The sequence below is a fragment of the Pithys albifrons genome, chromosome 16, assembly GCF_047495875.1.
Source record: "Pithys albifrons albifrons isolate INPA30051 chromosome 16, PitAlb_v1, whole genome shotgun sequence".
In the NCBI taxonomy this organism is placed as follows: domain Eukaryota; kingdom Metazoa; phylum Chordata; class Aves; order Passeriformes; family Thamnophilidae; genus Pithys; species Pithys albifrons.
The window spans coordinates 9,825,340-10,093,631 of NC_092473.1; the positions used below are offsets into that span (position 1 = coordinate 9,825,340).

At 41.6% G+C, this 268,292-nt stretch overlaps 13 protein-coding genes across 16 annotated transcripts; 6 read left to right on the top strand and 7 right to left on the bottom strand.

The window, feature by feature from the left end:
- The first annotated feature begins 6,791 nt into the window (after positions 1 to 6,791).
- Positions 6,792 to 57,491, top strand: CYTH3 (cytohesin 3). 2 transcript variants are annotated; one of them, XM_071571422.1, is made up of 13 exons: positions 6,792 to 7,041; positions 32,219 to 32,301; positions 32,850 to 32,914; positions 33,345 to 33,411; positions 37,374 to 37,492; positions 41,300 to 41,380; positions 43,363 to 43,475; positions 44,837 to 44,985; positions 45,767 to 45,878; positions 52,966 to 53,042; positions 53,128 to 53,199; positions 53,334 to 53,488; positions 54,092 to 57,491. In XM_071571422.1, exons 1-13 carry the CDS (start codon positions 7,011 to 7,013, stop codon positions 54,162 to 54,164), a joined length of 1,197 nt encoding a protein of 398 aa, XP_071427523.1. In that variant the 5' UTR covers positions 6,792 to 7,010; the 3' UTR covers positions 54,165 to 57,491. The 2 variants fall into 2 exon arrangements, with proteins under 2 accessions (XP_071427523.1, XP_071427522.1); XM_071571421.1 differs by lacking the exon at positions 6,792 to 7,041 and having other exon boundaries at positions 32,185 to 32,301.
- A 1,014-nt stretch (positions 57,492 to 58,505) lies between these two features.
- USP42 (ubiquitin specific peptidase 42) lies at positions 58,506 to 77,742 on the bottom strand. The gene is made up of 17 exons (XM_071571569.1): positions 77,443 to 77,742; positions 73,931 to 74,168; positions 72,992 to 73,192; positions 71,810 to 71,920; positions 71,546 to 71,648; positions 71,315 to 71,382; positions 71,095 to 71,165; positions 70,486 to 70,568; positions 68,452 to 68,563; positions 67,942 to 68,082; positions 67,635 to 67,735; positions 66,633 to 66,771; positions 65,203 to 65,934; positions 64,730 to 64,815; positions 62,628 to 64,112; positions 61,849 to 62,138; positions 58,506 to 59,597 (listed from the first exon to the last, which is right to left on the bottom strand). Exons 2-17 carry the CDS (start codon positions 74,157 to 74,159, stop codon positions 59,557 to 59,559), a joined length of 3,993 nt encoding a protein of 1,330 aa, XP_071427670.1. The 5' UTR covers positions 74,160 to 74,168; positions 77,443 to 77,742; the 3' UTR covers positions 58,506 to 59,556.
- Positions 77,545 to 90,305, top strand: EIF2AK1 (eukaryotic translation initiation factor 2 alpha kinase 1). Its single transcript, XM_071571573.1, is given in 18 exon segments — positions 77,545 to 77,604; positions 77,607 to 77,837; positions 77,840 to 77,926; positions 77,928 to 78,069; positions 78,401 to 78,559; positions 79,595 to 79,731; positions 80,426 to 80,457; positions 80,908 to 81,007; positions 81,542 to 81,622; positions 82,007 to 82,104; positions 83,643 to 83,699; positions 84,374 to 84,737; positions 85,789 to 85,900; positions 87,431 to 87,537; positions 88,745 to 88,865; positions 88,978 to 89,057; positions 89,443 to 89,676; positions 90,110 to 90,305. Coding segments are annotated over 18 exon segments (2,325 nt in total). The 3' UTR covers positions 90,233 to 90,305.
- A 220-nt stretch (positions 90,306 to 90,525) lies between these two features.
- Positions 90,526 to 94,031, bottom strand: AIMP2 (aminoacyl tRNA synthetase complex interacting multifunctional protein 2). 2 transcript variants are annotated; one of them, XM_071571575.1, is made up of 4 exons: positions 93,887 to 94,031; positions 92,264 to 92,470; positions 91,513 to 91,744; positions 90,526 to 91,047 (listed from the first exon to the last, which is right to left on the bottom strand). In XM_071571575.1, the coding sequence occupies exons 1-4, from the start codon at positions 94,004 to 94,006 to the stop codon at positions 90,662 to 90,664; spliced, it is 945 nt and encodes a 314-aa protein (XP_071427676.1). In that variant the 5' UTR covers positions 94,007 to 94,031; the 3' UTR covers positions 90,526 to 90,661. The 2 variants fall into 2 exon arrangements, with proteins under 2 accessions (XP_071427676.1, XP_071427677.1); XM_071571576.1 differs by lacking the exon at positions 93,887 to 94,031 and adding an exon at positions 92,607 to 93,608.
- A 185-nt stretch (positions 94,032 to 94,216) lies between these two features.
- Positions 94,217 to 106,269, top strand: PMS2 (PMS1 homolog 2, mismatch repair system component). Of its 2 annotated transcripts, none has more exons than XM_071571571.1 (15): positions 94,217 to 94,323; positions 94,560 to 94,699; positions 95,272 to 95,358; positions 96,088 to 96,190; positions 96,879 to 97,062; positions 97,557 to 97,724; positions 98,946 to 99,043; positions 99,862 to 99,961; positions 100,236 to 100,320; positions 100,721 to 100,873; positions 101,868 to 102,762; positions 103,579 to 103,746; positions 104,213 to 104,313; positions 104,568 to 104,737; positions 105,111 to 106,269. In XM_071571571.1, the coding sequence occupies exons 1-15, from the start codon at positions 94,304 to 94,306 to the stop codon at positions 105,252 to 105,254; spliced, it is 2,616 nt and encodes an 871-aa protein (XP_071427672.1). In that variant the 5' UTR covers positions 94,217 to 94,303; the 3' UTR covers positions 105,255 to 106,269. The 2 variants fall into 2 exon arrangements, with proteins under 2 accessions (XP_071427672.1, XP_071427673.1); XM_071571572.1 differs by having other exon boundaries at positions 96,879 to 96,993.
- Positions 106,270 to 106,352: 83 nt separating this feature from the next.
- On the top strand, positions 106,353 to 120,454 carry RSPH10B (radial spoke head 10 homolog B). The gene is made up of 20 exons (XM_071571570.1): positions 106,353 to 106,440; positions 107,063 to 107,397; positions 108,046 to 108,121; positions 108,385 to 108,453; positions 108,644 to 108,817; positions 109,331 to 109,416; positions 110,043 to 110,163; positions 110,948 to 111,124; positions 111,782 to 111,923; positions 112,389 to 112,510; positions 112,957 to 113,146; positions 113,819 to 113,927; positions 114,010 to 114,089; positions 114,189 to 114,337; positions 115,090 to 115,197; positions 116,234 to 116,410; positions 117,554 to 117,605; positions 118,267 to 118,377; positions 119,458 to 119,653; positions 120,057 to 120,454. Exons 2-20 carry the CDS (start codon positions 107,096 to 107,098, stop codon positions 120,295 to 120,297), a joined length of 2,682 nt encoding a protein of 893 aa, XP_071427671.1. The 5' UTR covers positions 106,353 to 106,440; positions 107,063 to 107,095; the 3' UTR covers positions 120,298 to 120,454.
- Positions 120,455 to 120,569: 115 nt separating this feature from the next.
- CCZ1 (CCZ1 homolog, vacuolar protein trafficking and biogenesis associated) lies at positions 120,570 to 134,550 on the bottom strand. Its single transcript, XM_071571574.1, has 15 exons — positions 134,363 to 134,550; positions 132,783 to 132,880; positions 132,576 to 132,669; positions 132,404 to 132,478; positions 131,340 to 131,387; positions 130,702 to 130,785; positions 128,306 to 128,481; positions 127,624 to 127,705; positions 127,388 to 127,449; positions 126,375 to 126,486; positions 125,760 to 125,793; positions 125,305 to 125,422; positions 123,204 to 123,362; positions 122,033 to 122,160; positions 120,570 to 120,917 (listed from the first exon to the last, which is right to left on the bottom strand). The coding sequence occupies exons 1-15, from the start codon at positions 134,462 to 134,464 to the stop codon at positions 120,862 to 120,864; spliced, it is 1,428 nt and encodes a 475-aa protein (XP_071427675.1). The 5' UTR covers positions 134,465 to 134,550; the 3' UTR covers positions 120,570 to 120,861.
- A 4,069-nt stretch (positions 134,551 to 138,619) lies between these two features.
- On the bottom strand, positions 138,620 to 141,223 carry LOC139679339 (parvalbumin, thymic CPV3). The gene is made up of 4 exons (XM_071571008.1): positions 141,163 to 141,223; positions 140,680 to 140,812; positions 140,147 to 140,256; positions 138,620 to 138,645 (listed from the first exon to the last, which is right to left on the bottom strand). Exons 1-4 carry the CDS (start codon positions 141,221 to 141,223, stop codon positions 138,620 to 138,622), a joined length of 330 nt encoding a protein of 109 aa, XP_071427109.1.
- Positions 141,224 to 149,779: 8,556 nt separating this feature from the next.
- On the bottom strand, positions 149,780 to 152,605 carry LOC139679338 (parvalbumin beta-like). Its single transcript, XM_071571007.1, is given in 5 exon segments — positions 149,780 to 149,949; positions 150,407 to 150,448; positions 150,451 to 150,512; positions 151,246 to 151,378; positions 152,545 to 152,605. Coding segments are annotated over 5 exon segments (324 nt in total). The 3' UTR covers positions 149,780 to 149,923.
- A 6,635-nt stretch (positions 152,606 to 159,240) lies between these two features.
- Positions 159,241 to 163,657, bottom strand: LOC139679391 (parvalbumin, thymic-like). The gene is given in 6 exon segments (XM_071571109.1): positions 159,241 to 159,272; positions 160,547 to 160,656; positions 160,864 to 160,996; positions 161,770 to 161,837; positions 163,547 to 163,624; positions 163,626 to 163,657. Coding segments are annotated over 6 exon segments (447 nt in total). The 3' UTR covers positions 159,241 to 159,246.
- Positions 163,658 to 194,336: 30,679 nt separating this feature from the next.
- On the top strand, positions 194,337 to 236,155 carry LMTK2 (lemur tyrosine kinase 2). The gene is made up of 14 exons (XM_071570707.1): positions 194,337 to 194,656; positions 208,312 to 208,436; positions 209,229 to 209,373; positions 211,128 to 211,201; positions 211,729 to 211,847; positions 212,569 to 212,656; positions 219,943 to 220,076; positions 222,383 to 222,467; positions 223,095 to 223,216; positions 224,684 to 224,833; positions 225,088 to 227,998; positions 229,488 to 229,623; positions 230,011 to 230,259; positions 231,401 to 236,155. The coding sequence occupies exons 1-14, from the start codon at positions 194,506 to 194,508 to the stop codon at positions 231,427 to 231,429; spliced, it is 4,518 nt and encodes a 1,505-aa protein (XP_071426808.1). The 5' UTR covers positions 194,337 to 194,505; the 3' UTR covers positions 231,430 to 236,155.
- Positions 236,156 to 236,574: 419 nt separating this feature from the next.
- On the top strand, positions 236,575 to 242,803 carry BHLHA15 (basic helix-loop-helix family member a15). Its single transcript, XM_071570709.1, has 2 exons — positions 236,575 to 236,808; positions 238,646 to 242,803. Exon 2 carries the CDS (start codon positions 238,856 to 238,858, stop codon positions 239,354 to 239,356), a length of 501 nt encoding a protein of 166 aa, XP_071426810.1. The 5' UTR covers positions 236,575 to 236,808; positions 238,646 to 238,855; the 3' UTR covers positions 239,357 to 242,803.
- Positions 241,899 to 265,595, bottom strand: TECPR1 (tectonin beta-propeller repeat containing 1). Its single transcript, XM_071570708.1, has 25 exons — positions 265,454 to 265,595; positions 262,298 to 262,530; positions 260,418 to 260,600; positions 259,801 to 259,923; positions 259,068 to 259,193; positions 257,396 to 257,570; positions 257,199 to 257,299; positions 255,665 to 255,766; positions 255,131 to 255,276; positions 253,782 to 254,305; positions 252,960 to 253,105; positions 251,858 to 252,013; positions 251,185 to 251,334; positions 250,428 to 250,585; positions 249,667 to 249,794; positions 249,317 to 249,419; positions 248,550 to 248,646; positions 248,079 to 248,158; positions 247,718 to 247,774; positions 246,892 to 247,066; positions 246,059 to 246,194; positions 245,656 to 245,748; positions 244,910 to 245,016; positions 244,365 to 244,484; positions 241,899 to 243,721 (listed from the first exon to the last, which is right to left on the bottom strand). Exons 2-25 carry the CDS (start codon positions 262,526 to 262,528, stop codon positions 243,524 to 243,526), a joined length of 3,615 nt encoding a protein of 1,204 aa, XP_071426809.1. The 5' UTR covers positions 262,529 to 262,530; positions 265,454 to 265,595; the 3' UTR covers positions 241,899 to 243,523.
- Between the last annotated feature and the right edge of the window lie 2,697 nt (positions 265,596 to 268,292).

Genomic DNA, 268,292 nt, shown 5'->3' on the forward strand with positions numbered 1-268,292 from the left:
TCAGAGACTGTAAGAATTTAAAATACTACACATCACCTTTTAACAGTGTACTTCACTTTCCCCTAAACTCCATGGGTGTATTAAAAACTAATCCTTGAGAGAAGCTGAATAGTCTCACCAGTATGTAAACAGTAATTTCATGATGCAAGAAATTTAGCTCTTGGATGGCAACATGGCACAAAATTGTTTGTACAGATTCAACCCACCAGTAAAAAATTACTCAAAAAACACAAACCCCTCATGAAACAGGGAGTGTAGACTGGTTTTACTCCTGATGGTTTTACATTAGAGTTGGTATCATCAGTCTTCCTGCTGCCAGGATAAAGCCAGGATAAAGTTTGGTCTGAACACTGTAACTCAGCTGGCTCATCTTGACAGGAATGCAATTTCATGCTCATACTTGATCTTGATCAATTTATTACCATTTGATGATCTAGTATTGCACAGATGAGACATTAACAAGCATGTAAGTCCCACTATAGGCACAGTTTGAGAAGGGCTGAGCCTGAGACATCAGAGAGGGAAATGCAGGGAGAGTCTGTGCTTTAAAATAAGGTTGGAATTAGGTAGGAATACTGTCCCCATGGACAAAATAACTATCCAGCAGCCTCCCTTCCTTCTTTCCATACCATCTGTGTGTTACAGTCTACCAGTGCTGCAATTGTGCCAATGCAACTGTTTGTGGGACCAGAATGTGAATTTAATCAGTGGAGTAATCCTGGTTAAAAATTCTTAGATTAGACAGAACTTTATAAATTTGGATTGAGTGATCTGATTTACAGCATGGCTTCACAAACAGCTGCACAAACAGCTCAGAGGCCACTGAAAGTCCAAATCATTAGTTGCCAGTTCCTGCTCCTGTCTGAATTTATGGTTCCTATTTATTAAGCCCAGCGGAGATGTGCAATTGCATTTCAGGCGCTCACTGGTGGATCCACTGGAGCACCTGGTCCAACCCTTCCAGCACTGCATGCCATCAGCAAGGACAGTGGGCACTTGGCTGTCCCTGCATGCCAGGGGATGGCAGCCCTGGGACAGGGGAGCTGTTTGAGCTTCTCTGGGCAGGGAGGAGGAGCTGAGGGGCCCCCCATGCAGCAACGTGTGACTCCTTGAGCACAAGTCCAAAGGGGAGAGGCTGAGGGACCTGGGGTTGTTCAGCCTGGAGAAGAGGAGGCTCAGGGGAGACCTCATCACTGTCTATAACTACCTGAAAGGATGTTGTAGCCAGATAGGGATTGGTCTCTTCTCTCAGGCAACCAACAGTAGGACAAGAGGGCTTAAGCTCTGCCAGGGGAGGTTTAGGTTGGATATCAGGAAGAAGTTCTTTACAGAGAGAATGGTCAGGCATTGGAATGGGCTGCCCAGAGAGGGGGTGGATTCTCCGACCCTGGAGGTTTTTAAGGTGAGACTGGACGTGGCACTGAGTGACATGATCTGGTGAAGGGACTGGAGTTGGACCAAGGGTTGGACTTGATGATCTCAGAGGTCTCTTCCAACCCAATTGATTCTATGATTCTGTGATTCCTGGGTGGGTTGCAGCCCAGCTGCAGCTCCCACTGTAGGATGAATCAGGAATTTCAAATTCCCAGGCTTTGGTGTGTGATAATGCACCGAGCCTTGCCAAGCTGGAATTAGCCAGCAGAGGGGAATCCAGACTGTGGCTGCTTCTCAGGGTGGGAACAGTCTGGCCTTAATCAGCACACTCTCCTTTGAGAGTTGCTTTACATCAAGTTCTTTCATTTTCCTGACATAGAAAAACTCTCTCAAGCTTCATGCAAAATTCCACTCATGATTTGTTTCAGCCCATACCCTTTGAATCCAAGTCTTCTTTTTCTGTCAGTTTAGGCCCAGCTTTCATGCTAGGAAGCATCCTGTTTATGTTTAGTACAAAACACAATTAATACAGGTAAAACAAGTCCTAATGCAAAGTGGACTTCAGATTATAAACACTATAGAGTTGGTGGACCTTCACAATTTTTAATAAATTTGGTTTTCCTTATTGGGACATTTTGTGGTTTTTCCTGAATGACTCACAAGTGCCCCTATCAGTGTTACACAACAGGAACAAGCACTGACTTCCAAACCCAGCAGTATTTGATGCTGGGAGTAGATAAAGCTCATTTAGGAATCTGAAAAAACCCCACCAAAAACCCACAAACCCTCAAATGTGTCAAGAATAGGAATTTAAAATAAGCTGCAAATAAAATTCAGGATACAATTTCAAAGTTAATCTGGAGAGAAACCCATGCAAAATTCTTAGAAGAGAGATATCTTATCTTTGGTGTTCTGGACCATTTTAATGGAAGCAGCTTCCTAGACATACAAAAAAGCACCATTCACATGAGAAGTCTGACTTGCTAAGCTTTGTCTTTGATGTTCCCCAAAGCCATATAAAATACCTGCATGTAATTTTTTTGGGACTAAAAGAAAGGTACAAGCAGTTTTGAAACTACTGAGACATCCAGCAAACAGGATTTTCTATAAAAATGTTTTTCCAGCTGAGACAAATATGATTTGTGTGACAGCAGAAACATTTTAAGAAACAATATGTGGCTAAAACCCGTCTGCCAGACAGAGGAAGTCAAAGAGTTTGCCTTAGGGGTTTAAGAATACCAGATTATTCAAGTACTGATAAATAAAAAAAATAGGGGGAAAAGCCCATGATGATGGACTAGGACTTTCCTGAATGGAAACTATTTGGCAATGCTTCTAAAAAAATAAAAGCTCTTTGATTGTCTAGATCTGAAACAAAAGTATTCTTTAATACAATGGTTGGGTACTGAGGACAGTGATTCTATCAACAAGATACTGCCTTAGAAATGCATTGCTTGCACCATTTTTCTAAAAATATGAGAGCACCTAAGTGAGCAAATTGTACAACCTAATCTCTATTCTTTAAGATCTCCTATATTCTTTGAGATATATCTACATCCTTTAGGACAGACCCAGATTCTTTAAGAATGTATTGGTAAGACTGTACAGATGTTCATGTCTTTGCTCCTTAAGGGCACTCATAAAATCCTTCTCACCAAATCTAGCAGAGGTCACAGCAAGGCAGCCTTGCCACTGAGTGCTGTGCTGCCTGAGCACGTGGAATGGGGATCCTGCCTGCAGGATCACTGTCTCCTAAAGGAAGATTTCAAAGGTTCCAACAGCCAGGAGCATTGTTCCACCTCCCTGTGTCTGATGCTGATGCCCAGTCTAATGGCACAACAGCAGCTACCTTAAGAAAATTCAGAATTGTACTTACTGTATTTGAGCACAATGCTTCTATCCATGTATGAACATCCCCCAGCTCATGCTTTTGATTAGAAATAGAAAGCTTATGAAATCTCTCACCATAAAAGGGAATTTTATATCACTGAAACATTTACATTACTGAAAGAAGACACTTGAGCTTATTTCTTTCTACAAGCAACCTGAAGGTGAAAAATGAGGATTTTTTTTCAGAATTTACACTAACCAATAAAAAGCAATGCAATCCACTGTTGCTGAGGAGAGGAGGCAATAAGCAACAGGGTTTTCCTACTCTTGAATTGATTATGGGGGGGAAAAAGACAAAAAAATGAGGGATAAAGATTTTTAGTTTCATTCACTGCTCTTGGAATCTGGTTCAAATTGAAATCTGTAGAAATGGCTTAATATTTAATGAGCCTTACAGGCCACAAAAATGTGATGTGAGGGATTCAGTTGTCTTCACTGACTCTCTGTGTAGGGACAAATGTCATAACAGATGTGCTCTTGAACCCTTAAAATGAAAAATGACAAGATAAATTACTACTTAGTGGAAACTGAATCAAAACAGTTACTGAACTATTCAAAGAGGGACAAAAAATATAAAAAGACAGAGTGTATTACCTGAATATTCAGCAAGTAACCACATTTATCGTTAAGGAATCAACTCTGCCAACAGCAGTTTTTGGAGAAAACCCAACTTTCCCTTAAAAATAATTTCAACAGACCAGCTATTAGACTATTATTCACATGAATGACAGACTATGAAGTTCTTCCAACACAGAAGGTTAGACTTGTGGATATAAAACTGGCAAAACATATTGGTGGTAAAAATAGAGCTATGACTACAGAAGGGACTGCAAGAAATAGGAAAAAAAGATCAAGCAATCTTTAGACAACTGTTGATTGAAACTCTTATTATTATGGAGGAAAAAAAACCTAAAATTCATGTGTATTTCAAAACAGAAGAATGATCAAAGTTCCAGAAAACAAAGCAGATGCAAGACAATAACTCTCATGAGTAGGAAATAATTTACTGGAGTTTGTCTTAAAATTTGTTGAGATGGTAACCTGTCTTGCTTCCTGGCATCTTTGTTGGTAAGAAACTACCTCATATTTAAGGATAGTGGTGGTGTTACTGTTGAGTTACCAAAACCTAGGCAGGAGTTCTGCTACAGCTGCAATGTGCAACTGGGACTGTAGCTCTGTCCTTGATTTTACACATTTTCAAAACAATCCCCTCCTGACCTAGTTAGGTTTGTAGCCAGACATGAGCTTTACTTTATACAAAGAAAAATGAGACAAGGTAAGAGGTTTGATCTTAAAAGTTTCTGTGACATCTCACGTGAAGATTGAACAGCTTTGCCCAGGAAGCACCTTGTGAGTAGAACTGTTTTATGCTTAGAACACCTGTAGGATGAGGCCCATGCAAAAGTAAGTCTATTTATAAAATACACAATATGAATGAAGTTTTAAGGAATATCTGCCATCATTTTAGAGACATCCAGCTCTGAAGAGAACACTTTAATTTCAACACTCTTTTGTACCATTCATAACTCATCCTACTAAAACAGGACTGGAAAGAACAGATTCTCCTTGAGAGTTTATTGAGTGACATCTATTTCAGTTACAACAGAGTAAGTACACTTTGAGTAAGGCAAAATACTGAAAATTTAACTGTCTGTTCAAGTTAGTAATGAAGTAATAACAAAGAACATTTTTCTTATCTCATGATTTGGAATTGGATTTCACCATGAAGTTTCCATAAAACATTGCAACTGATCTCTTATAACCAGGACAGACATTTTTCATACCTTGCTTGCATCAAAAATTAATTTTAATCTTTGCTATTTGAAAAGAATTTGGAGAATTTTAAAACTAGTATTGCTTCCATGAAGTCAACAGGAATTTTGCACTGAATGGGTGGGAGGAGGACTGTTCTTCACACCTCCCTCTCCTCTGCTACTAGAATTAGTGATTAGGCTGTTTTTTATTTTGCACTAGAATTTTCCTTCTAGCAAAAGTATAAGGAGGGAAGGAAAAGGGGAAGGGGAAGGAGGGGACAGGAGGAAGATTACACTGACAAACTGAAGCAAGAAAATAAAGGAATATACTCTATAAAGGTGTAAAACACCACAAATGAAAGCAATCTGTAATCAATTCTAAAATTAGAATTTTTCTCATGAACTAAATTCCGGACTAATGTAAATTAACAATTTGCTCAGCGTGCAAAAATACTCAAAGCCCACTGTCAGTTCATCTGCATGCAGACTCATTTTAAACCATCCTGTAATTGCACTTTATAGACATACCTTTCAAAATAAATCTCTTACCAAGGTGATGCTTGTTTTATGTAATCATATCCTGTTTATAACTTATGAAACTTATAACAATATTTAAAATACGAAGGACAGAGGAGTATTTTAAAGGTTTGTGTCAGTGGTGCAGCTGCCAGAGCTCTCAGCACAATGGGCTGCAATAACCACCATTCGCAGTGGGGTCAGGAGGTGAGTGCTCCTGACGCGGCTTCCTCGGCGGGGCTCTGTCCCATGCCAGCCTCCAAAAGGAAAATGAAAAACCCGATATTTTCCTGTTGGCTGACCCTTTCCTCCCACAGCTTCCTCTCCGAAAAAAATTTTGACACGAACAGTTGTAAAAAAATAGCAAGAGGCGGTGCCAAGGAAGGAAGCGTGGTCTGTGCCGGGGCTTACCTTTACGGACTGTGGAGCTGCTGACAACCTGAGTGCCATGGCAGGGAACTCACTGAGGGTCTTTACTGCAGACTTAAGAGTCCCACAGGTACTTTGGCTCCTGGGGCAGTGAGCAGGAGAGTTCTTTGTGTCATCCACAGTTAACCACAGCGCTCCGCATGGCAAACCCTGCCCCGCACTGGGGCACAGGCCCAGGGACACCCAAGGCCCTCCATGACCTGTGGCACGGGAAGCACCCAAGGTCCCTCCAGTACCGGACCCAAGAACAAGGAATGAGCAACAATCACCAAAAACCACGCAGAAACATGGCATGTCTTTTTCGGAGACTTAACCCACCTTGTCTCCCTTCACTACGCTGCTTCAGGCCAGGCCAGCTCAGCCCTCACCTCAGACACCCCCGGAGCGACTCAGGGGCTCCGCAGGCATTGTCTGACTCCTGCAGAGCCCAAACCGGGGCCCCACCGCACACGAACCCGAGTGGGTGCCCGGCGGGACCCCCGGCCCGGGCTGTTCCCCGGGGAGTCGCCCCAGGGCCTGGGCAGTGCGGGCCCCCCGGCCCGGGCTGTCCCTCCGGAGCCGCCCAGGGCCCGGCCAGTGCAGAACCCCCTGCCCAGGCTGTCACTGCCCCGGGGAGCCACCCCAGGGCCCGGGCAGTGCGGGAACACCAGCCCGGGCTGTCGCTGCCCCCGGGGAGCCACTCCAGGGCTCGGGCACCGCCGGGCCGGGCCCAGCGCCAGGGGCACGCGGGAGGCTCGGCCGGGCCGGGGCAGGGAGGGCAGAGCTCGGCGCAGGGGCTGGGCCGGCTCCCCCTCCGCCCTCCGCGGTCACATGAGAGGGGCGGGCGGCTGGGCCGAGGCGGTGGCAGCGGCCGGGGCTGAGGCAGGGCTGGGCGGGGAGGGACGGGGCAGAGCGGCGCGGCGGCGGAGCGCGGGGGAGCAGGAGGAGAGAAAGGAGAAAGAGAAAGAGAAGGAGGAAGAGGAGCCGCGCGAGGCGCCAAGCCAGCGGGACGAGCAGCGGGCCTCGCTGATCCGCCGCGGAGCGCCCAGCCCAGCCCGCGGTCCCAACATGGACGAAGAGGGCGGCGGAGGCGGCGGCGGTGAGTGCGGGGCGGGAGCGGCGGGGCGGGCGCGGCCCCTCTGCTGCCCCCCTTGTGCCCCTCTTGGTGCCCCTCTTGGTGCCCCTCTTGGTGCCCCTCCGCTTCCTCCCTGCAGCCCCTCCGCTGCCCTCCCGCTGCCCCTCTCTGCCCAGCCGGAGGGTTCCGCTCCCCGGCGCCTCCGAACCCTGACAGCGGCCGCGGCCCCTCCGCCGGCGCTGCCCCGTGTCCTGCCCGAGCTGTGCCGGGCCGGGCCATGCCGGGCCACAAAGCGGGGCCGTGCCCGGGTCTGTCCGGGACCCCCACCCTGCCCCTGCCCTCCCTGCCCTGCCCTCCCTGCCTTGCCCTCCCTGCCCCGCCGTGACAGCCCGGGGGCTGCCCCTCTGCCGGGAGAGGGGAAGGGGCAAAATACACCAAAAGTACGTGTCTGGCAGTGCAGGAGCAGCGAAGAGAGTAATTAAGCGCTGCGAGTGCTCTGTTTGTGTGTGTGTCATCCTAATGGAGGCTCGGTGATAATCACGGGGTGGTTCAGCCAGTTTAAACGAGGTGAACTGTTTCCAGCGGGTTAGCCTTGCCAGGTACTACTTTTAGAAAATCCGGACTCGCATGTTGGGGGAAGCTTTTGTTTGTAATTTTTATCTTAGCGGAGCCCGGCTTTTGCGCTGTCCCAGTTTAAGGAGCTGCAGACGTGCCGCACTCTCTTCCCTCCTCTAATTTACAGTGTGTGCCGGCAGTGCGTGTGTAAAGCTGGTGCCTGAAATAACCAGTTCTTGTGTATCATCAGCGATAATGGTGGCTGAGCAGGAGCTGATCCTGCCCTGGGGCAGAGGGATCGACGGCACGGCCTGCCCTGTATTCGCTGTGTCTGTGCAGAGGTGGTACAGCATGGGCTGATGAGGGGATATCTTAAATACGATGCTAAACAGGCTACGTGTGAATGCATTGGCTGATCTCTAAATAGCTAAAGTAAGGGCTAAACCTCCTATGATTAGTAGTTGCACTGCACTTGCTAATTCCAAATATAATTACCCAGAACTCGGAAATAAAGTGGGTGTGGTGTTTGTTTTGACAACTTGAAAAAATAACGCTATGGTGAATCAGAAAAATAATTCTTCAAGATGTCCTTTGGAAATGTGGCCATTTCTCAGCAGGCATTTCTGCTGGTTTTGTGAGGGATAGACTAACTCTTCACAGAAAATCTGGAAAAGGAAAAGAGAAGACAAAACAAGCCAGTCCTGAGAAGTTATTATTCAAAGAAGTTGAACAGTGTAATTGTAAAGAGTAGAAATGTCACTTAACTCAAAATATGTTATTTTCACCATATTATGGACTTGCATCTGTAGTTAAGGGAGATGAAAATGCTTGTTGCTGGCACTAACCCTATGTAATATAGTACTTAATCATGTACAAAATGTAAACTAGAAAGTGGATCAATCTTTCATAAGGTGTTAAGCATTTCAAAGTTGGATTTTCACAGGAGAAACACTCAGGACCCCGGGAGGTCGGTGTGTATTTAGCCAAAGGCCGGTTCTAAAGGTGAAGCCAGATTTGTACCTGGCATGCAAGTGAAACTATTATTTTAACATCGTACCACTTTAATAAACATGTTGCTTTTTTGGGTCAAATTACAGTATAGTTTATGTTCTTACTTACTTGGCTTTGTTGTAAAAGAATTGCAGACTAGTAAGACTGGAATTGTTTTTTGCAATTGGTGTATTTGACGTTTTACACTGACTTCTTGTGAGCATTGGGCTTTTTTCTTGAATAGAGATCCAGTTTGCTTTTTCTTATGGATCACTGTCAATTTGGAACACTAGGAGTTAGGTTATTTCCAGGTAATGAATTGGTATTTTGAATTGCAATTTGTTTTGTTTGGGGTTTTCTTCCCCTTTTTTTCTTTCTTTAATGATAGAAATTGTATGCAAAGTGTGGATTTGACGGCCAATTTTAAAACCCTTTATTGCTGCTGGGCAATGTATCTTGTGATGCCTAAGCAATGAGACTCCCTTGGGAGTCAGACCAGGGCAGTCCAGTGTTTTGAGCCTCTGCAGGACATTCTAAATCCTTACAAAATTAACATTATTGAGTAAGAAACGCTTAGAGATAAGCAGATTGCTGTGCACAGGTACTTTAGGAAGCATGCAAAATTATTTGAGGACTGCACAGAGTCACCCTAATTAGAGACTTGAACTAGATAAGCCTGTAAATATCTAGGACATTAAACTGTGATTCAGAAGGTAAGCTGCTATTCCCAGTTCAGTTCTGCCTGCTGCCCTGCTCTTCAGTTTAATTTGCATCCGATGCTTCAGTTCCCTTATTTGTCAAATGGGGTTGGTTGTTTTATCACCTCTGATAAAAACTGTGAATGAAAACAGAGCTGTGTATCGTTAGAATTTATTATTTTAGAAGCACTTGATGGAAGAGAAATGTTAATTAAGGGAATTGTTCTCAGTACCTCTTTCTCTTTTGTGTGTGGAGCCCTAAACAGGGACGTGCATTTATGTTATACAATCCCCTTACGCACAAGCCTCCCATTGATTCCAGCAGAGGCTCTGTGCGTGGATTATTGATGTGATATGATCCGAGTCAGTTGGTGTTTGGCTCAACTTTCTTTTGTGTTCTGATTAAAATATCTCTGTGGTTCACTTAATCCAGGAAATTTCTCCTCCTCCCCCTCCTCACTTGGTTTAAAACCACATCTTGTGTGATTTGACTGAGGCTTTTCTTCCAGGCTCACAGTGAGGTGGTGGTACCAGTGACCAGGGATCCTCACGTTCAGTAGTGCTGTTGGCAGGCTGGGGAAGGTCAGAATGTATAAACAGTGCTGGAGGCCCAGGATAGTACTTCTGTTTGTTTTCTGAATTTGATTCTAGTCATGCAGCAGCTTTCTGGTCCCCCAAATTCAATCCCATGTCATTCCTCTTGGAAAAGACTGCAAGATTGGGTACTGACCAACTTCTGTATGTTTGTTTTCAGCTGCCTCTACAAAGGGCTGTAAACAGACATGCCAGAAGGTTAAAATCCTGCTTCTACTTGACAAATAGGCCAAATTACAGCACTAATTAGGGCATTGAGGTTTCCCTACTGTTCCCCAAACTCTGTGCTTTATTTCTGAATGCTGAAGCCTTTCTGGGCACAGCAGTTGGGTTGCCAGGCTCTGTTGGTTGCTGGCTGGTCCTGCCAGCACTGGTGCCAGGTAACACATCGGGTCTGTTGTGTGGGCAGAGTGGAGACACCGCTCACGAGACAGACACCAGCTCGTCTCACAGGGGCTCAGGAGGGCGGGTTTGCTGCCAAAGCAGGTGTAGCAGGGACACTTCTGTTCTTCTGCAGGGCAAAGATCACCTATTTATAGGTAAAAGCTGTTAAATGTAATGCATGCCCAAGATGTGTCATAGAAAAAATGTTTTAAAATTGACTAAATATATATATTTATATTTTAAAAGTGAGCAGCCTCATCTTTTCACATTGTAGTGTCTTTCAAAGATAGACATTAAACATAGCAGAGGCCACGTGGCCTCCTCATGGTTATGGACATTTGCTTTGCATTTAAGAATAATTCTGCGTGTTTTCTTATTTTATGAGTTTCTTTTATTATAAACAAATGTGTTTTAACTCAGAAGAGTGTTAAATATGTTTCACTCCCTACTCATCAGAGTGGATAACTTGTGCCAGTAGTTTTAAATAAAAGTTGTCCCAAAAGTCCTTTAGAAGAGGGCTTGTAGTTTTAAATAGCACTCAGGGGAAATGCCACCTGAGTGTTGAACTAACCACTTGGCTTGCTTCTAGGGAGAGGAAAAGAGCAGGTACAGAGATGGAACACAAAAACCTGAATTACATAAATAGACTTTTACCAGCCAAGAGAGCTTCATGCTAAGTCTCTTTTTGCTAAATAAATATTTCTTCGTGCTTAACAAGTCTCATATTTGTATGGATTACCTGTCAGCTCAGTAGGCTCCTCATTTTTAGCTCCAAACCATTTAATCTGTTACCACTGCAGTAATAAATGGCATAATAAAATGTTAATAATTATGTTGTAAATATTAGTTATTTTTGGTGGTATCAGAAAATGGGCTTGTTGATTGCAGTAACACACAAAGTTTTTCTTACCCTTATGTTCGATATTTTGAGCTGTGACTTGGAAGAAAACATGAAAATTTTGCTGATGGAGTTTCCAGAGGTTTTTGGTTGCCAAACTGGGTGTATTGTTATATAATGGTATTTGGTGACGTGCTCAGCAATGTCAGCATGCCATGGATTTAGGGGAGCAGTGTGCCCATAGCAGCATCTGCCTGTGCTGTTACAGCTGGGAAAGAAAGCTGTAGGATTTACTTACAGGCACAGAGTGTGTTTTGCAGAACAATGGCTGGGAATTGTAATGGACACGTGAAAGTGGGTTCCCCATGGGCCACTGTTACCAAATGGATATTGCAATCTTTTAATATCACTGGAGCTGGAAGAGCTTTCACCAACTGAGAAGCTGCAGAAGGTGAGGCAACATACTGTTTTTCAAGATACAATCTGCAGTTCACATGAAATTTCTCAATCTCATCACTTTTATTGCCTCTCCTTCTTTCTTTATAGGATTTTGAACACTTTTTCAAGGGAAAACAAAACAAAGAAACCCTGGCTTTCCTCCAGTTTCTTCTTTTTACAAGGGTGTGAAGTGACAGGACAAGGGGTAACAGCTTTAAACTGAAGGAGGGTGGATTTACATGAGTTTTTAGGAAGTCTTTCTTTATTATGGGGGTGGTGAGGCCCTGGCACAGATTTCCCAGAGAAGCTGTGGCTGCCCCATCCCTGGAAGTGTCCACGGCCAGGTTGGACACCAGCTAGTCCAGGGCTTGGAGCAGCCTGGGACAGTGGAAGGTGTCCCTGCCTATGACAGGGGCAGTGGAATGAGTTGAGCTTTGAGGTCCCTTTCATCTCAAGCCTTTCTCTGATTCTGTGATTCTGCCTTGCCATCTTCTTGTCCTGTAAGTCTCTGCTTTCCAAGTATAACAAAAAGGTTTTAACAACTCTGAACTGTTTTACTTAAACTGTAGCTCCATCTTACCTGCTCTATCTTTTGCTCCCTTCTTTTCCCTCCCAATACAAAGATGTTTTAGTCTGATCTTCTTTGGCTCCAAGATCAAAATTTGAACTAATCTCTTTTCCTGTTGAAAGTCGTTGAAGGAGCTGTTTTCAGTCACTGGCTGAGGAGCATCTCCCCCAGGTTCCTCCTGGGTCCTCTCCACACTTGTCCTGACCCCTTGTACTCAGTACATTCCCTTCCTCCTCTTTGTCCTGCCAGCTGCCACTAGTACTGTTTACTATACTTTTCTTTTGGAAGTCTTGCTCTTTTTTTTGGCTTCTTTAACTGTTCTCTCCTCCCACTCCTGTCTTGTTACTCACTTTCTCATTTGGAAGATGATCTTTCTACTTCCAGCTTTTTCTGTGAAGGTTTGCAGGACCCTGTGCTTGGTTTAACACTCTCATCCTCTCTACGTCTTGTTTCTGGATAATGAAATTTTGCACATAAAAATGGAACTGATGACTCACAGCGTATACTCTGTGCTCTGGATGCAGTACCATCTGCCCCAGCTAAAATGTTGGCTTGTTTGACATCTAAAGATTGCGTAATTGTCATCTTAAGCTTAATGAGTCTAAAACAGAGCTCGTAATGTTGTTTCCACCCACTTGCTCTTTTTGATGTCTTTGGACACATGCTGACATCCCAAGTGGTTACTGACAAGTAAAGAGAGAGACATTGTAATTTATTGCTTCTTAAAAAATAGTCTGTAGAGAAGTTGTAAGAAAAATGGCAGTGAAAGGGCACAGCAAAAGTATTGAAACACTTTTCTTGTCTGAGGTATGAAATAAGTGATGTTCTCCTATGCAGGATTAATTTTCCTGTTTCAATGCACAAATAGATTTAATCTGGTTATGGGATCACACGTGACATTTTCTGTAGACCTCTGCATGGAAATAGCCAGTATAGGTGAGTGTTTTGTGATGACTGAATGAATCTGTATAGATTTTTTTCTTCCTTTTTCAAGTAAAGTAGTAGTTAGTGTCTCTCTCCTTCACTTTGTCTCCCTGTAGTTCACAGGTACCTAAGCATGTATGAGATGATTACACTAATTGCAGTGAGGAGTTTGAACATAATGACCATGTGCTTCCTTCGCAGAGGATAAAAATAACTCCTTAGCAGCTGATTTATTAGGAAAACCTGTCGATGTACAGGACTGTGAGACAGGGATCCCAGGGAAATGAAGAACATGTCATGCTTTACTCAAGTTTTACAGAGGCAAAAGGGAAATTGTGTGAACAGATGTAATGTGGGCATTTCTGACTTCACTGTGCATTCTTCTCAAGCAAAATTCTGCACAGGAAAGGTGTATGAATTAGGTAGTAAAAGTCTATTTATTTATGCCATTCATACAACTTTAATGTCTCTCAAATTGTTTTAAATTGCATATGACTTCCTTCTTTTAATTTCAGGAATTTCATGGGAAAACTTAGTATTGCAAATCTTTTGGACAGCAATATTTCCTCTTAGTGGGATAGACACACAAAATCCACTAGAAAACCATGTGTTTTGTGGTCCTTTGAGATTTGCCTGAAGAAGGAAATGGCTTGACCTATTTAGTTGCTATGAAGTAAAAACATTCTTGTTCTCTCTTTTTTTTTTTTTGGTGGTGAACATCTGTGTCACATTTATTTCATTACTTTCTGCGGTTCTTTAAGCACATTATTTGGTAATACAAAGTTTTATTTAAAGAAAATAAAGTGATACATAGCTGCTTCCACAGTTTCATTCCAATTCTGATATTTGCTTATGTGTAGGTGTGATATAAGGGAGTATGTTTTCCAATGGAAGTGGACATGTTGGAAGGCAAACACAAACATTATTTAGTATTTCCTGGGAAAAAGTGTTTGACAAGTTCTGTAGGATCTCATGGAGTTAACAGGAAGTGTTGCATGCTGGAACATTGTGAAATTAGACCAGAATCTCATCTAGGATTTGGAGTGCTGAAGATCTTTGATCTAATTTTTCAACAGGTTGGGCTTCTTAGCCTAGTTTTACTAATTAGCCTCATTTTCAGGTGTTTATTATAGAAAGAAATAGTTATGCCAAATGTATGGAAGAACTGAAGCTGGTGCTGTTATTTAGCAATCCAAAGGACATTGTCCCAACGAGGACAGACTTTGCCCATTTTACTAATAATTCTTCTGAATTCCATAAGAAAATTCTTCAACAGGAATTGAAGATCAGTCCATCTGTGAAAGCTGAATCTGAATTCAGATCTGGCTTTTGCTGCTGTGTCCAAGGGCTTGGTTAGACTTTGAGGAGCTGCTGCTGTTCTTTGCAGGTGCAGGTCCTTAATACAAAAGGAGCTGATTTTTAGATGGAGTACGTAGAATTTCTCAACAAACCAAAAAATCCGTGTGAAAATGATGAAGCACAAGTCTGGTGACTCCCAGGGTATGGAGGAGGCCAAGGCCAACTGTGGGAATTAATTTGAGTGGCTCTTCTATCCAGGTTCCAGTTCTCACAGCACTCGTAGGAATATTTGCTCCTCAGTCAAATGAGATTGAAATGGAGCACCGTGCAAGGCACACCGTGGCAGGAGGAGGGGATGGGTAGGGAAGGAAATGTATCCAGTCTCCCTTGTGCTTACTCTTGTTTTCACACACGTGCACAGAAAGAAAGGCTGAAAAATTAGCATATGCAAGTGAGGGAACTGCCTCATAGTCTTTTCTCTAAGGGAACTGAGATGGAATCACTTAATGAGTCACCTCTACATTTTTGTACAACCACCTCATTAGTACTCAGTGTAACTTCTAGAATGGAGATTTTTTAAAACTTCTTTTTAATGTCTGATTCATATTGCAAATTACCCTTCCTGCTGTTTTCTTGTTGAATTCCAAGTATTCAAGAGTCTATTTGCTGTTACATTTTTGCTTTCATGTACTGCAGACATCATGCTCCTTAATAAGGTCCTTGTTTAGCTCCCAAGCCGTGTTGTGTGGAGGGTCAAATTCTGACATAAACAGCTCCCGTTGCCTTTCTGCAAGACAGGGGGAATTGTCAAAAGGGCCATTTGTAGTTGCATTGGCTGTTATAAAATAAGGAATTACGGTTGCTTGAAGCAGTGTCTCTTGTGTTCAGTAGTCAGATTCTAAATACTTTTTTTTCTTTCTTACTCATGGAAGTTTGGACTAATGAACTTCCTGCCCCGTCATTCTGTTGCACTGAGGAGGAATTTTCCCACCGGGCTGTGTACCCCGAGTGTGACTGTGGCCACTTGCAGATGCAGTTTTTGACCTTGTAAAGCTGCTGCATGTTTGTGTTTCAGTGTCTCGTAGCTGGTCAGCCAGGGGAAGTGCAGGAAAGTTTTCGCAGGAAGTTGAGGTTAAACCAAAGTGGCTGCAAGAAGAGATTGTGGCTCTGTAAAGGAGGAACTCCATTTCTTGGGAAGAACTTTGTTAAATGCACTCTTTGACCATTGAACTCCTGAGGTAGACAGGGCAGGGCTTTGGTCCTGCATAGACCATTCGCAGTCTTCCTTGGGAAGACCAGAAGGACCTGCCCTGTCTCTTGGACAATCCAGCACTCCCCTGGTTGTGAGTGCCCCCGTGGGAACTGCTGTGTGCACTACTGGGCCATTCTAACACATCTCTGAATAGATCTCTGGAATTCATTGTGTGGGTAGGTGAATGTGCCTCTCTATATAGTTCTGTGGTTCTCCCTTTACATTTTTCTTATTTTTCGTTCTATTTATTTTTTTTTTCACTGAAAGAGTTCTGCTTGGGACCCACCCAAGACAAGCTCTTAAGATTTCAGGAGGGTGCCTTCAAGGGCTTCTATCAGGCTGAAGTAATCCTTGGTTTAGTCTTGTATTTTGTAACCCCAGTGTGTAATAATTGGGGAAAACTCATTTGACATGTGGTATCTGTCATGTAAATGCCTAAACAGGTAGTCCATATTATGGAAGTATATCTTTATAGACCCCAAAGTATCTTTTTTATTTTATAGAACTTTATTATTATTAACTTATTCTTCTGCAAGTCAGTTTTGACCTATTGTACCCTTTTAGTTATTAAATTTATCATACAGTTCTAGCATTTCGGAGCAGCATCCAGCATTCATCTGGGGGCAAGGAGAATAATATCTGTCCTTGTTTTCCCACCATCTCTTATCATTTGTGCTGCTATTCCTGAATTGCAGTTTGTGTAGAAAGCATTTCCTCAGTGGAAGTTGAAACTGGTAGCCAAGGTTAGTCAAAGTTTAGGGAAATGCCTGTTGTGTCTATGAACACATTTGCAGTCACGGGAGAGATTAAAAGGTTTCAGGTATGTGACTGGTTTGTTCTTTGTGTGGGTGTTGCTGGTTAATTCTGTAATCTGGGAATCTCAGGCTGAGTTTTCAGCCTGTCTTCTCTGTATTATGTGAGGTCAACCTTTGTAGGCAGCTGGTGACATTTCAGTTTGCTGTACATGTTTTAGCAAGGACAGATAAATAGAGCATATGGAGTTGATTATTTTTTTGGCTACGGGAAGTGGATTTCTGGGCATTAAATATAGTAACTTTCTTTTTTTTAAGTATTTGAGAGGAAGCTTCCCTACACCCTGTGATATTAAAAAAAATCAGAATACTTGTAACTTTCTTCACTCTCATTTTGTGCAGTGTAAGCTGGAAAAGACTGCAATGTTTAGTCTTGGTCTTGTACCAATAAATGACATAGTATCACATGAATGTTTTAAAAGATTAGGTGATGTTTTATAAGAGTAGACATAAAAAGAAGACCAGTTTAAGCCCTTCCGCTGTGAATCCACCGATACTCAAAGTACAGCGAGTATGTGTTATGTTAGTTCTTATTCTGCTGGAAACTTCTTTATTTTCCTTCTGTAGGCTCTACCTGTGTAGTAAACCCGAAAAAGTAACATGTGTTATGAAGGGGAAAGGTTGGGTGAAATTGGTAATCCAAATTAAATACAAATAATACTCTCAAGTTTATGGAGCCTGTGGGTGGGTGGACTTGGCAGGTCTCTCCATTGTGGTATGTTAGACTTGAAAGCGCATATGGAGATGATTATTTTCTGGCATTTTGTAGTGAAGGTTTTTGAAGAGGGAAGTTTTAATATTTTTTTTAGAAAAAGAGGTGAAAAATAGGAAGAATAGCTTTAGTTTGCATTGAGTAAAATAGTTTGTTGTAGTAGCATATGGAAAAACAATTTATTCAAAGGTAAGCTGCTAAAAGAAATTCTCCTACTGTTCTCTTATTGGTTCTTCTTCCGAAGGCAGCCCAGGATTCTTTGCAGCTGGGACTAATACAGGATCCAGCTGGAGCTTTTTATTGTTGTTCAGATGTCCGGTGATGGTCAGATCTAAGTTATTGTGTGGAAATTCAGTAAAGGAAAAGGGCAGGGTGGGAAAAAAGTGACTCTCCATAAAAATATTCCAGTAAAAGCAACAGGAACTAGGAGTATCCATTTCAGAACTCTGCCATAAATCCCATCCTGAAACACTTAAACGCCTTCAGATTTTGCTGTAGACTTTAAGTCATCTAAGAGTTTTTGGGTTATTTTTTAAACAGCAATGAAGTTGGCTGGGTGGAGTGGGAAGGTTGCTGTTTCTTTTACATGACTTCATGGAAGAAAATACTGATTTTTCATTCATAGTACAAGGTTTTAGTTAAAATTCTTTACTCTCTTTAAAGCAATGGTGCAATATGTGATGCTACAATGTGGAGCATATCAAACAGGTTGGGGTTTACTAATTTCACTTAAGCTGTATTTGTCTAGTCTTTGTTTTACCGAGCCCAAGTATGTGAAGAGGGGAGAAGTCTAGTATTTTTCTGTAGAATTTGGTTTACCTTTGGTATATCTGGTGCTTCCTTGGATTGAGCCTAAATGAAATAAGTGAGCAAAACAGCAGGCTCATGGAATGGTGAGAACACTTGATGGTGATCAAAATAATGAATTCTTTTCTTTAAAAACAGTTTGGTTTTTTCCCCTTGATAAAAGGTCCTATTTCCTAACTTTCTTTGCAACTGGAGCCAGTCATCCTGTTTTGCAGTCACTTGAGGCCAGAGATGCCAGTGTAGAAATGTTCTGTCCTTCAGGTATCTTCCTCTCCAAATCCTCATTCCAAACTTAACTTGGCCAGTGGAGTCCATCAAATAGCTGCCTGAATTTCAGAGTTCTTTTACTGTTACTTCAAGTCTTTAGTTTTGAATATTGCTACTAGATCAGTTTGTAATTACACTAGTCTAATTTAATAAGTTTAATAACAATAGTATACAAATTGTGTGTCCTGAGTGACTGGAAGAGCTGGCTGAGAATGCTGTAAGTTATTTCCATAACTACTGACAGTGGCATGGATGTTAAAACATAACTGCTGTCTCAGACATAATCCTGGGCAGTGCATTCTTTATGTGCCTTAATTGGTTGTTAATTTTTTTATTGGAGGCAAAATAAAGAAAGGATAAAGGTTTGTGGTCAGTCTGTTGGCCCCACGTGGGACAGCCTGGCCCTGCCCCACAGTGCCGGGACAGAACAGCAACAGCAGCTGCTTTTCCTTCCTGAGCAGACCTGGGACTGGGAAGTGGAAGTGAAATGTAGACAAACTCCGTGCTCTGAAGGCAAAACACTTTGAACACAAACCAATTTCGGTGCAAAAACATCTTGTGATGTCCATACAGCAATGTGAGAAATCATTTCTGGAGTTCTTGAGCACAGTCACCAACACCAATAATGAGTGAGGATTTTGTTTTGGTGGCAGGACTGATGCAGCCTATGCATGAGTGGTCATAACATCTGATACTGGCTGTTGTTATTTTTTTAATTAGCATGTGTTTCTTTTTCTGTTTAATTAAACAAATGATGACACCTATTTTATTCTGACTACACTGGGTGATGTATATTGTGTACTTATGTTTGGGCTTTAGTCAGATTGTTTCCTCTCCAAAATGCCTTAGTATTTTATCTTTTTATCTTCTAAAAATAATATTTTAAATGAATACCAGCCAAATAACTTGCTTTGCCTATTTTTTGTTTTGACCCAGTACTACATTTTGTCCTTATTTTGTAAGAATGGTAGTCAAAGTTCTTTTCTCCCAGTTTTTAAAGGCTGTGATCTTTATTTGAATTGGGAAGAGTCTAAAGGAATCTTTTTCAGGTAATTGTTTTCTTGAAGTGTAGGTCAACTTAGAGTGTGTTTTGGAAAGTGGGTTCTATGTAGAGTCTGTCAGTGTGAAAGACCATTGAAACACAGCAAGTAGAATAAGAAAATTTGCTTTACAGATTTGCTCTAACATGCTTTGGCTCTATCCAGGGTATATTATAAGGAAAATTAAGAAAATATTTTTGGTTTAAGAATGAAATCTGCCAGCTAAATTGAAGAAAGAAGGATGATGATGTCTTGCATCTTGGAGAGGGATAACACGGCATTGCAACTGTCACTGAGTTGTGATTTTCTGTGGGGCTCATCTGGACTTAGGGAATGATTTTCCGGCATGATGGGAGAACATCAAAAGGTCCTTCTCACATTTGAGAACTAATAGTACAACAATTCTGGCAAAGTTTTGGCTTTTCACTACCTCATTTTACATTTTTGAAGAAAGGGTTTCCTGCTGAACAAACACATGTTGCCCTGATAGCATTTTCCTGTATTTGAATTGTGAACAGTCAAATGACTCAAAAAAATTTATGTTAAAGCAGATACAGGGTTTTAGCATAGAATATGTGCATACAATAAATCTATTCAACTAATCAGTCTGCTTCCTTTCACTCCCACCCCCTTGCAGCTGGAAGTTCATCAGCTTCTGCTACTATATCTGGCTTCCTCTGGAGACTTTCTGGGGCAGTGGTGGCAGGCAGGAGTGAACAATGTCGTGATTATGTTCTGTGGGTCTGTATAAGTTGTCATTTTCCATTGCTGCCATTTCTTATGGAAAATATGTCATCTATTTAGTGTGAGCACATTATGTGTGCTGTGCAAAGTTGCATGTGCAGGGTTTGGTGAGAGCATGTACATCACTGTTAAATCAGAATGAAATATTTTCAGATTTCATTGGTGACCAATCTGGCATTTAAGATGGAAAATTTATGATAAGGTTTTATTTTCGTAGGTTCTTAGCTAGGACAATGTAGGGTTGCCAGACTGCCATTGGTAGTTAGTTTGCCATTAATTATGCTTTGAGATTCTCTGGCACATGACAAGGCTTTTTTTGAGGTACAACTGTGGAAGAATTCAGGAAAAAGAAAAATTAGATGCTTCCACCTGTCATAAAAGTTGTAAACTTCATGATAAGATACTTCATGATAAGTCAGACCTAAAGGAATCTAACAACCTCATTAAAAACTTTTAGAGCAGTGATTTTTGGTGACCTTTTTTCTGTAAAGGATCACAGTGTAACCTTTCAGAACCAGCTGCTGGATATTTGGAGTTACTGGTTAAGCATCTTCAGGTCAGTTGGGTTTGGGACTTGTGTGTTCTGGTCGAGCTTCAAATGCTTCCAAATTTCAAGGTCCACTTTATTAAGACATTGAAAAGATTGTAGCACAGATACTGTGACTGAAGAGTCTTCTAGAACTAATTTTTGTGTAATTTTGAAGTGGACTCTGGACTTCAGCCTGTCCAGGCACTAGATGTGGGCTGTCAGGATTAGGTGATTATTGGTGACAAAAATCTATGCTTAATGGTGCCACCACTTTTATTACCAACCACTTTTATTACCAACCACTTTTCTCAGTGGTGAGAAATAAAAACAATGTGGTGTTTACCTGTGAATGGCATTCTCCAGGTGTCCTGTGCTTGCTGCTGCACTGCCCATGTTGGTGATACATGGAAGAATTTCTGAACTGCATTAAGAGGCTTTTCCACCGTTTCTCACGTGGGCAGAGTTGCAGACACTGTTGCTACAGAGTGCTCAACAGAAGTTACAGCTTGGTATTTCTGGTTGCCTAAGGCAAATTTAGGATGATTACAAGGTTAATATAAGTCAGATTTTTTCAGTCTTATACAAAGTTTGCCTTTGTGTAGTGAAGGCTCATGCCAGGTAGAGCAAAGCAGTGCTCTGAGGAGGCACGGCCCCTTTGGAAAGGTGTTTGGCAGTGGTGACATCTGACCACACTGTTGATGAAACTGCTATCTGCAGGTGAAAAAAATCATGATTTGCTGTAGGATTTGCTCATTTAAGAAGTGGTACCTTTTATTGTTACCTTTTGTGTCATTTTGAGGGGTAGCAGAACCCAAATGTTTGGTCCTACTCAATTGTTTCCCAGTCAACGAAAATGTTCCATATTTGAACATGGCAAGATGAAGTGGAAATCTGAGAAAGAATGTTTATTAATAGGAGCAGTGGGAGCTGGTGGATTTAAAAAGAGATTGAGGCTTGAATGCCAGTTAGTTGCTTACAATTCAGGGAAAATGCTGAATTTTATATGCTGTAAGTCAGAGACATTGAGAGTAATAAAACTAAATTACTTAGATCTTTGAAGTTGTAGGGATATGATTTTTTTTCTTGTTAAGTATTTAGCTGATAAAAATGATTAAATTATTTGAAAATAAAGTACAAAAGATTATTTGTTCAGATTATTTTTCACTGATCTCTAGAAGGAATGCAGTGATTTTGACAGTAAGGGGCAGAGAAAACAGTTTAGAAAGGCCAATGCAGTATTTTAGCAGATTTGGTTGAAACAGTTAGGCAGAGTTTAAATAGAAAGAAGGTATTTATTCAAATGAGTTTTTGACCTGAATGCCAGAAGGTCTGTTTGGAGTATGAAGAATCTTTCTTTTTGTACTATATAACTTATGTCTGCCCTGACAAGGATTGCAGCAGATGCTGAGTGTGCTCTATTTGGGCAGAATGGTGAGCCAGGTTGGTGAGCTGCTGATGGTCCTTGCCAAGCAGAGTGACAGACCAGGGGTTTGACCTTACAGTAAGTGGATCCATCCAGCAGACTTCTTATCAGTGGACCAGATAAAACCTCTTTTATATCTGGATTAGGGACCTGTCAAGCTGATTGTTTCATGGAGTGGTGGCAACTGACAATTCACAAAAGCCAAGTGTACTCTTTGCTGAAATCTGAAAATGCTTGGCAGTCTTAAACTAAAGCCCCACTATTCCTTCGCTGACAAATCTATGAGCAAATTCCTGACTCTCTCAGTGCCCTTTCAGACTACAGGGCATGTGGCCAGTGGGCCTGTTGATGTAATTGGAAGAAGCTGAAGCAATTCAAGCTTAAGAAAGCCAAGAAGCAAAACACTGCGTTGCCCATAATGTGTTTCTCTCCAAGTGCTGCAGCTCAGGGGTTTCCATAGCAGGTACCAGGGTTACTTTTTTGGAGGAGACTGCAGGAATGTCGAAGGCTTACACAACATCAGACATCACATTGTGCACAGAACTGTGCATCCTGGATTCAGCCTTGTTTGGGGAGAATGTAAATGCTGCTCAGGCAGTTATTTGATAGATGAGCAGTCCTGTGTGGCCCTCGGAGCTGCCTTTGGAGACATTCCTCAGGGAAGGAAAATTGCTTTCAAATCTGGCAGTTGCTCCACCTCCTTCAGCGTGCAACTGATCTTGGAAAATGAATAAATAGAAAGCTTCTGCAATAAATACTGTTCTGAAATCTAACTCCAGAGCTGTGTCAGGCAGGGTTGGGGGAAGGGGGAAAAGTGAACTTTGCCTTGCTTTTTCTGAAAATTGGACTGTGTGCCTTAGAGGCAGCCGGCAGTCCTGAGCCACAGCAGGGCAGGACTGCGAGCAGATCCCTCACTGCCAAGGGTAGATGTTACTGGAAATTTGTGACAGAAAGACTGAGCCCCAACTGTTCTGCTGGAAACACAGTAGGTCTGATGAGCTGTGCCTGTATATTGAGCAGGATTCGAGGGTATTGCTGGCAGCAGGGTCTGGGCTCCAGGACCCCGCTGCAGCTGCTCAGTGACATTCCTGTCAATTTTCCATGCTGATACTCGAAATGGATCTGACAGGAATGTCTGCTACTACTCTGGTCTGTTTGCTTTTCAAGTCTATTTTCCAAGGTCTATCCTAGGAAAAAATGTAGGTGCATGCCAGGCAACCATTTCCTCTTTGCAGTAATTGGGGATGATGTGGGAAACAGCCGTTTTGTAAGGCTAAAGCTGAAACACAGTGCTCCAGCTTACTCTTTTCTTCTCATACCATTTCAAAAGCTGAAGGAATCAGTGTTCTTGTTTTCATCACCCAAGGTATGATGAAATGGTCTCTGCTTTCAGGAGTGTTGTCCCATGCTTGGTCTGAGATGCTTGGATCCTGGAGCTGAAAGGATTCTAGATTGGCAGCAGGACATCTATATTTAGTCCAGTTGTGCACAGGGACTACTGGGAGTTGTGGGCCAGTGGGAGATGGAATGTCCTTGCTTTCCTTTTCATCCTCACATACTCCTTGGGATTGTTAGGAAAAAGAGTCCTGTCCCCTGTCAGTAGTTTAAACTTTGCCTCACACTCCTCAGAGCTGGTAGGAATCATCCCAAACCTTCTAAAGGGAACACAGAGCCAGATCTTGGTCAGTGGTCTCAGTATTGCAAACAATTCAGCTTCCCAATCTGTATGGGCTCCCACTTGTTTGACCTGTTTTCCATCAGCAGTCAGTGCAGGTCACTCTCCCATGATGGTCAACTGAAGAGTTGTTTAAAGCTGAAATGTGTCTTAATTCCTGTCAGCATTGCCTATATGTTTGGCTCAATCAGAGGTGAACTGTGCTGTCACACAAATTGATCCTGGGACCATCCTGCCCCTTTCCATCCAATCCTTTGTATAATTCGGTGTAGTAAATGCACTGCACTTCCACTGGGCAAAATCAAAAATGCCCCAAGTTAAAAGGTCCATCCTGTTCTTATTGTGTGGCTTAAAAGATCTTACTCTTGGAAAGCTATTGCACCCACACATTTTAATTTCAGAATTTTCTCTTCTTGCTGCAGGCAAGCAAAATCCACTGCTCCTTTGCTGCCATTTCATTGTGCTGTAGTGAATGAAGGGTTTCAATTAGAGACATGATATCTGTGGTGTGCCACTCAGCAGTGCTGTGCACAGCTGGCATGGGGGCTGCTCCTTTCACCTCCTGGGCAGTGCTGAGGGGGCACCTGATTGCCTTCCCCAGACTCCACTCAAGAAGTGGCTCTAGTTCTGCATTGCAAGTGGATACTTAAGTGCTCTTGGCTGTTATCCATGGCCCCTCCTGCAGTTACTGTGGGATCATTCTCTTGCTTGGGGATGCTAAAATTTTTGGTGACCTGGATCTTGCCATGAAATTGTACAAAAGAAATTCAGAATCTACAGACTTTAACTCCATAAAGACTACATTTGGGTTAATACATACAGTAATGTAATACACAAAGCAAAGGCTTTCAAATGCAAACATCAGAGGAAAGTATTTGATTTCAGCTGTAGCACTACATAAGCTCCCCATTTGTTTCTCTAGTTTTGCACATAGGGATGCTCCACAGAGATAAAACTACTACTGAGCTCTCCCAAAATTACTTGTCTGGGACACTCTGCCTTGCAGCCTACATATTGAGGAAGGGAAAAAATAATTTGTTTCTGTTTGACAAAGTTTTGTTGAACTGATGCAATGTAAAGAAAAGGCCTGAGGCCTCTTAATTTTGGAAGGGTGTTACCTGTATTTGCAGTGATGGCATTACTACACAAGGCTGGTTCTGGTCACCTCTCCCCATTATTTGCTGTGCAGAAAACACATCAGATGCAGTCATTTTGTTAAAAAGCTGAAAGCAGAGTACGAAAATGTAAAGGCAATATAAATGCCCCACTGTGCCTGAACGAGCAGGACAAGACGAGGCTGTGCATTTTTACTTACAGTGCTTGGCACTGCCCTGCATTGCATTTGTCCCACTTTGCTTGGATGTCACTGTTTTCCGTGTTGGAAGAGGACTGCGATGTGAGGATGTGATAGTGTGACAGTGTGTAGCTGTTACACTGAAATCAGGGTGGTGATTCACTAGAATTCCTGAATAGTAACTGGTAACTGATGCTAATGGAGGCACATGTTATATTGGATAGTATTTCCTGTGTCTGTGCTGGGCTGTTCAGAGCCCCCTCTGAAACACTCCAGTGTGCCCAGCAGCTCCCTTTTTAATTTCCACATTAGCTAGCATAAAATTTTTCTGCACTTCTTAAATATGCATGGCCATGCATATTTTAACACTTTATATTATTAATGCAAGTATTAATGTATTTGGGTAAGAGAATGTTAAGTTAAACTAGGCTTTCTTTTCATATTCAGTAATTTGTATTTACATATTTTAGAAAGAAAAGTTGGCCTAGAAGCATCTTCTGAATGTCGAAGCAAGAGGAGAGCAACTTCAAAAGAAAAATGCTTCTGAAAGGAAATCCATGCTTATCTATTTTTAATATCAGGTTGAACTACTTTTAGGATGTAGAGAACAGCCTGTATGGGTGGGGTTTGGGGCTGAGCTCGGCTGTTTTTCGGGCTGGCTGATGTCAGGGGGTTGCTGTCCCCTGTCCCTCCCGGCTCCCAGGGATCTGCTGGGCCTGTTGCCTTGTCTTGGGCGATTTCCTGTGGTCCTTTGGTGAAACCATTTGTCCTGCTAACCTGGGTAAAAAACAAACCCTGAAAAAGCAGGATCCAGCCACAAAGTAGCAGAGCAAGGCAGGAACAAAGCGGAGCTGGTACCAACCCATTACCTGTGAAATCTGGCTCAGAGCTCTCCCCTTGTGGTTTTAATTCTTTCTCCACAGGTGATGCTCCTTTGTTTGCTTAAAAGTGGTTATTTTATTTAGGTGTTGCAAAACCCTTGGTTTCCTAATGGAAATACATAAAATGGTGAAATAAAACACATTATTGAAGTAGAGGAGGTAAATACAGCATAATGGTGACCCTCAGTACTGCCTGTTCAGAAAATAACAGAGCATGGACAGTAGGAAACAAACACTCATTTACTGAACATGCCCTGCTTTCTGATGGCCAGTACCTGTGGCTCCTGATCCAGAGCCTGAAAGGTTCTTCTTGGGGTTCTGTGGGTAAATCTGCACACGAGGTGAGGATGTGGAGGTTGCTGTAAAGCACCTCTTTGTGCTTTAGTGCCGCTAAGAAGGGCAGCTGATTGCCAGCAGCGAGGATTAGCAGCTCATGCGAGAGCTTTGGAAGCCTTTCTGTCCTCCCTCCTTCCCTGCACAGCTGCTGCTGCTCATGTGCTCTGCACACACAATTTGTAAAGACACAGATGCTGGTGCTGCAAACTCCTCTTCCCTCTGTACTCTGTGACAGCAGCATCTTAGCCCTGGCAGGGCATGTCTTGTGCACATCTGCAGCCAGGTGGGTTTGGGGAGGCAGGTAAAACCTGTGGGATTTTTTTCCTTTCCCTGCAAATTGGTCTTATCTGGACCCTGACTGCACAATTTTGCCACTGCCTGCTTTCTGCTTGACTAGAGATGTTAACACTAATTAAATTATGTATGGCTCTTTCTGACCAGGACAAAAACATAATCTTGCCTTGTTTGAAGTCATTCTTATGGATTATAATAAATGCTGCTTGTATTTTTACAGGTTGTGATTTCACACTTGGTGCAGTTACCCCACTGAACCTTTTCTGTCTAGAATAAAAATGTATTTCATATTTCCAATGTTTTAGGCTTTTGTTTGGTCTTTAAAAAAGCCCCACACAAGTATGCATCACTGATATAAAAAAATCTACTTTGCAGTGAAAGTAAAAGAAAAAAATCTCAGAGGTTTAGCAGGTAATGTCACACAGCAACAATTTCCTCTAAATATCTAAATTCCTGAAAATGTATTTTTATGTGGTAATAGTATTAATATTCTTAGGATTCCCCTTCCCCCAAATTGTTAGAAGCCCAAAAGGATATCTTAACTATAACTTGCTTGCAAAGTGTCTTCTTATACTAGAGTGAAAGATGTTTTCAGGACCATCCTGTAATGGTGTGATTTCCAGCAGCTGAACAGTGAGGACGAGGGATGTGCGTTGGAGGTTCTGCTCTGGGTCTGGCCACTGATGTGCCTTCTGGCCACAGAGTCCCTCGTGACTGAAAACTCCAAATAACTCTGCAAGGCATGAATTCTGCCCTAAATTCCTCCTTCCACCAACTGGTAATTTTTTTTTGTGTGTGAAAGGATATTGTGCAGAGGATTATTTCCCCCCTTAATGAGAGTGTGATTGTGCTTCTCTTCTGGAACATGCTCAGCAGTGAGTGAATAGCAGAGATTCACAGTAAGGGAGTTAAGGAAGCCACCAAATCCAGCTGGTTTTGCTGATTGAATGTAATGCAGATGTGGTTTGTTTCTGCACTGTGGAGGGAATCTGTTCAGAAGGATTCTGTCCTCCTACAAAAACTTCTATGGAATTTTTAATAGCCACAAGTGGTCACAGCATTGTTTATACATCTTGTCTGAAAGCTGGAAAATGTTCCTATAATTAAGTTTAAAAAAAGGGAGCATGTAGAGGGAAAGGAAGAGAGATAGCCTGAGAATATCCGCTAAGGCAAATATCCTGAGACAATCAGATTTGTTCTCAGAGATGGATGTATATTATTTTAAAGGCCAGAAGAAACATGTCTACCCATTCTGTGTATGGGCAAGGATAGGTTTGTTTAGTTTTAAGCCTTGCATTGTGTAAATATCTTTACACTTGCAAGATGTTTCGGCTGCAGCAAAATTAAATTCCACCTAATTGTTCTTCGCTTGGAATGCAAATATTGAAGACCACCAGTTTGGGACTGACACAGAAGAAGGAAAATATTTATCTTTCTGAAACCAGAAAGTCAGTTGAGCAATGAGAGTCAGGCAGTTGTGTTGCTTCATAAGTAGGGTTACAGAAGTATGTTTGTCAAGTATTGTTAATGTTTGCTCTGCTGGCTGTGGGTGTTGTGCTGTGTCCTCCTGAGAGACTGAGCTGGAGTCAGGGGAAGGGTCAGGTGAGGTTGGCTTGCACCTTGGCTGGGGACTGACAATCGAAAGGCTGAAGTGAAGCTGAACACAGGAGTTTTGGTTTGTAGAATACCATGGGAGACCTGGAAAATGTGTAAATTTTACTACTGGAAAAGGTGAAGATACCAGGGTTATGGACTAGGAAAGTACTAGATATGTCTCCTATTATGGGATTTGCCCCTAATTTTCACTGTGGGAACTTTCTTTGCAAGCTGCTATGTTGCAGTTCTTTCTCAGTCTCTAAAAGCCTTTTTTTTTTTTTGGTAGCTTCCTCAAAAATGCTTTATATTGAGAGTTGAGGAGTAATGCTCTTCTTTGGACATTGCACTTGGGCTGTCCTGTCTATAGTGGGGAATTATTTAACAAAGTGGTGTCACCACTGGTGGACAAACCACAGATTTCTATGGTAGCTGCAGTTCATGTTTGTTTTCCCCTAACACATTATGGTAAACAGACCTGTATCAAAAGTGTGTGTTCCAGTAAGTGTTTGTTTACAGGTTATTCATATAAGTACATTTACATCAGTTACAGTAACTGTACTCTATAGGCCATATGAAACATTTTTCTAGTTTTTTTTTTTGGTAGTAGGACTAGTATTGCAACATATATGGTGGTGTGGTTTTGTTTCTTTCTACTTGGCCAAGAAGATGATTTGTACTTTCAACAACTTTGTTCCTCATAAATAAAATATCAGTGGGTACATTGACTTTCTATTTGGTAGTAGCTGAAGTTTCAGAAAAGGAAATGCTTTCCCTGTAAGTGAAAAGGTTCTCACAGAAATGCCTTGCATTAGCACGTTGTCTTTATTTGAAGATTAGAAGATGGCATGAAAGCCCTGCTGCAGCTGCAGCTCATTCACCAGACTGAAATGCTTTTGTTCTTTTTCAGTATTTAAATGTTCATGCTGACTCCTCCCGTCCTGTCTGCTTTGTGTTTAGATTGGTGAAACACACACACAAAAAATAGAAATTACTCAGACAGGACAGTACAAAATTGGTTTTAGAGAACAAGTATATAATGTGTGCTCTGTGAGCTCTTCTGTGTGGAGGATTGTGTGAACACAGGGCTGAAATAGCAGGAGTGTTCTTGCTGCTGGAGGCACAAGGTCTTGCCATCACTTGCCATGTACCTGCAATATTTGCCTAGGACTGTCAAGGTCTTTTAATGCATTGTTGGGTGTTGTCCTCTAATGTTAATATTTCAAAAGCCTTCACTGAAATACAGAAATACTGTTAAATTTTAAGACCCAGAGTTGAAACGCCAGGGCCAATGGACGTGAAGTCACATGGCCCTCTGGAGCAAACACCTCCAGCCCTGGCAGCTCCAGCCTGGAGTGCCACGTGTGGTCTGTAAAGAACTTCTGTTTGATGCCTTCCTTGTCCCACTGGTGTGTCTTGTCATGGCACAGACACAGCCCTGGAGGAGGGAGGCAGTGATGGGACACAGCCCACAGCAGGATGAGAATCAGGCAAACATCTGCACACAGGCCAGTTCTGGTGGCTGCAGGACAAGACCCTGGGGACAAGACCCTGGGAACAAGGGCACTGCCCAACCTGGCAGGGCAATCCCCCTTCTCTCTGCTGGTACTGTGAGGGGAGGGAAATACTGTCTATACCAATGGTTTCTGGAAGCTGAGCAATTCTGTAACTCCCACTCAGTTATATCCTGATTCTTTTATTCTTATCAGAAGACACTAGAATCTTCTGGCTCTGATATTACCTTTATTTAAAGATGTTGCATTAAAGTGCATTTTTATGTAAGTGCTCTGCAAGTGCAGAATCTTTTCCTGCAGACTTCTTGCCTTGCATCTGGCAGATAGATACTTGATGTTATTTCCTAATGCAAAAGGCAGTCTGACTCCATTTAGTTCATTCCCTTTTTGTCTAACAGCAGCATTAATTACACTGGGAGGGTTGTCTGGGCTGTGATCAGAGGAGAGCAGAACACACTAGACAGTCTTTGGGTGCTGTAGGAAAGGAACTGAGCTGTTTGATTTCTTTTCTTTGCTGAGTTGCTTGAGCATAGAAAACTGTCACAATTCATGTTGATTCCAAAAAGCAATTTCACCTGTTCCAGATATTCCAAACCTGTCCCAAGGAGCCTTCACTGCGTGGTAGAGTAATGGAGAGGAAAGTGCAGCACCACTCACTGGTGTGCAGCTTTGGGAGAGGTTTGTGGTAGTGGCTAATCCAGAGATTGTGTAACTCAGCTTGAAAAAAAAGCAGCACCATTTATGAACTCTAAATAATTAATACTTTAAATAATTTTCTGTTTGGATTCTGATCAGTATTTCCAGTTGCCAGTGAAGTTTAGAGTTATCAAACAGTCTTGCTGTGGCAAAAAGTTAAAAAAATAGGAACTCTTACAATACCCATACTGCAAAACTTTAATGTAATTTCGCCTACAATACTGCCAAAATGCATTCAGGATATCAGAATGTGCTTCCTAGCTAAGAGTGTGATCGATTATATACAGTTTGCCTTTTTCATAATCAACATTGGGTAATAACAGTCTCAATTTTCTTTTTTATTCTCAATCCTCAGTTAACTGGCTGGAATATTTGTGGTGTGTTTATGTACATAGTGTGTGTATAGGCATGAGACCTCTTGAGCTTTGATGTTTTAAGATCTTAGAATATACATGTAAGACCAAGATGTGATGTAGTAATGTGTATTTATAAGGTTTGATGTGAAAAGAATCTTAGCACTATTTGCATGCAAGGAATTTTTAGGAGTTAGGGAGGTTTCTGATGAGATGAAAAGAAAAAGCAGGTAAACATACTGAAGTCTGGTATTCGTTGAGCAGAAGATTGTCATTTCCTAAGCTGGAAGTAATTTAATCATGTTTGTATCTGGAGGAGTTAAATGAGATCATTTGCCATAATTACTTCATGTCTAACAAGGTCTGTCGCCATTTGGATTTTGTGTTATGATTCAGATCCTAAAAGGAAAGGAGCTTAACCACTGGCTCTTGAAATAATCAATATATTTCATTGTTAATATCTGAGCAGAGGCTGTTTCAAATTGTGTTTAAAACTCTCAAGCTGAAACATTTTTTGTGGTGCTTTTGCTACAGTCTGTTAAATATGTCTGGGACATAGAGCAGTGGCTTTGGCCATCCCAAATGGCTGCACTTGGGTGTTGATGTTGGGACAGAACCATTTAAATACCTGATTCATTATTTTTGCTGTTCCATTTTACTGAGCTAAAAGGAAAAGCTCTTCTATAATTAAGGAGCTATTTCCAAGAAAGCATTAAAACTGTTCTTAGAGGATCATGGCACAGGAGGTGAATGTGGTTGGTGTCTGTACAAACGAGCAGGAGTGATCTCTGGCCAGAGAAGGTTCTTGCTGGGGAGCATCTGATGGCTCAAGAAAAGCAAAGGTTTTGTGTGAATTACTTGGTGTTTGCTGGTTGTCAGGCAGAGACCACAGGGTAAGGGGCTGGGCCAGTGACTGCTAAATCTTTGCATCCTCAGGAGCAACTAATTTTTATCAACAGGTTAATACATTTGATTTAGCACAGCCAAGGAGAGACCTAAAATTGACTTTCATACTTCAGGCTCGCTTGATGCTCTGCAAACAAACATGTTTGTGGTACCTTGTGTGGGATGCCTGATTGTGCCTGTGTGTTATTTGTGTGTGCTGTGCTGGGAGGTGTTTTGGGTGTCATGAGTGTTGTCCTCACCTGCATCTCTGCTCGGAGCAGCCCAGGGAGGGGGCCCTGCTGGGCTCGGGGGGTGTCTGAGGTCAGCACAGGATACACAGCTTGGGGATAGCACTGCATATGCTTTGAGTGTGTTCCTCTGGGAAACAGTTATGCCTTTTGAATCATAATTCATTTACATGAAGAGTTTTGGTGTGTTAGTGGGATAATCGGAATTATATCAGACTTGAGTTTGGCAATTAAGCTGTAGAGCCAAATCTTACCCCACTGTATGATAACAAGATTCCTTTCATTGTCTGTCTGCCTTTGAAAGATGGATTCTGTCCATAGTCATTCATTCAATTACCTAACTTAAGATTTTTATAAAGCAGATTACCAATAAATTAGGTTTGGTTTTCATTTGTGGTTTTGTCTGTTTGTTTTGTTTTGGTTTTTTCCTGTAAATGATCCCAGCTAAAATAAATGTTCTGATGTTTCATGTAAACTTACTTTTCTTAGTTTATTAAGTTTACTGTGATAAGATATGTTTCCAAATGTTAAACAACTGTACATTTTGCTCTGTTTCAGTGCCTGATGACCTCTCCTTGGAAGAAAGAGAAGAGCTTTTAAATATTCGTCGCAGGAAGAAGGAACTGATTGATGATATTGAGGTAATTGATTTATCAGTAAAGGTTCTTGCAAGGCTGCTCCAGTGCATTAAATTACAGTAAGCTGCAGACCTAGATATGAATTTGGGTAATGGTTTTAAAAGCATATAAATGTCTTAAGCTAAATATTACTAATAGTGAATAGGCTTTATGTGTCTTGTGTGTGCTTTTACAGATGGTGACTTGTGAATTTACATATGTGCACATTTGATTTGTGTAACCAAGAACTCATTAAACAGCAGATTTGCATCCAGGATAGGAGTGAGAGGGAGATGTGGGTGAAGAATTCTGATGCTGTGGTTGATAATGGCAGTTTGGTCTTGGTGCTGTGACACGAGCACACACTGGGAGAGCAGATCTGTGTGTTTAACAGTCACTCACTTGGGGTAAAATCCTCAAATATCTAAGGAAGCCCTAAGATTCACCACATTTCTTCAGGTAACTGGCAAATACTAGAAAAGAAAGCCTAATTGATCATATTGTTGTGTGATCAATGATTTGAAAAGGTGTTTTAATGTGGGTTAATGTACTGTCCTTCCTTCTTTTGGCAGAGATTAAAATTTGAGATTGCTGAAGTTATGACTGAAATTGATAATCTGACTAGTGCAGAAGAAAGGTACGTAATGCCAATGTCTGGACATGATTCAGTAAGGCCTTGGAACAGGTCTTCCAGGAACAGCAAATAAAATTAGCTTTCTCTTGCCAAACAGACAGTGGATCACCTTTATTTAGTCTGTTATAAAGTCTGTAAAGCCTGACTCTGTCCTATTCAGAGGTACCATTCATTGGGATAGATAATATGTTGGACAGAGTGTAATATTTTAGACTGTCCAGTTGATAAGGATGGAGTTCTCTGAAGCTGCAATCACTTGAAGGAATTGAAAATAGTAACATATTTTCCCCATTATAACAAGTGAATTGTCTTGTTTTTGTAATAGAAAACACAAAGTAGCCAAAATACGAATTAAAAACTCATCTAGAAATTGTTGTTTTAGTAAAAGAGCAACTGGTAACTGCTTGTTGTTTCTTCTTTTTTTCATGTGTAGCAAAACTACTCAAAGAAATAAGCAAATAGCCATGGGAAGGAAGAAATTCAACATGGACCCTAAGAAGGTAGAGCTTTTTTTTTTCCACTTGTCAGGAATCAAACTTTTTACACTTAAGCAAACCTTTTTTGATAATGGAGGTTTTCTTATCAATGATCAAATATACCAGGCAGTGATTGAGCTGCCTTGCTTTGTACTTGGTAGAGGTGTTCTATGTTGGTATGTCAAATACAATTAAAAAAAATTATGATATTTGGTTATTTTGGCCATACATTGTTTTAATGCTCTCCTTTTTTTTTCCACCACAACACCTTTACCATGTCTTTTAATTTGTTCTCATGCAGACTTCTATATTTGCATATCTAAATTCTGTTTGGGAAAAAGGCATGCATTGACATCTGTCTGTTTGTATATGTGTATACATAAGGTTGTGTACCCGTCTGGCTTGTACAAACCCCTGCAGGTACAAACTTGGTTACTGATTTCAACATGTCTGCTGTGCATTTAGCCAAGAAGTAAAGCAGTTCCTTTCTCTGGAGGGCCTCTGTGTTTCTTAAATAACTGTTAATTTGCTGTAAAATTCAGGGACCTGCACGTTCTCTCACAGACCTCCCCTAAAATATTTAAGAGCTGCTTTGACATATTTGACTTTTAGCCTTTACTTTCCACTTTCCTTCTTCCTTGCTTTGTTTTACTGCCTTCTGTTGTTTGTAATTGAGATTTCATTTTGAATTTGGGAAGAGTATTCTTTAAGGTCTTTTTGGAAATCATTTAGCATTTGCTTTTCTGTGTTCTCCACATGTTTTCTTTCCAACTATGTTAAATTCAGTTACATTTTGGTGGCTTTTCTGAAATGTTCCAAGCACAGTGATGCCTTCTGTTCTTCAGGCTGTTTTGGGTTTGCCAGAAACTCTCAGGCACTTTACCAAGAACCCTTTTTAAACCGCTGGCCATGTCTTTTATTTTTATTTTCCATTTTGGTCACTGCCTAACTTCTGTGGAGGGCAGAACACCCCCAAATATCCTGATAGGTTGTTGTCCTCGAGCTCTTTCATGTCCTGGAAGTTTGTGGTGAAGTCACAGGTCAGTGTCAGATGTTTTCCTTCCAATGTTAACTATTTTCTGTTGCTGTTCTTGCTGGGTGAAATTATTTCTATAAATAGATGCTGTGGCCACAATGCTACTGAAACATCATTTAAATGTGGTAAACAGACTTAGAGTAGTAATTTCTTAATGATGTCTGTGGATCAGTGGTGGCTGCAGGAGCTGGGACATCATGTTGTTTGTAGTTGGAGACAGCTAAAATATGTGTCCTTCTAATGTTGGGAAAACTGACTTGGGTTCATGGTGAAAAGCATGTTTTTCATTCATAAATGGAAGGGAATATGGTCCTGGAGCTGAATGCCAAGGAAGTGGGGTGTAACAATACTTGTGCTGAATCCACCAAGTTTCTGCTTTAAAACCCAAGGAAAGGTCTCGTATTTCCATATTAGCAGGAACACAGTGAAGGAATTTTCTTTTACCACTTCTGTTTGAAGACCTTTACACGTTCCAGAGCAGTTCTCCTTCTCCCCTCTGCAGCTGTGGGCAGTGCAGGTTCGTGGTGTGGTGTCTGAGATTAGCTCAGTTGATTAAAACTTGGTTGTAATAATGCCAAGGTCATGGGTTCAATCCCCTGTGAGGGCCCTTAAGAGTCGGACTCGATGATCCTTGTGGGTCCCTTCCAGCTCAGAATAGTCTGTGATTCTGTGTCACACACCTTGGTGGCTGGATTTGCTCAGCTCCCACGGGAAGGGCTGAAATGGCAAAGTTTGTAAAACACTTCAGACCCTGTGCAGAGACACAAAAAGGTGCTTGAGATGAGCAGCACTGAAGGCAGTACTGTTTAAATCACTGCAAAATGTGTAATTAAGTTACTGTAAAGGTGATGAAATTCAAAGCAGATTTGTTTGCACTGACTTTAAAGAAATCTATGCAATATTTGTAGTGAATATGGAATATTTCTGTAGCCATGAGTTTTATGTGGGGAAGCTAAAGTAGTACAGCTGTCTCCTGTCTGCTGTCAGTCTCCAGAAAGACAATTTGCATCAAGACAAAAGATAGTGTAGGAGGTGATGGGGGATTGGCTGGCCTATTTTGCCATCTATTCCAGACACTGGAGTTGTTGTCCCAGACAAATTGGTTTTCCTGTCTGTTTGACTTCTGGTTCTTTAACATCGTAAGAATAATTAAAAAAAATTAAAAAATCCAGGAAAAGGAAAATTAAATTGATTTTTTGCAGTAAGTTAAAGTGTGCACAGAAATTTGTTTCCCAGGCTTCTGGTCATGTCCATTATCAGTGACTTGTACAACTTTAAGAAAACTATTCAGGTCAGTCTATTTATACTGAGCGTGAATAATACAGTGCAGGTGCTGGACAGGGAATCTGCTGCCTCTGATGCTGTTACAGGAAAGGGTCTCTGTTGCCTGACAGAGATGGGAGCTTTTTGGATAACTTGGTATGGGAAAAAACACTGTGTTTTGTAGTCAAATATATTGTATAAATATTTAGTTCTCAAATAAGCTCTGAAGGGATGAATTTCAAGGGAAGCTCAGCTATTTCTGCTTCCAGATAAAATGAGTAGATTCTTTGCAAAGAAATCATATCTGTTGTGAAATGACTTATCAAAATACTAAGTTGTCAGCGTAGCAGCCTGGCATTGAAATTAAGTTTCCAGATGATGATAAAATGGTTTTGAGAGAATTACATTGCAGACTTTCTAAAGAAAGATTCAAGCTTTAGAATGTCACAGTTCATTTTCTTTGTTAAATTAGATCAGAAAATTGACTTTTTTTTTGTCAGCAGGTAATCATTTTGTTATCAAAAGCTAGAATTAACCAAACAGAAGAATAATTACTCTTTTGAATGTTACTAGAGGGCCACCTAAGCTGTGTCAAAAAATAATGAATTTTTTCGGTTGTAATGAAATAAAAAAGAAATATATTCCACCTGCAGAAATTGAAAAACTTCTAATAATTCTGAAGTAGTCTAGTAGAACATATTAGTCATAATTTATTAACCTCTTTTGTACATATTTGGAATCCAAGACATTAAGGTTCCTTACAGTTTCCATTTCTGCTTTTCACTATCATGCTGTTGCAGTTTTAGGAGATCAGCAGGAATAGCAACATCCATGGGGGGAAACAAGTTGGTTATGTCTTTGTGACCTGCTGAGTGTTCGAACAGCATCCCTTCCATCCTGTCCATGACCTTTATATAACTTTTAGTCTCCTTTCTTTGCTGCTTTGCAGAAGGTTCCCTGGGCTTCCCCAGGGTGTGCCATTGTAGGGCAGTAATTTGTGGAGGCAGAGGAGTCCAGGCTTGGTCAAGGTCACTCTGAGGGACAGGGTGAGACTCTCCTCCTGCTTCCACAGGAGTTCCATGGTAGAGGCCTGGCTGGTTTGTGTGGGGCTGTGACTGGTGCAGCCCCAGCCCCTGTGAGCAGTTCAGTCCCAGCACAAACTCCTTGGAACCGGTTCGGGCTCTCCAGCTGCGACTTCTGCTGCAGGCAGTGGCCTGATGTGTTGGGTTGCAGTTTGTGAATTGTAACAGATGCTTTATTTCATGTCATAGTGGTAATTAAGTGGTTTCTATGCACCTCTTCATTGTATGATTTAGCAGATTACGTCTCTGCAGACATTTCTGCAGCACTGTGAACAGGCCAAAGGTCAATATGGAATCCTTATTCAATTCATATTTGATCTTCCTATTGTTGAAGGATTCAAACTGCCACCTAGTACTTCTAGCCTTAAAAAAATATGTTCTCATTTTCATCTTTAAACTAGTACTATATATTTCTTATTTAACTGAAAACCATTTAGTTACCATTTCATTTTAAAAAAATAAAAATTTGTAGGTTAATACAATTCTGAATGTGCTATGTGTATGTCTGTGTCTGTGCATTAGTACCAAATGTTATGAGTGATACTTACATGAATGCTTGTGGACGAAACATAACGTTCCTTTTCCTCTGCAATTGTTCTTCCCAGGGAATACAGTTTCTGATAGAAAATGACCTCCTGCAGAACACTGCAGAAGACATTGCACAGTTCCTTTATAAAGGAGAAGGATTAAATAAAACGGTAATTGGAGATTACCTCGGTGAAAGGTAAAATAGAAATATTGAAACTTTGCTTTTGAGTTTCCAAAGCATATTTACAGTTTTGGGTAGTTCCCTTCCCCTTCACAGGCTGCCTGACAGAGCTACTCAACTACTTTGAGATCCATAACAGCTGCAGGGGGATGTAAAACTGCTGCAATACTGCGACAGGTTTTTTCCCTGTTAGGTTGTTGGTTTTAAATGGATACATTGTGGGATGATATTTAGTTAACTGTAATTTATTATTTTGAGAACCCTTCTATTTGGCTACAGTGCAGCATTAATACCATAAGCTTCTGGAATGTCTGAGGGTTGTATTTCAACAGTTCTGGCAGCTCTTGGTGCTGTGTGCAGAGAAGGAGTGACGTACAATCAGTAGTGAGTGGACAGTGAAGGAGTTAGTTATTAGAATGGGTAGTGCCTGAGACAGTGGTTATTATCAGGTTTTAGTGTTGTCCTGTTCCCTGCACAGAGACTTCCCCTGAGTCAGGAGGTGTCTCAAAGGGCAGCTGCACCGGATCTTTGTCAGTCCTGATACAATAAACATGCAACATTGCGTATTTATGCAACTATTGCAAAACACAATCAGGGTGCAAATGACTTCCATTGCTGTGCAGCCCAGGAATTGATTTTAAAAAGGCATCTGAGAGACAGCAGTGCAGGGTGGGTTGGAGTGTGTGTGTCAACGTGCTGGCGCCTGTTCAGGTGCCAGTTGTGGAGGTTTAGCAGTTGACTCAATTAGGATAAACTCCTGGGGTGATGTGTTGTGGCAGATCCTTTTGAGACACCTGCACTTTGCTTACAGCATCAACAGCTTGGTTTTGTGCTCAGCAATTTCCTCTTGACTCTAATAGGTTTAATGCAAGCTTTTACTGTAGTACAGGTATTCTGAAAAGAGATGAAGTCTTTATACAGAATACAGAGACTCTGAAGCCCCTATACAGAATATAGGGACATGTCAGCAGTTTTTATGCAATAGAATTTTGTTACTTCTCTTGAATATTTGGGCAGTCAGTATTATAAAATCACTTGGATGTTAATATCCATAATGGTAAAACTGTAACAAGACCTGTATAAAGCATTCTGTGTTTCTGAGAGCTGCACTTTACTTTGGTATCTTCTTTTGAAATACTTCCAGTTTTTCTAGTCCTATTCCCAGAGCCCTGTACTCATGCAGAAAGGTTTTACCAGTGTGCCCAGGCTCACTAGGGTCATCAATAGCATTTGTGTGATTTTATTTTTGATTTTTTTAATGGGTTCACATCCCTGCAGGGATGCTGGGCAGCACTGTGCTCTAATCTGGCAGTACAGGGCACCCTTTCTTACTAACACTGAGTATGTGTACAGAGAAATATGCAATTCAGTTTTATCTTCTGAGCTTTTCAAGACTTATAGACTGGCAAATTTAGTGATTATACTGAATAGCAAATTTGATCAGGATATTTTATATAAATCTATCAACTGCAGACTAAAATCTGGGGAGAATTGAAAAGACTTGACACACTGCTCCCTGTTTGCCACAAGGCAGAAGCAGTCTGTCCATTTAAGGAACAGTTGAAGTCAAAAAGAAATCTTAAAATTATTTTCTGCTATAAAAGGAGCTTTCATGCAATGTATTCAGTCAGTCTACAGAAATTGGGTTTTTTGTGTTTCTTCTTTTCTGTGGAGGGTGTAATATTAACATGGTAATGGGAAAGCAAATGATATTCCTTTTTCTTTTTTTTTCTTCACACATATGAATTAGTGAGAGGGTGGCAGTGAGGAGATGACAATCTGATTATCAGGACCGTGTATGGAAATGTCAAGGTAGTTGGGTCTGGAGTGGTGAATTGGTTCATCACACTCCACTGAACTGCAACAGTAATTTCCTAGAATCCTAATAATTTTTATTCATGTTTCCCTGGAAAGAATGTATTAAGAATGTATTAAGCCTGTAGGTCCTGGGGTAAAATAAATACCCTGAGATAAAATGAAATGTGACAATTGAGGTGTCTTCAGCTGCTGGCTTTGCCTTTGTGACTGCCTGAGGAACAGGCTATCCAGTGATTTGTGCTGTGTGAATGGCAGAGAACGTTATAGATGAGTTTTTGCTCAGTTACACACTGACTTTTATCAGTGCATTTGGAGTCTGAGGACGTTCTCTTTTAGTTTGCCACTCGCTCTCAGGGGCCCCTCATGAATTACTCTGCATTCTAGCTAAATATAGCTGAAGACAAGACCAGGATAGTCAACAGAATGAAATATTTGTATAACATTCTGCCATAAAGAGATATATTTTAAGTTACTGACTTTTATAGTCTTGCAGCACTCAGCAAACTGAAAAAAAGGAATGGTGAAATGGAGTGAGAAAACCCCTAAAAAGTTACAATAAATAAGGGATGAATTACATCCTGTAAAAGATTTAAGATCTCATTGTGTGTGAGTGAGTCTTCACTTAAAAAAATAAGTGGCTTCCTAGACCTTTTATGTTATTTGGCTTGTGCCCTTGGAGGGGCACCCAGCACAAGTATCATGTACATATAAACAAAATCAGTATTTTAGAGTGAAACCATACCCCTGTTGGGAGCTCTGCTGTGTTACACTGCTCTGCCACTTCCCTGGAAGGCAGTCGCACACTGATCCAAGCTTTGCTAAATTAGGTGTGCATTGCAGTGATTTGCTTGGCAGAGCTGGTGTGTTTTAGTGCAAACAATATGGGATGAATGAGGGGTTGGGTTTGAGGTGTTTTCTCGGAGTGTTGCAGGTGTGACTGTGCCTTAGTCAGCGATGCAGCAGATCATTCTGGGCAGGGAACACCTCTCTGCTCGGGTGGAGTCTGAACTGCCACATTCTGTCCTGGTGATGTAGTTAAAGCACACCCTGAGGATCCGAAACCTCCTGGTGTGTGAGCTCAGTGACAGGGCAGGGTAAACTCTTCTGCAGCCAAACTGCGTTGTGTTCATTGATGTTTAAATGTTACTTCTGCATTTAAACACCTTTGGGTCAAACAAAGCATCATTTGGCTTATTGTTTACATATAAATATAAAAGATGAGTTGAGAGAAACTCGTTCAAAACCTATCTAATTTTAGTAAACTCTCATTAGCTCAGGTGGTTAAAACTTGGTTGTAATAATGCCAAGGTCATGGGTTCAATCCCCTGTGTGGGCCATTGACTTAAGAGTCGGACTTGATGATCCTTGTGGGTCCCTTCCAACTCAGAATAGTCTGTGATTCTGTGATTCTGTGATTGTTGTAACAATTTTTGAGAATAAGATAAGAATACAGCACATACTAAGTAGCTCTTTTCAAAAGCTGTTCTTTTTCTTGGATACAATCAGTCAAAGCGTTTTTGTTTCTTATCTTTGTACATAAATTAAGATACTGCTTTAATATTTTCTTAGAGGAAAAAAGGAAGTTTGTTTTTCATGTGTTGTATGGTGAAAGAAATTAATTTCACATTAACCATTGTTTAAGAGTTCATGACAAAATTTCTTCAAAAGAATTTACCAAACACATTTGTCAGGTATCATCCTATATCAAGGCAAGTTGAATAATAAAAAATGTGAAGCAAAGAAGACCAGGCCATTTTTGGCTCATTTAAAAAAGCAGTTCTAAAATAATCTCCAGTGCACTGGCTTTTGCTGACCTACCAGCAAAAATGGGCAAAATCCTAATGTTAAATATTAAAATACCTCTTAAATAAATGTGTAGACTAATTCTGAGGACTTGATTTGATTGTTCATTTCCTTTCTCATTCTTGGAAGCAAATAGAGATAACTAACAAGTCTTTAAAGTTCAGAATTGTAATTGTCTGTTTCCATGTTTGTTTTTCATAGAGATGAATTTAATATTAAAGTTCTTCAGGCTTTTGTTGAACTCCATGAGTTCGCTGATCTCAATCTTGTCCAAGCCTTAAGGTGAGTAAATTCCTTCTGGTTTTTGACCTGAGCTTCCTTTATCAAATTGCATGTTCATGTGAGTCACTGTGTTGATTTATTGGTCAGAAAGCTGCTCTACAGCTCAGCACAACTGCACTGAGCATTACTGTGCACTGAGCAGAGACAGCTCTGTTTAACCCTTCCCATGGCTTGTGTGTGTGTGCTGCTCTGAGGGTGACAGCCCCTGATCATTTCAAATACAAGCAACTAAAACACAGCTGTAGCTCCTAGGGGTTCCTGCCATGTGTGGACATTGAAGATCTGTTTTATATCTCAACACAGAGATAGGTTGAAAAAGAAACAAACTCTAAATAAATAATTTTCTTCCTCCTTTCCTTCCACCTCAGCTTGCCCTCTGGGCAGGGAGAGGCAGAAATCCCCTGGCCATAATCAGTGATTCAGTTCACTTGCAAAAAGGTGAACTTTGAAGCAAAGTTCCCTTGGAGTTTCCCACTTGTCATGTGAAAGAAAGTGTGATATCTCAGTATATTTTTTTCGCTTGCTGAATGAACAGTTCAGTTGATTTCCCTGGGATGGTTGCACACAGTGACCTTGTGAGGTCCCTTCTCCTCTCAGTGAAGATCCATAACAGATTGAGCAAATGGAGTTGGCTCAGACAGTTCTGCTGTTCTGTTGCCGCAAGTGACTCCCTCCTGACACCAGATAAATGGGAATGTCCGTGTGATCCTTGTTTCTGGGGCACTGCCTTGTGATGTGGAGTCAGCCCAGCTTTGCTGTGGTTGAGTGATGTGGTGATGATAACTTGAGCTGCCTGAGACTTGAGCCAGGGAAGCCTTTCCTGTGGCTGCTGAAGCTTCTCTGTGAGGCTTCGTGTTCCTGTCCCTGTCACCCAATGTAACGTTAGGTTTGACTTTACTCTTCCTTAGCAGCTGCTACTATTAAATGTTTGTATTTTGGTAGCTTACAAAATTCGTGATCTGGAACATTGCACGAGGTGAGTAAAAGAGTATATAGAGCTGACAAACTAAAGATGGCCTGTGGCACTTTAATACAATGACCTAAAATGAAAATTGATGAAGGCGGGAATAAATTGTTCCTATATTGGCATCCAGCGTACAGGTAATAGTGAGGACTTGTTTTGCATGGCAGAGCATGTAACTTTGCTGGTTTAGAGCCTAGTCAGATAATTCTTTTGCTAAGAGATAAAGGAATAAATTACAAAATTCATTGGAACTTCTCAGCACCAAAACTTGCCAAAAGTAAATTTGTGAAGACTTCTGTCCTGTATGCATTCCAGTGTACCTACATGTAGAAACAGAAAGCCACAATAGTAACCTCTGTATTCCAGTTCGTGCTGCTAAAACAGCAGCCCAGATCTGCTGCATATATTACAAAATTACTGAAATGATAATATAAGTCATTCTTTTTAAGACCTAGGTCTGAGTCTTGTAGGGTGAACTGACAGTAGACAGGCAGCATCTCTCTAAGCACTGGGACTTTCTTGTTGTTACTATTTTTAAAATGTTTTCATGAGTTTCAGTAAAGATGTTAAGTCTTTCTGTATTCCTTGTTTCTCTCCCCTAGAAGAAGTATTTTGTGTAATGTCTCCTTTTACATTGTAAGTAAAGTCTCGCTGTTTATTGCTTTTTGGAGCCAGGAAACCCAGGGAGGATTGAACTCATTTTTTTCCCCCATAGCATTCTCATGGCAAAAATGGGATGCATACAGAAAATTGTTTACTAGTCTGGAAAAAAGAGAGAGCCTCAGAATATGAACTGCCATATTATCTTGCCTGATAGCATGCAGTGTTGCTGGCTGAATTTCTGGGCTAGCCATCTGTGCATGTTGCTTTATAATAGCTCCTGACTTGTGTGTTGAGAGATTGAGAACATATTTCTAGGACGTTCTATATAGACAGTGCTGTTTGTTTGGGATTGTTAGTCATATATGCTTAATGTATAAATGTTGTAATGAGTAACAGCTATTTTTCCCTTCTGTAGGCAGTTTCTGTGGAGCTTCAGACTCCCAGGAGAGGCTCAAAAAATTGATCGTATGATGGAAGCTTTTGCTTCACGTTATTGCCTTTGTAACCCAGGAGTCTTCCAGTCTACAGGTTAGTCACCAGAGACAACAGCAGTTCTTAAGTACATGTATGATCCAAATATGAATTAATCTATATATTCTTCTACATCTGATGCAAGGAAACAGTGGCCAGTTTGAAAGTTCAGGTTAAAATCATAAGTGAAATGAGAAATTTCTGAGAACTGACAGAACATGGCTGTCTGACCCAGGCAATGCCAGCTTATAGTCAGACTGCATTTCCATTTATAAAACTTGAGCAATGATACATATCTAAGCCAATTGCAGTATAAAACACACTTCAGAAATGTCACCAAAGATTTTGCTAAGGGATTGCAAAAGAGATTCTCAGGGACTAAAGGGCAGAAGAGACTGGTAGGTTGGGTGGTCTCATTTGTCAGTCATAAGGATTTTATGCCTCATTATCTCTGTATCAAGTCCTCCTATATGTGGCTGTAATTTATTGTATGGAAGGTCATCCAATTTTGTTACAACAGCCATATCCTTTCTCTTTAGCACTCTGCTCAGCAATAATTGATCTCAGTAGAAATGCACCCCAGTTTTCCACTAAATTATTTGCTTTAGGATTGATCAAACCATAAAAGCTACCAAAACTTTGTGATACTGCAGAGGATGCCAGGGATTGTCGGCGTGTTTGGTTATAGGCACACACAGTTTGCTGTTCATCATTTCATTTGAGGCTGGGAAAAAGTTGATGTAAAGCAAGTCTGCAACAGCTAAAGAGGAAAGTATTGCAAACAAAATGCTGAAGATGCGAACATATTTTTCCTCTTTGTAGCAAGGAGTTTTCCATTCTGCTTGTACTTGAACTCTGGGAAATTTACTATAATCATAACCATGCCAAGAGGCATGATAAGATTTCCTTTGTCATCTTCTGATATTACCCAGTAGTACTGGCTGCCTCCTGTATGCCAAGAAACTGAGTCAGTGTCATTTTCAGTCTCTAAATACAATTCAAAATAATATTTTGAAGAGACCATTCTTTCTCTTTGCAGAAAGCTTTAGAAATGCTTAAAATAGGAGGAGGCTGATTGAGCAAGTTTATTATAGGATCTACCACACGATCTAGGCAAAATCTGTGTGCACAGAACATTTTGCCCAACAACACTTCAGTGTTTTAAGTGAAGTGTTAATTTAGGGTGATAACAATTACTTCATAGAGGTTTTTTTATTCTTTCTCCTACTGGCTTTTGAGATGTAATACGTTTTTTCTTCTTAGGCTTACTTCAACAGTTTAAAGAAAGATTTAAGACTTTCATGTACAGTGTTCAGGATTTTTGGACTCCCTGTTACTTTGTCAGTCAGGATGAGCTGTATATTAATGTTACAGGTGCCACAACACGTAGATAAATCATTTTTCAACTCTGATTTCAGACACTTGCTATGTGCTTTCCTTTGCCATCATCATGCTGAACACCAGCCTGCACAACCACAACGTCCGGGACAAACCCACCGTGGAGAGGTTCATCTCCATGAACCGAGGGATCAACGAGGGCGGAGACCTCCCAGAGGAGCTGCTGCGGGTGAGCTGAGCTGGGGGGCACAGGGCATGGCCTGGGGGGGTTGGGAGCAGAGGTAAAAGTGTGGGCAGCAGTTCTCAGGCTAATTTGTCAAGGGAAGGCAAGAAGAGCATTTTCTAACTTGCAGAACCATTTGAGTAGCTGAAAGAAGTGTTTTTTGATGTTTTGAGCCAGTTTTCCCTCTATCAGCCTTTTGTTGAGCAGAGATGTCAACAAAAACACTCTCAGTTGTTTGCTGATGGCAAAATTTTTGTGGAATTGGCTTCTTACGAAAAACTAGTATTTCTGGATAAGTCAGAGAAAACCACAAAAACTAGTAAAAATAATGGTTTGGTTATTGCCTCTCCTTTCTTTCCACATGCCTTGTGGAGCTCCCTCCTGTCCCTTGGGATATCAGGAAAAAGCAGGTGTTGCTGTAAGACAGTGTGATGGCCCACACCATTTGCTGAAAACCCAGGTTCATTTGGTTAAACCTGTTCTAAATGAGACCTGATGCTGAAATCTTGGAAATACTGAAGGCTGAAGTTAAATTAAAATGTCTTTGCTGGGAGTGCTTATGAAATTTGTACTAAAGAGAGACTTGTTTGTAAATGAAGTGGTTTAAAATCAAACTTGATGGAAGTAGTAAACAGAGATTGAGAAGGGATGGTCCAGTATTTGATGGACAGTATTTTCTATGCTTTTCATACAAACAGTCTGAGAAGCACTAAGATATCCTGGTTGCATTTTCTGTTAAGACATTTATTAATGAGATCTTTTTCCTCTCTTTTTTTTATCCTTCTAGAATTTATACGAAAGTATTAAGAATGAGCCATTTAAAATTCCAGAGGATGATGGAAATGACCTAACACATACATTTTTTAATCCAGACAGAGAAGGTTGGCTGCTGAAATTAGGTTAGTCACAAGGGCACTGGTGCTGCTGGGTGTTTGTTCATTGTTGGCATGTTTGCTGCTTCCGTGTCTGCTTTCTTGGGAAGGTAACAGGATTAACTTTGTATTTAAAAACATGTGAACCAAAATAAGCAGCTCCTTTACATCTGAAGGCTGTTACTTCTTATTTTGCATATCCAAATCAGCCATCTTGTTTCAGACTTCGGAGTTTTATTTCTGAGATATGAGAAATAAAACCTCGGCTACAAAAAGGAAACGCCACATGGTATTTACCACATGCTGTGACTGATAAATAACAACTAAGTCTCCATAAGGTCATTTCAGAAAACTGTGTGATACTTCAACTCAGTTTTCTGTGTACAAAAAAAGGATTTCTCCTCAAATGGTTATTTTTGTATGTCTTTATTTTTCCATATTATTTGTGAGTTTCTCTTGGTTTGGTTTTGGCTATGATTTTTTAATGAGTGGTTTAAATGTGCCTTCTTGTTTTCCTTATGGCCTATGACCTATCACCTTTCTGTTCTGTGACTGGCTGTCTCTGCTTATTCTGCATTAGGAGGTACGTATCTGATGCTTTCCAGTCCCCTCTTCTTCAGTTGCTCATCTTTTGTTTTCTTCCTCCTGCCTCCTGGTTTTTTTCTTTTATTTTTTTTCTTTTTTAATCAGATTTGTTGTAGCATTTTGCTTTTTCACTCAGTGTCACTAACAGTGTCATCAGTGGCAGACTGGCATGTCGGTGTCTAACTCACATGCAAGTGTGTTCTGCAAAACAAGAAAGTGTTTACATGTAAAGCAGAAAAATAAGGATGTTTTCAGCACACTTTGCTTATTCCTGGAAGAACACAAGGACAGAATAATCCCTACTGAGAGCAAACAAGTGTTACTCTTTGTCATGAAGTTTGAGTGATTTGTTACTTGTTTATCCATGATACTAGGTTATTGAAAGATGGATTGTATTTGAATTATGGATTTATAAAAACTGTTCTTTTTCCTGTTTATTTTCCTTTTGTAAATAATACATTTAGCTTACTGAGCAGAGTCTTAAACGAACTTCAGAGTCAGGATTGTGGAAACCTCTGGTAGTTCAGACTTCTGGCACTGCAAGATGCCCTTGGTTTAGAGTTGATGGGATTCACTTTTTCACTTGGCCTTAGGGAATTTTTTTCCTATATGAAGGAGACTGACACTTTATTTTAACAGTTGTTTTTCACAGCAATAAACTTACTTAAACACCAGGATACACCCTTCAAGAGAGCCGTTTTTTGGCCACTTTAATCTATTAAGTGCTTGTTAAAGTGGAAGAAACTTTGCACATGCAGAATGGTGACTGAAAGGGGTGTGTGCTGGGGGTGCACATGGAGAGGGTGGCGGAAGTGGAGCCTGGAGGAGCCCTGAGCCTGCTCTGCTGATTGCACCTGGAAATCGGTGGTCATGGTAGTGCTGGAAGGAAATGAATGTGAAAAGGAAGCATTTGGAATTCATTCACATGCTCTCCAATGTCGTGTTTTGACCTCTGTGCTACAGATGCTGTGGTGCTCTTTGTCTTCCTCACTGCAGTAGAGCAAAGCTCTGGCTTTTTCATGTGCCTTGGCTCAGCTGGCACAGTTTCAAAGATGACTTTGCAGCTTTTCTTCATTTTGTAGCAGGAGATGGGAGCTTTCAGGCTGATGTAGGTAGAATGTGCTTCCTGGAGAAGGGATTGGGTGTCAGGCCATGCTGTGCATGTTTCTGTCCCCAGTGCTCTCTCTTACCTGCACACCAGAGAGTGCAGCTTGTGTGGGTGTGCAGAGCAGGGACAGCATTCCTCATGGGAGAAACTGTCAATAAAAGACATAAGAGATCTAATAAAAAATAGAGGAACAACGAAATTGAGGAAACGATGATTGGAAATAAGTGAGAGCTGCCAAGTACTTCTGCACAGTCTGGCTCTGGTGCAAGGGCAATAAACCAGAGGTCAGGACTGAAAACTCTGCCTGAGTTTTCAGTGTGTTCAAGGTAAAATAGAGACAGTGCACAGAAAACCCAGTAGTAGCAGGGTGTGTGAAGCAGGAGGGTGTTAAAAGTAACACTCCCACGGCGTGAGGGTTATTTGAATAAAGAAATGAAACGTGTCCAGAAGCCTCTGGTGAATCAGCCTGGAAATGCCTGGAGCTGTGCTTCCCTGAAAGGCTGCATTTTTTTCAGCAGACACAGGCTGGTACAGACAAATACACTGCTAGTTTAGATGCAGTGACCAGAAATAAACCTGGCAGGGTTTTTTTTTTTCTCCCTTCTTGCTTTCGTCTTCCTTGAGTTTCCTATTTGCTAGGAGTCTTAAACTGGATGTTGAGACCACTGTGTCAAACCACATTGTTTGCATTTTTACAGTCCTTTCTGTTGGGAGACACTTCCTGTGAAATGGGTAGGGCTCCCTTCAGATCTGGAAGTTTCTGATATTAAAGGTTTCAGTACTGTTGAAATGCTGAGGAGACTATTCCTGTATGGGAATGTAAGTGCCCAGTTGTGATAACACATAAAAGTTGAAATACAAAGTTTTATGTAAAACTATAAACACAGCTAAGACTACTTGCAGACCCTGAGTATATATCAAGACAGTATTTTGTATCTGGTATTTCTTACAGTCAACTCTTCCCATTTATCTACTTGTGCCCCTTTTTTTACTATTCCATCTCTCACTGTATTGATTGTCCTTTGAGCAGAAGATGGATATTGTGAAACTTTCATATATTGTAAAATTCATCTGTCCAAAAGACAACTTTGGCCCCTGAGACTGGCATTGGGTTTTAGGAAGCTGGGAGGGGACAGAATGCTTTTGGAGAGTTTACTGCTCTGGATTGTTCAGAGGTGACTGTGTAAGTCTGAGTGCCAAACCTGGCAGCCAGACAGCAATTCTGGTTTTATCTATCCAGACTTAGCTGGTGTCTTTATATAGATGTCTTTATCTTGGTAGACCTAAATTATCACTCAGTTCTGCATGGTTTGAAGCCTGGTGTAATGAAAATTGATGCTGCAAGTCAAAATCTGAAAGCTGCTGAGTGCTGGTGAGTCCTCACTTAGAGCAGTGTGAGACATCACGAGATTCCAGATTTTTCTACATCGTAATTATAACTGGTGTTGGTACCACGAAATGTTCTGCCATCTACCCTACGGTATTTTGGAATTTTTCCTTGCCTAAAGCAGCTTCTCTGGGCAAATGGCTTGGTTTGTGTAATACTTTCTTCTAGTTACAGGGAAACTGTGACATTATTCCCCCAAACTGGAGAGGAAATGCTTCGAGCCAGACACACGAGTGTGTTAATTGTGTCTGCCAGTCAGGAGGTTTCAAAGCACTTGGAGTTTGTCCAAAGGCTTCACATCCGGGCCTGTCCTGCCAGTGGTGCTCATTCCAGCACATCTGTCCTTGAGAGGATGTTGTTCCTCTTCCCTGCTCCGGGGCAGAGGGCAGTGGTGGCCGATCAGGAAACTGGTGCCTTCCGTCACTGCCTCCCTCGTGGTGCCCAGGGCCTTTCCAGGAGGGACAGTCCATGCTGGGGCCCAGGGACACTTCTTTGGCAATAATCCCACTCTGGGATCCAGTTGTCTGCATCACTGTGCAGCTGCTGGGTCTGCTCTGCCTGGTGGTGTCTAAAGGAACTGAGAGGAATAAAATCATTCTTGGTGTGTGCATCTCTCTCCTTCCCCTCTGAAAGTTTTATATAAATGAGCTGAAGATTTGGGTAGAATTTTCTAACTTCAGATACATTGCTGCCTTTAGCCTTAAGGCCTTTCTTACTTTGGAGGTTGATGTTTCCTAAGTCATTGCCTGTTGCTTTTCCCTTTAGTGTAGATGGTTTCATTTACCTTGTTTGTCTAGTTTGTACTTTGCCCAGAGTTAAAAAAACAACCCTAAGTTGAGTTACAAAGGTGAAGAGTGTTTCTATTCCTCTTTCTCTACATTTTGCCTTATGGCTTTTTCTTGTAGTCTCCTGAGATTCCCACCTACAACATGCCACGATCCTGTATTTTGTTATTTGAGATGTCTGTGCATTTTGGTTAATCGGCTGGATCTTTCAGAAGTATGTCACTTATCTCTCCATTTCTGTAAATGTTTATGGATTCATCCTCTGGTTTTCTTGATTCTCTTCTGCTAACTTAATTCCTTCCAGGTTTAATCTCTGAAAGGCTGGCAGCTGGAATAAGAGATGAAGGATGGCACTAACCCCTTTGTTGTTCTGTGAGCCTGCAGCAATCTCGGCCAAGGAGAGGAATGTTTTGTTGTCCCGAGTTCTCCCCCATTAATTCTGTGTGCAGCATTTATGGGCCGACTGGTTGGGCCGCAGCCCATTGCAAAGGCATATTAAATGTGTCTTAGATGGTGACCCCTGCAAATCTGATGAGTGCAGATTAGATGCTGAGCTTTATTAGAGTTTCTGTGCTGTTGACAGCTGCAACGAAGTAATGGGGTGGAGAGGCAGAGACTGACATGTGAGAGTAGTTCCTTATCCTGCCAAACAATTCTGCCTTATGCTTGGTTTTTTTGGTTTTTTTTTTTTCTGGAAGAGCAACTCATAGCTTGGTGGAGCAGGGATTTGGGGTCTGTTTCCATGACTCACTTCAGTGCTGTAACCCAGTGAGCTACTGGCTGTTTTAGGGAGAAAGGAGTAGTAAGAGGGATGTTGTTGAAAATATTTAATCTTCTTTCTGGCTCCAACATCAATACTATCCTGGAGCTGGGAAATGTTTCATGACAAAAGCTTTATCAAATCTGCAGCATGACTACAAAAGGTTTTAGGTTTGAGAAATCTGGCTTTTCCAGAGAGCAGGGATGTTGTCTGGAAAAATTTCAGCAAGCTCAGCTGTGGTTTACTGCTTGACACTTCATATTGTTCTGGGAGGTGTGTGTTTTAGGTCCATATTTCTGCTTTAAATTATAAGCAGGTCTTCTTTTAAATATGTGGTTATTACTGTGTTCTGACATGATATGGTTTATGAGAAACACCTGTGTTCAGTTTAAGCTGCTCTGGGCAGTATCCTGTTTCCCCTCTTTGTTTCATCCACTCTCCTCCTGAATTGTTTTTCTGCTAGAACTGGGCAAGCCTCTGGTAGCTGATGTTCCCTGTTAGTCTGAAAATCACAGGGATGTTTTAGGGCCATACAAATGTTAAGTGGTGGTAACCTGTTAACCTTAGAGAGCAGAACGTGACTTAAAGCCATGGCAATTTAACACTGGGTTATGTAGAAATGTCATGTTGTGGTGATCTCAAGGAGTGCCCTGGCAGTGCCTTGACTTGGCAGCTGCTTATTCATTGATCTGGAAGTGAGTCAAGCTCAGGTTCGTCATTCCAAACCCAAGTACTTCCTGATACTGGAATCAGATCTCAGTCAAGTTGATGGGAAATTTTCTAGTGACGTACGTGCCAGTTTGAATGTCTCTGCAGTGCTTTATTTAAGGATCTGTCACAGTGCTTGTACTAAAATGCCACCAGTTCTTCCCTCACTGTCTCCAGTTCACTCAACCATTCATTGTGTCACGGCTTCTGCATCTTGCACTGTTTTGCCTTCTCTTATTTCACCACACCTGCTTGCAGATTGAATTTTTCGTAAGATTTGTGTGCATCCAGTGGAAACAAAGTGTGTTGAGCACGTTGGATGCTGCAGTGTGTTAGCACTGGGCTACTCCACAGGTGGTGAAACCAAGCAAAAGGAAGATACAACTTGCAACGTCCTTGGTGTGCAATGCAAACAGGCACTAGATTGGTATCCTGAAATGTCATGACATTCCAAGAATTGTTATCTAATTCCATATGATTTGGATTTCTGCATTAAACAAAACCCCAGCTACCTCAAACAGAACAAACAGATTCAAAAATTATGCGCGTATCTTAAATTTGGTGATATGACTTGGATTCAACTGGGTGTCGTGTGTGTATTGATGGTGCTCTTTTCTGCACGGGTGTTCAGTTGCAAGATCAGCTATTCTAAAGTGTTGGTTGATGAGATTAAATCCCTGCTGAGTGGATGATGCACAGGTGGTGACATAATCCTGAAGTCAGATAACTATGGTGGATCTAAGCCTTTGTACTAATAATATGTGAATGCTTTGTCTACAATTCTCTCCTGGAAATGAGTTTAAATTAATATAATTGTGGGAAGCTAGATGTGTTCTGAAGCAGCCAGTGGCAGAAAAACTGAAAGGGCCAAAACAATGTTTTTCCCTATAGCATGTCACTAACAGCTGTAAGGAAGAACTCTGTGGTTGCTGTTGTCTAAACTGTTAATGCAGGAAAAATGGACACTTTTGGAGCAGGAGCTTCTTCTGTCAGGTGTCCTCAATGATACATTGAGCCATAAAGAGAACATGTTTTTAAAATTCTAAAAGATGACAAATGACTAACAATGTCTTGGCACAGGATTTCCTTATTGGTGGCCCATCATGTTTGTCCTGGTAGTGATGTTTGTGATCATCTTACGCACTCCATGTTGAATCTGAAAGTAGAAATAGGTTCTTAATCACATGTTTGCTCATGTGAGGAGTGACAGGTGATAAAATTTTATTGATGGGACCATTTTCTTGTCCAAGACAAGCTGTGGAGAGGGTTGGTGCTGTTGCTGGGACCCAGCTGCTGGTTCTCCATCCCGTTCCACAGCCGGTGCTGGTGTGAGCGAGGGGCTGTGTGGGGTTAAACCTGGCCTGGGCTGGGCTCATTCAGCCCCCCCAGCCCTGGCAGCCCTGCCTGTGTCAGGGGCTGTGGGTGTTAAACCCCACCTGGGCTGGGCTCATTCAGCGCCCCCAGCCCTGGCAGCACTGCCTGTGTCGGGGGCTGTGTGGACTTACTATTCCTGGTGCCATAAAGCACTGTGGGGCCTGGGCAGAGGGGCAGGTGTGGCCCCTGCACTTTGGGGCTGGGCAGCACCACCATAGTTAGAGCTGCCTTGGGACAAGAGCTGCAGCAACATGTGCCTTTAACCTCACTCATCTGTGCCTGATCCATTTACCATGAAGGAATTAAACCCTATTTTGTAAAACAAGCAAAACTAAATTATTTCCTTACCCGTTGTTGAAGCCTTGACAGCAGCACATGTTTAATTCCAGCCTACCTTTTGATTGCAGGGGGAAGAGTAAAAACATGGAAACGGAGGTGGTTTATCCTGACTGATAATTGCCTGTATTACTTTGAATACACAACAGTAAGTATATATCAATCCTGGTAAAGTTCATTTGTAATCAGGATATTTAAGTGATTAATAATGTGATCCTTTCCTCATTTTTTAGGACAAAGAACCTAGAGGAATTATTCCGTTAGAGAATCTTAGCATAAGAGAAGTTGAAGACCCTAGAAAACCAGTAAGAGAGTTTCATATTTATTATTTTAATGAAGAAAAATAAACCATATAGAACTTAATTGTGCTGTTAAATTAATGTATTTGTCAGTTTTGTTTGGGTTTTTTTAAATGTATTTCTTCATCTCTACCCTCCAGAACTGCTTTGAGCTCTACAACCCCAGTCATAAAGGTCAAGTGATTAAAGCCTGTAAAACTGAAGCTGATGGCAGAGTGGTAGAAGGCAACCACGTGGTGTACAGAATATCTGCTCCCACCCCAGAGGAAAAGGAAGAGTGGATTAAATCTATCAAGTGAGTTTAAAGCCTTAAATGCCTTTCAGGAATGACATGTAAGCTCTTTTCAGAGTAAGGTACTAGCAGAATTTGTTCTAACTTGTGTGAAGAGCTCTGATGTGGCAAAGTGCTCTGGGATTAATGACAAGCTCCATGGGGTTGATGGATCAAGATACAACTCTGCTGTTACTTCTGGTCCTGAAGAAACAGTGCTACTAACCCAAATGAGGAAAATAGTTTAATTTTGTTAAGCAAATGTAAAACCTTGTGTGAATTGCCTTTAAACCTCATTTTACTGGATTCTTACTTCACCTGATAATTAACTTTAGTGACATGTATCTTAAGCATGTTCACAGGCAGCTTTAAACTTCCACAGCTTGATTTGATCTTGGAAGGTTTAGAAACAGACCCACACTTAAAGAAATAAACAATAGTCTAGATGAAGGTATGAATTCTTAACAAATCATAGCTGAATAGCATCTTTTGCTAAAGAAGTATTTGTGGTGCTTGGAATTCAACCATCCATTTTCTTATTAAGGGTGTGGAGTCATCCACAGGGAAGAGAGTTTTCAAAACCAGGTATTTGTTAATCAAACTGATGGTTCCTTTTTTCTCTTCCAGAGCAAGTATCAGCAGGGATCCCTTTTATGATATGCTGGCAACAAGGAAAAGAAGGATTGCAAATAAGAAATAGAACATGACCAGTGACCTGCAGCAACCTATAAATGAGCATACAGTGGAGTCATAATGTAAAAATTGGACAAACTGAATGAAGACAATAGCTGTAAATTTTATATATATACACTTTATTATGGCATAAAAACTTGACAAGACCTTTCAGGGTAAATAGTTACTGGCGTATAATTTGAAGGAAGCTTCAAATTTCAGAGAATGATTCTATTGGAACTTGTTTCAACTGAAAACATGGAAGCCTTGGTTTCATTTGTGTTAGTTACAACTCCAGTTTGCTTGGGCTGGGAGGGAAGGAGTTCAGGGCTGACAGGAAAATGTCCTATAGTTGTTACTGGAGTGCATTTCCCATAAAAGGAGGAGTGACTTTGACTTTTCCTCTCTCACCAAAGTGCAGCACCGACAGTAGAGCCTGGCATGTCCTGGCACTTCATTTGCCTGTGACAGAGACCCCCAGTCTCAGTGTCAGCTCTCAAGTCGTGTGTGTTTCACACTGAGGGCAGCTCAGTCAGGATTTCTCCCCTACCTTTATGGAATCAGCTTTTCTTCTTCAGCAGTGCAGCTCAGCAGACTGGCAGCTGTGCAGGTCCCTCGTGGTGCCAGAGGGCTGGGCTGCACTGAGGTCCAAGGCCTGAGCCTGCAGACATGACACGAAGCACAGACAGGGCCTGATATTTGCCTGTTGGCTAAAACTCATTCCTGTCTGCTCATACAGTAAGCACTGAGGTTTAGTGACTGGTTTAATCTGCTTTTTATATGGTAACATCCTTCTTATGTTTTTGATATGTTGTAGTTTAATTAACACTAAGTTACTACCAAAGGAATGACAGGGGCTTGTGTGAGTTTAGGCTTTGCATGTGAAAACACTCAAATAATCTCACATGCATTTCATGTTTTTAAAGGGAAAAACTGGGAAGGTGAAATCTTTCTGTAAGATGCAGCCCTGGAGAGTTAAGCAAGCAGGAGTCATTCCTTCGCTTGATAAGAAACTTTGGACTTGCAGAGAAGTTCAGTATTTTTCTCATGTTCTTTAAGGCGATTTTTCAGATCTGTGCTTCAGCAGTTGGAATTTTTTAAAAAATGAAGAGACATCTTTATTTTTACTTAAAAAATAAAATCTTCCATATCCATTACTTAGTGCAGGTAGACTCCCCCCCAAACATGTGTCTCTCCTGTATTTGTAATTTGTGGCAGATCTGTGTGGCCCTACTGATGGGCCTTTCAGGAACAGGCCAACAGCAGGTTTTACCCCGGTGTTTTCTGCTGATGGCACACACTGTTCTTGAGGTAAAGCCCCACAGCCCACAGTGGAGGCAGAAAGTGGGGAGTTGGACCCCACTTCAGTTTGTACTGTTTTCCCCAAACTTGTTGAAGCTGAGCCATGCCTGCTGTGCCAGGGAACGCTCTGGAGACCAGAATGTCAGAGCAGTTCTGCTTGGTGGCGTTACAGGAGCACCTCTGGATCTGTTGGAGGGAAACGTGCTGCACATTTTGCTGTGGCAAACCCACAGACTCACTCACTGAGTTGATCTGTTTGAAATCTCCTTTGAACTGCAAGGGAGAGCCTGTTTCATTGTTCTGTCTTACTGATTTGCCTTGTTTTGCATGGGATGTCAGCCTGTGAGTGTTGTGCTTTATTGCATGTTTGCAAAAGAGGCCAAGTGGAAAAGAACAAAGTAAATTTTCCTACACCTCAGATCTTCCCCAGAGTGTGTGGAATTGCTTGGGTGAGTGTTCAAATCCGAGTGCTTCCAAGGCAGTAAAACTCAACCAAAGGAGGTAGAATCCTTGAATCAGTGTCAGTGTGGGGATATCTTTGCTTAATGGAACACATTTAAACTCTTTATAGAAATTAATTGTGTGTCCTCTGTTTGTGAGGCAGCAGTGACAGAGCTGCTGACAACACTTGTTTTGAGTCTTCCACTCTGCAGTGACACGACGTGTGTTCAGGCACTGCTTCCATCAGTCTGAGCTTTGGACAAGTGGATTTGTAATGCAAATAGTGACAAGCCAAATCAGTGGTACTTGTGAGCATGAAGGGGAGAGGCAGCAAATAAAATATTTCTGGGGAAATGTGAGATTACAAAAGCATGAATAAGCCATGAAGCACTTTTGTATCAGTTCTTGTCTTCTGAAATATCCCCTTTGAGGAAATCTATTTATTTAACCAGGTGAGGGTGTCTGCCTATGAGCATGAAGGAAATGCCTTGAGAGTTCATTTGCTGTATTTAGTTTGAAGTTCTTATATCTGGCAGAAATAATTATTTAGAGTAACATGTAACTGAGGATATTATAGCAGGAAATACATTATTTCTTAGCGTTGAAATGCAACATCTTAAACAGCTACTTGTGGTGCTCAATGTATCTATTTAATTTACCAAAGCTAATGGAACAGCATTCTTGTGTGTGTTAATATTTGATTTCAAATGTTCCTTGTAACAGTATTAACAGGGAGTGAAACTGGCCCAAAATTTCCACTGGCCACGAGGCCAGTAAAACAAAGTGGCTTGTGAAAATTTTGGCCATATCAGGTACTGTCCACGAGGGTGAAGAAAAATCTCTCAACCTTTCCCTTTTCTATTGGGCTTCAAGTCCAGGGGTGGCTACTGAGAGTGGCTGCTCAGTGGCCTAAAGCAGGATCTGTTACAGTTTGGCCATGCTGAGGAAAAGTCCCTTGGGGACCACAGATTCTCCCTCCCTGTTGCACTGGAACTTGGATAATTCTCCAGCTCTGTGTTTTTGATGTTGAGGGGCTGCTCCTGCCACGTGCTCAGTGTGACCCACCGGGCACTGCCAGTGCAGCTGGGAGAGAACTGTACATAAAACTTAAGCTCAGCTGGACTGACTTAAATTTTACAACATTCTGACAAAATAAGCTCTGTGTCACTTAACATTTTGAACCGTTTTAAACTGGTACAAAACTGAACCTTTGTAAACTGAGCAGCATTTATAATGCTTCATATATAAAAAACAATGCATATTTTTAAGATTTATTACATATCTATGTAGATATGCTTGCTGGAAAAGCTGGGTCTGTTGTAGACCAAATGCTACAAATGAAGACTTGTGGCTTACCAGTTTCATTTCTATATTTTCTTGGAAAATGTTTCTAGCTAGAGTTTAAATATAAAATGTAAATACTGTACAGATATGTATTGATATATGTATTACTTGGTGTACACAAGTGATTTGCATGACAAATACTCTGTATCACTGTTAAAAATGTGATGTTCTTACGTAAAGCCACTGCAATGTTAATGTTTTCATTTATCATTAAGACCTGTTGCTTAAATCTATCAATTTTCTCAAAAATAAAGTGTGAAACTCTGTACTATTGTGTAGCTCCTCATTCACCAGGAACACATGGGAGGCAATTGCTGACTCCTTCATTAGACATTAAGGTTTAACTTTACAACACTCTTTTGAGTAAAAGACCTCTTTTCCCTACCTTTAGGCACAGTAGTTTAACTTATCAGGTTTAATTTTTCAGACAGAAAATCCTTCCCCTGCACAAGATTGTTTTGGTGCCGTTTGCTACCACTGAGTGTGACCCATTAAGGGCTGGTTTCCCTTGAGAGCCACCCTGAATTAGGAGGTATTTTATCAGTTCCCTTCCATGAATCAGTCAAATGTAAGGGGGGGATCAGATCTCCTTTCCTCGAGTAGATTAATTAGTTTCCTCAATTAGAAGTAGCTGATGCTGCTCCTCAGCTCTCAGGGAAGTGTCACCTCCCTGTGCTGCTCCAGAGCCAGTTGGGGCAGTTGTTGTTTCTGAGGTTCTGAACGAGGTACAACAGTCTGTAACACTTTCACTGCTTTTATACATTTATGCCACTCATCAGACAAAGGACAAGACACCAAACCTTGGAGCCAGAGGACAAAGGAGAGAAAAAAAGCCAGATCTGGGACAGGTACGTTGGTTCCTTTGCCATGTTACTTTATGTAATGTCACAGAACTGTTGCCACAGGAACACGATGCAGGAACACCGATGGTTGGTTTGGCTTTGTGGTGTTCTCATGGACCAGAATAGCACTTTTAACTATTCCATAAAGCATTGACCTTGCTCCTTTGTCTTTTTGTTTGTTTTCTTTTTCAAGTGTTGCACAGAACAAAAAGCTACTGCTGAGCTCCCAGCCTGGGAACCTTTTAAGTTCAGAGGAGAAAAGGCTTCTGCATCCTCGTGTGGGCAGTGCAGTCCCAGGGCACTGATCCTCTCTGGGCCACACCAGCAGCATCTTCTGCCCCACACTGAGAGCAAGATGGGACTCCTCGAGCATGGACCAACTCTGACAGCTCCCAGGACACAGTGCATGTTAAATAACTCAAGTAAAACTCAAGTAAAAATCCATTTTAACTTTGCTGTATTTATATACTATATAAATTTTACATGCTATATATTTACAGTGGGGCAAGTGCTTTTTATCTTTAAAAAAACAAAGATCAAACTTTAGACATCTCTGAACAACACAGCTTGTATAAACCAGACAGATTATTCAGATGAACTGTATTTAATACAGGTTCCCCACTCATCTCCTGATGCAGGACCAGTGAATAATAAGTGCATCACAGTTTGATAGCATTTAATAATAAAAATAAAAATCACAGTATGAATTTGTCTGTAACTAGACACTTTAGAGAGACAAAACAGACAACTGAGACTTAAGACAAATGACAGTATATTAAGAAAATGTAATAAAAACATATGGAACAATATACAAATAGTCTTGAGAGATACATTCAGAACTGCATATTTGTGGTTTCACAATGTTGAAAACCAGAAGATTTTCTTCAGATCTTGAATATAACTCAAATGTGAATTAGTTTCTAGTGTCAGACCACAGAAAAAAAAAATGAAGCCTTTGCAAAACTTGTGAAGTTTTAAATAAGTCTTTAAATTAAATATACAGACTGTCAGTTGCAATTTTTATACTTCCTGGTCGCTCTTGCACCAGATGTCTTAACTTGGAGTAACATTACATGAATAACATAAAGTCAACCTGAGTCTGTAATTAAGCAGCATTTGAGATGGTCTATTCCAGGGCATTATCTCACCTCAGTGAGATATTTATGTGGTAATTTACAATGTTCAGCAGTTGTAAAAAGTTTTCACCCTTTTGGATTAGAAGTATATTTTAAAAAAGAAAGTCTCAAGTTAAAAACTAAAAAAAAGTTCTTATATGGTAAAATCTGTACAGAAATGTTAAGCACCACTTATGACTGGATTTTGTCTTGATGGTAATTGTTTGGATAATAAATTCTAAGTTTTGATGGTCAATATTGGTAATGTCAGGTTTGAAGGTAAGAAGTCGTTGGGTTTGATAATAGAAAGTCGTTGATTTGAAGGTAAAAGGTGGTTGGGTTTGACGGGAAGAAGTCGCTGTGTTGGGTGGTGGGTTCAGTCTGAGTACTGAAGGCTCTCGTCACTCAGCTCCACATCTGAAAGGCAAAAGGAGGGCAGATCAGGCCCTGTCACGACATGGAACATGAAGATGTGTCTCAGTGGCTTCATTTCTACAAGAGAAGGCTCAAACTGCCCCCAGCTCCCTGTGCTCCATGGCTCCAGGATCCACCTCCCTCCCAGCCTGACCCATTCCCACTCTGGGCTGGCTGCTGAGCTGTTCAGAGCAGGAGGACAGAGCCAGCTGCTCTGACAGCAAATGTGGGCTCAGGGAAATCAAATGTAGCAGCAGTTCTGCCTGGACAGCACAGTTGTTTTACTGACAACCTGTGGCCAGGCTGAGCCAATGTCCCCCCACAGATAGAGCTGGGGAGAACAATGCAGGGAACAGCTGCTGGAAAGCTGCTCCTTCCCCCAGCCCAGATGAGCTTTTCTTACATCCCAGCTTATCACTGTTCCATCCTTATTCATTTATTCAAAGTAACACCAGTCCTGGTGCAAAGGCACAACCTCTCAGTTCATTCTCAGAGGTTCCTTGCCTGTCCCTACCTCGTTTGAGGTTCAATACTCTCCAAAAACACACTGCCAGAGTGGGCCCTTTTCAAACTGTATCCCATCACTCAGAGAATCTGAGACCCATTTTAAAAAAATCAACTGACTTCCCATGAGATGATTTGATGAAACGCTAAAATTCTCATGACTTTGCTTTTCCCAGCTCTTGTGTCCCCTCGTGTTGTGAGCAAGGAACAAACCCCTCCACTCCCCAGCCCAGCAGCCTCAGTGCCCAGCAGGGAGATCCAAGGCACTGGTTTTCTCACATTTGTTTTCTCACTATACTTCTGACTGGTTTAGAAAAAAGCAAGTTTGCCACCTGCTGGCCAGAGAACTCACTAAAGCCAAACCAGGATTGAGCAGATGCATTTTATTCTGTTTCATTCCTGATTTATCAGCTACAACCAAGACACGTTTAGTGCAATAATGGTTAGTTTGACATCATTATAATTTAAAAAAGTCTACTTTTACAACCTTGTTATTTGAAAGACCTCAATTCAGTCCTTCTTAAATTTTCTTCTTAAATTTAAAGAATAAACAATCAGCTTTCCCTCCACACTGTATTTTCAGAATGAAACTTTTAGTTCTTAATGTCCTAAAAGACAATCATTCTTCCACAAATACATTTCCTCTTTGCCCTGAGCAAACGTTTCAGTGCAAGAATCTACTGACTATGGCAATTTACAGTAAAATTCTGGAAAATTAAAATCTCTTTCAGGATTAAACTTCTCTGAATAGCAAAATGCATTCAGCTCTAATGTAAGAAGAGGAATTCTGTTCTCTGTACCATAAGAACATTTTCAACACTGGACTGGTAATGAACAGGATTGTCACTGACCATCCACCCAATTCTTAAAACATGGGTAGGTATAAAATGCAGAAAATTTAACCATAAAACTTGATTTTGGACAGTGACCTCCACCTTCAGGGATTAATTCAAAGCAGATTGTTGGTGAATTGCTCTGGGTTTTATATCTGAGTAACTGGAACTCATTTATGTCAGATAACAGGCATTTAAAAAGGTTTTATTTCTATAACAAACACTTCTGTTCAGAAGAAATTTCATGGGAAATGTTGTCAAATTTGATTTTAGATGTTGAATTTGTTGCAGTGTGCAGTCTTCCTCACTGCATAATTCTAGAGCTAATTAACTTAAACTAATGAATTTATCTACTGAGAGCCCAAGTTAAGATTATGACAAGCAACAGCTGAGACTTCAGTGTAAATCCAGTCAGGCACTCAAGCCTGTATTTATTTTTTTTTGTGAGATGCAATAAACAGAATTTTTTAAATATTAAAAATTGGGAATGAGCTGTTTCATCAGCCCACTTGGATGTATTTTTAAGCCCATACTAAGAGAAAAAAACCCCAACTAAATGAAATAATAGCAGGAATTTAACAATCTCCAGGTGTTACACTGTGAAGTGTCCTCTGGAGGGTTGACAACTGTGCTTAGAAGGCAGAGCTACACCTGAACCAACAGCAGTGCAGTATTATCACCAATTCCTGTTACTCTGAATAAGCAACCAGCAGTTTCTGTGTTGTGAAATAGCTGAACAGTCTTATTTACATCACAGATTGGTCTGAGTTGGAAGGGACCCTAAAGATCATCCATTTCCAACCCCCCTGCCATGATATTGTTTGGAAGGCACAACACAAAGCAGGGATTTCCCCACACAGGCATTTACAGCCTGTTGAGAACCCACAGCAGCCCTGCCAAGCCTGGGACTCCCTTACCTCGGCCGTACTCCTGGCACGCCACGGAGCTGCACGTCCCTCTGGCACCTGCACCACGAGGCTTCTCTTCCTTGGAGGGTTGTTTACTGCCCTGGTTTCTGTATTGCTCACATAAATGGTCATCTGGAGGACGGGATTCTTCCTTCTTCTCCCATGTTTTCTTCTGGAAACGAGGATCTAAATATTCCAATAAGTCTTTCGATTTCCTGTCGTGCTTCTTTTTCTTCTTTTTCTTATGTTTGCGATTGTCATTGTCAAAGTGGAGCACAGAGCAATCCAAATCATAAAGTCTGAAGGAAACATGCAAGTTAAAAATAGAAAAACAGATGTGGCACTTGATGTACTTATGAAATGTTTTTTATTTTACCACAGGTGGTGACTTGCAGCACGTCTGCTCTTTTGTGGCAATTTCTGCACATCTAACTTACTTTAGATGCAGCAAACTCAAGCCCTCAGAATGAAGGGCAATAGCTCCTGGTTTGTACACAAATCATTTAACAGGGGCTAGTTGTGGAATACGGGGAATTAAAAAAAAAATTCCAATTGCAGCCTAATCAAAAACAGTGTGCAGATGTTACTCTGACTACAGTGTCCAGCTCTAGTGTTCTAACACATTCAGCAATATCTTTCCTATCTTCACTTGACCAACCTAATGACATGATCCCGTCACAGTATGACAGAAAAATAACTTAGGAACAATGGAAAAAAAGGCAGACATGAGATATACCCAGAAAATAATTAGGAAAAAAATTGCTGACTATGCTGGAATCCTTGCTTACTTGTAATCCTTCTCTCGATGTTTATCTTTGGACTTCTTTTTCTTCTTGACCTTCTTATACTTTTTGGTTCTTTGGTCATCTATCTTTCGGCAGTTCTTTTCTAGGTCACTTCCACTTTCTTCTTGGTGGGAATATTTTCTTTTGCCATTCCTTAGTTTTTCGTTTTCCCAGGAAGAGTCCTCCAGGTGTGGATGTGCTGGCAGGGGTGGGAGGGGGTGCCTGTCCCGGGAGTACCTGTCAGGATGCTGCTGAGGTACTGAACAGTGGTGGAGGTTTGCTCTGTGGCTGCTGAAGTGATGGGACTCCTCCTCTCGAGACAGGGAGTTGTGAGCCCACCTGCTTTTGCAGTGATAATCCTTGTGTGACCTGCTGTAGGCTTGGCTCAGTTTGTCATAGTCTTTATCACAGTGAGAGGACTTCCTCTCTCTGCCATCCCTTGTTCCATGCGAGGAATAATAATCATTGTAGTATCTGCATTTTTCCCACCTCCGAGGTTCATCCTGGTAGTATCTTTCTCTAATCCACACCCTCTCTCCTTTGGAATAGTAATACCTATTCCTGTCCTGTTCTGTCCTTTCCCTGCTCCGGGATCTGTACCGGGAGTGTTTCCCTGAGCTCCTGCCGTTGCCTGGGCTGCTCCTTTCGCTGTGGGAGGGTCTGTACTTGCTCTCACTGCAATAGTCCTGCTTGTGGCGACTTTGTTTTGTTTCCATGCTGCGGGAGCTCCTCCTCCTGTGGGAATGTTCATCTGTTCTGCTTCTGCTTTGCCTCTCCTTCTCCTCAGTGTCTGAGTTCTCTCTCTTCCTTCGGTAGTGCTCTTTGTCAGTTCTTTTAGAGTCATGTATTTTTTTCTTATTTTTTTTCATATGTTTGTCTTCTTCACATATTTCACCACTCAGTCCCTCATCTGCTCTAGAAAATTGACTTTCCAATACTTTATCCAGCTTCATAATAGAAGAGTCATTAACAGGTGGTACCTCTACATAGTTGTTAGAAATGTCCTTTGTATCTTGGCATTTATCTATAATATCTAGAGATGCAAGTTTTTTAGAACTACATTCAATGTCAGGCTTCACAGAGGAAGTTTGCCCTAATTTCTCTTTGCTCTCAGGAGACCCTTTGATGTACAAAGGAATTTCTTTTGAAATGAGTTCAGGTTCTTTTGATCTTCTTGGTTTGTCTTTGTCTCTGATGTCTTCAGACTCACGCTGCCCAAGGAACTCATCCTCAGTGTCCAAGGATTTTTTCCTGACCTTGTGCTGACCATTGATATTGAGATGTGCATTATCAGCTTTTGTTATAATACTTTCAGCAACTTCTTCTTTGGTAAAAATGGTTTCAGAATCTGGTTGAGTAAAAAGTTTCTCAACCTCACAGCTAAAGTTGGAAGGAACCTTCCTGGATTCTTCATAGGCAAATAGTGCTTCCATCACTACAGTTTCCATAAGACCATCATTCTCAGAAGATTTCTGAGGTCCAGATATGCTGCACAAAACAAAAACATATTTGTAACTTGGAAAAGTTCATCTAAAAGATGAAGGTTAAGAGTTAGGTAAAAAAAATTGGTGGCTAATGCAAAACTCTGAAAGACATTCCCTTTAGAAATCTATTCTTACACCTTCCTCAGCTCCCAGGGAAAGTGTTTTTCTTCTCTCAATTCTGCAAGTATTACCTTAAAACCCCACACCCAACACATCCATCTCCTTTCACTTGCAGCTCTGAATCACATCAACAGCCAAAACAACTGTATTTGCTCTCCCCTAACCAGAAAAAAATAAATACATGGATTTCCCACTCTCCCAAAAGGAAGAACACAAGGTGGGAATTTACATTCCCTCATCCTAGGATGAAAAAGAATGAAAGAGGTTAAGAAAAGGTATTTCAGATAATGGAAATAAAATAGAAAAACATTCTACAAAACTTTTCCAAGAGGCATCTGCCTGTGTTTAGGATCAGAATAATGTGTGCCCAGTGCTGATGTTTGCAATATTAGGTCTGCAGTGTGGAGTTCTCTGTACTGAATTAATTCTTTCTATTAAGTAGTATTAAGGTAAAATAATGATACATTAAACCCTATTTTAAACAGAGTGTACTCATTTTACCTTTTTTCCTCTGCCAAGCTGTTCAACTGGCTGTATGTGAGAGATTCTAAGATACCTTGAGGGTCAGGTGACAAAGCTTTAGGCACCTACAATTCAAACAAAGAAGTTAAGAAACAGGAAAATAGAAGTTCTCTTTAGCAGAAAATTACTGTTAGCAGAATTTCAACATTAGATGTTAAACAAGATCACGCTGAGTTACCTGTGCTATCCCATCTTCCACATCATCCCACTCCCCTCTCAATGTATTTTATGGAATTTGTGAAGCATTATCTCAGCTGAACTTCTCTTACATTAACACGTTCTCATATGACAGCTCAGCTCTGCACATTCAGTGGGATAATAGCACAAAGTGTTGGAATGAAATCTGTGCTGGGTGTTCTCTGGGTACCTCACATGAACCAGAAACATCATAACACTCATGAATCCTGAATCCATCACAGGTGAGGACGTCCAGATGAACAAACACCACTCACCGTTTCCAGCACTCCATTTGCTTTGGAGAAGAACATCTCGGAAGTTTTCACAGGTTGGACTTGGCAAGTGGAATCGTCAAGTTTCAGTCCATTTTCTTTATACTCATTATCTAAACTAATAGCACCATTTAGGGAATCCATTTTTGGCAGCTCATGCTGGGATCTCTCTTCAACATTCTGACAAGATGAATGGGAATTATGCAACGTACGGACCACCTTCCCAAGCAGAATTCCATTGGAAGATATCATGTTGCAATTCCTTTTAAACAAGCCCTTTGACTCCTCAGACTTCCCTGAAGATTCTGCACCGTAAGGGACCATGTTCTCAGAGCCCAGTTTGGGGTTTCCATTCACTGCCGGCTCAACAAAAATGTCATCAGGAACTTCCTGCTTGGAGACACTGGTGGGAACTGCTGTGGAGGAGAGGTTTGAGGTAGGCTCTGCTGCCAAGGAGTTTGTGATTGTGGAGGAGGGCACAGGCTTGCTCAGGTCCTCATTGTCCCCAGCAGCGCTCGGACACTCGAGCTGGGACACAGCTGGACGTGCAGGCAGCTTGTTGTGAATACTGATAGTGATCTTCTGGTTTTTTGAGGGGTCTGTCATTGAAGGCCTGGAAATGGCCCAGTTTTGAACACAGGCTGTTGGTGGAGCTGACGAAGGCCTTTTGACAGCCACACCAACTGCACTGGGATCCTCTTTTAAGGGTCCATTTCCATTCAAACGACTCGAACTCTGCATTTAAAGAGATTATGAAACAGGTATGTTCAAACACACAGCACTGAAATTTTAAAACATGAAGGTCTCCTACTACAGACTTCAACAAACTGCACCAACACCTAAGAAAACACCCCTTCTTTCCAATGTGAGTCCAACAAGTGTCTTTAATTCCTGCCTCTGATTAACTGGATATTGGAATCAAATCTAAATGGACTGGAGTTGGACCAAGGGTTGGACTTGATGACCTTGGAGGTCTTTTCCAACCCAATCGATTCTATGATTCTATGAAATTAACATAATTTTTGAAGCCCACCCAAACAATTTAACATTAACTGAAGCTATTCCAAAAAATATTTTCCTCATCAAACATGCCCTCACAAAACTTGAATAACTTTTTTGGTCATCAGGAACAAGATAATTTGTTTTCATGGTTTCAACTGAAGTGACACTGACAGTAGGAGTGAGGGGGAATATTTACTTTTAAAATTTAAATTATTTAAGCATTAATAAACTACTTAAAGTATCTCAAGAGCACAGCTCTCAGTGCTTCAGAAAGCTGAGCTGGAATGATGGATGCAGAGTTCAGGATTAGCCTGTTTGAACCACCCTGGCTGGAGCACGAGGGCTGTGAAGCGAAAATAAAACTGACGCTAAAACCCAACAAGAAAGAGCCCCCCAGTGTAATGTGGTGCCATTGCTGCCCCTGTGGTTACCTTGATCATGTGTGGGGGCAGCCTGGGCCCCATGAAGCTGGGCTGTTTGCTGCTGGCCCCGCGCTGGCCCAGGAAGGGGCGCGGGTACGACGGCGCCGGCAGGAAGAAGGCGCGTTCCCCCAGAGTCAGGTCGTAGCGCCTGGGGGGAAAGCAGAGCTCAGCACTGAGCTGCTCCTGCAGCCCATCCCGGGATTAAAACCCATCCTAGCAGTTCATTGAACAGCGTATATGACATGCAGGGGTGGTCCCGTGGTGTAAAGGAGAGCACTCCGGACTCTGAATCTGGTGTAAAGGAGAGCACTCCGGACTCTGAATCCCAAGGTCCTGAGTTCGAGTCTCAGTGGGGACCGTCCCCTGGCAGTTCAAGCCTCCCTGCCATCCCATCCCGTCAGATCTCGGATGCTCAGCAGGGTCAGCTCCGGTCAGTACCGGGTGCTGTGACAGTCCCAAGGACTTCACTGTCCAAGCTTGCTCGGCCGTGGCAAATGGACCTTAGGACTGAAACAGTGGGGCCAGTTCTGCTCATGCTGTGCCTCACCTAAAAAATCCACTGCACAGGCTGGAAGGGCACCCACATGGGGAGAGCCCTGCCCAGATCTTCATTCGCAAAGTCTGGCCATACTACTACTTTATATGACATGCAAGACACAGACGAAAGACTCAGCCAAGACTACAACCTGAAAATTTGAAAGTGTTCTTCCTACAGTGACTATCATTTTCAGAGCAGTAATTCAGCCTCACATCATCTGTGCCCATAATTTCTCCTCTTTTCTAAATGAGCCAGCTACAGAGAGCAGATACACAGCAGTACACACAAGTGTGGGAGTTTAAGGCCAAGCAGTGAAAGATATTTAATAAAATGACTTGGGGAATTTCCAGTTAGACAGAACTGGATTGTACAAATAGTAATGTTTTTTCCTAGGGTGAAAGGAAGGACTTGAAGAAAATTATCAGTAATTTGAGAGTAAAAATATTCTGAAGACATTTAGTGGTTGTTATTACCTGATATAAAATAGTACATAAGCTTGCTGATTGAGAACTGTTTTGATATCAGAAAGTTCTACTGAGGCATCATTCATTCGATACCAAAGTCCATTACCAGCCTGCAAATAAAGATAATATATCTTTACATTAATTGCTTGTGTTCCAAAGGACAACACAGATAGAAGCCTACAGAACAAAACATACCAAAACAAAGCAAACAGAGCACATAATGAAACCTCTTCCCCTAGAAACAGAGGTTAGCAGTAACATTTTAATTTCTTTGCCAGCACAGATATTCCCCTGCTAGAATTGGAGCTGAACCCACCTTTATGAAGCAGAGATAGTGCCCAGCATTACAGTTGAAGCCACTATGTACAAGAACTGCATATAAAGCATAGATGAGTGGTTCTCCAATGGATTGGGACATATATGCTCGAAGATCCAAATATTCAGGGTATTTTACATCCTAAACACAGACACAGAAGATTCAAAAATTAGCCTGAAATACTTCACAAAATAGCCTGAAAAAAACATTTCTAAAAACACAGACTAGGATGGTATGAGTATATTTTGAGTCACTTAAAAATATCTATTCTCATAATATTTAATAATTTAAAGTTGGAGAGAACTATTTTCCAGAGAATTAGCTCTTCAAGATATATTCTTATGGTCACAAAGGAACTTCACAGCTATTAAAAAATGAAGAAGTCATAGTTGTTATATCACCTTTTCTTACACTACAGTTACAGCCTGAAAACATTAACAACTTTCATAAATGAGTGTTGAACTTTGGGAAATGTCCCATTCAGGGAAGATAAAGTAGCTGTAAATGTACCTTGTTGATCTTTCCACCTGTAAAATTTGCAAATCTTTTCAGGGATATCGTGAGGACATTGGAAGAGCGATGTATCGTGTACCTCTTTGATGCTGGAACCATCTTTTTACACCTTAAAAACAAGCACAGACAATTTTTTAACAGTCTATTCTTTTCCCACCCAAAAGTCAAACAAGTTTTCATCTCTCACACATGGTCATGCTATTGGAATGGTATTTACTTGCATAACATGTTAGATCTTTTCATAAGTCCATAAACTGCATTTCAGCTTTGTTAAGAGAGAGAAGATAGCATGATAGAAGAGGAGAACTCTACAGGACAAAGAATTGAGGATTTAGAACATTATCTTTTGATAGCCAAAGAAATGCCTGAACATTTCTTATGCTGAAAAGCTAAGGCTGTAAAAAAGCCAAAACACTGGAAGACGACAGTCATTCTGCAGGAGTATTCTGTATATTCTGTATTAAGTTTTGAGGTACTGATGTTGCCTGCAAAGAACTGAAACCATTTGCAAAGTCCTTCAACACAAAACTGTTCATCCTGTTTGTTGCATTCAAAGGCAGCAGGTACAGAGTAAGTCCTGAAATGCACCCACGAACACAAAGACTGACACGTCACTTTACATTGTCAAGAAAAATACTGTTGAGAGTTAACAATCAGAATTAAATAGCCTCTTTTCAAACTCTGATGTCAAAATACAAGGCTGAGAATTTCAACCTCATGGAGAAAAGCCTATGAACAAAAGAGGCCCAGCCAGAATTAAAAAAAAAAGTGGTTTAACATTCTATGAAACTTGCAATTAGAGATGGCATTTTCAGGCAGTAATCTTTAGTAGAAAAAATCATGAAATCATGGTAGGAATAAAAGGAAAACATCAATTAGAAAAAATTGAGAAGTAATGTAATAGTTTAGCAGCAATGGAAATGATACTGTACTTACACCAAACCTTTTTTTTTAAACTCACAGAAAGACTGAAACTCCTGGCTTTATGCATGACTAAACTCCTCACACCCCACATAAGTGAAGTATCCTGCAATTCAGGTGTGAGCTGCTTATCACAGTTATCTTACTTATCCTCAGCCATAACCCACAAACTACGGGAATTCTTCATATATTACGTGTTGCTTGCTGGGATCCACAGAGCAAAATGAACCTGGGACTAAACTGGTGTAATGGCCCATTGGATGCTCTTTATTCAACATCTGCATTCATTAACTGAAGTTTTCCAACACCCAAAAGCAGGTGTTGCATTTTTCATTTAGAGGGATCAGACAGGAATGTTACAGAACTGACCCTGGTGGGCTTTGCTTTTCCGAGTTTATGTTTGAATAACAAACTTGTTTTGCCAAAATATCTTAAACAAATGTTTAAAGCTGTCACATCCATAGAAACATTTCCCATATTGATCAGCACATGGAACACCTGAACTGCTCAGCTTTCACTTAGCACAGGTCAGGCTTAGGGGGGCTCGTTTCAGACAAAAGCCACCCACAGGTGTCACAGGGCTGGTCAAGGAGCCCCCAGAGGTTGATTATCACAGAGTCTGTTCACATCCACCAAGGCCCAACCTCACTGGGTTTCACAGGGAACACCAGGACCTTCAGGAAGCTGCTGTTGCCTCCCACCCCAAATCCTTGCCCATAGCTCTGTGCTCCACCTCAGCACCACTGCTCAGACATCCCTTTTATCTCCTGGCCACATTTCAGTGTGCAACTCCACACTTAGGAGGGCTGACAAGCCCCAGTGCAGACAAGACTAGGAATAAAAGTCTAATGTGAGCTAATGGCCACAATTCTTACAATATATTTTCAAATATTCAAATGGAAACACAAAAATTACTCACTTAGAAACAAATGCGTTATTTTCCAAGCTTTGAGTGATTTCAGTGTATTAGTTGAATAAACAAAACTCAGTGAAACAGTGAGCAATTTCATTGTCTTATTGCTAAACAAGTCAAAAGATAACTTATCCTCTATGTCATGCACAGCATTAAACACATATCTTGTATTAAGGTGTAATTAATAATAATCTTACTTGCTACATTTATAGCTATTTTCACCATCCAGCTGTTCTGGTTTCACGAATTGTTCCAGAGCTCTGGTGACAGATGTAACTGCCTGCAGGAGTAAGAAAGTACAGCACTAAGTCACTAGAAATGCAAAATTTCAAACACTTACTAGGACTTTGCAAGACAACCTTGCTAGTTCCTACTTGAGTGACCTATTGTGAACCAGCAAACACTGTGAAGGAGGAGGCAGAAACAGCACAGTGAGCCTTTACCTCATTTAAACATGATTCTACTTCAAAATAAATGAATTTTGCAGTGCCACAGCCAGCCTCTGTGGTATGCTTTGGCATCAGTAACAAACACAATCAACCCATCAGTCTAACAATAGATGTATACTGAAGTAGAATAATTGAGAAGTATGATAGTATCATTGTTTGTATAGACGTAATAATTATTTTTCCAGCTTAAATCCAATACAAACATGGAGACCATTTACATGACTGCCACAGAACAACAAAGTCCAATCCCCTCCCAAGCTCTTTTGTTTCAAGAATATATGTTTTTAAGCAAAATGGCTATTTCTGAAAGCTCTACAAGTCTTTGCACATCCCGACCCACCCTCACAAACCGCTCACCTTTATGTCCAAGGTGACGTCGAGGAACGGCTCGTACGTATCTGACACAGCTTTGCAGTTCAAGCACTTCACTGCAATCAAAATACAAATGCTTAACAACGTGAGGGAGACTCACTGGGCAAATTTAAGTTATTCATGCACATTAGTTTAGTCAAACTACAAACTCCTTTACTACAGACAGACACAGATTGATTCAAAAGAGTAATTCTTTTCAAAGTACCTCGGGATCTTAGATATCCTCCAAATATTTGATAAATAAGCGTGGTGGCTTGAGAGGATCTGTCCAATCTGGAAATAAATTAAGAGTCAGACCTCGGAAGACTGAAGGCTGAGAGTTAACCCCTCAAACAATTTTTATGAAAACCTAGGACATGGATTTCTCATTTATGACAGTAAATAAAGGAGTAAGAGGGGCTAGGGAACATTTAAAAGTGAATTTGTTTATGCTTACTTGGTGCTTCCATTCAAGCAAGCTTTCTGTAAAGCATCAACAGTGAAGCATAAGAATTCATGTGCATCCTCTTGACTGCCAAAATGGAAATGTTTTCCTATTCCTAATAAATAAGAAGGTTATTATATATTTATCTCTTACAGAATGAAAGAAAACACACATTTCTAAAATATATCTTCTTTAAAAAAGCAAAATCATTTATATGCATCAAATAACTTTGAAAAATTAGAAAATACTAAAAAAAGAGCTGTATCAAAGACTTACTTTTAAGGCCATTGATAACAGATGTAGGTTTGATGGCATTATTAGAGCAACACAGGACCTGGTTGATGTGACTTTCCATTGTGCACATCATACAGAATCCTTCTACATGACCTGAGCAGGGAGAGAAGAAACATCCCAGTCTAGTCAAATACACATTGCTACAAAACCCCCACAAAATAACAGTCCTCAAGTTAAGGTTGCCAAATCCACTCTGCATGTTACATTCTCTTCTCCTCAAATGTCAATATCCCAACAGTTTTGTGGCATTTTATTATGCAGAACTGTATAGGATAAACCCCATAGAATCACAGACCAGGCTCCTCAAAATCCCACCCAAGCCAACCTTGAACACTCTCAGTGAAAGGTGTCCCTGCCCATAGCACAGGGTTGGAACTAAATGGTCTTTAAGGTTCCAACCCAACTATTCTGTGATTCCAGGATTCTGAACTGAAGTAATTTTTATGTTTGGGAAAAATAGACAATTAAATTTCTAGGAATAAATACTAAGATATCAGATTAGAAAGTACAGAGTAAAAAAACAGTTAGGGATATGAAAAGAAGCTCCCCCAGGCTTAAATAAATTCAAGTGGAAAAACGGACTTCAAAAAGAACACAAACTCAAGGGTTTAAAAATACGAATTTTATATAGAATAAAATCAGTCTAAATTTTATAGAGTGCCCCTACAGATTTCTATTCCAGTTCATAAGAGATTAGCATGTAGTGCTTTCTAGGGTTTGGGGTTTCTTTTAATGGGTCAACACTGAACATACAATGTATCACAGTATTAGTGCACTACAGTATTGAGGTTGTGCAGACTAAGAATCTTCAATGCAGACATCCTCAATTTTATCACCTTTCTACCAGCAGGAAACCCAAATGCCAAATGCTCATCAAATGCCTTATTTTACAATGTACTTCATTATTCATATGAAGGAAGAAATGATCTTTACTTTAAGTTTTACCACAGCACATTAAATTAACAAATTCACTTGATCTGCTATTCTGAGGCTCCAGTTAACAGTATCAGAGAATCATTCAGGCTGGAAAAGACCTATAAGATCATGTTCCAAACATGCTCCTACAGATAAAATAGGACAACTAAGAATTTCCTTCACACAATCACTGGTTTTCTCTCACCTTCAGAGCTGTCCAACAGATTTATAATGTCAGAAAGTACTCACATGACTTGGTGTGCTCAAGGGACAGCATGTAATTGGCAAGAGGAGGCGTGTAGGTCAAACACTGGAGGGTGGAGTTAAGGAAACACGTGTTGCCGAGGTTCTGCAGCCCAACTCCAACACTCTGGGTCTGCTGCCAATCCATACAGATCTTCTCAGGTGGAAACAGAATTCTTTGTGGCGGAGCAATCCCATCATTAACAACTGCAAAATTATATTTTAAAAGAGATGTACTGGTTTTGCTTTAAGGAGGGTATTTAAAAGGCAGAATTTTGCAGGAGCACCCTGAGGAACCAGCTCTACTCCAAAACAGAACACACGTGGCACAGGTCTAACACTGCAATGTACTGCCCAACACACTGGTTTGGACAACAGTTTATTCACCTGCTTTAATTCTTCTAATGCCAGATAAACTGCCACTCTTACTTTACTACCAGTCTTCTTTACATCTACAGTCTTTAATCTGTTTATCAATTAAATTGTTTTTTTCCTTATTGTAACAAACCACAAAGTTAATACTTGTACAGTAAAAACCAATACAAAAAAATAAGCAAGCAAGTAGCACAGAAAGTAACCCCACAGATATCAGATCTCTGTCTGAGCAGCATTATCATTCAAAGACTTGTGAATAATGGAAGCCATGAGCAGTCAGGGTAAAAGGTACTTTTCTCTGCATAACAGAAAAGACTTGGGTAAGTCTATGTATTATGAAAAGCTTCCCTTATGTGATTGTAAAGAGATTAAAGCTAATTTACAAATAGATAAAATTAAGTTCTGCAACACTTGTCCTTTCAATTGCCTCAGGGGATGCACAACATTGAAGTCCACCACAAAAGCTTTGGGTCACTGTAGTCCCATTTCATAACAGGGCAACAACTAAGAACTGCTTCTATTTTTGTTTTGTTCTGAAGAAAAAGAGGGGAGGACAGACAAGACACTTACTTAGATCTCTTTGGGCAAAAGGCTTCGATTTTTGAGATGATCTACAATAAATATGCCCTCCAGGGCCTTTGTCCACAGAGACTTTGTTTGGATCTTCTGTAGGTGGTACCCGGCCCAGACTTGCGGTGCGTGACGTCATTTTTTTAGTACGGGGTTTCATAGATGTGTCAGACCTTCTCGGTGAAGACTTTTTAGACTTTGAGGATTTTGGCTTGTTAACTATGGTCATTGTTCATATCTGCAACAAGGCAAAAGTTCTGTTGGACATAAGGAACATCAAGAGGCATTCCATAAAGAATAGACTAGGGGGAATCCTGTCACTGAGTCTCAAAGAGCTTGGAGAACTAAGCACCTGAGAATGACTTAAACAAAGAAACAAATGCCCAAAACTCAAAAAAAAATTAAAAATCCCACCATCACAAAATTAAAAACACTCCAAGTAGAATTGTCCAACAAAACTGTATCAATATTACTTATAATTTCAGCAGAGCTGGTGACTGATGGCATTTCTTACATTTCATGGGATTTTAAGCCATTATAGTTATGAAGACCTTTTACTCAAATGGAGCTGTGAGCAGTGGCAGGTTCAAATGTTGGCCTGTTGAGATCCCTGGAGCAGTTGTCTGGCCAACATCTTTTTGCTCCTGGGAACCACACAACTCTGAGACCCAGAGAATGGGATACAGCTCTGGGAAATCTTGGGAAAGGAGAGCAAGAAAACACTTGCAAATTTATTTCCACCTGGGCTTCTTCTGCCCTTCCAAGAAGTATCTGTTTGGATGGCAGCACTGCCTGTGGTATTTGCAACTATCACATTTACAATGCTTCCTACCAACAAAAAGGCTGAATTAAAAAGCATCGTTTTTCAGTTCTGCTTATGTAAAGTTGTATGTTTTGCCAGGGAAAAACAACAGAGAAATGTAAACTATAAAAGGAGAACGCTGAAAGCAAAAGGAAACAAAACAAATCCTCAGCCCTCAAGAAATGGTATTAAGTCCTATAAACACGTTCATTAGGTTTCAAGATGATACCTCTTTGACTGTGAGTAATCGTGTGTGCATAGTAAGCTGCTGAATAATTACATGACCAATTATTAATTTCTGTATGTAAATTTTGACTACTATCTTACTATAGCATGTAAGGCCTTTTTAAGTTTAAGGAAACTATAAACTTAACTGAGGGTTTAAAGCACAAGCTGCTTTGTTATACTAAAATATCTAAAAGAACAAAGCATAAAGCAGTTTCAGATTCATGGCACAATTTGATTGCTGATGATAAAACTTCAGGTAGATTAAACAAAGCACAGTAAATTGGAGAACTTCTAGTCCCACAAAAGACAAATTATGCACAAAGCCTTTAATTAGATTTTTTTCCCACTGTAAATTTTCAATTTAAAATCCACTCTATACACATTTTCCATTTGTGAGATGATAATAAAATGGAAAATTCACTCTCATTTTACTGAAAAATTAAGACATCCTTGACTATTTGGAAGACTAAGATGACAGTTCTTGGGCTCAGTGATTTTCAGGTGAGATTCAGACTTCAAATTGCAGATATCAGTGACATCTCCTTTTTCTGATAGAAAGGGAAGGGCTTTCAACAACACATTTAAAACACGTTTGCAGGATCAAAACCAGAATCAAGACTACAGTGAAGAGCAAACAGAAGAATACTATCACAAAAAAGCTTGGGCCTTATATGCACCAACAAGGGAAGCCTTATGTATTTTTAAATTTATTTTGACAACCAAGTCCCACATTACCAGGTATCAAGCAAAATAGAGCAGCAGGTATCAATGCCGGTAAGAACAACTCAGAACCACCACTTTTTCAAAACACGTCAATATAATTCTTAATTTGGACATCACATCTCTTTGACAAAGTAGTACAAAAACTGTAAACACTGGTGTTTTCCCTCTCCCAGTGTTGAACATACACATAGATTGTGTTCCGGCACCACTGAACATAAATTCACACTGCCATGTGCACCGAGAGTTACCTCCCTGTGCCATTCCCAGAACAGACTTCTCCCAGGACGATACCGAGGAGTAAACCAGATGAAACAGTTACTTTCCTCGTATTTACAGTGTTGCATCAGCGTTGTTTAGATTTTTTTAGCAGTCTAATCACAACACGCATCGTTAAGAGTTGCATCTAAATATTTGTGTTTGGTCTCCGCTTTGCACACAATAAATCACAGCTCGGGAGGGTTTTACACGAGATCCCGTTCACAGAACCGCGACTGCGCCTGTATCTCCGTGCAAACCACACGCTTCCAGCAGCAGGGGAGTGAAAACACACCAGGGACACAGGGAACAGGAGGGACCTGGTGCGGCTCCGGCCCCGCGGGGCTGTCCCGGTACAACACCCGTCCCGAGCCGCGACAGCCGGGGCAGCGCGGGGACACCAACGCGCACCGCGCCGCTTTTACTTTCGGTACAGAATGCAAGCAGGAGAGGCGAAAGTAATTAACTGCCTGGCCCTTAATGAGGAGCTGCGGGACAGCTCCGCGGGGCGGGACCGGGACCCAGCGCCGCGTTCCCGCATCCCGCTCACAACCCACCGCCCGAAGAACAGCCCGGAGTCAATGTTTCCCCAAACACCGGCCGAGGGGCTCTGGTTCCCCAAAGCGCTGTGACAGCGGCAGCGAAAGGCCGCGGGCGGGGCGAGGCGAAGGGCAGGGGCAGCACCGCACGCAACATGTCCGCGCCGAGCGCGGCGGGAGCGCAAACGCGCGCCCCGCAAACCCCAGCGCGCCCCGCAGCGAGAAGACCCGGGCCCGGCCCTGCGGAGCCCCCGCCTCGCCCCGCGCCCCGCAGCCCGCCCGCAGCCCCCGGCCCCGCGCTGACCTGAGCGGGCCCCGCGTCCCGGCGCGGCTCGGGGGCAGCCCTGCGGCGGCGGCTCCGTGCCCATGGCAACGCGGGGGGGCGGACCGGGCGCGGAGCCCCCCGGCGGGCAGCGGAGGGGCCGCGGGAGCCGAGCGGCAACAACGCGGGGCCAGGCGGGGCTCGGCGCCGCTCCCGCCGCCCTCCCGCCCGCGCCGGGACGCGGGGAAGCCACGCCGATTCCCCCACGCCGGCAGCAGCAGCAGCAGGAGGAAGCAGCGCCGGCGGGACCCCGGCGCGGCACGGAGAAGGGCGGGCGCGGAGGCAGCGGCGGCGGCGGGAGGGGGCCGGTCCCGCCGGCCCAGAGCGGGGCTGGGTCCCTCGGCCGCGTGCTGCGGACGGCGCCCCGCCCCGCCCGGGGGTCCCACCCCCTCCGGCTGCCGCCGGGCGGGAGGGCAGCGGCCGAGCGCCCGGCCCGCACCCCGGCGCCGTGGGCTGGGCTGGGCTGGGCTGGGCTGGGCTGAGCTGAGCCGAGCCGGCTGCTCCCGCCGGGCGCTTTCCCTTCCCTTTCCCGGGCCGGCCCCTCCCCCCGGCCCATTGATTTCCAGGCGGGAGCGCACGCGGCGCTGCCGGGCTATGCCGGGGGCCGCCCGCGGGCCCGACGCTTCCCCCCCAGCCCTACTACCTGGCTCGGCCCCGCTTGACTCGGCGCTGCCGGGTCCCCCTCGCCGCAGCCCCCGCCTCAGCCCGGCCCGCTCCGCCTCCTGCTCCAGCCCGTCGGGGAACAATGACGTCCCTCCGCCGGCCTCTTGCATCCGGGGCCCGGCGCCGGCCGGGCAGGCGGGCGGGCGGACGGGCGGGGGGAGGAGAGGAGGCGGCGGCGGCGGCGGGGGGAGCAGCGAGCGCCTCCGGGTCACACGGGGACCGGCACCGCCCCTGTGCCGCAGCCGGGAGCCGCTAGAGGGGGCTCGGCGACCCCCGGCCCGGGCGCGGGGCTCCCGCGGGGCGCGGGCGGTGCGGGGAGGGCGCTCCGCTCCCCCCGCCGGCCTTCGGGGCGAGCCCCGGCCCCACCGCCCCGGGTCCGCAGTTCGCCGCGGCCGGTTTGTCCTTGCGGTTCGTGCTGTCTCGCTCTGAGCTCGGCGAGCGACCATGGACGGGGGCCCGGCCCTGCGGAGCCGCCCCCGGGGGGACGGGCGAGCCGCGGCCGAGGGGCCCGTGGGGTGCGGGATGTGGCGGCATGGGAGGGCCGCGGCTCTGCGGGCACTGCCCGCCATCGAGTACCCCGAGGAGGGCCCGGAGCCGCGTTTCGACGGTAAGCGGGGCCGGGGCGACGTTGGGGCCGGGCGGAAGGCAGCGCGGAGCTCCAGCCCCTTCCCTGCCTCCCCTGCGCTCCCAGGGTGATGCAAGAGCGGGCAGGCCCTGCGAGCTCTCCCTCCCCGGGCAACTGCTCCGCGTGTACACTTAGAAAAATTAATTAGCTGCCTAATTAGCGCCTCAACCGGCTCGCTCAGTGGACGCTCGCGTGGTGCCTCTTTGCGAGCCGGGGCTGTGCTGAAGCTGTGTCGGTTGTGGGTTGTTTTGGTGTTGAGGTGAATTGGGGTGTGCCGTGGCCGAAGTTCGTTCGTGTGGCTGTTCACTCCCAGAGTCCGATGTGCCGGCCGAGCTGCGAGTTGCAAATGGGTCGCAAAAGTTCGTGAAGTTCACGTCGACCATCCAAAACCAGCTGCTGCTCGTGTCGCTGCTGGAGCACCTGTGCCACATGTACACGCACAACCCCGTGCACTCCAGGTGTCTGTTCCGAGGTTGGTACCAACAGGGCTTTCCTATCTCTTGAACTGCCCTACAGCAACACATACCAGATCCTTCTGTGCAGAATTACGCTCTACTAGCAACACAAAGCTGTGAGTTTTATCTTGCTGGGACAAGGGTAATTCTGTGAAGAGAATGAGAAGCCTGAATCAACTTAATTGGGAATGGCAACTTGTCTTGTTTTTGAAAACAGTAGCAGAATGTTGCTGTAGATGTAAGGATCAGATAGGTCTGTTCCAGCTCAGTCACGTGAGAAGGGCAGCAATGTAAATTATGTAACTGTTAAACGTGAGCTAAAAACAGAGGTAAAAGAGGAATTTAATGAAAATATTTATGAAGAAATAGCTGTAGCATAGTTTTCGTTAACTGTTTCAAAATTATGCTCTGAGAAAGTCCTTTATTTTGCCATAAAGTCTTGATACCATTCAGGGAGTTCTCAGCTTTAAGTGTGTTACTTTTAAAATCTCTTTTTGGTCTGTGACTTACCTTGTGTGTTTTGTTCATTTAGGCATATACTTAATGTATTTGAGAAACAATATCCAAAGCTTTTTTCCTTACTATACTTGACTGTAGAAAATAAAATCTGTGTTGTTCATAGTTAAAATTGAAGCCATTTACAATATCCAGTAACAACAGTACCTCTTCTGATTGTTAATGAGTCCTTGTAATTGGTGAAACTGCTTTGGACTTTTTTCTTTGCACTGATAAAAATTAATCCAAAAGTAAAATATAAGTGAATGGGTGGATGTTTGTATAATTCATCAGCTGAGATGAGGAAGAGAAAGAGATGCAGTTGTGACCCTGAAGGGCTTGGCAAATAACTGTCTTAGCCAAGGAATTCCCATAGAGCAGCTCTAGTTTGGATTTAATTAGTTTTTCTTGCAAAGAGTACAGGAACAGCATTAGAGTAGGAGGGGCCGTTGAGTTTTTCAGATGCCTTACCTTTCAAATAAAGTTTCTCATTTGCATGGTCTTATTGGCAGGCTTTATTTAATGTTTCTGTGACCTTTCTCTGTTCCTTTGTGCAGTGCTTCGAGAGGCTTTCACAAGAACAGGGCTGCTCTCCCCGTTTGCCTTCTGTGATGAATTTAGTACTGTAAGGCTGCAGCACAACAGAGCCATTACTGAGCTGATGAAAGCAGCCAGTCAACAAATACTTAACGGGGTAAGCTTTGTTGCATGTCTTTGGCAGCCTCTGCATTAGGAGCTTTTGTTTGGGGGTTCTTTTATTAGCGGATTGGGCCTTTTTAGTAGTTACACAACATGATACTCCTCCCTTGGCGGTTTGGGATGGTGTGTTCTGGTTCTATCGGTGCAAACCAGAGTTTTTGAAGCCAGCAATATTTTGTACCTTTAAGAAAATGGTTAAAATGTTTATCAACACGGGCAAGGTGTTTTAAATATTGCTGTAGCTTTTTTGACAATAGGCAGACATCCATTTTCAACTTTAAACTGTTAGTTATGTTATTAACACCCTTGTATTTACATTAGTGGAGGGTCTAATTTGTGTACTGTGCTTGAGGCTGAATCAGACCAGTTTGCTCATCTCACTGCTTGAACCAAGCTAGTTAATTTTGTCTTAAGCACATTTTAGAGCCCTCATTTTATCCTGTTTGCCAGCAGAACTCCAAAAGGGTGGTAATCTCTCTGGCAAAGAGAGGTTAACAGATTACCAGTGGGATAATAGCACTTTAATTTGGCGAAGCTGTCTCTGCAGCATGTGAGTGGCTGTCAGTAACCTCATTTTCTTGTAAGAACATGGTTGTAGTTTCTGTTTTGATTAAGCTGTGCTGGTGGCACAGTGATCTGTTATTCTCTCCATATGACCTGTATTTATGTTGGATTTTGTTGTTTCATAGGAACTTGATAGCAGAGAGCCTCATGCAATTGGGTATGTATTCACAGCACGTAGAAATACTGAACTGAACTCCCTCCCTAAAGCTCAGTGCTCCACTCTGAATTTAATTAATACTGCATTTCATATTTTGGCTCTGAAACAGGAAAAAATGGTTAAAAATTCTCCAAATTTTCAAAATGATCTGCTGAAAATGCCTTCTTTGGTACAACTCTCATGTTCAGTGCCACTGGTCAGGAAAACAAGATTTATCAGGCATAAACATAAAATAGATCATCTGAATACTTTGTTAATACAGAGTGTGGATTTGTAGCACATGTGCATGGTCATGCAGTCTGCTGGTTTTCAGTATTCACTCAGACAGTGACTGGTACAGCACAGTAATGTCAAGTTTCATCATTTAAATAGTACTTTTAAAATGTATACACCTATATCTTACTTAAAGGTTGTAATTTATTTTAATACAGCCTAACTTTTCTTGCTTAGGGAACGAGAAGTTCACTTTGAAGCACAGACTTCACGATACTTGAATGAATTTGATGAGGTTGCAAGGTTAGGAAAAGGAGGATATGGCAAAGTATACAAGGTATTCTTTCCCTCCCTTTATAACTGATCTGTTTATATCTAATTTTTTGTGGAATTTAGAGTTACTATTTTGGCTGTAGTTTTTTGAACAGAAGAGGTGCAAATCTGCACCTTAGAAGGAAGTTGGTGTTTCCCTTCAAAGATGCTGAGTTGTGTTTAGTTTTCTGTTTGTCAGAAGCAGGATGTATCAAATAACCAAATCAAATTTGATACTTTGTGTATTTTGACTCTTCTGAAGTAAATGAACTCCTTATTTCACATGTGAAGTAGTAGATTGACTTTAAACAGCCTCAGGAACTGCTTCAGTTGTGAAAAAAATCAGCCTTGATATGAACATAAACTGACCTAATGTTGAATTGTGTTAAATACTTGTAGTGTAAGACAAAAGTAGAGTATCCTTATCTTAGACAGCTGGGGCCTAAACCCAGGTTTATTCTCTGATATGAATGGAGAACAGAAGTTAATTTTTAGAAAGTAGTAGTAATTAATCTAAACACATTGATATCTAATTTTGTGCTATTGCAATTGTTTTCAGGTCAGAAACAAGTTAGATGGTCAGTTCTATGCTATTAAAAAAATCCAAATTAAGAAGGCTACAAGAAGAGATTGCATGAAGGTATTCATCTTCCTCTGTTTTGTCCCTGTTTTGACTCTTTTTTGACTTATTCTGATTTATTAATGCAGTTAACATTTCCCAAAACATTAAAAATGTTAATAAAATTTTTATGCATTGTGAGTTTCTAAGGTTTCCACTTTGTCCATACTGAGTAGAAAAAGTAAATGAGTTGTTTTTAAGTCCATTAAAAGTAAATTACTTGAATTTGATCATCTCTGCAACCGTGAAAATCAAAACTTGTTTTAAAATTTCCAAATTTTCTCTGTTTCTGTAGTAATTTTCTCTCTTCTTTCTCTGTGAGAAACTGGTATTTTTTAGTATCTTTTGTGTTTACTAAGCACTCAGTAAAGGACTGTCCCACTGGGGTTTTCTTGGTCTTTTTAGGTGCTACGGGAGGTGAAAGTGCTGGCGGGGCTGCAGCATCACAATATTGTTGGCTATCACACTGCTTGGATGGAACAAGTTCAGACAGTACATCCAAAAGGAAAGTACAGCATATTGTGGAATTCTTGCTTGCACTTTACAGCCTCTGTCCTATTATCTCTAATAAAATAGCTGGGATTCTTTCCCCTCCTTAAAACAATCAAAAGAAACTAAAACTACAGGTGATCAGCAGGTCTCTGTGCACTTCAGTCCCTCCTTTCCAAATGACTTACCTGTCACTTAATGATGAATTTGGAACTGTGGGAGTATCAGCTGCACTTCTGGTGACATGAGGAGGAGTTTAAAGTTGTGTGAAGTGCAGTGGAATGCAATGAAAACCTTTTAATGCAAGAAGTAGCAAGTTGACAACTGAATGAACAATGGAGAATGAGCCACTTCAGATATTGGGGGAAAAGAGATGAATAGGAGGAAAAAAAAAGAAATGACAAATTAGATCCCATGTTTTTCAGGTCTCAGAGTTTTTGCAAAACTAGAATAAATCTTCCATGATGCGTTTCTTGCTGTCTCTAAAGGAGTTTAGAAAAACTGAAAGAACCTGGAAGTAAATAATGGCAAAAAAAGCCCCCCAAACTCTTAGATTGCTTTCCACGTGAGAGTTTTTAAATTGGATGAACTGTGTTTTCCCTGACAGAGCAATCAGATTTTCTGTGTATCATCTGCTGTCTGTAACTGCTGAGAATTTACCTACTTTTGTCTTCCTTTTACACCTTCTTGGACCCCCTTTTTTCTTCTCTTCAGTTTCTTTGTTCTCAGCTCTTTCCACACTCCATTCTTTGGTCCCTTTGTAACCCTAATCCGCTGGTCCCTTTCTTGTCCTTTCCCTGAATGCCTCGAACAGTTAAATCCTTTGATCCTCTCTTAGTGGGAGGTTTGGTTATGCTCTATTTGACTTTATTGCTTTCCAAGTCAGTAACTTGTTGCCCAGAGAGCTATAAGCACAAAAGAAAATGCATAGGAAGTTTATAGTAAAGCAGGCAAAACTTCTTAACCAAAGATCTGGAGAATCTCAAAGGATGTTTAGTTCTAGGGGTCCTTTACAAATATTTAATGGTGGTAATGTAAGTACATTAATGAGATGTGTAGGTAGGTTCTGTGGTTTTCCTTGTCTTAGTGTTTTATATTTGCTTCTGTGTCCTAAAACAAACAGCTTTTTCACATAAAAATAGGATTTTAATGAAAATTATTTCCAAAATGCCAAGTGCCTTGAGAACAGGAGCAGCATGATGTGAGGAGTGGGGCCTTGTGGAGCTGCTTCTTTAACTCTGTGTTACAAGCCTTATTTTGAACAGGGTGACTTTTAAAAGGTGCACTCTAAGTAAATATCTGAGACTCCAGTACAACCCTCTTAGTGCCTTTGTACAACACACATTTTCATGTAAAGAAAAATGAAATACATATTAGGGTTGCTTCATAGTAGACTAAACAAGCACCTTTTGCAGCAGCAGAAATAGAGGTAATCTAGAGGCATCTACAGGTAACAAAATTAAATTATTTAAGATGCTGTAGCTTAAATGCTAATTTTTAGTAAATATATGCATACATGATTTTATAAAATACTATATTTTTCTTTTCATCCAGCAGGTAAAACAATAATGGAGTTGCTGCCATTATCTTTGGAGCAAGAGAGTAGCAAGTGAGTATTACAAATTTCAGTGGTAATGTATTTGACTTTAACATAAGGCTTTTTTTAAGTAACATTGAAAGACTAAGGAATTCAGCATATAGTGCTTTTTGTTTCCAAATTATAACCAAAAAAGTCTGAATTATCTTTATCAGTATTTGTCTTCTTACTGCATAAGCTGAAGATGCTTCTGCCTTCTTTGGAACTCTCAGTTCCGAATGCCTGGATGTAGTTCTGGGCTTCAGGTTTGCCTCAGAGGGTCTGAGCCAGTCAGAAAGAGTGGTCAGTACTGTGGAGTCATATTATTGTTAGGGCAGTTTGCTCCCACAAGTGTGGGTACCCCTGTCAGTGAGGGGGTGGAATTGTATGGGAATTGGAGTGTATTCCCAAGTTCAGAGGGCCGGAGCTGCATCATCCTTCTGTCCAGGGAATGGTGTGACCCAGGGCTGTGTGACACAGAGCTGTCTGGGTCAGCTGTCACAAATCCCTGCTTGGGGAAGGTATTACAGTGGCTGAACCTTCACTGCCAATTATGTAATCCTGGGGGTTTATGTGGGGAAGAGCTGAACTCTTACTTGAGAGTGCAGTTTGCAGTTGGTAAAAAAGACTTTTCAGTATGGTCTATGGCAAATAGATGGTATGAAACTGTGTACTTATTTGGATTTCTCTGCCTGTGTTATTTTCAGTGATCACTGTCAGATTCAGAGTGTGGAAAGTGGCAGTTCAATTATCTTTGCTGATCTGACCTCTCAAGACAAGAAGTCCTGTGACAGTCTCAGAAATCTGGGTGGTGAATCAGTGCAAAACATGGATGAAAAGAATGGTTTTACAGACAGCAATGCTAAAGAGAAGTTGAAACCAAATAAATGTGAATTTTCCATTGAATTACCAGAGGACTCTGTAAGTAATGTTAGGAGTGTATCTACTGATGTGGAAAATGAGTCAGCACAGGAACCTCATTCCAGTCTGGACCAAGATGGTAGCACGGAAAGCAAGTCCTGCACTGAGGAATGCTCCAGGAATGATGTAGCTCTCTGTGGAGAGTTTGGGGTAAATACAGCTCTCTTTAAATATACTTATTTACTGTCTAATTTGGTGATGCTTGTAAAGTAGTTTAGTAGACAGAGGAATGATTTAGGATAAATTTAAAAGAATGAAATGACTCTGATTAGAGCCAAAAGTTCAGACAATTTCTACTTAAGTGGGTGGCACCATGACAAAGAAGCTGCCAAAACTCAGCATGCATGAGAAAAGTGCCATGTGTTAGTCATGCTGAGTCCTCTCCTAGTACCTGCATGAATAAAAAGTACCACTGCTGCATAAACCAGCCCCATCAAATTTGAAATGCTCAGCATTCAGCAATGATGGCTAAAGCAGGTGTTACTGAGGGAAGTGTCTGTATGTCAGGTGGTGCCCACACAGTGTAGGGGTAATACGAGACAGAGAAAAGCAGATTTGGGCAGGGAATGGCCTGTGCTTCTAAAACTCTGTTGGCACTCCTGCCATGCCACTGGTATGTTCTGTGTAACACAGCCAGCTCTGCAATGCTTCGAGCTTCTGCTACAGTTTGGAGTTCCCTTTTGCAAGAAATCCAATTTAAAGGTGTCTGCTTGAGTTGTCCAGGTTAGCAGATGAACTGGTACATTATCAGAAACTGAGCTCCATATTCATGGTAATGTATCAAATGATTGGACCAGTTCTATGATACCATAAAATTTCATCTCAAGAAGTTGATTTTTTTTGCTGTTTTTATTAATTTATACTACTAAGCTGGAATGAACCTGTGTTCAGTATATCTAGAAGCCTTTAAACTCCAATTTGAATATTAAAATACGTATCTGGCAGTTTTGTTAGCTTTTATCATATAAAATTTGTTAAAATCTGAGGAACAAGCAAAATAAAGCCCAAAATTAAATAGCTTTATTGCGTCTGCTTCTTAAATGCAGTAGATTAGTAATATTGTACTTCTCATTTTGGTAAATGCTTTTGAGGTTTTGGGGTTTTCTTATAACTTTTTGGTTTTTTAGTTTTAAAGACAATAACTAAGGAAATACTGTTCATATTACACTGGCAAAATCATGGACCGTTATTTTTCTGTTAGGTGGAGTATCATTTGATGCTTTACATACAAATGCAGTTGTGTGAACTGTCCTTGTGGGATTGGATTGTTGACCGTAATAAGAGATGCAACAACAGAACAGAGGAACAGTCCAGTAAGATTCATTGCTGTCTTAGAAATTTACTTACTCATTGTAAAGCAAATAATTGTTATTGTTTTTAATTGGAAGTCCAGTTGCCTGATTTTATTTTACTTCAGCAGCTTGTAATTCAGATCTTCATTAGATGCTTTATTCACTTAATCAAATAGCAGCTTGTATTGAATTTTTGTATGATAGATGTTGGTAAAAGGATTGAAATTTCTGAGTTTGAGACTACTCTTCAAAAAAGAATGACTGTGTGCCTGAGGCATAGTTGTTCCCTTGGGACATCAGTGTCTGGGCAATACTCCTTTTTTGGAACAGTTTTTTTATTGACAGAATCTGCTTTTTCTCAGCTGTTCAAAGGCTGATTTGTCTGCTATGAAAAATACAAATGTATTATTTGATCTAGATAGGTTACAACAAACTTAAAAGTTTGCTCCCAAGAATCTAAAGTCCCATGCAGGCTAATTTGTAAGAGGCCTAAAGGATCCCATATGTACTTGGTCTGAGTGACCAGGGTAGTTCTCGGGCCCTGATACCAAGCAGGCATCAGGATCTGCTGACATTTGGAAGAACAAGTCTAATGCTCTTAAAGCATTAGAGGCATGTTCCATTCTCTGGGGTGGTTGTATTAAAAAAGCATGTGTGTAACAGATTGTAAAACATGAACTGTATGATTAATGTTTCATCTTAGTTTTAATCACTATTAAGATAAATCTGTTCTCTTCAGTCATGGAGTCAGGTTTACCAGCTAACTATGGGCTGACTCCCACTAAGCTCTCCTTTCATCATGGTGTTTTAGCTTTCATAAGCTAAAAGATGCTGCTCCTGGTCAGGAAATGACAGAGTTACTTAAGGCAAAACACTATTTTCACACAGTTTCCTGAGTGACAGGAGAGGAAAGGTGAATGTTATCACAGGTTAGACATGAAGAAACAGAAATCCAAATGTGAGTAAATGGTGAGTGTTCAAGGAACAACAGACACGTTAGGTGTGGGTCATTGCGGCAGGAAGACAAGGTAGTTTAATAAAACAGAAATGTGGAAAATAATAAAAACAATGAGATACCAAATTTATTAAGGCCAGCTAAAACCAGAGGAGACTGGGGAACTTCAGAGGACAGCACAACAGCAGAAGGATTAGGATGCAGAAAGGAAGAGTGCAAATCAATACAGACAGCGTGTCACTACATAAATTAGTATGGTTTTTAGCTAAACTGTGTTTTTCATGCTAGTTCAGCACTTAACATGAAAATAAAAAGTTTGTTAAATTCATCATCAAATAACTGTCTGATAGGGTTCAGAAGAATCTTTTCAGGCAGACATATGTTCATGTTCCATGAACTTTTTTCTTTGGAATTTGAGGTTGGTGAGTTTTTACTGTTTCCAAAATACCGTCTCTTGGAAAAAATCCATATTTAAAATATGTTTGTTCTGTTAAAAATTTATTGCACAGCATAAATAAACAGAATTCAGTAAGACATACCACCATATACTTAGATGACTCGGGACAATTAGCTGAAGTAATTGAAATTGTTTTAAGGTCCATACGAGCTTGTGGATGTCTCCTGGACAATGAAGATTTTTCAGGAGTTGGTAGAAGGAGTTTGCTACATCCACAGCATGGGAGTGATGCATCGAGACATTAAAGTAAGTTCATGGAATTATTGCTTGAGGTTGAAAAAAATGAAGATAACTCCCATTATGGGAGAGTGAAAGCAACTTCATGTTCCATTTGAGATGACCTGGGCCCTGCAGAATTTGGTTGTGTTACATGTGGGGAAAATACATTATCTCCTCTGTAGCAGCACCGTGCTTGCTGTACTACCAGCACAGCACTCCATTACATTGACTTACAAGTGGATTGTGATTGAGGTCTGGAAATGTCTGAAGTCCTGCTAATTGTATGAAGAGTTCCAGAATTCCATACAGTTGCTGCACGCCTGGTTTTGAGCCAGAGCTCGTTGTTTTCTCCATACGTTCCCCTCATGGTGATTTTGCAGATACCTTGCAGGAACAGCAATTTCTGTGATAATACTCTGAGAAAGTCTTTCAGCGTGTGAATTTCTGAGAACAGAAGCCCAGTGGGTGGATATTATTTACTTCAGTGGATATGAGAAGCCCAGCAACTTATTGAACAGTGCTGCATCTTTTAAATATGACCTGCACTGAAGAAATGAAGAGTGGGGATTGCCCATCTCTTGTTAAACTATTGACATCTGCTTTGTGCTCCCACATAAAGAAGATCAGTCATTTCCTTTCTGCCACCTGAGCAAGTGTCTGTCTTTCTAGATATATAATGCTTGTGTTTCCCATCCCTCGTGGTTCCAAAGCCAAAATACAGAGATAAAACTATTTCAGTTTTCTAGCCAGAGCTCTCAAGTCTCTCATAATTTGGCTTTTTTTTTTGTGGCAACTGCCCAGAAGGAAGCAGCATATTGCAGCTGTGCTTGTCACACAGAAAAGTCTATGTTGTTTTCCATCATGTCTAGCCCAGTGGTATTTAGTCATCCTTCTGCTGCATCACTTGAGGTAATTTCCTGTGCACTTGGGTCTATTCCTGTTTGATTATTGTTCTGTAAATTCCCCATTTTCTGCTGGAACTTCATTTTTCCACTAAGTCTTTGATTTTTTTCCTGTTTTGCTTTTATTTTTTTTTCCTAGATCCTTGTTCTAAGTATGTGGTTTCTCAGCCCAGATGGTGTTGCTAACACGTAATTTGGTATCAGCAATGTTTTTTTCTCATTACTCAAGGTGTTAAATACCTGAAACACTGGATTTTATAGACTCTGAAACAGCTGAAATTTCGTAATTCTTTATATGTAGACATAAGTTGTACTCTTGTCTTGTTTCGTAGCCCAGAAATATCTTTCTACATGGATCAGATCATCAGGTAAAAATAGGTGACTTCGGATTAGCCTGCAAAGACCTTCTTTGGGATGATGCAGAGCAGTGGGTTCACACAGAAAGGGTAAATGGTAAGAGAAAAAAGCTTAATGGGCTTCAGTTTCAAGTTTCTATGATACTAAAATCAATGAACTGTTAAGTGAAAGGTAACAGCATTGCTAAGTCTAAATTGCCTTTTTAAAGGACTGACACACACTTCAGGAGTGGGGACTTGCCTCTATGCCTCACCAGAACAACTCCAGGGATCTCACTATGATTTCAAGGTAGGGAGATTTTTTTGTTTTTGTTTTTGGTTTTTTTCTATTAACACATTGTAGGTAACAGGAATAAATCATACCTTTCAGAAGGTAAATACCTAATATTTGGTAAATACATAAATATTCCTCCTACTGTTACTCCTAATGTTTTTGTTGAAACATGGATTTCAACTTTGCCTTCTAGTTTACTATTAATGCAAAAATTAGTTGTATTTCAAAGATCACCCTGAGGAATGTATCTCTGTTTGAATTTGTGTTCCTTTAGTAGTGTCACGGCACTTTTCAATGAAAGCTCATTGTTGTGAAACTCTTCCACATGATTTTATGAGGAAAACTCCCTAATAATTAAAAAAGCAGTTATCCCAGAACTTTCTCTTCACCCCATTACCAGTCAGACATGTACAGCATGGGTGTTATCCTGCTAGAACTCTTCCAGCCCTTTGGAACAGAAATGGAAAGAATGGAAGTTCTTACACATTTGAGGAATGGCCAAATTCCTCATACTTTTTACAAGCAATGGCCTACTCAAGCCAAGTATGTGAAACTCCTCACCAGTCAGAGTTCCACAGAGAGACCAACTGCTGCTCAGCTTCGGGATAGTGAGCTGTTCCACACCACAGAACATGTAAGTCCTTACAGGGGAAAGAAGTGCAAAAAGAAGGCCTTTGTCTCCCTGCCTGGCTTATATTTGTTTGAACTTCAACAGTGTGTGATTGAGATGACTTGTGATTATTTAGGCCACTGTCTTAGTGTTTCTGGTGTCCTTGAAGTGAGATAGATTGTCATTAACTGTGGGTAACTTACGAAGACCGGACAGTTGAGATGTACCAGTATAGGTTAGAAAAGCTTTTGAAGCTTTTCATCACATCTGCAGAACCTTTTTATCATTATTCCCTTTCCTTGCCCCATCGTGTGGATTAAACTGTGGTATCAAGTGTGCAGAACAGCTGCAGTGCTGCAGCCTCTGTCTGTAGTGGATTGCAAACACAGTTCAAGCAGGTCAGGAAGGCTTTATCCTTGCCTGGCTCCAAATAAAGTAAACTGACTCTCCTTTTCAGGTTATTTCTAACCTACAACAGAAGGTGCGGCAGCAAGAGGAAGAAATAGAGAAGCTGAGGGAGAGAATAAGACTGCTCTCTGAAGAGCAAGGGGAAAATATGAGACTGGGCTCTCCTGTTTGACTACAGGAAGAACTGACCTGTTGTATGCTAAGTTATATAAATGTTTCTTTTTTACATAAAATACTTCAATGCATTTTTGTTTTGTTCTCTGTTCTTTACAGTTATTTATCATTTTGCCTTAGTTCAGAAGTCTCCAGTGAAGAGAAAGGATTCACGTTGCACTGGAGAAATCAAGAGCACAGGATTAATTTATATAGGACTTATTTACATAGGACTAATTTACATACCTTACAGTAATTAAACAAACACACACTATGTGCATCAGTTACAAAAGAGGAAGGTCACACCCAAAATGCAGCTGTAGTGTTTTTATTTATTTTAGAATTCTGTCCAAGTGTAGAACATAAAAACACCTAGAGAGGACTTACACACTACAGCAGGCCTGAGGTGGAATAAGGTTAAAAGGACACCCGTCTGAAGAGCACAGGCTCACTTGAGCAGCTTCATCACAGAGCTGAAAGGCGCCAGGTTCTCACAGGACTTCATCCATTTCTGCACGTTGGCGGGGGCGGCGTTGGCAGTGCCCGTTTGCCGCAGGGCACACCAGGCCACCACGTCGGCCACAGACAGGTCGCTGCCCACCAGCCACGGGCCCCGGCCCAGGGCCGCGTTCATGGAGCGCAGCACGGCCGCCCTCTCCTTGCTGCTGCCCTCCCGCAGCTGGAACAGCGCTGTGTCCACCCAGCTGTCCACCAGCGTCGAGGTGACTGCGCTGCACTTCTGGCCCAACAGGGAAAAGAGGAAGCGGGCGATGTTCCCTTCTCCTTCTATCGGGCACATTGTTTGAATGCTGAACTTCATCTGGGGCTTTGGAACTGAAATTAGGGGGGAAAAAAAGTGAGTACCACATAGTTAAGGGAGTTACCTCATGGAATTTCCATTCTATTTATTTTATTTGTGATGCCAGCAACATTGTTAACATCACAAAACCTGCTGAACAATTCTGGGATTAAGAGATCACCTTTTGAAAACTTCAGCTACATCTCACACTTAATTTTTATTCTAGCTACCTTATTTGTAGAAACTGAAAAACAGTTTTATAAAAAAAAAATTCTGTGAGTACAAACAACCCTTTCAATGCCATGTGCACTTTAACAGCTGTAACTACAAACCAGAATCGCTGTTAACAGCCATGAAAAGGCAGCAAAAATGTTACCTGCACTACAAATCCACCCTGTGCCAGCACAAAGAACACCAAGGCAGCTGTTGGCAAGGTTTTACAGCACAAGTTTTGTTTTCTCACCTATTGTAAAATAGTGATCTACAAATTCCATTCTTACCATCCTTCCAAATCAGAGTAAAGCCCAACTGATATTCATGACGTGGCTGCTTCTTGGTCTGCTCTCCAAAGCATTTCAGGAGGTTTTCTGGCACACTTTTCACGGATGAATGTGTGTGAACAGCTGATAATACTTTGTAGCGTTCACAAAGCAGACTGTGTAGCACTAACAATGACAGTGGAGGGTGGGAAGGATTTGCATTGATGACAACGTCTTTCAGGGCACCATAATCCTAAATGGAAAGTGAAACATTGAGCAAAGACACATTCCAGATCATACTTGCAAGCAGTGCTTTCATGTGACAGCAAAATGCACACAGCCATGCACATCTGACATTCTAATGATACTCGGGTAAATCAGTTCAAGTTCAGACATTTAAAACCTGTTTAAACCTTTAAACATCTTCCTTCCCCAACATACAATTCAAGGATGTGACTGAGGCAAATTCTAGTCCAATCTGAAGCCAAAGTTAAAATTTCCAGTTTAGTTACAAGAAACCAACTGTTATAATTTCAAAATTAACAATTCTAGCTTTGAATTAAATCCAAATAAGCATCTATAAGGTTAATATTTATAAATATTTGTATCTCTAATCTGGGTGCCTACAATGAATTGGCAGTTTTAGGTTATCTACAAGGATACAAGACACTGTAGAGTTCTGAATGTCCCAGGTTTTAATGCCACCTTTCCAACCCTGAAAACTTGAGTGTTGAGAAAGTACCTACCGATGTGCCTGCCCAACTAAACTTACCTTTCCAAGCATCAAATCTAAATCTGCTCCATTTGTTGTCAAAGGAGAGAATTCATCAGTTTGAATGACATTTGTTACATCAAAGTCAGCATCTGGGGTCTGTATCATCTTTGAGAGCCCATCCACAGCACTCTTCAGTTCGTACAAGCGCTTTAGAATCTCCTCCTGACGGGATTCAAGTGCTTGAAGTGACGGGTCAGCCTCTTCCTAGAGAGGCAAAAACAAAGCCACATAAATGTTCACTCAGCTCAGTGTCAAAATCGTGCAGGGCTCACTTGACATAAGTTTTGAAAGACTTTAATACATTGAAATAACCAGAACATTGCCAATGTCATGGACTTACATCTCTTGTCTGTATGAATGTGGTGAGGGGCTCATTTAATCAATCTCTGAAATCTTCCTTGCTTATTTTTAAACCATTAACTATGTAACTCTGTAACACAGGAAAAATCAGACCACCACTATAGAAACTTAAAAGCTGGCAGTGAAGTGATGAATTAAAACTCAAAAAAGAAGAGCAGACGGATACATTTAAGCACAGGCTGCCAAACAAGGAAACTTTTGACAATTCAGGCAGTTAATGAAAGTAAAAAACCCTGCAGGTTTGGGTGGATGGTGTATTGCAGAAAATCACTGTTTGTAGTCATTTTGGTTTCAGAGAATATAGAGGAAAAAAAAGGCCATGGGCTTTGTTACATGTTAATACCAGTACAGCTTGTTATCTCAATTACCTTAGAAGCCTCTTATCTTACAACCTCCTTTAAAAGATGAAAAATGTATTCCTATGGGAGGTTTTAAACCCACAAACTTAATTAACATCTTTATATAATTCATTTGCAAGTATCCTGAATAAGGATTAGGAAACCCAATCTATAATGCAAACTTGTTTAAGCCTAACAGAGACAGCAAACAGAGTATCTGAGTAAAAACTTTACACCTATTTAACACAATATTCTCAAAGATAAGGAATCACCTGTTAAGTGATCACTATTTAGCCATTGCACAATTCCATGACATAAAAACCACTCTAAGAGGAGACTGGTACTAAGTTTGCTGCTGCAATGGGAAGGCATCTTGGTAATCGTTTCTGCGAAGTTCTGCCCCAAATCTGCCCCTGCTCAGTGTCTGCCCCACCGGCCCGGGGCGGGCACGGCCCGTGCTCGCTGCACACCGAGCGAACAGCGCGGCCTGCGGGCCCTCCGCGCAGTCCTGACCCGCAGGGAGCCTGTGCCTGCACAAACACACCAGCTTTTGGTCTTTCTCCTTGTTTAAAAAAGAAGTGAACCTATAAATAGAGGGGGTGTAGGTGGCTGAAGCAACAGCGGAGCCGGCGGAGCGATGATGCAGCAGAAGGAACGAGGCCTGGGCAGTCCAGCCCGGGGCTGGCGGGGAGCGGGCACAGAAAGCGACACGGGGACACCCGCGAGAGCCCAGAACAGCCACGCTGAACATCACCGAAGGCTTTAAAGCGTTACAGAGAAACTCCTGAGAACGCTGAGCTTATCTAATTCATCCCGGGACGTGTCGCTGGCGGCGAGGAGCCAGCGCCGCCGTGGCGAGCCCCGCGGGCCGCGGCCCCAGCACGCCGTTCCACGCGTCCCCCCGGCACTGCCCCGGTCCTACCTGCGCGGCCGCGGCGCTGGGGGCGCGGTGCAGGTTGGGCAGGCGGTACATGCAGGTGGGCAGGTGCTCCGCCAGCACCTCCGCGCTGTGCAGCGGCCGCACCGTGTACATCGCGGGCATGGCGGCTCCTGCCCGCCCGCGCCCGCCGCCGGCCCGCCCCCCACGCGCGCCCATTGGCCCAGACGGGACAGCGGCGCGGTACTGACACACACGACACCCAATAGAATGCCGATGAGCTCCCCCGCCTTCCTGCCATTGGCTAGCGGGGCGGGTCCTCACAGGGCGGTGGGCGGAGCGGGGCGGGGTCGGTGTGGGGCGGGCGCGTCTGGCCGAGCGGGGCCGCGGCCTGAGCCGGGTCCCGTCCCGTTCTGTGCCGGCCCAGCCCGTCCCATCCCATCCCACCCCACCCGGGTCCCGATGGAGGAGGCTGCGCCCTGGTGAGTGCCCGCCCCGGCCCCGGCCCCGGCCCCCCTCGCCCGGGCCGCCTCTCTCCCCGCACTGGCCATGCCGCGGTTCCGGCCTCCCCTCGGTTCCCGCCCCCTCCCGGCGCTCTCGGGGTGCCTGAGGGGTTCGGGTGCGGCCCCCGCGGGCATCGCTGTGTGTGTGGCCTCCCCGCAGCCTCGCTCGGGGCACAGACACCTCACCGCGCTGTGTCCCGCCCTTCTGTCCCCAGCCCGCCGCCCTCCGCAACCATCCGGCCCATCGACCGCACGTCGGTGCATCGCATCTGCTCGGGGCAGGTGGTGCTGAGCCTCGGCACTGCCGTGAAGGAGCTGGTGGAAAACAGCCTGGATGCCGGAGCTACCAACATCGGTAACTCTTCTTCATCGAATTTCAACACTTTTTCAGAGGCTTCTGAAGTTTGTCTGTTGCCTCAAGGCAACAAATCTGGGAAAATATTTTCTGTGTGGGCCAAATGTGTTTGCAGGGATTTTACCCCTCAGATTAATAAAGCATTTTGATTCCCAGGCCCCAGCTGCGTTCCTAGAAACACGTGAGTTTGTCTGTGTTATTTTATTTGTAGCCCCTTTGGCCACCTAGATAAGGTGTGAGGCCTGTGGTGAGCAGGCTCTGCCCTAACCCCTCGCCTTAGGCTGGCACAGGGTTAGGGCAGGACTGAAGTTTCCAGAGCTCCCAGGATGGTGGCTGGGATAGCTGGGAAAACTTCTGTTCAGGCAGAAGTTCAGTGAAGCTGAATTATCTGCAAAAACAGGCTGGTTTGCATTAGATTGTCGTAGCTTTGGACAGCTATCAGGATTTCTTTTTTGTTTTCAAGTTTGACCTGAAAAACTATTATTTGATAAAGGTACTTCAAGTAGAAATTTGGTACTGAATACCATGTGTGAACATACAGAATTAAAATATTTTATGACTCAATTTTGTAGATATAAAACTTAAAGATCATGGAGCAGAACTGATAGAGGTCTCAGATAATGGAGGTGGAGTGGAAGAAGAAAACTTTGAAGGCTTGAGTAAGTTGAAATTTTTCATAATTTGGAGATTTTGAAAGCGTATTTTCAGTAAGAAAGCAGCTTTTTAAAAAACAAATTTCTTAATCATATTTAATGGATACTTGGCTTTTACATAATGTATGTGTGGCCTGCAAGACTTGAGCTAACTAGTCTGGACCTGTGTGGGGCTCTTGTGGTTATAGTTCGTGTAGCTCAGAAATAGCCTCTGGTTTGGTTGCTTATTTAAGTGGCACAAACAATAGAAATAATCACAGAGGAGAAAATTCTGTAAGTGTTCATTTAGATTCATTCATGTTGAATCATCAGTCATTGTTGAAGAAGTTGAGCTTTGTGGAAGTCACTGCTTTGGAGAGGTGAATTATAAACTCAAGTATTTGCTGGCAGTGAACTGACATTGTGCACTGACTGTCAAACTTTCCATTTGCTAGTTTGAAATTGCACAAAATGAGAGCAGAAGCAATGCTGTATGATGAATCTAACTGGCCATTGAGCAGAAATGCCCACATTTCTTTTTTCATGTAATAACTGGGGTGTAAGTGTGCAGTAACAGGTGTATCTGAGGATTTTAAAGAGATCCTGTAAGGAAGCAGTGCTTTGTCTTTAATCCTTATGTAAAATACAGTGAATAATACAGAAGGTTTTTTGCTTCTTGACGTGGATGCAAAAGCTACTTGCACAGACCAGTGTCACTTTGAAGTGAAACATGTGTTTGAAATATCTTTTTTCCAGCTCTGAAACATTATACATCAAAGATACAAGATTTTTCTGATCTAATACATGTTGAAACATTTGGGTTTCGAGGTGAAGCTTTGAGTTCACTGTGTGCATTAAGGTAATGAATATAATTTATTGTTAGTAGAAAGTTACTGTATGCCCCAAACCAGCAAGACTCACCTTTTAAGTTTAACATTATTGATAAAATGAGGCTTTGGAAACTTCCAGTTCCTTACTGTTAGATCAATTTTGTTGCATGACCTCCTGAGTCCTTTCCAACCAAAATTATTCTGATTCTTGGCATCTGAAATTATTCCATAATTCTAAGCACCTAATTGATCATTTTATGTACAAAATTTAGTGTACCTAAGTATGCAGATCTTTCCAGGACAGACTTGTGTACTTGCATGAGTGTTTGATCCTCTGATGGAAAGCTCTCTGATATCTCCGTGCTCTTTGCTTTGCTGTGACTCATTAAAACAGAACTTAAATTCCTCCCAGACCAACCACACATTTTAAATCACCTTTTGCAAACAGTGCTGTACGTGGAGAATGTTCTGCTGGTATCTAACAAAACCAGACTTTAATGTTGCATTTCATAAGAGAGGAATGAAAGGGACACAAAGAAAAATATTTGTGTTGTAGCTATGAAAATGTTACACTACTCTGAAGAGTATGTTTTTAGTTGTCTGTGGTTAGTTTTAATTAAATTAATAGTATTGCTGTGGTTTCTATGCCTGATTGTCATGAGGAGTTGACAATACAGTGCTCAGAGAGTAATTCTGTTGCCTCTTTCCTTCCATTAGTGATGTTACCATTTTTACCTGCCATAAGTCAGCGAAGGTGGGGACTCGTTTGGTGTTTGATCACAACGGTACAATCACGCAGAGGGCTCCTTTCCCCCGGCAGCAGGGCACGACTGTGAGTGTGCAGCAGTTGTTTTACACCTTGCCTGTGCGCCACAAAGAATTTCAAAGAAACATTAAGAAGGTATGGTCAGAAATTCCTAATCCAAAGGAGTGTCATACCCCAGAGTTTATTCCCTGCTGAACGAAATTCAGGTCTCTGCAGAATGCATTGATTATGTCATACTGTTTAATACCTGTCTTAAATCTTAATCAAATAAGAAAAAAATCTCCCTCCAGGCTTTTCTCTTCTGTTTTGCAGTAATTGGATTTAGAGGTGCACTCTTCAAGTTTTCAGATTTTGAAAGGAATCCATATCATGATGACTTCTGTGTATTTTTAAATCAGGGATTGCCATGTTGTGGCTAATTATCAGTCTTGTAAACATGCTGTTTGTTTTTTAAAATACTACTTTTCATATATGTGTATATTTAAATTTACTTTCTGAACATTTAAAAAAATAGCAAACTCACTCCCTCATTCCGTGTTACCTGCAAATATTGAATACTTTTTTTATTCATCTATATTTTAAAGAGAGACATTTCATATAAATACGAATTTTCTTTTCTTCTTTAATAGGAATATGCAAAAATGGTGCAGCTGTTGCAGGCATACTGTGTTGTTTGCAAAGGAGTGAGGATTAACTGCACTAATCAAGTTGGCCAAGGGAGAAAGAGCTGCGTGATATCCACTGCTGGAAGTCCCAGTTTAAAGGAAAACATCGCAGCAGTATTTGGACAAAAACAGGTTTTATTAACATTGGGGTTTTTTATTGAAAAGAGAGATAATGTCGTTGTATAGAGATTTTTATTACCTAATAAACCGAGGGATGTGGGAAGCCTTTAAAGCCATGAGAGGTTGGAGTGAGTGTTGAATTGTAGCGGACCCTGCAGGCCAAAAAGAGAGAAACACTACAGTGTCCACGGATTCCCCTGGAGTTCCAGAATATGCTGAGAGGTTTTGATGGAAGAGAAATGATTTAGGAGATGGGTTTACTGCCTGATATCTCTCTGAAGCAAACTTGAAGAGCTGTTGGACCAAAAATTCCTAAAAATGGTGTAATATGAAAATCTAAACTGAGGAACAGCATGATTGCAGTCAGCCCCTGTAAAGCTGTAGGCTGTGATGCTTTCTAAGTAATAGCTACAAAAGTAATTGTTATCCTCTAGATGAAAGCAAAGATGAAAAAAGCTTAAAAACATGTTTGCTACAACTGTATATTACATCCCTCAGAAATAGTGAGTGGTTGACAGCTGCTGGTTGTTGATAAGCATTTTTTCCTTCCACAGTGCACATGCAGAGCTTTCAAAGGCTGCTCATGCTGTGGCTTAAAGATGAGATGGAAGATGTAACTTAGTCTTGCCTCATGGCAACAAGCATAGCTGAAAGTGGAGTGTTGTCTGAATGGAATGTTTAGCTTATAGGCTGCTCTCACAGTATCGAATACTTACATGTGAAATGGGTAGAAAATGCTCTAATGGCAGAAAAATCATTGTGGCATGACTGGGAAAATGTTTGTGGTAAACAAAGCTATTCTTAGGGAGCTTGTGATTCAAATAACATATTTTCTAGTATTAATTCTTCTTTCAAAAGAAACTTCTATTACTCTTTCTGTTCTTTGTTTTTGGGTAAAACTTGATTGGATCATATGTGTGGAACTGGAGAGTCCAAACTGTCAGTTGTTTTGTTGTTCTGTCTGTGTACTTTTTAAAGTGAGGGTCTGTGAAATAACTGATCTGTGAGGTGAAAGGATGAGATCAGCCATTCATTAAGGTGCTGTTCTGTTTCTCAATGAAACAGTTTTGGGTATTTTAAGTTTGATTGGATCAGCCAACTTGAAAAAACCCACCATTTTATCAAATAAATTTTAAGCTTAACAAATAATGATAAAATAGAAGGGAAGCTCTATGCAGATTTGATGTTTCAGCTCCTTTTAACTTTCACTCCCCACCTTTTTCTTTTTTCTAGTTGCAGAGCCTTATTCCCTTTGTTCAGCTCCCTCCTAGTGAAGCTGTCTGTGAAGAATATGGACTCAACTCTGCTGACCTGCCACAAAATCTGTACAGGTAATTAGGAAAGTGCAAACCCCTGCTGCCAGTGGCATTTTACCATAAACCAAAACTAAAAAAAACCAAAAACCAAAAACAAACAAACAAAAACCCAAAAAAACAAACAAATACAAAGGCATGGTGGTCAATAGTATTAAAAATAACCAAGAGCAGCGTAGTAGATTTTCGTATACAGGTTGGGAAAGACCATCAATTGATCTAAAAAGATAATTCATGACTAAGGTGTTGCTAGTCAGGTGAGTGAGAAGAACAAAACTGCTATTCTTTATATCCTAGTTAGTTCTGTATTACTGTAATCTGCTGAAAGCCACCTTTGTCAGTGCTCTGAGTGATTGGATGAATGAATTGTATCTGTGTTTGTACCTGTATTTCTTCAGTAGCATTCCTGAGAAATGGTCTGAGATGAATGTGCATCAGTTTGTGTAAGCAGATTACCCTGTACTTTCTTAAAGTGTACTTTTTTATCTCTAACTATGCATGAGATTGGCCAGATACTGATGCATCTATTTGCCAGTCAGAGTTCACAACTGACCTCTCTTCTGTTCTCAGAGCAGAAAAAATATAAATCCTACTTTTTTTGAAATCAGAACAAGCTACTCTTTAATTGTCAGATGCCTTTTTGGAGCTGAACAAGTAGCCTTTGTCAGATGAGGAACTGGGAGAGGAAATACTTACATACATATTTACTGATGCTGTATAATAGTGTTTCTCTAGGCCCCTTATAAAATCCTGTTCCCTTAAATATGCCCAGAGACAGAAAAAATTTGCTTTTCTCCTTCCTTTTACCTTACTCCTGTAGTATTATTGTCCAACAGCATTACAGGCTTCATTTCTCATTGTGATCACGGTGTTGGAAGGAGTACAACAGACAGGCAGTTCTTCTATATCAACCAACGCCCCTGTGATCCAGCAAAGGTGAGGATTTTGTTTTTCTAGCATTGCCAGCACTAACTGGTTCAATTTTCTCAGAAAACCTCAGGATTAGCAGCTCATGTGTGAGTTTGTGGCTTGATGGTGCAAGTTCTTATCTCTCATATTTTTGTCGTTGTGTCTATTTGTGTGAAAAATGTCAATCATACAATGTATGATTTAGTGGATTAATTGCTTTGAAGAGAGTTAAATATCATACACTGGTGGGCAATAGAAGATAATAGTACTGAAGTTGATTGTTTTTTCACTTTTTCTGCAGGTTGTCAAGCTTGTGAATGAAGTTTATCACTTACACAATAAACACCAGTATCCATTTGTTGTCCTTAACATTGGGGTAGACTCTGGTAAGTTATAGTAATATCAGTAAAGGCTGTTAAAATTTATTACTCAATGAAGTTTTATTTAGAGAATATTGTAATTTCCATCTGTACAACTTCCTGCACTCTGGGGATGTTTTTATCCACAGGTGGTGAGGGACTGATAGGGTCTAGCAGTGGTTCTACTGTTTTTCCCCTCCACTTTTTCTATACTCAGAAGCAACTTTTTATCTTAAATAATGATAAGAAGGTAATTAAAAGTTAACTTAATTACAAGAAAACTTGTATCATGTTTCTGTTTCCTGGAATATTGAGACAGTTAAATGTATAATTTGCAGACAAAACAGCAAACAGAACAGGAGCTAATTCTGTGCAATAATACTTCATTTTATTTGTTAAGCAGTTATTTTTTCTTTTCTTTTTCCAGAGTGTGTTGACATCAATGTAACTCCTGACAAAAGGCAAATTTTGCTTCAGGAGGAAAAGTTTTTGTTAGCAATTCTGAAAACTTCTCTAATGGAAATGTTTGGTAGTGATGTTAACAAACTGAATGTCAATCAGAAGCTTCTGGACATTGCAGGTAGGACACAACGTGGGGAAGTTTTGTGTATTATACATGGTAGAGATTTGAAGATGGACATACTCGCTTTTAAAAACCCAAGGAATAAATTTTAAAAGTTAATAAACAAAAATAAAGGAGGACCCTAAGTTATTGTTATGGAAATGACATGTACCAGTGCAGTGTGATTTACAGTCAACTTTATGAGGAAAAAGTGAACACAATTGATAATGCTTGAATGATTTCTCCCAAGATATTAGAAGAGATCTGTTTTTCCTTTATGTAAATGTCCTTCAAAATGAATGGTTAAGAGCTCATAAATAAAATCTGAAAACTGAGTTTATTGGATTTTGAACTTTGATACTTTTGGGATATCTGAGAAATTGATGATTCTCTTGTGACCGTACAGTCTTTCAAAATTACTTTTCTGTGTTAACATCACCTCCTCCTCCTCCTCCTTTCATTCAACAGAGGCCCTTCTAATTTTTGTTTTTACTGATGTACAGAATCAGTTTTAGCCTGATTCTCACTGTTATTTAAAATTAATTTGTAGTAAAATGCATGTAGGAGTGACAGTTTGTGATGCTGAAGTTCTCTAATTTACCTGCAAATCCCTTATTACAAGTGCCTGTTGTGTCAGCTCCTTAACACTTTGCCAGTGGAATTTTATAGTGAACATTAAAGTGTAAGAGCAATTCACTTTTCATTGTCACTCAGTCATTAAACTCTTTTGGTAATATAAATAAATGTGCTGATAGGACTGATTGCTGTTCCAGTTTAAAAAGGCTATAAATTCACTCTCACTGGTGCCATTAAATGTCTCCAAGATATAACTGCTTTTCTGTTTGATATTAATGCAGTTCAGCCCTGTACTCAGTGTCTGAAATTTAAGGGCTCCTTTGAGCCATTTGCTATTTTTCCATCTCTTTTCATTCCCTTCAGTAAAGCACATAATTTAATTCATGTTTCCAGCTAACTTAGAATCTTGAAATATTCTTTATTCTGATTTTATTAGGCAACTTGAAGAAGACACTTCCTGAAGAGACAGAAAAGCCTCAGGTAGAGATACTGTCTGACTCTGAGACTGAAAGTCCAAGTGGTGAAGGCAAAAGAACGATGACTCTTTCTAGATTAAGGGAGTCGTTCTCTCTCCATCAAACAGCAGAGAGTTGTTTTCAAAGCCCTAAAAAGGTAAAACAGCGGCAGAATCCCTCTAGACAACTGTTACTTGATACCACTGTGAGCACTGCAAAGACTCAAAAGGCTGTGTTGACCAAGGAGCCTGAGAATTGTCATAAGATGGACTCAAAGGTGTCAGTTCCAAGCAGATATTTGAGAAAATCAGAAGCTAATGCAGATTCTGGATTCTGTAGCATTTCTGAGTCAGATGCTGGATGTAGCACACCAGAAGCTGGGAGCTGCTTCAATGGTGAAAGTGCAGTTAATTCTGAAGAAGAATTCTGTAGCACAGAAGAACAACTTCAAAAGGAATGTCTTAAAACTGCTGGATGTAGTGAGAAATCATTGGACTGTGATGTTCAGGTCTTGGGCACTGAGCCACAGTTAGACAAGGGGAATGACTGGACTGATCAAAGGAAGTGCTCTCAAGAAGCCAATAGTTCTTCTCCAAGAGTAAAACGTTTTAAAAGCAGAAACTTTAAAAGCAAAGCAGATGATTTTGAGGCAGGTAAATACCCTGAAGTGAAGAACACTAGTGTTGATGTACTGGTGGAAGTTAAAAAGAAAATCGTGCCTCTTGAATTCTCTATGAAGGTTTTGGCAGAAAAGGTAAAAAAGGTAATACAGCAACAACAGAAAAGTACAGAAACAGAAAATTACAGAAGATTTAAAGCAAAAATTAGTCCTGGGGACAATAAAGTAGCAGAAGATGAATTAAGGAAAGAGATCAGGTATTTCTGCTTTCACTTTCTTAATATATTTTGTTCATCAATTAATAAAACTAGTTAAGGAAAAATACAAGACTTGTGTTGGGGGTGTGCAGAAGGCTTACATGTACCTGCTAGTTTGGGGTCTGTCTTTCATTTAATGTCATTAAAATGTCTATTTGATTGGTTATTTTACTGACAGCAGCTATTTGAACTAAGTGCAAACTTAGTGAAATTTTTCCACTTAGTATGTGGAAAAAGACACTAGAAAGGCCACGAACATTATAGATTTGACTTTGTTCAGCCTTGTAAATTGCAGTGCAGGCACAGAAACACCAAAGTTCATGATAGAAAAAGAATACTGAAATGACTGCACAGCTCATGTTCCTCCTGCTTGTGAATGTGAAATTTGGTGAGACATGGCTGGAAAAATAAGTTGCATTTATTTGTTAATATTTGGATTTAAAAAAACGTGTTAAGACTAAGTCTTCTAATTGTGAAAAGAAGGCAGATAAGAGCAGCTGCCTTCAAAACCATGATGCCATCTCAGTATTATTCACTTGGGCTGTTGCTGTACTGCCTGGTTCTGAGTTTATTATCACAAATGGAAGAATCCTGAACGAGTCCTGTCTTAGTGATGGATTATGTTCTGCCAGATATGACCTCATCAGTCAGTGGCAGATTCCAGACATCTGTACTTTTTCCACGTATATACCCTGCTTAAATGTGATTTTTTTTTTAATGTGTGTACTGCAGGGGAGAAAAATATCTTTTTACATTTTTCAGTCTAGCATAACTAAAGAGATGTAATTTATAATCTCTATTTTTTTTTGTATACAGTAAAGAAATGTTTGCAAAAATGGAAATCATTGGCCAGTTCAATCTAGGGTTTATAATAGCAAAGCTGAATTCTGATCTTTTCATAATTGACCAACATGCTACTGATGAGAAATACAACTTTGAGATGTTGCAACAACACACTGCTCTCCAAGGTCAGAAGCTGATAGTGTAAGTATTTCCAGTGTTTTAACAATAACATTTTTAAGCTTAATTCAGTGTTTCAGAAGGATAACTGTGATTATATTTATGTAGAATTACACATATTCAGAACACTTGAGACTAAAGTTGTTTTTATATTCAGTGTTTCAAAGAGTCAGCCCTCACATGAAAAATAAATTCCCTGGATGCAGCAGGTCAGAGAGATCTCACAGTGGGCTCACATGGCAAGCCACAGTTTGTCATCCAGGGAGGATATTGGAGACTGTTCCTGCACAAGGAATGCTGCCCAGCTGACTTAATTCTGCTGAGTAACACTTAGAAGTAACTGTTCAGTAGTGAGATTTTTTTTAACAAAACAGGGTTGAATGTTCTAATAGAGAGCTCTGAATTAATATCTCTAAATGGCTTCTGAAACCTGTCTTAAGTGCTCTGCACTGTGTACCTCTGCAATACCAGCTTTTTATGTCTCTTTCAGGCCTCAAAATCTCAATTTAACAGCAGTAAATGAAACTGTGCTGATTGAAAACCTGGAAATATTCAGAAAAAATGGGTTTGATTTTGTCATAAATGAAAACGGTGAGTTTGGACCAGAATTGCTGGAAGTAAAAAAGTTCAGTGGTTTAGACTTATTTATTATGCAAAAATCCACATTTATAGTTATCACAAATTTTAAAATAATTTATCATATGTGGTTTGTTTGTTTTTTAAGACTTCATGATTCTGTGTTCTCTTTGCACGATTGAAATTTTTTAAGTTTCTCAATTTTTCTCTCAAGAAAAAGTAATTTCCTGTATTGCTCTGTAACTTCATTATAATTGCAAATCTTTCAGCTCCTGTAACTCAAAGAGTTAAACTGATATCTTTGCCAACAAGCAAAAACTGGACTTTTGGTCCCCAAGATATAGACGAGCTGATTTTCATGTTAAGTGACAGCCCTGGAGTGATGTGTAGGCCCTCCAGGGTCAGACAGATGTTTGCTTCTCGAGCTTGCAGGAAGTCTGTAAGTACTGCACATAATGTTTGGTTTCCAACAAGCACGATGTTTTTTTATGTATTATGGGTGGCTGTGTCTGTGTATGTGTTGTGGGGGAAGTTTATTTACTGTTGTGTATCAACAGCTCATGTCCCTTGTTCTGTTCCTCCTGTTTTTATCTAGTGGAACTTGGGAAACCCTTCTAGTAGTTTTTTATTTTGTTCCAGACTAGTGCACTTATGACAATGTGTTGTGTGCTTTGTCTTCTGGTAGGTTTTTTTGCTTTAAATGCCTTGCACAGAATTTATTTTCTGCAGCAGCTGAAGTGCTGCTCTGGTCTGTGTCAGCTGTCAGTATGGAGAAAGGAAATAATAATTTCTTTGTTCTCCTTTACTTGCAGGTGATGATTGGAACTGCACTGAGTGTGCAGGAAATGAGAAAACTGATCACCCATATGGGTGAGATTGAGCACCCCTGGAACTGCCCCCATGGAAGGCCTACTATGAGACACATAGTCAGTTTAGACATGATTTCATCAGAATGAGCCAGTTTCTGCTTATTAATAGTGTTAATTTTAATTCTTGGCAATACTTTGAGCTTTTATCATGACTCTTTTGAGTAAAAAGATTTTAGTCAAAGTTGGAAACAACAGCACTGCAAGGCATTCAGCAGGGTTTCATTGTTATTCCTCTGAAGTCAACAGTATCAGCAACTGCAATCCAGGTGTAAATAACTTCTTCCATTGCAGTGTACAGTGTGTATTACTTATTTGTACAGCAATCAAAACTTTTATAAAATAAACATAAATGTTTATATATAAAGATCAGGAGCAGGTGAACCTCATTTATAGCAAATACACTGATTCTTAAAATGAAGTGGAATGTGAATTTAAGTCTCTAGTAATTTTGTTGCCATAAAACAAATATTAACTTTCTAGGTTTATACATCCTGCATATGATAAAGATAATGGAGATGATACAGAATATAAAATACTTTATTTTACTATACTAAAGCTGGTTTGCATTAGGTAAGTACTTAAAACATTAATATTGCATTTAATGATTGACTTACTGGTGTCTGTTTAAGGCTTGAATAATTCTTCTGACATATTTACTTTAAATCATCTTTGTTCTGCTCCATATTCCAAACTTGTGTTTCAAGAAGAGGGATTCCTTTTCTGACAATGAATGCAAAATTGCCCAGCAGGTCAGTCCAAATTCTGTCTCAATAGAATCAAAACTGAATGAGAAACGATTAAAATTGATGGCTACACTCTTCCACTTCCGTAGCACCAAGATTTGACCTAAGAAATCTCTGTGTGTATGGATTATGTTTCCTTTGCCCCTCCCCTGGCTGCCGATGGAGCGGTGGCCGTGATGCTGCTGCTCCCCCCGACCGTGGCAGAGCACACTCACTGTCCCTGTCCCTGTCCCGGCCGTGCGGGTGGGCCAAGTGCCTTGCTTAAATTCTCGGTGTTCGAGTGGAACCGCAATTCCCATCCGTGCCCCGTGCGTGTTAAACCCGCCCGGCCGCGGCCGTCGCCATGGCCACGGCAGCGCTGGGACCGCGCGGGGCGACCGGGTGGCACCGGGGCTGGCACCGCATCCGCGGGCAGGGCTCGGGGCTGGCACCGCGTCCCCGGGTAAGACTTCCCTGACAGGGCTCAGCCCCGGCTGCCCCCACGTTCCCACTCTGCCCTCCGCGCTGGTTTCGGCACTGCGATCGCACGGGTGAGAACGCGGCGGTGACCGAGGCTGTCCCTGCCGGCCCCGCCACTGCGGCGCACGGGGAGTGGGTGCTTGTGAGACCCGCAGGGAAATGGGTGGGGGTTGCTGTTGCAGCCGTTCAGGCGGTCCTGTGATCTTCAACCAGCTCTTAATTAGCAAAATAACTTCAGGGTACATGAGCTGTGCTGTGTTGTGGTGCTATCTGCAACTTGTAGTTTGGAAGGCCAGTCAAATCAGTAGTAGTAGTGCAGCTGTAACTTTCAAGAAGCTCACCAAACTCCTGTCTTTGAGAAGTGGCGTTCAGTTTTCCCACATAATTAAATCTAGTAAAGATGTAGATCTCCGTTTAGCAAATATAAGTCTACTGTCAACACTTCTGTAACAATGGTTTTGATGGAGGACTGGGAGGTAATTCTCAGGCAGAGCTTCCTGTTAACCCCTGTCTGCCACAAACTGCCACCACTGCCTTGAGGAATTGCTGTTACAGAAATAAATACATGCGTGTATAACAATTATGGAAAGATGGATAGTTTTTGTGTAGTTAGCTGTGTTTTGAGGGTCTTTGTCAACTGGTTTATAGAGTAAAAATATTTACATAAGGCAGAAGTAAATTTTCATTTTTCAGAAGGAAAATACACATTAAGATAATTCAACAGCTATGCAGAAGGGCAGGAAAAAAGATGTCAAGAAAAAAGATGTCAAGAAAGATGTCAAGAAGAAAGACAGTAAGAAGGCAGATGGTGAGAAGGCAGAAGAATCTGTCCATACTCCTGTTTCTCCACAAGATGCTGCAACTGAGAGTGGTTTAACAGTGCTGACAGAGTTGCAAAATGATTCAGTGAGTGCCGTGGAAGAAGTTCAGGCAATTCCAGAGGTCCCAGAGGAGGTAGAAGAACCTCCAGTCCTGCCTGTTCCTCCTTACCGGGAGGAGCCTATTCTCGCTCAAGTTATTGTAAAAAGGTATGTATGCTTGTTACAAATGAAGTCAGGAATTCTCATTTAAATATCTCTGCTGTAACCAGGGTCATACAAACACAGGTTTGACTGTGTTTGAGGCAGAGAATTGGGTTATTCAGACCCAGCAGTGGTGACACCTTGTGAGACATACAGGTAGAATTCTGCTGCCTTCCTGCATCCCAGAAAGATGCAAACCCCTCACTCTTAGCTTGTTCACCTTTGGTGAAGTTTAAATATGTAGACAGTTGGTGAAGAAAATGTAGCTATGTCATGTAATGTTCAGGGCTGCTCATATCTGTTAAGAATATCCCAAACTGAGGAAACAGGTGAATGGCAACATTAACAAAGTCCTTTGGTATTACAAGGGGGACTATATGTAATGTTTCACATACCAGCATTCCTGCTTGTAAGCTAGTAAATGCTACCAATGTGATTTTTTTTCCTTAACTGAAAGAAATATAGATCTGAGGCAGCACAACATGACATATTGCAAAGAAGATTCAAAAAAGTGGAAATTTTCTGGTTTGTTTTTCTGCACAAGACACAACAGCTGTGTAGACCTATGTGTAAATCAAATATAATTTATCATATGTGATTTTGATCTACTGAGACTGACTTGAAATCTTCATCTTTAGTTTGTTTTCTTTGTAGCTATGAAGGTGAACAAGTCAATGGATTGTATGAGGGAGAAGGATTTGCATGCTTTGAGGGAGGGGATACATACAAGGTAAATGTATAAGTTAAAAAAAAAGAGGTAGTGGTAGACCAAGTTCTACCTCTAGAACAGGCAGGCTGTTTCTTTTAATATGGGTGGAGGTTGAGCACTCAGAAGCATTGAGAGCTCTTTGGGTTTCTGGCATTAAAACTCTTCATTTGAAACCATTTGGAGGGGCATTGATATGTCAATCTTTTTGAAATTTTACTGTCACTGTGGGATTCAGTTGGAGTAAGAATAAATTTGCAAATGATACTGTTCTCTTCATTTTGAAGGGCATGTTTTCTGAAGGGTTTATGCACGGACAAGGGACTTACACATGGGCTGATGGAGTAAAGTATGAGGTAAAGTACAATTTGAGTTATAATTGGACACAATTACGCCCGATAGATGTGCAAATTGAAGGAAAGTAGATAAGTTGCAGTAATTGGTACAGTACAGGTCAAAACTGCAGAACTGTAGCAGTGGTTTCAGTGACAAGCCTGGTTGGGGGACGGTTTTAGGTTTTTTTAATATTGTAATTAAACGTTTCAGGGAACTTTTGCTGAGAATGTGCCAATGTTTAATGGCCGTTACACATGGAATGATGGCAGCGTTTATGAAGGAGCAATCAAAGATGGAGTTAGGCATGGATTTGGATTTTTCAGGAGTGGTGCTCGTCCTGTTTCCTACCTTGGCGAGTGGTGTAATGGCAAAAGACATGGAAAGGTAGGTAAGAACCAAATGAGAGCATGGGCTCAAGTGATACCTTCAAGAACAGCAAAAGTGTTTTGTTCCGTTGCATGGTCTTATGCTGTGTAGAAATTTGTTTTTCCTAAGGATTTTTTCTGAAGTTGTGAATGTAGTTAACACTGCAGAGCTCCTGTTGGAAGTGAATGGATTAAAAAACTGATCTATCTCAGAGTGAGTACTGTAATTAAATTACTAAAGTTAATTATCTTCAAGTATTTACAAGTGGTTTGAAAAATGTGGTAGACTTTGGCATAATGTAATACAATTTTCATTTGAACACTTGGTGTTTTTTAAGGTCTTAACTAGTATTCATCAAAAGAGGTTGTTTTTTTATTTAATTGTATCACTTTGGTTGCTTTCAGTACGGTGTCTCAAAGTGACTATAAGTATTAGAGCGTGATTACATGTGTCCTATATAATTTATATGTGATGTTTTATTCATGTAGATGAATATTTAGGAATTTAAAAGGGCTATGCTGTTTGTTTCAGGGTATCATTTATTTTGATCAGGAATATACCTCTTGGTATTCAGGTGAATGGGTCAATAACGTCAGAGAAGGATGGGGAATGAGACGGTAAACATGATTACACTTGTTCTTATCTTCATGGGCTTTTATTTCATGTGTATTATCATGCAGTTTCTCCTGTTGTTTAAAATGGATACAAATGCTGTCATTTCATACCAGTGTGTGCCTTGTGCAGTGGAATAAAAAATATACAAAGTGCTTCATAATAATAAAATAGACCTTCTTTATAACATGTATTTTTTATATATGCTGTATTTTTACTGATCATTCACATAAAAGAATATCTAAAGACAAAATCCCAAGTCAGTTTTGGTAAAGCACAATTCAATATTTAAAAACAAACACACTTAATTGATTTGAACAGATGGAGCTGCTTTATGAATAAATCACTTATGTGTAAAATTACATATAGACAAATATTTTTACTCGAAAAGACTGAAAAACAGGAGCTGGTTAATATTTTTAGTTGGTTTTAAGTTAAAAATAGGAGGGAAACAGTGGCGACAATCAAACCTTTGTGTCCACACCACAGTGAGCCAACTGTCAGATTAATACTTGTATTTAGCATTAATAAATTCTAAATTTATTAGCAATGAGGTTTTGCATAAGCCTTTCCTAAGATCAACTGAGAATTTAGTATGAATGAGTCATTAGCTTTTATTGTTTTCTTACAGCTATAGATCTGGAAATATCTATGAAGGTCAGTGGGAGAAAAACGTACGACACGGACATGGAAGAATGATGTGGTTGACAGCTAATGAAGAGTATATAGGACAGTGGGTGTATGGCATCCAGGTATTCATTTCTTCCCCAGAAATCTCTCTTTGGTTCAGCATCTGTCCACTACTCTAGGAAAGCTGGATAGGGAGTTTTGTACAATAGCAAAGGATTTTTGTATGATTTTTGCCTGTTGAGGTAGCAGAAACATGTTCTTTTTTATAAGTGGATTCTCATGTTAGCAATATTCAAATTGTTAAAAGGCTTTTGATGTAGTATTATAAAATCATAATTTAATTCCCTAACAGAAAATAAAAACATTTTTCAATAAAAAAAAAAAGAATTTAAGTGTTTGTGACTAGACTGAGATATTACTTCAGCAATATGTATATGTGATAATTTACTTCTGTGTCACCTGCAAACTATCAGACCACACTGTTCCCTTTTGGAAAAGTTTTATGATAGAAGATGATTTTGTGGCATTTTCTATTCCTTCCCTTTTTTATTCTGTTGGCAAAAGAATGTGATCTACCTGCTCTGTCTTTTCACTCTGTATAACGTTGCCAAGGAGTTCAGCTTCTGGAACATCCTGGCTGGCTGGCGTGGTGTTCAGGATTGCAGGCAGGAGGATTCAGGCAGGGAAGGTGGGCTTGGGAGTCCTGTGATAGAACTTGCTCACGAATGTGTTGATTCAGTGTATCCTCTGGGTGCTTCCACAGGCAGCTCTGCAGAACAGAGTCCTGTGCCTGGTTTGAAGTGCTCAGCAATCACCTGAGGCTTTCATTTCAGAGAGCTGCCTGGCCCTGGAGCAACAGCAGCTCTTCTGGGGATGTTTTTTTCTAAACACACAATTTTTTTTCAGCATGGATATGGCACCCACACATGGTTTATCAAGAGAGGGCCCATGTCCCAGTATCCTCTAAGGAATGAATACGTGGGGCATTTTGTACGAGGGGAACGACACGGATATGGGAAGTTCATCTACGCCGGTGGGGCCGTGTACGAAGGCCAGTGGGTTTGTAATAAGAAGCATGGCAAGGTGAGTAGTGGCAAAACTACACACAGTAGCAGAGCAAACTGCTCTGCCCTGCCCAGTGAGTCTCCAGGTTTCTGTACAGAAAACTACATTCAGTTTGCAGTGTGGATGAAATCCCACCACAAAGGGCAGAGTCCCCTGAAGGCAGTGGGAGCCTTTCCAAGGACCTTGCTGGGCCACAGATATGTGGTGTGTGTGTAAAGAAATACATTTCACTGTGGAGATTTTCAGTGCAGTAGGTACATGTGGAGTTTTGCAGTGGTTGGTTAGTATTTCACACTTCCACTGGGAGCTGGATTTCCAGCTGTCCTTGCACAGAGAGGTTCTTACATAAAACTGACTTGAAAAAACTGCGAGTGAAGTGCCACATATGCAAACTAAGGGTTGCAAACAAGGCTTTCTGTATGGGAGTAATATTTTTTCTTCATAATACTTTTCAGAATCAAAGAAATATATAGGCAGTTCTTCATCCAAACAGTCTGCTCAGTTAACTGGTGACAAAGTGCATTATAAAAGAGGGTAGGAAAAATGATTTTGCTGTATTTTATATCATATACTGCATTTTAGCCAAGATTCTGAAAAGAAAATTTGACTGAGAGCACTAGTGTTATTTTTGTGATCTTTGCTTTATATTTATATTAAAATTAATTCTGTCTGTAGGGCAAGTTTATCTTCAAGAATGGTCATATTTATAAAGGAGAGTTTGTAGATGATCGTCTGGTACAATGTCCTGGTCTTCAGGTGAATGCAGTGAATGCAAAAGAGCAGAGTGCCATTGGCACAGGAATTCCTTTTCTCACTGGTAAGCAGCTTAACAAATTTTATGCAGTTCATGTTTAGTTGTTCCATTTTACTATAATGTGAAGCTGTTTGTATTTACTCAAGAACAAGACATATTTCTTCAAAGAACTTAGATAAAAATGGGAGTTCTCTTAATAATTAATGACTTTTGTTTCCATGCTTAAGTGACACAACCACACTACATCTTGTAATGTTTTTGGAACACTAGTCTGAAAAAGTTTCATAACTTACATGATGTCTGCATTTTCTTTTGGCTAGGGGTTGATTTAACAAAATTATTCTTCAGTTGTTACGCTGTTGAACATGAAGTCTGTACTCCTCATGTTATAGGAATCTGTTGTTCAAAGTCAGTAATATAAGGAATAAGACACGTTTTATTTTTCTAAGAGTGTGTGTGTGTGTGTGTGTGTGTGTGTGTGTGTAACTTCATTTTAGTTTATTCTAATTTGTTTTACTTGCATGGTAGAAAATGTCACAATCATGAATGACTCAGAAAATACTTCTATTCTGGGCTCGGATATTGACTTGGATATATCTTCACTGCTTGACTTGTTCCCAAGGGAAGAGAGACAGGAAGAATTGAAACAAGTAAGAGACTACTATTTGATGTTTTCAGTTTTCCCCTGCAGTGTCTTTCATATTATTTTATTTCTGGTTTATTTGTATTAAAGTAGGTCTTTCTGTTACAGAATTATTTGAAAATCTAAAGGCTGTGAAAACAGAGAAGCAAAAAGAACAAATAAACAGTATTGCTCTTCTGAGCTTCCCCTAGACCCAACAAAAATAGGTTAACATATCTGAAAGAGCATTCAGCAGCTGTCTTTAGCTGCTCTGGGGTTTGTCTGCTGACAGAGGATACTTTATTTTTGTCAGTCACCAAACTCCATGTATTATAACTATTTGTGAACTCTTAGCCAGGAATATGCTCTTCAAAGTTGTGAGGTCAAAAAGTGATCTGCCCAGTTACAAGATCAGTACAAGCTGATCTCTGCTGGCTCTGAGATGATGCTGAAAACATGTTCTGCTTTATTTAGGTAGAATATGCTGTGTTAAGGTATATGACAAAACTGAGAAGAGTCTACAACTTCTACAGTGCCTTAGGCTGTGTTCATTCTCCTGACAACACATTCTTCATGACTAAGCTCCAGTTCTGGAGGTTCCTGAAGGACTGTCACTTCCACCACTCCAAGGAGACTCTTGCTGCGATGGATCGCATAGTGAGAGGTTTGTATTTCTGTTGACTGGGATTTAGGAATTTTGGTGGTAAGCTGTGGAGAGATGGAGTGGCAAGTTCTACTGGTAGCTCAGCTCTGGTGGTTAAGTGGCCCTGAGTCAGTACCTCTGTGCCTGTGAATATTCAGTGGATGCATTAACACTTCTCTGAGCTCTTCTGGTCCTCAGGTGAGAAAACACAGAATTAAAATACAATATGAACAATTGCACCAAAGAGCCATCTGTTCAAAAAATGCCTTCACCCCTAATCCTGCCATTACTACTATGCATAGTTTTAAGAGAAAGAGAATTAGGAGTGACAAATCTTTTTGTCTTTTTTTTCCTGTGTTCTTAACTTTAGTTTGCATGTAGTATGTTTTTTTCCCTTTGGACCTGCAGTGTCCCCAGTATGTGAAGGGTTTAACTCTAACTTTGCATTCCCTTTTATTTCTGTGTATGCTGAGTGGGTGCAGTTGCAGAAAGAGAGAATTACCCAAGATCCAGCTACAGGTGGATGGTTCTCCCTTGATCTGCTTGTTTGGAAGTGATGCAGTGTCTGTTTTGAGTCTTTCAGGAGCGTGATAGGCAGCGAGGGAGAGGATAAGAAAGGCTGTCAAATCAATATACCCTTAAGCAATGTGAGATGTAAGCGTAATAGAGATTTGGTTTTTTCAAAATTTTCAGGTGGTAAACAACTTTTGGAGATCCATTGTCCACATGAGATATTACTGTTCAGAACATTTTTATCTTACCTTATTCGTCTGGCATTTCATATCTATCACAAAGAGCACAAGTAAGTCCCAGCTGTTAGTGAAATGTATTTCAGTGTAATCAATTTGAATCTTCCCAGACAAATAGTTTTGTTTCAACCACAGAGAGAAAGGTCCTTATCTGCAGAAATGTTTCTTAGAAATGATGTCCAGGAATGTTATTCCTGCTGCCTGTTGTGTCCAAGGTAAGCAGTGGTATTTCTTCTGTGCAGAATTTGTCAGTTAGTGCCACATATATTACAGTTTTATTGTAACTGTTATTTTTTCCCATTTCCTTTTAAAAGGTATCTTATTTTCTGAAGAACGATGTACTGGTTTTGCCATGAGCTACATTGACAAATGCTGGGAGATATACAAAGCTTTTCTCAGGCCTGCTGTCAGACCTCCCTTTGAACCCACAATGAAGATGAGGCACTTTGTTTGGATGTTGGATGTAATGATCTAGTTTTTTTCTGGTTTGTGTGATTTGATGTGCTTTATTTGTTTAAAGGCCTTTTAAAATAACTCCCTGGGGCTTCTGCACACTTGGCAAGGTGGGACTGATGTTATTTGTGCAAACTGTCCAACTGACATTAAAGGGACAGTTGTTCCACAGAAATTATTTATGCATTTATTCAGCATTTAATTCTGATTTTGTACTTGATCATTTCAGATGATCAAATCTTAGACAAATGTGTTTTAAGGGGATATAAATATTTTTTATGGTCTCCCCTGTGTCCCTGTCTGCCCCATCATATAAAATATGTACATGAACATGTCTTATTAGAACTCAAAGGCTGGCAGCTATTGAAATAACAGTAAAGCATTTCAATAATGTATTTCCTGCAAGATGAACATGAGATTCTTTACTAAAATTCAGTAATTCAGGGACAGATCAAGATTGCTCAGAAGCCAGGGAAAAATGCCATTAATAATGCCTGGGTTTTGGGTGACTATCACTTTATGAATCCAAGCCATTTTTTCATGAAAGAAAAAATCAGATGGCAAAATTGTGATTTTTTGCAGTCTCAGGAAGATTTCCATTGGCTTCAGTAGGGCCAGAATTTCCCCCTGTTGTTAATTATGTATGTGGAGGTATCATATGAAACCACTCGAAATTTTGGCACAGGCTTTAAAGGGAGGTAGATTAGGTCCATGTGGGAATGCCTTAAGTGCTGTTAACATGTAACATTTACTCTTACTCAGGATTTTAAACTTCTCAACAAACAATTAACTGCTTCAAGACTTGTGGAAATACTTGTCAAAGTTGGTGCCTCTCCACATGATGGGAGTGGTGTCGACCTGGATCTGGAGGTGTGTATGGAAAAGAACATAATTCATTGCTACAGAAACAATTGCTTTTAGAAACTACTGCAAATACTGTCCTACCTGCTGGAATGGGAGGAAAATGAATTAATTTGTGAAAAAAAAAAAGAGAAAAAAACTTGAGCCTCTTATTTTTGTCTTCCTTTGTTCTGCCTGTATTTTTTAGTTTAGCTCATGTACTTCTATGTTTTTCCTAATATCCTACTCTTAGTGCAGTCTCAGCATACTGGACCATGCAGATAACTCCTTAGGAGTGCCATAACCCACGGGGCAAGTACCATTTCCAGAACACTGCTCTGTGTGTGGGGCAGCTGATGTGTTTGACAAGATGTACATGCAGTGATTACACAGAGATCAATCTGTGCACTTCCAGCTGCCAAGGCTGTTAAGGTGGATCAATAATTGAGGTGTGAACCCAATGATCCAAAAAATCTGGTGATCCAAGACACCTGGTTAGTGCCATGTGAGGTGCTGCAGCCTCAGTGAGTAGGACTGTAGTAGTGAGTAGTGACTGTAGGAGACTCTTGTGCTCTCTGAGGGCTGACCCAGTGTGGGGGGTCCTCACCCTTCAAGAATTAGTTCTTTTTCAGCAACAGTCTGTTGTCAATGACATGACTGCATTTGTTTTAAACAGTATCTGATAACCTGGACTCACAGTGTGAGTCCTACCAAGGGATCCTTATAAACCCATTCCTGGGGTTTCTCGAAGCATCATGTGCAATTACAATATTTTAGGTAATAGCTGTAGTTGTGAGTTACTTGTTAGAGAAATTTCTTACAGCTGCAGATAAAACAAAAATCTATGCAGTATTTTAATTCAATGTGGCTTGTGTAAGGTGTAACACAGTGTATCACCTCCTGAATTTTTTGACCTTTGACTATTTTCAATTAATCTTCAGTAGAAGAGATGTTTGACTATTAAGTGACGCCAGCAAGACTTCACAATCACTTGAGTCCTTTGCCTGTTACTGAAGCGATTTTGCAAAAATTACTGAATTTAATCACTGTGTTTCTTTTACTCTAGTTGGTTTTCCTGGAATTTTTTGAAGCTCTTCTGGAATGTGCAGTTGTGTACATTACCCATGACATGGCCAAGGAGCAAACAGCTTGTGATAATCAGAACAAAACTAGCTTTAAACTCAAGAATTTCTCCAAGAGAACCTCAACTGTGTCTCTGTTATCAGAATGTTCTGTGTCCCAGGTAAAGTTCATGTTAAAGTTTATTTTGTGCCCACTTAGAGGGTGAAGTTGGGCCCTGCAAACATTCTGTTTCCTGAACATAGAAACCTATTTCCTCTTTTTGCATAAAGAGTCATTTGAGCAGGTCCTTCTGCTTTTTCTATTTCTTGCCACTTTTAATTGTAGCATCAGTGTAGATAGGTCTAACACCTTTGCACATTTTCCTAGATAACTATAAATACACATAAATTACTTGCAAGCCTTTGCATGGGGAGCTGACAGATGGGTTGGCTGGTGGAGGATGTGTCTCTCCTGCTTTAAGGGGAATGTCTAAAATGGCACTGCAGCTGTTGTGTGTAGCAAGCCTTGCTGTTTCCTAGAAGTAAAACTGTGCTCTTTGCTTTCTGTTAAACTTTTGAATAAGGATTTTGTAGGTTGTGAGATGCTGCCTGTGACACTGATGCAATTTTTATGCACAAGGTAGTTGAAGGCGTGAACTAGAATTGTTCTTATTTGGAATTATGTACAAGATGAAAATATTGTTATTAATTCAAAGAGCATTCACAAGCACCTGATTTTGCACTCTTTATAAGCCAGTAATGCCACTGTACACCACAATTTCCCATTCTTTGGCCAGTTGTTCCCATCCCATGGACCCATTCCCTGCCAACACTGCAGGCATTGGCACAGTTGGACAGTGAAGTGGTCCAGTTAAAACAGTCAGATTTTCCAAGACCAAAAGAAAATCTTAATTACTAAGGGTAAAATTCTTTTTATGTTTACATTTCACTAATACAGCAGAAATATCATTGGTACAGACATAAATGATGCCATTTCCCAGACAGCTGGGCTGTACACTCAGAAACAGAACAATACTATGTAGAGCAACATGTAAAAACAGGATCTTTCCTTCTCTGTAGTTCTGTCTTTCCCTAGCTCTGAAATGGGATAATCCTACTTGCCTGGCAGGTACCAAAGGGAAAGTGTTACCTGCCAATACTTGAAAAGGTCAAACACTATTGCAGTTTAAATGTTTTGAGATAGGCATGATTGCAGAATGCTTTGGAGATGGGAATTTGCATGACTAAAAGGGACATAGAATTTCCCTTTTTAACTTGAACACAAGCTCAGACGTGTAATAACTGAATATCAAACTTCTTTCCAGCCTCAGAGATCTCATGAAGACAGTCAGCAGGGTCAGCAAGCATCTCTACTGGGTGGGTACTGCAGTTACCACAAACATCCATAAACACGGTGGTGCTAGAGGAGATCCACTCTTTCTGCAGCTTTCAAGGCAATTAAAACAGGAGCTGATCATTCAAACAGTTGATCTGTTGCAGTTACACAGGGCAGTTCTGTTCAGCCTGGCAGTTATGACAAGGTTTATGTTTAGTTTCCATACCTGCAGCACACACATAGCTGAGCAGGTTTGAATCTCTGAATTTTCTGTGCTTTTTAATCAGAAGCTATCACTTTTTCCTTAAAAACAACTTTAAAGGCCTTTTAAACCTTAACTCTACCTATTCTGTCCCACTCATTTGGGCATGGAAACCCTGAGATTAGCTCAGTTGGTTAAAATTTGGTTGTAATAATGCCACGGTCGTGCGTTCAATCCCCTGTGTGGGCCACTGACTTAAGAGTTGGACTCGATGGTCCTTGTGGGTCCCTTCCAACTCAGAAGAGTCTGTGATTCTGTGAAACAAGACATTGAACTCTGCACTGTGCCTTCATTATAGACAAACTTTTCATAATTTTAGCAGTATTTTAACCACAGGTCAGATGACAATCTGTATTTGTTTGTGCTGAAGATCAAACTTGATATTTAATGCTCAGAATTAAAGACTGAATCATTTTAATTTTCTTTCTTTGCAATATCAGAGACACTCCTTTCATTCGCCACAACTTGCGCAGACAGCAAAGATGACCCATCATTGTTCAACTGGGATGCAGAAAAAGAACAAGATTCCTCTCCAGCAAAGGAGTTGGCAGGTAAAGCAATCCTACTGTTTTAGAACTAACACACCCACACACAAAAACCCTTGTAGCTCTTAAATTGTGAAATTTTAGTTGTATATGCAGATGTCAGCTTGTCACAAGAGGGCAGTAAATGAACATTAATTCTGGAGGAAGATTTTTAAATAAAATTTTTAAAAGAAGATGACAGCTCATAATTAAATGAGATATGTAAGTACTGACTTAAATAGTTTATCCAAATTTAAAATGCCACATTTTATTTATAGGGCATCTCTAAGCCATAATTTGTATTTACTCAATGAGAACCTCAGTCTGCAAGCCTGTTTGTTTAATGTCTGGAACAAATAAAATGTATTACTGCTATGTCCTGCTTCTTTCACTTATGATAAGAATTATTCTTAGTGGTGTGCCATCATTAGCTGGGATAAGATGCCTTATGTTGGGACAGGCCAACATTCATGCAGAAGAAACGTCAGTAAAAGCACTTTTTTATGTTGAAGCTCATAACTTTTTTCTTCTGGCTGATTAGCAGATCTCATCTGGGCTGGTTTTCTGTGCTTGTTAAATTTTTCCTGCTGATAAAGAACTCCAATCCAAAAACATAGGTAGACAAGGATCTTTGTGTAGTCATCAAGCTCTGTCACTGAAATCTGATGACTGAAAAGTTACACATTTGAAAAAAAATACTGTTTCTTCATGACCCATCAGGTGTGCCCTGTTCTGGTTTCTGACAGTCATGGCAACTGGACATTTGCATGTAGTTCCTTTTGTTCAGGTTTGTTCCTCCACTCCCTCAGGCACAGGAGTCACAGACAGTGAACCTTCATCAGGTCACTGCAGCAGACAGTGACAGGATTAAAGGGGAGAGATCATAGTTTTTTGGTGCCATTCCCAGGGCCAAGTCACAGTGGAGACCCACAAAAGGGCCATCCCTTTCACATGCCTCAGTTCAAAGTGTCTCAGCTGCCACATTCTGCAACATGCAGAAGCCAGAATTTCCCATTGCAGGCTATCAGAGCTGGAATACTGCAGTCCAAAACACATTTGAAACTGAAGCGTCCTACTAAATAAACTTGTTTTATTTGCATGTTGTAGATGAAGCAAGAGAAGACAAAACTGAACAAGACAAGGAATTTAGTCTGTGGATGTGTCAGGTGGAAACCTTTTTCACAACTAAGCTCTTCCCTGCTTTCCAGCATGAGAAGGTGCTGAGGGAAAAAGTAAAAGAAAAGCGAAAGCAGGATGCTGAATTAGCTGAGCTGAGAAAGGTCACAGATGTGGAGCTGGCAAAGTAAGTGTTGAATCTTGTCTTGCAGTACTGTTACCTCTTCTACTAACAAAATTTTTTAAAATGAGAAGTGTGCTTAAGAAAGTAGTTTAGCATCCTGGAACTGGGAAACAAACTCATCCAGGTGTGATTAGTAACATTCAGAATGTAACTCATGCCTTCTGCTACTATCTGGAATAGCAAATGTAGGCTGCTTTCAGGTTGCAGAACTCTTAACTCTGATATTTCCTGGTAAAGACAGTTAAGACATATTTGGACCTGAAGTGGTAATTAGCCAGACTCTGCTTCTCTCTGCCAGGACAATTCATACTGCTCAGACTAGGACTAGAGCTGGAGTTGTGCTTAGCCTGGTTAAATCTGTCTTCCTGCTCTTGTAGTACATTAAATTCAAACTTTGTCCACTCAGACTTATTGCTGAAAGAGAAGCAGAAGAGGCCAGAAGACAAGAAGCAGCTGCAGCAGAGCAAGCCCTCGCTGCCCAGAGGGCAGAGGCTGATCGTGCCGCACAGAGAGCGTCCCCGCCGAAGGGAAGGAGAGGGCGCGCGCCCAGGAAAGATGCCCGCAGGGGAGGGCCCTCAGCCAGGAAAGAGGCGCAAAAGAAAGTACCCCCAGTAAAGAAAGAGGCACAGAAGGCACCCCGCAGGTAATGAGGTGCCTGCTGACAAGAGAATTAAATCCTCTGGTAACAGCTACTGAAGCTTCAAGCAAGTATTCTTCAAATAAAAAAAAACCCAAACCAACACAACATCAGAACAACAGCACTTTGTAGGAAGCTCTAAGAATGATAAAACTGTTTGTACAGGGTTTCAGAGGGTAACTGTCTGATTTTACACCAGGGTCTTGGCCAAGCTCCATTGTACTAAACTGTCAGACAGTCACACAATGATGCAAATGAACACAGGAAAACAAAAAGATGCCCTTAAAAGTGTAACAATTATTAGTTTTATTTTCCAGCAAAATATTCACATAGCATATCAGAATGGAATGGTACAGATGAATTCAGACTGGTTTTTAATTAGTTTGCACATAAACATTTTTAAAATTTAAAAATTTTATGGTCAGAGTTTACAGATTTTAGTAGAAATTTTGATTCTTACAAAGCAAGTATTGCTTTACTATTGTCATTATTCCAGTCAATAATATGACTAATAACTTCTCATGTTGAACAAGTGCCTGACACTGACATCTTCAATAAATCAGCCCTTTGCAGATCAATCCAAGAAGAAAATATTATTAAACTGTGTTGCACAAAGTTTCTTCACTTCTTCTGTTAAAAAAAAAACAAAAAAACTTCAACCTTATATTTTACAGACACTTCCTGGAGAAAAACTCTGAGGTTTGTCACAGAGAATATAATTAAATTCAAACAGAAAAAACCCTACAAGTTTGTAATGCAGAAATACACTTAATGTCACTCTGTCTTCAGTAAGACAAGTCTGACATCTCACACTGTCTGAAAGGTGAGTTGTCCTTCTAAGTGGCTGAAGTGTAAACGATGGGCCATCATCTTGTCAAACTTACCCTGCCACAGCAGCAGAGTGGCTCAACATAAGGAAGTACATTATAACCCCTTTTCCAGAGAAAGGAGGAATTAGGGAATCTGTTACAACAAATCAAGTCAGCAAAACTTTTGCTTTGTGCTCTTTGGTAACCAAAACTTTCTAAGTTTATCAGGCACAGAAACACTCTTTTACTGTTTCTGTATGGCAGGTTTGATGCTGAAAGACAATTACACAAAGATTTCTAAGTCATACAACTTACTCCTCTTTTTAAAATGAAGATTGCTAGACTTTGGTCCTGGAAAAGCATTAATTCTTTCCCATTGTCTAAATGACCACATTCCTCCTGTTAAAACAGCCCTAAAATTGCTGCAGGCAAGATTCCAGCAGATTTTAAGAGAAATAGCAATTTAAAACCTTACTGTATCTTAATGTTCATTTGCACTATTACTCAGAGTGAATCATTCTCAAAACCACATTAGAAACAAGTTAGCAATGAGATGGATGAGGGTCACTGACAGGACACACACCATGTGTAAGTGACCTACCCCTGCATCCCCAACAAATAAAACCCAACCCAGATGTAAATATGTTCTTCTTTCACCTGTCATGCCCTTTATTAATTACTCCTAAACTAAGCTTACACAGCTCTCCTCTATTATTTGTAGGAGAAATGATGACTAATTAATAATTAAGAATATCTGCTGAATATTTATGCTGCTCTTTCACAGCTGGTACAAGGCAGACTAAAACCTTAGGCAAACTCACCTGGTCTACAAAGATCAATTATTCTACATTTCTCATGGGAAGGATTTTATTACTTCTCTAGGGACATACATTTTAGTAGTAACTGTATTTAGAAGTAATAAAAAACAATCCTTACCGTTAACTTCAATCAGATTTACATTTTTTTGATTCAAAATAACATACAGTTCTCGCTGGTCAGACTTTTTCCCAACTACCCAGTAATCACTCATTGCCTTCACAATAATTTCCTCATCTTCATCAACTCTGAAAGAAATTTTAGGAAGTAAAGAAGGTGGCAGCAAGTTCATATTCAACAACTTTGTCTTGTAATCATTAGGACAGCTCCATGTCATAAATCGTTGTGGTTGTGCAGAATCAAAGAGAATACCAACTCTGAGCCATCATTCTGCAGCCCAGGACAAAGGCTTCTTAAGTGGCTGCTTAGGACATCCCCAAATGTGTAAATCATTAATTTGTTCATCAGTCAAACACTCCAGTGCTCTGAAGAAAACATCTCTCCTCCATTCTGGTAAGGACAGACTTCACACAATGATGATTTGCTAAACAGTGACCAGATACTGAAAGCTGGAGATGGTTTGGTGACACTGAGCTGTCAGAGAACTAATTGCTAAACCTAGACCTAAAACCATGCTTAACAACTACAGACACTGTATAAAGCTGTCACTAACCCAGTGCTTTCATAATATGATGAAACATTCTTTTATCATTTATAAGAAAATGAAAACCTTATCCTTAAGCAGAGTGGGAAAACTGCTTGTTGTTAATTAGAGTTATGGGCATCACAATCATTCAGTATTTTCATGTTCTTTATTATGGTGACAGAGAGTTTCTCCCACCTTGAAGCTTGACACCCACTGACAAGAAGCCACTTCCCTTCTCCCTCAGCAGGACTGTGGGAACTGCAAGGTTTGCAGTCACTCCATTGTCTCACCCCTGGAGGCCTCCAGCTGTGTGAGGGGTGGGTGTGACACAAACAGGTTGCCCTGTCCTTTAATACCACTTTCCCAGATGAGTCAGACTTTAGTGCTTCCCATCCCATTTATTATGAGTACTCTGAAGTCTCTGATATATTAGATATTTTCTTGGATAGAGGCCCTGGCCCTCTTTTAAGTTACTTTTTTAAAACAACACTAGAATTGTAATTTAAGTTGGACTACTTCTAAACCAACACAAAATAGCAAACATAACGAGCTAGCCACCAATAAAAAGACTGGAAAGCTTCATGCATTTGGAAAAAAATCTATTTGACAGTAGGAGTTACAGACTATTTAATAGTTAAGCATTACCTGGAGAAGTCACTGTTGATGTCACCGAGAATCTTCATGAGGTCAGGGTGAACAGATGCAAGTGATACACTGGGTGTTTTCCTCATGTGAATGGTACTTTTCTCTGCCAGGTTCATGTGATTGAAATAGATAAACTTAAACTGAGGTTCCTTCTCAGCCCTGGGAAGATTTAAAAAGAAAAAAAAGTGATTTGTGAATCCTGATATGGTCTACAACCACAGGCTTCACAGAGAATGGGTAGTGAGCCAGTGCAAAGCTTAGTCCAACAGCCTGAAGTAATTTTCACATTGAAGAGACCCAGTATTTTAAGACTTGTGGGATCAAATTTAATTTTAACATATTTTAAAAAACCAAACCAAAACACAAACAAGCCTGCAGAACCAGCCAGTGGTCCCTCTTTGCTGCTTAGGCTGCCAGTAAACACAGGGGAGTCTAAAGGCCTTGGAGTAGTTCATTTGCATTTTTCTAATTTCATTTGCATTTTTCTTTCTTTTTTTTTCTCTGTCCCCATTTTATTCCCTTGCTGCTCTCCCCTAGGCCAGTCCAATCTGATTTGAATCAGTCAGTTATCTTCCATTCACGTCTTTGTTATTTGTTACAACCAAGAGAACAAACCCTTCTTTGATCCAGGCAATTGGATTTGCCCCCACCATTTGTGTGGGCTGAGCAAGAGACTGTTTTCAAAGCCCTGCCTTGGCAGTCTTCCTCCATTTCCTCTATATTAATATACAAAGTGTCACTTAGATCTGTAGTTTTGGTAGAAGTCACAACAAATTCAGACTGGCAAAACCTGGCTGCAGAATTGGTACTGGAGGCAATGCATTATTTAGGGCCAGGGAGATGCTGTGCTGACACCGCTCACCCAGCAAACAACCAGATACCCTGCTCTCTGCCCCCCACATGCAGCAGTGTCAAGAAACTGGATCATGTTCTCAGGACACCGTGGCATTAAACTTTTAAAGAGTTAAAGCTGCCAAAGCCAGTCCCAGATGACATTTAAAAACCCCAAGTTTAATGATTTAGTAGATTGGCACAATTTCAAGCACATCCTATTCCATCCCGTGCGATTTTGCTGATTTGGGAAGCTACCACTGAATGAGTTCACTCACACACCTATCTTTGGTTGAATTCCTCCTTTGTTGCCATATGTGACACTGTTCTTGCTTCCCCAACTAACACATCTATCAAAAAATAAATACAATTTTATGGTAAGTCAAGTCCTCAAGTTCAAAACTTCTATTGTCACCAAATAATCCACTCACTAAAGTCCCCATTTCAAACTGTTAAACAGGAATTGTTCTCATATCTAAATCTTCATTTTGCTTTTGGACTTGTAACTGAGTGAAGAGTTACACACCCTCTGTCCAAGCCTTGTGCCTAAGGCAATACTCAAAGCCAGCAGTCAGTGTCCTAAGGATGTGAAAAATACAGTTCTTGAACGTTACACAGAAGAGCAGGCTGGGAAAGCAGCAGTCAAAGGAAATCAGCATGAAGAAGGATGTGGGCAAAGACAGTGATATTTTTAATTTATTTTTTTAAACTGAAATGTGCTGCTGGCCCAAGAGCTATTTATGAACATTATGAGATTCTGTTTTCACCAAGAAAAGCTAGAAAGTATAAACTGAAGTTAAGATTTTGAGGGAACTGCTACTTCTCTACCTCAACATGGGGGCCAGTGTCAGAAGACTTGCCAGTTAGTTTCAGTTCACATGAAAGATGTTCCACCTCTTACATCTGAATAATTTGCTGACAGCTGGGGCATGGGGAGGCAGAATGTCAGTTGGTAATAATTGTATTTGCCTTAATATTTACATTATTTTCTCTGCAACAATTAGGCACACAGAGGAAAAAGATTTCAGCCACACAATAAACACTCCTTCCTAAATTAGTAACATCTGTATTGTTACTTCAGGGAGATCAAAGTGTGCAAGGACATGCACTCTATAAACACTTCAGGTGCAGAAAGGTAGACAAACATAATTTTAAGTACGCAGTTCACTCAGTGCTTTCAAAGTGTGGGCTCATTATTTAAGCAGCTCACTAAGCCTAACTTTTGACCACTGGATGAGGGAATGCAGCAGAACAGGAGTGTGGTACAAACCCTGATATCCTTTTGTTGATGTTGTATTGCTCACAGATGTCTGAGGCCAGCACGGTGAGCTGCGGCCCCACGATGCTGTCCAGCCTGCGGCAGAACTCCAGCGTGGGGGGGATCGAAGCTGGGCCAGGGAAGGAAAGGCAGAGGTGAGAGTCCCTTCCCACAGCTGAAGGTACAGGTGCTGTTGTTGTTTTTAAACATCAGTGACAGTCCAAGGACAAATTTCTCTCATTATTAAAACCTTATGGGTGATTTTGGAAGTGGTTAACTGAAGTATTTAGGCATTTCAGTGCATAAACTGAGTTACTTATACCACTAGAACAAAGATGAAACACTGATAAAAGTACTCATAAAACAGAGACTCATTAGTGTGAGTATTTTTCAGGAGTAAAACTGCATGTAAAAATACTTTGTACTAACTATGTCTTGCCAAATAAGTGATGCTAATAGGTACTTACCATCAATCATAAAGCAGACAGCTGCACTCATGGCCTGGAACAACAAAAGTTAAAGCAAAAAAAACATTTACAACTGGTTACCTCAACTGCCTCAAATAAATTAGAAGACTTTACTGAGGTCACACACAGGAGAACCAGTTAAATTAAAAAAGAAATTAAAAAAAATCTAACACTTCAATAGGATAATCTCTTTCCAATTCTGCACAACAGAGGCTAGATATGATTTTATAAGTCAGCCCAGTTGACGGCTTAAATTGTAGGGAAAAAGTAAAATTTGGTAAAAATGTATTGATGCAAGGATGTCTGCAAGAAATTTACATTTAATATAAAAAATACTGATTAATGCTACCTAAAGCCAGCCATGAACTCACTTAAAGCAACTGAAGGCTGGTATTTTGTTTTAATAAACAACTGCTTGTTTTGGAGAGGGTACAAGAGAGGGGGAAAGAGGATTCAGCCTTCAAAGGTTGTTGCTAGAAATGCCAGTTTTCTATCTCTGCTTTAACCTGGTCATATCCATGCACCTTTCTATACAATTCCTAAGTACTTCACATCATTGTCTTCCCTGTACAGATTCCTAATTCTGTGGAGGAATTGCAGAGAAAACTGTAATACCTTATAAACAATTAAATGAAGCTCCTCGTAAGTGTCATCAGTGTTAACAAATATTTTGGGGAAACGGCATTTTGTTTCTGGATCATTAAGATTTAAAGGTCCAGTAAGAAACCTAGAAAATAATTCAACAGGTCAGATGAGATGAATTCTTGTATTTCAGCTTCTCCAGTTTAACAGAAGTTCTCCAAACCAGGAATTACTTGCATGTATGAATATATTTGAATACAGGGAGTTTTCAGCTACCCACACAGGCACAGAGCCCCTTATATATTCTCTCAGCACTCTCACATTTGTGAAGTATTATTTGCATATATTCTCCAAAGAGTTACAGACAAGCATCAGAAAGGCAGAATAACACTAAGGAAAAACTGTGCAGACCATGAAAGGAACAGCAACAAAATTTTTTCTACCCTCAAGCTGTGACTGTGTTTAAAACCCCTATTTTGGTGCCATGGGGAAACACCTTTTCTCTCCAACAGTGCATCCAAACTAGTTTGATGTAGAACAGTGGTGTACTAAAAGCACCTAAATTTGGGAGAGGGGCATAGACAGGGAGTGTGTGCCAGTGTCTTGATCCCAAAGGAATACAATAAATCAAGGAAGAGGAATTCTTGTGATGAAGGATGTCCAAACCCACAACTACTCAAAATTATGTTGCCTGGCTGCCTAAGTACAAGAATTCCCCACTCTGACATGCTGAGTATAGAGGAAGAACAGATAGATAAATCCTAGATTAAACCTCCACCTTCATCGGGAGTGCTGACTGAGAAGAAATGACTGGAGCAACTCCCAAATTTGTCATGCAGTGCATTAAGAACAATGGAAAGAAAAATAAATATGAAGTAATGGTAATGCGGCTTTTTTTTCCCAGAAGTCAAGTTTTATATTGCACCAAATACTATGCAATTCTCTGGAATGAACTCTGGGTATGTGCTCAAAATACACACAGTGCTCCCAAAGGCTTTGCCCTTGAGGGAAGGAGCAGCAGGTGGTGACAGTCAAACAGGACTCACCTTCCATAGTGTTGCAGATTTCCTGGCATTTCAGCACGTATTGGAGAATCTCTTCCCGCTAACTGAGGTGGAAAAGAACACACGAGGAAAACCAACTTAGAGGCAGAGAGAAGAGAGAGATTTCTCCTTGGTATTTTAGCCGTAGTATCAGATAAACAGGAAGAAAAGGAAAAAAACGCAAACACAAAAACCAAAACCACATTTCCCCCTCAAAAACCCCAACCCAACAGCCATACCTCAGGCTCCATGTGCCTTGGAAACAGAGATGTTGTGAGATACTTATACAAAATTCTCATGTCATCTTGCTCCAGTCCACTCCTAGGAAAGACACACAGATGATGTTTGGGCTGCAGTTCAGATCACACGTTTGCCTCTGACCAAAACTCGGGCAGAGCACATCCTGAACCAGGGCAGCAACACTGCAGTGCCTCAGTAGAGTCAATCCCACAACATTAATAAAATGCTACTTTATTTGCTAAATACCAAACATCTAAATTTGCCATAAACCAGAAGAGAAATAAAAATTATCAACAAAGATCAAGATTGCTATTCTTAAGTCCATTTTTGAGTAGAACTATTCACAAGCTTGCAACTTCTAGTTCAGAACAACATAAAGAACAATCCTGAATTTAATTAATCTTCTCTACTAGAAGTTCTTACAGAGGAATTTGTGCATCTACACAGAGGCCCTTGAGATAGAAGTGACAAGGACACTTCTCCAGCTGCTCCCCAGGCATAATAATTTGGTACACAATGAAGATTTTAAAGCTCAGACCAATACCTTTCTTACTGAATGGTAGCATGACTCATTTTCTGATTGTCATCCAATTCTTTCACTGATTCAAAAGCTTTTCTATTCTGACACTTATTTATAGGATGAGAATTTGAAGACACACAAAGGATTTCTGAAGCACCTACCAGATAAGCTGGTCATTGTAGAGGAATGCAGTGTACTTGACTATGCTCAGGCTTTCTTCCATCCTATTAATAAATGACTGGATTTTTAAGTAAGTCATTTTATCCAGAGGAAAGAAGCTGATTCCACAGAACACGTCCAGCAGGTCGCACGACTGTAAGTGCAGTGTCTGCAAGTACTGAGAGAACAATGACAGTTGGCCTTTGGAACTCTGGAAACTGCCAGTGTGTAGATTGCAATGACAAATTTGAGTCTTTTCACAAATAATCTGGACTAACAATCAAAGAAAAAAAACCCTTTCGAGTTCTGCTTGTCTGACACTCCTTCGTGTGGGGACAGACTTTTTACAAGGGCTTGTAGTGACAGGACAAGGGTTTCAAACTGCAGGAGGGTTGTTTTAGGTTAGATATAAGAAGTTTTTTACAGTCAGAATGGTGAGACACTGGCACAGGTTGCCCAGAGAGGTGGTGGGTGCCTCATCCCTGCAAACATTCAGGGCCAGGCTGGACAAGGCTCTGAGTGAGCTGGTCAGTAGAAGATGCCTCTGCTTGTAGCAGGGGGTTGGACCAGACGACCTTTAAGGGTACCTTCAAACCCAAACCATTCTGTGCTTCCATGTGTGAGTGTGTGAATGTGAGTCCACGTGTCACTTTGCTTTTATTTAATCATTGTGACAGCAGCATTTAAGGCAGCTCAACATATTTTGAGAGTATGAGAAAGCAAAGCCTATCTTACTAATATTTAATTTCAGAGATAACTGTAGAAATAGGAGCAGGTAATTAGCTCTCAATGTGCAAAGGAAGAGATAATTTCAGTTATTCTTTTTCTTGATAGACTGTAACCTTTATCAAGAGATTTCAAATGCACTATCAAGTGCTCTGGGAAAGATGTGTTATCCAATGGCTCCCTCTACAGTCATTTGACATTACCAAAAACCCTCAAGTAATAACTGCAAACAGTGTGACAGATCCCTGTCAGTTTGTAATCTAATCTCATTTCCTTTCAGGGTTTCAGTGCAGCCCAAGCCTGCCAGTAACATGTTGCTAACTTGCTCAATAGGGTTATAATAGACAATTTGCATGACTCAGTCTTTTAAGCATTTCTAATTTCCTGCTGAAAAAGAGAAATTTTTCCTTGGAATTCTTTCTGTCATACAAATCTATAGAAATTATTGCTTTATCTTCAGTAGGAACACAAAGTAAAACAGTGTTTTAAAGATAAAAATCTATTACTTTCTTTTTTGCCATGGTCTATTTTTAATTTAGTGAGAAGAACACACCAGCTCATCAAAGTACTGCTTGTGCCAGTGGTGTTTGTTCTAGAGCCTAGGACAAGTCTTACAAAGAAACAAAGCAAGACCCTCCCCAGTCCACAAGCAAAGCCTGTACTTCTGGTTACACTGTCTCAACATTGTGTCATTTTAGAAGTCTGTTAAAAGAACAAAATTTTAAGCACCATCATACAGTGTCTACACTTGACCATTATCAGAGATCTCAACAGTCACATCTACCACAAGAGCACCAACTGCTGACAGCAGTCCTGTTTCCTGCCATGCAAACAAGAAAAATGGAGGAAGGCAGGCACTTGGCTGCCACCTTTGAAACCTTGATGAAACTTTTCATGTAGAAACTCAAAACTCTGCCAGATGTGACTATTCAGTCACTTTATGTGAAAAATACAGAAATAATATTTGATTTATTGCTCAGAAAGAGGTTTTGCTTTTCATCCTTTCACTAAAACATGAGCTTTGAAATTACATTCTGAAGACTAGTTATAATGAAGACTATTTCCTGGAATCTTCTCAGGCATGACTACTGATTCCACATGAGGGTGGAAGAGGGGGGAGAAGTTAAAAATTTGAACTATTCACTCCTTCACAGTGCTACAGGACTTTAACCCTGTGCATACAGGTTGTGGAAACTCCATCCCTGGATCTTGTCAAGACTCAACCAGCCAAAGCTGGGCAGGAGAGATTAAACTCAGTGTTCCCCTGCTTTGAGCAAGAGGCTGAATGGGGTGACCTCCCCAGATTCCTTCCAGACTCAATGATTCTGCAACAGTTACTCAAATAGATCTGCACAAACTGTGATCACAGTAACCAATTCAAACATCGAAACAGAATTTCCAAGGAATGAACACAATTCTGTCAAAAAACCCACAACCCACCAGCTACACTGTTCCATCAAGCCATAACTGTGCTTGTGGTTCAGCTCCACTTAAAGAACCCACTATAGAAACACGAAGTATTTGACAAAATGGGCAACCAGATACTTTGTGTTGTCACTACAGGTTTTCCACTGCCTATGTTTTATAGTCACATTGCTGCCACTTAGAGAAGATCTTTGAATTTTATTTCCCATGCAGAATCACATTGTAAGTGTAAAAAACAAAGTCTTACCCGATGGAAGAATTTCTCTAGTCTCTCCTTTAGACCTTTCACACCTCCATCTTCCATGGCCTTCAGGAACGTGCCATTGAAAAGCTAACAGGTAAAAGGAAACAAAATCAGTTAGTTGGGCAGTCATTTACAATATTTTCTTGTAACTTGGCTATGAATATAGGTGGATTACAATACAGTTCCCATTCCTCAGTATTTGTACTCCATCTGGATCCAAATGTACCCTTTCTTTATTGAAGAAACATCCCAGATCTGCAGAGGTCAGGTATACCTGGCAGCAGAGGCAGAATATTTCTGTGCCATTTAAGTGTCTTCTGCTCTTGTAAAAGGCCTTTATCAAGGACTGTTTCTCAAACAGATGATATCCAACACCATCCAAATGCTTAGTAATGTAACTGCCCATGAAACTTGGACTTTACAGAAATTAGAAAGCTTTTGTTTTTACAATAACCTATTGAACCAGCCCAGGTAATTGCAAAAAGTGGTAATTTTGTCTGCCATCAACTCCATTCCAGCTGCAGGAAGAGAGCAGATGACAGTAATGAGAAGAGAGTCAAAGCAATGATGAGCCTGCACATCCAAGGGGTACCTGAGGATCTGCTCCCCTGCCAAAGAGGAGCCTCTGCTCTGACCTGTACCTTGTACATGCTGTAGCATTGCTGCAGGACCGAGCTGTAGACCTTGTCCTGCAGGAAGAGAGCAGCACATTAGTAGAAGCAGAGGCAGAATGACAAGGATTTTGGCTGAGCTACACATAATGAATGTTTTCAAAGAGCCAGGAAAGGCACCGATTAGAGAAATCAATCTCTGAAAAGTTAAATAATTTTCAGTCAACATCTAGAAAAGTCTTTGTACTTAAGTCCCCTTCCCCCTCACATTCACCACCAAAAGCACCTTACAAACTCATGGCCAAGATTCCAGTTACAAATTCTGCCCTTCCCAGAGACCAGCAGCCAGTGGGAATGAACCTATTTCTGGCAACTCTCTCTTCATCCAGGTCAAAGGCTGAAGGAGGTGGGACACCACAGCAGGTTTTTATGGGGTGAACATCTTAACCCAGATGAAAAAAGACTATTAATTGGCAAAATAGAGTCCCTATGACACCTATCCTTGTCTTAGGACAGAATGAGGAACAGAAGCTGTGCACACTGTAATGAACAGGGGCAAGGATAACAAACCAGCTTTTTAACTATTGTCTCACCTGGCCAAATATCCTTCCTGTATAAGATTAAACAGACCTAATGGTACTGCAGTTTGGACAAGAATCTCATGATAGTTATGATCTGTTTGGTTTTCCAGATTATTAGTAAATATTACTAGTAGTCTTAAGAAAGTAGTAACATATATACTGAAACCTAATAAAAATATAGAGACTTAAAATCTTGCAAGAACTTCACTGAACAAACAGATCCTAAGAAATATTCACCTATTCCAAGCTAAAAGTCTGACAGTTGTATATTTCACTGATGTTTATTGGATCATCTTGAACTGTTCTCTGGATAATTCTCTATCTTGTGCTCTTCTTTAAACTTGATTGAAAATACTTTGCCCTTTCTCCATTTATGGAGATAAATATAGATATATATAAAATAATTTTGACAGCAAATCAAGAAGAATCAAACTAAGACATTTCTGGAGGCACTCTTAAAATAAAACATAACCCACTAAAAAAAAAAAAGAGAGAGAGAAAGTTCAGTATTACCAGCAATTCTTCTTCCTGATATTCATAGACTGGCTTTCCATCTTTGTGTTTTTCTATGATGGGATTCCGTACAACCTGGGAAGTGGAACAGGCTGGCATTAGACAATGCAGAATGCATGGAGAACGTTGCAGGACAGTGGTTTAGGAATGTGCATATCACATGCATAAGTACCATGACCATCCAGAAGTTTTCTTCAGGTTCATGGAAAAATTGTCTATTCTTCTGTGTGTGGAGGGATTTTGCTGGTTTCGTTGGGCTGAAGGTCCTGTATGTAGACACAGATAGTCATCCCCACTCACAACAGGAAGAAATTTGACTGAGAGAATTAAAATGCAGTGCCTGTGTCAATACAACGAGCCACACAGTCAGGCTTCCTACCTCGTGAACTGCACTATGGCTTCACATAGCCCCACATTTCTAATTTTTTCATTCTTTTCTACTTCATTTGGGTGATAGAAGAGAATCTTCTTTTCTTCCTAAAATTTGAAAAAAGAATCCAAGCAAATGCATTTTAACAGAAGCAGAGTTAAAGAATATTGAGTTCATGGTTTGTTTGGTTTTTAACTTTAATCCCTTAATTTCCTAGGCAGAATGCTATCTTGCACCAGACTGGGCTTCTGTAATAACGGCTAAAAGGCATATTTAAGCACACTTAAGCAGTCAGTCATCCCATGATATCTCAAAATACTTCATGAATTGAAGCCATTGAAATCACAGGCCCTAGTCACTTCTCAGCTAGTTCAAAGCAAGGCGAGCTTCAAAGCCAGCTCAGATTGCTCTAGGCCCTGTCCAGTCCTGTGCTCAATACCTCCAAAGATGGAAATGCCACAAATTTTCCAGGCCCTGCTCTCCTACTAGACGCCTTCACTTTGAACAGTTTTTTTTCTTCTATCTCATCAGAATTTCCCTCACTGGAACTTCATCCATGACGTGTCATGCTTTCAAGATCCTGCCTCCATCACCTCCAGCCATCCTTTGGGCTGGTGAAAGTGCCCTCGAGGACCCCCTTCCACATCGGCTGTTCCTCGGGCTGCACAAAGGGTTGCTGAAGCCTCTCCTGGGTCGCCGCAGACTGACTGAGGGCTCTGCACTGGGCTGGTTCAGCTTGTCAGTGCTTTTCCTGCCGTGGGCAGCCCTGGAGGAGCACAGCACCCGCCGGAGCCTCTCACGGCTGGACAGGGGGGAAGCAATCGCTCCACCGGCCCTGCAGAGCCACGGCCCGGCTCGCCCGGCTCCGCTGCCGCCAGCGCTGCTGATTCACGCACGACCTGTTGTTCTCCCGACTCCCCGGTCCTGTTGTGCAAAGCTGCTTCCAAGACCAACCGCCGACCTGCCATGGCGTGCGGGATTATCCCACCCCGCACACGGGACTTTGCCTTCGCTGAGCTCCGCGGGGTCTCTGCCGGCCCTTGCCCCCGAGGTTTCCCTCGAGCAGCACCTCGTTCTGCCCCGGTGTGGAGACCCCCAGGAGCTGGCGGGGCACGCTGAGCCTCGTTGTCTGTCACTGCCCAGTGTGTGAGTACCACTGCTCTGCTCAAAACCCCCCAAAGATGGAGATTTTCACGAGCCACACAGTTTGCTGTTACCTAAAACCAGAGGCTAGAACTTCTCGAATTTAATTATTAAGGGTCGCAGCGGCAAGAAACACTAGCAGTAAGTTTAATTTCACTAAGTTAAACAGTAACCTTTCTAAGATATTGTATCGACTCCGAGAAACTTATTGTTAGAGAAAGTTACAGCATCAGTAAAACATAGTTACTGCCTGTCCAGCTCCCATCTACAACACAGATCCTGTGTTGCTCCTTTCCGGTCTGAAGCAGGGACAGCCCCCGGTGCTGGCGGCCCCGGCCCCGCTCGCACGGCAGTGACAGTCCCGGGTCGGGAGAGCCGCAGCTGCGGCCGCCTCTGTGCGGGGCCGCTCCGGGCCGGGCCAGCCCCCCTGCCCCATCCCCCGGTACCTCTCCCTCCTTGGGCCCCAGCTTGGGGTTGTAGATGAAGAAGCTGAGGAGGGTCGGAGCGAGCTGCTTCTCCTGCCCGGCTCCCCCCGCCGCCGCCGCCATCCTGAGCCTGGCGCCGGCAGCCGCCAGACACCATCGGGGAACGGCACGAGGCCGCCGCGGCACTGGCACCGGCACCAGCCCCGGCCCCGCCGCGCTCCCTGCAGCCCCGGCCCGGCCGCCGTCCCGCCTCCCGCCCCGGAAGAGCAGGAGCAGCCGGGAAGCGCTCCCGGCACGGCGGGGATGGCGCCGGCAGCGCCCCCGCCAGACACGGCGGGCGCGGGAACGGGGACAGGGCCGCGGGAACGGGGACGGGGCCACGGGGACGGGAACGGGGCCGCGGGAACGGGGAGCTGAGGCCGCAGGGTCCCGGTGTTTCCTCAGCGAGGGGCTGTGCCCGGTCAGGGATCCGCGATTCCTGCTGCAGCCCCTCCGCGGTCCGGAGCTCCAGCCTGCTCCACAGGTGGAGCGTTTCCAGACCGTGGTAGGAAACGTTTCCGAAGCTGCAGAGAGAATCTGCTTTATCGTTTCATGCATCATTTCAGAGAGGCCACAGCAGAAGGTGACTCCTGCCTTCAGTAGCAAAACAGGGTGAAGGAACGCTGTGCTGAGCTCCTCAGGGTTTCCCTGAGCAGAGGCTGAGGAAGGATGAGGCCGAACGTGTCAGGATGAGACATCCACATACAGTCATTCTTGTTTTCTACCTTATGGCTCTGAGTTAAAATTCAGCATTGTGTGCAGATCAGCCCTTTCTTTACAATCTGTCCATTTGAAGGCTGCAGCACAGCTGAGACAACGTCTTGGATCATCCAGTCAGGATTGAATATTTTAACTCAGAGCCAAGTTCCTCTCCTTGCTTGTGCTCTGATACAGGCAGGGGTAAGGTGGTGATCAGGTCTACATGCCAGAGGGAAACCTCATTCCTTTGTACTACTCACATAAAGCAAAACATGGAAATTCTTGAAGTTGGTGGTATTGATAGTCAAATTAATTAATTTCTTACCAAACGAATTATAAGACTCCAGAGACTGTAGATTTTGGGTTATGTTGGTTTAAATATTTATATAATGGGTTACAAATATTTAGATGTGTGTTTGGTTACGGCTTAAGATGAAGATTCTGGACTATGAATAAGATGCCTGTTTGCTGCTGTAATACAACTATTGGTGCAGGGGTTGTGCTGTGGAGGCAGGTACAGGGGTACAGTGGGGACTCACTGGAATTGGTAATTGCTAAGGAAGATGCTTCTGTGCCAAACGTCCCCTAGGAAGGGAATTAATATATGTGTAGTGATTCCTAAAATATCATTCTGCTCAGTGCAGCCTCATCTGTAACTTGACATTGCTTCTGGTGGAAGTATTTGTGAGAATGTACAAAGTGCAAGTGATAACAGATTCAATTAAATTATTACATTTCTAATGTACACATTAACAGGGCAGGAAGAAACTTCGATTGTGGTTCCAATTTCATCCCATCTTCTTAATTGTATGTGCAGTAACACCACACCTTGACATTTGCAAGGTGGCATCAGATCACACCGAGTTTGAAATGTGATTCCTAACCCATGATTATGTAAAATGAAACTGCTGCATAAGTACATTGGGAATTTGCAGGACAACCCCTGCATCAAGAGACAAGCAATTAACAACTTTATGAGTGCTTTCCAGTTTATTTTTAAAATAACATAGGAGTAAGAAATAGTATAGTGTAGGCATATGTTTTGGTTTGTTGAGCCTATTCCTGGATACTATTTTGAGCATTTCCATCAGCTGCATAGCAGCAGACTTAACAAAAAGGTGTACTATAAATCATTCTGGGTGTTAGAGCTGACAGCTTTAAATAAATACAGCTGACAGCTCAAATAGCAGCTCCATTGACAGTATGTGGTCTAAATGTGTTAACAAATGCGTAGACTCAGCAGTTTGGGATTAGTTTAGCAAATAAATTACCAAATAATGCTGTGATCCAGCAAAAAGCACAATGCCTGTGTATCCCTGGTCTGCAGGCTTTGTTCACACTGTCCCAGGCCTTTGAAGCTCTCTGTGCAAACACAACAGGGCGGCTGGAGCAGGGCTCCTGCTAGGGCAGCACTCACCTCCCCCAGATTTCTTCTCAGCGTGATGTCAGGGGATGTGAGCAACAATGTGAGTGTCCTGGTAAGTAAAGATGGTTTAATAATGGATATATGTACTTTGCAGGGTCAGGGATTTCATAAAGGGACATGGTAACCTTACATTAGCTTGGCTTGCCATTAAGGATACAAAGTTATTGAGTAGCAATAAAAAACTGCTTTGGTGCAAAGCTTGAGTTATTTGAATGTTTTGGTTTGTTTGATGTGTTGTTAGTACTGGGTCTGTAGTAGGTGGGAAAGAAGATCTTGGAGGAAGGGATGATGAAGGGGCCAGACTGTTAAAAGGATTTCAGCTCTGAAAATGGATTGTATTAATAAGTTAATTATTTCCCTGCTGATCACTGCAAGAAATGAGAATTACATGAGAAATGATGTCATAGTTTGACATATTTAAGGCATGGCATTTTTTTCTGTGCTTAGAGGTGGTGGAATAAAGCTACTGTTTAGTCTTTTATATTTTAATTTTAACTATTCACAGCCAGGGTAGGATGTCACAGGTTGTTACGGGGTACGTAATGTGCACATGGAATGGAACTCTTGAGATCTGTATTTTAGTGGACTCACAGCTATCTGGTGCTTTCTAAAGATGTATTTTTATAGTAGTTGTGTCTAGTGAGTAATTTCAGTATGCAATGTGCAAGTGGTTATTGTGATAACTAATTGCAACTTCTGTTGCAAGCTCCAAGCCAGTGGCTGATTCTGCTGCTGCCTTTCATGGCAAATCGTTGTGTAAGTGCAGTAGGTTAATGCAGTCCTTATTTCCATCCTGGTCATTAAATGCATTCTTATACTAAATGAGCACCCATGTCCATATGTGAAGTAGAGGTTAAATATGGTAAATATCTTTGGTTTTCCTTCCTTGTCAGCCAATAAAACCCTGCCCAGGAGCTTTCTCAATTACAGTGACTGCCTGAAGCCGTTGGAATCCCACATGCCACGTCTCCAGAAGGAGCATTTTGTTTTAGGCCACGGAGCAGACAAGTATCTCTGTCAGTTTGTTATTCACTATCACATGTGTTACAAGAGCATTCAAAAGTATGATATTGTGTTTCAAAGATCCCAGGGAAGTGATAAGTTGTTTTAACTTTCAAAGTTTCTTCCACTTCAGAAATCCTACAAGTCAAAAACTGTTCCTTTACTTAGAATGTTCTCCCCCAAGGAGCAGTAATCTGCTGGGGCAGGTGCTGTGCTCTTTAGGTCTTCTAAAGTACTTTTATCCTGGTGGAAATGCATGGAAAGATTCTTTAACTGCAATGCTTTGGATGTTAGAGAGACCTCAGAATATCTCAAGTAAAGTAATTTTATTTTTTCTTTTTTTCTATTTCTCATGAATATCCTGTGACATCCATCCCATGGTATGAAAATTGCCACGGGTCAGACCCTCAGCTTGTGTAAATCTGAGTATCTCTGTTTAAGTCAGTGATAGTCTAGAGATTTATGCCAGGTGAGCATATTTCATAATGTTAAAAATAGTCTTAAAATTCAATGTTCATTTTTTATCAGCATGTGGATTTTATTTTCCTCAACTATTAGTTGGCTAATGTAAAAGAATGTTTTGAAACTGCAGCAATCTCATGCAGAAACTAATTCTTATGCAGAAATGTGTGACTGCTCTTCACTTGGAAGTCAGTGAGAGATTTTGGCCTTTCCTGCCTCCCAGCTATATCTGAGCTCCTGGTCTTTCATGAAGTTCTGAGTGTTCTGAGAATTTAGATTTAATCCCACTAATTTAAAAATATTCCATGTATAAAGGTCTGATAAGATCAAGATCTTGGAGGGAAGAACACTTTTAATTTAAGAATTCACATATTTCACTTTAGGAGTCAGAAAAACAGACACAATCTACAGTATAGGATTAGTTTTTATTGGGTATTTTTAAGGGAAGTGTCTGCTAAAGTCGAGTTTAGAACATGGTGAGTGGTCCACACAATGAAAAAAATCAGTAATCAATGTTTCATTATGTTGCTAAGGCAATGAACAAATAACAGACGCTGTCAAGATTAAATAAAGGACTCCTGATTTTCAAGGGTTTGAAGTGTATTGTGCAGATTCATCCCAATTCTGTCTTGTTTGGTCCTTTTGAATCTCTAAGCTTGCACCATTTCCTGGAATTCTGTGAAAGATAAGAGAATATTTACAGTAGAAATACTTACATGAAAGGATTAGAGTAAAAGATTAGTAGCATATCCAGAGATTTAGAATAGGATTAAACAGAAAACAGATCCCTGATAGATGACCAGAGAAGAAAAGCGTATGGAGGAGAGGCATTGCCTAAACATCCCCTTCTAAACAGCAGATGGAAAGGCAAGTTTTGCTGACACTTATAAGGAATAATGAAATATTCACAGTAGTTTTAGGACAATACTGAGGCAAAAATAATGTAATGGCTTATATGGAATTTAAGTAAGAAGTAGTTAAGAACTGAAGTAAAAAAAAATGAGAAGTGAGTCCATGTGTTTTATTAGCTGTTTGCAATGTTTCAGTGGTTGAGAAGTGTTGATTTAGAGCACAGTCTAAAGCCAGAAACTTGTGCAGTTGCATGGCTGTGATCCTGGAGTCCTGTGTTATGCAATAAGATACTGTTATTTGAAAGATCTTTTTAATGTTTCGCTCCAGTGAATTAGAGTGTCTGCTCAGTCTCATCCTGAATGACTATATTAGTGTATGGATTGCTTCATAAATCATGTGTGTTTATCCTGGCACAGTTCCTAAGGAACTGGATTTAATTCCTTCCAAAGAAAGAAACAGAAGAGCCCTGTCCAGCTGCTGCACAGTGAGCTGGGGAATCTGCACTCCAGCACATTCCCTGCATGCCATTCCCTAAGCCCCTTTCCTGCTGGGCTGGGCACTGGCTGCTCTCACAGGGCAGTGCCATTGGCTCAGGCCTCTTGGGTGAGTGTGGTTCATGTTCAAAATAGGGCTCAGAAACAGGGAATGAGGAGAGCAGGAGGTTCCTGCACTGAGCAGCCATTAAATCCCACCAGCACTTCCAACAGAGTCCAATCTGCTGCTTCCCAGAACAGCTGCTCCTTCCTGTCGGGTCCTTAACATGCCACTGAGGATGAACAGCACCATCCCAGCACAGATCCTCTGGGATCTTGCCCTGGAGCAGTGACACTCGATCATTCTGTTCCCCTTATTATGCAAAGCAAACCTTGAGCTATGTGCTGCTGGCTCCTGCACATTGGAAATGCCAGTGACTACGGAATGTCTGTTGGGAAATAGCTGCTCTCAGTGAGCTCTGGGTGTACTGTTGTTTCTCCCCTGTGCAGCAGGGGCTTTATTCTTCATTCTACCTCTGTGTATCACAAGTGGTACCAGTGCTGCCTCACATCAGAGCCAGTGGGAGGAGAAACAAGGGGCAATTCCTTTCAGAACGATGGGAAATTTGAGAGTGAGAGCAACAGGAAAGTCCTCTGGGTTTTTTATGACTTGCTCATGCAAAAGGAGTTGCAGAGATGAACCTGTAAAATCAGGGACCATTTCCACCTTTAAACTGTAAGGGTTAGAGTAAAATCCCTGGAGGTACATCAGTGTACCATCAGCATAAAAGAGAATCCCATCATTACAACACACCCTGAGGAGCCTCATCCTGGATTTAAGCAAGTTAATACCTTCAGCCCCGATTTTCCCATCCCCATCGTGGTCTGCAGCTGCCAAGAAGGTCTTGGTTTCTGAGGTGGTTAACACTCTGGCTCCACACTCAAACCTCTGAAGGAAATACCTTGGAAGAAAACAACTTTGATTTAGATTTTCACACGATAGTATTTTTTTATGCTTGCTGCATAATCAAACTGATAGCTATCTCTAAATAATTTGCCACAATAGCCAAGTCCTTCAAACACTGCTTTGATAAGCTAAATCTGGGTTGTATATATTTCTGCTTTGTAAGTCCAACCCTGATACAACTGATTCTGCTATCAAAATCCAGCCCCAGGGAGTTATTTTTTCTGTACTGAGCATCAAAGGCAGGTATTGCTAACTTGTTTTTCTCTGTAGGGATTATCTATTCAAATACAACTTTCACAATCTGCTGAAGGTTTTATCAACATTTAGCATAACTCATGTTCACATTTGCAGAACAGTTCTGGAAAGGAAAATGTGCTGATTTTTTGATAGCCTTTAAGTAGTTAAATAAAATCCTTACTTGAGCTCATCCTCCTCAATAAATCCACTTTGATCATTGTCGAGAATCCTGAAGATCTCCTTGAGCTGGCTGCTGCTCTTTTTAGACATCCCACTGATCTGAAAGAATTTTTTGGGACTAAAGGAATCTGGAGCTGAAAATAAATTAATAAATAAATTAACCCCAGACCACTTTGCTGTCTGTTTCTAAATGGTCTGAGGACACTGTTTGGTAACACTGTAATTGTTCTAAGCACCAACAGGAGACGAACCCTGTCAAAGGGTGAATGAATTTGCCACACTGCCCCAGACCCTCCAAGACATCAAACCAAACCACATGGGGATAAGCTGCAAACTGACAATATAAAAAAGTTGTGAACAAACATTCTGTGACAGCTGAGTAAGGAGATTACAGAAATCAGTTTGCACTTGTTCAGTGTTCCTTCAGGGCGGAGTTAAACTTGCACAGAATAACAGATTCGGGGAGTTCCAATTGTTTCCTCACCTTGGCAGTCCCTCAGGGCAGCAGCGATGTCAGAAGGGCTTAGAATGTCTGTGAGGCTCATCTTAAACCTGAACAAAAGAGCATATTGCAGAGTTGTGAAATGCAAATGCATCTTGCAACAAATAGCTTCGATTGTATTTTGAAGAATATGGTAAGGGTAACAAGACTTCTGAAACCATATTAATCTAACTGATCAAACAGGCACCTCTGCTATTCCTAAATAAACAAGTTCTGGTACAATACTTTAGAAACAGCAGTGCTGAAATGATGCTTTTAAGTTACATGGTTTACAGAAACCATGTTGTGAGTCGATGATCAGTTTTTTCTCATTTACCTGCAACCTGTTTAAGTACAGCACATTTTTAATGTCTATGTAACCTTTAATCTCCTAATTAGTCTCACTGGAGTGCCCGACATGTGGCAGCACAAGTCACAGCAGATGCAGTGGGAAAAGGAAAGGCAAGAAAGTTTGTTCTATCATCTCCACCAACAGCTCTGAAGAATAAAAGGAAAACTGATACTTATCTATATAAGGTCCGTCCATATGTAATTCCAGCAATGAAAATAGGAATCTTAGAGCAATGGCTATTGTACTTACAACTGGAGTAGCTCTGCACAGTAATTTCATGTAATTATTCTCCAATCAGCTGCTCACCTTTAGAGTTTTCTCAGCTAAGTAAAGGAAAAATAGCTGAGGAGACACCAGGCAAAATTGTAATGTTGGCTCTACTTGCTACTCTGTCTTATAAAGGATTCAAAAGGTGACAATAACCACTGCTTGGGTTACACTTTCATGGATCAAATGTTTGAATTCAGACCTGGCTCAAATTTCTTCCTTAACTAATTAAAGTTTTCTTTCTATTTATATCCTAAGATAATATGGATAAGAAGAACATTTTATTTTAATAAATCCACTATTGCTTAATTGAGTACAACCCTGTCATCAAAATAGCCTTTCAGTCCCTGAGTATTTAACAGGTAACTCTGCACAGGAAGGTCACTCTCCAGAGGAGGCTCCAGCAGTCATATCCTTATGAAAAGAAATGAGTTTGTTTTCCCTGAGTCTGTTGATCCTTTGGAATGTGTAAAGGAGGTTGGAGATGAAAGATCAGAGGTGACAAAGTGTCATTCTGACAAAGATGAGTTGTCACTAAGATGGATGAAAGCAAGCCCTGGTTTGGGTGATCTTTCCACAGTAAGCTTCGTTTCATACTTCCTGACTACATTCTGAATTACAGAAACAGAAACCACTGCCTTCAGTGACACAAACCCATGGACTGGGTAAAGCTGAATAAGCTGATCTTGTTGTCAGTATTCCTTGGAAGATGATGTATAATCAGATGGCCTATGTAGTAATCTGTTTGGAATATTTTAAATAATATGAAATCAATAATAGATTGGTATTATAAATAATAGTTGCAGTAAGTTGTAGGAAGCAGACTTTGTTAGTGTGGAGATAAATTTATATGAATTTTATAACACAGAATTTATTTCCTTAATATGACATTTAAATTGTAGGTATAAATAAGTGGTGGTTTATTATATATTTCAAAAGCATTAATTTTGGAACAAAAACCTGAAGAAAATTCATAACAGCAGATATAAAATTTTCTTTCTCAGACAAAAATCTGTTTCAATCTCTAAGTGGGTTTATGGGGACAAAATTCTAGGATGAAGATCAAGAAAACTCTCGTGTAATTTTAGTTAGAGTTTATTGTGGAACGGTCTATCATGACATCTGAAGTAATGTCCACTTACTAGATGAGCATTGCTTTGTTTTTAATGAATGGAAATGGCATGGTCTGCCTAACAGGTAATATTTTTCATAGTAGCAACAGTTATAAATTCTGCTATGGAGTAGAGTAGTAATATATTTAAACCTTGGTGTGAGTGAGTGACTGCAGTGAGTTTATTCCTGCTTGGTTTAATGGCGGTGAGAGAAGTGTCTGTCACAGCACTTGTTCCACAGCACTGCTTGAATTTGGATAGAGAAATACAAGGTATAAGCAACATAGACTCCAGACATAATTTAGTGATACTTTTATCCTTTTTTGCTACCTCTTTTGTAAGCAAGAGAAGGTGGCTTAACCCACAAGTAATGAGACTTCCTTTGGTCCCAAATACCAGCATCAGGTGAGGAACCTGCTCCCTTCTGTCACTTCCAGCAGGAAAACTGGTTCTAGCGAGCTGGAAGAGCCCTTTGCTGTTACACTGAAGCCCCCTGGGCTGTTCTGCACCAGCACTGTCTGATCACAGCAAATGAAACCAGGTGGATTTGTAACAGCTGAAGATCTGACCTCACATCTTTTGGTGTTCTTCCCATTTACCTTCTGCATTCAGTACTGTACATTCATGTTGCTTTCTGGCTGAGATTTCCATGGTATTGTGGACTACCAGGCAGTGGCAGGGGTAGATCTTTCTCCAGAAACATCTTGAACTAGAGTAAGCTCAGTTGGTTAAAATTTGGTTGTAACAATGCCGAGGTCATGGGTTCAATCCCCTGTGTGGGCCATTGACTTAAGAGTTGGACTCGATGATCCTTGTGGGTCCCTTCCAAATCAGAATAGTCTGTGATTCTGTTCTGCATGAAATAACTCCCACCCTTGTAGGTACCTTCTCACATTCTGTGTGAATTTTTTCTTTATGATGTCTCAAGTTGATATGAGTATGAACAAAAGGATTCTTTTACTGATTCCTCTTGTTTTTATTGCCAAGATGTTTCTAGAGAAAAGGGGCTTTTTTCTACCTCAGTGACAGAGCTTTATAGGAGACTTCCTTTGTTTCTGCTGGCTCTTACAGGCTGCTCATTGAACTGCTTGCTCTGAATGTTTGACTTGCCATCCAACACTAACCAGTGACTGAGAGAATGGAGAAACTGAAGTAGAGGAGAATGAGAAGATCAAGGTGAGCATATACTACTCAAGCTCAAAATATGTCTGCAACTAATTCAAAATATAAGCACATATGTTCAAAAAATGTCATCTGGCTGCCTCACACACTCTGCCATTGCTCATGGGGTGCTGGGCTCATTTTACCTGTACCCAACAGGACCAAAGTAGCCAGAATTAGTGTTATATTAAAATATGAGCTCAACTAAAAGTGAGCTAATTGCTGTCATTGCTCATTAAGGGATCTTTGAATGTTTGAAATTCAACACTGACAGCAAAAGTGATGCTAATCTTGGCTGAAAGATGGTTTACAAAAGCCTAAAAGAGCTGAATTTCAGAATCAAGTTGATGTCACTGTATATTGATACAGGTGGGAATCTAGGGTTACTGGGGTTTATTTATTTATTAATGACACTTCATCTGAAGTACAGGTTTCTCTCCACTACAATTAAAATGCAATAATCAGGGATTAGTATTTTAAGGGATGTTTTAATGAGCTAATCTATTTTACAGCTAAATTATCTGTTTTCCTTATTTCTGTAGTGTGTGTTAACTTAGGTGATTGTTATTACTTTATGCATTCAAAAACTGAGATCTATAAAAGTGATTTTTTTATAGATGTTATGCAAACAAATAATGCCATAAAGAAAACCTCTAATAATTCAGCCAGAACAACAGCTGTTCAGTAACAGGCAGTTAACAATAGGGCAAAATCTGGCACAGAATCTGGGTATTGCACAATTTCCAGGAATGTTTAGCACTTGTTCCTATGAAGCTCAAGAAAAAGAAATTAGTTTTTGTTTTTTGTTTGTTTACTTAGTTTTGGGTTTCTTGCTCTACTTAGGACAACTGAAAGTTCTATTGAGCTGTTCATCTGAAGATTTATGCACTTGTATGCCTTCCACAGTATTCACCAGAGGGGTCCTAATTAAATAATATTAAATACTTTTTTTTTGCTTCCTTGTTTTCAGATTTTCAGAATTAAACTTGAAGGTTTGATTCTGAGAAATACAGAACATTCATATTGATAAGTCCTAGCTAGGAATCTAGACATATAAAACAATTGTCTTCAAATCTAGTACTATTTACTTCTCTAAGAATCAGAGGGAAGTTGTGTTTTGGTAAATCATTGACAGGTTGTGGACTAGTCTTGTACCCTTTGTGTTCTGCCTGGCATAAAGGACAGAGTTAATTAGCAGTGGCAATCAACCAGAGCCATGACTTCAAGCAGATGCAAAAGAAACATCAGCAGTTGTCTCAGGTGAGATCAGAGGAGAGGTGTTAACCTGAGACCAGCTACAATAGTGTAAAGAGATGCTGTAGCAGCTGTTCTAAACCCCACACAACTCCATCTTTCAGCCCTGGCTGTGTCAGGGCCAACTGTATCCTGATCCTGGATAACAGATTCTGCCTCTGTAATGAGTCTGGAAGCAGCTGAAATGGGTACCAGTAACCTCTGTGGCTGCTCAGCAGTGGGAGTGTCTTGGTGGTGGGGGCAGAGAATCCTGCTGTGCTTTCAGCCCTGATCACTCCAAGGACCTTCACAGCACAATAAGTTGTGTCCTGCCACTCCCAGTTGTCCCTTAATGCACATCCTTTAATGACATAGAAATAGTTGCAGAAAGTATTTTACTGTATGTAACAGAGGTCTGAACACGTGGTGTGGGACTGGGGTTTTTGGTGCTGGGCATTGTTGGGCTGCAGGCTGGAAGTCAGGCCTGAGGAGCCTCAGGGGCAAAGCAGAGATGTTACCCTGAGCACTGAGCAGAGGTGAGGGCTGCAGACACAAGACAGATCCTGCAGCACGGTGGGTCTGGAGCTAAACAAAAGCAGGTCCTTGTCTCAGGTTAGGAGAAATGTCTCGTGTGTTTTGCCCAGCTCAGATGAAGTCCTCGTCATCCTGTGGGAGTGAAATGGGTTTCTGTTGGAAAATGACAGCAGAACAGACTGACATGACTGAGTGACAGTGTCACTAATTCATAGAGATTGGTCTGATGAGTGTATTTTTTCACTTAAAAAGCTGTCCTAGAAGATCTCTGCTAGCAGTTGATATGATGTGTGTTTGTCTTTAACTGCACTTGGAAGTGCTTCTGTGACTCAGTAACGCAATTTTCTGTCTGTGATCTCAAGTGTAATTGTCTAAGATGTTTCTGTCTTCTGTCAGCATTACAGGCAGTGTCAGATGGAGTGATCTTTAAAGATATAAACTGTTCAGGTTTCCTGTGTGTTTTAAGAATAACCATGCCCCAGTGTTGGAGGCTGTGAAATACTCTGGGTGCTGCCTATTGTGCCCTGTAAAGGATAAGCACAGCCCTGCTGGGCTCTTCCCAAAGGCCCTGTGCACGTGGCTGCATTTCCCTGTGCCCCACAGGGTCAGAAGCCATGGCAAAATAAAACAATGGGCACTGAGGTGCTTTCAACTATTTCTGTGTTCCCCACCCGTCCTCACTGATGTCAGTGGAATTCCTGCTATTAATTTGAGCCACAGGAGAATGTATAACCCTTAGTCAGGTTTAATGTACAATTACCCTATAATTAGCATTTACCTTACCATAAATAATTATCAAAAATCACTTGTTTCACAGAACTGCCCCTCTAAATAAAGGAGAAGCAGGTGTCTAGATTGAGACAAGCTCTTAAAGCACATGCACCAAGCACGTGACAAAATTCCACTGACAAAAGGCACCCACATATTGAGGGTCTCACACCTCCAAATTTCTGATTCCAGTAGAATGTTCTTTGTTTTGAGGGAGCTGTTTGGCAATGTGTGTTTGTGATCAGGCAGCTGTGGCCTCACAGGCACAATTGGAAGGGCCTTCTGAAAGCACAGGATAAGTGGTTACAGAAATTCCACAGCACCTGCCAGCCTGTGGGAGTGAGAGACACAGAGGAAAGGACAGTGTTCTCTTGTCCATAGAAACCAGCATTTTCTCCCCCAGCCTGCTTGGTGGGAATACTGAAAGAAGGAAAGGTCTAAAAACGTCTGTAGTCACAAGCTCTTCTTAACTTTCTGGAGTGATCACTGAAGCTGATACCAGACTTACCTTGTCATGAATTTTTTACTGTTCTTAATGGAATGGTAAGTGGTGAAATTGTCTTAGATTTGTAGGCCTAGCAGGCTAATCAGGGTGGAAGTAAGTGTGGTTAAATAAAGGAGCTGCCTGCTATCTCAGGAGTTATCTGAGCTGCCTGTGCCTCTCTTATTTAGCCATTAATGTCTGTACCATGCTTGAAAATCTCCTGGTGACCCATATTGCATGGTGCAAATATAAAACATAATGTCAGCTGAGATACAAAGCATTTTCTGACTAATGAGTCAGGCTGCAGTTACTAATTCTGCAAAATTTCCTTTTATAATTGCTCACCTGAGATGACATTGAAATAATGAATGTCAGTTTGTTGGATGGATAATTTTTTTCACTCTTAAAGAAAATTCTGCAATATTAGGACCTGATTAATTCATTAAACTTAATGGAGATATATTTTTGGCTAATCTATAATCATGAACACTTTATTAAGTATTCATTTAAGTCTTGTAGGTTGCTTTAATTTTGTATAATAAGATTATTTCCCCAACACTCTATTGGTATTTCCTTCCTTCTCTACAGTGTCTCATCAGAACCACGGCAGCATCAGCAGGTAATTTTGAAATTAAGATTTTGCATCCTCAAATACTGGAACATCTTCTTAAATAACTCCTACAAATAATGTACAAGACAGTTCTCTAACAATTTTTGCAAAATTAGTGTCCAAGAACAAACTTTCAGGAGTTCCAAATTTTTTTAGACAAATACATAGAAGCAACTATCATGTTGGATGTCTTGTGTTCAGAATGGTTAAAGCCATCCAGATTTTTAAAATATTTTTTATTTTGATCACACGTCTAAGCCCAAACCCCCATACACTGCAGAGTCTAGTGAGGTGCTGTAGGCAATTAGTTCATTTTGTGGCCTAATTTGGTTGCTCTGTGTGTTTTTATACCATGACAAAATCGTGGTGACATCATCACACTTTTACATTCCACCCAGACTCCCAACTTAGAGCTCCAGCTGGATGAACTTCAGGTCATGAGCAACTGCTCGGAACTTTACTTTCTCCTCATTCTTTATTTCTCGCTGCTATTTCAATCTGTCTGTAAAGAAAAAATGATTAACTGCTTAGCAATATTTTTAATGGTGCTCTTCATCTTATTACACTTTCCTCATAAACATTTATGCATTTTACAGCCCTGTGAGATGCGGCCATTGTGTTACATTCTATTATCCTCAGTGCTGAGAGGGAGAAAAGCAGCAGGACATTGATTATTGTGGCAACTGCCCCAGTTGCCCTTCTGAGCACTGGGGACTTGTTTGTTTAAGGTGCTTTTCATCTCCTTGTATCCAAAGCACAGCTCCCTTTGCCTTCGGTGGTAGAAAACTTCTTGTCTAATTAGACTTCCATGCAAAATAAACAACTTGGAATTGTGGTAGCAATTAGTACTCTTTATACTGATCTTGCAAGGACTCATTTTAGCATAACTTGTATTGCTGTGATTAAAGGGTGCAGAATCTCTGTTCTGGCTCTCTCTGTGCAGACCTTCAAGTCTTATAGAATTGTAGAGTATTAAGAGCTAGAAGGGACCTTAAAGCTCATCTTCTTGTGCCAACCCTTCTGCCCTAGGCAGGGACACTTCCCTGGACCAGGTTGCTCAAGGCCTTTTCCAAGCTGGCCTTGAACACTACAGTGCTGGGGCATCCCTGAGTGACCTGTCCCAGTGGCTCACCACCCTCTCAGTAAAGAATTGCTTCCTAAGATCAAACTTAAATTTCCCGTCTTTCAGTTGGTGCCATTCCTGGTGGTCCCACCATCACAGTTCCTGAGGAAGGAACTCCCTCCCTCTGGGCTCCTAACTCCCACCCTGTGGAGGAGGACTCATGTCCTGCCCCTTTGTATCCCTGTGCAAAGTGCCAAGTGTCACCAGAATGGCAGATATTCATCTGCCACTAAAGGCCATTCAGTGTGCAAAGTGGATCAAAAAAAGATGTTTATTCCCCACTGCAAACCAGCAGCTTTCCAGAGACTCCCACGATGCTCCCGATGCTCCTGTGGTCTGAGAGATTCCCTTGCTGTGGAAAACAAAACGTTGGCATTCTGTGTTCAGGAGTGGTTTGGTCTGGCAAACTGAGCCATCCATGGGAGGGTGGATGGGACACAAGAGTTGTTCTGCCTGGGATTGTTTTAAGTAGATGGAATTCTGTTTGACCTTTCTAGTAGTGGAACAACAGTGCCATCGGGTGGGCATGGAGTGAGTAGTTCTTTGGAGAATCCTGGATGTGTTGCTGTTTCAGGTTCTTCTGGATCCAGCTGATCTTAAAGTGATGGTTTAATTAGTGCTAGGGCCTGCCATATAATTAGTCTCTAAAACATAATCAGTTGTGTAGAGTGACATAAGAACCCGTGGAACATTAAATACTCCTCTTGTTTAAATACCACTGATACGAGTCACCATAACCAGGTTTTCCATCTGGACATTTTATTAATTCTGTGAGTTTTTTTTAACATGTGGTAGCTATTTAAGCAAATATTGAAAGTTCAACGGCCCACAGAGATGTTTTTAATTTCTCTTTCTCTTGATATTTTTATTTCTATCTTTAATGCCCCAAATCCAGATGAGCAGAGTGGATTCCAGTTCAGTCTCCCAGCGGTATAGACCTTCTGCTTAAAACATGGTTTAAGTAGTGCTTGTGCTACTTTAGGTGTTTTCCAGCATATGAAATCACTTGTCAGCAGTCTTTCATGACCTTCAGGGTACAACATCTGTAAATAAATACTAGGCTTTCTATAGGAAAGATTGTTTATGGCACAGATATCTTGGTCTTTGTCTTGGCTGCTTGTTACGATTTGATTAGAGCATGAAACTCTGAAAAAGAAATAAAAGAATAATAAAATGGGACCACATTTTGCAGTCACACAGTTAAAAAAGTACTTTCTTAATTGTTAAAGTTAAAATGGGAAACTAATGATACTTTTTCTGATAATCATTCCTTAAATGTAGTACATTGTGTATTCTTAGTAATAGATACTTAAGGCAAAGAAAGTGTTGCATTTGTCACATTTTGCCATAGTTTAGTAGTAAAAACCAGTGAAATTATAGACTGAATTTAGGTTCCAGTCCTGAAAAAGTCTCCACAGATGGGAAAAGGGACTGGCCACCTGCAGCCAGGGGCAGGGGACAGAGCAGTTCCCGTGTTAGATCCTCTCCCCAGCACAGAGCAGGTGTGAGCACCTCACAGTCAGACCCACAACACCCAGCGCTGGGCCTGCTGTTGGCAGGTCCCAAAGGCAGGTATTACTCCTTTTGCTAAAGGCAGGCTTACCATCCTCTCCAATTTTGCCATCTACATCAAAGCCCCCTGCATGAATGCCTCGGTCTCAGCATCGGTCAGGGGCCTGGCACTGGGTGAGAAATTCTGCAGGAAATGTCTGTTAAAGGAGAGAGGACAAATGACTGGGACAGACTCAGTCCTGAAAGCATTGAGAGCCTGGTGCTGGTAATAGCTGTAAAATATCAAGCCTGATTCAGTTCTTGAGCCTATTTCAATGGCAAAACTTCCTCTAACTTCAGTGGCAATAAGGGTAAGAAAGTAAGAGATGCTGCATCACAACATGTAAAAATGTTTGACATCTTGGTTGCACTGGATTAAAAAGGCACAATTGACAGTGAGTCTGTAGTGGCAGGAATCCTCTTCCCTCCCTTGTTATCTTCCTTCTTTTTCCTAAGACTCAGACTTTTAAGAGTGACAAGAGTTTCTCTAACTTTGCTTTTAACTTCAAAGCCAGATGAATGTGATCTGTAAGGGAAAATTCAAGTGACAGAAAGAAAGATGAGAGAAAAATAGCCCTTTGAATTCAGTCTAGTAAAGAATCTTGCAATAATAAAAAGCAGATGTAGCAGAACTGCTATTTTTATCTTCACAGTCTGTCAGTTAGTGCTACATGAAACAAGTGTTTCCAGTGCTGTCAGAGGGTTTTCTCCCTGTGATCCAGCCTTGCCTTTGTTATTTGACCTGCAGCTCCTCCAGCACAGGCACACACACGTGTGCACACACACCTTTGTCTCATCCTAAGACACAGAAGGAAAGGGAGTATTTCTAATCTTGTAATGCATTTTAGGTGAAACAATCTTGTTGGTAACTCATTTTTAAAATTTACTTACTTCAATTCTTCTTCCTCAATGAAGCCACTCTTGTCCTTGTCAAGAATTTCAAAGACTTTGGTGCTTTGGTCTTTGGACTTGGAGTTGACACCTACTTTGGCAAAAAAGCTTTAGTAATCAAATGAATTAGCAGCTGAAATAAGAAGGAAGAGATAAAGGAAAGTAGTTAAAGATCTGGAAGCAAACAAAAAAAATAGCTTGTTGGTCAGAAAGCAGCAAACTATCCTGCGGTACAGGTGACAATCTTTGTTCTTCCTGAGCTTATATCAGATTAATGGGATTTTTCTATCCATGATGTCTCAAACCTAGGAATACAAATAATGACTGGGGTCTTCATCATGCAACAACATACATTTAGAAATAGGTGCTTCACTCAAACTTATATTCACAGAACTTGATGGTAAATATTGTACTTGGAATCAGCAGTTTTATTATTATACTCTGAAAAAACAGGATTTCTCCCTGTCTCGGGTTAAGCTGACAAAATGCCAACTGCCCAAATCAGAGTCAAAGCCTCCCCCCGTCCTGAGAAAAGGGAGGAAAAAAATGGAAACTCCAAACAGTTTTAAACTTAAACTAACTACATATTTTTATATAGGAAAGATAAAATTAAAAGAAAACTACAACATACCACACACTTAGACAAGTTAGATATAAAAACAATTTTCTACCTCCCACTGAAAACAGACTTCACTACTCTAGATTCATAAAGCACCCCAAAGGACATCCAGCAAGGCAAAAGAGAAAGAATAACAATAAAATATTTCCACTTCCCTGAACTAAGACCAAATGCGAAGTAGCAGTGGGCAGCCAAGGCCCAGCACAGCAGCACAGCAGCAGCACATCCTCTCAGGGCTGGAGCCATGATGGCAACTGGGAAACTCCTCCTACTCCGGCTTTTATACATTGAGAGGGTTTCGGAATAGGGTATGGAATCCCACTGGCCAGTAGTGAGCCCTCAGCCAGCCCAGCCCAGCCCAAGGCAGCTGATAGGCTCAGGCCTGCTCTGAAATCTAAAGCTCAAATTTAGGCCAACACCCAGCTTAAACCCATAGCACTGCCTCAAGGCTTCAACCTACAGACTACTGAAGACTTTTCATCTACAGTGCACCAGTGATGATGGGTGCCTGTACCCTGGCTGCCGTTTGTTAAAACTAACATCTCCACGACCTTTCCTCCTGTTTCTCTTTCTGATAAGACAGCCTTTCCTGTTTCCATTGGAACTGTCACCCTGGGGTTGGGCAGACAAAGGAGTTTAACAGATAAACTGAAAAGCCAAATTTAAACCATAAATGTTACCTTGACAGCTCTGTAGGCCAGCAGCAATTTCAGCTTCTGTCAGGATACCAGAGAGAGCCATGTCACAGCCACTGCAAAATGAGAAGTCCTGTTGGGTGGAGTTCCCACAGCTCTGTCCCAGCCCCTGGTGCCCAGGGGACACACAGGTGTCACTAGGGGCACAGACAGGTGTCACCAGGGGCACAGACAGGTGTCACCAGGGGAACACACAGGTGTCACCAGGGGGACAGACAGGTCGCACCAGGGGCACAGACAGGTCGCACCAGGGGCACAGACAGGTGTCACCAGGGGACACACAGGTGTCACCAGGGGCACAGACAGGTGTCACCAGGGGCACAGACAGGTATCAACAGGGGGACACACAGGTGTCACCAGGGGGACAGACAGGTGTCACCAGGGGCACCTGCAGCCCAGGCCCAGGGCAGAGCTCCACCTGCTCCACCCTCTGGTTCAGATATACATCCTGCATCTGACCCACTGTTGTTTCTAGTTAAGTCTTCAGGTGCACAGAACCAAAAGTATTCATAGGACTGCCCAGTGTTTGGGAGTGTCTGGCTATTTCCATGCATTTTTTCCTGTGAATTGTTGCAGTGTCTTCTAAAGCTCCAAAGGAAAGAATGAACTGACCTTACTGGTTAGTTTCCTCCAAGGAAAGGACAGAAAATTTTTTAAGGTAAAAGATCTGCAGAGTCCTCTTGACTTAATTTTTTTTCAAATGACAGAGATAATGACTCATACCGATTTTAGTTAAGTCCTCTTGACCTTTTACAGAAGTCCTGGAGCCACGTGATGGCTCAGATACCCCAGGGGATAAGTTACTGTGGCTGACAAGACCTGCCAGCTAATCAGATTGATATTTATATCCCAAAGGAATGTGCATGGTGTTTTAGACAATATAGAAGGGTTAGTGCCATACAAACTAAAGCCTCTCAGCTTGCACCTATTTTAGAGAAGTGAATTATTTTTAATGTGTGAATGAGAAAATATAGCTTTTTTTGTTGCTTAATGATAGCAACAAATGGACATATTCATGGCAGACTTTGACTTTTAAAGGCCCAATCCTGATAGGAATTATCCATGAGACTGGAATTACTCCTGAAATTGCCCTAATTGTCTTCAAATAATAGTGGTAAATTTGTAATAGATATATCTAACATAGATAAAAATTTTATTATAGGGAAAATGTTAATTTACATCAACCCAAAGTATTCTTACAAAGCTGGTCTTTAAGCTTTGATTACAGAACTACTGAAATATTTACTTTGGACTAAGAAGGTCCATGGAGACATTTGCTCAGTGTTAATTCATTGGATGGTGTCCATTTTAAATCATCCTGATAAATGTGTCCATTTACAGAACAAAGGTTGTAATTTGTTCAGCGGGAAACAGGAGGTGCATCTGTTATGGACAGGAGGGAAACACGGCAGTGGAATTGGTAGTATTTTGTTTTTCCTTGCTGTACTGAAAAAATACACTTCTGTAAGGACTCAAGCAGCAGTTAAGCTCAAACTGCAGCTTTTCTCTTACCAGATATCCATAGGAGCCCCCTCTCAACTGTCTCATGAAATCTGCTGGACCTCAAGGGCCATAAGAATAGCTGGAGTTGGCCAATGGTGTAAGAAGCCCTTGAGAGAACATTTCATACCATCATGTATGGGAATGTGCAAGGAGGATCATTGCAGATTTAAATAATATTTCAGTGATGAGAACATTTAAAACAAAGCCTAACATCTGAGCAATAGAACACAAAGTGCTGCCTTGCAAAACTTACATACCTGAAAATGCAGACAGAACCTCGTCTCACACATCCTAGTGTTTCCCTCAATCATTTCTTGAAGAGGAGAATGCTCAGGAGAAGCACTAATGATGTCACTCCAAACCCATGCTGTGTGGTAAACTGAGAATTGTGAAAATCAGGCTTTCTGGACTACGTAAGATCAACAGAAGTTGCTTTTAAAGGCATTTTATCCTCAGCTGGTTGATATATAAATTAAATGATCCATAGTCTGTCCATCGGGGGATCCAGCTTTGCCTTCAGATAACTAGGGAATAATGAAGAGTATGGCCCGGGATCAGAGAGGATCCGATAATTGTGTCAGAATCACTCCACAATCCACAAGCAAAGCCTTGTGCGAAGACCACACTGAGACTGCAAAGCATTGCTCTGGAGAAGTTTGGGAGATTTTCTGTGGCAAACCAGCATTTGCCCGTAGGTGGCACCAAAGACAGGCGAGTCCAGCCGCGACATCTCCCCGGGACTGCTCTGGGTGAGGGATAACCAGGGAACAGGACGGGAAAGGGGAACGGGTGGGAGTTCGGCAGCGAGGAGAGAGGGGGAAGGAACCAGCAGTTCAAACAACGACGTCTGGTTACCAAATCACTTGAAAGACCAGAATATAAACAGACTAAACTGAAAACTCTGAAACAGCTCCAGAGGACTTTCATGATGATTAAGAAGAACAGGTTATTTTTTGTCTAACAAACCCAGGTTTTACTTTTATTTTATTTACTTTTATACAGGTTTATTTTTATGCTGGTTAAATATTAGTGTCTGTTATGGAGAGCACTGCAAAAGTAAAATCGGTTTGTTCTGTAGGCCTGGGAGTTAGAGCAGAGTTGGGATCCAGGAAATAGAGCTGATTAATTCCTAGTTGGGATAAAACTGAGGTAATTCCCTGTGAGTCAAGTATCTGTGTGTACTACTCAGACACAAGACCCCCTTTGAATTTGGGGTCAGTAACACCTTTGTGCCTGCAGGGGAAGGCATTGTCTCAGGGGACCTTCTCTTCATATTATGACTGATGTGGTGATCTGATTTTCTTCTCTGCAGCTTGATATACAGAACCTCTGATGTTCTTGTTTTCTTGAGTGCAGGACATGCTGACAAACAAACCCAATGTTTTGAAGTTTGGATTTTGGATATCCCAGGTGCTGGTGTGCTCTATAGGCCCCCAGAGCAGTGAGGGTACCAGAAAGTCCATACCCATGGAATGGTATCTTTCTGTGCTTGCAAGGAAAAGTAATATGGAAATGAATTTTCATAAAGTGTCAACACATTAGTTCATATTCCACAGTACCCACTCATTAAAATGTTTTAAAATTAAGCATGAAAATGTTAGGTACGTGTCTGTTTGGGGATTTAATCAAGATGTATCTATTTCAGTAAGCAATTCCAGGAAATTAATCCAGCCTTGGCCTCCTCTGCCCACACTGTTTGTGTGAAGAGCTCCAGGCGCCTCTGATGATGCTGCATCAAAGATTTTCCACATGGGCTGGCTGCTAACTCAGAGGAGAAACTTTACCAGTCTGTGTGTGCAATGAATGTTCTGCCATCCCCTTGCCCTTTCTGTGCTCTCAAACTTGTTAGAAGATGACGGTGAGATTTTGAACAGTTGGAGAGCTGAAATTGAATCTGAAGTTGACAAGTGGCTTTAGGTTGGGCTTTCCAAAGGAACATGAAGTCAGGAGGCAGCCAGCTTCCACTAAACACCGGGAGATTTTATCTTATGCAAGATTCTCCTCCTCTTTCAAGGCAACACAAATTTTTGGTTTGAGTGAGATGGTGTATTCAGGGCTAAAGCACTGGGTGGGTTTGGGGGATTGACCCTGCCCCTCCATGTCCTTTTCCTAAGAGCTTGTGTAGGACATTCAGTTTGTGTTCTGTTCCCCCTTAAAGAGGTCATAGCACATCTTTATTTCATAAGCTGTGTGAGGAGGGTTAGAGACTAAACTGCTCCTCCAGGGTGATCAGGGCACTGAGGTGTCTGAGAACTTACAGTCTTTGGGCTTAGTGGAATTCAGATCTGCCACTCACATTTTGGGTTGCTCTTTAATTGTCTTAAGTAAAGGTAAATGACATGAACAACATTTCCCTTATCCTGGGAATTATGAAGCAGTATTAGACTGAGTATTCTACTGAGTAGGATGGTCTTACTCTAAACCTGAGAACAAATAGTCAGTGTGAAAATACAGGGGGTTGTTGGATCCCTTCTTATTTGATGTAGAATAAACAATTTCTAACAGATTTTTGGTTTTAACTCTGTACTCAGCAGTGTTTTATTTGTGTAAGTAATTCAAAAAACTTGATGCAGAGGATTTAATCCTTACTTATCAGATTGCCCAGAGGGGTTATAGACTCTCCACCCTTGAAGATGCTCAAACTCAGAGCAATCTGCCCTATATTGGCCTTGGACCAGAGACCTCCAGAGAACTTTTCCAGCAGGAATTACTCTCTGATTCTGTACCTTGGTCGTAGTTTTAGCTAGGCCTCAAATAAGGATTGTGGTAACACTGTGATACCACCATGTGTCTCTTTGTTCCTTCAGATGACAGTCACATAGACATCCTGCAGTAGAAGTTTTTCTCTGGCACAACGATGTTGTCAGGTTCAGGGAACACTCCCTGCTATTTCCTAGGAAAACTGAAGATTGCTACTGGCTGAAATTAAACTCATTGAAAGGAACCTTCCCAGAAAACTTTACATTTTAAAAATTTGTTTCCTTTAGTTGAAAAATACTCTCTTCTGGCTTGGTTAAAATGTGGATCTAGAATGTGGATCCCAGAGCCAACAGAATCCTTAATAGAGAGTAGGTGGTGTTTTTGCTGAACGGTCTATGGGATATTTTAGAAATTGGAGATCTTTTGGAGTTTTGTTGTAATTCTTTCTAGTAAAATGCCTGGGTGGGTTTAGTAAGATTTAAAACACATCTTCTTGCCACAACTTGCTGTTTCAGAAGCACAGGCTTCCTCATGAACATAGTGAAGTTGCAGCACACCCAGGGATTGCCCAGTTCTCAGGAGCACCTGGTGCCCTCTGAGAGCAGCAGGCAGGGATAGGCAGCGGTTCAGCATCTCTGAAACACAGGAGGGACCACTATGCAGTCTTACACTTCTTGCATTCCACGTGAGACTCTCAGAGGTGCAAGGAATGCAGCATCAGGTCTGTCCCTTGTGGCACTGTATGTGCCACCTGCTTGTGAACCAGTGACGTGGGTTTTGGTGATCAGCAGTGCAAGGAGCTCATGTATGTGCTTTACATCTGGGTAGTGCTGCAGGTCGGGATTGCTCAGGGGCTTTTTCTTCAGCAGGGAAATGAATAAGGTGAAAGGAACCAACAGAGTCTCTTCATTATGCAAAGTATTTCAGTGCTGCAATTAGCAGCAGCTATAATTTAAGCCCAGATTTAACATCAAAGGCAGTGGGGATAGAATTAGGATTTATATTCATTATAATTCTGCCAGTGCTGCAGTGAGTCTGATTGCTAGAACTCCTCTTTCGCATTAGCCATCTTAAATCTGTGGACCAGCTCTGTTAGCAACCTGGGTATGAGGGAGCTGCCTCACATAACCATCCTGCAATTCATGGAAATGCCAACACTGGAGGTTACATAAAAGTTCCAAAGGCTTTGTTTCTGCTCTTCTTCAAAACAGCTGCCAAATTATAATTATCATTCAGCTTCAGTGGGGAGTGTTGGAGTGACAGTCAGGCTGTGAGCTGGAACCACAGCACAGGGACAGGGAAGGGGACAGGGACATGCTGGGGGGGCATTCCCAGCAATGCCCAACTCACTCTGCTGAGCTCTGCCTTTAACCAGGAATATTTTTTACTTGCCCATTAATGAAGGCAGTGCTATAACCAGCTCTAAATCCTGTAAGACACTTGTCAAAGCGAAGACTGGTTCCTAGTAGTTTTCAGACTGAAGAAAATTGCTAATTTTATGGAATATAGAGATGATAAATCATATAATAAATACAAGAGTTGAGTATCAGCCATTACTTAGCAATGTAACAGAGCTTTAAGACAATCAAGCAGCAAGACTGGCTGTTTCATCTGTAGGAAACACAGAAATTTGGGGATGTGACAAAGGATTATTGTTTTGTACATATTAAGAGTCAACCAGCAACATGTCCATAATTCATGGAAAACCCTCCAGGCCTGTGGCCCAGGTTGTCAGGGGACTGTGACTTGTGACAGTGTCAGAGTGGGATTAGACCCTTCTCCTCTATCTCACAGCTGCCTTAGATTTCATGAAGGCTAAATCTCCTTAAGGGAGAGTTACATTGTAGGCCATAAACACTTGGGATGGTACGTGCTGTAACCCAGTGCTTTATTTTGTACAATTACCCATGAACTTGCTCTGTTCTTTGAGCAGTGTGGCTGCTCCTCTGCAATTTTTTCCTCATATTCTCATGGTTGGGACTTAATTATTGTTAGCTGTCTTGTTAGCTGTGTTTTTCCTCAAGGATCAGAGAATTAAGCAGAAATAAACCTCAGTGAAATCAGTACAAGTAAGCCTTAGAAGACATCATACTGTTTAAGGTGACCCAGACTGCATCTGGCCAGTCAGCATGCTCGAGGATGAGGATGGAGAACCTAAAAAAATACTACAAAGCAGCTTTTCCCCCCAAGGTTCTTTTGGTTTGGTTGGTTTTTAATTTTTTCTCCCCTCTTCCAGCCACAATTTCAACATTATCAGTGGTTGAAAAATCACAAAGTGCCTTCTTTTACAATGGAAATGTAGCAATACCATGTAACCAAAACATTGCAAGGTTTCTCAGAAATCCAGTGTGTGAATTTTGTGTGTGGGGAACAGTTAATGCCTGAAACAATATAAAAATGTACAAACACATGCTGAGTGGGAAGTGCTTGTTGGACGAGGTAATTGGAAGAGTCAGTCCAAGGCTGCCTTTGGTCTAATGCTGTTTATGCCTTCACCAGGGACTGGAATTCTGTCAAGGAAGAAAATGAGAAGGCAGGGAATAATAGATGACAGTGTTTTTTGAGATCTTTAAAAAGATAGATAAAAATGACCTAAATGGAGGGCTCCCAAAGTTATTATAACACTGCACAAGCTACTACTAAACTGAGATTCTGGGGGCGTAACAGATTTTTCACTCCTTAAAAAGAGTAAGTGCAGAGAGGAGCACTGTGTCTGTAAATTCATATTTGTGGGAAATCCTGAGCTAAGGGTAAACTATCTTTACCCCATTACAAAGTCTGATAATAGTCAAGGAAGCAGAGCCCATAGCTCTCAGTGAGAGGGATTTTTCTGTTTGTTTTTTGACCCCAAAGGAAAAATATCAGTAGTGATGCAATTTCAGAGCAGGAGATTCAATGGTTAAGGCCTGAGATCTGCATAATACAATGCCCTATTTGGGGCTCATAAACAGAAGCTGCAAAAGCTGCTGGTAAAGCAAATTCCTCCAACAGTGCATCTCTCTCTCCTCCCAAACCCTGGCTAAGATTAGCACGTGTGTCTGTTAGAGTTAATGCCACCTGTCCTAGTTCAGCTGAGACAGCCCTGTTTTCAGTGACTTCATCCCTAATATATGATGCATAATGTCCTATTTTCCTGCACTGCAATTTCTAAAAGAAATACCCTGGCTGGTTCACATCATCCCTGTGAGGTTTTCTCGAGGAATTTGGTTTAGTTTTTCATAGAAGGACTGCCTGGTGACACGTGTACTTAGCAGAGGATTTTCCAGCACAAAAGCTGTGCTGCATTGCAGCAGTTGTAGCCTTGAGGAACATCACCAGTGAATTAACCTTGAGAAACACCACCAGTGAATTAGCCACTCAGCAATACTGGCCAGTGTTTGATAGTGGCAGGGGAAGAAATCAGTTTATGTAGGTGGAAATGTGTTTAATAATGAAGGTGTCATATGGCCAGAAGAATCCACTGCCGAAATGGAAACTCAGAGAAGTTTAGGTGTTCAGGGTGTCTTAAGAATCTGGCACTTTGAGTCTGTGGATCAGACACACAGGATTAACCCAAAGCTGTTGTTATTCATTGAAAAAACCAGGCTCTACACTGGGCCTAAATATTCTCTTGGTGCAACAAGGGCCAAAGGTATGAAGATAAAGGAGTATTTGCTTGTATAAAGATTGGGGCAGAATTACCAGGCCAAAGTATTCCGATGTATTCTTCATGCCCCAGTTTAAATGCAACCTGAAATGTGTGCAATTTAAACTACAAATTTCCTCAAGTTTCCAAATGTCTTACCTTCCACTCCAATTTTGCCATCCCCATCAGTGTCCCCTGCAGCCAGAAATGCCTTGGTCTCTGCCGAGGTGAGGGCTCTGGCACTGGAGGAGAAGTTCTTCAGAAAGAGCCTGAAATAGGATAGGAGACAATGCTGTGCTTCAGTCTGATTCCCTGAAATGTCCCACAAGATAATGCCTGCTCTTATTATCTGAGGAAATGCACATAGATTCAAGGAAAGACAAAGAATTGTGTTTCATTTTTACAATAACAACAAGTTTCTTATAGGACACCAAGTTTGAAGTTTACATTGCTTAAAGAAATAGAACAGTACTTACTGCAGCTCCTCTTCTTCAATGAAACCACTCTTGTCCTGATCAAGGATCCCAAAAACTTTCTTTATCTGATCAGGAGTTTTGCTGGATAAACCAACCATGGAGAAGAAAGACTTGTAGTTGAAGGAATCATCAGCTGGAAGAAACAGAAGTTGTTAAATATTTTCCCTTGAAGTTGCTACTACAGTATGCATTCCTTGTGAATATGTATGTCTTTTCCTAAGCATCAGCCTTCTCCTCTTTCTCTCATTCCCTGGTGTAGCAGAAGAGCAGATACAGTGGATAATTTCCCTTTTTAATCACCCTCTGCCTGTGGTCATACATCCTTTCAGCCAGTTTGAAGTTTTCTGCTACAACGCACATTCTGCTAAGTCAGGATTTATGCAAAGTGTCACATGCAATTAATAATAAATATTTAGAGGGTGCTGCTGTGCCCTACAAAGCAACTCCTTTAATTCTTTCCTCATGTTCACTGAGTCCTTACTTAGGAGAAGAGCTTGGTAGAAAAGTAAATAATTCACAGATGAACCAGATCTTTGAGTATTTGGAAAACAGCCCTAGTCTTGCTGAGCAGCTCTTAAGAGAACTGATAGAGGTCATTGTTTCACAAATGACACTTTGATCCTGCAAGCTGAGGATTTTTTTGAAGGAAAAAGCTAACTATTTAAATAAAAGTCTTTAACAGGTTTAAACACTGACAGTTCAGGGTTAAGCCAGCCCTAGATGAAACTGTGGCCCTTTAATTGCTGCTCACCAATTGTGAGACTTTCTGAATTTAAGGGGCTATACTGTAATGTAGCTTAGCAAGAGATCTCACGGGGAAGGAATCTAAGGGGAAAATGATAGGCATGTCATCCTTAGACATAAAAATGATATGCATCTTCTGTCTGCAGAGCGCCCGTTCCTTACCCTGGCAGCTGGAGAGAGCAGATTCAATATCCTTAGCAGAAAGGATGTCAGTGATGGCCATTGTCGAACTGTAAAATAAATTAAATGTGAGCTACTTAGTCATTAAAGTGACTTCTCTGCCTCTTTCATGGCTCTATTTGAAGTTGCTGCTGTGACAGTGTGAGAGGGGAGACATTATTCATCCCCTGGTGAGCGGAGCACAGCGAGGCAGACGAACAGATGTCTGAGCAGGTGCTCCCCCTGGAAGCTGGGCAATGAGGCAGGAATTCTGCACGGGGAGCGTGGGGCTTTGGGAGGATCTGCTGCCTGTGCTGCCTGGGATTGCCAATCCAAGGTGTCTGGCACCACAAAACTTCATGACTTCTGTGTGGGTTTTCCTGGAGGTGGATTATTGCTCAAATCAAACCAGTGTGTATTTATGGCACACATAAAAGATAAGGCTCTGTGTGATCCCCAGGAACTATATCTGGAATAAGTGTAATTGGAATTTTAAAAAATCTAGTAGTGTTATTAATAGATTTAGAGATCTTTGCAAAGAATGAAAATGTTAGTGTAGAATTAGTAATAGTAATTTTACTCATTTCAAGGAAATGTATGTTTGGAGAGTAAGGTCCCCCTTTGTTTAGTTGCAACAAGGAATGTGTCTTGCTGGGCTGCTGCACCACTAAAGGGCTACATCTCTGAAAAAGTTTCTAAGTATGTTGTGATAATAAACCAGATTTTTATCCAGATTTTGGCATTTCATTATATTGCTGTGCTTAGAACAGAAGTATTGCAATTTAATATTCATTCTTAGTAGAGTGGAGGAGGTGTTTTCTTCTGGTGCAGCAGCATTTCACTTGAGAAGAGGTACTCTTTGTCCCCTTCAGCCACCAAAAGCTGCAATAGTTTTCCAATGTAATGTATCACTTGACAAAATGCTGTAATGCTCGAATTTCTAAGAAGTTTTTTAGTCTGAACTTAGCGGTGGTGAATTTGCACTTTGGGAATCTGCACCCACCAGTGCTGGCTGGTTACCATTTAAAACTCACAACATTGCTGGTAATTCATGTTAGTGAAAGAAGGGGAACAGAGACATAGAAAAGTTATTCTTTAAAGTCACAAGAGAATAGAAATATAATTTCATTAATCCCTGACTGGTCTTCAACAGCATCATTCTTCCTGTCTAAGAACAGAAAGCAGCATTCATGAAAAGGAATCCACTCGTGGTACCCATTACTTGTCTCTGCCCTGGTTTGAGATCAACACACAGGTTTAAACTTTCCCTGAAGTATGAAATGGCTCCCTCTGTACCTGTTGGTTTGCAGCAGAGGACAATGTCAGTCATTTCAGTCCATTTCTCAGAAAGTATAAGAAAGCAACCGGACAAGTTCCCCCTGATGGCAATGGGTACTTCTCCACCTCAGGCAGAGTTACTTTTGTTTTACTGGAAATGATTTTATCCCAGTGGCTTCTCATGCAAGTTCCTCCTCTTAGCACTAGGTAAGATAGTTTGGGGCTCCACCATTCACCTAGTTCTCCCTGCTGATCACATTAAAAACAGACAAGAGTTGAAGGAAAACCTAAAAATTGTAGCATTTTTTACAAGAGACATCATTCCAGTCTTATTCCATCCTATGATCCAAATACTGATTGTGTTCTCTGTTAGCTTGTGAAGATACAACAGACTGGAAGCTGAGATAAGAGCAGATATTTTAATTGCACAGGCACTTTCCATTTAGGGAGCATTGTGCTTTTGTATTTCTTTTTCTGAAAGCAGAGGATCTAGTCAGCTTACCTTTGTGGTGTCCTTGGCTGGATGAGGAAGCTGCAGGTTGGGAGGGAGGTCCTTGCCGTGTGTCTCCAGCAGAGCTGGACTTGCATATATATACTTTAAGTTGTATACCATATACAGATTTTAGATTTCAGCGTCACGAAGGGGGAATGGTGTCAGATGAACTTGCCTAACTAATCATCTTGCACTATTTTTATCTCAAGAGAATACATATGATATTTGCAAACGAAACAAGATAAGTGGCTAGATAGGTGAAAAGAACAGAGTCATGTTAAATTTCTTCTGATTTAAGCAGAAAACACCGACTTCTCTGGATGATGTAGGGCAAGAAAAAAACCCCCCCACTATCTGATATGCTTGATCCAAGGAGTCAGATGAAATGAAGCACAATAACTTCTGAAGAGATGTCTTTAATGAATGTTTAAATGTGATAACTTGTTATCTTATCTGTAAACATTATGTGTGATAGAGTTTCATCACTAGAGCACTAAACAAAAAAAGAATTAAAAGTATCCTCTTTAAGTATTGTTTGTGTAGCAAACCATTTAGGAAAAATAATAGCCTTGTTGTCTCCAAATGTCTGATCTGGTGTTGTTTTGAAAAAAATACCACACAGTCAATTTGTTGCTACAGGAGGTAAAATAATATTATATCAATCCATCGGAACAGTTGGTTGGGGGAGGGCATTTCATCTGTTTCCAGAGAAACTCTTACAACCCTGCAAAGTTCTGACAACCTGTTTAGTTGGGTATGTGTGAAGCAAAGGGGTTGTGATCCACCCAGCTGTCTCAGAGACTGAAGTCCCTGAGCTGTACATGAGACATCTTTGTTTTCAGAGCAGAGAGAAAAAATTTGATAGCAACATCACTGCACAATATGTGAAGAGTGTCTTTGCAGTTTTTTAGCCTGCCTTCAATCTCTTTCAGACCAGTGATTGCATTTTAAATTGTTTGGCCAGTGCTGTTTCCAAGTGTCCCTTCGTGCAGTTGCTTTTTTCACAGAAATCATTTGATCCTCTCAATTTCCTCTGGTGACTGTGGCAGCCTGATGGGTGAGGAGCTGCCAGCCTGGGGCTCACCCATGGCTGCAGCAGCAGAGCACTGAAAGACAAGTCATATGGATGACAGCACAAGGTGTCATTATGGGCAGGATTAAGGGGTGGCAGGGAATGACAGTGCAATTGGCATCACAGCTTGGGCTGGTGGCACAGGAAGGGGTGACAGTGCACAGACTGTCCCAATGTCAGAGACACGGCATCTTTTTTCCAGAGCACTTCCCCCTAAGATGGAAGGCAAGCCCAGCCAGTCACTGAAGCCAAGCACTAATAAATCATAGTGTCAGACAAAGAAGTGGCAAATGGGGGGTACCTACAAGACCTCAGCACACCCAACACTGACAGCAGCTGATCAAAGAGTGACAAAAGACCAGTGCAAAAGGTGCTGTGTGTGGAGGAGGTGGTGTTTCATTTGCAGCATATAAACAGAAGGAAAGTCTTTGCTACAACCTTTTTTCTTTTTACAAATTGTGCATATCTGTCCTCCATGGAGAAGTTTCAGGCACAGATAATTCTCATGCAGGGAAAAGCCATTGGTTAGGAAAGGCTGTGAAAGATTTCAGCTTTCCCCATTTTGTGAATGGATTCTTGACCAGCTGACGCTGAGAAATTTCAAGAAGAATTTGATGGATAGATATTTAATACTGGCTCTTGTTGTCACTGGTGACATATGGTAGGAGGGATACAAATACCACTTTCCCCCCTCAAACTCTTCTAAGAAATTACTTTTATTCTAAATGGGAAAAAAATCCTTTCCCTTTTATACAGATCGCCCTTTTCTCCCCTTCCAATTTGGGAAATTGTCTACATAGTGCCAACAACTGATGTGCAGGACGTGGGGCATCCACACAAAAACTGGTGGCATGATATGACCTAATGAAGCTAAGTTAAGAGGAAGGCCAGATTCTGCTGAAACTCCTGGACTGCAGCAGTCTACATGGGAATTTGGTCTCTGGTGTCTGTTTCAGAGAATGCATTTGATTTTAGATGCAATGGCTTCTCATTTTGCCCAGAGCTAATTCCACATATGTTAACCCCTCGCCCCCTCTCTTCCCTTTAAAAATAGCATTGATTGCTGTGATTTCCCTTAATGCCTGTGGACTGCTGCCATTAGTTTGAACTTTGGTATGTGAAGCACATAAGGATGCAGTCTGTAAAAGTGTGCTTTGTTTTCTAAGAGGCTTCAGCAAGGTGATTCCTTTTGTGCCCTGAATTTTAAGGATAAAGCATGTGGATCAAATGATTTATGGCTCTGCTCTGTTGAGCTGCATTCAGACTCCAGCAAATTTCAGAGTCACTTTTGCAGTGAGATTGGAGGCCCTGGAGACCCAGACCATGTGCACTGATGAAATGCACAGGGATCATGTAACTATTTACAACCAGCCTCCAACAACCATTTTCTTTTCAAGCCCTGCATTAGAGATTGCAAAAACATCTGTCAGATCACTTTTGCTTTCTTAAATCAAATACTGTTAATAACTTTCCAGCTGCTATCCAACTTGGTAGGAAGAGGAACTGGGGAAGCATGAAAAAGTAAGGAGAAAATATCCTCTTCAGACTGTCAGGTTACCACTAAAAGCAGTTTTAAACCCTGGGGTTTGGACATTTCCCTTTGCTCAAGGCTCATTGCCTTCTGCAGGCATGGAGTTGTTTTTCTTCCCACTTACAATCTCAATTCTTCTAACACTTGGTGTTACCTCACCAGGCTGAAAAGCTGAGTTCTGGGATCATTCTATAATCTATTCTTGTGATTCTTCTGTGAGTGTTGATGTGAATCATGTGTGCAACAGAATAAGAAAATGCAGCAAACAGTTGTGAGTGGCTGTTTTAATTTAAATAAGTGTGACCTTATGTATGCCTGAGAGCATTTCAGATGAATGAGATGAATGCCCCTGATAGGGATATCCATAGCACGAGTCAAGGAGCAGGAATCACCTTACATAATGTGTTTAACCTATTGTTAAATGGCATGTGAATGGTGAAAGTGGAGTATTCATTCAGCTTGGAAGTTGCTTTGGGAATATGTGAGATGAAAGAAATTGTATGAATGTGATTTAGTGTAACTGTATGAACTCATCATGCTCTAGTCATCTGAGGAATGTAACTCTTGGAGTGATCTGGAAATATTTGTCAGTAGTCCTAGAATTACATTACTTACTCTCCTGTCTGTGGACACCTCATAACTACCCCCTGTAAGATGCTGAAAAAAGAAAGATGTGAAAACAGTTGCTATGGAGGGAGAGGCTGCACATGGGAAATACACCAAATAACACCTGGTTTATTTTTGCAAGCTTGAATGAATCACAAAATTTAGGCAATTTACTTTGCACCAGCTGTCATTTTAGTGTGATGCAGGTTCAACATCTGAGGGAGATTTTCAGAGATTTTGAAAACTTACAATGTAACTTTTCAGCTTTAAATACCCATTAAAGTGTTAATGTACAAAACTTCTTCAGCCATATTTTTCTTACAAGTGTGTAAAGCATGATTTTTAAGCTGACTGGATTGTTTACATACATCAGACAATTTCTGGTTCTGAAGTTTCCAAGAGGAAGTTTTAATCCTGATTCCAAAACTGGAAGGGAATATGGCCCAGGTGTAAATTCTATGTGATTTCTCAAGTTGTAGCTTGAAACTTTTGGTCATGAATTCAACCTTTCCAGTTCACTTCTATTTCTGTTTCTATCTAAAAATGTTCATGCATTGATGCAGAAAGAAAAAGGCTTTTTTAATGAAGGAATTCCCAAAGACTGAATTCTGCAATGATAGATTCCTGGGTCTGTTAAATCTGATACAATCATCCACAAACAGACAAGATACTCAAACCTCCAGGTAACTCTATCCATAGTTTTAAAATTACTTGCAGCAAGTGTCATAAATCCTATGAAATCAATAATTTTCCTGCTTTAATTCTGAAGCAGAAAGCTCACTATTTTTGAAAGCATCCTAATAAAAGTGCCAATAACAAGGTATGTGTAGGATAATAATGGGGTTTGAGTAGAAAATAAAACTAATTCTGTCAGACCTCCTCTAGCTAAGTTGGAAGCAAAAATATATGATGAAAACAGAACTCCTATTCAATATTTGATCTACTATAGCCTGTTCTTGAACTATGTTCTTCAACTCCCGAGTGGTAAAATCCCTAAAGGGGATCCTTGTTACAGGAATTGTAACTTTAGTCTGTGTGTTTACTCTCGGCGTCCCGTGCAGTCCTGCTCCACGGCTGTGCTTTATAAGCACTATAAATACTCAGCCCTTGCAGAGGCTCTCAAATATAGATGTGTTTGAAATGAATTCAGATGTTTTTCAGCCTCCTCTGTGTGTTCCTGTGCAGTCCCTGTGACACTGGGTAAGGAGCAGTCCCACCAAGACAGAGGCAACTCCCCAGTTCTGTAATTGCGGGAGCATGAAGGAGGAATTGGGTCATCATCCATGTGCTGACCCAGTCCTGACGTTGCTGAACAAAGCAGGGCCTTCATCTCTTCTGGCAGAGTTGCTTTTCCAGGAGATGTAGATATTGAAAGGATATATGGCTTTCAAAAACCCCAAACTAACAACAAATTGACTCTAAAAGACGTTTTTTCTGTGCACAAAGCCTGTGCTCAAACTGATTTACAGGTGCCCAGTGAGGTGGGACTTAACTCCCTGCTCCTCTACTTGCTGAGATCAGGAAGTGATCCAAACTTGTCCCAGCTCCAGTCCAGCCTGTGTGTCTGGACTTCTTTTCCATGGAAACTGGAGCGTGATAAGGGGCTGCTGTGTGTGTGGGTATTGTCCCAACACTGAGCTCGTGTCTCCAGGGCACTCACCCGGCCTCGGGAACTCAGGAACATTCCTTTGGCCCTCATTAGGTGTTGCCAATAACACTGACAGTAATTAGAATGAGGACTATAGAAAAGTGAGTTGAATGAATATGGAAATTGGTACTGGAGACATAATGGCATCAGATATGAAAGAATTGAGTCTTTACAACAAGAATCCATTGAGCATTCGAGAGTTAAGCCTGGTTTAATCCAACGGTGCATCAGTGAAGTGATTCCGCTGTTCAAATATTTGAGGGATCAGTGGGATGAAAAGACAGAGGCAGGCATTGTTCTTCCTATACAGTGCTGCATTTGTGCTGTAGCTCCTGAGTGATATCAGTGTCCAGATAGCCCAGTGGTTTCAAACTTTATTGTATAGCAAGAACAACCCAGACAGAAAATGAGAGTTCTTATTTCTCATTTGTGGGCGAACCACATTATATTCACTATGGATTTTAGTAGAAAATTGCTGCAGTCAAGTGTGAAGTAAATTACTTCAAATCTGTTGCTCTGAATGAAAAACTAAATTTCTTACATTCTAGTCATAAATTCATTCAACAGCCTTTCCTTGGATTGTAATGGCCTCAGTCTGAGCTCAATTATCCACTGACTGCACTTTGCTAAAAGGGATACATTTAGAAAGGAGTTTTACTGAACTGGAAACTTCAGGAGGAAAAGGCTACCTGAATCTCCAGGCAGGAGGCCTGTCTGCTTCTGAGCAGGGGTTGTGTGCCTGTGCCTGGTTAGCTGGTGGAGCACAGAATGTCCTTCAGGTGTCAGGAATTGGGGCAGGAGCTCTGCCCACACGGGACAAGGGCCACAGGAGGTGCTTGGCTGCACCTCTGACTCCCTGAGCAGAGCAGCTTTATGATGCAGAGACAACTTGTAGGTGAACAAAACTCTCGAGATTTCTGCATCAACCTCACTATTTTTGAAGGATTTAACTCATTAGTTTTTGGCTTTTGCATTTGGATGTACCATATAGCAACCTCAGATCTGAAAATCCAGGCACTGAGAGCAGGAGGTATCTTGATGATTCCCCAGTTCTCCATATTGGCTTGTCCCTTTCTGAGCAGAGGTGGATGAAAGCAGGTGTGAAGCAGAATAAATGCTTAAGTGCTTTGCTGAATTTGAAAAGTAAGACCATTTTGGAAATGTATTGTGGTCCTACACAATGCTGAGCTGGGCTGTACAAGCTGGAGTTCTGGGCCAAATTTGGCATGTAGAATGTTTTCTAGAAAGTTAATTACTTCTATGGACAATGAGATGTTACTGAAATTTGATTATCAGATGAAATGTGAAGACTAAGAAATGTGGAGCACTAAGAAGTGCTCCAAAGCTCTCATCTCAGAATACCATGGCGAGGTGATCTCAGAATACCAAGTCCCAGCTATTCCCTGGAAGCTGCAGCTTTATAAAACCTCCCTGAACAGCCACATTGAAAAATGTGTGTTAATAATGGCAGATCTTCGCCATCCTCACCTTGTAATTGATGGTGCCATCAACAGCAGAGACAGTCATTTAAATTATGAATGCTTCTGGTTATGAATGATGGATTTTTTTGGGCATAAGAATTATTAGAACTAGTAGAAGAATTCAAGTCGTGCTTTGGAGAAAAGCACAAAGTTAGATATGGTTTAACATTCATGAATATTTGGGTAACAAGCACATTTGTCTATTAAATTTGTAGGTATTACAAAACAGATAGAGAAGCATCCTTTGAATAATGTTTGAAAGTCATTCCAAGCCTTGTGGAGGTTGATATGTGAGGCCACCACTTTTAAATTCAGATGTCTATAAGCAGCTATGTCAGTGCCTTTATGGGTGCAGGAAGCTGAAATGATCAGCTTAATCCTGGTCAGTTTGTTCCATGTTGAGGGAGCCAGTCCAGGGAGGGTCCTGGGCAGTGACTCTGATGGCCCTGAGGTGTGACCTGCTGCTCTGGAGCATTTGCCTGAACATCTTCTATAACTACCTTTATCTGTAGCACATGGTTCTGTTTAGACCCTGAGTGTATGGACAGCTCAGTGTTATCAACAAAACAGAGAATAACATGGAAACTTCTCTCTGCTGAAATGGCCAGGAGGTCATCTTCCCAAAGGAGGATTTCCTTTGAGTGAGTGGCATTGGATTTCATCCAGTTTTAAAACCAGAAGTATGAAAAACATGATCTGATAACCAGGCATCACTTTCACTGCATCTTGGTGTCCTAATTCTGCCAGTTCTTCAGCAACCCCCTAGAGTTTTCCGAGGAAAACTGCATAAACAACAACAAGGGCAAAAATAGCAAGACTGCTATTAGAGAAACAGACCCAATCAGTAAAATGGAAAATAAATGTGCAATCTTTAGAGGTTAAAATGCTGTTAACTCCCTTTCCACAGTAGGAGCATCCATAAAACTCCTGGAGGCTGCACTCTGTGGAGTGTGCCCTCAGCAGGGACATTGTCAGGGGGGTGGGATTTGGGAGTGCTGACTTGGCAGTGAGGTCACAGTGCTTTGGCTTTTGTTATCCCAGCTTCCCAGTAAGCCCACTTGGAGCCCCTGGCCCTGGGGAAGCCCTCAGCAGTCTCTGAGCATTGCAGAGCCATCATTCAGCTTTGCCTCTGGTGGGGAAACACAGCCTGAAATGCAGCTTTCTCAGAAGAGCGAAACCTGTTTTGAGATACTCTCTCATGACTGGGGAGAGTCTGAGAATTTTCTTGCTTATATAAAACACTCTGGGTGAGCCCCATGGAAGCAGAGCAGCTCTTTGTTTCCCTGAAGGATCTTCCACCCTTCCAAGCAGCCTGGTTCCTCCAGCAGATTTACAGCCCTGTCATGAGCAGTAGGAGTAGGACAGACTATCCCAACCTGCCCGCTTGGCATGACATGGGCTTGATGTGAGGAGTTCAGATCTGAGCTAATACAGTTACTAAACTGCCTGTTTGTGTCCAGGAAATGCTGAACACATGCAGAGCAGATGGAAGAGATTAAAAAAACATGGAATTAAAGATGAGAAATGTTCACAATTAAAGTGACAAGCATGAGATTTCTATGTAGTCTATTTCTGATCATTTTGAAGGGTGTTTGGGGTGAAAAAGGCTCAACATACAAAAATTATGGCTAACTCCATTTAAAATCAAATTAATGTGACTCAAACTATACTTTTTATAATGATCTTTCTTTCTCTGCACTCAAAGCAAATCAGTATGTTTAACTCCACCATTTAATTTAGGACCATTTTAAGTTGTCTGATGAATTTGATAATTCAGCTTGTCCTCTACTGTTTCAGCTACTAAGGAAATTCCAGTTAGGAACTGCTGGATCAGATATCCTGTGTCTCAGCTGACCCAAAATCCCCATGATGGTTTTAGCACCATTCTTAAGAGATCCATGCAGACTTAGTGAATAACAGACTTGTTTGCCTGATGACGGCAGAGCATTTAATTTAAAAGATGATGGCATCAGTATTAGAAAGCTTAGAATTAAAGGATATCTCAAATATTCTTTATTTTTGCTGCTATTAGTGAAATGCATTAATAACAATGAATTCAGCAGAAAATAATAAAATTGAATAGATCCCTCTTGTTGGTGGGACATTCTTTCCACCAAAATTTTTGAAGTAAAAGGAACCTTTCTAGGACCCTTAAATTTTTTTTTTCCAAAACTCTGGTCTCTGGGGATCATGTCTGTTCCTCCCGCTGTGCTTATACTGAGCAAAGCTGAATAATACTGCAGCAAGAACCTGTGCTGCTGCTCCCAACACTCCTGGTGTGATCTTGGAGCAGAAGCAGCCAGTGCAAAATCAAAGAAGACCACGAATTTCACTCCAGCCCCGGGGTTTTCTAAAAGCACAGGCTCTCAGAGAGCTGAACAGCCCCAGTTTGTGTTCAGGCAGTTTTATGGATCCCTGACAGGGTGTAGGATTACAGAGTGGTCCATGCAGATAAAGCTGACACATACTTGCAAGCATAGTGAGAGTTTGGGGCTATATTTAACAAAAACACTGAGTTCTGTGTTTGGGGAATTTACTCTGCCCCCGGACCCAAAAGAGTCGCTGGCACCCAAATTCTCCGCAGCTTCTCCTGCTGATTACATCCCACAGACTGCTTTCAGATTTTATCAGATTGTGCCTATTTGAAGAAAGAGTTATAGTTTTGAGATAAATACGGGGAAGACAGTTTCTTTAGATGCCTCCAGTTTTTAACTCTCAAGGACTTAGTCTCTTTTCTCTGCAGTGCTGGTAAAAATGCAGCGTTGGATTTCCTTTCATGCAGGGGAGAATGTGAGGTATTGACAAGCCAGGGAGAAGGGACACATTTTCTGATGTTGCCTGGAGCACATCTGTGCAAGATTGCTCACGTGGACAAAACGTTTTTGCCTTTCTCTCACAATTGATAACATTGGACTCTCAGAGCTGGTTTTTTTAAGAAGCTGTGGACCAAGTGCTGAGTTTTAAAAATCTACCTGTAAATATCATAGTGAACTGCTGGTGGAAAACATGGACAAAATGACTCTTCTTAGCATTGAGAATTAGACCCCCTCCCCAAACAGATGTACTGCCCTGTCTGTATTGTATCCACTGCTAAATATTTGCGATGAGTTCCAGAGTCCATTTCTTTGAATGGTTCCTGACAAGAGTCTTGCCCTTCTGGTAAAGGATGTTTCTGTTCTGGGGAACACAGAGCACTTTCCAGATCTTTCTGAGATAGTTTTGCATCATCTGACATTTCTGCAGGCAAAGTGTGCTCAGTGGTGAATTGCTCTGTAAATTCTACAGCTGTGAAGTTCTGGGAGACAGGGGGCTTGGCAAATCTCTAAATAAAGCTCTGGTAAGGAGTGAGGGAGAATTTAATGAATACAGACTGTGGAATCGATCTTTTCATGTATTTTGATTAAGTGCCTATTTAATACTTTTCCTTATTGCATCAGTGTGACAACACTGAAATTTACTACATGCTCCTATTTATATTATTTTCCTTTGCTTTTCATTCTTATAAAACTTTTGACTTTCTCAGCATTGAGACTGTGGCCTCTTGGCTTTTTATTTGTATTTTAATCCTCCCACCTTAAGAACTTCCAAAGAAACAATCTTTTGCATTTGATAAATGCTTGGAAAGGACTTTTCTCTGTGCATGGAAAGACAGGCTGTGTGGTAGCTGTGTCAGACTTTTCTTCATGATTTTTGTATTTATAGCATTATAAGAAGAAGAAGAGTTGCTCAGAGAATTGCACTGATGTTTTTATTCTACGTTAAGGAGTCTTTCTGACCAGAAAGAGATTTTCTGGGCAAATGAATCAAGTTGAATAAATACAATGCACAGACAACAAAATGTTCCTGGGTCCAAGACAAGGAAATTCTGTGGCTTATCCTGGGACTGGAATAAGATTTAGTCTTGTAAGCAAGGCCATAATTTATGATTTATAGGCACAAACATGATATTTATAAATGCCTACTGTACGAGACTTCCTCTTTCCATCAAAGTCAATGGCAAAATTCCCATTGACTCAAGTGCCAGCAGGATCTGAACTTCAGTAAGACAAATGTTTCCCACTGAAATGATGTTATAATTAACATTTGGAAACTGCTTAACAAGGTGGATCTGATAGCAACAGAAGCAGTGAATCATTAGTATGAATTGACTCTTTCTTTGTTTCTCTACTGCTTTCATTTAAAATCAAATAGTGTCTTTGTTTTCACCAAGACCTGTAAATTTTCCATCCTGTACCTCATCATGGTTAAAGCTATCATGGTATAGTTGATGACCTTGGTCTAAGCACATGAAAGTTTCTGTTGAGTGACGTGGTTATTGTTGGTTATATCAGCTACTATCAGTCATATTCCTCAGAATAGTAGCTGTATTATTAAATTTACTTCCCAGGCCAAAGAGGAACATTTCAACCTATGGTCAAAGCAATTGTCAGTACAAGGAGGAGACAGAACCCTTGAGGCAGCAAAGGCTGCAGGAGCCCCAGGAATAGCAGCAGGTTGGTATTTATCTGCACAGTTCACATGGCTGAGTCTGGGAGTGAGGACCTGCCCTGGTGGGGATCAACAGCAAGCACTGGCCCCACTACTGTACAGGCTGTGTTTCTGCCCCCAGGGAACCCGGAATGGGCTCTCGGAATTCTAATTCCGATGTTGATGTTGAGCCTCCCTGTGGCCCTGGGCAGTTGTTATTTACTGTGTGCTTTGTGACAGTACCTCCTGTGCAGCCTGTCACGGGCATTGAAGTGATAGGCTCTGTCCTTAAAAAAGGGTCAGAGAAAGAGGTCAAAGCCAAAAGTGTATGTTGAATAGGTTCTGGTGCTTCAAATGCTTCATTACCAGATAGATCGTTCTAGGAATCAGATCCTACTCAGTGTCAGTGCATCATGAAGCTGTTCCTCTATGTTACTCAAGACGCTGTTTCCCTATAAGTAAAACGTGGTTAATCTCTTTAATGACTGAAGGGTTTTTATGAACTTGATAATTACTACTAATTATTTCTGGAGATGAAAATTTTTACTTAAATACAGGCCAGTAGTTTTTGGTTTTAGGGTGTTTTTATTTTGTTCTGCTTTGTTTAGTTTTTAGTTTTTCTATAAGTTCTTCAATTTAGTAAAAACAGAATTTGGGTTACATTAGTCCTGAGTTCTTTCTTAGCTCTATATGAAAAAGCTTCTGCTGGAAGTCAACTGAAATTTTGCCTCATTAAGGGCTGCTTTATGGTAGATTTGGTCCATGTATGAATTTCCCCAGTTATCAAGATGGTAGTTTTATTTTAAACTGAAATAGTCCCATCTGATCTGCTATGCAAGCCAATAATAAATGGCAAAGTACTCAATTCAGGTGAATAAAACTATGAGTATTTCTTCTATACTTCATTTTGTGCTGAACAGTTCATCTTGGGTTGGGGAGTGAAACAAATATTGTTATGGAGAGCAAAGAAACAGTGCAAATATATTTTTATATTTCTAATTTTGTCTTGGGTGTTGAATTGCCCTGGGTTCAGTTGCATAATGATAAGTAAAGCCACTGGACACAATCCAGTGCAAAGTGATGCATGAAACCAGCACTTTTCCCCCCTAGTGTGTGAAAATTTGTATCAGCAAGAAACAGATAGTCTAACTTGTATGTAGCTGGAGACCTGCCTGCATTTTGATACCTACATTCTTTAAAAATGAATCATTCTTCAGGGCAGACACAAGATCCCAGCCTGGAGCTCGGCAGTGCCTCCTGACACCACGTTAACCCGCCATCCTCCCGCCCTCTGCACTGCCGTGACCCCCAGGAGGGGGAACAGGGGAACGAGGGAAGGTGGTGGGTGTGTGGGACTAGAGCCCCATTCTCTGCTTCCCAAATCCACACTGGAGCCAGGGTTAGGTTTGAGCTCTGCTGCCTTCTTGTCACAAACGCAGTGCATGGGGCTTCTCACCTCTGTTTCTTCAGTGTGGCACTGCCTGTGGTGGCCTGGCTGGAAAACCCACCACCCTGGGCAGCCACTCTCTGCCCAGGAGATGAGAGAAGGTGCTGCCTTTTTAAGGAAAAGGCCAGTCATTGCTTTTCTACTGATAGTCAGGCTTATTAGTTGCTACAGGCTCAACAATTATCATAAAAATAAATGCTTATGGTCATAATTTTATTCTTTAAGCATCTTTTACCCTGAAAACTTGATGTGTAACTTTCTGCCAACTATGTAACAAGATACATTAATGAAAAAACCCTTTTGGTGTTTAAAGGAATTTACATGTTTTATTAAATAACTCATTTTTAAAACAGACCTCCAGGATCAGATAGAGAGTAACCACAGAATAATTTCTCTGTTTTGCTTTTACTTTTAGAAAAATAAAAATTGTAAAGATTTCTGGCTTTAGGCAGCTGCCCAACAGTTACTTTTATATGTCACAGAATAACTGTATTTGTGTGAAAGGAGGGGAAGGTTCAGTCTTTCAATGGAGTTGCTATTTGGTTCTGGTTTTGTGTTGTCTTTTTTCAGTGCAGGGGCTCTGGTGTTGCTGTGGTGCTGCTGGAGGGTGATGTGGAGCAATGGCAGTGGGTTTTTATTTATCCCAAATGTGCACCTTGCACTCCATGACATGTTCTAGGTCTGTAACCATGGAACTAGTCTTTGCAAACGATGTAGCCACCACGTGCAGACTCATTAAATTCTACACCCACTCAGTGGTCAATCCTTGCATATTAGATTATTTTTTGAGTCCTCTGTGATTTTGGAGCAGGCAAGATTTGCCTAAGAGAAATGTCATAAGAATAGGATAGAAAAGATGAGTGACTTCTGTTGTTTAAATGCTGGTCCTGGAAGAATAGAAGGATAATAAACTAATAGAGTTCTGAAAAGGCATTAAGGAGAAAAGATGGGAAAGTATTTTTGAACTGCCTGCACTAAAGCTGAATGCCTGAAAAATAAAGCACTTCTTATGCATAAACATAACTTTGATTTAGTTGGCATTACCCAGGAATAAGTCATACAACTATAGCAGCCATAAACATCAGTGTATGCAAGAATGGGCCTCACACTTGCTGGTGATGCCAAGAAATCAGGGAGACCACCTGTTCGGAGCTGAAGAACAGTATAACTAAATAGAGATACTTCATCTCAGCCAGCTGGTACCGGCACAGGTAGCACATGTGCTTTGTGATGCATGTGGACATTGTTATGTGACTAAAGCAACACACGGCCCGACTGCTGGTACAGGAGGAAGACAAGGAGCAGAGGGTGTGAGGGAATAGAGAACTGCTTGGGGACAACGTTTCATTGTGAGGAGTGAGGTCTAGTTTTCTTTCCTTCCCTTCCCTGTGATGTTTGTGTAAATGTAGGTTCTTCAAACAGGAGCTGGTTTTCAGGCTGCAAAGAAGGTGCACTCTGCAGTGGGGCTGTGCTGCAGCCATGGGGGCAAAGATGGGGAGAGCAAAGCTTTGGATGTGTCAGTCAGGGCTTGGCTTGCCCTCCTCTTTTATGTTTTCTGAGAAATGATACAGCTGAAGCAGAGGGGGGAAACTGAAGAGAAATAAATAGGCAGAGAATGACCAAGAGATAAGACAGTAACGAGAGTGAAAATGTGAACAAAGTCTTGTCAAATACTGCTTATCTGAGGTGCTCTTGACTTTTGGCTGTCATTGTCTGAGCCTGGCAGAGAGAGCAGGACCAGCCTGGTTAACCCCCAAAACACAAAGTTTCAAGCTCTGGTGGGATTGACATCCCTTAATATGTTTGTTACACTTCATGAGACTTCTTAAAATGTAAAGCCGTTAGACGTGGAGGATTTGCAGATACTGATGTAGGAAACACTTGCTCATGGACCAAGTGCATGCAGTGCTTTGGGCCACTGGCCTGTTCCTCGCCCAGCCCCGCATCCCCTCGGAATGCTCAGTCCCGCATCCCCTCGGAATGCCCAGCCCTGCATCCCTTTGGAATGCCCAGCCCTGCATCCCTTCGAAATGCCCAGCCCCGCATCCCGCAGTCGGAAGGCGCATCCCGCGGCAGGGAGGCCGCTGAGCGCCACCTCGTGTCTGCCGTCAGGGGGAAGGGGAGCGCTGGCCACGGCCCGTCCCTCGGTGCCAGGAGCAGCGGGATCAGGCAGCGGGATCAGGCAGCGGGATCAGCTGCTGGGCTCTCCCTTCCCGCGTCCCCTCGGCAGCTGCGGGCTCTGCGCCCTGCGTGTGGCTGCACAGCAGGTGAAAAATCAAACCTGGGTAAACATTTGTAATCGTATTTTACGGGAAGAGCTGCCCCTCTGACACTGCTGAGTTAGCTGGGAGGATGGATATGAGGATTTGTCGATAGGTCACTAAATCCTGCTCTGCAGTGCAAAAAATCAAGAGGCAGCAAAATGTCAGTGGCAGGGTCGGGGAAGTTTCCAGTGCTGCTCCTTCCAGCTGCACTGCTCTGTGTGTGTCCCCTCCATCTGTGACTCCTCTGGTTCCCTCAGGTGAGCACAGAGCTGCTCTGACATCACCCAAACCCCTTTCATCCTGTAATCCTTCATCCCAATGCCATCATTCCTAGTGCACTTCCTGCAGTGGAGGTTCAGTTCTCCAGAACACTTCCCCCCATAGTCTGGATTCTCTCATCAAGCTGCAAAAAGCTCCCATTGGCACCACTACCTGAATCATATCAACCCATGCTAAACCTTATGTAGATGCCTTCTATTATGTAGATGCCTCAGACAGTGGATTCTCAAATGAACAAAGAGCCCAATTTCAAACAAAGCACTCCTTTGGGATTTCAAATATCCTGCAGTGCCATATTCACTGGAACACAGGAGTGTCTAAGTGCACAGGCAGGGCCTATTGAAATTATGCTTATTTGAAGAGAATAAACCAGCTTATCCTGACAGGCTACAAGTCACACAGGATTTTGTGATTAAATCAGAATCATTCATACCAATTTCACATGTTCAAAACTCCAGAAAAATAAGAGAGGATTTCATGTGGTGGAAAACTCCAGTGGGCTATGTGAGAGCTTTGGAGACAGATCATGGTATCATTGGAAAAGAGCTGAAAGGGAGCATCAAACCATGCCAAACGTGTTGTTGTAACAGTTACTAATACTGTTTCCACAAATTTTTATATTTCTCATATATAAAAGAAAGGATTACATTTGGCCAGGTAGTTCACAGTGGGATAGCAGCCTTTTCCAGTTTGACATGGAAACAAATAAAACAAACACAACATTGGCAATTACTTTTCTTCCTGTTGAGAACATGTTGTGTAACTATTCTGGCTTTCTTTTCGCATAAAATAGGGTGGGGAAGATGATAACTGTAGAGAAAAGGATAATGCAAACATTCAGCCACCCTGCAGTAGTTCAGAGGATCACCTTTGGCAGGTACAGGAGTGGAGTCCTTGAACTCACATGGCGTCACAGCAGAAGTTCTTTATCACATGCCATGCTGTGATAAAAGAGAGCAGAATCAATAACACAGGGAATGTGACAGAACAGCTGATGCTGGATAGAAGTCTTGGGAGGCAAAGGGTGTTTGGAAAGAATATAATGAGCATTCCAAGTTTTTCCAGTCCTCTGTAGTAACTCATGTCCAGTTTTAGTTACCAAGGGCAGGCTTACAGAAGATTTATACTAAGGTAAGTAAGAAGAGAAAAAAACAGGTACTTAAGGAATAAAAATTCCACTATAAGATTGTACAGAATAAAATGTCAACCAATAATTAGTTTAGGCATTTTGTTAGACCCACTGGTTCCCTGCTGGTGGAACATTTTGGCAAACAGAAAGCTCTGTGAAGCATGGGATCCATACACAAGAAATGTGATGATCTAACCTTGCTTTAAGCCTCTTTTGTTATATCCAGAATATTCAAAAACCAAAGACTCATTTTCTTAATTTACAACTCTTCCTTGGGTATATCAAGTTCCATATTAAGACTATTTATGTTCCTTGCCTTACTACTGACTTTGAAAGACCATGCTGATCTCCTTCAGCAGCTGGAAATGTTTTCTTTAGTTTTCAATCTAAACACACTGTTGATCAGATTACAAAAATTTGATCTCACAGTCATGTTAATCTTTAACTTCTTTTTGCATGTACTTATCTTAAAATCTATTTATAAAGAACTTGCATATTGTTTCTCCACTGTCACACTGAACAAGTCATGTTCTTTTTATCTCTCCCTAAGACTGCAAATTCTGTAATTGCTCTAATAGCCAGTCTGCACTGATCCCAGTTTAAGCTAATCTTTTTCAACACTGTTGACAGGAATTGTATAAATATTTCACACAAAATCTTGCTAGTGCCTTGTATAAAAGTGCCAATATTTCCCTCTCTACTGAAAATCTCACCTAACCCATCTGAACATTCCATTATCTGTTTCCACAGCTGTGTTGTGCTGGCAGATCTGGCACACTGTCAGTCTATCAGAACACTCAGATCTTTTTCCTTCTCTGTTGCTTCCAGCTGATGAATCCCAAGAACATGACTTTGCAGTTCACATTATTAAATTTCTATCACTGCAGGCAAGAAGGTCATCTAATTCCAGCTGGGGATCCGGTCCTCCTCATTATGGGCAATTCCTTCCAGCTTTGTATCATGTACACAGTTTTTGAGGCTGGGTCTGATCTTTATTCCTAGTTCATGGAAGTGTAGATTGAATGGCATTGCTGCAAAGACTGACCCCTGAGGAACACTCTGGGTAATTTGCTTCATTCTTATAACTTCTCTTTTATTACAACCTGTTGCTCCTTGTTCATGTCTTGTATTAATCCCCATCACCTCCACTTTCACGAATGATTTCCTGCAGAGTGCTGTATCAAACATTCTCTTTCAACTTCAGCAGACTGAGTTCACTGCATTATTTCCTTCTAGAGACAATTATCTTACTCAATTACACCAGCCCAGTCTGACATCCTCTGCTCTGCTAAATCACATATGTTTCCTCACATTCTGTTTGCCATCCCAATGCCTTTGATGGAGCTCTGCCATCACTGGGCAGCATTGGCTTTTTGCTTTAGATCTGGGAAGTTAAAGTCTTCCATAAACAAGGATCTGCATTTATTATTTTCCTGTAAATTTACATTCCTTATAATCTATATCCAAGCTTGACTAGAGGAAGGTGGCTGTAAGAGATCCTCAGCACTGTCCTAGGGCAGTTTCTGTCACCTCTTGTCCAAGTAATTTCCACCCAAACAGAAGAAATTATTTCAGCCACATCATGAAGGCATTAGGTTATAAATTTCAGCAGAGCCAGGGGAGAAATGTGCTCCCACCTACCTGATCCCCTGAATCCACCAGAGATTTGCTTCTTAGCAGTGAGTGCAACATCAAACAAAAAATAAAGGACTTGTTGAGCAATGGCATTGCTGGAGTTCTTTTCTCCCCAGTCACTGGTGTGTGCACACACCCAGCTGCTGCAGCTGGGAGTGCCTCCAGACAGAGCTGGGTGATGCAAAGCATTTTCCAAATGTTTGCACAATGAAGAATTGCCATCACAGGCTCAGGAGCCACTGTTTTCAGAAAGTAAATATTGTGCATTTCTAGGTTAGATAATAGCTGAGTGCAGCATGCATTGTGGCAGGAGCCTGGAGGGAAAGCATGGCAACAGGTCTGAAGAGAGGCTCTTGTCTCCTAACTCAGGATGAGACTTGGGCTCTGCAGCTCAGGCAAAGCTTTCCCCCTCACCCGTTACGAGTGGCTGCAGCTCATTGTGCTTCATTTTTCAGAGATGGAAAATTAAATTAGAAAGGAGGACAGCAGCAGAAGGTTCAGTGAATTGGAGAAAGAGTAATAATTTTGTATCTGACTCATCTTCAAACCATTCCATCAAATCAAAAATAGCCTCACTCCTCTTCAGAGAAAAGCACCAGCAGCAGCCCAGCAGTTTCACAGGATTTACAGTTTAGCAGCTCTAGTCAGGACTCCTGCATTTCCCCATATAGAAAGAACAGTTCTTTAGGTGCAATGTTATTAATTCAGATACAACAACTCCTGCCTGTAACACTTTTTGACCATGTTTCACTATGGCTGTTCTCATGCCTTTCTATTGTAGTATGTTACAGAAAGTATTGACATTTCCCTGCCATATTGTATCTGCAAAAGGCCCTTAATGAGTTCTCAGAGCATATTAGGAGGTCATTTCTCAATAGAAAGAATAGGAACAGCAAGCTGAGGCTTGAAATGTCCTACTGGTATTTCTATGGGCTCTGTTTGATGCTCAGAATATTTTTTCAACAGATGTTTGGTCAGACACATCATTTGAGGAGTTTAGGGATTGATTACTGCAAAGGGACAATATAGTTTAAAGTCATACCACCAGTGCAATAGTGTTTCCAAAATGATAGAATAGTTGGCAAAGAACTTTTAGCCTGTATATGCCTTCTTCCCACCAGCTGAATGGAGGAAACTATCTGAAGTTTCTTGTCTTCTTAACAAGGGACCAGCTAATCTGCAGGAGTCTCCAAGAGTTCTTGCTTGCCTCTGCTGAAAGGGGGGGTCAGACAGGAGGTTGTTTCCCCTGGGGGAAGAATTGCAGGTGGGAAATCACAACTGAAACGAGCACTTGATCTTGTGTCTACAGTTTCAGGATGGAGAGTGAACATGTGTCTTACCCATGTCTTGGTGAGATGATCCAGCTTGTGTGATTCACCTGAGCCAGGCCATGCAGTCTGTACAATGTTGCTGGGGTTGCAAGCTGTCTTGGGTAGATATGATTTTGTCCATGATTTCAGCTCTTAAGCAGTGGGTCACTGCAAACAGCACCATCATTAAGTGCTGAGGAAGAAAACTGGGCAAATGTGGTCTCTGTTTCTGAACATCACCTTTCAGCTCCAGCTCAGGTGGGGTTTTGCACGTGCAGCAAAACGTGTGACAGCTTAATGGAGGTGGCAAGTATATGACAGTATTAATGATACTATAATTAATACTAGTTGTGTTTCAGCAGTACCTGACTGCCAGTGTATGTCCCAGGTACAATTTGGGATGACTGATTGGTTTAGAGAGACAAGTAGTTTCAGTGCCTTTACAGTCCAGGCAATTACCAGTTCAGCTCTCTATAGCCTACAGCATCATTTCAGGCCTTTTCAAAGCATTATATTCACATAATGTTTTTGACAGAAAAAGCTTTGCACTGGGAACTCTCATTCTGATTTTAGCTCTGCCAGGCAGTATTGCCAAACCAGGATTGTGACCCTGTGAGACACACATGAGTCAGCAATGGGTTGAAGTTCTTCTGACTGCAGAATCAAAGTGCAAAGACTCCTTTGGCTTGTGGGATACAGAACCCTTATTCAATATCTCATATCTCTTTCTATAACCTGAAGATACACAATATGAGTTTACAGGGGATGTTTGCTTGAGGGTTGAGCAGAAGGGAAGATCCCGACATCCCAGCCTGTTATTTTGTTCCACCATAGATTCATTAGTTTTAGGAAAAATGTTTCATAAGTGATCACATATTTGTTTGTTCAAAATTGTATTGTAATGTGAACTACATGCCAGTGAAAATAAAGAATAATCTTTCCTGTTTACAGAACCAAAGCTGCACAGTCTAGACCTCAATTTATTTATGATATTTATTTAAAGCTTCAGTTTTGACCTAGTTCCAGTTCCCGTTTCTGAAAGCAGAATAAAGTTCTGACTTGCAGCTATTTTCTTCTTAAGGCCATTAATGTATATGTATGTAAAATCAAGATTTCCAGCCTCTTAGCACATGAACTATATATTATTTTCAACAGGAGTCAATTATTTCTATGCAAATGTATGCACAGGGTATTGCAGGCAGGCGAAACAAACATGTGCTCCATACATATTTGTTATTAACTGCTTTAACTTGACCTACCTGGTTTTATAAGCAGCATTGTCAGGGGAATTAATTGCATCAGAGCCAGTGGAGAGGAAAATCAAGGCAGAATTCTACTCACCCCAAATTAAGCTTTAATACTGCAAAGATGTCATTATGTGTATCAAAGGCTGTTGAAAGTCATGTTGCTGGGAATAACTAGGGGGCTTGTTAATGCAGTCATGATCATCTTTCTGACAGAAGCTCACTTTCAGGAAATGTGATATGAAATTTTCCTTAGGTTCTCATCTCCTAAGAGTGTTTCTTTCACTCTTAGTGTGCTTCGCCTTTCATTTCTTAGTTAGGAACTAATTTTTCATGTCTCCAAAACGGTATAATGAATGATGAGCAAGTCTGAAAGGAGTCTTAAATGAGTGCAAGCTATGTCGTTTTTCCCTGGTTTGGGGAATGGGAGTTTTCTCAACTTATTTGAGTCGAGGCCCTTGTGTCAATAGGATTGCATTGTGCTTCTGAAGGTAGCACAGTTCAAGGCAGATCCCACATTTCTGCTTCTCCATTTGAAAGGCTCTGTTTTCTTTGCAGTGTGTTCTTTTTGAGTGGGTGTATTTCTTCCTTCCCAGTAATCTCTGCAGTATCTGATCAGCCTCTCAGGGGCTGACCCTTCCCTGTGAATGGCCGGAACTGCCACCGGAGTCTGTAGCAGTGAAACAAAGGGCACCATCAATGAGATACCCTGCCAGGAGCTTAAGGGCTTACAACATTTGTAGCACTAATGTAGACATTGTTTCATTGGCATTTTATATGCATTCTTACACATGTATGTCTGTCACGTGCAAATCTGTCTGTGGAATTCTCTTCCATCCTTCCTCAGTAGTTCTTTTTTTTTTTTCCCTAAGAGCAGGCAGGAGCCTGAGCTCTGCCAAATATAGTAACATGAAGCAAAAAGTAAAAGCATATCAATAATAATGTGTAGGCAGAGACACAGGAATGCCTGTTCTGTTTCAAATCCATTTGACTGTCTCATTTATGCTGAAATCGCTGCACACTGATGGTGCAGAAAACAGTCAGACCCAGTGTAAGAGTCTCTTTCTGTAAATACACATGACTGTATATCATAGCTGTTCTCAGGGCAAATGATAAATTGGACTCAGAATTACATACACAAAATGCATGACCAATTGCATATTTTAATTTGTAATTATCACAAGTGCTTATGTTAATTGCTTGTTGTGCAGTAGCAGTAAAATAAAGCATAACTGATTTAGTGTTTGTTGTCAATGCATTTTCGGTGTACAATGACTAATTTATTGGTCTTTGTTCTTTCTCTATGTAACTGATCTCTATATATCTATAAATCATTAAATATAAGATTCCTTTAACATGAGATCAGCAAATCCATAAGTTATTGTGTACCTGCTCTGTTCCAAATGATGACCTTCATATCTGTGTCATTTAGATTTTAGCCTCCAACAGTGGGCTGAGTGTTGTGTTTTCATTGTACAACACTAAACATACTTTCCCTGATATTCTGTGATGTCCTGCAATTCTATACAGCAGCACAAAACTCTGCTTAAAGGAAGCAAATACCCAGAGCCATCTGGAGAGGTCCTGAATTTCTCAGTGGGGGACAACCTGTACTTCAGACAAGGACAGGAATGACAGAGCAGAAAAGCAGTCAGAGCACACGTGGGAAGCAACATCCATTGCTGAGCTGTTTGAACACTAAACCAGGCTGTGGCAGAGCTCCTGTGTGTTTCTCACTCAGAGTTTAAGGAGAACTCTGTAGGTTAATGGAGCCACTTGCAGAAGTGCCACAGCACCAGAGTGTACAAAGAAGGTCAGCCTGAGCTCAAGGTTTAACTGGTGCTGTTCAGGAGTCCCTGGCAGGTGATGGTGGACACAGACAGGATCTCCTGCCTTCCAGTGATCAGGATGATGTTGTAGAGACCTTCCCTCTCCTCGTGGTTTAACCCCACCTTATAACTAAGCACCAGAGAGCTGCTCACTCCCCCAGTGGGATGGGGAGAGATTGGAAGGGTAAAAGCAAGCAAACCCTTGGGTTGAGGTAAAGACAGTTTAATGGGTAAAGCAAACCACAAACACAAGCAAAGCAAGGCAAGGGATTCCTTCCCCACTTCCCCTGGGCAGCAGGTGCTCAGCCAGCCCAGCACCTCAGGCCTCCACCACACTCATGGGGATTTGGGGAGGCAAATGCCCTCACTCCAAATGTCCCTCCTCTCTTCCCACTTCCCCCAGCTTCAAATATGGAGCTTGAAGCTCTATGGTCTGGAATATCCCACGGGTCAGTTGGGATCAGCTGCCCCAGTTGTGTCCCCTCCCAGCTCCTCCCCAACGTCCTCACTGTGGGGTGGGGTGAGGAGCACAAAAGACCTTGGCTCTGTGCAAGTGCTGCCAGCAATAACAAAAACATCCCAATGTTACCAACACTGTTTCCAGCACAAATACAAAACACAGCCCCATACCAGCTACTGGGAAGAAAATTAACTCTATCCCAGCCAAACCAGCACACTTCACTTTGTCTCCTATTGCAGCTCCTCTACAAGATGGCGCTTGCAGGGGGTTGGACCAGGAATCCTCAGCGTGGATATTTCCTCTGCAGTGGGTCTGCCCAGGCAGGGAGTGCCAACAGATTGTTGTCAGGCTTGTGCTTGCCAGCTGGAGCAAAGCACGTTGCAGCAGGGGAGAGTGTTCAAGCTCTCTGCCAGTGGTGGGACCAGCCAGTGAAGAGGAAAGCTCCTGGAACTGCCCTGATCTCCAGCCACTCGAATCAAATCTGGGCAGAGGAGAAACCTGATATGATACCTTGATGTTACTGCTTATGCACAGAGAGCAGTGGAAGGTTTGCTTGTAAGACAGGAATATTTAACATGTGTAGGAATGTAATGCCAGTTGTGTTCATTTGCTTGATAAAAATAACATTTTCTGTTACCTACGTTCAGTGATTCAGCATTTTGAGACATGTCTTTGACAAAACTAAATATGTCTAGAGGTTTGTGTGGGATGAAGATTGTATGTGGGTCGAGTTAAAAAGTGGTCCATACCGTGGTGGATGGTTAAGCTGTCAAATTTAACCAATGAAAGGGTAAAAGTGATGATCTTGTTTTTACCAGCTCAGCAGTAACCAGAGCAGGTGCAAGCCATGTTTAATCCATGACCCCTGGGAAATGGTAATGCTCATTGCTGTTGTCTTCCTGTGCCAGATGCCAGGCTCCCTGAATTTCTAATTGAGAGCACTGGCTCCAAGGACTGACATGGTACAACTGAGCACCTGGGTCACATCAAAATGAGAAAAGCTCTTTAGCTGCTGCTTATTGTAATATCCCACTGCAGACAACACCTGTGGTAGGACTTTATAAATAGATAACCTGAGCTGTGCTCACACAAGGGGAATTCAGAAGTTGTCAGCTTGTTAGGCAGTTTTCCAGCCATGTGCTGATGGCACATGCTCACAACACAAGCAGAAATAATTCTTGATGATATAGCACATTTTGATATGAAGTTGTGGGAGTTTTGTTATCTTTAAAATTCCTAGTCTTTTTTTTTAAGTAGCTGTGATTTTGGCATCTTCTAATGTGGGTGTGTCACCTGCCATGTTCTGAAAACATTTGGATGGGCAAAATTACTTAGCAGTGGTAGCATGCACTTGCAGAGGAATTAAAATGTTGGCAAAAGTGCTGTTAAATGTTTTCTCATCTAGTTTAATCTCTTATGATGGTTTTCCTCAATTTCCAGTGCTGGTCACTGTGCCCCATGGAGTTAACAGCACTGAAACAGCACAACCTTTTGGTATTGTGCACAAATCTAAGAGATTCTTCTGCTGAACATCCTACAGCTCTTGGGGTTTGATTAGCTTTGGATCCTTAGACTGAATTTCCTTCATGCTCAGATAATTTACATTTGAAAATATGAAGAAGAAAATACATTCTTTCAGGCACAACTTCTCCCTGATTACTCAGTGTGTAGAGAGGTTGAACCACAAGATTCATATGTAGCCAGCAATCAAACTCCTTTCTGCTCTCCAGAATTCATTTACATTCTGTGTTGTCTGACAAACCACTAAAGTATATTTGTTGTTTTTCACATTAGTTTGATATCAAAACAAAACACTAGTTCCCCATAAAGATAAATGCATTTTTTATTTGGGCCAATTTTTCCTTTCTGAGAGTGGAGAGCAAAATTAAAACTACTGACATTTAATGAATGAAATTACACCTTCTCTGTTTAGTCAAATCTTTGAAAAGCAACAAAGAGGTGACCATTTTGACAGATGTGTTTTGTGCTCAGGTAGCCACTGCTCATGTAAGATGGGCTCATTCCCTGGATTTTCCTGGAGTTCATCAGCAAAGTATGAGACATATTTCTCCATATCCTGGCACACATGAGTAGTATCAATCCCCAAAGCAGCTCTACTCCCTTGTAGGATATGGCAAAAATATAGTGAAGAATTAAGGCTGTACAATGCTCCTATAATGGGGTACCAAGGTGGGGAAAAGAACATCCTGCATGGCGAGCTGATCCCAGGGAGCTGTTAGTGCTGGGGAGGGAAAAACAGTGGCAGTGTCCTTGCTTAAATTTTCACTATCTTTTTATCTATCTGTATTTTATAATCCTACAAGCAAGGCAATTTCACCTGTGAGACATAATTTTGCACCCCTGTTTCTGTTGGAGTACTTTTATTAAAAAGATAAAGGGATTGTGGAAGATTGGAGGGCTTTGATTCCTGGATGATCTTTGGACTCTCGGACTGCAAGGATAAGGAAAATGAGCTACATATTTCAGCTCTGGTTTTGTAAGTAACCAGTTAATCAGTAAGCTTTTAAAATAAAGTACTGTCCTTAAGAGTGCCAAGGGTTTTTAAAATGTATCTGCAGTTTGGTTTTAGGGAGTTGTTCCTTCTCTGTGGCATAAGATTTGCTCGTTGGTTTTCATTTCTTTCTCTGTAACAAATTTTCACTGAGATATTTTATACCTCTATCCCTCTGATTACCAAATAGTATAGAAAGTTATATCCAGTTGCTACCTTTGATAAATGGTTCTTCTGAATATGGTCTTTTGAACCCATAATTATTAAAAATAAATGAAAGTATCCACAAATTTGTTTTCCAGCTCACATGTGCTGGATATATTGGTTTGTGCTCCTTACTCAATTGGCAAGATCCTTCCTGGTCCTGCTAATTTGTCTTGATTCACCTCAATTCTTCCCTGTGTAATTGAAATGTCAGTGGAAGGCAACATTCATTAATATAAGAAAAATACACAATATTAGAAAGCATTAACATTTCAGTACAAGGCAAACCTTTCCTTCCTTGCAGTGTTGCCACGAACTGCACCTTCCTTTAAATCTTGAATCCTTGTGTTTTTCTTCCAAGTGTCTGAAAGCATTAAAACACCAGCTGTCTTTCTGTCTGTCTGTCAGCAGCAGACTTTGTTCATTTATCCTTTTCTGGATCTGCCCTCTAGATCCAAGTGTTTCTTTTAAAAATTCCTTTAGTCACTATTGCAAATTATTTCCAAATTGGGATGAGCTTCCCCCCATACACAGAGAGGTTCTCAGCCTGAGTCTCTGCTTATGCTGTCACTAAAACCAAGTGTGGAAGCCAATGAGAGACTGTTGAAGGGGAATGTAGGTGGTCAAAGATAATTTCTGGTTTAATTTTAGAGCAGTTATGTAGGATTTGGTTATTAAAGATATTTAAAATAAAAGATGACTGTCTACATATGTTAAAAACATTGTTCTTTAATCTTCCCTGAGCTTGCTCAACGTTAATGAGAACTAGAATTCATATGAGAACTTTTTTTAAAATTATTTTCTATAAAGTTAGGTATAAAGTGGTATGGAAATGGAAAATATTTCCTTAACAGACAAGTTGATCAAGAATTCCCTGTTTGATAGGACTCCAAACAATTTTTCTTTTTCAACAGGTGACACATTCAGATGCTGACATATAATACCAAAATTTAGTGTCAGAATTACTGTTTAGAGAGACATGCAAATCATATTTTATCTTCTGCTCCAAAGTTTGCTTTCCTTTATGGGAGGAGTTTGTGATGAAGAGATTCCTGCTGTTCAAGAGGTCCAGCAACAAATAACACTTTTTTGGTAAGGTTATGTGAGCAGAGTTTACATCACTTAACCACGGCTGATCCCAGGAGCACTCTGAGCCTGGAGATGGTTTGTTCCCAGAGGCACTGGCTGGTTCTGGACCTTGGGGGTACTTCTACTAAAGCCCTGCACTTGTGCTGGAGCTGAACTATTCCTTATCATCTCCCAGTGCTGAAACACCTGGAGCCCTGAGCAGGGACACTCTTGTGAGGCTCCAGTAGGACAAGTTTCTGAGTTGCTGAGCAGCTCCCACAACTCCTGTCTTGAAGAAAGTATTGCATGAGCAGAGACTGAACTGCAACCTCCTTGTTTGATCTCTTGTGTCTTACTTGGGCTGTTGTGTCTTCCTTGGTCTGTTTGTAAGAACATTCTGCTTTGCTTTTTTGCTTTTTTACCTTGACACACATACAATGTATATTTAGATCAGGATTGCATCAGACATTCATTTGGTTCAATGGTTTCTCACTATATGCAGTGCTGCTTTGCTGCATCTGGAGAAAAATTTAATAGTCCACACAGTTTAGCATTTGCTAAAAATAAATAGCAGAGGGTGGAAGGAATTTCTAATGTAGCCATGAAAATTTTACAACAGCTCCTTTACACAAAAATCATAACTTTGCATTTCCTTTTGTGTCAATGGAAATTAATTAAATCTGTACCTTTAGAGAGAATAGACACATAATTTCTCAAAATTTTTGGTGAAAGGTTCTATAGGAAGCTTTAAGATACAGATTTATCACCACAGATATACCTTTTATTTCAGCATTAGACAGTTGTCAGTGGCATAAAAAACAGTTTCAAATTGGCATGAATTGGCATTTTGGCTGGCAACATCATCAGAACAATACACAGGGAAAGAAATTTGCCCACTCATGTCTGTATAGAACCCTGTTGAGAAGAAATTTATACTGGGGTTGGCACTTCTTATGCCTCTTTGAGACAGTAAATAAATGCTCTTTGACAAAAATTCATTATTTGATTTACTCCATTGATTCCATAAATTGGTTCAGTGGTCTAAAGTGAAATGAATTTGATGTAATAAAGTAAATAAAGTAAATTGAATAGGATACATTTACAATTATGATTCATTGTCATATCTGAATGTTAAAATTTATTCCAAGTCCTGTTTGAAGCCAAAGAAAGTACCACCCTTCCTGATCAGGCCTATCAAAGTCCAGTAGGTATTCCTGAGACAACAGATGTTAGTGGCAGATGCAAATCCAAATATTAAGTATTTCCCAAGAAGAATGCAATTCCTTTATGATTTACAAGGAGTGGATTAAAAAAGAGCTGTTTGATCTTTATTTAACACATTTTAAAATTAATGCAAACTGAATTTTCTACCAGCAAATAAAATATGCACTGCCCTGTTTCCCAGAGGTTCATTTCTCCATGTGCAAGCTTAAGAATTTGTGGGAAGAAATCAGAGTTCTGACTAAAAGCCATTTTAAAATGACAGATAGATACTGAGGGGAAAATAAGACAAATGAGCAAATTTCTTTCACTGATTGTTTTAAATGCAGTTTTCTTGGGAGTGCTGTGAAATCATTTTGGGTGCTGGAGTATTGGAATGGAGAAAGGAAAGTTGTATAAAAGCACTATTAGGTCACTGTTGACTGAAAGTGGAGGTTAAATCCAGTGATATTTATTTTGTCTCTGTCAGGTGGAGAAACAAATCACTTTGTTAAATACGAAAAGACAACCCTGACAGGGAAAGAAAGGTTATATCTGAAAGGATGAGACATGATTCTTCTGGGGGGGAGGGAGAGCAGAGTGTGTGTCTCAACATTCACATACACAGGAGTGAATCTTTAAGCTTCAAATGGTGGTGTGGAATGAAGACCTTGGTTTTGTGGTCAGCTCAGATACTGTTTTAGAGTAAGTGAATTGCAAATCTTTTGGGGCTTTATTCACAGTTACACTGACAACCTTTAACACCCCTCTGGCAACTTGCTTAGCCTGCTAGACAATATTCCTTCCACACCAATAATGTCATGAAAAATATTGAAGAAAACCAAGTGAAAATAAAACTATCAACATCCTTTAGCTGATCCAATTATCTGTCTCTAAAAAAAACATTTTAACACCTCCCACGCAGAACAGCAGCTCCAGTAATTTGGCAATGATAACAGTGCATAATCAGGAAACATGAGGTTGTGATATGTGGTAATCAGCCCATTTTTTGTACAGGAAGAGTTTGGTTTAATTAAATATATTCTTCTTAAGCACCTTTCAGGTTACTCACTATTATGTTGCTCATCCCATTAGTCTCGTGGAGTTACCACAGATGTTCAACTGCAGCAATTGTAAATGGGGGAATCTCACATTCCTGAGGATGGAGATTGGGGATGAGGCTTTGCATCTTTGTAGATTTTTTTGATGTTTGTGGTGTATTTGAAGACAGGGAGGAACTGTGACTAACATGCAGAACAAAGGATTTGAAGGTTTGGTTATTTAGCTTCTACCAGTGACTAATTCCCAGCAAACCTTAAGTGTCCCCTCATTATAAAAGAGTGCTCTAACAAGCCCTTGTAATGATATGCTGCCATAACATCCCAGCTGATATTACAACACAGTGTTTTATCAGCAAATCACATCAAAGGCCCAAGAGTCAATTATGGTGGGGTGGGTTGGGAAATCCAGCAGACTGTTGTGTTTAAATGCCATGCATTGTTTTCAGTGTTGAACTAAGAACACCCTTGCACTGCAAACCTGCTGGAAGGCTGCAAAGGAGGGTTGGAACTGCATGTCTCTGTTATCATTCTCCACACTGCTGATGTGTGGAACTTGCAGGAGGTCAGAGCCAGGGCTCAGAGGCACCTCAGCCAGGGCACTGCTTGGCTGGGACACAGGAGGTGCCTGGGTGGTCAGCCCATGGAAGCACAGAAGGTTTGAACAACCACCATCACAGAAAGGGGCTGTAATTGCAGTCGGAAGGAGCCACAGGCACCTCCAGAGGCCCCAGGTGTGCTCAGTGGAGGGAGATGGGACAGAGTGAAGAATAATTCCTCTGGATATTCACAGCACACACAGACAGCCCTGGCTGCATGTGGGTCACCAGTTTTACAACAGCAAAGAGCTATTTAAATTGAGTTGGTGTTTACACATGAAAACAAACCATGTGATACACATTGTACATTAGATAACACTGATTTTAAAGGGAAAGGATCACATTTTGCCTTCCATCTGTGAAATCTACAGACAGCCAGACAAAGAATGCTCTGGGATTACTTATTGGTTTATATTACTTTTAGAAAGTATTTAATGATAAACAGCATAATGCATTAGTAATCATTTACTAAAACAACAAAAGAGGAGACTATTCCATATTATTATTATTATTCAAGTAAAATATTTTCTTTGGAAGGAAAATTAATTAGAACATTAAAAAAATGGGTCATTTGATAACACACTTAGTGTCTTCAATCCAGAGAGAGGATATCTGGGGGTAGCATAGATGTGGTGAGAGGCAGGTGGTTTGATTTTAGGTAGGAGAAAAATTACCCTAGAAAAATACTTATGGACAGAGGGGATTTGGGTTTATGTTTTGTCTGCTTGGACATCATGTTCCAAAGTACTACTTGGAGCACAAAACTTTCCTCTCATGAACTCCCAGGGGCACACTCACTGTACATTTCTTGGGACAATCTGTGCTCCTGAAGTCATTATATAATCTTGACATAATTAGCATTTTGTTAAACTATTTGGAAAATGGAAATCTAGTTTGTTGGTCCTGCAGTATTTCCCTTTTTCCTCACTGTTCAGAGCCCCTGATTCCTCTGGATTAACACTTCCATTTATGCTACTTTGAGCTGACACCTCATTTTCATGTGCTCGAAGTTCAGCAGAATCACAAACCTAAACCAGAATAATCTTTATTTTTGAATCCTGCTGGTATCAATAATTTAACAAGGTCACCTCCAGCTTTGGAAGCGCTCGGGCTGCAGAGGGAGGGTGCTGTGCCCATCGCCCATCCCAGTGTCCGGCTTGGGACTCTCCATCCTCCTGCGGAGCAGCAGGAACATCCCAGGAATGGCACCAGGGGCTGCGCTCCCGCAGGGCTCATCCCGAGGGATCCAGGTGGGGCTGTATCCCGGGGGTCAGTCCCGAGGGATCCGGTCAGGGATGTGTCCCGGGGTTCAGCCCCGAGGGATGCAGCCGGGGATGTGTCCCGGGGCCAATCCCGAGGGATGCAGCCGGGATTGTGTCCCGGGAGTTCCGGACCGGCCCCGCGGGCCCCTCGGCCGCCAGGGGGCGCCTTTCTCGCGCGCCCTGTGCGCGCGGAATAGGACAAGCCCCGCCCTCATCTGGCGTACTGCTCGTCGATTGGCGGAACGCGCCGTCAATCCCAGCGACGCCCCGCCCTCCTAGGGCTTGATTGGCAGCCTCGCGCCGTCGCGCTCCCGCCGCAGCCTTCCTCGCCCCAGCTCGCTCTCTGCGCAGCGATTGGTGGGCGCAGCTGTCAATCACAGATTAACGCCGTCCCAGCCTGTGATCCCGCCCCCCGAGGGCGAGGCGCGCGCTGATTGGCGGAGCGGGGTGTCAGTCAGCTCGCGGCCCGCCCCCCGCGGTCAGGTAGCCCGGAAGATGGCGGCGGCGGCGGCGGTGGCCGGCGGGGCTGTGTGAGGGGAGCGGCGGCGGGGCCGATGTCGCGGGGCCGGGGCGCGGCAGCAGCTGCCGCGGGGGCTCCCCGGAGGCTCTGAGAACCTCGAGCCCCCTCGTTCGGCGCCGCGCCTGAGGCCGGCATCGCAGGGCATGCGGCAGCGCGGGGGGCTCGGCGGGGCCGCCGGGCGGCGGGGGGGCGGCCCGCGGCCCCTGGGACCGCGACAGCCGCTCGGGCTCGCCGTGCTGCTGTGGCTGCTGGCGGGGAGCGGCCGGGCGGCTCCGCTGGCGCCGGCAGGTGCAGGTGAGGCGCGGGGGCAGCGCGGTCGGTTCGGGGGCGGCACTGCGGTGTGCGGCCCGGCCCGCCCTGCGCCGGGCTCTGCGGAGCGCCGGGAAGGGCACGGCGGGCGGATCGGCCTCCCCGTCGTGGAGGTCACGGCTGTGCCCGTGGCACGGAGCGATGTCCCCGGGCTGTGAGCCGCTCCGACCCCGGTCCGGAGCTGCGGGCGGGTTCTCGGGGTGTGCGTGCCCCCGCCGCGCTGTCTGTAGCGCTGCCGCGCTCCCCCGTACACACCTCGGCGGGGTTTTTCTTTTCCTGGTTTTGCCGGTGATTCACCGGGGCTCCCGTTCCTGGGTGGAGGCTCTCTAGGGCAGACGGCGCTTCCCTGTTTTCCGGTCAGATTAGTCGGATTCCACCACGGCCCCCCCCGGCCCGGTCTCTCTAAATAGTCATGAGTTCATATTTATTTCTCTCTTGTGTTAGGTAACTCTGACTTCCTTCGATTGCCTTGCTTATTTGCCTGCTTGCCTTAAAAGCACAAACTAAACAATATGTCCTCTCAATCGCAGTAGTGACTGATCAGAGGTTTATTAGGGCTCACAGGTCCCAACTGTGCCTTTGCCTCGGTTTTTTTTTGTTGGGACTTGCAAACATAATGTTGTATTGAGGCTGAATTTTGTTGGGGTTGGTTTGGTTTCATGTGTGCTGAGATTCCCTTGTAGCCATGAGGAGTTGTGTAGCTGGAATACACAAGATGTTCAGGGAGGAGCAGCAGCGGGCAGGGAGAGATATGAAGCACAGAGATTAGGTAATTTGCCTGCTGTTCCAGAGAAAGAATCAAAACTGGGAGTGGAACCCAAACTTCCTTTTGCTTTGGACCTATGCCTCTTTCCTAATTTTTTTCTTCCCCAAACATTTCTGAATTGTTTATAAGTCACTTCCTTCACCAGCCTTCTTTGAGGTATTTATTACTTTCTATGAAAGCAAACTACTGAAAAAGAGAAAACTGTCATTGAAATCTGAACTCTCTTTGAGATTTAATTTATAGGCATTTTCATTTATGAAATACTCGAGGTTTGTCCAAATAATATCAGCTTATCAGTGAGCTGTAAGGTAAGACAGCAGAATCAGTTCTGTGTGGAGGACTTTTCTGCCTTTTTTGGGTCTTACTTTTCCTGAAATGCAATGAATTTTTCCAGTTAAAGGTAGAGATCAAAGTGTTCTCTTAATTTTTTTCTTTTTGTTTTCTTTTTTTCCTTGTTTTAATAACATTTCCTCCTTGCTATGAGGAACATGCGTGTACCTTACAAAGATGGGAGATCATGGCATAACTTCCTGCCACTGGTAAAATGCTTTATCCTCAGAATGAAAATCTGATTGAAGAAAATTCAGGACATAGTATCAGAGTGCTTTGTGTTGGTTTGTTTGGTTTTTTTTTAATTCTGTATTTTTAAAAGGCTGAATCAGCTGTGCTAACTGCAGTACTGTCAAAAAAAGTGTTTGTGGTGTTTTAATGTTGGACTTGTACAGCATGAATGAGATACTGTAACTTTATATGTTGGGTTTGCTTATATTTAGGCCAAAGTGTGTATGGGATGTTACCTGAAGTTCAGCAAACTGTCCAAATCCTGTCATGGAAACCCACTGAAGTCCAGGAAATGAAACTGCTGCTTTTGTTGTGTCTTTGCCCATGCAATAATAAACAATGTGTTTAGATTAGTTTATTGATGGAGCTTTAGTATTGAAGCTTTATGGCCTGGCTGGGAACCTTTCTGGCTTTCAGTGGCATCTCTTTTGCTGGGAAGATTTGCTCCTGAGCGAAATGATGTGGGCAGGTGGGTTTCCATGCAGCACATTCTTTGTCTGCCTCATGTCCCATGTCATCACCTGTCTCAGCAGCAGGAACCAGCTGGAAAGCAACAAGGCTTTGGTTTTTCCTCCTGCCTTTGAACAGCTTCCCAGTGGATGACAAGGAGACTTTTGTCTTGAACCTTCTCTGTCATTCCAGGCAAATTTTACAGCCTGTCTGAAGACAAACCTGTGACTTTATTTTGCACACCTAAGAGTCAAGAGTTGTGTTTAAAATCAGTCCAGCCATGCTGTGAATGTCCCTCTCCTGTCCCCTGACAGGTTGTTTTGCTTTCCTGTGTTGGGCCTGGCAGTTGGTGCTGGGCTCTTTCTGGGCCTTGGCAGTTCCTGCAGTTGGCTGTAACACTTGCTGTGATCCATAGGAGTTACAAACTTGTGAGGAATTCAGTGGCCTTTTCATGAAATGATTAGCACCTGGTTTGAGAATTATGTCACGGTTCTTCACCTAACAAGAAGGGTTTGCTTCTTTGGCAATGGAGAAACATTTTTGTGTGTTGCCCTGAGCTTGTTATAGAAAGGATGGAACCCACAGGAGATGGAGGAAAATGCCTGTAGTTGTGCTGAACTTTGCAGAATATTTCACAGAATGTACCCATAATAGATTAACTCCTGTTCTTGGGAGGAAGCTGGAATGCCAGAAGTGGTGATGGGCAGGTTCTTGCAAGACTGGATTGGATTCCTTGTACAAAAATGCTCCAGTTAGTGGAAGTTTGCCAGGCTGGGGAACTGTTGGGTTCCCAGGGCCTCGATTGAGATTAATGATTCCACTCTTTTCAAGTGTGGCTTCACAGTGTTTGCAGATGAAAGCATACACTGATGATGTGTTCTATATTCCTCTTGCATTTTTGATGTTACAGTTCTAACCTAATTCAGTAATTTTTTTATCCAACAATAAGGAGAGGAAGTAAAGGAAATCAGGCTTCAGTTGTTCTCTTTTTAGGGTTTGTAGCAGTTATTGTAGGAGATACAAAACACAAGATGTTGGAGATGCTTCTACCTAAAAATACTTTGATCAACTTAGACTTAATTTAAGAAAGGAGAAGGAGGATACTGGTATGTACTGTGATAGTTCTGAATTTAAGGTTTCACTTTATACTGGACATGAGAGCTGGGGGCAGGTGTGCTAGAAAGGTGTTCAGACTGAAGTGCCAGAGTTGTCTTGAGCCTGTGGAGTGTTGGTGAGTCTGCCCGAATGCTGAGATGACTCCACTGCTGGTACTGTGTGGCTGAAGTGAGGGCACTGTGGCCCTGCTCTTCTGCAGCAATATTTAGCAGCCAGACATTGGGCATCACAAACTGCCAGGGTTGCTTTACTGTGCTTTACATTTCCATCCAGGCTCTCCGTTCTTCTGCCTTGATTTCCATACTTGACCTTAATTCAGCCGCCTCTCCAAAAGAACTGAACATCTGAATCAAGGGGCTGTCTGAAAGGTCAAAGTGTTTTCATCAGCTCTGTGCCCTGTGAAGCTCTTTGCAAACACAGACTCAAAAATATTTTTATTATCCTGTAAAACTTGAATAGGTGGAAGCATTTCTGGCAGGTGTGTTCAGTTTACACAGTTGTGATGAATTACATTTTCTGTTCAGTTGAACTGAGGCAGCTGAATGTGGTGCCTACGTGGTTTCTTCTGGAGAACCTCAGGTTTGGGACTGACTGACCCAGTTGGATGGCAGGGCAAGAGTCCCTGCTGATAGACTTGTCTGTGCACAGTCCAGGAAAAGATTACTAGAAATTGGTATATGGTATCTGTAGTATCTGCTATTCGTGCAGCTGTATGTAGTGTAGTCACCTGGCCATAAGAAGACAAGTTAAGATTTTGGGATTAAGTCACTTCTTTTGTGTTTTTGTTGAGTTCTGTAGCACGTAAATACCCCTGGGAAAATTGTTGCTTTTGGGTTGCTTTGGCTGGATGTTTCACTTGGAGTTCTGTCAGACTGAGGCCAAATTGCAGTTGTGGCCTGTGGTTTGGTACAGTGTAAAATGTCTGTGACTCTACAAGAAAAGCAATTTTCTAACTGTATGCAAGTTAGTGACTTGGAGTACTTGAAGTTAAGAAAAATCTTCCTTGTAAAGTGGGGATTTTAATTGTGGTATGTGCCGTTCTTGGGAGTGGTTTGTCCTTCCTCCCTCTTTCAAGCTCTGAAGTTGTTTGCTTCTCCCTATATTTCTTTTTGTAGCTTCTGTCCCAGACGCCTCATAATTGCAGGGCTAGAGCTGGTAAGTTGTCATTTATCTTTTGTTTCTATCTGTGAGTTTGAGGTAAAGGGAGCAACCCTCGCTTTGGCCTGCAGGGATGTTCCACGCAGGGCTTTGTTCACAGGCTTGGTTTGCTTGCTCTGCCTGTGGCTGTGAAGTGTCTGGACTCTACAACTAAAGCAGTCCTTAAAGGAGGAGGCCACTTTCTGAAGTAATTTCTCACGTCTTGAATGTTTGGGTGTATTTAATAATTCCTCAGATACCATTGCAGCATGTTAAGATACATTGACCAGGGACAGTTACAGGTTTGTTGTCTCAGCATCAGGTGCTGGGCATTGTTTAAAGGGCCCATGAGCAGGTGCTGGTTGTGCCCTGTGTGACAGAGGAGTGTCTGTTACATAGTGAGACCCAGCATTCGGGATAGGTACATTTAATTTGGAGTAATTTTCTGGCTGTTTGCTGTGGATGGGTTTCAGTCACTGTCCATGTGTGGTTTTCCTGTGCAGGATAAAGGGACCCTCAGACAGTGTAATGCCAGAGCTGCAAAAATCAGTTCTGTTTCAGTCCTAACCCTGCAGTTCTGCAGCAGGACAGACAGCACAGCGAGTGCTGGAGGGGCTGCCTGAGGGTTTATTTTGGGTCTGCCTTTCTGTTTGGTCTGTGCATCCAGTACTGCAGTTTGATGCAGTTCTGGGTACAATCTGCAGTATCTTCAGTGCTTTTGTTGCTCTCTGTGGGCTCTTTGTTTTCATTATACTGCAGTTATGAAAGGTCGTGAGCAACATTTAGAAAGATTTTATAGCCTTTTCCAATCAGAAATGTGGAAAGTGTGTCAGGATAGCTGTGGATCTGCACGTGCCCTTCCAGCACAGTCTCTGGCAGGGTGTTGTGCCACTTACAGCTTGGGCAAGGTGATGGTGTGAACTCGTTATGTCAGTGAATTGTTTTCTGAGGGATTTTCAGTCTGAAATGCTGGTACAAAGTAACACCTTGTCCAACAGTATTACACTTACTAAAGCTTCCTTCGTGGTAAGACAACATCACTGTAGTGACTTAACAGTGACATGACTCTCTCCCATTGCATCAATATGTCTTTGGTTTGAAAGAAATGTAGAAAATGTTAACAGTAGATTTTTGAGTGTTGACTTTTAAGCTTTCAGCCCATAGATCAGATCCAGTTCTCCAAATTCACTCTATGGCATGTTCTTCCAGTGGATCCTTTAGCTATGAATAGGGATGAGAAATGGATCTGAATAAGCTCTTTTAACAAAATGCTGATTTTTTCTTTATTTCCTGCGTTTCTGAACCCAGTTGTACCTTAGAGTTGGAAAGGGATCTACTGTAAAATCAAGATTCCAGAAAATCCCATCACATGGAAGTTGCATCTATGGATTCCTTTCATGTGAGCTGGAAGAAATTAGTCTCTTCAAAACCAGTGTGTCCTAATAGGTTGTATTGATGTCAGATGGCAGGAGAAAGAGATACTGTTGTTTGGGTTTCTGTGCTGCAGATGATGCTTTCTGGTGGTTTGAGATACCAGGATGTGTGGGGATCTCCTGCTGCTTCAAATTATTGTGGTCTACCCTGTGTAAAGCCCACTAAATCTACAACTCCTGTGCCTCACTGTTGGAGAAATGGTATAGCAGATGAAAAAAATACTGTGCTTGAGCAGGAAATAATTGCAAACCCCAACATCTAGCAGTGTAGAATAAGTATGCTCAGCAGAATTTTGTGTGCAAAAGAATCAGTGGTGTGTTTGCAAGATAATAAATAATGCTACCCAGATTAGCCAGAAACACTGCCATGAAGGCACAAGGCACATAATTATTTAACATGGGTATTTTTTACCTTGTCTTAAGATGCCTTTGTGCAAACATGAGATTCTAACACTGAAACTTCAAACAGTGCTGGCTCTGTAAACACTTGAAGTACCAACCTATATTTAGTGCTCATTAAAATTGAGCAGTGTGCTGTGTGTGAGTAATTCTCTGACAGTACTGGGAAGACTTGGAGGATAATAGAATAAGGTCAGTAATGTAAAACTAAGCCCAGCTCACTGTTTTGCTGGTTAGTAACTGTTCAGCCAACACTCAGGCCAGGACAAGAGTTCAGAAACCAGGAGCATCAGGGCAGTTTGTTCTGGGATGCTGCATGAGAGTCTGGCACTGCTGAGGGAATTGTTGCCTCAGGGTGGGTAACCTCTGCCACCCTGGTGTACCAGGTGGGTTTTAGCAGCTGTACAAGCTCGTTTGAAGCACCCTGTAAGGGCAGTTAGGGGGAGCATGGGATAAAATAGTTTGAAAAAGTGTTGGCTTGGATTGCAGGATAGACTTCTGTTCTTTTTAAGGGCAAAAGGGAGGACTGAGATAATTAGCCAAGAATTGCTGACAGAGTTACACATCGTTGTGATATGAAGTAGCTGAGATTTCCTCTTTAAAATACTGTAACTTATTGCATAGGCCAGTAATTATTTCAGGGTCATGTGTCCACAAAACAAATCTAACTGAAGCTGGCTCTTGTCACTGCAGAGCTATCCAGAGCTCAAGGGGGGCTGGAGGAGTGTGCAAAGGGGGTTTTCTCATCATGTCACTTGGTGTAACTTGGACAGATGTAGCTTTAAGTCCTTAAGAGTTTTTTCCTTGAGACTGTTTGTAGGAATTAGGAGTTTCCATAGAAGGGAAAATAAAATCAGGTAAAGTGCTTTTGCATAAAGATATTTAATACCAAAGGTTATTCTTGTTAGTCATGAAGACTTTGCATTATCCAGTGTAAGAGTAGTAATAACATCACAAAATGATGGACTTTTGAAATAACTCTTCAATTAATAAAATTTTCAATTGTTTGTTCGAGGTTAGTGTTTTAAAATAGTAAACATTTGTGCTTTATTTGAATGGCATAAGTACTCAAAGTCTGAAAGCGGAAAATTCAGGTGTAAACTGAGAAAGCTCAAAGTTCCTTATAGAGTGTTTTGTGTCTGTTCTTAGGGATTTGCTCAATGAAGGAACATTCCTGGTCTCTGCTTGAAATAACTTGGGGCATTTGGTAAAGGTTTTATATTTCATTAAGGTGCTGCCATTGTGTTGAGGACATCAAGGCAATGAATGTTGTCTGAGATCTTGGGAATGTGTCTTCTTGTAGTTCTGGTAATGGTCATTCAAATGAAGGGGCTGATTGGGATTTGTGGTGTCTCATACCAAAATCATCTTAATTTTATTTTCAAAAAATGTCTGAAGTGCAAATAACTCCTCCAAAACTTGTGTTAAGTTTTTGTTGGCTTGTGTTGTCTCAGTTGAAGGTTTGTAGTTTGAATGCCCCTCTAATGTAGTATTTTAAAGCCTATTGTGATCCAACATTCCACAACTAGATGATGGTACTGCTGAATTTCTGCTGCAACTTAATTTCAAAAATGGTGCTGGTTTTTGGCTCAGTTGTTAAATGAAGCATAGCAGGAAAAATTGAGATTGCAGGAATGCAGTAGTGAATGGAATGTGCTTTTGAGTTTGTTTTTTTTGTTGTTGTTGTGAAATGGAGGAGTTGCAATGTCTGTTGTGCTTTACCCAGACCTACAAATCAGGCATTGCACAATTGGTGTGTCTAAAATTGCTCTGAGCAGGCTTTTGGTTTAGCATTCTACCTGTTACCTGCAGGCCATCAGAATTTATAGGCCTGATTTTGTCTGTATTGGTTTTGTGCTTATTAGTAGCAAACATCTGAAGATTTCAGGAAGTAAATAAATGCAGGAGAAGCTCTTTATGAGGGGAAGATAATGATCTGAATCTGACCTGTGGAGAACTGGGTAGGAGTCGATAACACTTTCCCACTTAATTGCTGGCATAGAAGAGAATGACAGCATATTTAGGAAAGTTGAGATAGCTTTTAAAGTCATATTTACCAAAAACCACTATAAATTAGGGTGATATTACACTTTCAAATCTGGGTACTTTAATATCCCTTAAATGCAGAGTGAGTAAACTGACCAAGTTTATGAAAGATACCATGGATGTAGCTATGGAGCAAAATTAAATTTGATCATTGATTAGAATTTTAAAGACTGCTCTGTTCTGCTGTGGTGTCATAAAGTAGCATCTTAGTTCATGATCATATAATTTGAGTGTGTCCAAGAGACAGTTTAAGTGACTGCTGCCATGCCAGATTTGTGCTGGAAATAGTTGTAGCTGTTAGTGCCAGTTCTGGAGCTGTTCCTGAAAGGAAAGCAGCTCTTGTGCAGTGGGGCTGTTGTTGCATAGCAACTACTGTGCTGAAAGGTGCAAATCAGATGCTCCCTTGAAGTTCACTGTGCCCTAATGATGCTTAATTTATGTGGGCCTTGTGCTGCCTTTATCACAGTAGTGAATATCTTTTATTAGTGCACTCAGTAATGTCTTTTATTATGTACTCGGGGTTGTCTGTCATGTACATTTACTCTTATTTTTCCCCCAGCTTAGCAGTGTGTGGTGTCATGCATTTTTTAGCCCAGTTTCCTGAAGGTTGAGACCTTAATAATGTGATTAATCACATTGAACCAAATTTAGCAGTCAGGACTTCAAGCATCATGACCTTTCATGACGTGGTGGAAGAATAAAGGTGAGCCCACCGTCCCACAGGGGACCTCTCCCAGTCTAGTCCTGGGTAGAGGCTGTTGGTTGGCAAGTGACCATGGATGGAACATTGGGCTGGTTGGCATGTTCATTGCTCCTAATTAATGATGGCAGAGGATGCCACAGGTGGATGAGCTGTGGGTGTTTGAGAGTATTGTGGGCAGAGTGGGCAATTGGATAGAGAAGGAAACCAGTTCCAGCAAGAACTTGTGTTTGCCTAGTTACTGCGTTTGGTAGTCAGGGAACTGTCCTATGAAGAAAGGCTTGAAAGAAACTTAGAAAGGTATAGGGAATCCTGGCCTGTGGAAGTTACTTTGAAATATGCTTTGTATGAAAATAACATTTTTCCACCCCTTGAAACATCCTGAGGTGTGTTCTCAGGTCTGCACTTGATCCTGAGAACGCCAGCACGGCTCGTCATCGTTGTTTCCTCGGTGAGTGTGGCCGTGTCCTGCCTGTGTACAGGGTTGGACTAAATTTGCTGTGCTCAGATTTAGACCTGAGTGTAGAACTGGCTTATAAAACAGCAATCTGCTTCAGTAGCTGTTCATTAATCACCTGCCTCATTCAGCCAGGGCTTTGCAACGTTTGGGATCCCATTGGTAAATAACAGCATGGAGTCAGTCTTTGATACTGTGAAGCTTTGAAAGAATATTTTATTTTCTGAGCTGATAATTCAGGACCCTCTAGATGCCACTTTGGGCTGGGACAGTCCCTGGCACAGAGCTCTGCAAAGCTCTGTGTGTGTGTTAACCTTGCAGTAACACAGAGTGATGCAGGTGCTTCAGCTCCTGCTTATTTTAATATTCTGCTGATACAATCCAGGCCTCGTCCTCAGCTTAAGTAGTTTGGATATAGCAAAGCAAAGGAGTCTACACCGTTTGTATTAGCTGACAGGAAGCCTTTTGCTGTTGGCATTTTATAGATAGTGGGTTTTTAATCTCTTTGGCAGTTCCTTTCCTAAAGAACAGGTTCTGACTTCTGGATAGATATTAAGATGCTGTAGGTTGTTACTGAATAGGGTTATAGTGAATAGGATTGGGTTTTAAACTGATAATCAGAGTAAATCTATTAAATTCTCTGCTTTTAGAATGTATTATATTAAGTCGTAACTTCTGCATTAATTGTGAAATTATGAATGGTGTTTATTGGATTTATCTGCATTTGTATTAAAACTAATTAAATTTACAGTTTTTTAACGTTTTTTTAATTAAATCAAACTCATGTGTGATGACTGTATAAAATGGTCCTCTGCATTTATTAGACTGAATTTCTTGCTGCCTGCTTTTTTCAGTCAGGATCTTACAAGAAATAGCTGTCATTCCTTCATACTTCCACAATTTACAAACAACATGTTGTATTAAACATATCCCACCTCTTCAATTCCAAGTCATTTTCCTAAGCTCCAGTGAATTAATCATTGGATGGAAATAGTTGAAAAATGCAAAAGAGGTTATTCTGCAGCAGATTTTTCAGCACTTTGTCAAACACCAGTTCCAATCCTTAACCAGTGACTCCCATCACTGAATATGTATTCATGTAAGGTATTAAAATAGCTTCACTTACAATAAATTTTAGCCCAATTACAGGTTGCCATAATTTTATATTTAATTCTACATTCATTTTTTTAAGAAAACTGCAAATTAAAAATATGGCTTATTAATTTCTGTGTAAGAAACTTCAAAGTTTATCCAAACAGAGACGGATTCTGTAATTCTTAGTAGCTCTTACTTGTATGAGTCATCTGAAATGTTCTGTAACTGTTGCAGAAACTTGTCCATGATAATTGGCATTTTTCTTGTATTAAAGCATCTTTTTATAACTTTGTATGTGACAATTGCCTGTGCTTTTGGAAGTTCAGATGATTTTCATCTTCGAAACAGACCATTAATGGTTCGCTGCCTCTTCAAAGGTGATCTTTGCTCTTTTTAAAAAAACCCAACTTCATTACTTCCTTCAATTAATTACTTCTAATTCACACAGTTTTATTTCTTGGGAATTATCAAAGGTTTTTAAGGTTAGAAAATAATGTTATGAACAGCAGCAATATTTTTCTTTTCTGTGTTCCTTCCAAGAGATGGTTACATTATGGGGGACAGTGTAACTTGCACAAAACACTTGGATTTTAGGCTTGGTAAATGTGCAGTTTTCTTTACAGAAGGAATTCCAACAAAAATGTCTTTTTTTCATAAAATGGCTAAACACATGCAGTGTGTTTAACATGTGCAGTAGATGCTGCTTATGGTTGTTAGTGCTAATTATGTCTCACTTTGAATTAAATAAACCAGCAAACTGGCATAAGGCCATCAGGAGCTGGAATCCTCCTGGTTGGGTTTGCTGGGATAACTCGGGTCTGTGGGAGGGCCCAGAGTGGGATGCTGAGTTGGAGTGAGCGCGATAATGTCGGTGTCAGTGGAGGTTGTGTCGGTGCTGCTGTGTCGGGACAGCGCAGGGCAGGGTGAGGGTTTGTGGTGCAGAGAACATCGTGCTACGGGCCAGCTGATGGGCTTGGAGAGGTACCTGTGGGTGCACAAACCCTGTCAGGGCTTGAAAAGGAACAGCAAGATTGAAAGCAGATTTTGAAGAGCTGCTCTCCAGGCTTTGGTAGGGGCTGGTCCTAAAGGCCGCCCAGGAGGTGATGGGACATTTGGAGCAGGAGGTGCTCACAGGGAGTGATAGTGCTCAGCCCCTGTGGGGGGAACAGGGAGACACGGTAATTCATGTGGGCATCAGAAAGTACCTCAGAGTGTACCAGAAACCCAAAAGTTTGACAGCTTGTTAGTGTTTTGTACACACGACAGCTGAGGTGCTTTATCCCCACCCCTGAGCACCTGGCCTGAAGTTAAGACAGCAGTAATGCTCTGTGTGAGTAATGAAACATGCTCTTGGGGTTGTGTTCGTGGTGTAGGGATTTGCTTGGAAAACATTCCCAAAAAACATTCCAGGGGGTTCAGCAGTGTTGGTCTTGTACTGGGAGGAACGTCTGCTGTGATTGTGATGGTGTGTTCTGGGTGTTTGTTGGGGAGAATCTGCATCTGTTCAGTAGGTGCTCTGCAGTGAGTTGACCTCTCACTTCTGTCATGTTGGTGGTGAAGTGAGGAAGTTGTTTGGAAATTAGGTGGGATGGGCTCGGAAAAATGTCTTTAATAATTTTAATTTGTAATACCTGGTAACATAAATATTTAGCTTTTTTGTTTTTGTAGTGAGTCTACCTTTTATTACTTGGTTTCAATTAGAAGTTCAAAGGAATCTCCTGCATTTTATCTACAGCTGTATTACCTGTGTGTGTGTTTGTTACAGTAATTAGCTAATGACTGCATAAAATGCTTATATTTGTGGTTCAGGTAATTTTCAGTCTCCTTAGGCAGGTTAACAACCATCTGGAGTGAGTAAACTTAAATCAGCTGTTACCTTCCCCTTTTTTCTTGTTGATGCTTAAGAATGGAAAAATACCTGGGTCTTATGTAGAAGACTTGATTTGAGTGAATATAAACTGTTCTATTGAGAGCCCTCTTCAGGGATTTTCTTTATTCGCTTCAGAATTATGACTAAAAGGTGGTGAGTGGCTTCACATGGTGGTTGATCTGCATTTGAACAATGCTTAAGATCTGCAAATGGAGTGTCGGGTGTTCTCTAAGGAGGTTACAATGCCAGAGCCGCTGAGGAAACTAGAAACAGAATCGCTTGTTTGAAAACTTCCTTTTTGGTTAACTTGTATTTGTTGTATAGGTAGTATTCGTAATTGTGCAGGAAATACATCATCTGAATGTCTGCTAACACACTTTAAAGCAAGATTTTGATTATGTCAATTTGCTCTTTACATATAATTAAGTAAATATTCTACAAGTGTTCTGTGAAACAGATGAAAAGCTGTAGCTTTTTCTGGAAATCTCTCAATTTTTGTAGTTTTGTTAAGCTTTAAGAGGTAGGTGGACACGTTTGTATGTCCCTTATTAATGATCAGCTTCTGGTTTTCTTATTTTCTAGGCTTCATTCACACTGTATTCTGTTGTCAGACATTCTCATTGATACTCAGACCTTCTTATAATATCCACTTAGTCTAATTCACCTGACATTGTTAAACTTTACCATTGATGTAACATCTAAATGTATTTCAATCAGATGTGGTCCAACTACTCCAGTCCCCATGGCACTGGAGTTTGAAAAGAAACTACAACAAAAACAATCCCTCAAGAGGTAGTTCCCTGAGAGACCAGAGCACACGTGTCTTTGTTCTCTATGAGGATGAAACCGGGGGTGAAAACAGGTTTAATACCTCTGGCAATAACTTCAGATTTTTGTAAAAAGCCATTTGAGGCTTCTGGTCCTGTGTGAGTAATAACCTGACTTAATCATAGAAAATGTGTTGTAGAATGTTTATGTCTAAATTTTGGATAATTATTTGGAAGCGTGTTTGCAAAATGCTTAGGAGTCTAAAATTCTTAAAATGGAGACGTGAGTCAGGAAATAGAAATTGGGGTGGAGCTGATCAGATCCATTGCAATTGTGACAGCAGCTTGTGTGTTTGGGAGACTGACACAAATGCTCTAATTGCAAGAGATTAAAGAGACTGCCTTATAGTAATAAATTTGGAATTTGTGCACAGTTTAGGTGAGGATTCCTTCTTGCTGCCTGCTCCCTTAAGTCAGACATTTTAGCTCATGGGACATGTCATCAAAAAGACCAGATTTCTAATCTCTGTGTTAGGATATCTGTATAAATTTATTGACTTAAAATCCCGAGGGTTGGAGCTGTTCCTGTTCATCACCACCTTCAGTAAATGATGTTGGCTGGGGCCTCTTAGATGGGATCAGGTGAGTCCAGAGCAGGTGGCAGAGCACAGGTGTGTTTGGCCAGTTTGTCCTTCCTGTTCAGTCTCCCTACTTTGGATCACATCCACGGTTAAATACTCAGACTCCCACCTTTTACATACCTGCAGGTGGATAATACATACTGAAGGACTTGTTCCAGCACTAAACATATTGATATAATCCTGCATACATGTTCATTTCTAGGAGAAGGAGCTGCAGTTGAGGTTCCCTCCTCTTTTGTGATTGTGTCTTTGTGCACTCTGGTCGTGCTGGTCATTCTGCTGGCAAACTGTGTCTCCTGCTGCAAGGACCCTGAGATCGATTTCAAGGTAAGCACTGAAGTTCCCAGGGTTTGTACAAGGGGCATTCTTGACTGGATTCTGATCTCCTGTTGTTTGTGCTCCCGCCCTGCAGTGGGTGATGCTTCAGTGTCACTGCACGTTCTCTGCAATTGCCACTGACTCTGTGTCTACAAACTGATGTCTTGATGCAACCAGTTATTGGAACTCTTTGGGCTCTGCTGCAGTAAAGGGTCTTTAATCCCTTTACAAAATTATAACTAGCTATCAGGATCAGTAATAAATATTATACCCTTGAGTCAATTTTGCTGTAAAGAACCTTTTTGTTGTTTTTTCCCTGCTTTCTTTTGTTTTTCTTATTCCCCTGCTGGGGTTTAAGACATTCCTGTTGAATAAGAATACTGAAGATGCACATCCACTTTAGCAAAACTGTTGAGAAATTGTTCTCATTAGAGAATAGTTACTTTTGGAACATTGGTTATCAGTGTTCCTGAAACTGAGTTCTGCTCTCATTTCTAAATGGAGAATATTTGGCCTCAGCAGTTCATGGTAATTCATTCAAAGCCAAGGTTGGCATTTAAAGTGACAACAAAACAAGTCACCAAAGCCACAAAAATCCAACCAAACAGAAAACCCTTATCCTCCTCATTATTAAAAGCAATATGTAATACTTTGATCTCTTTAAATCAGCAATAAATGGAAAATAAGGAATAGAAAGCTAAATGTCTGTCCCTGTCCTTGGAAAAATTCAAACTGAAAGAAATTTGTTTGTGCTGATTTTAAGACAAAGATCAACTTGTTTACTAAGACTTTTTTGTTTAGGAATTTGAAGATAACTTTGATGATGAAATAGATTTTACACCTCCAGCAGAAGATACTCCATCTGTTCAGTCTCCAGCAGAAGTGTTTACTCTTTCAGTTCCCAGTATTGCTTTACCAACTCCCTCCCAGTTTCCATCTCGTACAGGTAAAATTACTGGTTTTCAATGGAAAAATAAAAGCAGGCATTTTCAGTGTCAAAAATGGGAGTGTGGCTGAGTGTGTTTGACTTTACTGTAAATGTTTATTACAAACTGATCCAAACAGAGCAAATACATTTGTAGGGTACAGTTAAAATGTTAAATGCTGCTTCTAAGATGCTGAGCTGTGGCAGGGTGCCATGTGAGATAGTTAAGGGAATGAAACTCCCTTTAGAAACCCTCTCTAGATTACTGTTATTATACCTCTCTATACCTGAAGGGTTTAAAAAATAACCTGGGACATCAGTGACTTCTGCTCTTTAGTGGTTTTCTTTGGGGCTAAGGTGTCATTGGGTTTTAGTCACTGCCCTGAAATGGAAACCAGAGTGAATCCCTGAGTTGACAGCAGTGCTGCTGTTCAGCTGCATCACCTTCTGAGTGTCACTTAGACTGCTGGTGCTGTAAATGTGGTCTTGGTAAGACAGAGCATTACATTTCATTTCCCTGTCTGAAGGGTTTTTGTAATGTATTCTTTAAAATACAATTTTTCCTAAAGGAAACTTAAGCATCTTATAGTATCATAAGCACAGTTTAGCCTAAAGTAGCTGTTCTCATATTGTGCTGTTTCATATAACTTTACATCTTGCTTGATCTCGAGATGTTCAGAGAAGCTTCTGGTAAAATTTCTGTACAAATTTCAAAAAACTGTCAGTGTGCCTTTAGTACAAATGACATGTTACTCCTCAGTGTTTTAAAGAGCTGGGAAGAATCATCTGTGAAAAATTTTATGTCAGCTCTTCTGTGTGCCACAATTGTTAAAATGGTGGTGTCACTACAAGTATTTTTCCAGAATTAAGGCCATGTGCCTGGGTAAGATCCAGGGATACAAATGTGGTGGTGCTGCTGGGGCTTTCTCTGTGCTTAGGAGCACATTGATGGTGTATTTTACAACTCTTGCTGTTATAGTACAAAAATACTGCTGTAAATGTGGTTTATGGGGATACAATTGCAGGCTGGAATTCTCAGACAAGTGGTAATCATGGTGAGTTTTTGTTACATCTGTTTATTAGTGTTCCTTACCATTTGGGCAGCAGAGGGGTGAACACTGCTGAGTCCCTTCTGTAGTACAGGGTCTGCCACTGTTACTGCCCATCCTCTGCCAAGATCTGGGGCTCCTTTTCTGTCCCTTCCCTCTCTGGGCTCTTCATGGGGAGTATTTTTAGTCAGAAAGTGTCCTCCTTCCAAATGGCAGCTACAAATAGGGCAGTTGGGCTGGAGAGTAAAGCAGTTGAACCTTTTCTCTTAAAATGGTAACTCTACATAACTAAATGTTAAGATGTACAAACAATGAGTTTTATCTTGGGTTTTCTATTTTTTTTTACATAGGAAACTTGTGTAAGCTGGTTATTTGCTCTACACAGCTTCAGTTTTATACTGGGGGTAGAACTTCAGCCCTTTTGCTTTCTTACTAAATGTGTTAAAAATGTAAAGTTCACATTTCATCAGGAAAGTCACTGTTGTTTTGTAGGGTTTTTTTTCTAGTACAGTTTAGAACCAGGACTTGAGAAGTTTCAATTGAGTGCTGTTGCCACTGCACTGCCTTCATACTTTGTGTATGTCTGACCAGGGTTTGGTGCTGGGGCTGGATGTGTGGACCCACCTGGGAATAAATCCTGTAGGAGGTTGCTTTGTATCCTCAGCAGCTGGTAACTTTGGCTCTCTGTGTTTTGATATGTGGTACTTTTGTTTCATTGTGTGACAGATGGATCAAAGTCTCAAGTTGCACGTCAGAGTCTAAACTACATCCAGGAAATTGGAAATGGCTGGTTTGGAAAGGTGAGGAGTAACCTTTTAATATTGCACAGATTGAGTCTTATTCCCAGCTGACTTGGCCTCTGTATTTACTTCAAAATGGTACTCAAAAAAAAAAAAGTGATAGCATAAGAAAAACTGAAATTTGAAATTAGATGTTTCCTTGCATTCACTTTTTAGCTGTAATGACAGCTCTAATCAGTGCTTCTTAAATTTACATGTAGTTTCTTACTGGAGTTACTTGGTAGACATTTCTCTTCCATGGATTTGAATTAATGCATTCCTATTATTGCCAATTCTTACTAGGAAAATATTTTAAGTAAATAAGTGTCTTCACTGGAAAACCTGTTTTCTGAAAGTTGATGTATAGATCAATTGTGAAGATTTATTAATCATGATTGTTTAATTAGCAAAGCTCTGCTTGCCTTTGCAAAAAAAAAAGCCAGCAAGTCTTTCTTACAGCATGTTTTTAGCTCTTGTTTTTCCTTTCAGGAAGACACTGAGTGTTTTTTGCCCTCTGCTTAAAGACAGAATGGTTATCTCTTTTGCAGGTTCTCCTTGGAGAGATCTACACAGGCACCAGTGTAGCGAGGGTAATAGTGAAGGAGCTGAAGGCAAGTGCAGGTCCCAAGGAGCAAGAACAGTTTTTAAGGAATGGAGAACCCTATTAGTAAGTGATGTTTCACAGCTTCCTCCTGCTGCACATGGCCATGGCCATTGCCTTTGTTCAGTGGTGCTGTCCCTGCTCGCCCCTCCCTTAGAACGGAAATGCTTGTCTTTAAACAATGATACAGTCAACCCAGAGTGAGCAGAAGTTGCATTCATAGTGTCTCAGTGTGCTCTGCTGTGCCTGAAAGTGCTACAAGGGAGTGGTCGTGAAGGGCTGTTCTTGATGCTTTCTTATATCCTGCTTATATTTGCATTTAGGCTTAAGTTGTTGGCAGTTGTCAGAAGAGGAAATTTCATGTCTTCTGCTGAATTGGCACAAGTGGTTTTGAAAAGAATTTAGAAAAAGCAACTGATCTGGCTGGGAACTAACCTGGCTAAGAAAAGCTTTGGCTTTTAGCCAGATCTGTACCTTGGTGTAGCTCCTGAACCAGTTGCATGCTTTTATTTTTGGTGCAAGGGGTGGTGGGAGGGTGGGTGTGACTCTCACGTGGCATTGTTGGCTCTGCTGGTTTTTGAGCCACAGAGTTTCAGCTGCTCTCAGGGATGTGCTGCAGCAGCACAGAGAGGATACACAGGTGCCAATGGAACCTGTGGCTTTGGATACTTCCACCTTCTGTTCATGGCACCCCCCACCATGTTCTGTGGTGAAACTTCTGGTAGGATTTCAGTGTGTTGTGTTATACTGTGAGCTTTCTGGCTTTAACTGTGTTTTTTCACTCCAGCATTCTTCAGCATCCAAATGTTCTCCAGTGCATTGGGCAATGTGTGGAAGCCATTCCTTATCTCCTAGTTTTTGAGTTCTGTGATTTGGTAAGTGCACTTACACAAAAGGCTGCAGTTGTTGTTTCACTGATGTAATGGCATGGAGTGTATTTACTGCCCTTTGCTTATGAAATGATTGTTTTTCTTTCTGGTAAGTTTTTTGATTAACCAGAATTTCCAAAGACTTTTTTGGTTTTTGTTTAGACACACCACAATTGTAAATTTTGGTATCTACTCTTTTCAATTTAGGATGTACTTTCTATGTGCTTGTGGGGTGTTCTGAAGAGGAAAATAGCTGTTCTTTCTTTCATAAGGGAATTACTGTGTGTTTTCAACAGGGGACTTGGGGCAGAGGATGTCATAGAAGGGAGCTTTTTGTTGCAGTCCACTATCACATGCATGTGCTAACATCACATCCTAAATTTTATTTGTCTATGCAACCTTCATGTGCTTTTATTACCATTTATGTGAAAGTGTTAATTGAGGAAGATTGAAGAAAGAATTTCCTCCCTTCAGCCTCCTCCCCCACCTCCAGAGTGCCCAAATTTTACCCATGCTTTGGGCTAAAATGCAATGGTGGGTTCACTTCTGCTATCAGCCATTTGTATTCTAGTACTTAGAATTTTCAGTTTCAGTGTTCATGCTCTTCCTGATCCTTTTTCATACTCTATTCATTTTTCCCTTACTTTCCTAATCCTTTTATTTCCCTTCCCACGCCCCCACCACCCCCCAGAAACTGCCTTCTGCTTCCTGGGCACCGAAAGAGAAGCTGGGAACACACTGAAGGTGTTCCCACTGCTTGCTGCTCTGTTGTCAGTGCCACAGTGGTCACTGAAATGGGAAGGGGAGCACAGAGCCCTGCTCAACCACTGCATTCCTTGGAATGGGTGGGAATGCGGGGAGGAGAAGGGGGTGGTGTGTGTGTACAGACACTTTGAACTGTGCCCAGAGTCATCAGAGACAAAAATTTGCATCCATGGTCTGGAAAGACTTGAGTTGTTTGATTGTAGCATAACCCATTACTGAAAACAAGCCCCAAAGTCCAGGGGTCTGTGTGAACTTTGGCTCAGCAGCTGCTTTAAAGTTCGGTGTGCAGATACCACCTTGGAAAATGTCAGTTTGGGACTGAACTCAGAAGTGCATGGATGTTACCAGGAAACAAGTCTTTCAGAAATCAAATAGTTTGTATTTACATAATTCAGCAAAATCCTTTTTTATCAGCTTTACTACTGCAGAATTTCCCTCTAAATTCAGGTGCACAAGTCTGCTTCCAGTTGTTGCCTCAAGCAGTTTAAATAAGAGCTGACATGAACTTGAGTTTTCTTGAGAAATATCAATTAATCTGTGACCTTAAATCACTGTATTTTTTCATTGCTGTTCTTTTGCTCAAATGTATTAGCTGTGGTAAATTAATGAGACAGAAGTGCTGATAAAATCATTCTTTTTCAAATGGAAGAAATGCCTGAACTTTTTAAGTGACTGATCAAAGTGAAATGCTCCAGTTTTGCTAACAATTAAAAACTCTGTGCCTAAGGTTAACAGATAAAGAGGTTTTTTTAGTTTTTTAATATGTAGAATTCTTCTTACTGGTCTTTAAACTTGCAACTGAATTTGGTGTTTCTTTAAAAGGACCCTTGAAAGAATTGCGTTTTATAGAGCCTATGAGAGGCACATCCAAATCAAATTTAATTGTTGCCATGTTTTCAAACAGTTACACAATTTAATGCAACTTTAAATTTTTAGATGGAGTAACTCTTAAAGATTGCCCTACTTAAGGTATGCAGGAAAAAATAATATCCTTGTTTGATGCCTGATTCTTTATGCCAGAAGTTGTCATGATCCTGCAGAGTAATCTGGAAAGGATTTTACTTAAGGGGATAAAATAAATTCTCACTTCAACTGGGGGCAGTAAGCTTGACAGTTAAAGTGGTAGTTTTATAAATTTGAGTGTAGTTAGGTGATTTCTTTGGAATGAGAAATAAATGTGCTCATTTCTATTCGAAGTGAACTAAAACTTGTTTTTAGAAAATTATATATTATAGCAAGTTAAACATAACCTTCATGTTAAAGAGTTCTTGGCTGGTAGAGCTGAGGATCTCTAGTCATCATAGTATTTTCTTCCCTGTGCACACAAATACACAGGGTCTGCCAATTTTGGAGTAAGGGGAGGGAAGAGGCAGGAAGCAATGAGAAGGAGGCAGGAGGGCACAGTTTGGAATAGGTGTTGCTAAGTACCTTTTCTTAGACAAGTTTTTAGTGGAGTGTCAGGAGGCTCTTTATCACTCTGTCTGGGAAGACAGTTATGTAGATTTTTCTGACTTTTAGTAATAAGTGATCTCAAAAGCTGGTGTAGCTACTTTTGTCCTTTTTATTCCCTGAAATTGGGTGAATTCTGGTGTATGGAGATGCTTCCCAAACATGCCAGGGTGGTTCTGCAGCAGGAAGGACCTTGGGGGCAGGTGCAGCTGAAGGGGGGACTGAAGGTTCCAGTGTCTGTGGTGACTGTGTGTGCTCACATGGGAGGGGTGAGAAACATGATCCTATTTTTCTGCCACTTGTATAATGCTGCACTAAAGCCCTTTGCCTTGTGTTATGGTGGTGTCTATGAATATCCAACAAGGAGTAAACTTGTTTTAATCCCGTGTATTTATGTGATTAAGAATTCAGTGGTTCTGAACAAAGCAGGTATGTCAGCTGTGTTGGATAGGAGATTTTAGTGTCTTCAGGTGACCAGTTCTTTTGAGGCTCTTTCGACAACAGTGACCTTGTTTTGCAAATTTGGCATGTGAAGTAATGAAAAATGTGGCTGTTCTGCTGACCAACAGTCTGGAGGGTACAGTGGTTGTTTTATTCTCCCTCCTTCAAACTCAGAGCCTATCACAGCATATACCCCTTTTGCTACTTCTCTCACTTGGATTTGTAGCCTTTTTAGGGCCAGCTGACCTTGCCTTGGCTGCTCTGGCAGCCCTGTTGGATTATCAGTTCCCAGACTCCTTGGCATTGAAAGGTCTTGCTCGGAGGCACTGAAAGCAGTGCAGGGAAACCAGAGCTGTCAGGGAGCAGGGATGAATGTCAGGCAGGCTGGAGGACTCATTTTCTTGGCCACAGAAACTCCTGATAGGTTTCTGTTACACAAGATTGCTGGTTGTGCTCAGTAACTGTTTTAGCTAACATTTAGCCTATTTTATAATGTAATCCAAGTTGCTCCATGTCCCCTGCCTTGCAAAGCTGGGAAAGAAGCAAGAGAGGTCAGTTGCACATAAGTGATTTAAGCTTTTAAATTCTAGTTTTCCTTTGCCTGTGTTAAGATTGCTAAGAAAATAGTAAATATAAAAAGAAATGCACAAAAAGGGCTACACCCCCTCTCCCCATATTAGTTTGCATAGTATGTTGGTGCACTCTGCTATGAATAGTTAACTGTTCACTGTTAAACATTGTAGAATGATGCCAGGTTAAAAATAGTGGGAGCTGCCTTATTAACTTTAATATATTACTCAGCCCTGTGTGGCCAGCATTTTGTCAGCACAGCAAATCCTCTAATGGATTGACATAATTTATGAGTAAAGTTATTCAAATGTGGAAGTTGCATGTATATGTTGGGGCTGATTTGCCTATCAAATTCTTACAGAAATTCTTCAAGTCCTGCAATTCCCTGAGCAGATGAGATCAGCAGGATGCAGCACTTGCCTGGAATTCTCTGTAGCTTCCTTTAGGGATATTGCTGTTAAGGAAAGGTGCCAGCTTGCAGTGCTTGGTTCTGTTTTTAATTTGGGCTTTTTTTTAGTTGCTGCCACTTGGAAACCTCTTCAAATAAAAAAAAAATCTTTGCAGTGAAACCTTCATAATCAAAGAGTTCAGTGAATCTGTTTAATAATCACGGTCAATATGGGTATGAGGCACATAGGTCAGTGGTGTGGTTTAAAATGAAGGGGGAATTTGTCAGTTCATGACAACTCCAGAAACCATGTCCTGGGTTCAAAGACTGTGCTCTCAGCACTGTTTAGTATTTCTTAAACACACACATGCCTAAGCAAGGGGCTGATGGTGTGACTGCTCCATCCCATGCACCAGTTTCAGGCATTTTAGTTGGTAGTGACTGCAGGTTCCTCCACTGCAAAGCAGCAGGGCAGGGAGAGGCAGGAACAGTTCAGTTGTCCAAGAGTTCCAAAGGGGACAACAATGTGGTGTTGTGTGACTTGGCAGGTAGTTTTCAAGCTTGGTAGAAAGTGTTCACTAGACATAATCTGGTAACCTCTTCACATTTTTCAAACCGTTGTCGTCTGTGCCTTCTGGGTTAAAAAGTCGTGTCAGCCACATGAGTCATGTTGGGGGGGTGTGTATGAAATGCAGAATTTGCACAAACAAATTACTGCCAAAGAGTACTTTATGGAAATCTGCCCCAGCTTTTGGCTGTCACAGAGAAAAAGCATATAGGACTTACAAGAGCGGCTGAGCTGATACTGACTGGAGAAGGGTGGGAGGAAAGGTGAAATCCTGTTCTTCGTGGAGTCCAGGAAAGGAGGGAAAAGGGAGAGTGGCAGAGGAAGTTGGAGAAAGTGGAGCCTTCCTCAGGCATGATTATTGAGCTTTTTTATATTTAGATGTCTCCACAGTGAGTTTTGCAGAATTGCATTTATTCAGATATATATAACCTTGGATATTTACTGCATTAAAAATATCGATAAAGAGCCATTTTGTGGCTCTCAGAATAGTGTGGGAATGATATTGCTGTGCTGTTGGTCTCTGTTTTTAGGCAGGGAAGCGTCATAGGTTAATTCAGGCTGGCAAGGACCATAGGAGGTCTCCAACCTCCTGCTCAAAGCAGTGTCAGCCTGAGATCAGACTAGATTTCTCAGGGCTTTGTCCAGTTGGATCCTGAAAACATCCAGGAATGGAAACTGAATCTTCTGTCCAGACAGCCTGCACTTCTGCTCATGTCCTTGTGTGTAAAACAGTTTTTCTTATCCTCAGTCTGAACTTGTGTTTCAGCTCATGCTCGTTATCTCTCATGCTCCATCCAAAGGAAGTGCTCCCAAAGTCTTCTTTTCCCCAGGCTGAATGAGCCCAGTTCCCTCAGCCTCTCCTGAATGTCTTGGTGGCCCTCTACTGACTCATTCCAGGTTGTCTTGTTTGGGGGCAGCCAGTATTGAACACAGGACCTGATGTGGTCTGACAAGTGCTGAGCAGGAGGTGGCACCTCCCCTGAGTCTCCTGGCCCTGTGTGTGCAGCCCCGAAGGCTGTTCCCAGCCTGCTCCCAGGGCACACACAGGGTTGATGTGGAGTTTGCTGCATCCCAGGATCCCCAGCTCCTGCAGAGCTGCTCCCAGTGGCCACTCCTCACTCTGTGTTGTTCCAAGGGGTTTTCCTTCCCAGGTGCAAGAGTTTGCCTTTGTCATTCTGGAGTTTCATGTTGGATCCTTCTTCAGCCTGCCCAGTCCCTCTGGGGCAATTCAGCACCCCCAGTTTGGTACAAATAGTGTCCTTTTAAAACAATACCAAAAATACCTGGTTTATATTTTTAACCTTGATTGTAACCTTAATTAGAATAGAATGGGAACATGGAACCAGTATGTTTCAAGGTGCTGGATTTAATAAATTTGGTTTTCCTACAAAAATAAGTGCCTGCATGAATAATTTACTAAATAAGGGATGTCACACAGCACTGCTGTTACTAATGCATTTAAAATTTAAAAAGTAATTCCTTGGTGTGCTTCAGGGATCCTAGGAACTTAATCCACCTGGGACAAGCCCTCAGAAAGCAGTTGCTGTTTTAATGAATGACAATTTAGAAGAGTTCGTCTTTCTCCAGGCTCTTGCTGCCACCTACAGTCAGCTCAGCTGTGTGTTCTGTGCTTGTGTTCCTCGGGCTTGTGTTCCTGCTGGGAACCTCTGTGTGTTGCAAATGCTGTTCCTTTTTGGAACTCTGCTCTGGCAAGATAAAAAGGGGGAGTCACTGTTTTATATATAAACGTTTATACATATAAACATGAGCCAGTGTGAAGTGGTAATTGTAAGTGAGAAATATCTTTGGGGAAACATTTTTTAAAATGTAATCCTGTAGGATGCAAATACATAAATGTCAACCTAATTAGCAGCTAAAAACAGAGTAAGGAGAATGTAATGAAGGTTTCTACAATGTTAAACAGCATCAGAGGTTCTGTGTGTTTTCACCTAAGGTGGTGTAGCGACTTGCAGCATAACTAGGACATTGAAAGCAGATGAAGGTAGAATAGCTGCTTCTGTGTACTGTAGGATGTATTCTTGTTTTAAAAAACTCAAATAGTGTTTTGTAAAGGAATAGTGTCTGCTTCTAAGGAGCTCTTGTTTTGTTAAACATAACCCAGGTTTGTGTCTGTCCAGCTCAGCTGTCACTGTTAGACTGTAATGCACCAGACACATCCTCTGCCTAAACTATTAGAATTGTAAATTGTCAGCCTCAATTAACCACATTAAAGGGGAATGAGATGCTTCAGTTATAGCTCCATAATGTATGTGAGCACCAGAGATCTTCAGTCTCTTCTGGACATCAGAGTAGCTTTTGGCCAGTGCAAAGACTGTCTTGTCTGGTCAACTTCAAGATCTTCCCTCATCTCCTTCCTGGCGCAAGATTTAGGCAGACAATGGACATGGACAGTTAGAGCCCAGAATGTTACACTGGTTATGATATTATATGTTGTGCAGTCTCAATGCAGAAATGCCTTCTGAAATAATTTGCTAAACTTACAGAAAGTCTATGTTTTATATAACAGAAGCACAAGAGTGCTGGGTTAAAAGTCTGAACTGTGAGAAAAGGAACAACAACAGTGTGAGAAACTTGTTCTTTTCCCCTGCTTGAATTCACTTACTGTAGGTCTTCCTTTTCCTGAATGTTTGGACAGCTTTCAACCATTTTCCCTCTATTTCAAAGCTGTTCTTTTTTTAGTAGGTTATGAAGTGCTTCTCTGGGCTCATTAGTTAAGTGTTGTCTGTGTTCAGGAAAGCTGCTGCCCTCATCGGAATTCCCAGACTGGAGCGAGTGTAGTACCCTGCTTTTTATCCTGAGAGTTCTGTGAGCTGGCAGTGTCTGAAACCCTCTTCTCTAGTCTCTCCCTCCCATCCCTTATGAATTCCAGACAGTCAGCATTGCTGATTTGGAGCACTTGAAAACTCATCTCATTTGAAAACAGGCTCATCAAACTCTTTTTTTTTTTAAATGGAAAGTGTTAATGTATGACATTATTTTATTAAGCACAAATGTGGTCAATAAGCACTGTAGTGAGTTGGATCTTTATTAAAAATTTTTCAAATTCAACCAACATACAAGGCTGATCAGTATTTTCAACTTCTTTTACAGGGTGACCTGAAAACTTACCTGTGCAATGAGCAGGAGCACATCAGAGGAGACTCCCAGATCATGCTGCTGCAGAGGATGGCCTGTGAGATCGCGGCTGGCCTGGCTGTGATGCATAAGCACAACTTCGTGCACAGGTACCATCCCCAGATACTTTCCTGCCAGTTATAGTGCTCTCTGAAATTCATGGGGGTGTTTGCATTGAATCCATGTGGATTGAAGATTGCTCTCTCAAACTTCTGCCAAGCTGAAGGTACGATACTAATGAAGGTGCTAATTGAGCTGCAGTGCTGTGGTGTTCAGCCCCACCTGAGAGCTCATCACCCGCTCTTCAGGTTTGCAGCCCATAGAGCACAACCTGTTGCCAAGCCAATCCAGAAGACGTAGCTGTTTGATTAATTCTGGGCCAGATTAAATTTGTTTATTGTGGAGGGATGATTGTTAGAATATTATTAGAATTAATCTTACCTGCTATGAATTTTTATTATATCAATTTAGGACTTCTGTTTGGTAATCTGTTACCTTTGTTACTAAAATTGGGGAAAAAAATGCCTTTCTAATGGATTAAGGAAGAAGCTGACTTTAGGTGGAAAATCTGACTAAAATGGGTATTCTCTCACTGAGTTACTGTTCATGTAACCTTTTCCTCTTCTCTAATGGAGGTAGGCAGATTTCAAAGGAGTTGTACTGGGAGAGCAATTTTGTTCTAATTGGGGGGAATGCTAGATTTCTTTATTTTCAATTAATATAATTATTTTAAATTCAAAGTAGTCAGTATTGAAAGAATAGCAGTAGTTGCAAAAGCCTGGGAAAATGTATTCATGAAACTAGTTACTCAGAAAAATGGAAAATTTAATCTTTAGGCTTTAAATGAAAGAGTCTTAAGGAACTGGAAGACATTAACCTTTAGAATGACTAAAGTATTAAAGCTTGCTTGTTCCCCAAACGTGGCTTACTCAAGGTTTCACCAGGTATCACCAGACTCTTTGGCAGTCTGTTCTTTGCTGTAGAAGCAGGACTTGCATCATCCCTTTTGGCAAGTCAAGAGCTGTCCTGGAGTTTATCAATGCAGATTTTGCTGCTTTGAGAAAGCAGAGACCTTGTGTTCAGGGAGAGCTGAACTATCAGACTGAAGTCTTAAAAGGTGCAGGTGTAAAACAGCAGCAAAACCCTGAAAAACCTGGAGCCTGGGCTGGGGCTGGTGGCTGATGAGCAGAGCTGTTCTTTTCACCCATTTAACAATCTCAAAAGACTTGAAGGCAATACCAGTTGTACCTGTCTGAGGGATCACTTTCTTTAGCAGCATGGTTCTGTAGGTGTTAAATTTAACAGCACATTTTCAGTGAAATACAGATAAATAGGTAAATAATTATTCTGTGGATCTGCAGGATTCTCTCTGTAAATGTTTACTTCTAGCAACACTATCCTGATGCTGTCAGAGTAAGTGGTAAATCTCCAGCATCAGTGATTTTGTTGTTAGTGGTAAATTCAAGCAGCCAAAAATTTTTCTCTTCCAGGATATTTATTTAAATAGTTGAAAACAAGCTGGCAAACTCTGGGGAATACTTGAAGTTACAAGTGTGTTTCTGACCTGTGTAGTTCAATGACTCTCTAAAGGAAAACATCATCTTTTTTCTTTGAAGCAGGAAAACTGTGTGGCTTTAAGACTGTTTGTACTTCAGAGACTTTTTTTAATCCACACAGAAGCAAAGGTAGAGCTCTTCCAGGGCACTTAATTGCCTGGTTCCCTTCTGTGGAACTGAGAAGTGAAATATTTGAGCAATTAGTCTGCTGAGCTCTTTGCTGTCACAGCCACAGTTCCAGCTTCATTAAACTTACATAAATTTCTGAGTTTGCACGATGGGTTTCCTAAAACAGCTTCTTGGTATTATTGCAGCAGCACTGCAGGCTCATGAACATTTGTGGTCTGGTTTGTGCTGGAAACTGGAAGCTAGTTGTGTCTATTTGAGAGCTTTTTGATTTGTTTATTAAAGGACTTCTATGAAATACATTACTTTTTCTGTTAATTTTTTTTCCAAGACTGTCTGTAGTTCTGGTTCATGTGTAATGTATGGGTTTGTTACCTAAGGAACTTAACTGTAGGTGTAAGATGTTACTAGTTGCTTAGTATCATGTTGTAAATTAAGTATTTAAACCTGATCTGAATTGTTGGTGGGCAATTAGAATGCAAGATTTGCAGTGATAGGTGTGAAGAGGGTCATCACTGCAGTGTGTGAAGAACCTCAAATCTCCATGGTAGGATTATGAGTAGGATGAAATAACTGCACATGAATAAATCCTGTGTGTAGTTTGAATGCTTAAGAGTAAATGCTACTGCTCTAGAAAAGTGACTACAGTTTGAATATTTTTATACAGGACAGTCTAGGATTTTGGTACAAAATCGTTCAATGTGATTGTCACTGTGCTTTGTTTGCATTTTCAGTGACTTGGCCTTACGGAATTGCTTCCTTACATCCGATTTAAATGTCAAAGTAGGAGATTATGGGATAGGATTCAGTAGGTATAAGGTAAGTTAATCAAGCCGTGTACCACTTTTTTAAAGGATTTGGGGTCTAAGGTTGCAACAAGCTTACTTTAAAGTTATAACACTAGGTTGTCCTTTATCTGAATAATGAGCTTCCAAAGTATAACTGGCAAATAACCATATCAAGCTCCAAGTTCATCTGTTCTGGTACATGACCTTCCTAGGGATGAGCAGAGTTTATACTTGTGCTAAGTCTATCTTTTTAGGCCCTATTTATAGTAGTCGTAAAATATGAACAAATTCATCTTAATGTATTGTAAGGAAACAATTGAAAGAAAAATTCAATCAAATTTCTCGATGAAAATGTTCCAAATATTTCAATATATCAAGAAAGTGAAAAATTCAAGGCATTAATCAAAATGTTTTGTGAGTACCAAACGATAAACAAGAAACTGTCATTCAGGTTTTCTGCTGTACAGTGACCAGTGAATGCCTTTCCTCTATCAGATTATTCTCTGCTACTTGGGGAAAATGGGATTGTTCTTTTTATTCTGATTTTTTACATAGGCATCACATAAAACCATGTTAAGGAAAGGACTGTCATTGTCTGGAGGTTGATCCAATGTTTGTTCAGCCTTTTTTGTTTTCTTTTTTTTATTTAATAATTTAGGAAGATTATATCGAGACAGATGAGAAGAAACTTGTTCCTCTCCGATGGACTGCACCTGAGTTAGTAACAAGTTTTCAAGACAGACTGTTATCAGCAGAACAAAATAAATACAGTAACATATGGTATGTAGAAGGCCTTATAATAATTTCAGTGAGAGATTTGTGAACAGATTTTCAAATGTTACATGAAGGAGTAAATAATATTTAAATTGGCCCGATGCACTGCTTTGTTATTTCATCTGATGTACAGTAGGTTCATCTCTGTAAACCTGAAACTGTGTCTTGCCTTGCAGAGATGCTTAGAAATCTGTTGAGAGAACAGTTGGAGTGAGCAAAAACGTTTAGCAGAAAAATAGGTGTCGATACTAATAAAAATCATTACTTTGTATTTGCCAAATGCCATCAAATGTTATAAAGCAAAGAAATGGTAAATGGTGTTTCCAATAATAAGTAGCTGTGGCCGACATAAAAAGTTGATCCCAGTAGACCCTGATTAAGTTCCATTGGTAGAACAGTGGCATCTTAATTAAAGTGCTGTGTTCTTGCTGCAGCATTTGAGGGCAGCAATTAACTGTTTGTCTCTGCTCCAAAGAGCTGGTAGACAATGGCTGGGGAAACTCTTGAAGAGGAACGTTTTTGAAATTGCCAAGTTCCACTTCAGTTCTCAAGCCTCAGATTTGGGTGATGGAAATTGTGGATTAGGCTAATGTTTCTGAAAACATTGTAATTAAAAGCTAGGCTTTATTTGCTGATTTAAAGGTAGAGTGGCAGAAAGCAAGTGGGATGGAAAGTATGTAAGTACTGATTTGCTGCCATCCTTCAATTGGGCTTCCTCAGTTTGTCTGGGCTATGACCCCAACTGTCTTAGGGTTTCCAAATGGAATTTTAGTGTCCTTTATACAAAATAGGTATTCCTTGAGTGGATCTGGACTAGATGATTCCAGACACCCCTTTCCCCCTAAATTATTGTACTGTCACACATGCAGAGTCAGTTCTGGTTTGAGCCCAGAGGGGTTGCTGGTGTGTTCACTGCAGTCACTGAGAACTGGTCAGTGTTGTGTGCAGTGCATGTGCAGCACTGAGCAGGGAGGCAGCTTTTCACCACTGCAGCTTAAAAAGAAGAAATTTTTGAAAGCTGGAACAGGAGTTTTCTAGCAGTTTTGACCCATTGCTGCAGCTTCTGATGAAGCTTTCCCTTTTCTTGGACTTACCATAAGGCTCTTTTTGCTTCTATACAAGATACCGAATAACTTGCTTCAATATATAATAAAAATACAATATTTTTTATTTAAAATTGTTAAAAATGTAATATTATTTTTTATTATGTGTGGGTTCTTTCCCACAGCAGAGTCATTTGAGGCCTCTTATATTTTGTTGCCTTCATTGTCATTGCCTTCAAGCAACTTTATCCTTCAGACTTCTACCATTCTGTCAAATAAAATGAGTTAACGGATTCTGAAGTTATTCTAAAGACAATGGGGAGTGGTATTTATTTCTTCTTGCCAGTTTTCTTTGCATGCCCTTACTTTCTTAGAAGAGCAACTTTACAATAGCTCTTAGAATGCACAGTGACTGGCTGCTCTGTCCCAGGTCCCTGGGGGTGACGCTGTGGGAGCTCTTTGAGAACGCTGCTCGGCCCTACTCCGACTTCTCCGACAGGGAGGTCCTGACCCACGTCATCAAGGAGAAGCAGGTCAAACCCTTCAAGCCGCGGCTGGAGCAGCCATACTCTGATAGATGGTAAACTTCAGATGTTTTTATTTGTTCTTAAAGCTGCTGAAAAAGTTTCTCAAATTAGTCAGTTCTCTTAAATATATTGAAATTGCTACATGGAATCATGCTCCTGGTAAATTCTGGATAAAGGGAGTGAAAAGACTTGCTAGAAATAAAATGTCCTGTCAGTGGTGTTGGTACTCTGAGGCTTGATAGATACCTGAATTTTATTAATGCATCTGCAGTGTGAGACCTGTTGTCCCATGTTTTTCTTTGTGTAGGTATGAAGTTCTGCAGTTCTGTTGGTTGCCTCCAGAAAAGAGACCAACAGCAGAAGAAGTGCACAGGCTCTTAACTTACCTCCGCATGCAGAGCCAAAGGGACTCGGAGATTGACTTTGAGCAGCAGTGGAATGCTCTTAAACCAAACACCTCAAACAGAGAAGCAAATAATTCTGCATTTCCAATCTTGGATCACTTCACAGGAGACAGACTTGGCCATGAGCTGGAGGAGGTTCTGACTGTAACTGAAACAAGCCATGGGCTCAGCTTTGAATATATCTGGGAGGCAGCTAAACATGATCACTTTGATGAATGTGGTCATGTGAATCCTGATGAAGCAATGACCTACACAAGTATTTTCTATCCAATGGAGGTTTTTGAGAGGTCACTTTCAGAGCAAGGCTCAGGAGCACAGGATGGAAGTGGCCAAGAGGCATCGCTCGCTGTCCCTGGGGTGTTACCTGTGTTTGATGCACACAAGCTTTCTGTGGGGAATGACTACTACATCCAATTAGAGGAAAAAGGAAGTGGATGCAGCATGAATTTTGATAACCAATCTGTTGTATTAACAACAGAAGTGGATCATCAAGAAGCTGTACAAGAAAAAAGTTCTCATTTCACTGTTCTCAGGGATCTTGACGTTGAGGAATCTAGTACTGATGGGGACTTCTTCCACTACAATACAGATCCTAAAGAGGAATTTTTGCCTGCTACTGATAGTCCAGAAAGTCCTTTCCAGAGTATATTCAATGACATTGATACATCAGAAGAACTGACAAACAGAAAAATACTTGGGTTTACTGAAACAAATGATACTCTTAAAGACTTCAAACCAGCTGTTTTGAACTCAAACACAGATGATAGAAAGGCAGTAGGACATTCTGAGAAGGAGCATTCTAGTCATGCTGCTGAAAATGAAACCATTTCTTTATGTGAAAATATATCAAACCAGTCTGACGTGGTAACTTTAGAAGAACTTTCTGATAACTTCTTATTTCTTCAAGAGAAAAACTTACTAACAGGATTATTGTCTAAAAGAACAAGCAGTGATCTGGGACAAAAATCAGATGATGTTCTAAAAAGCATATTAGAAACCTCAATTAAAAACTCTGTAGAGCCTGAGCCTGTGCTGGCTGAAAATGCACAGGTCTTTTCTTTAATACATGAAAGTCTTAGAACAGTGAAAGATGAAAATTTTAACCCAGTGACAGTGAATAAAGACCTGAATTCTCAGACTCCTGTAGAGATGCAGACATCCTCTAGTCCACCTGCAGCACATAAATCAGGTGATAAACATGGAAATCTTCCTATTTTGAAGGATGAGGGAAAACTTTTAAATGTAGAAGTGAATGAAATCCTGTCCTGTAACACTGATATTCTCTGTCAGGAAGAGCTATCCTGTAATTCCAAGAATAATAATGTTGAAAATGGTTCATATTATGGTGTTGCTGTTGAAACAGATGAGTGTGATGCACAGATAAAACAGGGAAATCTTTTCAAATCTGATGAAATAATTTTTAATGGAGAAAAATGTAGTGATAAGGAAGATAGGAAAAGAAACTTGCAAGATAGTTCTCCCATATTGAAAAAAAATGAATGTTTATTAGAGGAAATACAAGAAACAAAGCACTTTGAGAACTGTAAGGATGTTCCAGAAGAGGTGACCTTAATTTCTGTTGCTGCTTCAGATTGTACAAGTCAGGATAGTCTTTTGGAAGACAGCCCATCTCCTGTACAGGCTGCAGAACAGGCCTTAGAGACACCTGATTCTTTGGATTCTTTAGATGTAAATGAAGTTTTAGAATCTTTGCAGGCTCAGAGTCCTCAGAAACTTGTGCCACCTGATAAACCTGCTGACAGTGGCTATGAAACTGAAAACCTGGAATCTCCAGAATGGACTTCCCATATCCCTGTGGAGGATTCTCCCAGTGTGGATGCAGCTCTCTGTGTTGTCAGCGAGAACAGTGTCAGTGCTTTGCCCTCTAACCCCATCATCATTGTTTCAGAAGCAGCAGCTTGTTTAGATGCAGTGAACAGCAACTTTGAAATAACCCCAGTGGTTTTCCTGGGTGGAAATCAAAACTCCTATAGAGACTCTGCCTATTTCTCTGATAATGATTCTGAGCCAGATAAAAAGCCAGAAGAGTCTGTAAATCTGTCAAGAGGGACTGTGTGTGTTGTTCCTTCCAGCAGAGGAGAAAATCATACAGAGGGGGCTGATGGTTTGGAAGAGAGCCAGACCGTGTGTGGTGTGAGGGATTACCAGGATAATGAGAATCAAAACCAAACACTAGAACTAAACCACGATTTAGAGATCCAAGACATGGATGTGGGAATGCAGGGGTGTCCTGATGAGTGGGCTGAGGCAACTCTGGCTTCCCTGGGAATAGCCATGGAAGGTAACCTAAGGGATGAAATAAAACTGTCTGAGACTTCCCATAAAAGTGTCTCTTGCGTTGGCACTAATACTTCAGAACTTCACTTACACACAGACTTAAAGTCTGTGCACAACATGCACAGTCCTTTAGATCTGAGTAACAGTGAGAAATCCTTCTATCACATGGAAGGACAAAAACTGAAAGAGCCAGATATTGAAGGAAAATATCTTGGCAAACTCAGTGTTTCTGGAATGCTGGATTTAGAAGATGGTGACGATGCAGATGAGGAAGACGAAAACAGTGATTCTGAGGATGACATGAGGACTTTTCACATGCATAGTCTGAGTTCTGACAGTGAAGATGAAACTGTTCATCAAGTACCTGAGATAATTACTGAGAAGGATGATGGAAAGCACTTGAGGAGCTTGTTGAAACTTCCAAAACCTCTTAAGGAAAGGCAACATGAGCTTTGGAAAGATGAGAAAAAGGCTGTAACGTTCTTTGATGATGTGACAGTCTATTTGTTTGATCAGGTACCTTTTTTTTAATTACTAAGTAAAGTTTTTGTCTTGCTTTTTTTTCTTTAAACAAGATCATCAGTTTAATATTTGGGAAAAGCTTGTTACAAGGTTGACTTTTTTGTTTTGTCAAGGCTTGAGCTTGTTTGTGATGTGGGTTATATATGAAGAATATGTAATAATGTATATATATAAAAGAATAGTATTTATATGTAAAGAAAAAAGAACCTTTTTACCTGGCTACGTGCAGTTTTATGCTGCTGATAGAGTAACAGCTCTAATTCAAAGTGAAGGAGGGGTTTGCTTTGAGCAGGATTGATTGCCAAGTCCTGAATCTTCATTGCTATTAGACACTTACTGCATGTGTTGAATGAAACATGGCTTTTAGTGTTGGTTTTCTGATGTGTATGAGCTGTATTTAATTTGAATTTGTGAGACAGCATCGCTATGGACCAGATTTGACTAATTTATTTTGACAGAATGTTGTAACTTCATAGAAGTTTAATGTGTTTGAAGACTTTGAGTTCAGATGCCTTTATAAAAGAAAGGAAGAAAGAAAAAAAAAACCTAACAACTACCCAAACAAATAACTCCTCAGAATCCCAAACTGAAACCTAACTCTGAATCTTGTCTAAGCATTAAGGTGAATTTACCTCAAATCATAAGCAAAGATGAGAACAACATTTAAATGGTAATGCTAATTTTTATTAATCCAATGTGATTCATGTTCAGTGAAATACTGATCTGTTTATAAAATTCAAGGTTACCTTTGTTTGCCTGTCTGCTTTATCAATTTTTAACTTCTGTAACTGGATACAGAGGGGATTGTATTTTAACATTATGGCAACTAAACTAGTCCAGTGAGTTTAAAAGAACAGTCACATTGTCAAGCTTTGGAAATAGAAAACATAGGTGATATATTTGTGTATAGGTAGCCTGTAGAATAGTAATTCTTTTGTCGGAGGGGAAGGAAAAAAATGAGCTGTGTTTAAACTGCTCTTAGTTGTTGAACTCCTTACTTGTTATTACAGTAACTGATAAAATGTTGGCTGCTTCCAGTACCGGCTGTACAAAGTCTGTCTCTTTATCCTAAAGCATGATCAAGGGATTAAAAAAAATAATAAAGTGTTGGGAGATGGGATAAGGCTTTATTAAATAGGAAAAAACTCCTAGCCATGGTAGGCTGATAAGGGAACTGTTTTCAATTGAAAGATGTTTTAGCTTTGTTCCTAGAAATACAAAACCTTTTTACATCATAAATAATATTTAAATAGCCATTTCCTGCATGTATTTTAGCATAGATTTGATACAGCTTTCTTTGGAAACAGAAGCATGTGCTTAATCTATAGCTCAAAGTTTTGTTGCGTAGTTGTAACAGTTCATAGACCTTTTAATTCCACATTGGACTTCATGGCAGTGTGGGGAGTGTATTTGTGGGTGTTTGTATCTGTATGCACAGACACATTGAGTGTGAAAAGTGTTAAAAAGTGTCTCTGTGCCTCAGGAAACGCCAACCAAGGAGCTGGGGAGCCACGGGCTGGATGTGAACGGGGAAGGCGCTGGCAGCTCTCCTGTTCCGCCCTCTGGCCTCGGGTACCTGAACAGATTTGCAAATTCAGAAAGCTCAACAGATGAAGAAGGTATTTGAATATATTTATACACAGCAGGGACTGAGACTGTTTTAAGCACAGTCTTTTATGAAGTGTCATTTAAATTACAGGTGGTTTGTAAATTCACTGAACTGTATTTTGCATCCTAAGCACATGCTGCAGCTGGGCTCAGATTCCTGTACTCCTGAGGAGCAAAGCTGTGATGTGATACTGGTTATTTAAATATTGGTGTGTCCAGGGTATCCTGAGAGGCAGCTAAATGGGGGGTGACAAATCTTTGGGCTAGAACCCTGCCTGGGGCTGCAGGTTTTGTCTGGGGTTAATGCAGCATTCCAGGGGTGTGCTTGTAAACTCTGTGTGACCTTCCATTACAGCACTGTAATGTAATGCTGCTTTTTGCTCTTTTTTCCCCTCAAGGTGGGGGTTTTGAGTGGGACGATGACTTCTCCTCTCCAGAGCCATCCTTTATATCCAAGGCAGCTAATAGTCTTATTGGTTCTAAGCCACCCCTTCAGCCATCCAAGTACTTCTCTCCACCTCCACCTTCCCGGACTCTTGATCAGAACTGGTCACATTCATCCCCTTATTCCAGATTCTCTATCTCTCCTGCAAACATGGCAAGCTTTTCTCTTACACATCTTACAGATTCAGATATAGAGCAAGGAGGTAAGTGATTCAGTTGTAATAATTATTTTAAAGATACAAATAAAAAGCATTGCACAAAAATACAAGTCATAGATACAACAAGTCTTGTTCTATTTTAAGTACTTAATTTATAAATGCATTTTTAGCAATATAAAACTTGTGTCTGGTCTTATGTTTCAGTTAAGACATAGATTCTCATGTAGGTTGAGATTATTTGCATCCAAGTTGCTGCAGACTTGTGGTTGAACAGTCTGTGGAACATTTACAGGACAAGCTCTCAATTTTTCTGTTAAAACCCCTATATTTATATAAATGAAACCTCTGCAGTCCTTTGGCACTGCTGTTGCCCTTGTCACACTCTGGCATTTAGTAATTCTCATCATTGCACTGTCAGAAGTCACAGATGTGTTTTCATTGCACAGGATGAGGATGCCAGGAACGTCATGTTTCTGCCTTTACTGTGTGAGCTTATTTTGCAGTTCAGTTTCTTTTCATATTGCTTTTTAGACAGTGCATTTTTGATGTTCTCTCAAGAATTGCAGCATGTTTTTTAGAGCTGTGAGTAGGATAGTTTCTGTTAGGGGAGCCAAATCTGTTTGGAGAGCCAGTCTGTTCAGAGCAATGTTGAGGACTAGCAGTATTTATTAAGAAGCTTTGTTTGTAACGGAAAGCTTTTTAAGCTTTGATATGTTTGTAGGGCTAAGAAAAACAAAAATAAGGATATTTGAATCAGTTTGGCATATTATTAATCTTGATAACATGTGGCATTATTAAAAATAAATATTAGTGACTGCAGAGCCTTGCTAATGGGCAGTGTCTATAAATATGTAATCAGTGTTATATAGAGTTGTATTGTTCTTGTATTGTGCTTATTGATTAGATAATGTTTGCTGCTTAGTAACTTACAGATAAGAGAGATTGTTTTGGAGATCCTGCATTGCCTTATGTGTCCTAAAAAGTGACATTGAACTGTGTGATTGAAGCAGATGTCTGTGAATAAATGTACCAAATGTTTACAGTAGTTGAAAGCTGTAGGGAAAGATTAACCAAAACTTGGAAGTGCAAAACAGCAGAATGCCAAGTTCTAGGAAGAGTCTTACAGAGAAGTGAGGGTTGTGCAGATGAATCTCACTGTGCCTTATGACCTTTCCTCTACTAATAGGAAGCAGTGAAGATGGAGAAAAAGATTAAATTTATTTAAACTTCCTCGGACTACATACATAAAACACACAGACTTTGTGTCTGAAACTTCTTTCTAAACTCTGGATCCCCCTGGAGTGACACAGGTAACTAAGAAGTACTGGGAAATGAAAGTAAACACTGAAAGCAATGTTAAATCAGGACATTAATTTGAATGTGTATTTAACTTTGTAATGTATTTTTAAATCAGTGCAATTTTGCTTTTCATTGAAAGACAATTCTGCCGCTGTTTTCAAGTACTTGAAGTATTTTTCAGATAACTTAAACAAGTAAAGCAATTACACTACAGTCTGGTTTATGTATGAGATTGTATAATATTCTTTTTATATTTTTCCATGTATTTCATTATCTATTTGAACCTACACCTGTTGTAGAATTGTGTATAACTGTCCTGTACAACAGGTGGCTGTGTTGATGGAACTGTATGAATGATAGTTGATCAGTAGTGAGCCATATTTATTCAAAAAGATATCACTACATATTACTTTGCTTATTACAATTGCACTATGGATTATTCTTCCTTTATTTCCTGATGATGTACAGAATCAAAATCTTAAATCTTTCAAGGAAAATAAGACAAGTTGAATTGGCCCAGTTACCCAGTTTAATTTGTCCTTTTTGTAGCCTTTGCTATGCACGGTACTTGTAAAACGTACATAACTTCTGAGTATTATGTTAGACTTGCTGAAATCTTATATTCAGTACCATTTCTAAAGGATAATGATTATAGAATGGTTATTAGTGTTCATGTTTTATAGGAAACTGGAAAAGAATATATGATATACCCTGGAATTTTTAGATGAAAGAGAGAATGTCTCTTAATTCCTACCTATGATCCTACTGACTGCTCAAACTGTAATAGCATCTCACTGTATCATAATTAAGGGCCTTCCAGTTTTCACTACAATTTCTGCCTTGGAAAAAGAAGAGGAAAAATTGGCTGTACAAAACTGTGGATTTTATGAATCTTATATAAAGCCTAATTTCAGTAGCCTGACTTTGGGTACTCTTGGCCCTTGAGTTGTACATTCTGTGAATTGTGAAGCTCACTCTGCTGCCTGCTGCAGATCAGGGCTCCGGTCAGAGGCCTGTGGTAAATCTACCTCTTGGTGATGTGGTGACAGTTAAGCTTTTGATTAATGGCTAATGCCCAGTTTTTCACCCTTGGTAAGGCCAGACCCATTTTAGGATGTCTGCAAGGCTGGATGGGACAGCCTGCAATGCATCTGAGCAAAGGATGCAATACAGTAGGTGTGCTCTGAAGTCTGTAGGGAAGGGAAGGGAAGACAAGACACTGAGGGGGTTTAACCTTCATACTCTGCTTTGCATTTGGCTGGTTTAAGCCTTTCAACTACTCAGAAAAAAAGATACCCTTAATTATTACTCCAAGGTGAGTTCGGTTGAGAAGCAAATCCCTTGCCTCTTGGAATGCCTTATACAGCTGTGGATCTGTAGGAAACACTGATAGGAACAGCTTGCCTGGCTTTGTGTTTTAGGACACTACAATACAAATGTACTGAAATAGGAAGTACTTTGTATTTTAGTGGCTGTTTTGGCAGGCTTTGAGTTAATGGTGGTCCAAGTGCTCTGTGTTGAGATCCATTCACCAGAGAATTTTCATCAGATGAAGATGAGAAGACTAGATATTTTCAGATGGGTAGTTTGTTCTTTTTTTATACCTCTATATTCATTTTGACTCTTAAGTATGTTTTCAAATGACAGGAGTATGTTAATTGGTTTTTCCCAGCATTATTCAGCCCTTAACCAGAATGGCTTCCATACTTATCAAAAGGGAATGATGTAGTTATTATGTTATTTGAAGTTGCCAATGAATTGTTGAGATATCTCTTTCTGATGAGGCACTCAGGTTTGGAGTTAGTTCCTCACTTCATACGGAAGAACAGTTCAAACTGAATTTTCCCCTGGACTTTTCCCAAAACATGATTTTAAAGGCAAAGTCAAGTAGTTCTTAACACAGGCTTACAGTATATACTGTAGAGGGTTTAAGGAAGCTGTGCACTGCTCAAATATTTTAAAATACTGTTAATAGACTTGTGCACAAATTATGGCTTAGAATTTCCATCATTCCAACATTAAACTCCTTGATACAGCTACATTTGGGTTATTTCATCTGTCTTCTGCAATTCTCACCATAGTAAGAATGAAACTCCATAAAGGTCTGCAAAGAACGTGTGGGCTCATGTGCCCTGTGTGGTGAAAAGCCTGTCAGGCCTGGAGTTCAGCCTTAATTTTGAATTATCTGATTTACAAAATTAGTCCAAAGTTAAATAAAAGCATATATTCCTGAATGCTGTAATTTGGTTGGTCGTTTTGTTTCTGGCACCGATGTTTATCTTGCACATCGGGGAGTTCCTTTGCTTAATGGGAATCTAAAATTTTTATTCTTTACCTGAGTTAAATAAGAAAATCTTACATAGGAAATGACAGTTTACTCCTTTGTCCTCATGGACTCATTGCTAATGAATTGCCAAAGGAGCATTTTTTCCAAAATTCGGTATGTGTGGTATTAAGCAAGGTAATATCCTTTTTTAGCTGTACAATGAAGAGAAAGTAATATTTAAAGTTGACTCACCTCACTTAAACAAGAATTTTAATTTCAGTAATCCAGTAGGCTGGATTGCAATAATATAAATGGTCTTTTGGGGAAAAAAAAGTACTTAAAGATCTAATCAACTACTAGCAATACTTAAATGTCTGCCTGGCAGTCAAGTGGCACAATGAAGACAAATCAGTAATTCCAATGTGTTACATTCTGATGAGGGGATTTGTTACAAACCATTCTCTACACTGTCATTTCTTGCACTAGCTACTTAAGCCTGGTCTCAGTTTGAGAAGTACATGTATCTATTTTCAATGGTTTATTATGAGGACTGGTTGCAGTTTAATTCCTTCTCTAGTAGAATACCTGGATTGTTTGAATAATGAAGGCATTGTCTCAATTTGGCTACTAAAGGTATTTAAAAGATCTGATTTTTCCCACCTAAAGAAGTTTGTTTAAAACTTAGGATCTGTAGTAAGAAGCCAAGAGAATGAGAAGTGTCCAGTTTCAATGGGAACACCTGTGCTCTCCCAAACCCCCCAGCTGCAGACACACTGTCTGTAACTGCATTGATGGAAATTGCCATTTTCATGGAAATGAGCGGATTTAAATGGTTTTTTTTCATATCCTTGTTGATGCACTAATGAAAGCCATTTAAGCCTCATTCTTTTTATCAGTATCTTTAGCAGATTATGTAGTACTCAATCTTTTTCATGAGGAGGCTGGGTTGGTAGAGAGACTTTTTTTTTTTTTACAATTAAGCACTATCCTAAAATGTCAGCATTGTCAGGTGTCATGGCTATTTGTGTTGGAGTTGCTGAAAGGTGGAATCCAAGTATTTTAGCCTTATAAGAAATAGCCTTAAATAAGAATGGAGTGTACAAAATTACTTCAGCTTTAAGTCATACAGAAATATCCTTGTATGTTAATGGTTTTGGTACAAAATGGTAAGAAATCTAGAGGAGAGTCAAGCATCATATAAACTTATTGAAAATAAGTATTTGTAATACCAGCAGCCTGTTTTTCAGAAACTTGAATATGACTTACAGTTAGTTTTGTTTATGAAATTGTTTGAACTTGCACAGATGTAGGTGTAACTTAAATGATAAATGGTACTGGTGTGTGTATATATAATGTTTAATTCTATTTGTAAATGAGAAACTATGTAACAAAATCATAGGTATGAGGTTTTCCTATTGTAATTTAATACAGGTATGAGGTTTATGGCAATATATCATAGTTAATGAAATTTCAGGTCAAAATGTCTTTAAATTGTGTACATTTTTAAATTGTAATTTCTACTGTATATTGATTATCATGCATAGTGTGATTCAAGAACCTGCTTGTAATTTAAAAATATTTAATATTAAAAATAAAATACAGTTATATATTTATAATCTCTTTGTCTGTTTGTTCCTTTTTAAACAGATGCCAGCAATGGATCAGGTCCACAGTGTAGTTCCACTCTAAGATATATTTATTAGTGTCCAGAGGTTGAGAAAGTACCAAAAGTTCAAAGCCACAGTGCCAGCAGATGAGTCCTCACTAAATAGTGTAGTCATCTTTAATTTCTTCCACTATCACCCTTGTGAGAACTTCAGGTAACGTGTGTACAGTCAGTAGAGAAGCAACAACTGAGATGCAAACTGAGATGCAAACAGTTTAATTCTAAACACTGAATATTGCTTTGAATCATAGAATTAGCATCTGTAGGAAGAATGAAGATTTCAGTATTTGTAAGTACTCTTTAGAAAACAGGTTAATGATGTTTTTTCTCAGTATTCATTGAATTTTCTTCTAAAAGATTTTCTTGTTTTTTCAGTATAAGTGCATGTGCTGAATGGACCAAAGGGCAGCAGTAAATGCAGTACTTGAGTGGACTGGGAGCTTCTTTGACATGAGGCTGAGTCTGTTCCAGCCTGGGCACTGGGTTGGGGCCCCAGGAGATGCGGGTTTTCCCTGCTCCCCTTGGGGAAGCCCCCACATCCCATGGCAGCTGCTGAGGCCTGGCAGCTGCCAGAGCTGGGAATGGGAAACTGATAGCAAGATGACTTAACTTCGTTAGGTAAAATATAACTACTGGGCTGAAACTTGACCAAGGCAGGTGATCATTACTGAGAGCAGATGTGAAATATCCCATGGCACTAAATTGGTCATCTTACGTAGAACCTATTATTGAAGAGTTTGAGAACTATCAATCCTTAGCAGCAGCAGCAGCCCCGTGCAGGGGGTGGCAGCGCTGTGTCTGCGGGCTGGTGTCACACGGGGGCTGAGACACTTGCACAGCCCTTGGCAGAACGGAGCCGGCACAGGCTTTGTGTTCCCCCCCTGCCGAGGGAGGTGCCGGACTGAGCCCTCCGGCGGTGACAGTGCTGTGCCTGGCTCGGCGTCCATCGGTGACACACACCCCCCGCGCTGCGGTGCCATGTGCCAGCGAGAGCGCTGCGCCCGCCCACGGCCGGGCAGGGACAGGCAGAGCCCCCGGTGTGGTGAGCGCTGTCCCTGCCCGGTGCCCCCGCAGCGCCCGCCCGCCCGCGCCGGGCCCGCCCCCGCCGCTAAAGCGACGTGTCCGGCACCTGCAGCAGCGCAGCCCGCGGGGCTCGGGGCTGTGTCGCGCTGCCCCGCAGCCCCTGCGGCTCCTCCCAGCCACACCTCGCAGGCTCCTGCTGACAGACCCTGCCCCGGCCGGAGGACACGGAGCCTTCCCTGCCTGTTGCCCCCCCAGAACCTCGGTCTGCTCCTGCCTTCCCACGGGTCTCTGCTATGTTGCCCCGTGGGCCTTGGGCACCTTCTCTGCAGCTGGTGCAGGGGTAAGTCACAGTGGAGGGACACCAGCCCCGAGATGTGCCTGCAGAGGGTGGAAAATGTGTTGGTTTGGCTGTTCTCTCTCTTTGGTTGCTCTTGACCACTGCAGTCTGTTTCCTCCTTGCACACTTGTACCACCTCCCTGGGGGGCCCAGGGGTCCCAGCAGCCCAGCTGTGGCTTGGTGAGACCTCTTCTTAGGGTTACAGCAGCGTGCAGCAGTCTGAAAGCAGACCTCGACCAGCTGGGCACCTTGTCATCCCCTCATACCCCAACTGCTTTTGCCCAGCCTGCAGTTTTAAAGCCTACTTTGCTCACAGTTTGCTGAAGCTGCTTTTCTCTTGGAGTTGCTTCCAGCTTTCTCTCCTGGCTGCCTCCATGAGCCTCCTCTTCACCAAGTCCTGTGGGCTGTTTTCCTTCTAAACAGCAGCTTAACCCAGCAGTGCTTTGTGCTTGTCCTGCGCTTGTGCCTTTGCTGCCAAGTGAGGTACACAGAGTCCAGAAAAACCTAGTGCTTGCCTTTTGTCCTTTCTCTGAAGATACCCATGTGTCTCCAGCATTTCTTTTGTGCTTCCACAACAGAGCTGCTTGGTGCTGTCTTTCTCAGCATTCATCACCTGGGTGCCACCCTAGCCCAGCTGCTGTGTGAATTCCTATCATGTTTTGTAAAGCTGCCTCCCTGGTAGTAAAGACCCTGGGGATGGCCAGGATGTCCTCCCAGGCAGAGAACCAGCAGCTGAACATGACTAGAGAAATGAGAGGGGAAGTGTTGACCAGAGCACACCCGGGAACTGCCACCACCTGTTCCAGCTGAGGGTGATGTCCTGTACTGGGACACTCATGCACCTGGAATGAGGTTTTGCTGCTGCTTCTTTTATCTATTTTTATTGGCTCACCAACTCTCAATACGTAATGGTATTGGTATAAAAATATATTTTGTTTAGACTCAGCCTTTCTCTGACTACATCAAGTATAAGACCATGGAAGGAACATTTTGGGAATGTCTCTTGGTAACATTGATGGTTGGTGTTGGAGGCAGGGTTGTTGTCAGGCTGTTGTCTTCAGATGTCGTGTGGGCACAGAATCTGGGCTGAGGGAGGGTAAAATATCAGTGCTGTCATCTGCCTTGCTGATATGGGGGAAGGAGCATTGCTGTGTCTTTTTGGATAACCTGGAAAATAACCTGCCCTGCTGCTGTAGATCTGGGGCAGGAACTGCAGTTAAGTCCTGCTATTAATGGATTAATGGTGAAAGAGGGAAGTCCTTTTTTGTGTGTGTGGTGGGGACTAGCCTAGAGTACAGAAATGCTGCAGCTGAAAACACGTGGCTGGCTCCGAGTTTCTGAGCTTCTCCAGGAGTGACTGTACCATGTTTCCCTCTAGTGGACTGCTCATAAATACTGTGGAAAGCTGTTCCCACACAAAGCAATTACCAGGAGCTCAAGGAGAAGTTACTTTAAGAGCCTGTGGGTTCTGTCTAATATCCCCACAGGAGCCTGCGTACAAAGTTTTGTATGGTTTTGTTATAGTGTGGGGTAGCAAGGAGCTGGGACACAACAGGAGCATGAGAGATCAAAAAACAGAGGCAGCATGTTACCTATTTTACCATTGTACTCCATGTTTTTTGAGTTGAGGTTCATGTTTCTACAGGAAGACTGGATCAGCTCAGAGACCATTTTCTCTTAAGTAGAGTGAGAAAAGAGAAATCTCTCTAGTTTGAGGCACTGCATCTTTGTTTCTGTGGTTCAGTTCATTTGCCCTCTGCTTCCTCTGTATCTTCTTCCTTCCAGCTGAAGGAGGATCTGTTCTCTAAAACAGGATTTTCTCCTCTGTTCATCTGCACAGGTCAGCTTGAGTAACAACATTCACAACCTCTAAAACAAACATCACTAAATTGAAAGCCAGTGACCGTTTTCCACAAGTGAACAAGTAAACAAACACATCAAACCAACCTGCATCAGGTCATTTGTTCAGCAGGAGCTGTGCAACAGTTCAAGATACTGGTGTCATGCTTTTACAGCACATGGGTGCTTAACACCAGTACATCAGCAAATCATGAAGACTAAAACCAAAGGAAAGAAGCAAAGGCAAACTGTTGACAAAGAAGCATTTTCCGAGGAGTCAGCAATGAGGAAAAAAGAACTGGTGAAATGTTTGCGCCGCAGAGAAAGGAGGAATGGGGGAAACAAGGAGAGCAGCAAGATCCCCCCAGCCAGAGCCAAGCGCCCCTGGAGCACTAAGGACAGGCATCTGAGGAGACTGGAAAGCAACGAGCGGGAGAGGCAGCGAATGCACAAGCTCAACAACGCGTTCCAGGCCCTGCGGGAGGTGATCCCTCACGTGAGAGCTGAGAACAAACTGTCCAAAATAGAGACTCTCACACTGGCCAAAAACTACATTAAGTCCCTGACCTCCATTATCCTCAATATGTCCAACGGACACTTTCCAGCAGCAGAAGGGGTGGGGGGAACCTGGGGGTCCAAATTGTACCAACATTACCAACAGCAACTTGGGGAGGATGATAACGAGGAACAGTTACAGAAATGTTCCATGTAGATTCATAGCTTCAGCCAAAACAGTTAGCTACTACCATCATTATTTTTCCTTCTTACATCATAATACATGTCAGTACATAGAAGTTTGAAGAGATTATTTTTTTCCTCCTGCTCTTCCCTGTTTTCTTTATTAAAAAGACAAGAAGGCAACACTCATGACTATAGATAATATGGCACACTTAAGCTATTGAGAATTTTTCAGACCATAATGAATGTATTTGTGTGGTTTCCCAGGGCCTGGAAACCTATCCTGTAACATTGGAGTTGACTTGAAAGTAATGATTTAGTAACTTCTGAAGATTTCCCTCCTTGGGAAGGTTGTGACTTGATCCTTTAAGTTCTGTGTCACATGAGTTTGTTGGAGCTTGTTGAGAATCTTGGCTGTAGTTCTTTCACCAGCCTTTCAGAGCCTGTTGTTCTCTACCATGCCACAGAGGAAATGAAATTGATGACGTGACCTATGGGAAATGGGTCACCAAATCTGAATATTTATCTTGATATTTATCTTTTATGGATCTGCTGTGATAATTTTGAACCTCGCAAAGTGTAAAAACTTCTAAAATACTTCTAAAAAACATCTGAAAAACTTTCTTAGACTGTAAGCTCTCTAGAGTAAGGACACTTCTGGTCTGTGTTTCCAAACCATCCAGCCTGAAGGTTGGTTGGTTGTTTTTTTCAGTGGTGTCTGGGTGCCATTGTAACACAAGGGACAAGTGACTTATTTTTGCCAAAGCAATGATAAAAATGCTTTAGGATAGTCTTAAGTTAGACATGATCTAGCCAATTTAAATTATTTGCTAATGAAGCCTATGATGTGATCAGGTTCTTTCTGGGTTAGTGTTAGGTTCTGGGATTATAAAGCAATAAATGCAGAAACTCCTCAAAAAGGAAAATGAGCTTTTTTTCACACACACTCCTCCTGCCATTTCCCCTCTTATGGTAAAAAGGTTTATGTCACTGAGAAACTCTCATTTCCTCTTGTGTTTTCATACCTGAAACCCCTGAAGCTGGAGTGGCCTCGGTTGGACCTGTGGTGCCTGAGGACTCCCTGTGTCACAGCTCCTGCTCCTGCTCCCACATCCCCAGGCCCTGTGCTGGCAGGAGGCTGCTGCTCCATGGTGTGAGAGCAGAGGTGAAATTTGGCATCTTATACATCACTAGGATTGATAATAGTTTCTAGTATGACCCTTTTTCCTGCAAAACAGGGCTATCCAAGGAGAAATGGTGGCTGAGGGAGGATTTATTGGATGCATCAAGGGTTATGCTGCACTGTGGAGTTTGCAATGTGCTACTTGTTTTGCTCCAGCACAGCTGGAACATGATGAGTACACTTGGACTAGAAGCTGAGGTTTCCTGGACAGGCTGGTTGGGGATGTGGATTATTTTCTCCACCACAGCAATCCTCAGCTGTGATGTAGAACAACACAGGGGTTTATGTGTGGTTGCCTCACTGGAGAAATCATTTGGATCCTGCCTCAACCTGGCATTTTTTTAGCTTTTGAACTGTTTTCACACTAAAATAGATGTGATTAAGCCCTTCTCATACTCAGGTGTTAACGGAAGTGTTGCTGAGTCTCTAATGGATTTCACTTGCCATTACAGGGCTGAATCTTGCTCCATTCAACAGGGGCCCTGTGCTGGTAAATCAGCCCTTGTTGTATTTATACACTGATTGTAATGGGAGAAATCAGTAACACCAAGGCCTTTTCTTTCCCTTATTCCACTCAGCATCTCTCCAGGTAAGAGATGTCAGAGGTGCTTCAGTCATTTCTCACCCTGTAGGTCAGTGCAAACAGGACCTGGGGCGCTCGTGGTGACAGCGGGCAGAGCTGTGTGTGGGGTGGGACAGAGGGGCTGTACAGGGGGTGCAGCATCACCTGGCTGTTGTGGAACCTCAATCCTTAGGGAGTTTAGAGAATGACTGAACATGGCTCGGAGGAACCTGGTGGCGTTGGCCCTGCAGGGGTTGGCCTGGGTGGCTTCCCGAGGTCCCTTCCAGCCCCGTGCTGGGGTGCTGTGTGCCACACAGTAAGTGATGACCAAGCACTTGTAGATTATGGTCATTTTTTGGTAGGATTCTTTAAAGGACACTGTCTGAGAGTTTCCAGATAGTAAATGTCCCTGAAATGTTTTTGTGGGATGATAGCCATGTTTGAACTGCTATTTGGTTACGTTGGTGGAAGCAAGAAATGAGTGAGTTCAACCCTCAGTATCTGAGCAGAGCCACTGATGAAGAATTGCACATCACTTTAAGAACCAAATACTGGTATTACTGTTGCAAATCCAGGGTTTAAATGCTTGGGCAGTGTATTCTGACAGGGCTTCCTGCAACCAGAAGCATTTAAAATATGAAGCCCCACAGGGCATGTCATATGCAGCTGTAAATCCAGCAGCAGAGCAGACAAGTGACGGTTCCCTCTTCCCTGATCACTGCCCTGATGGACTTTCAGACTCTGGACACAGGCATTTTATTGGAATTACAACTGGTAGTTCCATAATGGTACTTTGCTACAAAGTCCTGAGCTCTTGGAGATGCCAAAAAAGATTTTGTAAGAAGCATTTTTTTCTGATAAATTACTTTTATTTTCAAAATTGCTTTAATTTAAAGTCACTTTTCCTTAACTAGCCACAACAATGACATTATATTTTTAAATTAAATAATTTTCTAAGTAATGGTTTTAGAAGGCAAATACTTAGTACTCAAACTTAACCAACTTATAATTTATCTTTTTTTTCATTTAAACCCAGCTTTTTAACGTAAAGTAAGTGAAACTTGGCAATGCAGGGAAAAATGCAAAGGTACATTATCAAGCTTATTGTATGCAATCAGATTGATTGTTGGATATGTAAACACTGACTATTAAAAGGAAAAATCTTTTGATACAATGCAGAGAAAATACAATCCTAATAATTGTCTAAAAATACATGTAATAAAGTTATTTATTTGGACAAGATACTGTGCAAGTTATGCAAAACCTATCACGGTAATTAATGCAAACATGTTATTTATTATTCTCCCACAATGTATGTAGAAACCAGAAATCTCTACTCACATACTGGAAAGATCAACGGGTTCTTTTGAAACAGTAAAGCATCTTCAATCTTCATTCACATTTGGACTTGGAAACAGTGCTTTCCTTGGCATTAAATACCAAATATATTCCTTAAATATGTGCACACATAAGTTTTACTTCTACAAATACAGTACTGAGACCACACCAAACTGCTCATCATATAAAAATAACTCCATATACAATCACACACACAGAGGAAAACTGAATGTAAACTGTCCAATTATTTAAGTAAGTCAGGAAAAAAGCTTTTTTTTTCTTGCTGGGGAAAGGGATGAATAAATCACTTACTAAAAACAAAGGGCAGAGCTTCATTCTGAACCCCCATCAGTGTTACCTTGGCAAACTCCACTGCCATCAGTAAAGTCCTTTTGCATTCCTACCACTGTAAAGTCAGGATTTAAGACCTTCTCTTGCCTTTTACACTATTAAAGCATAATTTGCAATGACCTGGAACACAGCCCCACTCCTCACGTGTCTGGTGCCTTCCAGCCCCAGAGGGAGGCCTCTGTACCCCCCCGTTATCCCAGTTCCATTTAAGATGAAGACAAAATGTAATTTACCCCCACTTGGACTGACAGCTTAGAACAGATATCACTGCTGATGGAAGCAAGAACAGCATGGCCCAAGCTCCATCCTTACCCACAGGAGCCGAGCTCTGTGCACATGCAAATGCTTGTCCAGACAGGACCAGGGTCATGCCTTCATCTGTGCTCAAATATGAATCTGAAGAACAGTGTGTGAAGGTGAGAGAAATGTAGGGAACTGTAATTTTAAAAAAAAGAAGTAAATGTAGTGATCATGTGCACAGATATTCACATTTGTATGGTGGGTAGCAGCTATGGTAAAGGGTCAGAAATACATTGTGGTAAAAAACCTTGTCTGCTTTGACAAAACTATGAACTCTATCAAGTCACATTTTACACATGATGTAGTAGAAGAATTCAGTACTTAAAATACCCCATTGCAAAGTCCAGTTCAGTCAAATATATTAGTAGCACAAAAAGGTCATGTCTTTCTCTCCAAGCAATAGACATTTAGTTTCTTTTTAAATTATACTCACTGCTGCTTGTTTGCAACATGTAGATGGTGACAACTTAACAATTAACAGCATTTCTGTCCAATTCTTGACTTTCACTGACCATCAGAGGGGTTTTAGAGTGTTCTGTTTTCCCTTTACTCTCCTCATCCTCTAAGTCCTTCGACAGCGCAAGGTTTTCCTCGGAGGTGTTGTGAGCAGCGACCCGAGATGCTTCCGTTGCATTTCCTCGGACTGTGATGTGCTCCCAGCCACCCTGGGGAACAGGAGACAGGAATTCAAAAGGAGAAACATCACCCTGCAAGTTCTATCCATTCATGAGGAATCAGAAAAGAGGCTCCTTGTAAAATGAACCAAAACACAACAGACCTCCCTGGCAGGGAGCTAGAGAGGTAGGAAATGTGAGGAGTATTTTTATTACAGGGAGTTGAGATTAGTAGGGGCAGGTGTTTATAACAGCCACTGGGGGGTTTCCACCAGCTTAAAGGGGGGTTTTCTACCAGCTTAAAGGGGCCAAAACCTTGAAATAGCCTTTCTCAAAACATTCATCTAATTCAAGATACAACAATGACGAATAATCATGTGCAGACAGGAACGAATCCACTTTTTTTTAAAATGGCACTTACTCTACTAGTTTTCCTATAACAACTTTAAAATTACCTATTTAAAATGAATATTTATTAAATGTAAATAAACAACTTCCCAGCCTCTAACTGCACAGCCCATAATATTAACTTAAAAAAGGAGCCTAAGACTGGAGAACAAATGTCAGTCTCCTGGAGGTACATGTGAGCTTTCCAGCACTCACCAGCTGGGCAGGATGGCCCTTTCCTTTCTCTGGGTGCCCGTGGACATTTGGATGTACAATTCTTAAGCAATATTGTGTCCCCAGCACTTACCCCAATGCCATAGTCCCACGAGAGGCCTTTAGGTTCCATGGGCTGGACACCAATCCGGTGGCAGACTGTCCCACAGCTCAGACTGTGACTGCCTTGCACTTTGTCAGCAATCACCCAGAGCTCAAGAAAGCAAAGAGAGGCAATAAAAGGTACTGCTCTTCCCAGGTGTGAAAAATCTTTGATTACTTTTAAAAATCAGTCATGATCTTCAGTAAGCCAAAACTGCTCTAATTTAGGCAGAATGACACCTAAACAAACTACAGAGCAGTTTTATAATTAAAACATTGCCAGCTAAGACTTGGCAGGTAAGAGATTAAATATGAATTACAAATATAAAAAGTCTTGTTAAAAATAAAAATTAATGACACTTTTTACAGCCAAGGACTGTATCACTATTCCATTGGTAAAACTTTTTGTGTTGCTATCAAGATTCCAGCATTCAGACCAACACTTTGTGGAATAAAGTTAAAAAAAAATACTGAAGAACATGAATTACTGAAGTGTTTTTAATAAACTAATGAGATGCAAGGAAGCTTCCTACACACCTGGTCCAGGGGCCCCACAGACATCTTGCGGATGTTGTTGGACACGTGATCCCAGGCAGATCCCTGGGGGTAGCTCGGGGTGATGCCCTGCCTGTACCAGAGATTGCCTGCAAAATAAACAGGGCTGCTCACTCAGTGCTCAGGGGGTGTTTGTCCGAAGTGCTGCAAACAACCTGCAGAGCAGCAGTCAGTTCTTCCTGTGCCCTGGGGAAATGCATCGTGGTTTTGGCTGAAGTGGGACAGTGCTGGACAATGTTGTGTTTCTATAGTTATTCTAACAGCAAATACTGTTTTGTGAAATTTCTTGGGAAAAAATGCTCATACAAGGAACACCAGAAAATGAAAGCAAATGAGATTAAGGTCTCTGGTGTTACAGACTTGTTTCTGTTACAAAAGGTGCTTCATAATTTATCTTGCAGTGATGGGGCTGTTTGTAGGTTTTACAAGAGCCAAATATTTGTTCAGTACATTCAGGGCTCCAGGTGAAATGCTGCCATGCAATCTGTGTTCTCCCCCCACAAAGAGCACAGGTGCTGGAGTGTTGTTACCCAGGGCACTCTCAAGTGTAACAAACATTAAATCTTCAAAAGCAGCATTTCAGTGCACTGCTACTCCAAATCCTTCAATACGAAATATTCCTCCTCTTGGAGCACCAGTAATCATCTGTCCAGCTCTTACTTAGCCTCTCCTTTTTAAATCACAGTATATACTGATGTATTTTTTTAAGAAATGTTTAAAATCCTTACCATTTGTATCCAAGACAAACACAGATGTTCGTCCTACTGAGACTTGCTTTAACTTTTGTTTTTGAGGTGAAGGAATATGGTACCAACAGTCACCTAAAGGTCAGAAGTACTTGAGTTACACATTGAGAAAACAGAATTGTGCATGAGAAGTCTTGAAAATGCCTGCAGCTGAAATCCATTGCTGTGCAAGAGAGCTGTGAATGACATTACATTTCATATATTTTTGTGAGCTTGTTTTTACAAACAAACACTTTAAATCACACAAGTGAAGACCAAATTAACTGCTATAATTATCATATAGTTTGTATGCACTGTCTTGCACAATTATGGAAAAGCTTCTGAGAAACAGATTGGTCTTTTTCAGACATGGCAGTGGAGTAAAAGATAAAGTACAAGGACTTACCTGCAGGTTTATTTGGAGAGACAGAACCCCTGTAGAAGGCAGAGCCATCTCTAGCAATGGCCCACACTTGGTAAAATGCTCCAATTGAGATGGAAATGAAAGGCTGATCTGTTCCCACGTGCAGCCAGGATGTTCCCTAACAAAATCATGGAAGAAGAATTGTGAAGCAAAGGTTAAAAACTCCTTGACAGAATATCACTGATTATTACCAAATGGGAAAAGAACCCCAATCTACTGAAGAATATTATGGAGAATAATTCCTACATAACATTACAACTCAACAGAAACAAGGTTGCTGATCCCCAAAGATATCTGGATATAAAACTCTTTGAAAATAGCTAAGCTGGACTATAGCAGGGCCTTTTCTGTTTAAATCACTGGATTTTAGGCACCTGCATATCTCTGGACAGCTGAACTGGAGCCTTCTTGCTTTTTAAATAATCCCTTGACTTTGATTACACAGAAGAATAGTCTTACAAAAATCAACTGATGTGGGGCTTCAGATTCCAGACAGTATTCAAGTTCTCAAGAGTAACTGAGCTATCAATGCAGAAAGCAAGTAAAATGCTCCATAAGAAGATGGACAGGAGCTGAGAGAGGCTCCTGCAAGTTCTGTGGCACAAGCTAAGGCAGATTATGGCAGGAGAAGCACTATTAGGAATGTGGGCAGCAAACTGTGCCACAGCTGATGGACAGGGACTTTCAAATCTGGGACATAAGAGTGAAAAAATAACAGGGTGCTTTGAGAGGGGCACTGTGTGACTGTGTGTATGGACCTGCATAATGGCATTAAACACATCAGTAGGGCAGGAAGAACAAACAGGGAGCCTTACAGCTGGGGTTTGCTGGGTCACTCCAAGCCTGCAGAGCACGTCTCCTTTGTCACTGACTGCCCACAGTGCCACTGCTTCTTCAGCATCTGCATCTGAGCTGGGAATGATGGAGATGTCCCACAGGGTAACAGGAGGCACTTCCAGCCATGGCCCATTGGTGACTATCTTACATTTTCTGAAGCAGAGAAAACCCAAACCTGTCAGAATTATGTACTTTCTATAACTGAATTTGTTTCCCAGTCCATTTTTGACTTCCAATCTTGAAGTCTTTTCATTAAGTAGTACTTTTCATTAAGTATTAGTATTTTTAATTTGAAAGAGGTTTTTAACAACCAACTGTGCTTTGCACCAGGTTTTGAATTTTGAACTATCACAGATTTCTCAAAATTTGTTGTTTTGTTTTTTTTAAAAGTTACTTTACAAAACCAAGACCACCCAAGAAGTCTGCAACTTGTCCTACTCTGCTCCCTAGTTCTTTCAGACTCACTGGCCAAGAACTGGAAAATTTTAATTCAATTGGAGAAAGAACTCTACACCCAGTTCATTCCTTCCTGTCTTGGTTAACGGAGTAACTATAATTTCTTTTTTGGTGGAGCCTTTGGTGGAGGTAGGCAGAGGTAAAGGCAGCTCTAAATTAAAGACTTGGCTGGCCATGCTGAGAATCTGTGTATTTTTACTGTGGAAACTCCAACAAAGTAGTGCTGCCTATTAGGGAAATCATGGCAGATTGTACTGCCACAGACTCTTCCCCTGATACCTAAGGGAGACTTGCAGTGAGCACTTAGCATTTGAGTTCAAACCCTGCATTTGTATCTTGGTTCCTCACCTTGCCCAGCGCCTCCGTCGGACAAAGTCTTTCATTGTCTTGTGACCATGGTAGGACCTACCAAAACAGAATTAAATTGGTGTTCATGAGGATGTCAGACCATCTCCAGTGTGAGTGGCAGCCTGGGAGCAGTGCCTGTGTCTGCCCACCAGAAACACCTGCTGACTTTAAAATAGTTGAAACAACAATTTGCCAAGTTCACCTTGCTGCCCAACCTCCCCAGCAAATACCAGTGTCCCCAGAAAAAGGGACAAATCAAGGCAGTGTTGTGTCCCTGCCAAAGCACAGTTAATGTGCAAGGCAGCAAAGGATGAAGTGAGGCCTGAAGTGTGGCATTTGGTGGGAGGAGGTGATTCCTTACGCTGGGAAGTCTGCAGCGTATTGCCAGCCCTCCCGGTCCGTCCCGCCCGACACGCTGAAGTCGATGTACCAATCCGACACCTGGCAGAAGGAGACAAGAACAAGCACAATCAACACCTGGTGTAAAATAAAAGTAACCTCTTCCACTATTTCCCTACGCTTTTTGAGTGCAATGACTTGCTAGAAACCTTCCAACGCTTGAAATGGAAATTCATACAGAGGTTCCCAAGTATTTTTGATTCAGATGGAAAGAATCAGTCTTCTGATTAGAATCATTCCTGCTAAACAAAAATCCCCACTTGATACTTAATGTTCTTCTGACTATGGAAGATTATTACTAGTGAAATGGGAGAAACAAGGTTAAATGTTACAAGAAATCCAGGAAGAAAACCTGGGTTGCTTGAACTCAAGTCTGGTATCCCACTTGCTAAGCCTTGCCTTCTTAGTAAAAAAACTTTAAGACAAAATTTACCCAAGACCACTGTGGAGAAGGAGGCTTGGTGTTGATCTTTGTACATTCCTGCAGGCCAGATGCATCACTCCACATGTATCTGTCTGTGGGCAGCCCTCTGTGGTGGAGCAGCAGACAAGGAGTGCAAGGTCATTTACAACAGAGAATTTAAAAGGCCAGGGAATAAAAGCCTATTGGCAGCACTTCCTCCTTTCATACACAAAACATTAATCTCTGTGTTTGGAAATACCATGTGAGGGATGAGGATAGTGGGAAAGAATCTGTACAATTTCTTCCATTTACACCAACTTGAGGTTCATGTGATCTTTCTCTGTAGAGGGACATTCCTCAATACTATTTATTTAAAATTGGAAGGTGAATCCCGAGTTTCCCTGGCATAGACACCCATATATGTGAATATATATTTTCAATACTTCAAATATACTATTCAAGGACCCAATGTATTTAGCAGAGTATGTATGAATATATAGATCCTAATAACTTTCCTGTGTGGCCTTAATAGTGAAAGATCTTGCACATAGGCACAGTTTGTGCAATCACAAAGCACAAATCTGTAGTGTTTTGCCACAAATGCATTCTGAATGGTTAATTACAAATTAGAAAATTGAGAAACATTGCTCCTTCCATCTCAGGTTAACTCTAAGTTTTAGAGGAGACTGAAGATAGAATAACTGCAATAGCTATGCCAAAAAGCTAAAACAAACTCCTTGTTTCATTTCACAGCAGTGATATTACAGTAAATAAATGCAATCAATTGAGTAAATAACCTGCTGCTGTATCCAGTGACTGGGTTCCACCGTTGGTTCTCATAGATGTAAACACATTTCACATCTGTCTGTGTATAAATGTTATCAGCACTGCTGGCCAGTCCTGTGAGAAACAAATAATTTGGATTAGAATAAAGCTAAAGATTAAAGACACTACCTTTTAAATTCCAACAGTAATACTGCTGATTATTCTATTTCTCACTCTTCAGGTGAAAACACAAAACTGCAATGCCAATTCCCACTGGCCTGTTCCCTACACAGCCTGGGTGAGGCTGCAGGAGGGGCAGCAGGAGCAGCTGAGCTGGCAGGGAGCTCAGTGAGGAAGGTGCCCCCAGCACCCCAGGCCGTACCTGGGCTGAAGCCACCGCCGTGTCCCCCCGTGTGCACCCAGGCCGTGTGGTCGTAGCCGATGCCCCACACCACACCGCGGTTGTTGCACTCCAGCAGCCGCAGGTGACCCCCCACCTGGCGCCAAAACCTGCCAGAGAAAGGACTGTTTCACCCACACCATGTCCATGAGGAATGTGTGCTTCCCCCTCCTACGGCTCAGCAGTCTCCACGACAGGCAACTTTATATGCCCACTTGTTCAGCCACTGGGCAACCTGTAAGTGAAGCACTTCCTTCTGATCAGCTACTAAAAAGCAGATGGTATTGCTTTGCTTGAGGAGTTTGCAGGACCATATTGTCACAGATGCAATACAAACTGTAAAGGAGCTGCTCCTGGACTGCAGTGTCTATGGAGGACTGAGAATTTCAGATTTTCTGACTCAGTTAAAACTGAAAGCTCCAATTACATTCCAATTACAGTGATTGGGTTTACTTTTAGTCCAGGCTTTCTCTTAAGTAGTTATGACATTAAAGATGCAATCACAAAAAATGAGATCTCAGTGAGAAGCGCTTTTGAAATCACAAGAATAGCTCCAGCATTAAAGAATTGAAATACGATTTCTTCACATGCAAGTGATGAATACGAAGGCAGCCATTAACCCTGTCACTGGCAGACAGCTGCAGTGTACTCCAACAGCCCATCAAAGCCACTGAAGGGACAGGAAGGACAGTCTTTGCTGGATGGCAGCCCATGCAGAAAGAACAGCTTCTGAAACCTCTTACATTTGATCACAGGGCATCAGCTGTGGTCCGGCCTCCAGCTCAGGACTTGGCTCACTAACAAAGATGTCTCCTTTACAAGTAACTGACCAAATGGCGTGGTGAGAAGGAGGGCCCTGAATCCGTCTGCTTTCACAGCAGGACATGGTCAGCAGAGACAGCTACAAAACAAGAAGCAAAGAACCAACAGCTTCCATTTGCAGTGAGAACAAAAATTCCCATATGGATACTCAGGACAGCAAGACAACGTTTTACTTTTGCATATTCTTGCAAATCAGCAAAGTAAATCTGCAGCCTTTTCTCTAAGGCACTAGAATTCAGTGGTGTAAAATTATCACACAATCACTGGAGGCACTGTGGTTTGCAGGAACTGATCAGTAAGAAGCACCTTTCAGGTTTTCCCTTGCTGCAGTGTATATCTGCCTGCCTGCACGTAACACTCTACAACAGTGACAACAGAGAATGGTTCTTCTGCCAATGCAAAAGAAGAGACTGAACTCCTGACTCATTTGTACCCTAATCTATAGGAAGGAAATGAAAAATAATACTGTTTTTGCTGTGGACAACTGCAGTACCAGAACATGTGCAAACTCCAGAGGAGGTAAGAAGCCCCTAAATAAGTTTGATCAATGTTTCAAATACCTGAACTCTGAAAATGAGTAGCCTGGCTGGTGCAAATGTAATGCTGAGATTTCAGAGACTATCTTTTTATTGTTTTTTGCAGGTATTGCATCTTGAAATGAAAGGTTCCCAGAGTTACCCAGTCATGCATTTCTTGCTCTGTGGTGGCTGCCAGGCGGATGGGCCAGCGCTGCTTCGTCCTCTCAGGGGTGTAGAGTGCGAAGGAGTGTTTGGCTTCATTCAGCACTTCCACTATAATAGTCACCTCATTCAGGAACACGTGGATATACTGAGACAAGAGAAAAAGTGATTGTGACTAAGGCAGGCTCAGATATCTCTTCCTCATAGCCAGCATTTTGCACTTCAGGACTCCAAACAAGGCATTGCTGCCAAGGATAGCAAAGAACCAATTCCTGGCACAGAAGGAATGGGGCTCAGTTTCCAGCCCTGCAGTACCTCTGATTCCTATTGCCTGTAGGCATTAACCCTGCTTGTAGAGACTGCCCAGCCAAGCCTGGCTTTTTCTTCACAATCAAGAACATTCTGAACTTCCAAAAGAATTTCTAATTAGTGAAGAGCCAATGGTTTAAGCAATGTGGGTGTTGCTGACTAGGTATTTCTGCTGTAGCATTAACAGAACTGCAGCTCAGAACAGCCTGAGGTTTGCTGGTACCCAGAGCTACCTTTGAACTGGCTCCCAAAACTCACAACATTAGAGTGCCATAATTTGCCTCCTTTAAGAAAGCTGATTTTCCTTCAGAGCTTTTCCTTTGCCAAATGCAGTTCTCTCAAGGGTCTCAAGCTGAACACACCTTTTTCTCCTCATGGTACATGTAGTAGATGAACAGGATGCTGTCCCGCATTCCATCGCTCCCAGTGAACTGCTCCAGTGCCACTCGAACATCCATCCATTTATGAGGCTTCCAGTTCCTCCACCATTGCAAGGCTCCAGTTTTAACCCAAACTGACTACAAGCCAAACACAAATTTACAGGATGAAGGAAACTGCCTTTCTTTCTCCCAAATACTATTTTTGATTACCACAAGTTGTCTCTGCAGAAGGTTGGTCTGTATTCTATCAGTTAATTCTGACACAGAGTGTTCTGGAGTATTCAGAAGGCTGAAGACAAAAACAAGACTCAAAAAAATGGACTGAAGGCCACTATAATAGCACATGTGGAACAGTATTTTACCTCTTTACATTTTACCTCTGCAAGAATGCAGCAGCACACAGGTACTCATTAACTAGTGTGTTCCTGTTATAATACAACCCGTGTTTGGATTTGAAGGCTTTTGACAGAATCTTTTTAAACTTGATTAAACCCCTGGGCTCCATATGTTTTTAATCAAATAAATTCCAGATGTCATTTGGCAATTAGCAATGAAGGGACCAAAAATGTGAATGAATCTGAAAAAGCCAAGGAGTCATAACAAAGGGAACATCAAACAAAAGTGCTGCTATTTAAGTGCTGCCATTGATGTTTGCATCATTGTTTTATTTAGGCAAGTTAAATTTGTCTCTTAATGGCTACAGAGAGGGAAGTTCATCTCCTTGAGTCACTGTCTCAATTAAGAAGCTTCATCTTGTGGTGGAATAATTCATACAATGTCTGCTGTTGCAAACATTTCTCTGAGGATCTGAGGTTTCAGAGTACTCAAACAATGCTGACCAGTTTGTTTGTTCCCATACGAAATTATCTGATTATGTTTTTAGAGGAAGATTGCTGCTCCTTGTTTGACAAACTGTTAATTTCCCACAGGGAGCTCAGACAGCAATAATCCAGGAAAGCTGCCATAGACAGGAATAAGGGCAAGAATATAAAGCTGACAGTAAGTTCAAATCAGTATGTCAGAAGTGTGTTATTGATGCCCAGATATGTTTAGCCAACAAGAGATCAGTGGCCCCACTGCTTACCTGCTCAATAGCCTGTTCGTAGTGCCTGAAATTCTCCAGTTCCCGCTTTGTCCTCTCACTGAGCTGCTGGAAAATCTGCTTCCTCCACGCTGCAGTCTGAGCTGGGGTGATGGACAGCGACAGGGACTGCACAGATGATGACAAACCTGGGGCAGAACCAAACCCAGTGAAAACTTAAATCTTTCAGAGCCATAACCTGACAAAACAGGAATTTTGTCACTGAACTGAATACGAATAATGAGGTAATACAATGCATTTAGAGTTACATGGTTGTTAAATACTGGGATGCCACAGTTCATGTTTATTTTGAAAATATGGTTATATTCCACTGTCTTTCAAGAATCTAAATTCTAATGCCACCCAGTTATCAGCTGGGCTCACATTCACAATTCCTCTGTGCAACTTCTGTCTCTTACCCCAGTCTCAATAGGAATGGCAGGAGCAACTTACTGGTGGCATCTGCATCTCTCACGAGAGCCCTTTTCACTGCTTCCTGTTACTGTTCAGTGATATTATGAGTTTTTCCAGAAGTTGCAGTTTCAGTACAATTAAAAATGGGATGTAGATCCAACACAGACTATTTTACAAAACTCTTATGAAACTCAGAGCAAATATCACTTTTACATCTATTTATCTCAAGCCCAAAGCTAAATACTGCAGCACTGTGCACAGACATGGAGCCTATTAATAAACTGCAATAGGAGTAAATGGGTTAGCAGAAGGTTTTCAACATGGCTTCATTAAAAAACCCCAAACCAACATTTTTCCTGAAATACCGAACTGAGATGGGAACTAGGCTCTGCAGTGGTGACTGGGTAGTACCTGATGGAGCAGTGAACCACTTCAATGGGCTGTGCAGATCCACAAGGCAGCCACCCCCAGACACCCAGGCCCACAGTGGGTGCTCGTCAGCTCCATACTGGTCCTCAGCTCCCACCGAGAACACGCCCAGGGAGGACAGGCTGGATGTGTCTGCAAAGCTGCTGACAGAGAGCACTGGGTGCTTTTGGGCCTCCTTCAGGTCAATGTTTGTCCACTGCAGCTCTGCAGAAGGATTTGGGCTTGCAGCAGATTTATGCATTTCAAGATTAGCTTTCTCATGACCCGTTGAAGCAGCAGTGGCTTCTCCTTGATCAGAGTCCAGAGGATCTGCAGTGAGATCTGCAGATACTTCTGTCTGGCTGCCTGTGCTGTTCCCGCTGCTGCTGGATGCAGCTCCCATTGGGAGGGTGTTGGCAAGGTTTGTGGGCACAGTGGGGAGTTCTGTGTCGGAGGAAGTGTCTGCATCACCCTGAACGATCGCGCTTGTTTGGGTCTGAATATCATCAGTGAAGAAACAGCCAGCACTGAAGGACAAAGAGAGAATTAATTAACTATCATCCAAAGCATTGTCAATTATCACTGGCCTTAGACCACAGACACACAGAGAAACAGCAGACTTCTTTTTTAAAGATCAACTCTACCATCAGGGGAAAGAGTCCAACAAATATCTGGCAGACCAGTCTGGTAAATCCAAACCATAGGAAGGAACTTCATTGATCTTTTCAAACCACTGGTGGTGTTGGTTGCCTACAACTCTGAGGAAAACATTGAAGCAACATCATATTTTCTGAATATGAAATAACAAATAGAGTCATTTTGAGCCCATTATTAACTTTATGATTTGTCTTAGCTAGAGAGGGCTTCTCAGCACACACTCTGACTCGAACAAGTAGTTTCTGCAGCACTCCCAGCTTCACTGGCGTGTCTTTCACAGCCCAGAGGCCAGCAGGGAATGACTGATTTAATCTCTCTAGGAAAAGAAATGCACAGTGAAACCCAGGAAAGGCAATTCCTAAGTAGAGTTGACACTCCTTCATGATATTTCACAGACAACATTTTCTCTTATTAGAGACCAGTTCCAGATAGTGATAGTAAAGCCCAGAGGAACATGCTTTACTGCAAATATGCAGTGAATTCCAACGTGGGAGCTCCAGTTTCTATTCTGAGTCCAACAACTGCTGCCTATTGTTAATTTTAATGGCAAAAAATGCAAATGCCTTTTGGCATACATAATTATTAGAGATGCCTTCCTTGCTCCTCCCTGTCTGTACCACTTGAGTGTAAAGAAGGGTCTCCTAGCATTGAAACTCTGGGTGTACAAAGCCTTGAGCAGGTGTTTCACTCAGTACCTGAGCAGACTTGTTGAGCTCCCGGTCTGAGATCTGTCACTCTCTCTGCCAGACACAATTGCCTTCCATGTCTTCCCACTGAGCTCACTTGGTGTGACTCCTTGGCGGAAGTAGATCGCTCTGTCATCGCAGCCGATTCCCCAGACCTGGGCAGGGAGAGGGCTGGGTGAAGGAAATGGCTTGGACTGCAGGAGATACCAGCTCAAAAAAAGGTGCAGTGGTGCAGAATTCAGCACAAAAAATGGCTGGACACAGCGTTTTCCTTTTGTAATCTTCCTTAATGCTGATACTGCAGATGCAGGACAAATTCTGTACCACCAAGAGAAAACTGTCCGCACCTCCTGTGCCATACAAGGCACATGCTGACTGTTATCTGCAGTATTCAGCTCCACTTTCCTTCCTAGCAATTCAAGCCCATGGACATCTTGTCCAGCCAGCCCTGCCAGCCCTGCTGACAGTCCTTGCTGTGTGTGAATAGTGCCTGCACAGAGGGGAAAAGTAAATATCCTCATGCCTGGTATGCAGCTCTCTTACCTGGTTATTTAAGCCTACAGTTACCATCATCATTTCTCCAACCATTTCAATCCAGCTTGTCCCACAAGGATTGTGTGAATTCACTCCTCTTCTGAACCACACCTACAACAACAACAACAGCAGAAAGTCTAAATTTTGTTCCTTCTGCATCAGCAGGCAGACAGCTGGAATTTAGTATCTTTAGTGGATTAGTCTCAATCTCTAGTACTGACTTGCTGCATTGTCTTAAGAATTCAATTACTTCCTTGATTCCTTTTCTTTATCAGATAAAGATAAAGCAATTCTCTTGATAGTACCAGACTGTGTGTCCAACTACAGCCAGAAGAGACCACTGGAAGATTTTCTGGTATGACTTTCTGTGGCAGAGCTGGCTTTTCTGCTTTCTAGTACATATCAACTGTAGGCTGGTTTCGATCATTCTGAATTGTCTTCTAACTAGTGCTCTTGTGTTCAAACCCTAGAAGCAGGGCTGGCAGAGGGAACTGTCAAGAGGGATCTTTTAAGTGATACAGCTCTTTAAATTGTCTCACCTTAGCTCAGGTTTTACCAATCTTAGGGTGTCTGTGGGCTGAGTACCTGGAAAAATTTCCCCCTGTATGTAGCACAGAGTCATATAGTGACAATCAACTCCTTTGGAAGTTGTTGGTTGAATTCCATAACATCAGTATACTTGACTGTGCTGTGGCAGAGCTGAAGGAAACACACCAGCTTATCTCCATTTATTATAGTGGATTTATCTGGCAGATGGAGCAGGCTGGGCACAGTCTGTTGCCATGGCTCAGCTGACAAGTAGTGACTCATTAAACCAGAGAAACTCAACACAACTGCTACACATGCCCAGAGTTCATGCATGGTTTTGAATTTAGGATGAAGGGGTTTGATTGCAACCAGCACAAGAGCACTCTAGTACACTGTTCATGATTTTCAGGATTCCCTGCAAGGAGCAGGGAGTTGGATGTGATGATCCTTCCAACTTGAGACTTTCTATGACTCTAAGTTAAAAGCCTAGTAAGAAATCCACAGCCACATAACAGATACCTCACCTAATAAACACAAAAACCCCCTACATTAAAAGTCTGATGAAGAGAGAAGAGTTGCAGTAAGAAGATAGAAAACCCAGCATCCTGCAGAAAGGGTAAATGAAAATATTCCCCCTACTGCTGTTGATGTAACCTTCAGCCCACATGGAAACAAGACTGAGCAGGACTCCCTTCCACTTCGATACTTAAAATCCCCGAAAAGTACACCCCTTACTGCATCACCACCAACATCCCCACCCACCTGCCACATCTGTCTAACCTGGGTTTAGAAAATCCCTTCCAGGAGAAAAGCAGAAAGTCTTCCTTAAAATAAACTCAGCTATGTCTATCACAAACCACAGAGCATTCCCATTGCAGTGAGGGGAACTAGAATTCCCCAAAGCATGGGGATAAAGAGCCCAGATCATCCATACTTTCTTGCAAGCACTTCTGTTTGAGAAAAGCAGATAGGAAAAGGGAAGAAAAAAGCACAAGCAGATCATGACTCCTCTTACTTTTCTATCCTTTGTAACACACCACACCACATCAACACCCACAGAAACGTGCATAATCCCATTTTCAGAGCTTGGGGACTCCACAGTACTCCAGGAAATTCCTGAAAGAAACAAAGCCCAGAAGGCATTGTTGGTGCGTTTCTTATTTAACACTATACAAGTCAAAGGGGTTTCCAGCTGAATTTAAGAAACTTTACCTTGAGGGTTATTCCTATCAATTCCTTCTCTCACAATAGCTTGCCCTTCCCAAAGGGTTGCCCAGAGGAGGTCATAGGGCCCACAGCTGATCTGTACAACCTCACCAGGAGTGGTGATTAAGCTCCACGTGGAACCTTCTGGATTGTGATGGCAGACATTTTCTCTGTACCATACCTAGACAAGTTTTAAAAAAACGCAAACCAATAAAACCAGGAAAAATATCACCACAACAATGAAACCATTGAGAAAGCATAAAGACAAACTGGAAAGAACAGTCCTCCTTTAACAATGGGGTTTTCTTGCGTAGTGTATGGCCCTCTGACCTTTAAGGTACTTTTTTATGTTGATTATGCAGTTGAAGTTATTTCCTTATGTACTAAGGGAGGAGGCTGTTCCACAGGGCAGCTTTTATCATGGAACTGAATCTGGATTGGGTACAGAAACCTATTGCTACAAGTTCTGTGTGTATTTCAACATTTAAACCACTTCAGTGTATTCCAGGGCATGTTATATAAACTAAAAATGAACAAATACATTAACACAAAAATGTTCCTGTTAGCTGACAGCCTGACCTCACTTTCACTGAGCAGAGCTTGCCACAATATGGGGACAAATTTCATCCTCTGTGCAGACTTCAGTGGCATCCAGCCATTTGCGTCTTGGACTGTGCACTTCTCTATAGATCACAGTCAAAATAGGAAGGTCAAACATAAAAAACATCCTGTGGTGTCACATGAGTGCTCCACAACATGACTGCTGAGTGTTAAATCCTCATTTTTAGAAATACTTTATTTCTCTCATGTCTGTTTCTTGGGAAATGAAAGCATTTTACAATGGCAGCCAAGTAAGCCTGTAGACTGGGATTCTTGTCATGTATTACTAGAAAGTATGAGGCTTAGAGAATTTTATTTTAAACAATTTACCAAGATTGTTTGCCTCTCCAGGCAGTGCCAAGTGACTGAAAGCTCAGGCTATCTGTTAAAAGTATTACATACTGCCCTGTGAGACCACAAGTTAGAAAATGTCTAGAGACAAAGCCATGTCAGATATGTGCTGTAAGGATGAAGAAAGGAAAGCAAGAGTCAAATCTTTACAGCACTGAGCAAAAGAGGAGAGACCTCTTACAATAGGCCTAGAAAAAACAAGAAAGATGCATATTTTTCAACAGAAAATAAACTGAAAACATTTCAGAGCTGAATGCCACATTGCCAAGTCAGGAGGTGACTTTCTGATCAGTAAGTTTTAGAAAACAATTTTGTACATTCCTAAATCCTTCCTGTCTCTCCACCACAGAGGCACAGCACAATGCTTTCCAAGAATCTCTACCAGGTTTTAAGGCTCCTCTTCTTGGTTACTAGTGCCATAGTTGGCATTCTGGGAAACTTTTCAGGATATAAGACTCTAGTTAGTTCAAGCATTTAAGATTCACCTGCTCATAGAGGTTTAAGGCTTCCATAAAACAGCAGCTCTATGAGATACTTAAGCCTTTCCATTTACAACCCAAGTTGTTACATAATGTAGCCCCAAAGCAGCTTTTCATCCTCTGCCAGATGCACAAACAGTGTATTTCTTCACCAGCATAAGAGAGTAACAAACCTGCCTTGCTTCAAAAGTATTTAACTCCTTTTCATTAGTAATTTATATCAGAAAACTTAGGGAATACACACATACCCTTCCTTGCAAAGAAACTGCCCACACTGACAAGCGGCCGAGAGGCTCGTCGGTGATTTCCCACCCTCCGATGGAGATGTCATTGAAAGGGTCTGGCAGCTGCTCAGGATCATCATGGGACACGATCTGAAGCAAAGGGAAGAAATATTGAGAAGAGGAGACACTGCACTGGTGGCTTAAGTTGTTTCTTGACGATCAGTTTCTGTATCACTTCCTGAAGAGGCTGAGCACTGAAGTCCTCCCTGTCACTCAAGGCTGCCACAGGCAGAGAGAGGGCAAATGCTGCTGGAGCAGCATGAAGAAGTCTGTGTTTTGTACCCTGCCTAAAGGGAATTTTTGCTCACAGAACAGTGCGTACAGAATTGGAAAGCTGAAATGTCACAAATTACAATTTTTTGTACATTCTTAGAATGCAACAATTATTAAAGAACAGTTGTTCATACAGATAAAGGGCACAGCTGGTGAAGGATGCCAGGCAGGTGCCACTTCAAGTAAGAGTGCTTTGCCAAGCAACCAAAGGAAGTTAAAAAGCTGGTCTGAAATTTGCAAAGCAGCTGAGCATCCATCTCCAATTGCATCCCCATGAGAATGGGCACCTTCTTACCACAGGGTTGTATGAAAAATCCCAGCCTTCCATTTATGCTTACAAGAATAGCAAGCTGGAAGGCAAGGAATACAGGTCCAGCCTATTTCAAACAAACAGTTTATTTAGTATTTAAAAGGTATCCAGAACCTTGGCCCAAACGTCCCGTGATTTGTATCTCCTGTATCTGATCCATCGCCTGCGTCGGACACAGGAATTCCATCTCTTATCCTTTGTGTAGGTGCTGGGGAAGTCTATGGCATAAGTCCAGCCCTGCAGACAGAGGATTTCTTGTATGAGAAACAGGATCATGGGAAAGCCTGAAATCATAACTCAGAGCAATTCTGCACAGGAGCCACAGCACAAGTTACTGTGTGTGTCTCAAGAGCCCTGATTAACAGATCAGCTAATTCCAGGAATGATTTATGAATCATGCCCAAATTCCGCTGCATGATATACACAGAACAAACAAGATACAGTAAAACATTTTTCTTGCTTTGCAGTAAAAATCTTAAATAAAAGTGGCATTCAGTTGCCAGCATTTCATGGCCTGATCAAAAGAAAATACTTCTATAGAACTCCTATGGATTTCAAAAGCCTTTAAACCAGATCCTTCCTTGATTTGTATTAGAGTTGAGCTATTCCCCAGGAAGAAATATCTATGAGAAGTCCTATTTTTACAGACCTTTCACACTTCAATAAAAGTGCCTTTTATTTACAAATTAAGGATTCCCAGAATAGATCTCTTTTTGATATTGTTCACCTACCCCTTTCTCTGTTGGTTCCCCTCCAATATTTTCATCCACATACCAGTCAGACTCCCACTCCCAGTGTGGTGAGGGCAGTGTGAAACTATCGAGCTGCTGGTGCTTCAGCCCACTCACATCACTCCACTGCCAGCGGTCACTGGGCAGCAGTTTCTCACAAAAGCCACCAACTGGATTCCAGCGCTGCCAGAAATAATAAATAAAGTATTACATTTGAGATCACATCATCTCATTGCACATCTATGAGGAGTCATAAAATACACATTTCTTATTTTCTGCAGCAGAAGAGGAATAAATTCCTGGGGTGAATGAGAAAGTGCTCTCTGTGTGAGCCCCTCCCTAACATGGCCTTTAGGCTGGTTTAAGTGTCAGAGAAGGGCTGACTGCAGGGCTGGTCCCAGCCAAGTCCTCTTTGGCTACAGGGACACCTGGTGATGTGTGTTACTCCTAACAGTGCTTTTTGCTTTGGGGATGTCTGGCCCCATGGCACTGCAATGCTGTGGAGGTGGCCTTGGGATCTCTGATCTAAACCTTGGACAAAGACGATTAATACCTTGTCTCCACCAGAAAAACAGCATTGCCTCTGTGGCAGAAACTGTGTCAAGATAACTATATCAGCAAATCTCCTCTGTATCTTATGTTCCACCAGAGGGTTTTTTCCCTAATCTGGTTTGAATCAATTACAGAACAAATAACATGAGGATTTTCACCAATACAGCTCTCATTTTTATTTTTCCCCACACACTCCTACATACTATAGAAATACTGGCAAAATATGCCATGTAATACTGTCTTACATTTTAGGGCATGAGGAAAATGAGTGGTTCAAAATCTTTCTATAACTTTTACATGAAAGATTATTGACTTTACTAGGAATATGGCTAAGTTGCTTTGCACATTATCTGTAAACTACTTGAGTTTAATTTTGTCCTTGTTAACTCTTGTAGAATATTTCCTTTTGTGCTTTCTAGTATTTTGTTTTCCATTTTTCATAGCCTAGAACAAACAGAACAAAAGTTTTAAAATAACAGAATTTTAAGTTTTGCATTTTTTAAAGAACATGTTTACACAATAAAAGGAAAGTTATTAAATGGCTAAAAAGTTGTATCAATGTTAAATAATGTAGAAAATTAATTTGTTACCTTTTTATCCATGCAGATAAGTTAATGTATTTTCTTAATTTATATTTATCCCATTGTCCATTAGAAAACCAGAGAAATGTGCTCAAGAAAGAAAATGTGCTCAGTGTTCTCTCAAATAACTTTTAGTTACTTTAAAAAAATGATAAATTTCTTTTAAATACTTTTAAAGACATTACTTTAAAGTACACCAGGGAGGATCATCTTAACACTTCCATGCAAAAAAGCTGGAAAGGTACTTTAATGGAAAGTCACGCCTTTATTAGAGAAGTATTTGAAACACTAAACATTTCTGTAATACTAATAAAAGATATTGTATCTTTGATAAATAAAAAGACAATGTATCTTCATTGCCTGAAGTTCCACTGGGCATTTTCTTAAGGGAATTGTGTATTTGTCACTAAGGAAAGGAAACCACCCAGTGAAAAGGGTGAATGTTCCAGTCTGAAATGGCTCACACTGGCATTGCTTTTGCTGGGAGCAGGGAAATATAACTCCTTCAGGAATTTAAATATTAAAAGAACAATCTTTGGCACATATATACTCTTCAGAAAAAGTATATACTCATATATATATACATATATACACAAATATATACATATATATACTCTTCAGGTAAAAAATGAAAACAAATAAAACTGATCAGTCTTCCTCTGAGGAAAACATGCCAAGATAGCTGATAGAGGGATGTGCTGCCAGCCCTTTTTGCCAAGTGTGGGGTAGTACCATAAGTTGTCTTACCTGGTTCTCGTAGGTCTCCTCCTGGTATCTGATAGGAACATCCCCTGAGAACACGTAGGTGTACACTTGGTGATCACAGGCTATTCCCCAGCAGCACTGCTTGACAGCAGAGACCCGCTTGAACTCCAGCTGGGTGTCCTTACAGAGCTCCCAGTACTGGCCAACAGTAGACAGAGTGTAAACCCTCCCAAAAATGTCAACAGCCCACAAAAGGGAACTGGGCATGGCCATATCTGAAAGGCAAAAAGGAGGCATTAATGGAAAAGAGGGGTTTGAAAATGGATCTTGAACTTACTGCAAATCAATCCTGCTTTGAGCCATCATCACTCAAATTAAATAAAGATGTAAGGGATAATTTTTTAAAAGGAGCCTGTGCAAAGCTGGCACCCAGATCTCTCTGTCAGAGCTGTGCAGCCACACCTCTCAGATGGCCCTGAAAAGCCATATGAAAGACCTTGCTACCAGTCCATTACTGTCCATCCTACAAGAGCTCACAACATGACTGTGACACCAGTGGCAGGGTGGGGACAGAACTCAGCTCTGAACCCAGACGAAGCAGCACAGACCATTTCACAACAGGTGGCTCCACTCCCAAGATCTGCTGATGCTGCCGGTGTCACACACCCACTCCCCTCAGCTTCACAAAGCCCTGACATCCTGCAGTACCTCCTGCTCAGCCTCCTCTCAGTGTAAGCAACATCCCCAGAGAGGCACAAAGGCAGAGACGGGAAAGGCTTCTGTATAAGCACACATCTAGTTTTAATCCAGGGACATATTGCCTACTGCTGCCAGGAAACCTCTTTCCAAAGTGCTCTGTACCAGACCCAACCACCTTGGGATCTGATCTTTAACAGGCATAGATGTGATATTTATGTACACATGTGGCTTGACCTGGTTGAGTTCCATTCCAGTTTTATCACATAATAACCTGTCATTTTCTGGACACTCAGCTCTGCCCTTCAGCAAAGGGTCAGCCCTTTACATGAGGCCAGTCCTTTCAGAAGCCAAGAAAGGCCTTCTGTGTGCTATCAAAACATACAAATTTTGGTTGTTCTGTGTGTCTGACAGTCAGAACTACTGGTGAGTATTTTGAACTTTGCCTTCAGTTCCTTTAACTACACAGTGGGGGACCAGGAGGGAAAGGTAGAGAAGACTCAGCTCCAACACAATGAAAGTAAAGAGGAATTCTTGCTTGGAGTCAGAGAGGAACACTGCTGCTTTGTTGTCAAATGGCAATTGTGCTTTCAACACAAGGGCCTAAGGAGAGTTGCCTGCCTGATTTCTGGCTGATAGAAGTGGTGGTACCGAGGGACTGACTTGTACTGTGTGTGTGGATGGCAGAGGTGAAACTGAGGAGAATCTGAACCAGCTGGGTCAAAGAACAGCACAGCAAATTCCCATGGGACCACAGGAGGGATGTTTCAGAAGTCTTTGATTCCTAGGACTGCTGCTCCTAAGTACCTAAAAACTGCATCCAACAGGTGAATAACAAGTAACAGTGAGAAGAAAATGTGTAAGAGGAGAGAATGAGTGATGCCAGGGGAAGGTCATGAGCAAAATCCTCTTATTAGTTGTAGCATAACTAAGATAAATCCTCTAGTTTTGACCTTTTTTTCCCTTCATTGTTGCTAGGAGTATGAAGGCTTTGTCTGTTCTTGCCTTCTTTATATCCTCCTATAGGATAGTACAGAAGGACATAATATGGAAAATGGAATGGAAAAAAGTGAAGATAAGGTGAAAATTATAGTGTACGTACCATTATGAAAATAAAGGCCATGAAAAAAAAGCCTTTTGCTATTAGCACTTAAAGTTCTGCAAAACACTGTCTATAATGCATCTAATCTTCAGCAACCACAATGCCAGCAAATCTGGAGAAAAGGAAGCATTAGGGATAATGCAGTGATGACAGCTATACAGCCAGGTAACAAAACAAGGGAAAGTCTCTTAAATGTGGGCAAATACATAAATGACAGTCAAGGCAGGCAGAAAAACTTGGAACAGTTCAGAAAAAAGTTCAGAAAATTCCAGAGACTATGGAGTTAGGAAAAATATCAATGGCACACAAAATAATCCAGGCAGATGCAACTGGATTAAAATAATCAAGGCAGCCAAGACAAGGGAGAGTTTCTGCATATTCTTTCATCTGAACTTTTGAAACAGAGTGTTTGTAGAGTCATGGGAAAATCCCAAATGCATTTGGAATTTTAAACACTGAAGACTTCACTCTAGGCCCCTCTGCACTGGCTGTGCTGCAGATGCAGACAGATGTTGCTGGATTTTGAAGGATGCTCAGTGCTTGTGGCTCGTGAGCATTTCAGTGAAGGCAGAAGTTGTCAAGTATTCTCAGGGGGCTGGAAAAACGCTCAGACCTGCTGAATTGCTCCTCATCCCACAGCCCACCCAGATAATTTCTTACGGAACTAAAACTACTTAAGCGAAGACGATACATTGTTAATTAAAATCTCCGCTTGCCTGGCACGACACTGATCGTCATAGATTCAGGGAAAACACCCCAACTCCTTATGTGTTATAAAAGCCGGGATGTTCCTCAGGAGCGAGAGGGGCTGTGCCGCGGAGCTCGGGCTGTGACCCAGCACGGGCTGGACAGGGCACCCATTTCCCCTGCGCATCCCCCCCACAGCCCCGGCCGCGCCGCTGAACCCCGCGGGGATCGCCCCGCGCTTCGCAGCCCCGCACGGAGCCCCGGACGGGCCCTCCCGGCAGGGCATTAAGGTCGGATCGGCTTAGGAGCCGTGCGGGGCCGGGGCGGGCCCGGCCTGGGGCACAGACCCCTCGGGGTGCGGCAGGAGGCGGGCGCGACGCTCCGACCCGCAAAGTCCCGCTCGCCCTTCCCCGCGGGGGCTGCGCGGAGGTGCCGACACCTCCCCACGGCTCCGCCGGCGCTCCCGTCGGAGCTGCAGCCGCCGGGGAGGGTGGCGGGGGCTGCGCAAGGCGCGACGGCCCGACCCACACCCACCTCGCCCAGCCCGGCCCGACCCGACTCGACCCAACCCGCACGCGAACTCGACCCGCACCCGCCCCGCCGCAGCACCGCCCGGCCCGATCGCACCTGCCCCGCCGCAGCACCGCCCGGCCCGCCCCGCACCCGAACCCGCCCCGCCGCAGCTCCGCCCGGCCCCCGGGCTCGCTCCTCACCTGCCCGCCGCCGCCCCGCGCCGCTCCGGGCCGGAGGAGCCGCCGCGTCCCGGCCCCGTGCGGGCCCGGCCGAGCAGGGCGGGCGGGCAGCGCCGCGCCCCGAGCAGCGCCGCCATTGGCGCGGGCCCCGCGCGTCACGGCGGGGCGGCCCCGGCTGCGGGAGCGCTGCGGGAGCGGGGCCTGCTCGGCCGCCGGAGCGCAATTCAGAGCTCAGTGCAAATATATAAAGGGGTGCCCAGAGCACGACCCGGGCTCTACCCAGGGATGCCCAGCCATGGGACAAGAGGGACGGGCAGGAACTGATGCCCAGAACATTCCACCTGAGCGTGAGGAAGAACTTCCTCGCCGCGCAGTGAGCGAGCACTGGAGCAGATTGCCCGGAGAGCGCGGGGAGGCTCCTCACTGGAGATATTCACGAAGCCTCTGGACGCGATGCTGTGCCATGTGCTCTGGGACGACACTGCTTCAGGAAGGAAGTTAAGAGTGATGATGACCCACTGTGGTCCCTTCCAGCCTGAGCCATGTGTGATTCCGTGGCCGGGGCTGGTGTGGGCAGAGCCCGTCCCTCTGCCTGGCTGCTCAGCGCGGGCAGTGCCTGCAGCCAGGGCGAGGGGAACAGTGCTGGCCTGAAATGGCGTTTCCTCCTCATGCATCAGTAAATGCCCTGCCTGAGGTCCAAGGAGGAGGTGGTCTTTGCTGTTGCAATCTGTAGCATGTAGCAGTAGCACAGTAGGAGTCCTCCTTCCCTGGAGGACACCAAAGGTGCTGCTTAACAATTATTGCAGGACACCACACACTTGCCCTGCTACAAACCTCCCTTTGGAACTGCTTGCTTATACATCTCAGTTTTTTCATCACATTCCAGTTCGTTTTGAAGTGAGACACAACATTTAAGAAGATAGGAAAGAACTCTTCCTTGCCTGTCCATTCAAGAACCCAAACTAAAGGTATCCCAGACCTTCAGTATCTTGCAGGCGCAGCACAGGTGAAAAGCATTGCAGGCCTCTTTCAAAGGGAACTGCCTGCTGGTGTTGTGAATCCCACTGGAGGATTCCGGGTTCCAGTTGCTGGTTAAGGAGGATACACCTGCCTTGTTCTTGCTCTGTGGCCTGCAGGTTCAGGTGGTTTTGGTGTGTGGAGGGTTTGTGGCTCTGAGGGTTGATGCACACATGAAATTCCCTAGAATGATTCCTGTGTGAGGCAAAACCATCCTGTCTGGGCTGTTTCCTGCTGAGCCCTCTGACACCTGACTCATGGTGCTGTGGTTTGGTCCCTTGCACAGGCTGGGGCTTACCTTAGTGCACAATTTTTGCTCCCTAGTAGCGTTTTGATGATTTGACCATTGTAGCAAAACATATTTATGGAGACCAAGTGCTACTTAGATCCAAGGAAATTCATTTTGCAAGATTTGTAGTGGCCATGACTGATACAATTGATGTATAATCATTCCAGTTGCCATTTTAAGCAGTTGGAAACAGGATTTTAGTTGTTTTCTATGGGAACGAGGTTGCAGAAGAATCTAGGGAGCGTTTTCTGGGATTTTCTCACAGTTTGGATTTTGAACTGCAGTCCTGTAATCTTATAGGATGGCAGCATAAATGACTGGTTATGCAAAGGTTTTGCATGTTAAGTCATTTACAACCAGTACAGTTTTCTCATGCTTATTTTAAGGAGGACATTCCATGTGAAAGCAAACAAATGCTGTCTATAACACTGACAGCATGTTCCTTCTCTGCAGTTGGTGGCTCTGCTAAGCCTATAATTTGATGTAAAAGTTAGGATTGAATTGCTGCCTGATGAAACCTCACTGCTCTGGGTGTCAAAGGCTGAGCCCTGCTTTGTTCGGTTGCTGGTGATGCAATAGAGCTCCCATTCTGTAAGGAGTTAATGAGGAAGGTCTTGCACAGACAGCTCATTATGAACTTATTTTCATTTTGCCATCAATTCGAAGGTGGATTTGCACTGGGATGGTGTGAGCCTCACTTCCCATCTGTGGCCTGTGAAGGGGGCACTTTGGGTCTTCCTTGAATGAGGCTCTGAGGCCTTGCAGAAAAAAGACGGAGAAAACATCCAGATATCCTTCCTCACTTCTGTCCTTCAGTGCTGTGGTTACTGCATGACTCAGGAGGAAGGAGTTATCTCCAGTGAACCAGGTCTCACTTGCCCTTGTTGGCTGGGGAGATTTCCCTGTTTTGCCCATAGTTGTGGCTGTCCAGACACAACCTGCAGTGTCCCACACCAAAGGCAGGGCTTGCCTTGAAAATGCAGTCAGGGGAGGTTTGCCCCATGACTGGGACACATCCCTGCTCCAGGCAAGGCTAGAATACTCAAAAATTAACTTGAATCTCTTGTTGTTAGGAAAGACTTGGCTCTGTTCAAAGCAGAGTCAGGATATTTTCAATCCTGTTTCACTGCTTTGCAGCCACTGTACCAATGCACTTGGAGGGAGTTTGCACAGACACCTTTCCTGCTGTTTGCTCTTCCATGCTCTCCCAAACCTCACTTCTTTGAAAAAGAATATCAAGTGACAAGGAAAAATTCCATTTTAGGGAATTATCTTTCCTCTGATGAGGAAGTACTGCACTAGATTGTGTTTTAAGATTTTTCTTTGAATGACCTCATGTAATATTTCTATCACTACAGTTACGGAAGCAAGAGAGCTCTCAGAGGAGGTGCCCCTTCCAGATGGGTCACCTGCAAACTGGAGGAAGGAAACAGAAAGCAGGAGGGCAGGGACCATCAGGTGATGCTGGTACTGGCTTGGGGTGGTGTGACCTGTGTTCCCATCTGTTTCAATAATTTGTTTCATTTTGAAGCAAATTGTTTAATCATTTCTAGG

Coding starts and splice junctions, on each gene's coding strand:
- CYTH3 (XM_071571421.1), top strand. CDS start 32,185: ATGTTAAACAACTGTACATTTTGCTCTGTTTCAGTGCCTGATGACCTC. Junction 32,302..32,849: donor AACTGATTGATGATATTGAG/GTAATTGATTTA, acceptor TTCTTTTGGCAG/AGATTAAAATTTGAGATTGC. Junction 53,489..54,091: donor GAGTGGATTAAATCTATCAA/GTGAGTTTAAAG, acceptor TTTCTCTTCCAG/AGCAAGTATCAGCAGGGATC.
- USP42 (XM_071571569.1), bottom strand. CDS start 74,159: ATGACCATAGTTAACAAGCCAAAATCCTCAAAGTCTAAAAAGTCTTCA. Junction 70,569..71,094: donor ACGTCACCTTGGACATAAAG/GTGAGCGGTTTG, acceptor TTACTCCTGCAG/GCAGTTACATCTGTCACCAG. Junction 59,598..61,848: donor GTGCCAGGAGTACGGCCGAG/GTAAGGGAGTCC, acceptor TTTGCCTTTCAG/ATGTGGAGCTGAGTGACGAG.
- AIMP2 (XM_071571575.1), bottom strand. CDS start 94,006: ATGCCCGCGATGTACACGGTGCGGCCGCTGCACAGCGCGGAGGTGCTG. Junction 91,745..92,263: donor TAGATTTGATGCTTGGAAAG/GTAAGTTTAGTT, acceptor CTTTCCATTTAG/GATTATGGTGCCCTGAAAGA. Junction 91,048..91,512: donor TACTCTGATTTGGAAGGATG/GTAAGAATGGAA, acceptor CCCTAATTTCAG/TTCCAAAGCCCCAGATGAAG.
- PMS2 (XM_071571571.1), top strand. CDS start 94,304: ATGGAGGAGGCTGCGCCCTG. Junction 99,962..100,235: donor GCCCCTGTGATCCAGCAAAG/GTGAGGATTTTG, acceptor CTTTTTCTGCAG/GTTGTCAAGCTTGTGAATGA. Junction 104,738..105,110: donor CTCGAGCTTGCAGGAAGTCT/GTAAGTACTGCA, acceptor CTTTACTTGCAG/GTGATGATTGGAACTGCACT.
- RSPH10B (XM_071571570.1), top strand. CDS start 107,096: ATGCAGAAGGGCAGGAAAAAAGATGTCAAGAAAAAAGATGTCAAGAAA. Junction 116,411..117,553: donor CAGAATGTTCTGTGTCCCAG/GTAAAGTTCATG, acceptor ACTTCTTTCCAG/CCTCAGAGATCTCATGAAGA. Junction 118,378..119,457: donor TCCAGCAAAGGAGTTGGCAG/GTAAAGCAATCC, acceptor TGCATGTTGTAG/ATGAAGCAAGAGAAGACAAA.
- CCZ1 (XM_071571574.1), bottom strand. CDS start 134,464: ATGGCGGCGGCGGCGGGGGGAGCCGGGCAGGAGAAGCAGCTCGCTCCG. Junction 131,388..132,403: donor ATCAGGAAGAAGAATTGCTG/GTAATACTGAAC, acceptor CTCTTCCTGCAG/GACAAGGTCTACAGCTCGGT. Junction 127,450..127,623: donor CAAGGCACATGGAGCCTGAG/GTATGGCTGTTG, acceptor TTTCCACCTCAG/TTAGCGGGAAGAGATTCTCC.
- LOC139679339 (XM_071571008.1), bottom strand. CDS start 141,223: ATGAGCCTCACAGACATTCTAAGCCCTTCTGACATCGCTGCTGCCCTG. Junction 140,257..140,679: donor ATTGAGGAGGATGAGCTCAA/GTAAGGATTTTA, acceptor TTTTCTTCCAAG/GTATTTCCTTCAGAGGTTTG. Junction 138,646..140,146: donor TGGGAAAATCGGGGCTGAAG/GTATTAACTTGC, acceptor TATCTTTCACAG/AATTCCAGGAAATGGTGCAA.
- LMTK2 (XM_071570707.1), top strand. CDS start 194,506: ATGCGGCAGCGCGGGGGGCTCGGCGGGGCCGCCGGGCGGCGGGGGGGC. Junction 212,657..219,942: donor TTTTTGAGTTCTGTGATTTG/GTAAGTGCACTT, acceptor CTTCTTTTACAG/GGTGACCTGAAAACTTACCT. Junction 222,468..223,094: donor TAGGATTCAGTAGGTATAAG/GTAAGTTAATCA, acceptor TTAATAATTTAG/GAAGATTATATCGAGACAGA.
- BHLHA15 (XM_071570709.1), top strand. CDS start 238,856: ATGAAGACTAAAACCAAAGGAAAGAAGCAAAGGCAAACTGTTGACAAA.
- TECPR1 (XM_071570708.1), bottom strand. CDS start 262,528: ATGGCCATGCCCAGTTCCCTTTTGTGGGCTGTTGACATTTTTGGGAGG. Junction 257,571..259,067: donor CAGTTTCTTTGCAAGGAAGG/GTATGTGTGTAT, acceptor AAACTTGTCTAG/GTATGGTACAGAGAAAATGT. Junction 243,722..244,364: donor CGTGGGACTATGGCATTGGG/GTAAGTGCTGGG, acceptor CCTGTTCCCCAG/GGTGGCTGGGAGCACATCAC.